Source organism: Ixodes scapularis, unplaced genomic scaffold (assembly GCF_016920785.2).
Source record: "Ixodes scapularis isolate PalLabHiFi unplaced genomic scaffold, ASM1692078v2 PGA_scaffold2__306_contigs__length_199485367, whole genome shotgun sequence".
Classification (NCBI taxonomy): domain Eukaryota; kingdom Metazoa; phylum Arthropoda; class Arachnida; order Ixodida; family Ixodidae; genus Ixodes; species Ixodes scapularis.
The window spans coordinates 184,000,071-184,288,428 of NW_024609857.1; the positions used below are offsets into that span (position 1 = coordinate 184,000,071).

The window sequence follows — 288,358 nt, forward strand, 5'->3', positions numbered from 1 at the left end:
ACTGTCGAGCTATAGCAGTTCGTGGGAGCTACGCGGTGTCGGTCCAACCTTTCTTTGCCGAGTGTCATGTCAGTATCGAGGTGCAATCGTAAAAGATCGGTCCAGAAGCGCTTACCGAAACGCGGTCTAACAGAGCGAATCCAGCACTTCGATCAAACGCGCGTGTCCGCTGCGAGTGTGAACAGGTATTTGCGTGGCTCTTGCTGACACACTCGTAGTTCAAACATATCCTTTTTAACGTCGGCTCGCAGCTGGCGACTCGCAGCAACTAATACCGGCCGTGCCAGAAGCATGCTCGGGTCGTGTCGTGCAAAGAGCCGCAACGAGAACGAGCTCACTGTGGCCAACTACGCTTTGGCTTTCTCCGCCAAGGCTTTGCAAACGCGTTCGGGCCTAGGCGAATTCTGCCGGCACGCCGTATTGCCGCAGAACGGCGCTGCTATTATGCCACAAGTGATGTCACGAGAACTTCCCCCCATCCACCAGATGAGAATTTGAAATCGTTTAATTATGTTTAAAATTAGTTCTCCTGTGTTTTACAGCGCAATTATTTATATTTCCGAGGTGGTGCCTGTCCCTAGCCCATATTTATGCAACAAGATCGGCGCTAAAATTTTGTTTCACTACCCCTTTAAGACGCTTGCGACTGCTCACAACTGGCCGCGCAGCAGTGATGACTGTCGTTTCCGGCTTAAACAAGTCGACGCTACGCGTTCGGAAGTGTGTGAACCATACTTAATGCTTGCCGTCAAATCTATCATCATCCGTAAAATTTCCTGCTCGGGTATTTCGCGACGATAACGCTAATACTGGGTTTCACCGTTTCACTGTAGAAGATTGAGTCGGAACGAGACAAATGAGGCTCATTTGTACTAATGAACTTCAAATAAAAGTAGTGTATTGACTTGGTAGTTTTTTTTTTTTTTTTTTTGTTAATTTAAACAGAGATCTTTCGTCAGAACCGACGAGTGACTGAAAAGAAGGTGCTCGTCAATGACGCCTTCAATATCATTTTTATATTCAGGGATCAACCGAGTAAATGTCGTGTTTTTTATGTCCGCATAAATAAATTACGCATTGCAGAAACCTAAAATTCTGAAAATATGAAAATCGCATGGGAATCTGAAGCGAACGTTTAAAAACACGACATTACTTGGATGAAAAGATAGAAAGGCAAGACAACCTTTCCTCATAAGCCGACGACCACCTAAACGTAATTTCGAAAAGAAAAAAAGTGTGGACGTCTGATTAATTTATTTCGCTAAAACTTCGGTAGTCCGCAAGAAAGATGTGTCACTTTGGCGGAAATACGTGTCACAGGCATCCCCAATAATTTTTGTATTGACAAACTTAGGCGGACATCGGCGCCTAAACAATTAATCAATATATCAGGCAGAAAAAGTCGGAAGAGCTAGTGCAAATAAAAAAAAACACTCAACCGCTTCTGATTAGGCCCTAGCACCTGGCTACAGAACTTAGCACAAAAAAAATGAAAGACGTTTACAACAGGCTGTAACGCCGAATTAGAGGGCATCTCTTGAGGAGGAGGAGGCAAGAGTACTGAGGGGAGGGTATACCCCCTTTCTCCTCCTCATCCTCGCTGCAACTCTGCCTCCCCTCCTCTTTCCCCTCCTCCTCCCTCATCCTACAAGCTCCTCCCCTCCTCTCGTCCACCTCCCACTCCCTCCCTCTTTAAACCTCCCCCCTCGTTTCTCCTCCTCTTCCCCCTGCGTCTCCCTCCTCCTCCTCCTCCACTCCCCCTCGCTCTCTTCCTCCTCGCGCGCTGCATAATGGGAAATGTCCCATAGTTCACCGCGCGGGACCCTCATGACGCCAAACGTGACGTCACGAGGATCCCGTGCGGTGCAATTTGAAGCATTTCCCATAATGCACCGCGTGGTTACGCCGACGGCAACTGCGACGGCGACGGTGACGCCGCTCAAGCCAGAAACTGGCGCCTAAGAGCTGCGCTCTAAAAAAATCTAAATGCAAAATTAACTCAGGAACATCAACTGCGCAACAGGCCCCTTGGAATTATGAACGTAGACCAACAAGTTTAGGTACGAAGTGCAGGTCATGAGACATAGAAATCTTTTTTCACCTTTGATCCAGGTAACCTAATGATTTAAGCCTTTCACATCCTTTACCTACCGTTAGCGTCATATTCTAACGGTGTTTCGGCATTCTGCAATGCGTTCTTTATTTATTCGGGCAGACGAGCCGGGTTTCATTTTCTCTATCAATCCTGGAGTTTGATTCGAATGAATGTATTCTACATCTGTCACTGAAATGGGTGGATAATTTGGACAACAATCAAAGTGTATGAGATCGCACAACTAAAGTCATTTTAAGGGGCACAGATTCATTAAGTTAAAATAACCTGTTTTGATTCTAATTCCGATCCCCTGATATAACATTCAGAGCTTGGAAGCACGGTAATTTATCACGTGGAACATAGGGCAGTCTTGAAAAATATATACTCACATGATGCTGTTAATTCTTCCCCATGAAATGACAAAACATATGTTCTTCACGGCGTCTTCTTTTTTGTCTTTTGCTATGTACTGCGTGCCCACGAATCCGGGGGAAGCCTTCAAAGTGACCGCATAAATAGAATACTTCAAAAAATCTCTGCATGCAACATTGCACGAGTTGTACTATGGTCACTGTGGTACCTCTTTGACAAATGCGAGGAGTGGCATGGTTTCGATGTCGATTACCTAGTTGACCAAGTTGTGCATCTCAGCAGTACATGAAAAAAAAAATAACTAGGTATATAACGGTCTGCAAAATGTGCAGCTGCTGAAAACTTTCAGCTTTTTCACTCTGGTGAAGAAGGAAGACCAGCGAAGCTGCACTATGCTGGGAATGAAGTAATGGCCGGCCGCAATTCGGCAAGCCAAAGTGGAAGGATGGAAAGGTGGCCTCCATCTATGAGCGACGGCGGAAATGCTCATAGATGGCGGTAGCTGTCCAGAGTCTTTTGTGGACATTTGTTTGCTGGCGGACACGAACCTGGGGAAACAAGCAAGGTGTATTCACACAAGGGACTTCGTCCGCAGATTAGTTACTACGAAACGCATGATGTCACCTCTTTTGGGGCATGAAATCGGCCATGTTTCTGGCGAAAACAGCAGGCAAAACGAAGGGACACGTCCACGGACCTGAAGAACATGGCCTCGGACCTGATGTATCGAGCGTATCACGTGGGCGAACGTCACAGATAATGTCCGCGGACCTGCCGGACCACGATTATAAGGGTTTTGAACGCGATCCAAATCTGTCTTTTTTCGAGTCCGCTGTGTTTCTCGGACAAGCCCGGGAACGGATTGCGTGGAAGTGCTCGTGGTACATTTAGTTGCACGAGCGGTTTTCTCGTTTTTATATGCCTCTCACGGTTCTCGTACACGGATGGGCCTTTGCTCATTTTTCAGTACGATTAGTACGCAGGAGCTACAGCTGTGGAGGATGCTCGAGGGTACCTGCGCATAGTGAAAAGAAGAGCCGAAAAGAAAAAGAAAGGAAACGACTGGAAATCGTTTTCGATTCCAACACGGAGGCCAACAGGACCGTACGAGTTGTTGTGGCTTGTGCCCTCATAATGGCAGATGAGGAAGTTGGGGAAGCACCTGACACCGACGCAGAAAGCCATGAATTAAAACATGGATGTCCAAGAAGAAACTTGGTATACAAAATCTACTCGATCAAGAACTTCTCGGCCGGTTTTCTCGAAGCGATGGTAAACCCATTTTGGTAAACCACGGTGCCTAGGAAGGAAAAGGTACCTAGGTACTGTAATAAACGGCTGGATATAGAACAACCATAATTATTTATGATTGGGCAGTAAGATGCGCCATCTATCGGTGAAAGAAGCCAGTCATTTTTTTTATCCTCTTTTTCCGCTGGTTGTTATCAATCTAGTGTGGAATTTTAAGTCAAAATATAGTCATGTTGTACTTGAAGACCACTTTATTTGCTTCAGATGGTACGAAGAAATTGTTGCTGCTATGCTAGAGTTTGTCGACGAATATTCGAAAATGTAAGAAACATTTCCTTCAATATGTTTCGCCATAAACAACGCATAACCATAGGGTAATTTAGTAAACGTAAAGAGAGGACACAGGAGCTGATTCGTGGCCCAGATAGTGCGTTTCATACCCTCCGCTACGTGGCGCTTTTCTACATTTTGGTTAAAATTAATTAAAACTCTTTCAGTGAAAAGTATTTATTTTTTTAAATGGCAATGCTTTAAGATTGTTTAAAGTACTTAAAACGACTAAATAGATTAAATCAAATACGTCACAAAAACCACGTGATGAATGGCGCCTGCCACGGCCTGCCTGCCTGCACGCCGTCGCCTCTGCATCATTCTGCATAGCCTCTGCTCGTCCCTGCGTCGTTCGTCTGTGCCGTGCGTGCCGTCCATCTGTGCTTTCTGCTGCATCATGTTCGGTCGACTTTGCATCAATCAAGGTGACGCATGACCGCCCGCGTGCTCGCATGCTCGGCGTGAATTCGTGGAGCCGATCGGTTCGAGCTTCTCGCGCTGTTGTTTCTGCCGGGCTGTCTGGCTGCACTTGAACGTGTGTGCATGTTGATTTTCGATGAGATCGTTTTAAAAAAAGAATTTAACTTTCGACCTTGCACACGACATTGTCCATGGGTTAACAGATGACGGTGTAGAACGAACCTCTAACATTGCAGATAGAGCCTTGGTTGTTATGCTGTCTGAAATTTCCAGGAGGTGTGTTTGCACACACTGTTGTGCACACTCCAACAACGTCTTCTGTTTAACGCAGTCTCCTCATTTCTCTCATTCGGGAGCTTAAAGGGGCGGTGCAATGATATTCAGTTGGAATGTTTCTCACTTTACACGAGCTTACTGGCACAAGTGGGACTCAAGGGTACTCGCACGTAACGCCACTGAACAAGAAACTCCTCTGTTTGCTGTAATTTCGTGGACAAAGCCCAGTGTTTTTATTCAATCTCTTATTCGAAAAACCTGATGACATAGCTGGACGGTAGCAGTACCGCCCAGTGACGATATTTGAATACGGCTCATAGATTGGACCCGAGCATGGCGTGGACACTCGATTTGGGCTCGTGATAATCGATAGCTCGAGAAACATTCGGGTAGTGTCCTGTGTCAAATCGCTGCAATGACGACAACAGCCGAACCATAACAATGTCTGGAACTCAGCGCGTGTCCTGTGCCTTGCCAACCCCAGCGCATGACTATGATCAATATTGGCGGCATATAATCGGCTCCAGATCACGGGGCCGCTTGTTCTGGCTGCGAGTTGAGGGGTTGAACTCTGCTCGTTTTTCTTTATTTTTTTCTGCGACTTCAATTGCGTGTGGTGAAAACGAACGGGTATATTTTACGGATCATTAACGTCAGGGATTCGCTCTAAGCGGTATTTGCGCAAAATACAAATATCAGTGCATCGCCCCTTTAAGACTGTTGGCTTCACAGTAAAGGCTGTGGTCTGTGGTTAGGGGGCTTCAAACGTAAGCTTGGTGTGTGGTGATAAGACATTTTTTGAAGTTGACAACGAACACGTTTACTTTGTCTTTGATGTTCCGCACCTTCCCAAAACAACCAAGAGCAATCTCCAAGCCCACAAACTTTGCATTGGAAATGAGGTCATTGAGCGGTCTTCTATTGTTGAACTTCATTGTTCTATCCATGAGATTAGCTTGCAATTGACTCCGAAACTTATTAAGAGACACATTTATTCAAAAACCTTTCTGTAACATGGAAGAAAATTGTGCCCCACAGATACTGAGTGCCTCAATCTTTCTTGTAATCATATCTCTTGTTTATGCAAAGGAACTTCTTGAGGCAACCATGGCTACAACCTATTTCTGTGATAGGACGTGCATACGTTTTGATTGTCTAAATAGCTAAAAAATTCAAGAAGACAGGGCAGAATTCGCGTCGTGCCATTCTGAAGGGAGAATCTCAAATACTTGATTTTCTCCACCAGTAACTCGGATGGATTTCAGCATGGCAGTTCCAAAGTGGGAGGCAGCCATAAGCCACCATTGGGTGGCAAGTTACTATAAAAAAAAGTGTCCTCATGCTCTGGGATGAGCTTTCAAGCAGCCATGACTTTAAGTTCTTACTTACACGACGCCTGCAGCAAGACACACTTGAGAACGTTTTTGGAGCTATATACGACAAATGCTGGGCTGCAACACAAACCCAAATGTGCATCAGTTCACCTCAGGACTAAAACACCTCTGGATAAAGAAACTGTTCAAACTGTCGGACAGTGAAAACGTAGAAGATGACAAGGCTGACCTTCTAAAAGAGTTGCAAATATCTTCGCACCATGAAAGTTTAATTTCAGACATTGTGGAATGTCTTCCAATTGATAACTTCCCGCCACTAGAGGATATTTCTGAGCTGGCATCAGACATCAGGTCTAACATAATTGATTACTCGTCCACGTTTTTATTACGTTTGGGGCTATTTGACCAAGCTTTTGCTTGAACAGACAACTTACAGCTGTGGCTGTTCTCAGCTGCTATCGGATGAGTCTAATAACTTGACCAGGCCTCACCAGTACTGTCTGGTTCCTAAAGCATACCACGTGCCTGGAAAATTCTTCGGGAACTTAGTAGTACCATCACAGGCTGCCTTTCATTTCATTCAGCGACTAGAAAATCACTTTCTTCCCATAATAGAGAGTGTGACACATGTTCGAGGAGTGTGTCCCGCCTTGTATAGCGCACTTTGAGGTCTGTGTGGTTTTCGCCTTTGCCCAGAGGAGTACCACAAAGGGTCTTTAAAATTGTTTTGCAGAATACGCTTGTGTTGACATCTTTGATTTCTTAACCGGAATTCGGACAAAGTTCGGTTGCACTCATCAGTGGCTAGTAAGAACGAGACAGGTTTAACTGTTAATAGCGTATTAACAGAGGCGGTTGCCAAACCAAAAACAAAAAGTGATTAAGTGGGCGGTGCAGCTTGCTCTCCAAATATTTGTTTCCCCTTTTTCCAGCGAATGTGTATCACGGCTCCCTAACAAAAATATTTGCCCACTTTCTAAAAAAATTCTATAGAAAATAGTGTATAGTGGCTAACAATATCTGAAAGAAAATGTGTCAACTTTTGTATCCACTGCCCAGGTAGCACGCCAGAGGAATGCCCAACTTGGGCAAAGGTCTGGCAAACATAAGGGCCCAACTTTGGCGCAGTTCGGTTTTTGCACCATGGCATTCATCAGTGCCAAAGTACGGTGCCTAACTATAGCCTAAGTTGGGCGATCCTACACTCTAAGAAAAAAGGGAGGAGGAAGGTAGCAAAAGCGACTGTTCCTCCTTGTTGCGGACAAGTTGCCCAGAGAAGGGAGGAACGGCAGTTCAGATGAAAGGAGGAGGGCGAGTTCCTCCTTGTTCAGTTGGCGCAGGGGTAGAACATCGCGCTACTGACCAAGTGGTCAACGGTTCGATCCCAAGAAAAGTAGTTTTTTTTTTTTGTTTTTTTTTTGTAAAGTTTTTTTTTTTTTTTTTTTTGTTTACCAAAACACACATAAACAAACCCAGACCGATGAAAGGAAAATTAAAGTCCTTATTATTCTCCGAGACGTTTTCCTCCTCCAGGCAGACCGAGAAAGCTTTCGCCGTCCCGACCCATCTTCTTTCGGTTTCGTTTTTCGAGCACATCGCGCACGTTGTTTAATAAATTAATGTTGAGTTGATTGAGCTTCAGCGGCAGCGAAGGCCGCCTGTAATCCTGTCTTCTAGTCCAAACGTGCAGAACATTTCGGTTGCATTGACGCTTTTACCACTAATTTTATCAAACGAGCTAACGAAGCCGCTAGAAACAGTGAAGTTCCGGAGCAGTGCCAGCAGCGCTACATACACTGGGTAAGACGGCCGTCTCCAATTTGCGGGACACACGCGGAACTACAGCAGCGAAACCACGAGGAACTGTGTCGACGTTTTCGACGTTATGGAAATCGCGAGAACTGCGTCCAAGGAAGGCAGGTTTTCCTGCCGGCTGCCTGGGTGCCTTCCGTGCTGAGTTCGGTTCCGTTGTCCCGTGCCGAATGCCAACCGGCGTTCAACGTGATTCTTCTGCGTGTCAGCAACATCGTCAACGTGGTTCTGTATTTCTTCGTGTCAGCGACATCGTGATGGCAGTGTTGTGGGTTGTGAACAGAAGACTGGAATTATCGCCGATGTGACCGTGTGTTCGCGTATCAGTGGTGTAACAACAAGATGAGATGACGTAAACTGTCGGGCATTGATGCCGCTGGTCGGGCCGTTATCGGAGGGGCCGGGGTGTCGCAGGATTACATTCCTCTTTACATTAAAGAGTTTAAAACCACTTGAGGGATTAGGTGTAGTCGATCGACGTGTGGATAGTCATGTTGGAACGCTGGTCTGAACGGTAAGCTCCTATCGTACAGTGGCGAATGTGACTGTCGGTCCCCGAGAGCGATTGCGCTCTGGGGAAAAGAGAACACTACGAAAGTATGACGGAAAGTACGTATATTTATAATGGAAGTTTAGCATAAAAAAAAAAGACAGGCAAAATCGAAAAAAAAACAAAAAAACGCTATCCTTTATTTTACTGTTTAAATATATTACGGTTCCTGTAGAAACTGCCCTCTAAGTGGCGCGCTGGGATGAGCGCTAGAAGTTTTCGAGCTCGCAACGGCGCAGCTCCGTACACTTAACAGTTGTCGCAAGTCGCGGCTTTGACTGCATTCAAGTTGATCGAAAAGCGATTTCTGTGCCCGTGAAGCATCACTTCTAGCTGAGTGGATATCCGCTCTACAGAGATTAATTCAAGACGGCAATTGCAGCTTTGCGCGAACAGCACAAATAGAAAAACGAACACTACAATATAAATACTGGCTACGAAGGGCCATGCGGGAAAACAAACTCATGGCTTGAAACCACATTGGAGCGGCTCGATTTATTGGCTTTCAAATAATTATGGCATGATCGAGTGTCTTCTTTTTAATAAGAGATTCATCCCCTGAGCCATTAAAAATAGCCTCAGATGTATGACATTGCTGGAAAAAAATGAACATGTTCGGAATATTTTTTTTTGCTTAGGGAGTCACCGAAAAATTCCTTACGTTCAAAACGACCACTATAAAAGACGGAAACGCAGGGTTCGGTAGTAGTGATCGGGGTAGTGTGCTGTTGTATTGGTGTTTGTATGTGCGATGCCTGTGTATGCGTTCAAAATATGTTGACCTGATGTTTGTAGTGTGCGCAACGTGTCTACATGTGTTAGAGATTCCGAAGAAAAGGAAACGCAATTGTGGCGTAAGAAAATAGAAATATTTTTTTGTAAAACATGAATTGGGCGGTACCTAGCGCCACCTAGCCTAGCTACGTGCGATTACTCTGCTTGACCCTGCCATCTGGTGACAAGCGATTTAACATCCTTTTACGCTACGCGGCTACGCCATAATTTCGTGTTACCGTGCTGAGATAAGCCAAGCGGTTGCTTCGGATTTGCTTTTTTTTGAGAGCGGCTTTTGGTTTTGCGGGCGAATGATTTTCACTCCTCCGTGATGTGCGGTTGACGGAACGGTTGACGAAGGAATTGTGGCTCGAGGAATAGCAAAGGTAGGACATAAAGTGCGCGAACTGAGTGCCGGTTGTCTCCGTTGAACATCGCAGTGCTGACGATGAGAAGACTGAGTGACTGCATGCTTTCGAAACGTAAGTTTCTTTACCTGCAGGGGTAAAGAAACTTCGGAAATGAATACAGTTCGCGGAAAGCTCGTGTTATGTTTTTATTTCCTGCTCCTCTCGCTTCGTGCAATAGACTTAGTGTTCTCGTTAAGCCTTACCGAGCTCGATTTGCTCGATTCGTGGCCGCCATAATGAGATGCAATCGACGGAGGAACTTTTCCTCCCCTGCTTAAGGGACGAAAGTTTCTCCCTTTCTGAAGGAACATATGTGTCAAGAGCGTTCCTCCCTTTAGGGAGGACTATACTGACCCTTTTTTCTAAGAGTGTATGGCATGCCAAAGTTTGGCTCTTCTCCGGTACGCCAGAGGAGTGCCAAAGTTGGTGCCATACTTGAGCCATAACTGCCATAGTAAATCCTAATCTGGGAATTCGGGGCATGCCAAGGTTTGGCATTTCTCTGGTCTGCCAGAGGAGCGCCAAAGTTGGTGCCTTACTTCAGCCAGAACTGCCAGAGCAACGCCTAATTTCGGTATTTGGGACGTGCCAAGGTTTGGCGTTTCTCTGGTCCGCCAGAGGAGCGCCAAAGTTGGTGCCATACTTCAGCCATAGCTGCCAGAGCAACGCCTAATTTCGGTATTTGGGACGTGCCAAAGTTTGGCTTTTCTCGGGTCCGCCACAGGATTGCCGAAGTAGTGCAATACTAGAGCTATAACTGCCACAGCAATGCCCAATTTGGGTATTTTGGACATGCCAAAGTTTGGCGTTGCTCTGGTCCGCCAGAGGAGCGCTAAAGTTGGTGCCAGATTTGAGCCATAACTGCCATAATAAAACCAAAATTGGGAATTCGGGGCATGCCAAGGTTTGGCGCTTCTCTGGTCCGCCAGAGGAGCGCCAAAGTTGGTGCCATACTTCAGCCATAACTGCCAGAGCAACGCCTAATTTCGGTATTTGGGACGTGCCAAGGTTTGGCGTTTCTCTGGTCCACCAGAGGAGCGCCAAAGTTGGTGCCATACTTCAGCCATAGCTGCCAGAGCAACGCCTCATTTCGGTATTTGGGACGTGCTAAGGTTTGGCGTTTCTCTGGTGCGCCAGAGGAGCGCCAAAGTTGATGCCATAATTCAGCCATAACTGCCAGAGCAACGCCTAATTTGGGTATTTTGGACACGCCAAAATTTGGCGTTTCTCTGATACGCCACAGGAGTGCCGAAGTGTGCCATACTTTAGCCATAACTACCAAAGCAACGCCTAATTTCGGTATTTCAGCCTTGCCGAGTTTGGCTTTTCTCTGGTCCGCCACAGTTGTGCCAAAGTCAGTGCCAGACTTGAGCCATAACTGCCGCAGTAAATGTTAATTTGTCGATTCGGGGCATGCCGAAGTTTGGCTCTTTTCTGGCTACCCACTGAAGTGCCAAATAAGTGCCAAAAGTGGCAAAGAAAGCCGAGAGGCCAGCCCAAGTTTCGAATATCTCTGGTGTGTCACAGAAGTGCTCTTTTACGCGTCCCAGGAGAGAAATAAAATAAATAAGCGTTGGAAGCACGATAGTAAGATGTCATCACCTCCGTTCCCAAGCAGCACGGCAATACTTTGCAGTATCGTGCCAGTGCCGGCCGAAAGTCGGTTACAATATCGCTCAACTGTCCAGTTTTGCACCACCGTTTGATACCCGGCAGGTATTGCCGTACAGCTGTTTCGCCCCGGCCTAGCGTTCGCGTAATATTGTGCGAAAACTCTACGATGCGTCTGCTTCGTATTGGCCGAACGTCGTGCAAGTATGTGTACGTTACTTGTCATTTGTTGCATATCCAATCACTTATACGGACAAACACATGTTTTCGATCGCTCCCAGAAGTTTATTAAACAACTATCATTACACACAGTGTATTCTCAACCTATTTACAAAGGTCACACTTCTCTGCAAAACGAAAAGCAAATTATAAAATACAACTAACACTGTCCTCATGCCAAGCAAAACTCATCACACGTAAAACCGCGGAGAATGAAAGGAAAGCAGGGCGACTATCAGAATCATGCTTGCAGCGCACTTACTAATAAAAGAGCGATATCATGTAATCCTTGATAGATGCATAATCCAACTCAGGCACCCCACAAACACATTCGAGGAAGAAGGTTGCGCACATTCAACTGACGTCTCGTCGTCGGCGAAGAGCAGTTTTTGTCGAAGCGTGTCCAACAAACACATCACAAGTATTCCACGAACTCCGGTGCAAAAAATGACTGTTACCGAAAAATTGGCATGGACGTATTCCGACCGTTTACGACGAAAAAACACGGCCACGTCTGCAACGCACGAAAGCAACAGAACACTGAAGAGCCCAGTTCGAAAACCGGACCTACGTGGCCTGCTTATTTCTATAACTAGGCAAACGGCGAAAACGACAGCCCCAGAGATCCCATCAGCGTGACAGAAAACGTCACGTGACAAATTTTCGTCCAAACTTTTTTGTCCTACGCGTCCTATGTAGAGAGGTCACGCTGAGTAACGCGTTTCGCTTCATCCTTTTGATTTGCTTAAAGCGGCTGTCGCGCTCGCTGACAGCCACACGAAGACGCAAAAGCAGGTGGGGAGGATTTGCAAAAGGCGAGGTCGAAGGGGCATCAACAACGCATAAAAGGAAAGGCCGCTTCTGCCGGTGACCTTGTCGCCTTGCCTAGTCTGTCAGCGTTCGGCTTCCATTAAAGGGGTCATGAAACGCTTTTCTAACTTTTTCCTGTTTCGCTTTCCTCCTGAACTCATAAATCGCGCATTGTGAGTATCGATCTCTTTCGTATAAAACATACAGAGCTTCTGAAGTAAATCACGTGTACATGAATGTGGTCCAATAAAATGTGTTCGAACCACTTACTGTTGTTTACCCCAAAATGCTCCACCAGCCAGGAGTCAATGCGGTGATTGTGTAAGTTGAATGCTTTACAATATAAAAAGAACAAGAAATATATATACTTCTGCTTTGTGAAGTAAGTTGAAATATTGTTTGACACATTTTGCACGGACTCTAGCGTAAAAAAATAAAGCAAAAATGTGTCAGTATTAAAAAAAAAAAAAAAAAAAAAAAAAAAAAAAAAAAAAAAAAAACAGCGGCTTCGGGAGTCAAGAAGCTCCCGAGAGATGAGCGAGGCGGGGAGGAAAGAGAGAGAGAAGGGTATTGGAGAACCGGAGCAAAAACGCCCAAACCGAAACCGAAACTAACTTGACCGGAAACGGAATCAGACTATACTTAATACCGCCCGCTAGGAGCGCTACCTGTCACTGGTCTATCTGGGCCGCTGGGGCCTATGGCAGTGTCCGCTCTTTACCTTGTGTATATTACTCTATGGCATAACTTTCCCGTGTGCCTTCCAGTCTGGCAACGCCGCTGCTGTAGTCTTGTTTTTGTTCCTTGCGAAGCACGTTTCTGCGATTCCTGCTGATCTCAACTGTTTGCCCCCTCTTCCGTTTGCCCAACCGATTCACCGGTGACGAGAAGCTAAGCTTCTCACCACCGTTGAATTGCTGGCCACCGGTGATATGTAGAAACCTCGATGCTGTGGGCATACTGTCGGCGCACTGCGAACAAAAAAGAAAAACAAAAAACAATGCAATGTCCCAGCTGTTCACCGGGAATGGGAACGAAGACTTTATCGAGGATAACCCCCTTTCTCTGCAAAGTAATCGCTAGTCACGAGTTAGCGTGCATAGTCTAACAAATTAAACGTGTTAGTATAAATATATACCAACACTCGTTCGCAAAACATTGTTTTACTCACCATAAAAACACTTGCAAGGCTTAAGCACCGTATATGTCTTAAATTCCGGACTGCTGAAGAGTGATGCGTTCGCGGAATGCTGCCGTCGGTAGTTTAGTAGTCCCTCTGAACTACCGCTTTGCTTGACGTGCTAATGAGCTGATGGTGCGTCATTAATATAACAGCCGGATCGAAATGAATGTTCAGCAGAACCAAGCAAAACTATTAACCCTCATTAAGCGACGTCGCGGCCATTTTGCTTGTAGGTACTGCTCCTCCCTCGGCGCCCCTGCTCTCCCAGTCACGTGACCTAAAATTCCCTCTTCTAGGGACAATAGTTAACTTTAAACCACGGTTCGCGTTCGAGAAAACTGGCCCTGGAGAGCGACCCCGTGGAGTACCGCCGCTTGCTGCGCGTTAACTCCGACCAGTTTGTTGACTGTCTCTGGTCAACTGCATCATGCATCTAAAACTCGACACTGAAATCCGTCTAGCCATCCCAGCCAAAGACAAACATCAACTGACGCTGCGGTTTCTTGCCTCAGGTGTGTGGTTATTCTTCTTACATTTGTCCTTGTTTCAGCATATTTGAGAACTACGCTTGACTTAGCCGTGTTTCTTGCTTTCTTGCGAATGTTCAAGGGAAAGTCAACATTTCTTAAGCAGGCAGTTCCGCATTAGCCACAGCTCCGTCAAGGGGTTCCTCGTTGAAACTTGCGACGCCATTTACAAGATGCTGAGACCAAAATATCTGGCGTCCCCGCGGACGAAAGACGAGTGGCTGGCAGTAATGAAGAGCTTTTATGAAAAATAACAATCTCCGCCATGTATTGAAGCGCTGCACGGAAAACATGTCACAATTATCAAACTTCCAAACTCTGGGTTTGTGTATGTTAATTACAAGAAGACCTTCAGTATCGTACTTTTTTGCCTTGTGGACGTCGACAGCAGATTTTTGTACTTCGATGTCGGCGCACCCGGGTCTGATGGAGATGGAGGCATTTGGAGGACGACACCACTGCGAAATGCCATCGAGAACGGAACAGCCGGACTGCCGATGTCTGGACCTGGACCGGTTGGCATCCCACCTGTCATCGTGGGAGACGACGCCTTCCCCTTGTCTATAAACTTAACGAAGCCGTACACTGGCACAAATTTGGATGAAGAAAAGCTTATATTTAACTACAGCTGTGTTTCCTACATTATGTCAGTTCTAAAGATCGCTTTCCTTATAGTTTTATTTTGTTCTTCATTTCAAATTAAGCCGAGCCAGACGGGTAGAAGAAAATGCGATTGGCATTCTGGCAAACAGGTTTAGGTTTTTGCTCACTACTATCAATGCCGAAGCAGGAAGGGTCACCTCATTTGTCAAGGCAGCGTGTGTGCTGCACAACTATTTGCGAGCTGCACCTGTGCTTTTAAAAAATCGAGGGAGGACCACCGGCAAAAAAGGACAATCTACTTCGGGCTACGAAGTTCCAAAGGGTTCTGCGGGGCAAGAGCTCTAGATGTGCGTGAGCGCCTACGGAGATGCTTTAATGACGAAGGCGCCGTCGCGAGGCAGAGGGAACAGGCGGGCCTTAATCTGCGGATAAATAACAAAATTTAACTTTATCTGCATGTGCAGACAAGTGCAGAAGTAAAGAACGGTGAATGTCTATATAGATAGCATTTCATGGTCTGTATATTGCTACTTCCTTTACTTAAAATCGCTCATGCATGTGTTGGCACTTTGACTACCAAAACGTTTTTTGTGTTATACTTTAATTCCTCCACTTTATGTAAATATACTTCAAAGAAACTTCAATGTTTCCTCATTTTTTTATTTCGTCATGCTATAATATTGGTCACAATTTAATACATTGGCCCACTCCAACAAAAACAGCCATCAGTTCCAAATGTAATAAGTACGAAAGGCAAAGGGTACAAACAAGTGTTTGTTTCCAAGTATCCCTTTCACTTACGAATGCGAAACGCTAATTTTGGTTTATCATTCTTTAGTTTGATTAGGGTTCGTTGAATTAAATTTATTATTACTGTCGGTCTAGGTAACGCTTGACTTGTTCCAATACCTCAATCTGACACCGAATAAAATTAGTTCCGTTCAGGTTTCTCATGTGGCCCGCCACTACTATTCTGAAATTGTCAGAGTAGTTGCCAATTTGTTTAGTTGCGAAACTTTCGTCGATTTTAGTGAAAGCAACCGTGCCCTCTTTCCACCCAGAGCTGGAGCAGTCATGTGCTCTCTTTTTTTCGTCATCGCAGTTTGGGCGCTTCACAGGAGTGTCAGACGCATCCACACTCGGACTCGTTGTTCCGCGCGGTGTGTGTGGGGAAGGTGTTCCAAGGACGGGTTCCCTCATCTCGATCATAACAGACGCCAATCCTGTCTCACTGTTCATCTGGAAGGGCAAAAGAAATACGAATGCGTTACGGTAGAGTAACTATATGTAAAGCACCACTTGCACGGCGGAATATCGCAAGTGTCGGCCATTTGCTGTTCAGAGTACTGAGGGAGAGATAAAAAGAGAGAGAGAGAGAGAGAGCTTTAGTAGCGAAGGGAGGAGGGCGATCGCTTGCGTGACCAAGAGTATAGATGTCACCACCGTAGTATTGCGGGAGAAGCGAGAGCTGTTTTTTAAAGAGACGTGGCAGGTCGGACCCATCGAAGGCTCACCGGCGTTCGCTGTTTGACTGTCAAAAATTAAAAAAAAAGGTTTACTCAATGAAGGACCCTGCACACTCCATTTGAGGTCAAAACTGTTGCATGGCCCTGAAACTTGTATGAAACTGCATTGCGACCAGGACATAACGCGCGGGCCGCCGGTAGTCAAACCCTATGATAGCGTCTTGCAGCTTCATCCAGCGACTACCAGCACTTCAAGAGACCTTCATTAACACGAGTGAACGAAAAAAAATGCTGAAACGTGTAGAGCAAAGTCAGAGCTTGGACGTCAGCCAGGCTAATTGGGTTCAGTGACCTTCATTAACGAACGCTCACCAATGTCTTATTCCTTAGGTCTCAAAAATCAAGTTGAACGAATCGGTGAACCCGCCAAACGCTACTCGCTCCATTGGGACCCTCATGTTGGTAAGACTCGTCGAACTCCCTTGCTCCGATCCAACAACAGGAGACTGCGGTAAAACCTGCATCTACCGTTTTACGTGTACTCCGCAGCTTGGCCGCTCTTCGTCTTCATGATATTTTCCTTCTCCCGTCTGAAGACCGCGTCGCTTATTTTGAAAAAAAGCCCCTCGCATTCTCTGAAATATCAGACAACAATAAGCGGTCAAATGCAACTGAGAGTCGATACTAATTAGTCCGCCTTTAATGAACTTACCTTCTGTGTAAAGTCCATACTAGGAGTAGCGCCGTTCCATATCATTGAAAATTAGTTTCCAGAGCTCTGGTTTTATGCCGTTGTTGCGGTACTGGTCGTCTTGAAGGCACCAAAGCTGTGGAAACTTTTCTTCGAGTGCAATTAAACAAAGCGTCACTTCATCGCTGAGGGCCTTCATCGTTGTCGTCTGCAATGCCAGGTTCATCAGACACTGGCGGGATCGGAATCGGCCGTCACGTGCGTTGCGTGGCCGTTCTCTTGTAGCCTGGAACGCAGCGAAGCACAACAAAGGCTCTTGGCGCGAGGTGACAGCGTTGCAAAATACCAGCAGCGGAGGCAGCGAGAAAGGTACGAGCTCGGACTCGCAGTTCTCACCTTGGTTTACGGCAACCATGGAGTATTAATTTGCATGTGCTCGGACATGCACAAGTCCGCGAACTTATCCGTAGTGACGTCGAAGCCACGTGATACTCATATTTCACAGGTCCGCGGACATTGCTCCCGAAATTTATCCGCCGTGTGAATACACTTTTCAGCTCCGCTGTAAAAAGTCCGAGATAACTTGTACTGTACTTATTCATCTTTGTGAAATGCCCCGTTGAAACATGGACCTGCAGCGCTCATAGGGACATATCCCTTACGAAAATGGCTTATCTAGTCGTAGCGCAAACCTATCGATAGTACTATCGGTAGTATCGATAGTCGCCAGGAATCTGACTATCGATAGTAAAAAAAACTATCGATAGTACTATCGATAGTCGACTATCGAAGAACTATCGATAGTACTATCGATAGTGGATTATCGAAAAAAGTGAAAGCCATTTACAACTCCCTGTAACACCAAACTAGAGCGCAGCTCTTGAGGAGGATGGAAGGGTACTGAGAAGGAAGGGGTCACGTGACCTCGGGGGGGATCAAGGGACCTCATGGGGGCCATCTAACCTAAGGGGGGTCACGTGACCTCAGGGGGGCCACGTTACCTCGGGAAGTCACGTGACTCCCCCTGGGTCAAATCCCTCGTGAGGGTAACTGGGTCGCATGCAACCCACCGACGCCACCGGGTTGCATACAATGCGGGTTTCATGCAACGTGGGGTTCATGCAACGTGCGGTTACGCCGATGGCGACGGCGACGGCGACGGCGACGCCGACGCCGCTCAAGCCGGAAACCCGCGCCTAAGAGCTGCGCTTTACAACTATCGATAGTCGACTATCGATAGTCGACTGTCGAAAAAGTATCGATAGTAATATCGATAGTCGACTGTCGAAAAAGTATCGATAGTACTATCGATAGTCGACTATCGAAAATCTATGGATAGTACTATCGGTAGTCGACAACCGGAAAATTATCGTTAATTGAGTATCGGAAAATTATCGACAGTCGACTGTCGTAAACCTATCGATAGTACTGTCGACAGTTTACTACCGACAGTTTTGCGACACTAGTAGTTCGCGTCGCTCCCTCTTCTCTTTTTCTCGCTTGATTTTATTCAAATTGGACACCAACTAGCCCAAGCACTTACCATCCTAACTTTGGTTCAGCTTTCAGTGATGACGAAGACGGGAGTTTGGGTGAAGAGAGGAGGAAGGGAGGTGAGCGGCGGTTCGGCAACTGTGTTCGCTCTAGTTATGCAATACTATCGATGCTACTATCGATAGTATCGATATTCACCAGAAATCTGACAATCGATCATAAAAAAAATTATCGCTGGTATTATCGATAGTGTCAACGATAGCCGACTTTCAAAAAACTATCGAGAGTATTATCGAAAAACTATCGATGGCGCTATCGACAGTACTATCGAAAGTCTACTATCGATAGCTCTGCGACACTATCGATAGTTATGGAAAAACTATCGATAGTATCGGTAGTCAATTTATCGATAGTTTTGCATGAATAATATCTAGACCTACATAAAAAAATATGGTTATATAAAAAATTGGGCATATCTGGCCAGATCAAGCACATAAGTTTATATAAGGCTTGTCGAGCCAGATCTGCCCAAGTTTTTATATATCCATATCTGGGTCTGCCAAATAGGGGTATATCTGCCTCCAACATCGGGCCAGATATGCCCCAATCAAATAAGGCAACCTTTATATACAGGGTGTTTTTTTTTATTCTTGCAGATTTGTTTTTAAAAAATTCATGAAAGCTACACTTATTCGGTTTGTGCGAGTGAGTTATACGCCCAGGGGGAAATTATGTGGGTGGCAAATCTTTGCGATAAGTCGGCTAATTATTTGAAATTCACTACTTAACTTTTTAATTAGTGAAAATAGGCATATGGTTCCAAATAGAAACTTACAGAGCGTCGTCCAAGACCCCTAAATCAGTAATTTTCATAAATGCTTTCAGCGCGTGAGAACCGAAGTTACCACTCGTGGAGCAGGTACAAGGCTAGCGGTTTCGGTAAGGCGCCCGCGCAATTTTTCCGTCTCTTATCTAGCCCCAGCCTTGTACCTGGTCCACGAGTGGTAAATTCAGCGCACTACTGCGCTTCGCACGCGCTCAAAGTCTTTTTAAAAATTACTAATTCAGGGGCTTTGAACGAAACTCAGCAAGTTTCTAATTAGAACGATATATATATTTTCACTGATTAAAAGTTAATTAGTGAAGTTTATTTATTCAGCCGACTTATCGCAAAAGATTAGCAAACCACATAATGTTCCCCTGGACGTATAACTCACACGCACAAACCGCATAAGTGTACCTTTCATGGCTTCTTTTAAAACAAATCTGCAAGAAGAAAAAAAAAACGAACACCCGGTATACTGGCGCCTTCTGTCTTCTACAAATAACTACCAAAAGTGACTTCTGATCTGTATAAAAAAATGCCAATTGGATATTGAGCATGTACCAACCTTTATTAATATTTACACGAGCTGCGCTTTACGCCACTTCTGATTTCGCTCAATTCCCAGGGAAAGCAGGATTATCGTCATTCGCTCAACGAATGTCGATGAGACGTTAATGTCGACGAAACGTGTGTCCATGAAACCTGTACCCACAAGAAGGTGGCCGTGGAACGTATTATCACGAAACGTGGGGAGAATAAAAAATCGGCATTCTACCCCCAGTTGTGACATGATTCTAGAATTTCGAAGAAAGTATTCTCCCGGCTGCCAAGAGATAGACACGGCCTAATTCTAGAGGTAACCTGGAAGAGTACTTTTAGGAAAACTATCAATTGTCGCGAAGTAGGTTGCAGCGCACTTACGTTGACGAGACGGGTCTTGAAAGGTGTAATCCGAGATATATGTCGACAAGGCCACGGCAGAACCACCACTCGAACACAAAAACGAGATTGAACGTGTCCGTCAAGATTCAACACGATGTAGCTCAAGCTGTCATTTGTAGAACCGAACACTAAACGCATCCCAAAAACTTCTTGGGCTTCTTTGAAGAAATCGCTTGCCAAAGCAGAAATTTGCAGCAGCCACGCAGGGCGCAACACACGCCAAACTAGATCCGGCAGAACGCATTCCGAGATTGCCAACGGCTAATGCGTCATCCATCAAACCACGTGAGCACTCACTTTCTAGCACGTTTTCCGCTTAGGGAGAGAGCGGGAAGGAGAGAAGGAAAGGTCAAAACGGGAGTGCATAAACACAAGGCTTATCTTATGGGGTATCAACAACCACAACAAGCGGATATGTTACTTGTACTCAAGGTTGATAGTGCAGTGAATGCTATGTGTGGGCCTCGTGCTCCACGCAGGTGCCGTGTTCTGCTTTATCACCACCTTCTCAACTGTAGTCACGTGACCCTTACTGGAGACACAATTGGCCTAAAACATGCATAGCGTCTACCCTTCTGTCAATACCGAGTGAACATACAGCTCTATGGAGTCCAGCTTCTGAACTTCCTTAGAAGGTGTCCAGTACGAAAGTGACGTAAAACGATGCCAGTTTGAAGGTACTGTGTTTTACGCTGTATAACCCACATTAAAATTTTAAATGAAACAAATAAGCGTGACTATTTTTTTTTGCGCACGATGTCTACCAATAAATATATAAATATATATATATATATTTTTATCAATATATTTATAATTATTTGTACACTGTTAGGTTCGCATTTTTAAACTTCGAATTTTTTTACGAAAGACTTCCACATAAAAGACATCACGGACAGCACATCGTCTGAATTTCAACACACGATGAATCGCCGACGCTCGCAGACAGAAGGTTGCGATGCTGCGCGAACGGTTTTTGAAAGATGCTGCGTAGGGTACTCCGGGCGCAACGGCTTCGCAGCCGTTCGAAGGAAAAAGGATTCGGGACGACGAAGTAGCGTCTTGCATCTTCAGTTAGCTAATGGTTCGTGTTTCCCCGCTTAATTTAGCGGGGAAACATGAACAAAAATAGTTTCACTGCTAGATTTAGCGGGAAAATTCACGTCACGTGACATACATACCATTATAATGTCTCGCTAAATTTAGCGGGGCGGTTACACCGATGGCGACGCTGGCACCGCTTAACTCGGAAACGGGTGCTTAAGAGCTCCGATCTAAAATCCATTAATTGTCAACTCGCTTTCCGATCTTAAGCATATTGTCATATTGTTACACGTCAAACATATAACCGAATTTCATTTGTCTTCTAATCTTCTAAATGCGCATTTGATTAATTGGTCCAAATACCTGAAATAACTGCGCTTTAAGAATGTTAACAATAGTTAACCAATTACCGTAGACTCATGCAATATAGATCAATCAACTAGTGTCTTCGCGAGTAAATATGAATTATTGCTTGCACGACCAAAACGGGCCCTTATATCATTATGAGGGGCTATATTTCCACGCGTATATGGCGATATCTGGCCGTATTTACGGACTTATATGGCCTCATCTGGCAGTATGTGCCCTCTTATATGGCTGAATATGGTCGTATTTGCTCCCATATATAGTGGAATATGGCCATATTTGGCATCTTATATTATCGTATATGGCCGTATATAAAATGTATCAGGGCCATATCTGACATTTTTGTACAGGATAGCCTTAGCGAGGAGTAGGCGTACGTCCGACCGCGTTTAATACCTGTCTGGCGGTCTGGATACTACTTCACAGTGCAACATGATATTCCCGTTTCAGTAATAGTTTAAGAAGCCAATTGAGCAGAAGATGGAAGCTAATGACCGATCCAGTGTACTCTTTCTTCCATGTGCCTTCGTAGTCTTGTTTACGTGTGCATAAACTCTGTCACTTTGGGAGCTCCCAAAACACGCGTCCCGGCATTTATCTGCATTGGTAGGCAACGCTTACAATATATAATTAATTTAAAGAAAATCGCATATTCGAAAATGCAAGCACTGTGTTTAGTCGTGACGGGATGTCGTGAAGTGAGGTTGTCCAATAGAAACTGAAACGATGCCCAAGGGGTTCCCAAACTGATTTGCGCGGTAATACGCCGCTATGACCGCTTCGATTTTGCTAGAGGTCTAGGGTGCCTTCATGTGCGCTTTGCTTAGGGTGGTGGCATCTCGCCTTTTTGTCGCACACGTTTATTTTTTTTCTATGAATCGCGTGTAAAAGCGCGTCTCTGCACGCGTTTCTGGCGCTGACTGTTATGGCGACATTTTGTTTTCGTCGATTTCTTTTTATTTTCATTGTGAGCGCGTGCTGTCGGCATCGCGTACTACGACAGGTGGCATCACCCTAAACAGAAGGACATTGCGGCACCCTATAGAAGTATATCGGCGGCGTGTGCGAGCTACAAGGGGCGCTTCTCTAGCTATCATCATCATCGTTCGTGACGTCACGGGTAGGACAGACTGGGACTAATGTATCTGGATCCTGGGAAAGTAGCACCACTGCCTTCCCTACCTGCTAGCCGGTCACCAACAGACACTAACATGCAGAGAGCCAAGACCTCGTTAGGAGATTAACTAATGTGTCTACGTTGCCATGGAAATCGCCACCCTGGCCCATTCAGAGCATCGAAGTTTTCAGAGGATCCTTCTAAACCAATCGCGCCAAGATCACCATGGAGCATCATCGTACTAGAAGCGTGCCTCGCCAATACAAGAGTATTTGGCACCGTTTATGCAATCAACTTATCAATCATGCCAATCTCCATGCATCTTTTACAATTATATTGTTCATCTTGAGTATTTCAAAACAGTAAAATTATTTTTAGTGCCTCCAAGCACCGACTCAGCATCTGGTGGGGTAGTACAAATATGCAAACTTATTTCGCCGGTGTGTGGTTTGCAAAATCTCGGTATACAAGATACGTCTCCATAAAGCTACCCGTCCACAGCAAATTTAGAGCGGCTCACCAAGAACGGTGGGGTCAAGGAGAACTTGCTCATTTCCTGGACCAAGATGGCGACCACACTGGGAGCTTGGCTCGACTGGGACAGACTGCTCAGATCTTGGAACCGTCGGCTCGCCAGCTCGCTTCATGCACTGTTTTGATAATGCAGGCAGAGCATTCCACACGTTCCGTTTATTTGCTAAGTTATATTTGTAGCAGAATATTTTACCAAAGTTTGAAACCGCACTTAGTCGTTCAAACAAACATTTGGCGCTGAGGTGTCGAAGCGCTCAGATTGTGGTGTGCTCTCTTGTACCCCCTAAAAAAACCGGGTGTTGAAAATATAATATCCAGCGCATAATCCCACTACAACATCTACCACGGTAAATAGGGTGTATGATTTATTTAGTATATTTCGGGAAAAATAAAACTAAGAAAGGGATGTCTGATCAAACTGAAAATAAAAAACCGAAATCCAAGAACCTCTCGCATGAGCAGTAAACACGTTAGTGAAAGCGACTTCGTGTATCCTCTTGTTCCCAATATGTTCTGTGAGTGCCGGTCACTTATTAGTTCCCTGTTGATTCCTTTTTGCTTTAATTTTGTAAACCAGTAAACGAACATCTCTTCAAAATCACTTTCAGGAAGAAGCGGTGCCTGGCTTACGGAGTAGTTTCACCTTAATCCCTGCTTATTCCCCATGTCGACGCCAAACGTGGAAGACCCCCTCGCGACCGAAGTGTTGAATCTAGTACATCAGTGACACATCAGCGTCCCCGAATATTAAGGTGCAACCTCACCGTGCATGACGTTTTGGTCCTTTTCCGTCGGCTTATAACTTTCTTTCTATATGTCGTACAATTATAAAGTTAGAGTCAAATTAAAAAGCAGGTTTTCAACAATGCTTTGTTATCTTGATATCATGATCATTTTTAGTTGTTAGTTAATTATTTGGCTTTTAATATACCACAGTCTCTACTATTGAAAAAACATTATTTCTCGAGGTAGAACGTCCCATCGTCCACGATATTTTACGTGAGCGTTCGGTTAGATGTAATAAAATAAAAAAAAAAAAAACTAAGCAACGAACTGTACAGATAATGTATATTTTAAGATAAAAAAATAAAGTTTGAAATTGTAATATTTTGTGGCGCTATAGAAACGGAATCACGTCAACTAATCAAAATAACGAGACATTAAATTATGAAGCATTCTTCGATATCACATTTTCCAGAACTTCCATATCGATATATTACACGTTAAGAATGTTATAAGACCTCAAACTTTTCCCATTCAGTTACGGCGAATCGTAGTTTCTTAATATAAAGTACAGATGGCGACACATGTTCAAGAACAGCTTGATGTGCACTAGGGTGCCTTCATGTGCACTTTGCTTAGGGTGGAGACATCTGGCCATTTTGTCTCACACTTTTATTTTTACTTTTTGTTCAGAAGCGCGTGAAAGAACGTGTCCCTGCACGCGCTCGTGGCGCTGACTGTGCTCCGGCGACATTTTGTTTTCGTCGATTTCTTTGTATTTTACCCGTGAGCGCGTGCTGTCGGCATCGGGTACTACAAAGGGTGGCATCACCCTAAACAGAAGGACATTGAGGCACACTCATGTGCACTTTCCGTCGCGTGCCGCTTGGAACGCCACGTGAAAGACAGAAAAAGCGCCAGATGTCAGGGTGTCAGATGCCTGGATGCCCGCAGTGAGCGAGCCAGAGATGCGAGAACAACAAGCGCGAGGCTGCGGGTGCACCACAGCTACATTTGCGCGCGTTCTACTGTGCGTCGGTAAACATGCCCACGTGATCCAAATGAAATGGGCGCCATGAAATGCATTCTGCCATTTCAGGTTCCGCCACGTATGCGAAAACATTTTAATGTTTTTATCACTTGCATAAATCATTTACGTTATCAAACTATGCTTGTCGGAATGGTTCGACTATATTTTGTTTCAAAAACCCGCTCCATGGCTCTTAAGTGGCAATGACATTAAAACGTCTCAGTTCCTCTCAGCCAACGCGCTGGTCCATGAATTTATATTTGTGGGGTTTAAATATCGGCCGAGGTGCCCGCAATCCGACGGAGGCCAATCTGAGATTTCGGTTGCACGTCAAAAGATCTACGGTTAGCCAATATAAACCCGCAATCATTTCTTTTTTTTAATTTGGGCGTGTTAAGTGCTTTTTGCTGGTTTGGCTTGAGAAACCCTAACATCTGAATATTTGTTTTTCTTTACCTTAGTTCGGAGCGCAACCAAAGCTAAGGGCTGATGAAGCCACTGAAGCAGCGCCAAGAGCGCGAAGTTAAGCTGTTTGTTCTCTTTCTGTGCCTATGCGGTCGGGCTAAACTAGACCCACTAAATAAGCTACACTTCATACAGATATGGATGCTTAGAATGATGGTTGTCAGTTATTTGAAGCTTTATTTGAAATCACAGGAAACGCTTTTCCGTCCTGCACAAGTATTTAAACAGTTGGCGACAAAGCAAAGCAATATTACATGAGCTTCCTGACACCGAAACTATTGCTGAGGAAGTCACACTTTTGAATTATGACGACCGGCAGTTGCATTTGATATGTTACTAACCACCAACATGGCGGCGCCCAATACAATATCGGGGGAAAAATTGCCAATACTCTAAGTGTAGCTCATTTGGTCTAGCTCACAGGATGAATCATGTGCGGTGGGGGAACGTTGGCCGAGTGTGTTGTGGCACCGCAGATCAGAGCACGTGGAGAAAGGCTCGAGTACGAGCTCCGTTCAGAGCACGGAGCTCCCGCTGCAGAGCATGTGGGGACTGACCGCCGAATTCAGAAACCTCATTCAAACTACACTCAAACAGAAGGGCCCCTCCACTTCCTCGAGGAAGGCGCAAGGGCCGGCGCTGTCCAATCGCGAGGACGGATCCGCCGTCGCGATTCGCCAGCGCCGGCTCTTGAGCCTTCCTCGAGGATGTGGAGGGGCCCTTCAGTTTGAGTGTAGATTGAGAGAGTTTTCTGAATTCGGCGGTAAATCCCCTCGATGTATTTGCGTTAATCTTTCAAATAACCTCAAAGGTGGCAGTGCACGAGGCCCGTGTCTCGAACGGCCCTTGGACAATCACTACCTGCAAAAGAAGGGAATCTGCATCGGTTCCTGCGTAGCTCCTGTGCTATGCGACATCTTCTTGTCTCAGTGCGATCGAGCCATCGCTCAGCAAATAACCAACGACCAGGTACCAAAAGTATACAGGTACGTTGACGACTATCTCGTTCTTCTAAGCAAAAAAAACAGGTGAAAAAGAGGAGACGCAAATCAACAACATCCGAGCAATCTTTACGCAAAATTCTCAAGGGCTAAAGTTTACCTACGAGCTACCTACAGACGTCTCCCTACAATTTCTCGATCTACAACTAAAATTCCAAGAATACCACTCGTGTTGGATGTATAAACCAAGGTCGAAGAAAAGATTACTTCAATATGAGTCTTCGCACTCAAAGCTCATAAAGACGGCAATCATCAACAACTGTCTCAATGCGGCCCTCAAGAAATCGTGCGAACACAAGGCGGGACAGAGCTGCACCTAACAAGCTCAAGAAGCTATGTCCAAAGATAAATAATCCGCAAGATCGAGAAGTACCGTGCACCGTCAAACACAAGCAATTATATGTGCCTTGCCAAAGCCAGGTAATTTATGAAATACCGTTCACTTGTGGCAAAATATACGTCGGGCAGACAGGCCGCTGCGTCAAAACCAGGTTGCGGGAACACGCCTCCTCACTCAATTCAACTCCAGCGGGACATCTCGCAGTACATGTTAGAGACTGTAAATGCCAACCGATCCTGACAAAAACGAAAATCCTACGACGGTTCCGCGATGAAACTTCACGAGAAATCTACGAGGCCTTAACCATCAAAGACAAGGAAGACACATGTGTGAGTGCACCTTCAGTGGCTTTAACTGAAAAAGAATTAACTTACCTTCGGTGGCCAACTTGAGGTTGATTCAGCGGGAACTTCTAGTCTTCTCAACTTCTTTTTTCTTTAAGCTACAGCCTCTTCTTAATTTCAATATATTCCCAGGAATTAATTTAGTTACGCAGCTCCCCTATCTCTCATTTTCTTCTCTTTTCTTTTATTCATTCTTCTATATACCTTTCACTTTTTCCTTTTATTCTAAATCTTCTTTCTTCCTTTTTCGGCCTATTTCTATGCTGCTTCCTTCTCTTCTTTTCTATTAAACCGCCAGTTGTGAGTTAGCGCTTGTCCTGTCTACATGTTCTGTCCTTTGTCCTTTGTCTAACCTTTGCGCTATTTAATTTTTACAACACTGTACCTCATTGCTGGAAATAAAGCTATAATTATATAACTAAAACAAAAATTAAAAAAAAAAAAAACTTTTTACATTTTTTGTGCGGAAACATTTTAACATAATCTTGAAACCGTGACGAAAATTAGCTTGAGTATTTTTTATGTAACGTGATGCGATTATATACATGATATTATCAGGTCTGTTCTGCAATGACAATCTGGATCGTTACTTCTTGTTTTGCATGGTTATTATTGTTTGCTGAGATTGACTTATGTATTTATTGACTGAAATATCACCAATTTTTAAGCAGAACTGACACAGTAAAGTTACGTTTAATACAATATACAAAATTTTATTGCAGCAATTACACTCTGAATTCTCGAAAACAACGTAAACCGCAATGTCTTAGGAAAATAAACTCTCTCTATACATATTTCTGAAACTTCACAGACCTGCACTCACAAATATATAGGTACAACATTTACAATGTTTCGTACAGACTGCTAATTTAACAAAGAAAAAATAGACTTGCCAAACCACTGACAGCTTGATCATGTCGATCTACAGAATGAGCAGTCTTAAAATTTCTCAAGATGTCGGCTTCTCCCAACGCACTAAGGCGAGAGAGAATCGACCAGTTCCTTTTTAATTCTAAACTTTCTTCCAAATAAAAACCTGCCCAGGTGAAATGGAACTATTGGCACTAACACGCAAAATATAAAACCCCAATAACAATTATTGGGAACACTCCGGTAACTTGGCTAACACTTCACTTCGACGGTTTTCTTTATTTCCAATCACAAAGTTGACAGACCCGTCTTCGTTCTCAACCTTGTCACACAGATGGAATGCCTGAATGCTTTTGGCGGACCTTACAGCGTCCCAGTCTTTTTTCTTTAAGATGCGGTAGTCTTTCAGGCAAGTTGCATCACGTTTTAGAAGTACGATTCCAGGACGTTTTGCGGCAACCAACTGGAGAAAAGCGCACGCTCATCCAATCGTTTCTAGTTCCGATGATCTGAGGTTGTGCAGATGTGCCTGATGTTCGAGCACTGCACCCACGCCATCACATGCACTTTTGCCGTGTCCTGTAGCAGAGAAAATCCACTGCGAAACTTCATTTATTTTCGCCATCTGGTGCTGCTGTAGTCTATTCTTGAAATGGCTTGCTGCCATTTCGGATACGTATATTAGTTCTAGAAACACGGAAATATTTCCTTCAAGCCACTCTTCAATTGCACTCGAGGCGAATAGTGTGTGTACTGTATCATGCACGATGTCGTCAGTGATGACGGCGAAGCTGTAGGTTTACTGCTGTGTTATAGCAATGCAGGTGAACATAAAAAGTATTTGATTTTTCCCATGAAAACCTTGTACGGCTCGCGGAAGAACAACACTCCAGTTTTCTGCAAAGTCAAAATGCAACACGGCAGTACACGGCTTAATGTGACGTGTTTTGAAGCGTATCGCAAGTCCCTAGGCTTGTCGGATGATCCAGTGGGTTATATACTTCGTTGACCGTTTCGTTATTTCATTAGGAAATGCATTACCTTTCAAATGTTTTTTTCTAATCAATTCACCGGATCCCATATTGTCAGCTCCACTTCGTCTTCTTCATTGATTGATATCGATTCTAGAGTCAAACACTCTTTTTTTCGGACACGATTTACAGTTTCGGAGAAGACATTTCCTCCGATGGCTTTTCTCGCAGGCCAAGTTTCCTGGCATCGTCTAGGCTCAAATCTCCTCCGCTTGCGTTTTACAACGTTGCCAGATAAATGCAGAAGTTCTCACAATAAATGCAAACGCATTCTTCGCGCGCGGGACGTTTCATGACCGATTTTGGCCGCAGGGCGTAGAACTTCGTCATCCCAAGCTCGAATCCCGGATAAGACGTCGTAATTGTTTTATACATATCACCAACATTGTTAAAAAAAAAAAACTTTTGCAACGAGTTTTTTTTTGTCCTTCTGAGTGCAGCGTCACATATTTTGTATTGCGACTTCCCTTGTGCAGTCAGTCATCGGGCGTTTAGTAGCTCAGTGCGAGACCCACATAATTTTTGATTAAAGGGACACTAACAATCTCCAAATCTTTTCTTTCTTTTTTTTTGCTACGCGATTTAGTATGGCGTTTGAAGACTACCCAATCAGCATTTTGCTATAGCGTCAAGTATATTTTAATGAAGTCTAAATACGCAACTGCTATAAACCGAAACCGAAACTGGCCAGGGGAGGAAGAATTTATATAGAAGAGGAGGCAGTCAACAAAAACCACGTGGCTGTAAAATTTTTCTTTTTTTACTCAACGCATTTGCAGTCTTTTAAAAGCCTAGAAAAATAGGTATTATATTTTTGTCTACTTGTAATACGGAGTTTCTGCCTTCGATGATACATGATTCCGCCTAAAACATAGAAAACGGCCCGTTACCACGGAGAAGAGAGTGAACGCGACTGAAACCGGCCAGTTCTCGATCGACGGTTTTCGGGTGGAAAGAAAGCCAATTTTGGGCCGCTAATCGCGCTCTGGGTAGTAGGGCTTTTATATGTCATGTACAAATAAAAACCTTGGCCAACATAAATGCCTGTCAGCTTACCATTAAGAAATGGCCTTGATAGATGTCGACGATCCTCCACACAACCTTTTCGGCTTACAGATTTCTTGATCCACCCAGAAGATATATTGTGACTTTGGGAATTAGAGATATAATCTTTTTTTTTCGTCAAGCTAGAGGATAACAAACTCAGAATTTGGCACTTTTCTTTTCAGGACAATCTATTCACGTTAACGCACAGCATGTTGAATGCCCTTTGCGAGCAGGACGAACATGAATTCTATACCGGGCTTTCTCTTGTGTGATAAACCTCACTAATGTCACATTCGTCTGGGGCGCGCGCAGCAATAAAATGCTGCCCACAAGGAACTTGTCACTGTGTAGGTGCACCACATAACGCACTACCAGGCGAACGTGAAGCATCCCGTCGTGAGGCGCGCTTGGTGCGTTCACTGCAAGAAAACATGAACGGATGAGCGGTTAAAACGAACCGCAACGAGTGGGGAGGCGGCTCGCGCCATCTAGCGAGGAATGAAAGTAACAAATTGTTTTCCAAGCGGATGGTTCAAGTATGTACTTGTTACTCTGAAAATTTGTCCTCCAACGTAAAACAAAGAAGCAAAAACACATGGAATATGAAACAAAGCGTTTATTTATACATATACTATTTTATTGTCAAGAGTTGTAGAGTGGATATCGATGGCATGAGCGATGGGAGCTTGTCACGGAGTAAGGGTCTAAATTAAGTAAACCCGATAAAAGGAACACACCGAGATTAAACGAGAAATTACTTAGAAAAAAATACAAATGTTAGGTTCCAACCAGTTATAAGCGATAGGTCCACGTCCGTTGTGAAAATCAACAGCGAGGCGACGGCACGCCAGGGTGAAAATAAAATCAAGACATTGATTTAGGCAATTAATAGCCGTGCACGGCGACAACACGACAAAACCATAATAAAGAAATATGGTACAAACAATCTCGAACCTTTGGGTACAGGGGCCACGAAGAAAACGAAACATCACTCAATTCCAGACACAACGCGAAACGACTCGCCGCTCGCCACACAAATTGCTGTTGAGAAACATGTTTGCCGGTGCAAAGAAGACGGTTCCGAGAAGGGAAAGTCTCCACTGCGAGTTTCACCGAGGTCTTGGGTCCGAAGGAAGACGAAGGCTTCACTTGCCCGGCGTGGTGGACTGGTTGCTCGGCGGCCGACGCAACGCAGCATTGCACACACACACACATACTTCATGAAAAGGGAAAAACAGACGCCCGTAGGCAAAACACGCAACTAAGGGCAAACGCCGAAATGGCAAAACTGGGGCACCCTGCTTAAAAGAATTCCCCAAAAAACCTTTGACTCATGTACTCGGAGGAACCACATCGAGCAGCGCCCCGGCCCGCTCCAGGGCTCGACCACCTCCAGGCTCCTTTGATTTCAAATCCCCTTATATTGGCCTCGAGATGGACCTAGAGGTGGCGCCACTGTCGCTTTATCATCATCATCAAAGCGGGGGTAGGAACATGGCCGTCCCAAAGGCTCTCCACATTCGCGCGCAGACGGTGTAATATCTTGTATTTATTTTTTCGCACAGTATCGGTAGGAAAGCGATTTTATCGGAAAATGGTGCGGTGCCGTTCCGTGCTTAAATAATCGCTCGTGTGGATGCGTCGTCTGCTCTAGGCAGACGGTGGGAAGCTTGGATCGCCAAGATGGAGGCCTCCTTCCGGGTGAACTGCACTATTTATTTGGTTGTCTAAAAGAGATATATCGGTTCACTAGCGTCGGAATTCAACAAACAATGTATTCCGACCCGGATAGCATAGTACGGGTGCTGTGGGCTGCGAAATGGCAGGTGATATGCATTTGTGTTTTGAAGCTTTTAGCTTTTGCAGTAATATAAATATTTAGCACGAAGAGAAGTTAGTCCTATATTGGAAATTGTCGTGCAATTGAGTTCCGGATCAACCAAAGTTTACTTTTACTTTGTCATGGTGTGGGTAAGTGTTTCGGGGTGTGATCAATTATAATACGTTGCGATGAGTAGACAGCGCCTCTTCTAGTTATGATCCGAAAACTCTTCGTTGGCAGGACAACTGAAACAAGTGCAACGAGCTATTCTAATGTACCTGCGGCGAGTGTAAAACACAGGTGTAACCGAGCAACGCAGTACTGTGCGTTTTAATAGGTGATTTACCCGGTATTGTGGGTTCACCCGCTTCACTTTTCTCGGTGAGGGCCGCGGATGTCAAACGGCTAATGTTATATATATCTGGCTGAATTATCTTCTATTAAAACGTAATAGACTCTGCAACTCCAAAAAACGGTCCGCACTACAACACAGATGGCATCGGCCGCAGCGACACTCTCTTATTGATGAGGGCTAGAGACTCTCAGGATACTTTCCGATCACCCTCCGCCCTCACCTACCGCATATCGGGACTGGGCAATTCATCGATTAACGTTCAGATTAGTCGAGTGATGCTTTAATTGCGATTTTTGTTTTCTACCGTTTGATCGGAATTTGGTTATGGAGAAAGCCAGAAAAAAGGAAAAAAGGCAGTTTTAATATTGCTGACGTCTTTATTTCTTTTAGGACACAGGTTTCCATGGTAACCCTTACAGAAATGTCATATATGGCCCAGATATGTTAAATATAGGGCCGTATATGGGCATATAAGTAGACATATACGGTCATATATTGCCATATAAGGGCTAAAATCAGGGCAGATATGGTAAGGCGACACCATATATGACGACATATAATGCCAGATAAAGTCATATATGGTACCAGTGGCTGCCATATATAACAGTATAAGATGCCTGATACTCCTGTATATGGCACTATATGGTGCCAGTCAACATGTAGATGCTGGTAGCACTCGCGTCGGCCGGTATCGGGACATCGGGACTACGCCGGCCCGCCCATGGTAACAGGATGGCAGCGCCTGGCCATGGGCACCCGGGAGCTACCGGCCCCGGCCGGCGTCGGGGTTTCGTCTTGCTCATTGGCCAGTCCAGCCGTAGAAGTTACAGTGACTGGCCGGCATCGGGTTTCTGCTGTCTTTGCTGGCTAGCCTTTCCATGGAGGTTCCAGTAACTGGCCGGCATCGGTATTTTGCTGTCTTTGATGGCCGGTATTTACGGAAGTTCAGTAACTGGCCGGCACCGGTATTTTGCTGTCTTTGATGGCCAGTATTTACATGGAAGTTCAGTAACTGGCCGGCATTGGTATTTTGCTGTCTTTGATGGGCAGTATTTATATGAAAGTTCAGTGACTGGCCGGCATCGGCGCTTTGCTGTTCGCAGGCTGACGGGCCCCGGGAACTTCCGTTTACTGACCGGCATCGTTCTGTTTTTTTTTTTTTTTGCCTTTTTCACTATGCAGTCACGTCATTTAGAATCCGACGAACTGCGGCGATTCATATGTAGCGAGTGGAAATGTTTGCATTGATCAATCCTTCGTAAATGACCGCCGACGCTGGCGTATTTGATCCCACCATGGCAAGGCTGACGTGTTTTATCGCGAAAATGCGAAAGAAAAAACAATGCCGTGAGGAAAATTTGCAGTCCAGGATTTGAGAATCTGACCCCCTACGCCACGAAAATTAAATTTTACAACGCCGAACGACACTTTTTTCAGGAAGTTGGTTTAATTTGATGTACTATACTTAAGGTCTGGCGTTATGCACACGTGTTTTGCTCTGATAAAAAATAAAAACGGTATAGCGGAGCCTCGAATGAAAAAAGAAACAAGACGTGGCATGATTGAGCACGCGCTTTGAGCTACAAAACAATAATAAACATTACTTTCCAGAAACTAGAAAAGTAAGAGATGTGTTTATTGCTTATGACACTACGAGAGGTACATAAATCTCTTGAGGGATCATTTTATTGGTGATTTTAATCTAGTGTTGAAATATGCTATTTAGGGCAGGAATCGACTGTTTTTGTGGTAGTTACGATCATCTAAGAGAAATATTTTAAATGTCACATAGCCAAACGATATCTGTCTCTTTAATAGCTTATGTTATACGACATACCGTACCAGAGGAACGCGAATATAAAAACTTTTTTTCGTTAGTAAAAAAAGCGAGAATGTGACCCCTTGACACTACGAAAAATAAATGTCACAATGCCGAACGATAGCATTTCTGAAAGCTAGTTTAATTATCCGCGCTGTACTTGAATCTCAGGAGTAAAAAAGTGTTTAGGCCTAACAATAAGTAAAACTGCGGAGCGCAACCTGTATAGCGCTGATCTACCAGAACAAAATTAAATACTACTTTCCGGGAGTCAGAAAATTCAGAGATGTGCTTATGAGCTACGAGCTCAACTAAATTACTGCCCTAAAACGGCGGTATTTTTGTTTCAATAGTGGGTGAAGATGGACCGCTTTCATGACAAACTTTGGCTTCATCACTGTGGCAGTTTTACCACTTGCATTTTCCCATTTTGCTCTAAATGTACCCATTATTATTAATTTTATTTCTTCGTTGAAAGGACTTGCGCTGTTTGCCTACTACACTGACACACCTATCAGCGCGGAGGGAGCGAATCATCCTGGCAAAACAAGAGGGCCAGGTTTTCTGAATTTCATCAATTCAAATGTGGGCTCGCACTTTTTATTTTCACCTTCTGCGTGATTGTTACCCTGAAGAAGTGTGCCAACGACAGCACAAACATAGAAAATATTTAAAATAATAAAAACTAATACACAAAGGCGAGAAAGTTTTAAAACAATAAAAATTAATTAAAAAAGCTGAGAGAAAAATATTTAAAATATTTAAAATAATAAAAAGTAATACAAAAGATGAGAAAAAATATTTAAAATGAAAACTGATACAAAGAGGTGAGAAAAATAATACAAAATAATACAAACAAAAATACAAAAATATTACAAAATAATACAAAAAGGTGAGAAAAAATATTAAAAATAAAAACGAATACAAACTGGTGAGAAAAAATACTACAAAATACTACAAAATACTACAAAATAATACAAAATAATACAAAAAGGTGAGAAAAGAAATTTAAAAATAAAAACGAATACAAAAAGGTGAGAAAAAACATTTAAAATGAAAAAAACGTGTAAGAAAACAAATAGCGCTTACCGCGATTCGAACCAACGACCACAAGCTCAGAAAACCAGAGCGTCAACCCGCTACGCTACCGCCGCCCGCATGACCTCTGTTTGCTTTCTAGAAGGTTGGATGTATCCTATATTTGTTTTTTACCATCGTAGGCTTAGTTTCGTATTTATTATTTTGCAACATGTTCAGGACTTCTTCATAATATTGTGGCGAAACTGACATTTGCAGTAATTTATTATTGCTGTTTTTTATAAGTTTTATAATGCGGTTTGCTGATCGTTTTATTTCAAACGTGTTGAAGATACGATTACAATCTCATCGAAGCAACGGCGTATGTTTCGCACGTTTCGCCGGCCGTGTGCGTTTGAATGCCTGTGTTCACGACCGGCTAACGGTCCAATTACCCGATTAGTGGTGATGCGTGGAGTTTGCCTTAGTTTCAATGTGTCCGACAAAGACGGAAGCGACTGTGGGACGTGGAACCACGTCAAATCTGCTCAACAGCCAAGATCATGGCACGGGATCGAAGTAAGTTCGTGTTTTGTTCGTTTGGGCTAGATTACTTCCTGCGTTCAGAAGGCTTGTTATTGTCTGTAGATCGCTTGCTTTTACCAGTATTACTAATTGTGCGCGAATGGTGTTATGCGAGGCTGTTTTTCTTTTTTCCCGGATGCAGAGGCTGTCTACTCGCTTAAGGTCGATCAGTTGCGGCGGAACTCTTTGGGAGACGGATTGGGGGTGGGGGGAAGGGCAAAGGCGGAAGAGGAGGGGGGGGGGGGTTGATTTCCTCCCTCCGCCGTATTGTTTACTGGTAAGCTAGAATGTCTGAAGACCGCGGTGCCCCTGCATTGCCGACGCCACTCTCCGTACTTGCGTGCTGAGAGCTGGACCCGACAAAAACAGCGATTGATCGATCGAGCAAGTCCGTAGCTTTCGCCGCCCCAGTCGTCTGCAGACGCCTTCATTTTCGCAGTTCGTACCCAGAAAAAAATTGCCAAAAATTGGTGCCGCGATGAATTCACCCCATGGTGATTAATGCATAGCATACCACTTCCGATCGCAAGAATTTGTGCCCGCGAAATAATTTTTGACGCTGGCATTTATTCCTCGCGAATTGTCGAGCTCTAAAGATCATTTGCTGTACACGTGTTTCGTATGATCCAACGCACGTGTAACGAATTTCACACCTCCAGATACACTCAGGCTGCTTTAAATGGTGAAGCATTTATTCTCTTCCTACTGGTGTTTTTTAGAGACTTTCAAGTATTAATTACAAGCTTCTAGGGAAATGTACATGCATGTCCTCAATTAAGGTAGTGTCTCGCCAGTTTTTAGTATCTATATTTTGTTCAGTGTAAGTATATAGTGTTAGGCATACCTCACCCCATCCCTGTTTTTCGTGTGGTACTTCTGCGTATCACGATTTGGAATGTCCACCTAGACGTTGAAGAGAAGAATGAAGTAGTCGAATACACAAGAGTTATACGTTCAGCGCGTGTGCTTGTCTTTCTGGGTATCTGGTGTGTGATTGTTTCCTTGCACTGTCACCGTAGAATATGCAAAAATGAATAATGACATTGGCACATTTGTCGTGCCAAAGCCTGTCACAATTTTTCCGAACTGATCTCCACGAGATCACAATACCATTGTTTCTGTTGTAGTGGCACGGCAGAGTCTATACTTGTTTTGCTCCAGTCTTTGTAAGGGGGACGCTGTAATCCGATTCTACTCAATTATGGTATACTAGATAGCACTATATTTGCAGAGATAGACTTCGGTTTTTGTAGTTCCATCGAAATATATTTCAGCTTTTAAGTTACTTGTTATTTAGCATGTAAATTTACAAGCTTATCTAGATTGAAGGCAGCAATTATCTTGCCAGCACTCATGCTACGTGTTTGAAGTATATTGCGTTAACATAATTGACCCAACCTTTGATTTTTATTTGTCATTGCCTCAAGGGAAGCAAGGAGAAGGAGTGGATCCCCGCCCCTGCCCGTTTCGATCTGGATGAGCATCATAGCGGCGTGCGGTTGTGTATCACTACTGCGTGGTGCGCGTTAAAGACCCCAGGCTAGCGGTTGTATACGCGCTGGCTAAATTACTCTACAGCTGAGACAGCAGACGCCCACTGAGGCAAGCTAACTTCTGACTGTATAAACATACACACAATGTTTTTTTTTTTTTGAGGAGTGGGATTATGTAGAGAAGCTAGTGGGTTTTTCTATGGGTACGAAGCTGTCCGAAAGAAGAAAGAAGAAGCACCACCAAGTTCCGCCTGGTCCCAAACAGCCAACAATAATGAACACGGAATTCAGAAGAATAGTAATACGAAGAACTTACGCAGGCAGCCACTCTTTGAGTTCGCAATGACATTTGATTATGATCACAAATATTCCTGCTTTGCTCAAGGTGGCCTAGTTTACACACCATATTGGTGATCTTTAGCGCAGCAGGAATATTTTTTTATCAGAATTAAACGTCATTGTTAACTGAACAAATGTGGCTCTCTGTGTAAGTCCTTCGTGTTTTTATTCTTTTTACTTCTGTGTTCATTATTTCATTTTTTTTTGTTTCTTATGTGTTCATTATTTTATTTTTTTATTTTTATGAGGTTTTAGTTAAAGATATGATGCCCTCGTCATTTCCTAGTCCGGGAAACAGTGGTGACCTCGTCGTGTTCAAGGAGCAGTAATGACCTTTTCATCATGTATTGCTTCCGCGGCGAACAACGGTGGCTGTGTGCATGTGTGACGTGTTAATCAGACGGGAAGATTTGGCGACCGAACGGAAAAACAAGGCCAGCGAGGAACGACTGGGGGCTTTGAACATCACACGGTGCAAGGAAGGACTTCAACGATGAGGCTAGCAAGCAAGCCCTTGTCAAAACTGCTGTGCTCGACTGGAGAGTTGAATCAGGACTGTGACTCTGTGAGTAGGAATCAACGACTTTGAAACTTTTGTATAGTTTACAGCTTAATTGTTGCTTTCCGTTTGTTTTATTTTAATAGGTGTCTTTGTGCTATTACATTGTGTGTCCATTTTAATGTTTGTCCGTGCTATATTACAGTTTTGTTTCTTATAATTTTTTCTTGAATGGGGGAAGTACTTGTTTAGAGTTTTGGCGCTTTTATAAATAAAACTTTTTTCGCAAACCACATTCTCGCTCTGCTCCCTCGACAACCAATCCCGCCAAAGGGCTGTTTACTTTCCGACGTCCAATGATATGTCACAATGTTTCCGACCTAGCGATCGCCTCCATTCTATATTTGTAGCATACATATTTGTCGGAATGACAGATTCCGAACCAGACAAATAAGGATTGGTCAGTGGCCTATTCTGTAGATATATCTACGTAAACACACATTTGGCAGTGTGGGATAGCAGTAAAATGTATATTATGTGATCCCATGTCTGGACCTGGAAAGTATGGTACCTGCCCCATGGCAATAATTTTCATGTGATGCTAGAAGGAGCATCGCATGAAAATTGCTTTATATGTGGTGGATACCCTATTTGCCAGGCCCAAACACGGGATCATATAAAGCAGCCCATATATTGCATATAAGGAATTGGGCAGATATGGGTATATAAGGAATTGGGCAGATATGGCTTTATCAGTCCAAATATGGCCTGAGTATGCATATCTGGCCATATGTGCCCAATTCCTTATATATCCATATCTGTATTTTTTAATATAAGTCCAGATATGACATTTCTGTAAGGGAAACAACTTCAGCATGCTTGTGATTGCCATCGAGGAAGATTACACTGTTCAAATATAAACTTAAATATTACTTCACATTAAAAAGCTTCACGTGTTCATGTTTCTGTAGGCGTCACAACGTGAAGTTTAAAATGGGAATGCAATATGCCATTTATGACATACTAAAAATAGTTAAATAATGAAAGGGTAGTTTAAACGTCTGTCATGCAATATGACCATAGAAAAATCAATTAACTGTTTTATCTATTGATTATAGTCTAATTAGTTGTAGTGGTCCGTTGGAATAATGTTTGAATAATACCACAGCTCCAATCAAAATTCAATGTTTAATGAAAGCTATGGCTTGTGCGAGATAACAAAACTATGTGGTACCAGCGGCTCTATAGGAACCACGACAATAAGATGATGGAAGCATCCGACTTAATAATTCTCGCTTTGCTGAATTTCCACACATGTGAAACGATACAGCACAGCCTTCAGTAGGAAGAAACAGCACCAAAAACAACAAGTGTTTAATGAGGAGGGCTGAGCTCAGCCAGAAACGGGCTTGCGTCGTCGAGATCTATGCATCTGAACGTGCGCCCGTAGCAGCTCCCTTACAGAAATGTCATATCTGGACTTATATAAAAAATCCAGATATGGATATATAAGGAATTGGGCAGATATGGCCAGATATGCACAATCAGGCCATATCTGGATGGATATAGCCATATCTGCCCAATTCCTTATATACCCATATCTGCCCAATTCCTTATATACCCATATCTGCCCAATTCCTTATATACCATATATAGACTGCTTTATATGATCCCGTGTTTGGGTCTGGTAGATAAGGTACCCACCCCATATAAAGCAATTTTCATGTGATGCTCCTTCTGGCATCATATGAAAATTATTGCCATGGGACAGTTGCCATACTTTCCAGGTCCAGACATGGGATCATATAACGCATTTCTATGAGTATCCACAAAATATACATCGTACTGCTATCCCACACTGCCCCAAACGCGTGTTCACGTAGATATATCTACAGAATAGTCCACTGACCAATCTTTATTGGCCTGGTTCGGAATTTGTCATTCAACAAATATGTATGCTACAAAGATAGAATGTAGGCGATCGCTAGTTAGAAAACATTGTAACATATCATTCGATATGTCGAAAGTCACAGCCCTGTGGCGGGATTGGTTGTCGAGAGAGCAGACCGAGAGTATGGTTTGCAAAAGACGTTTTATACAAGAAAGCGTGAAAACTCCAAACAAGCACTTCCCTGTTCAAGAAAAAAATTATAAGGAACAAAACTGCAATATGACACAGACAACCATTAAAATAAACTAAAAATGTATCAGCACACAGAGACCTATTAAAATAAAACAAACGGAAGGCAACAATTAAGCTGTAAACTACACGGAAGTTCCAAAGTCGTTGATTCTTACTCACAGAGTCACAGTCCTGATTCAACTCTCCGGTCGAGCACAGCAGTTTTGACAAGGGCTTGCTTGCTAGCCCCGTCGTTGAAGTCCTTCCTTGCACCGTGTGATGTTCAAAGCTCCCAGTCGCTCCTCGCTGGCCTTGTTTTTCCGTTCGGTCGTCGAATATTCCCGTATGATTAACACATCACACACGCACACAGACACCGTTGTTCGCCGCGGAAGCTATACAAGATGAAAAGGTCGTTACTGCTCCTTGAACACGACGAGGTCACCACTGTTTCCCGGACTAAGAAATGACGAGGGCATCATATTTTTAACTAAAATCTCATAAAAATAAAAAATAAAATAATGAACACATAAGAAACAGAAACAAAAGGACTAAATCATGAAAAAAAATGAAATAATGAACACAGAAGTAAAAAGAATAAAAACACGAAGGACTTACACAGACAGCTACATTTGTTCAGTTAACAACGACGTTTAATTCTGAGAAAAAATATTCTTGCTGCACTGAAGATCACCAATATGGTGTGTAAACTAAGCCACCTTGAGCAAAGCAGGAATATTTGTGATCATAATCAAATGTCATTGCGAACTCAAAAAGTGTGGCTGTCTGCGTAAGTCCTTCGTATTACTATTCTTCTGAATTCCGTGTTCATTATTGCGGCTGTTTGGGACCAGGCGGAACTTCGTGGTGCTTTTTCCATTCTGACCTTATTTCCGACATCTTCGTACCCATAGAAAAAAGTGAAAGCCGTTTACAAATCCCTGTAACGCCGAATCGGAGCGCAGCTCTTGAGGAGGAGGAGTGAAGGGTACTGAGGGGAGGGTAGACCCCTCCTCCTCCCCTCATTCTTTAATATGCTCCGGGGGGCGGTCACGTGACCTCGGGGGGGGGGGGGGTGTCACGTGACTTCGAGGAGGGGTCACGTGACCTCAGAGGGGTCACGTGACCTGGGGGTCACGTGGGGGTCACCTTGGGGTCACGTGACCTTGAGATGACCTTGGGAGGGGTCACGTGACCTTGGGGGTCACGTGACCTTGGGGAGGAGACCACGTGACCTCGGGGGTCACGTGACCTCAGAGGGGTCACGTGACTTGGGGGTCACGTGACCTTCAAAGGGTCACGTGGGGTCTTGGGGTCACGTGACCTTGAGATGACCTTGGGAGGGGTCACGTGACCTCGAGGGGTCACGTGACCTTGGGAGTCACGTGGGGTCACGTGACCTTGAGATGACCTTGGGAGGGGTCACGTGACCTTGGGGGTCACGTGACCTTGGGATGACCTTGGTTACGCCGACGGCGACGGCGACGGCGACGCCGCTCAAGCCGGGAACGGGCCCCTAAGAGCTGCGCTCTAAAACCCACTAGCTTCTCTACATAATCCCACTCCTTCTGAAAAAAAAAATTGTGTGTATGTTTATACAGTCGGAAGTTAGCTTGCCTCAGTGGGCGTCTGCTGTCTCAGCTGTGGAGTAATTTAGCCAGCACGGTACAACTGCTAGCCTGGGGTCTTTAACGCGCACCACGCAGTAGTGATACACAACCGCACGCCGGTACGATGTTCATCCAGATCGAAATGGGCAGGGGCGAGGATCCACTCCTTCTCCTTGCTTCCCTTGAGGCACTGACAAATAAAAATCAAAGGTTGGTCAATTATGTTAACGCAATATACTTCAAAGACGTAGCATGAGTGCTGGCAAGATATTTGCTGCCTTCACTGTAGATAAGCTTGTAAATTTACATGCTAAATAACAAGTAACTTAAAAGCTGAAATATATTTCGATGCAACTACAAAAAAAGAAGATAGCTCTGCAAATATAGCGCTATCTAGTACACCATAATTGAGTAGAATCGGATTACAGCGTCCCCCTTATAAAGACTCGAGCAAAACAAGTATAGACTCTGCCGTGCCACTACAACAGAAACATTGGTATTGTGATCTCGTGGAGATCAGAGTGCGGAAAAAAAGTGTTTCTGGCGGTGTGAAATTCGTTACACGTGCGCTGGATCATACGAAACACGTGTACAGCAAATGATCTTTAGAGCTCGACATTTCGCGAGGAATAAATGCCAGCGTCAAAAATTATTTCGCAGGCACAAATTTTTGCGATCGGAAGTGGTATGCTCTGCATTATTCACCATGGGGTAAATTCATCGCGGTACCAATTTTTGGCAATTTTTTTTCTGGGTACGAACTGCGAAAATGAAGGCGTGTGCAGACGACTGGGGCGGCGAACGCTACGAACTTGCTCGATCAATTAATCGCTGTTTTTGTCGGGTCCAGCTCTCAGCACGCAAGTACGGAGAGTGGCGTCGGCGATGGAGGGGCACCGCGCTCTTCCAAACATTGTAGCTTACCAGTAAACAATACGGCGGCGGGAGGAAATCAACCCCCACCCTCCTCTTCCGCCTTTGCCCCCCCCCCCCCCCCCCTTTCAATCCGTCTCCCAAAGAGTTCCGCCGCGACTGATCGACCTTAAGCGAGTAGACGGCCTCTGCATCGGGGAAAAAAGAAAAACAGCCTCGCATAACACCATTCGCGCACAATTGGTAATACTGGTAAAAGCAAGCCATCTGCAGACAATAACAAGCCTTTTGAACGCAGGAAATAATCTAGCCCCAAACGAACAAAACACGAACTTACTTCGATCCCGTTCCATGATCTTGGCTGTTGAGCAGATTTGACGTAGTTCCACGTCCCACAGTCGCTTCCGTCTTTGTCGGACACGTTTGAAACTAAGGCAAACTCCACGCATCACCACTAATCGGGTAATTGGACCGTTAGCCGGCCGTCAACACAGGCATTCAAACGCGCACGGCAGGCAAAACGTGCGAAACATAGGCCGTTGCTTCGATAAGATTGTATTCGTATCTTCAATACGTTTGAAATAAAACGATCAGCGAACCCCATTATAAAACTCATTAAATACACACCAATAATAAATTATTGCGCACATCAATTTCGCTACAATATTATGAATAAGTCCTGAACATGTTGCAAAATAATAAATACGAAACTAAGCCTGCAATGGTGAAACCGTGAACAACAATTTAGCCGATATTTAAGCTTCTAAAAAGAGAGCAACGGACATCCGGGCTGCGGTAGCGTAATGTGTTAACGCTCTGGTTTGTTGGGCTTGTGGTCGCTGGTTCGAATTGCGGTGAGCGGTATTTGTTTTCTTACACTTTTTTTTTATTTGGAATGTTTTTTTTCCACCTTTTTGTATTCGTTTTTATTCCTTTAAATATTTTTCTCACTTTTTTTGTATTCGTTTTTATTTCTTAATTTTTTTTTCACCTTTCTGTTTTATATTATTTTATTTTATTTTATTTTGTTTTGTTTTATTTTGTTTTATTTCGTTTTATTTCGTTTTATTTCGTTTTATTTTGTTTTATTTTGTTTTATTTTGTTTTAAATATTTTTTCTCACCTCTTTGTATTAGTTTTTATTTTAAATATTTTTCTCATCTTTTTGTATTACTTTTTATTATTTTAAATATTTTTCTCTCACCTTTTTGAATTCGTTTTTATTATTTTAAAAGTTTTCTCACTTCGTGTATTAGTTTTTATTATTTTAAATATTTTCTATGTTTATGCTGTCGTCGGCACCGTTCTTCAGGGTAACAATCACGCAGAAGGTGAAAATAAAAAGTGCGAGCCCACATTTGAATTGATGCAATTCAGAAAACCTGGCCCTCTTGTTTTGCCGGGATGATTCGCTCCCTCCGTGCTAATAGGTGGGTCAGTGTAGTAGGCAAACAGCGCAAGTCCTTTCAACGAAGAAATAAAATTAATAAGAATGGGTACATTTAGAGCAAAATGGGAAAATGTAAGTGGTAAAACTGCCGCAGTGATGAAGCCAAAATTTGTCATGGAAGCGGTCATCTTCACCCACTATTGAAACAAAAATACCGCCATTTTAAGGCAGTAATTTAGTTGAGCTCATAGCTCATAACCACATCTCTTAATTTTCTGACTTGCGGAAAGTAGTATTTAATTTTGTCCTGGTAGATCAGCGCTATCCCTCGCGTGCCACCAGGTCTTACTTATACAGGTTGCGCGCCGCAGTTTTACTTATTGTATAGGCCTAAACACTTTTTTATTCCTGAAATTCAAGTACAGCGCGGATAATTAAACTAGCTTTCAGAAATGCTATCGTTCGGCATTGTGACATTTATTTTTCGTAGTGTCATTCACAAACCCAGCAGTGTGTACATCCACAACGCATTGGTGTTTCTCGCTTTTTTGAGTAAAGAAAAGAAGTTTTTATATTCGCGTTCCTCTGGTACGGTACGTCGTATAACATAAGCTATTAAAGAGACAGATATCGTTTGGCTATGTGAACATTTAAAATATTTCTCTTAGATGATCGTAACTACCACAGAAAACAGTCGATTCCTGCCTGAAATAGCATATTTTCACACTAGATTAAAATCACCAATAAAATGATCTCTCAGGATAACAGGTTGAAGTTGAGCTAGTTGGTACATAATTTAGGTAAATGGTCAGCTAGAACGAGAGGGACAAACACAGACAGAGAGGAACAGAGACATACACACCGCTGACTATCAACTAAGACTTTATACTTCTTCTTCATCACTGTGACCCACAGATTCACACTTAAAGTAATGCCAATAAATGACCCTACATCTTTACAGCATACTACTAAATCAAAAGACTGAATAAATAAAATTAAATTAAAATTGAAACTAATTAATTACATTAAATTATTAATGTAATTAATTAGTTTCAATTTTAATTTAAATTTATGTGAAGTGATGAAGAAGAAATATAAAGTCTTAGTTGATAGTCAGCGGTGTGTATGTCTGTTTCTCTCTGTCTGTGTTTGTCCCTCTCGTTCTAGCTGACCATTTACCTAGATCTCTCAGGAGATTTATGTATCTCTCGTAGCGTCATAAGCAATAAACACATCTCTTACTTTTCTAGTTTCTGGAAAGTAATATTTATTATTGTTTCTGTAGCTCAAAGCGCGTGCTCAATCATGCCACGTCTTTTTTCTTTTTTCATTCGAGGCTCCGCTATACCGTTTTTATTTTTTTTATCAGAGCCAAACACGTGCGTATAACGCCAGACCTTAAGTATAGTACATCAAATTAAACTAACTTCCTGAAAAAAGTATCGTTCGGCGTTGTAAAATTTAATTTTCGTGGCGTAAGGGGTCAGATTCTCAAATCCTGAACTGGAAATATTCCTCACGGCATTGTTTTTTTGTTGTTTTTTTCGCGTTTTCGCGATAAAACACGTCAGCCTTTTCAAATACGCCAGCGTCTGCAGTCATTTACGAAAGATTGATCAACGCAAACATTTCCACTCGCTACATATGAATCGCCGCAGTTCGTCAGAATCTCAATGACGTGACTGCATAGTTTTCTAAAGAAGGCAAAAAAAAATAGAACGATGCCGGTTAGTAAACGGAAGTTCCCGCAGCTCGCCAGCCTGCGAACAGCAAAGCGCCGATGCCGGCCAGTCACTGAACTTCCATGTAAATACTGCCCATCAAAAACAGCAAAATACCGATGCCGGCCAGAGCCTCCATGGAAAGACTACTCAGCAAAGACAGCAAACACCCGATGCCGGCCAGTTCTACGGCTGGACTGGCCAGCGAGCAAGACGAAACCCCGACGCCGGCCGGGGCCGGTATACCTCCCCGGTGCCCATTGCCGGGTGCTGTCATCCTGTTACCATGGGCGGGCCGGCGTAGTCCCGATACCGGCTGACGCGGAGTGCTACCTGCATCTACATGTTGAATGGCACCATATAGTGCCATATACAGGAGTATCAGGCATCCTATACTGTTATATACGGCAGCCACTGGCACCATATATGGCTTTATCTGGCAATATATGTCGTCATATATGGTGTCACCTTACCATATCTGCCCTGATTTCAGCCCTTGTATGGCAATATATGACCGTATATGTCTACTTATATGCCCATATACGGCCCTATATCAAATATATCTGGGTCATATATGACATTTCTGTAAGGGAGACGACGCACGGTGGTATCCCCGCTTCCGCATGTTTCCAATTTCGGCCGCACGGTGGCGACGCGGTTCGATCTCGAGGCGAATAGCCTCTTCTATTGAAAACGTAGCCAGAGCAGATGGCTTGAGGAAAAGAAGTGGGCGGCGCCGACATCACATTCTCTCGGGCCGCCATGCTTGGCGAGACGAGGAAGGAAGACAGTTCAGTTCAGTTGAAAACACGTTTACTGATGAGGATACAAATGGCAATACACTCTACGCTAGGGCCAGAGGGAGGAACGAAGACCGACGACGACGGGAGAGAGAGAGGATGGGCCGAACGAAGCAGAGAGCGTTAACCCAAGGTCGCAGTGCGCGCACCTGCGTAGTCTCTCCCTCTCCGTTGGTGCAGCTGGCGCGGCAGCGCATCGGTGCCGTGCGCCGCAAGAAGTCCCTGGCAAACGTTGTGCAGCCGCACCGACACGACCGGGCAAACGTGACGCGTCCGTCGGCGCAGCGCAGCGCGGCGCGGTGCACCGACGTGGAACTCTAACGTGGTCTTTCGCGCGCTCCCCTCGGGGGCTTTGAGAGAGGAGGGTCACCGAGGCGTGCTCAAAGACGTCGAACTCGAAGCGTCGCCAGACTGAGGCGTTCTGAACCCCGCTAGGCGGTACGCTACGAATACGTGGGCTAGACGCACGTAAATCCGTTGATGATAGGGTGCATCTGGATAGGCTTTAAGTAGTTTCTCTTCCTGCTAATGCAGCCTCTTTTAGCGGCATGTAACGGAAAACAAAATCGTCACTTAAATTCTTCTAATCAACATAAAACCTCACTACCTAAAAACAATCTAAGTAGATTAATACTACTTAAACAGTAAGGCTTATAGCGAGGTGAAATATAAAAATGGCTTGAAGAAATTTTTTTTAGTTGTGTGGAGACATGTAGAGTAACGTTGCCCAAACCACGCAGGATGCGTATGTTGTGTTTAGTTATACCAAGTTATGCTCTGCATGAAACACATATAATCAAGAACACACTGCTCACGTGTCAGTTGTGCTCCAAATACATGCATACATTAGGTCAAAAGTCAACAAATAACATATAGCCGATCAAAAAAAGAACAAACAAAACAAACACAGTAACAATCCAGAGTATCATGCCTAGCAGACTGGAAAATGTCATGTTTTTAAACGCATGGCGGTACATAAAAAAACACGAAATACCCAATCTACTTTGATCAACGTTTCAAGATTATGTTAAAAGGTTTCCGTAAAAAAAGTGTTTTTGAGAAAATTGACTTTGAATATTGTACTTTGAGCGATTCCTCTTTTGTTCAGGGGTCAGTTTCACTGCATTACACCTAAGTGACAAGGCTGATTATATTTTTCCGAAATATCTAATGTTTGAAGCTTTCGTTTGATATGCTGTTCAAGTTAAAACGTTGAACGAAACGAAAATTAAAATCTCTCAAGTTTCGCAAATATTTGTCAAAAGGACTCGGGTTGACAATTTTTATTTTACGAAAAATTAAAAAAAAATATTTCTTAGTTCTTGGTAAGGAATTTTTACTGAAGTATAAATCAAATATCAAATGTTTTATTGCTGTGAAGCCAATACATAGGCCTAGCGGGACCCTCAAATGTTGCGTCCTGTGACAATCGCCAACATCCCAGAATCCGCTATCGGTCAATTGAAATGTAATAACTCGAGAATAGAACTTTTTCCTTCAAAACCGTTGTCGATTCCGTTCGAACAAATATATTTCCCAGAACATGTATCTTTTTTTTCCAGAATTGTTTGAACACCCAACATATTTTTCTTGCATGATTTGAGATGAAACCTCCGATAGAGCCTTTGCATGTTTCACGTGTTAGAGGCGTCTTGGAGGCCTCTTGGTGTCGGGTTGTTTTTATTTCTCGCTCTAATGAGACTCGTTCATAAGGGGCGAACTCTAACCCAAAACGTGTTTTGGATTTGGCGCATGCCTAGTGGTGAGCCTTGATGGGGCTCACCATTACGCACCTAACCTAACCTAACCAAACTTAACCTTATGTTAGGGACCCCATTCTAAATCTCACGATTTGGAACTGCGCGCGTGCCTTGAAGTTTGCGAACCCCAGCGAATCCCTGTGATAAACATTGGTGGCGTATACTCCACTCCAGATCACGCTGTTGCTTGTTTGTTGCTGGTTGAGGAGGTGAACGCTGCTCGCTTTACTCGAATGTTATCCACAACACTTTGTTTCTTTTTGACGGAAACAAACAGTTTGTTGCTGTAGATAAAACCAGAGCCCAGGAATTAAAAATCAAACATGTCGTACCACAAGGCTCTCTATTAGGCCCGCTAATCTTCTTCGTAAATATAAACGACATAACCGATATTCCCAATTTTCCTCATCTGGTAATGTATGCTGACGATACAAATGTCTTCTTCAGCAGCAACACAAAAGCATCCTCACAAGAACAGGCTAATGATTGCCTTGTGAAACTATCAAAACGGTTGGAAGAAAACGAACTCAAACTTAATGCAGAAAAAACAAAATATATATTGTTTAGACCCTTAAACAAACGTGACAATAACCAAATACATCTAGAATTCAATGGCCTCCCTATAGCTGAAGAAGAAGAATAAAAGATTCTTGGAGTCTGGTTCAATGAAGAACTGAAATGGTCAACTCACATTAATAAATTAAGGGGATAATTATCAGGAGTAGTATGATGCATGGTATAAAATAGCAAACTTAATACCCAATTGGCTTATCAAAAACTTATATTTCTCCCTGTTTTACTCGAGGCTCTGTTATGGAATTGTGGTATGGAAAACAACCCCGTCTACAAACTATGGTAAGCTAATCATACTTCAAAAAAAGGTTCTGCGAATTTTGAAAAGCTACCATGGCAATATTTGCGAATTTCATAGCAATCCTTATTTATTAAGCATAATATGCTCAAAGCAAATGAAATGTACTATTCCAAACTTATAGAGACAATAAAAAACAAAAAAAAAAAACATAAAAAACTCTACCAAGTGGATGACGACAATAATCCAAATTCAAGTGGATGAATTTGTTTCATAACTTTATCTATTGAGAAATAGTAAACGTAAAACTGCTAAGGTGCCTACAAACTATAGAAAACAGAAAATTGATCATCAGATTCCTGCATTACTAAACAACATGGAAGATTACACTGATTTTACACAGTCATTTCATAAATACAAGAAATAGATTAAACACATACTTATAGTCAAAGACATCTGCTACGCGTTGTAGAAACGTGTTGTTTTTGTTTGTTTTTTAATGGTTACCTGGGGTCCACCACTGGACATGTGAATACTAAAACTGCTGAGTATTTTCTTTATTGTGCAATGTGAAATAAAGTTTTTGCTTCATGTGTTGCATGAAATGTATTTTCCGTACACAGGCATGTGTATTTAAGCAGAAACAAATGCTAGAAAGCTGTAGACCGCGCCACCCTTCGCACTTCTGTAAACTGCGGGGGGGGGGGGGGGGAAGCCCAGTCAGGCAGAAATGCATTTTGCCACTACCTCCCTACCGGGCTTGGCCCCTGAAAATCCCAATAAACTTTTAAACTTTCAAACTTTTAAACTGCAATTGACCGATGCCACCAAGCATTGGGCGCATGCGTGAAGCCGCCGTAGCTTTAGTTCACAAGAGACAGGCGGCAGTGCTCGAGACACCTCGTGCCGTTTCGTGTTCGGCGCGCGTCGAGCTGCAGCGAGGTTTTGGACGCTTGCAGAAAACCAAAGTTTCCACAATGTATTGCGGCAGCGGTGGCATAGTCAAACTAGCTGGTAAAATCGGTCTATTGGATATAGGGAAAAACAAACACAAAAAACAACGAACGAGTGCTTTACAGCTTATGAATGTCAAGGACTCATATTACGCCATTATTAATGAAACTAGAAACATTGTTGCATGGTCAATTTAAGTGCAACTTAGATCGTAATGATTTCCAACCTTGGGCCAAATTAGGCTCTTATCTCACTTGCTACATTGGTATGCACTCTCAGTGTTCTTGCTGAGGTTAAAGGGGTCATGAAACGATTTTCCTACTTCTTCCTTCTTAGCTTTAATCCTCAACTCAAATGCGAATTGTGAAATCGCGTGGTCGTGACATTCCTTCGGCACCGGTGCAATGACTCCTAGATTCCACCGTGCTTTTTATGCACACCATAGAACTTGTCGTTCCCCAGTGACGAAAAGTTCCGTCACGAACGCGAATTCAAATATTCGTCGACGGATTGATTGTTGACGAGCGCATATGTCCGAGCGACGCAGTTCTCGTGTCCAATGCGTGAGCTGGGCTCGAACCCAGGGATCCTGGGTTCGAGCCCCACCCCTGCCCGTTTCGATCTGGATGAGCATCGCACCGGCGTGCGGTCGTGTATCACTACTGTGTGGTGCACGTTAAAGACCCCAGGCTAGCGGTTGTACTGCACTGGCTAAATTGCTCATCTACAGCGTGTGACTCGTCGCAACTTTAATGGCAGACCAACTACACGCTGTATAAATATCCCCACAACCCAATTATTATTATTTAGTGACGCGCTTTTGGAACCGCGGATGTATCATAGTGAAAAGGCGGAGAGCTTTCGAAGGCAAGAAGGTACAAAATAGTCCGCTATATGTTCAAATGTTCGTACCGAAAAGCTGACTTCTGACTTTCTAGCTTCTTTCTTTTCGCCAACTAAACGATACGCAATTAGTAAAGTCCCAATTTAAAATCATTCCTCCCAACCCAAAATTCGTTTCATGGGCCCTTTAAAGGAGCTGTGCGGCGATATTTAATTGGAATGTTTTTCACTTGACACGAGCTTACTGGTACACCTGGGACTCGAGGATACTCACAAGCAACGTTACTGGCCAAGAAACTCCTTTGTTGCGGTGTAATTTCAAGGACAAAAGCGATCATTTCCATTCAATCTCTCCTTTGCAAAATTTGATGACGTAACGTGGGGATCGCAGTACACCCAAGTGACGATATTTGAATGCGGTTCATAGATTGGACCCGAGCATTGCGTGGGCACTTGACTTGGGCTCGTGAAGCATTCGGGTAGTGACCCGTGTCCAATCGCTACAACGACGACAACAGCCGAGCCATAACAATGTCTGGAACTCAGCGCCTGTCCTGCGCTTTGCCAACCCCAGCGCGTGGCTATGATCAACACTGGTGGCATATAATCGGCTCCAGATCACGTGGCCGCTTGTTCTGGCTGCGAGTTGAGGGGGTGAACGCTGCTCGTTTTTCTTTAATTATTCTCTGGGACTTCAATTGCGTGGGGTGAAAAACGAACGCGTGTTTCATAGGTCATTAACGTTAGGAATCTGTTTTAAGCGGTATTTGCACGAAGTACAAAAATTGTTGCATCGCTCCTTTAAGGGTGTTTAACCGCTCGTCACTCAATGGGCAAATTTCGCTACACAAACCTGAGTTTCAGAAATGCACGAGAGTATTCATTCTTTTGGAGGTTACTTACGAAGACATAATGAAGGTTGTACGCCCCTTGGGTTTTTTCTTGAGAGCGTTGAAGATTTTTATTAAAATCCAAAGATATGACCGTTTCGACTGTTTTGAGCGCGTTTTGAGGCATTTTTGAAAATACAATTATTTAGAAGACAAACGGGACAAAACGTTTGGCCGTACGTACTAGGGGGGCTCTACTCTTAATTTGAAGACCACGACGAGAAAACAAAATAATGCTGTATTTCCCTATTTGTGTAAATAAAATGTCCGTGTTATTTTTATTTTTAACATGTTAAACGAGATGGCGACATAACTACTAAATGCATCAAACCGCAGATTGTACTATTGTTGCTGCCGTTTTTCTCTCGAGCTCGAATTCGACCGCAATGTCTGGTTTCTCGAGGATTGGTATCACGCGTAGAGAAAGCTCGCGCTGTACAGGCCACTGATTGTAGATTCAATCCCCCGCACCTGCCCGTTTCAGTCTGGATGGTCATCGCACCGGCGTGCTGTCATGTATCACTATTGCGTGATGCACGTTAAAGACGTCAAACAAGCAGCCGCATACTGCACTGGCTTTCAACTGTAACGAAGACACCAGACGCCCTCGGGGCTGACTAGCTTCCCGCTGTATAAACATACACGCAACAAAATTAAAATTGATGGTTTCGTCGGTTGGCACTTCTTGAACGTTGTGAAAAAGAATAAGTAACGTGCCAAATAGTGACCAAACCGACGTTCCGCAACTTTGTCGCGAAGCTGCCACACACCCGCGATCAACTTCGACCCCTACTTTGTGATGCCTCACAGTCCATTACCAGTGCCCCACATTATAGAGCACTGCATTATCATTATCACCCCCTATACGGACCTCTGCGGCATTGATTGTACTCGGTGCATGCCTCTCTGTGGCACCTGCTCTTACGAGCACAAATAAAAACATACCTGCCTACAAACGAATATTTTGATTTTATGCGTTACATCAGTGAGAGCGGTCGTGTTCCTTAATGAAACGGGGAAAATATTGATGCTTGCAAGTGCTGTCGAAACTAGATTCTGACGAACAGTAAGAATTAGTGCCATGCACAGTAGGGTGTTTAAATGCCCATACAGAGAGTTGCGTTTTAGTGCGCTTGACTGCGCTGCGCCAAGAAACGAAAGCGAGTTACCTGCACATCTATGCTTCGTATGAAGCGTGGAAAAGTATCTCGGCACGCGACATACGAAGCAGGGATGTCCTGGTTTTTCGCAGCTGCAACGCAGTCAAACACACACAAACACCCTAAAACGCAACTGTTTATGAGCCTTTAGAAGATCGTTATCGCTGCCTACCGCCAAAGCCCCTTCATGCTTCAAAAGTAGCGCAAGGATCGTCGATCCACGAGGCACGTGCCATGTGCAGCTCTTGGGGAGATCATGGCGACACAGCGCAGCACTGAGCTAGATTTCAGACGCCATGTTCTTCCAAGAAGTGGCGTGCGGCACGTGTCTCGAGCATTTCCACAACAATGAATGACTCCACTTTTTCCAGGACAGATGGGCTTTACTCCACACCTCCGGGGAGCGGGTTTACAAATCAGTATTCAGACAAAGAGCAGACCGATATAGGACATAGAAAGTGCAACCCTGACACTTTTTTTTTTTCTGGCTTGATATTAAACTCCAAAAATAGACTTGTTTCTTCTTTTTTTTTTTTTTTTTACAAAACAACGTTTGCGTGCTAAATGTGGTGGTCCAAACGGCCGCAACGCCGCACGCTGTGCTTTAGGTAATTTTGAACGGGGTTGGAACTTCAAATCCAATCGGAAATTAGAGCTTATTCTACGTTAAGTAAGCCACTCTAATCTACATCTGTACTGGTTCGTATCTCGCGCCGCCCGTTGGCCGCTTTCGGCAGTGGCGTACGCAGACGGAAAAAGATCTAGATCGAGATCGGCGCCGAACAACCCGAGGCCCGACCCCACCTCGAGGGCCCGACCTGCATGTGCTGCTGGGAGCAAGCAACTCGTGTGTTCCGGAAAGATTCCGCGCCATCTATGAGGAAAAGGGTACAAATAAATAGCGGTTGATTCCCTCTTAAACACACATATTTACATTTGTGCATGTTCCCGTGTGCAGGGTCGAATATTGGCTTCGAACACCGCCAGTCTTGCTTTCTTGTAAATTTTGTGAAATAAAACTGCTAAAAGAAAGATTGAACTTGTAGAAAAGACATTTATTCGATAATTCTCTGCATGTCGTGCATTGTATTAAATGTAGCATTTGAGCAGCAATCGTGTAAATTTAGCACCAATGTCTCGGTGCTAAATGTAAACTGTAGAAGGTGCGTTCCAAGCAGCAAGGCCACCATTAAGACGAGTGATGTGACGTCATTGCCAGTTATCCATAGTCGAAATAAACGGGGATATGTGCTCTCTTACCAACGAGAATAAATTAGCTCGGTTGCGAAACTGCCCATACACGCTGTCTGCACGAGCATCGCGGGAAGCTTGGGGCTACCTTCCCAGCGTCTAGTGACTGTAAAGGAACCATGCAACAATAATCGCTTATTATGTTTTTCACGACTGCAGGACTATTCGTCGAAAGACAATTCGTAGCAGGGCAACTCGTAGCAGGGCAATTCGTCGCATAGGGCATTTCGTCATAGGGCAATTCGTAATAAGGCAATTCGTCCAGATGACGATTTGTCACTCTATTGAAAGCTTCTTATGGGTTTAATTTCTACAGTTTATCAAGTATATTGCTTCAAATGTATTGATTACGAACGAAAGTTCTCCCTCATTGGTATTGTGATTTTCAACATAATGGTTAAACTTTGGCTCAAATGCTCTACTTTCGCAGTAGACGCAGTCTACTTCTGTGGGTATACGCCACAGCCGAGTTAAAATTATGTTTCAGTAATTTTGATAGGACAACCACACAGGCATCATCAGTTCACGAAAAGAGTTTTATTTGCATGAAGATCTGCGGTAGAAAAGAGGCCTGGCGCACCCGCAGCCTCCCATGCACTGTCAGCTTAAGGGTACAAAGGATCGTGAACTATTCCAACAGGATACACCACGGCATGCATGTTTAAACAAAAAGCATCCGAATTTTCCGAAACTCCAAAAGAAGGCGGACAACAAGGCGGTGTTCGAACTTTTCTTGGAAGGCTTCTGAACTTTATATTTTATACATACACGTTCCCCTCCCCCCCTCTTTTTTTTCCCGAATTCCTCTAAACTATTCTAAAGAAACATAAACTAGAAAGAGAAAACCCAGTTTTTGACTAGATGCCCTAGCGACGAAAAGCCCTATGACGAATTGCGCTACGTGACCATTTGCCCTGCTACGAATAGCCCTGTTACGAATTGTCTTTCGACGAACGGCCCGTAGCCCGTTTTTCACTTTACGCGAGTTTAGTGGCACTAGTGGGACCCAGATATACCCGCACTCAACGCTACTGACCAAGAAACTCCTTTGTTTTGGTGTGATTTTAAGGACAAAATTAACCGTTTTATTTCTATCTCTCCTTTGGGAAACTTGATGACGTAGAACAATGACGATGACAGCTGCATCGACAATTACTCACGTGGTCCATTAGAAGCGGTCTCAAAGCACTTGAGCGACAAATATCTGAGCAAAGAATGTGCAAGGTTTCCAATCAAAATTACAAAAAAAAAAAAGAGAGCAATGGGCACCTGGTCATGTGTCGAATGCACGAATGGGATACCAGCTGCAGTAGTAGGGGCACTATTGCAGCTCCCATTGCAGCTGGGAAATAAAACGTACGTATGCACAAATATTTTTGAAGTGCAGTCACACATAGGTGCAAACCGCATTCATTTGTTAACCATATATATGCATTTTTTTTTATCTTAGTGTAAACCACGACCTAAATTAAAAACCTTTATACCTTTTTACGTGTGTCATCATGTACAAAGCCAAACAGGCCATCCAACATATCTGCTCTGGCCCTAGCATTCAGGCCACGTTGTTCGAACTCAATAAATTCGCATGAACAGGTAGTTGTAGAGTCATCGACAATATATATATATGAAACACGGGAAAACAGCGTCACAGCACTGGTTTTCTTCCTATGTATTTCTGAACACGGGGCCATATAGTAGCAATTCTTCAATGCGTTTCCTTCTCGAATAAACCGCAGATGACGCTACAAGCCCCAAGCAAAGCAGGAGCTGAGATCGATCCAGGTAGAGTTCCGGTTGGGCACAGAGACTCCCAGTTAGTGAAGTAACGGGACTGCTCTCTCAGAGTTGGATTTCCCGCAGTTGCTTAAAGCGGGCGCTTCGGTCCGGTGCAATTTGACTCAAAGTACAGGGAGGTTCACTGATTCGGAATTTAAGCGCCTTAATGATTTATGATGAGTCTATTTAGTAATCCATCCTTCGCTTTAATGCGACGACTAATACAATTATGAGACAACTGTGATGTACTTAAAACAGTTCACGTTGTAAGAACGCAATAGACCATTTTCAAAAGTGTGCTCCATCTAGCAACCTGTGCGACAATGATCTTAGTCCACCATTGCTTTCACACATACCCCGGGCGTCAACGTTAGTCCGCCATTGCTTTCACACATACCCCGGGCGTCAACGCGCGGCGAGTAGTCGGGTCCACCGCACCGCTTCTTCAAGAGGTACGTCTCCTCACCTGTACAGTTTTCCTGTCCATGAGCCAACTCCCTTAGAATACATCTGACGGAGCTGTTAGTTCATTTCTGTCTTCTTACGCTTTTGCTGCAGCGTTTTCGCCCTGGTGTCCCAACACCAAAGAAATAATTAAATAAATCTTGAAGTTTTGATATGGCAATAAAATACCCTGCCATGAAACAAACTAAGTATATTATGTTGAAATAACAGCGCAAATACGACGAGGAAGGAGAGACAAAGGAGACAGGATAGAGGCTGAACTAACAACTGACGTTTAATGAAAAAGAGAAAGAGGAAAAGGCCCTAAATGCTAATAAAAATGCATAATGAAAACCCGGAAAAACATATGCTATAGCTTGAGTACTCCCATACAGTGCCTGAAAATGAAATGCTAAGGATATTAAGCTTTAAGCTGCTCGCTTAAAAGACTTAAAAGAAAGTCCTGTCTCCTTGTCTATCCTTCCTCGTCGTATTTGCGCTGTTAATTGAACATAATGATCAACCGACTAGCCCACCAGATGATCGTGAGACTAAGTATAGGCGCGAATTTCGAGCGTGTGCACTGTTCTCCTTGGCATATGTGTTTTGAGAGTGACGTGTAAACGTCATTTTTTTAATTCCGGCAATCCACACCGGATAATCGTTCACAGAGTTGACTTAACACCAGCTAGATACGAAGGCCGCAGCATTTTATTGTTTACGTCATTTGCAAGGACACGAGTATTGCGTCGCCGTTCGGCTGGGATTCGTGTTCTCGCTGACTGAAGGAGAGTCCCTGCCGAACGTTACATATAGCCCTCGATGTTCACTACCTCCACCATCCCTTGTAAGTGACGCAAAAAAAAGTTCAGCACTACAGCCCTAATACCTTGAAGGTGGTGGTTGAGCGCGATCGTATTATTTTAAAAAAATAGGGATTTGGTAATTCGTCACATTGTGCCTTCTCTTTGCGTGCTAATTGAAATTTCGATGACCACAAGAAGAATTATGTCCGCCTCAAAACAGGCCACAGCTTCGTTTCTTTTTTTTGCTTGCAACACAACTTTAGTCAGGTCTTCATTTTTTTTTCTTTACGTCACTTTGCCAATATGCCACGTTATCGCTCCAGAACTTGGCTACAAGGAAAGTTATAGATTTCATTTTCGTCTTGGTGTTTTAAAGCCGTACACGTCTCCAAACCACGGCCCGCGGCCCTGATCCGCCCAGCGGAACCCTTCACGCCGGCCCGTGGCTGGCCACGGTGCTACCAGCCACGCCCGGCCCGCGTCCCGCTTCCAGCAACCCTGCTGCTACCGGCGCAAAAATCAGCGCACGTAAAGAAGCGGCGTCGCGACGCGCACCCATAGAACATAGAACACAGAACATAGCTTTATTGATAGAAAAAATCAATTTTCAAAATACAATAGCGAGCCGGAATAAGCCTTAAGGGCTTGTGTACCTGGCTTGGCAGGTGACGAAATGATATAGATTAGATAAAGAAGAACACCAATTGAAAACAATTCACAATCTATAGCACACTCGTTCTCTGAAACCTCAGTGCGCCTTAACACAAACCAAAAAGATACGCACACCCAACGAACACCTTGGACACACTGCAACCGCAATGTTAAAAAAAATAAAAATAAAAAAGAACGGGGGAAAAAAACAAAAAAACATTGCACTTTAAAATTAGACTTTATTCCTCTAAGTTGCGTAATGCATTCCTAAGTTTTTTTCTCGACGTTATAAGGAGCATGGATTCTGGTAGGCGGTTAAATACATGCGGCACATAATACTCTCTCACACGCTCACCATAGCGAGTTCGAATACGCAGTACCTCAAAACGAAGAGATGGCCTCATTGGCCGCTGTTGAACATATGGGGCTTTGAAATTGGAGCTCCAGAAATGACGCAGCACGACGGTTTCCCTAAAAAAGCTCTTCAGAAGACGACATGTGAAGTTCCTGAAATATCTGTGCACTTGAAACGTCTGGCATGTCAAACGCGACACTTTTCAAAATACGTTTCAATAACAAATTAACACTTGCGCACCAGGGCCCGTTTGCTCGAAGCGCTAACCGCGGCTAAAGTTAGCCGCAGTACCTAGGAGAGGGATTTTTTTTTAATCACGTGACTGGCTCGGTAGGGATGCGGGGAAACATGGCGGTGCACCAGTGAGTGAGCGCCGCTCGCTTTGAAACTAATATGCCGTTGTAGCTGCAATATCGGGCGCGTTAGTCAGCAACGAATTGTGCAGGAGGCTTTCGCTTTGCTTTACCTCACTTAAACCACAAAGCATGGGCAATGACATCGCCGCATTTTTTAGATGGTATTTCGATTCTGGGCATTCCTAAGCCTAAATGAACGCGATAATTGTCGGCATGGCAACGTCTTTGGAAAGCAGATTGTTGATAGCACACAGAAGCAGACAGCGTCCCAACAGACCTTTTTTTTTAAATTATCTAAGCACCGAGGTGCATGCTACGACTGTAGTTGCACGCGTCGCACGTGCTGGCGTCTGCAGTAGTAACCGTTCTAAAGCAAAAAGTATAAAACAAAGTTTGCATTGCACGCGCGTTCGTTAAAGCTTTATTATGATTTTTTACTTCGAATCTTTTATAAGAGGAAGGCCAGCGCGAGTGGACTCTAAAATTACGCTTCCAGCGTTCTCCTCGCGATGCTTGGATAATTTAGAAGAAAGTCTGTTGGGACGCTGTCTGCTTTTGTGTGCTATCAGTACCCGGCCGATTGAGTCGAGGCAATCCGCTTTCCAAAGACGTTGCCATGCCGACAATTATCGCGTTCATTTAGGCTTAGGAATGCCCAGAATCGGAACACTATCTAAAAAATGCGCCGATGTCATTGCCCATGCTTTTCGGTTTAATTGAGGTAAGGCAAAGCGAAAGCCTCCTGCACCATTTGCTGCTGACTAACGCGCTCGATATTGCAGCTACAACGACATATTATTTCCAAAGCGAGCGGCGTTCACTCGCTGGGGCGCCGCCATGTTTCCCCGCATCCCTACCGAGCCAGTCACGTGATTTCAAAATCCCTCTCCTAGGTACTGCGGCTAACTTTAGCCGCGGTTAGTGCTTCGAGCAAACGGGCCCAGAACAACGAACATCCCCTAAAAAGTGTTATGCCGTACCGTAAATAACTGTATCCCAAAGCCTGTGCTACCTTTTTCCTAACAGGGAAAGGCAGAAACATTTTAATATTGCATAGTAAGCACGAAACACTTCTTAACGTTTTGCACAAATACGTGAGGTGTGTACACCAAGATAAATCACTATCGAAGTATATTCCGAGGTATTTTACAGATTTGACACATTCAATAATTTCGCAATCACAAGATCTGCAGCTGGAAGTATGTAGCGCTACAGGAAGTGGGAGTTACACCTGTTTAAGTGGATTTTTAAAACACACCAGTTTTGTCTTTGACGCATGCACCTTAATCAGGTTCGAAGTAAACCAATCCATTGTGCAAGTAATATCATTTTGAAGATGTTGATTGGCGATAAGGTAATCTGCAAGACATGACACTAACACCGTGTCGTCCGCGTACTGAAATACTTTCCTTTGTGAAACCAGCACTAGGGAGATCATTTATATATATATTAAAAAGTAAAGGAGACAACACTGAACCTTGCGGCACTCCAGCCGTTAAAAATGTTCTACTACTCTTTTGATTTTTAAACACCACAGCCTGGGAACGTCCTGAAATGTAATCTTCGAGGAGTGAAAAAAACGGACCTCGAAAACCCAGCTTGTATAGCTTGGAGCAAAGAATTTTGTGATTTATGCTGTCGAACGCTTCCGACACATCCAAGAACACAGCACAAGAAAACATATTATTATAAAACTTGTATGTAAGCAATCGCCAAAACTATCTAAAAGCGCTTGGGTTCCTCGTTCCGCAACAAACCCATACTGATGATCACATTCTATCCGTTCAGATCATAACCCACTGGCGGTTTAGTGTCCGATTTATTGCACATTTTTATCAGACATTTATTGCCCTATTTCATGTCTATCTATTTTAAAATTTCTTTGCGTTCTTATGTACAGACCAATGTCCGAAATCCTAGCTCCAATATAAACTAGGAAATATTAATCTCAAACGCAGCCTGCTGTGAAGAGAATGGCTGCCCACAAAACAAGATTTCTGCATTCTACAGCACTCTTGGAATCGGTGTTGTTGTTGCACCTTTCTTGACTATGCACTTCATCCGTGCTTTTAGTATGATATGTGCAAAACTTTCTAATGGCGAATTCCACTGGGCGTTTTGGAGCGCGCCGGGATCAGTTGACCAGATCCGGACTGGAGCACACGATCCGAACGGGGTCGCGCCGCCTACGGATCCCCGTGGAACATGACCACTACTCCGGGATCGGCGGATGCCTTCCCGTCATTCAACTGCCTGGGAATTCTCTTTCCGTGTCCACCGCGGTCGTTTCGAAGACGTTTTCGCAATCGCGGCGCTAACACGTTTTCGACGCACGAGCGGCAGGAATGGCTCAGGCGCTTCTAGCAAAGATTACCGGTATGCCCGTAGCGCGGCAAATACCTTCTCTTCTCCCTCCTGGAAAACGAACCGGCTGTCTTGCCAAGGGGTAAGCAAGCGGCCATTACGAATTCTTCTGATGTCGAGACAATCTAGGAGCCCAGTCCGCGACGTGCTTCTTCTTCTTCTGAGGCAAGATGGGCGAGATCAGGGGTGCTATGGTGCGCTTTTTGGACTCCCAGGAGACTAGGGAGAAGGAAGTGACGTCAACGACAAACGCAAATTGGGTGTTGATTTTGTTTTCTTCTGTCGACACCCAATTTGCGTTTGCTGTGTCGTTGACGTCACTTCCTTCTCCCTAGTCTCCTGGGAGTCGAAAAAGAGCAACATAGCACCCCAGGCGAGATGCCCCACGAGAAAGGAAGTCACGTGTGTGCTTCGAGGGCTGGCCCCGCTGGCTTCCGGTTAAATCTGCCGAAATTGTGGGAGCGACTTCTCTCAGATCCAGATGGAGATATGTAGCGGGAGCTAACCCAAAACGACCAGTGAAACACGTCAGTCTCGACCCCGTTCGCCCAGTAAAATAGGCTCGCTCCAGAAAAGTCGATCCCGGCGCGCTCCAACACGCCCCGTGGAATTCGCCACAAAAAAAGACGGAACTTTGCAAAAAGCGCAGCCGCCCTTACTGAGCCATGGCGTCAGCATAAACAACTGAGGCGGGGCAGGGCACGCGATAGGCTATATTGGCCTGAGTGCAGCAACAAATTCCTATCTAGAAAATATTCGTTACTTTTAATTTTAGGCTATTTAATGTCTTCGTCTTCCTCATCTTCCGACTTATAACGTCAGTTACGAGTAAGCACTTGTCCTGTGTAGTCTCGCTCTTGTCGTTGTCTTTCGCACTTTTTATTTTTGTGATTGGCCTGAGTGTCCTGTGTCATAACAGTGCAGATCGTCATCACCATTTCTACCATTCTCATTAGTCTTCTTCCCCATGTGAATATTCCAAAGTTCGTTTGGATTTTGCCTGGTGAGTTTCCTGGACAGTAACCATTGCATAATATTATAATTAGATCAATATGAATTAATATTATAAGGTATAGGTGTTAATTCACTTTAATTATTTTATTTACTTACTCTTACTTGAACTTCCGTATTTAAATGCTTACCTAGATTTATTTCTTTTATATTTTCAAAGCTTACATTTACTTATTCAATATTCCCTGTTGCACTCTAGACTGCGACGGTTCCAATGCGGCCCCTCAGCCAAGACGTTTGGAGACCCCTCACATAAATCAAAGCGAATAGGAACTTTGGCATGTTCACAGAAACAGAAGACAAATGAGAATGATAGAACTGGCACTGAAAGTGCGCAGTAGATAGTCACAAAATACATTAAGCTCAAAATACGTGGGAACGCTAAGCAATTTTTAACACACGTAATTACACAGATACGAAACTGGGGGATAAATATTGATGTTGGTTGATGAAAATATGAAATTAAGAACAACATGCCGAGAGGACAGGCTTCATCGTTAGCAAAGGTGGCAGTCATGAAATTGCTGTAATTGTATTACAAAAAACTAAATTAATTGAGAGTAATTTGTAATGTATCTCATTACTTTTGATGCAGGTAATTTAGTAATGCAATGAATTGTCCTTGTGGCGTAGGTTGTAATTAAACACGTAATAACGTTTTGGATATTTCAGGCATGTTATTTTTTTATTTTCCCGGAAATGAACAAAAAAAGAAAGCAGTCTTTCATTAGCAAAACAAAAATAGAGCTTCTTTTAAAAAATAAAAAAAAGCACAAATTCGGCCTTCGTTTGGGGCCGCTGCCTCGTGTGACGGTCGGGCTGGGTGCCTTTATGTGCGTGTTGCTTGAAGGCACTCCGGGTCAAACTACAGGGTCGTGCCACCTAAGTCCTGCTGGGCTTGTGTTGCTGTAACCGAGAATAGCCTTCCCCAAATATGGCTTTTGTCCCCATTGAAGATTATCTTGACCGGAAATTCACACACAAAGGACGCAGCCCACAGGAATAATCAATAGCAAGGCAATCTAAACCCAGACGCATCCGGGGATAGTCAGCGTGTGCGTAGGTATCTCGGAGAAACGTGAACCCACAACACAGGCAGAGCCAAGGTCGGTCAGTCTGGTTTGGGAGGGCGTGTTGGTTCGCCTTATCTGTCTTTTATTTTATTAATTTATTTATTGATTCATTTACCCTAAGGGCCCTATCGGGCATTACATAGGGGGGAATTCATACAAAAGGAACACGTTGACAGTAGTGATACACAGAAAACAGGAAAAAAAAAGAAAAGAGAGCCGCGGCATACAAAAAAGCAGTACATATAATCAGAAAGTTCAATTGCTGCACTTCAATGGTAACCTTATAGAAATACAAAAAGAAAACCAAGGGGACACACTGCAGAACTATGGCTTGTCTGTGACGAGGGGCAAACATGATTATGTTTTTTTGTGAAATGAAAGGAATCAGGAGATTTAAAAAAGCCTGATACTCCTGTGTCACTGCTATATCATACGGTAAGGCATTCCATTCAGAAAGGGCAAGCTTAAAAGGAGAGCATTTGTATAGGTTAATGCGTGCAAAAATTGGGGTTACATTGTTGGGGCGGTCTAGCCGTGGGAAGATACGGTTGGCTTGAACACTATGTGTTTGACAGAAAGGTGTAGAAGAGTGATACATTTTATAAAATAAAGAAAAACGGGCGATTCTCCTTCCGTTCTCGAGAGGTGCTAAATTCAAATTCCACACCACTGACTTGGTGTGGAGTTGACGGTTGTTACTTTGGCAGAGCAGAGTGCGTTGTTTCTTTTTGTTTAGCTCCTCCTATTACAGTATTTTGAAAAAAAAATTAATTATTTTTATGCGGTATTTTGTAATTGTAATTAAAAAAACTTTCAGCCTTTCGACTCTGGTGAAGAAGGAAGAGCAGCGGAGCTGTAGCTTCTGCTATCGGCGGTGGCTTTCTACGTGAGTGATCTGCTCTTCTTTCGCAAGGGAATCTGAAGCGCTCGAGGCAGTCGAACTTTAGGCGATAGCGGCCTTGCGAGGGTTGCAGAAACATTTGTGCTGCTGCGCACATAGCCACTCGTTCCGTTCCCGCTCTTCTTCCTGCGAAGAAATGTTGCCGCCATTTTTCATCGACGGTGGCAACCAGAGTGTTGTGTCGACCATGGGTGTCAACATTTGTTTGTTACCGGACACGATCCTGGGGAAACTAGCCCTTAACAGCTCCGCTGTAATACTTTCATGTAGTGGTAATTTTCAATGCAATTTATTACATTTCATTCGTTTTTAGAAAAGTAACTAGTTAGGCTATTTAAATATTATAAATTGGTAATTTGGCCGCCTCTGATCGTTAGGCAGATGGCAGATTTTTGTCGTTTCCTTATGGTATCCTCATTTACGAGGTTAGCGCGAGTTGCGATGCCGTTTCTTTAAGAGCGCTTATTTTTGTGCCGGTAGCAGCGGGCTTGCTGAAAGCGAGCCGCGTGCAAGGCTGCATTGGACGTATTGAGGCGAGACACAGGCCAGTCGAAAATCCTCCGCGAGCCGGATTCTTCCCGCGGGCCGTGATTTGGAGACCCCTAAATTTTATGCCATGTGAGTTTTCGAAATCCCATTTATTCTTTAATGTCATATGCGCTATTTTTTCCATCGTGTGTAATGTCATAATTAATAAAATTCTGAATTTCAATATAAAGTATATTATTTCATCCAACTTAGATTCGTTTTTTACAGCGGAGCTGTTCAGGGCTAGTCTCTGCAGTGTCGTGTCCATTGGAAAACAAATTACGACCCAAAACTCTAGAAAGCTACCGACATCTATTAGCGACGGTGGCAACCAGATAACCAGCTTGCCGGCTGTCTGGTTGCTGCCGTCGTTCATAGATGGCGGAAACCTTTCCAGCTTTTTCCGCCTGGCTTTCCGACTTTCGGCCAGCCATTGCTTCATCCCCATTATAGTACAGCTTCGCTGGCCTTCCTTCTTCACCAAGGGGGAAAGGTTGAAAGCTTTATTATTTCTACCTTTTAATTTTCTATTTAGATTATGATATAAAATTATCTATTAAGTGTATTTCTCATTTTTATTTACTTTTCCATTTCCCGGCCATCGAGACATTTGTTAAGCTCAGTGAATTAAAGTAGTGAAAAATATATTATCCTCAATCGGTACCGCTTGCGTCGGCACACCCGATTTAAAGCCAATTTGATTTAAATGAATTTTATCCTTGTTTCAAATGGAAATTTCAGCAAAAAAAAAACAATTGGGAACTGTACTTAGAAAAAACTGGGCCACACTAAGAAACAGCCCAGGAAAGACCGACAGGGAGAAAGACCCCCGCAAAGGCGCACGAAAGGGCGGCACCAGTAGGTCGACGATGGGCGAAGGGCAAAGAGTGCACCGAACTGCTATCGCCGTAGTAAGTTTTGTTTTCCCCCCTCCTCTCAAGGAGGTACCCCAATGAAGGGGTCCCTCCCTCAGGAGAGGCGGGGGGGCCTCGAGACTACACCAAACTTCCCGATGCGGCCACGGCCTTCGCCAGAAGGTCAGCAGACCATTGGTCTACACGATGTATAAGAATTTTAATATGCCGCGAATGTGCAGTGATTTGAAAGCGCGCACTGAGTAGTACATGCCCGACATGCACCTTAGTGGTACACTTTTCAAAGAGATACTTCTGTGTTCACCGGAGCACAACAGTTGTCTCCTGAAGTACCCTAAAGTGCGCTCTCCCATTTCTTGCTTTAAATTTTTTTTTATAATACAAGCTTTCAATTAGAATATTACTTTTGCGGGGATTAGGTTTTTACATTAGTGGTATTTTTGGCAGGTCTTCTGAATTGAGACCATCGAAACAAACATCCGATACCTCAACATGACTTGAATTATACATACGTGACTTCAGTATGACTTCCCTATGGCCATTATGTGAATATTAATTTTCTAAGAATATTAAAACAAGAAATGTATGGCTTCGTTCTAGCGAAACGGAGCTTTTCTATTTCTTTTTTCTTCAAGTGTGTATTTAAAATTTTTTTTTGTCTTTATCAATTCCCACGAATTATGAGCCCGACGTTTTTTGTTGTTGTTTTTTTTGTCGAAAAAAACATCAAGGGGAAACCGTACAAAAGATTCTCTGCGGCATTCATGTTTTTCCCGCTGATGTATTCTTTTTTACCTTCACTATGCTCGAATGAAATCATCCTAAGTTTGAAGGAATAATACACCCCCCTTTCCCCCACCCAACCCCGGTCCGAAATATTGTTTCGCAAGGGGCCTGTAACATCTGATGTCATGCAAGTCGTTATTCGTATTTTCGATGTGTGTATTTTCCATATTCTTGTATAATGAATATTCATGTTACGTAATCCCCCCCCCCCCCCAAAAAAAAAAAAAAAAAGTGCCGTATATTTGATGTAGACACCTGTATACATAACTATTTATGCTGCTGCTCTCTATGAAGCAATGGGCGCAAACGAGAGGCACGTGTTGTCGCGCTTTTTTCTTTTTAAAATTTCTTGATAGCTTCACGCTTGGCATGGCGCTTTGTAGCACATATCCTGTGTTCTAAGCAAGACGATGTAAAGACATCTTCGTCCTCTGGATGCATTTCGTAGCGAAGATTCATTAATCACCAACTCACCCAATCAGGATGGTAACGCAGAATAAAGTATTAACGTGCACACGTAACACGCGAGCTCATATCGCTGTAGAAAAAAAAATTAAGTACAAAGAGACAAATATTTTATTGATGCTTACATCAGCACAAATATTTATTGATGTCAACAATCACATATAGGTCGTGATTGCACCTAAATATTTTTGTTTGTTATGATAACAAATGCCGCATTTAAAATGTTTTGCTTATGTTTGCTTACACCAACGTACATTGGGTTTGAATTAAGAATGGCGATTTCGGTGTCCATGCTTATCTACATTGGGATCCTCCCGAAGCTACACCCGCCACCATGTGGACTGTACAAACAAACCAGCAAAAAATAAAATGCTATAAATTGTTCCAATGTACTGCTGGCTTGAACCTCCGCAGTATTGTAGCTCCAGCCGATTGAACATTCCGCTTCCCGTATTGAAACTACCCTGAGAGAGAGGCGAGCAGTCGTGCTTTTGAGCCGAAGTGTTCAGACAGTATTTATATTGTTTGTAGCTTCTGAAATAAAAGAAAAAAATACGTTAATAAAAGAAACTGCCTCCACAAAACTGATATTTAGCGACGCGTTAAGTATGAGTTCACTCAGATATACAATTTGTTTACCCTTTCTCTAATTAAATAACAAAAAAGTCAGTCACCGGCTTTTCAACGAATCAAGCTGGTGCCGTAATGAAGAGGATATTGCCGCGCGCCAAGTAGGCAGCGCGTCCGTAGCCTAACGGTTATCGCGCATGCCTCCCACGCGAAGGGGGAGGGTTCGATTCCTGGCCGCGACTATGCATTTTTGTTCACACTGTAATGTGATGCTCTGGCGAAATCGAGAACCGTCTAGCTGATTCAAGGTCAGAATGTTCTACGCGCTGAACCTTCAATGTCGAATGCTCCAGAAACCAACGTGTGTACAAAAGCGGCTCCGCGGGCAAGCCGGAGCCAGTCTCGCCCCAGCGTTCGACTCTGCTGCCACGCCGACTTCAACGCCCGCGACGCTCTATTATTATCTTTTGTACTCTTTTATTTTTGGCACAAGTTCGCCACATTAAACGTTTATTTCTTTCTGTTTATTTCCTGTTTTTGTTTGGTCACCACCCGTGACATTTGGTGGAGGTGCGGGGTACCGCATGCCCCTGCCGCGTACCCCTCCGAGGGCCCACACTGCAAGTCCGACGCCTAGCCCACGAAGAACCGACGAAAGCACTTCCGAGATCCGGTTCAGTCGTCGCACCCAAGGTCTACACCCGGAATTCGCACCTCTACCGCCCAAGACTAAGCAGTCAACAAGGCCAACGATGGACAGCCAGTCGTCCCAGAACCCGTCCACCGCCAGCGTCGTATACCTGCCCGTCGCACCCAAAACTCCGACGCCTTTCCACGGTGACACCCACGAGGACATCGAGGACTGGCTGCAACATTATGAATGTGTGGCCCGACATAACGGGTGGTCAGCTGAGCACTGCTTGCAGAACCTTTACTTCTCGCTGGAAGGTACTGCAAGGTACTGGCTGGAAAACCACGAGGCTTCTTTAACCTCGTGGGAGGTGTGCAAGCAAGAGCTAGTGAAGACGTTTACCAGCCAACACAGACGCGAGAGGGCCGAAGACATCCTTCGAACAAGGACCCAAGGTCTGAATGAAAGCATCACCAGCTTCGTTCAGGATGTTCTTCGCCTGAGCGCCCGCGCCGATCCTCAGGCTACAGAGGAGAAGAAGCTGCGACACCTGATGAGGGGTGTCAAAAGCGAGATATTCGGAGGTCTCATTCGCAATCCTCCGACAACTGTCGACGGGTTCGTCACGGAGGCGACGAATATGGAGCGTGCGCTACTAGCACGCGCCAGACACTACGAGCGGCACCCTGGCGTGACTACTCTGGCGACATCCGGATACGACCTTCGTACCGACCTCCCAGGCATCCGTGACATCATCCGTGAAGTCGTCCGGGAAGAAATCCACAAGATGCTCCCCGCTACGGATCGCTCGTCCTCCCTGTCGCTCGCCGAGGTCGTCCGAGAGGAAGTCCACCGAGCCTTCCAACCTGAGATTCCGATCAAAACGACGACGCCAGGGGAGCCTACTTTGAGCTACGCCGCCAAGGCCCGAAGATCGCCGCAAGCTAACCGCCAGACCACGGCGCCACCCCTACGAGACCCTCCGATGCCACAATATCCTGGACGCCAGGAAGGACAAGTCCACGACGTTCGCCCGGAGCAACCCTCGTCGAGGAAGACCGACGTGTGGCGAACGGCCGACCGACGCCCGCTCTGCTACCACTGCGGGGAAGCCGACCATGTGTACCGCCGATGCCCAAACCGACGACTCAGGCTGCGCGGATTCCACCCAAACGACCCGCGCCCCCGGTGTGGTGAACGCCCTCGGGAGATCGACGAGTACCTGCGAAGACCCCAGTCCCCCGAGCCTGCGTCCCGCCGAGAGTTCCGGTCGCCATCGCCACGACGTCCAGCTTCGCCGATGCACCGACCCCGACGTGAAAGCCTGTCGCCCCTTGCTCCTCGCCGGGGAAACTAGGCGCGGCAACCCCTGGAGGTGGAGTTGCCGAAGACGACCGACGTTAAGAGCCTCCAAGAACGCCGGAGCGCTCCCACTCTCCCGACGCCACGCATCGCTACGACGCCCCTGCAACGGTGTCCAACAACCTAAACGTCGTCATCGACGGTCACGACGCATCGGCACTCGTGGACACCGGAGCAGACTACTCAGTCTTGAGTGGGAGGCTCTCCCGCCGCCTTCGAAAAGTCATGACGCCGTGGGAAGGACCCCAAATACGAACCGCCGGAGGACATCTCATCACACCAGTCGGGAGATGCACTGCTCGCGTCGAGATCCACGGTGAAACGTGCCCTGTCAAGTTCGTCGTTCTGCAAGACTGTTCGAGGGACGTTATCCTCGGAATGGACTTTCTCTGCGAGTATGGCGCCGTCATCGACCTCGGAACAAACCGGCTGACGCTACGAAAACCTGCTCCACCAGCGGAGGAACCCGAAGCGACGTCACCCACGGTCCGAGTCCTCGCAAACCACGTAAACCTACCACCGCGGTCGAGTGCTTTCGTACTTGTCGGGATCGATGAAGCTTCCTGTGGCGAAGTTCTTCTCGAGGGAAGCCTCCAATAGCTCCTGGCAAGAGGCATAGGCGTCGCAAGGGGAGTAGCTGAACTTCAGGATGGGCGGACTGTGGCCCTCGTGACGAACTTCCGAAACGAAACGCAACACCTCACGAAAGGTGCAGCCGTGGGCCACGTCGAGAAGCTCCGAAACCCCGCCGAAATCACTGCGATCACTGACGAATCCTCGCCGCCCCTGCAAGACAGTACGTCGCCAGCGCAGCTCCACATTGACCCTAAGCTTCCGGACCCTAAACGGCGTCAGCTGGTTAACCTCCTCGCCGAATACCGCGACTGCTTTGCGACGTCGTCGAAGGTGCGCCAGACCGCGGTTGCCAAGCACCGCATCGTTACTGAGGACGACGCGCGCCCTGTGCATCGATCGCCGTACAGAGTCTCCGCTAAGGAAAGGGAGGTGATCCATCAGCAAGTTCAAGAGATGCTGAATGACGACATAATCCAACCTTCAAGCAGTCCATGGGCCTCTCCAGTCGTGCTGGTTAAGAAGAAGGACGGAACTCTTCGGTTCTACGTGGACTACCGGCAGCTCAACACGGTTACGAAGAAAGACGTCTACCCACTCCCCCGCATCGACGACACTCTAGACCGGCTGCGCCACTCTCGATACTTTTCATCAATGGACCTGAAGAGCGGCTACTGGCAAATCGAGGTCGACGAACGGGACCGAGAGAGAACAGCCTTCGTCACGCCGGATGGACTGTACGAGTTCAAGGTGATGCCCTTCGGACTATGCACGGCGCCAGCAACTTTCCAGCGTGTCATGGACACCGTACTGGCAGGGCTGAAGTGGCAGAGTTGTCTCGTCTACCTTGACGACGTCGTAGTATTTTCAGCTGACTTCGACGAGCACTTGAGACGACTCCGAGCTGTTCTTCAAGCCATTCAGACCGCCGGACTCACTTTCAAGCCGTCAAAGTGCCGGTTCGCCTATGACGAACTGAAGTTCCTTGGCCACGTGGTTAGTAACGAAGGCGTCCGCCCAGACCCCGAGAAGACTCGCGCCGTCGCGGCATTTCCAGCGCCGACAGATAAGAAGGCCGTGCGAAGATTCCTTGGACTGTGTGCCTATTATTGACGCTTCGTTCGGGATTTCGCAAGGATTTCCGCACCACTTACGAATCTCACGAAGGACGCCAAGAAGTTCGAATGGGCCGAGGAGCAACAGCAGGCATTCGACGAACTGAAACGACGACTCCAGACTCCTCCTGTGCTTGGACATTTCGACCAGGGTGCGGAAACAGAAATTCACACGGACGCAAGTAACGCGGGACTGGGCGCAGTACTAGTCCAAGTGCAAGAAGGCATCGAGCGAGTCATCGCCTACGCAAGTCGGACATTGTCCAAGGCGGAGAAAAATTACTCCGCAACTGAGAAAGAATGCCTTGCGGTCGTCTGGGCAATAACGAAGTTTCGTCCGTACTTGTACGGCAGCCCGTTCCGTGTAGTCACGGACCACCACTCGCTCTGCTGGCTTGCGAAGCTGAAGGACCCGTCAGGACGCCTCGCTCGATGGAGTTTTCGACTACAAGAGTTCAACATGACAGTGGTCTATAAGTCAGGCCGCAAGCACAGCGACGCCGACTGCCTGTCCAGAGCCCCCGTCGAAACCCCTTCCGACTGCAGCGACGACAATGACGACGAGTGCTTTCTAAGAGCAGTGAACACCGACGATATGGCACGACGTCAACGGGACGATCCTGAGCTGCGCGCATTAATCGAGCACCTGGAAGGGGGCAGGAGTACCGTGCCACGTGTCTTCTCACGAGTACTGCCGACCTTCGCCATCCGACAAGGTGTACTCTACAAAGAGAACTTCGGCAACAACAACACACCTTGGTTGCTGGTAATCCCGAGTGACCTTCGAGAGGAGATCTTCCAAGCCTGCCACGACGACCCGACATCCGGACACCTTGGTTACAGCCGGACACTGGCCCGTATTCGTGAAAAGTATTACTGGCCGAAGCTCCCCAAGACCGTCCACCTATACACACGATCATGCCACGAGTGCCAGCGACGCAAGAAACCGCCGACGAGGCCGGCCGGACTTCTGCAGCCCATTTCTCCTCCAACTACACCCTTCCAGCAGATCGGAATGGACCTACTTGGTCCTTTTCCGCCTTCGACGTCGGGAAACCGCTGGATCATCGTCGCCACAGATTATCTCACGCGGTACGCCGAAACGAAAGCTCTTCCTTCAGGGACTGCTGTGGAAGTCGCCAAGTTTTTCATCGATTCCATCGTCCTCCGGCACGGCGCTCCCGAAGTTCTGATTACAGATCGCGGATCTTCGTTCATGGCCCAGCTGACGCAAGAGATCCTTCGTCTCAGTGGCACCGCAGACCAACGGACTGACCGAGCGACTCAACAAGACAATCGCCGATATGATCTCTATGTACGTCGACGTAGAGCACAAGACGTGGGACGAGGTGTTGCCCTACGTCACGTTCGCCTACAATACGGCGGTTCAGGAGACCACTGGATTCACCCCTTTCCAGCTGGTACATGGTCGGAAGGTAACGACCATGCTGGACGCCATGCTGCCCCATGAGCAATCTGACAATGAGAGCGACGACGCCCAGGCGGTTGCTCAACGCGCCGAAGAAGTCCGCCAGCTCGCCCGACTCATGATTCAAGACCAGCAACGCGTCGACGCGGGCCGCTACAACCTTCGTCGCAGGGACGTTCATTTCCAGCCCGGAGACAGGGTGTGGGAGTGGACGCCCATCCGTCGCCGCGGCCTCAGTGAGAAACTGCTGAAACGGTACTTTGGACCATACAAGGTACTTCGTCGCCTCGGCGAGCTGAACTACGAGGTGATGCCCGACGGAACAAGAACATCATCACGCCGCCCACCACGACCTGAAGTCGTCCACGTCGTGCGCCTGAAGCCGTACTACGCTCGATAGGACTGTGGATCTTATGTGTTTCAAGTGACTCTTTAGCTCGCCGTTCTTTTTATGTGCTTTGTTTTGTTTTGGGATGCATCGGGGCGATGCACTTTTTAAGGGGTGGAGTTAAGCCGCGCGCTAAGTAGGCAGCGCGGCCGTAGCCTAACGGTTATCGCGCTTGCCTCCCACGCGAAGGGCCAGGGTTCGATTCCTGGCCGCGGCTATGCATTTTTGTTAACACTGTAATGTGATGTTCTGGTGAAATCGAGAACCGTCTAGCTGATTCAAGGTCAGAATGTTCTACGCGCCGAACCTTCTACGTCGAATGCTCCAGAAGCCAACGTGTGTACAAAAGCGGCTCCGCGGGCAAGCCGGAGCCAGTCTCGCCCCAGCGTTCGACTCTGCTGCCACGGCGACTTCGACGCCCGCGACGCTCTATTATTATATTTTGTACTCTTTTATTTTTGGCACAAGTTCGCCACATTAAACGTTTATTTCTTTCTGTTTATTTCCTGTTTTTGTTTGGTCACCACCCGTGACAATATTATACAGCATTCCAATTAAAATTATATACATAGCTAGGAATATACAAAATATCATACTTGGACAGTAGACCGTACGTTTTCTTATACATTTGGATTGTATTATAATTTGTAAAAGTTATTTTGGCTATTTGTAAGCAAACCAGGCTTTCACACGTTTATATATAAATTAAGTTCAAAGTGTTCTGGAATATACAAGTATCTTTTCATTTCTGCCTCACTTACAAAATATACTGTTTAACATCCAGAGCTGACTTATAAACAAAAATATGCATAGACATTTTTTATAACCTCTTGGCGATTTAATATTGAAGATATCTAAAATTTCGCATATCGGTCTGCGGCTATCTGAGCTTGTTTCCAACAATTTGTGTCAGCGTCTCTTTCCAGACACGCTGACACAGACGTGTATTCGAGACGAGATTAACGGGATCAAGATGAATTGAAAGAGGCGAAAGAAGTTGCAAGGCGTGTCTGGGGGAGGACTGCGCCTTTTAAGGGGCAGTAGAACGTATTGAACGCACATGATACTCAGTGACAGCAATCTTCGCGAAAGGGCGGATTGGGGGGGGGGGGGGAATAGGGAAATAGACAATGGTTCAAACGGTTTGTAGACTCGTGTTAGGAATAGTATAAGCTCAGCCAGTTTCAGCACCCGACAAGTTCCTCTATTCAGAGATTGCAAGTTATAACATCAGTGGTGGCGACTCTAACATTCGAAATGTAATAAATTAGTGTATGACAACAAATAAAACGATTTGCCGTAATTTTCAGGAAAGTTGAAACAAAAGTTACCTGACCATTTCCTTTACCGGGCTGGGATTTTTCTGCGATTCTTACGAACGAAAACATGCATGTAGTTTTATGTATTTGAATGCCCTTCTATCACAAAGCTCCATCATAAATTTACTTCGAACGTACCCTAACATTCTGAGCATTCCCAAAAATTCAACTTATCTTCAACAAAAGTCTGAAATCGTCTTAGCGCTCGTTTTAATACGTCGAGTATTCACTTGGGAAAGGTACCCCGTTTGGAGCAGCTGGAACCGAGAAAACGCCGACATGGTGTGGGCTGCTTGAAATGCGATTGATACACACAAATTACTATTGTTTAAAAAAGTAGGTACGATTGTATTATCAATATACTCCAAAAATTAAGCCCAGCATAAATTGAACTATTTAGAGCTCTAATGTTCTGACGTACATAAACGTTTATTCAAAACACTCACAAGCAACGTTGCTGGGAACGATGGCGCTGCACGCTTGACCTTTCCTTATTTGCTGCTCTTGTAGCTTCTCGACTGTCGACATCCTCGTTCATGTTAGCACCGCAGTAGTCCCAGTTGTTAGCAAAATCTTTTAATTTGCAGCCTGGATATTCGGTAACAAAAAACTCTTGCGTTAGGTCGAGATAATAGCTTCGAACGTGCCTCATTAGACTCGGCATGCCTGAGATGATGAATAACTTTCAAGATACTTTTATAACAAATATTCTGTTAGTCATTTTCTATGTTTATATTATGTGTTGTGTTGTTTTAGTTTTGAAGGCAATCAATATTAGAGAATATAACTATTGATTCGAAATCTCGAAACGCGCCTTTGTTTGAAAAACTATTTTACCATTGTTTTCGATTTTCGCGTTCTTGGCACCTCCTTTTGGAGCTGGATGCACAAGGAGAACCTTACGTCTTGTCGAAAGTGGTGCGTAGATAAGCAACGTAATCGCGATGGTCACTTAAACTGCACCTCAATCTTAAACTGGCGTAGAGCAAAACATATTTTCCTCCATGTGCAATTACGAGACAGTTAGAACACACGTGGTATATTGCTTCGAGGTGCATATCACTAGCAGGAATGTACTGCGTGGTTTCCAACTGGCATTACTGGAATTGGCGCCCCGTAGCCTTGGCCATAATGCACCATAGGCCGAGACGACGTATACTTTTAATTTTACCAGCGTATCCTTGGCGTTTTCTGATATAGCAAACCACCAAAATGATGAATTGGTTTCTCGCTGCTGGCGCTCGGAAGCCAGTTTTCGCTTGTTTGTGTTCTTAGTCATAGCACTGATCTAATCGCAAAAAAAAAAAAAAAAAAACTTTAACAGAAAAGATTTATCCTATTTGCTCCTGGCACGACTCGGGCGGTTCTCGAGGATGCTATTGATTAAACAACAAAATTGTTGTGAGGTCGGAAAAAAACATGTATGCAAGATATTTGGAATTGTCAATGAAATCTCCAAGGCAAAATGTATTTAGAGTGTTCAAATAGAATACCCACGTTAAAAGTATTTATGTAACAATACTCATTTACGGACGAAACATTAGTAGCGCACGCATTAAAATCAAAGTTCTTCCCGTCCCTACAACGAACACCTTGGGATATTAGATCTTACCTTGGTTGAATTGCTCAAGCGGCCTGCGTTCATCAGATTGATTGGCGTGGCATATATCATGAAATTCAAGAAGGACGTCTTTTAGGAGCCTCGCAATTTCGGTTTTGAACATCCCGGCACCAAGGCAACCGGAATCCTTCAAAGCCCAGTTGAAACAAAGACGAACCTCGTCCACCAGCCTGCAGTGTAGTAAATCTCAGGGTATTATTACCACTACACAAGGAAGATCAAATGTGTATAGTACACTCTGCTAAAAAGGTCACTTAAAACTAACATTTTTTTTTTCATATGTTGCACAAACAGATTATAGTGGCAAGCACTAGCTTTCAGCGCTTGAGTTAGAGTCCAGAATGATTGATTTCCGTCATGGTACTTCTTTATAAAAGCATCTTGATTTAAAACAGCAACACACGAAAATATAGATAGCGTGTCCGGGCTAAGTACATTAAGGTATTTACAACATGAAAAATAGAAAGTTTACAAAACCTCATTTAATACCCCTAAGCTTAAATGCCAATATATGCATCTTAGCTATTCAGAAGCTCTGACTCATGCCAGCATGCAGAAGATGCGTGTGCCTCAATATTATGCGCTCTAAAAGTAGATTTGTTCTTTTGTTTTTGTTGTAAATTTATCGTTCTGCTCAAGGTTGTGACTTAGTGGCTACAAAATCTCTCCAAGCAAGGTTAAACTCTGAAACTAAAAGCAGAGGGGTCAACACAACGAAAGTGCGTGTCTTGTGTGCACCATTCTCCATCATCTTCGCTGTGTTGATTTCACTCAGTGTGAACCAACTAGCCAGCATCGACATCCCAATTAAATTCTCCACGTGAGTAAGTGTCCACAATATTAGAACGACGTTTTCAAGTTGGACCTTTTTATAGCGACTTATACAGCGTAAGGTCGGTCTGCCGGTAGGGGCGACACTGGTTTACACTGTAGATGAGCAATTTCGCTAGTGCAGTACGACTGCCAACGAGGGGTCTTGAACGTGCACCACGCAGTAGTGATAAACGACCGCACGCCGGTACGATGCTCATCCAGATCGAAACGGGCAGGGGTCGGGCTCCAACCCAGGATCCCTGGATTCTGCAGCCCGAGCTTTCGCTCCACGCGCGTCGAGCTGGGTGAGCGCTCTAGCCCACTTGCACCCCCCCCTCCCCCCCCCCCCCCCAAAAAAAAAAAGAAGATATATACATATTATATGGGATATAATAGTAATAATGAAATAGATAGATTTAAATAAATAAATAAAAATAGATAAAAGTAAATAAATAAATAAAAATAGATGAAAGTAAATAAATAAAAAATAGATAAAAATAATAATAAAGTAATAATATATGAGAAGAAAATATGAGAAGTCAATATTAAGGATATACGGAGCATATCTAAACGCTTTTTTTTTTCTCTGGACAGCAAATATTGCGTTTGCACTGCGAAAAAACAACGAAAAACTGCCTACATATGGATATAAAGTAATATGATATATGATATTTATGCTTTTGGTATTCTTACTAAATCATGTTATAGTTTATTGAATACTAACAACAGAAATGTTCTTCCCTGACGCATATAGAAATATATTGTAGCGGATCGAAATCTAAACAGTAAATACATGTTAAGCTTTATTTCCCTTCTTATTATTTTCTGGATTTAGAGCATTGCGATAAATTAAAGGACAATTTAAGGCCCCATTTTTCTAGCATTCGATAAAAACGAAAGGTTTCATGAAGTGGTACAAAAAGCAAATACCTGAAAATCCTCATGTGGAAACTGATATATTTAGATGATTCCGCCAATTTAGAATTTAGATCATTTTCGGAAATCGAAAAAAAGGATGAAGAAGTATTATGCTGATGATAAGTTGATGCAGTAAATTCGGCATCAACGGTGGGGTTCCCGTTTTTGGAATTTTAATCAATGGAGGATCGGCGCTCGTGACAGCATTTTCTAGTTTCGGTCAGTTGTCTATTTTGTCTACTTCAGTTCTAAGTGTAGAGAATGAGTGGATTGTCACTTAGGATGAATAAGAAACTATTAGGATTTTTTTACAGTACAATATTAGGCTTTACAAAGTGACCCTGCCTTGACCCTTGCCTCAGTGACGCTTTCACAACTAGGAATGTAGTACCATAATGAAAAGTTGTTCTAGTTTGTAATAATCCATATTGAAAAACAGCGCGAAAAAACACACGGACAAACTCGTCTTGTGTGTTCTCTTCTCTTCGTCCGTGTGTATTTTCGCGCTGTTTTTTTCAATATTGGGTACTATGTTCAAATGTTCAATTTGTGTTGCTGAGACAAAAATCGTAACGGCAAAATTTTAACCCGGGAAGAAAATAACGGAAACACAACCATTTTGTTGGTGCTAATTGACCACATCCTACGAACGAAACGACCATTTAATCAATAATGGTGCTTTATCTAGGAACTCTTGACGACGACACTAGGACATATGAAAAATACCTTAAAGGCTGAAGTATTAACTCAACATTGTACAGTGCTCTGATTTGGCTTGAATTTCTGTCTCGTCCGAATTAGTCTTCGACTTCCACGACGGATATTTCCTTCAGGATACATGCGGCGGGGTAGCCGCTTCGACATTTTGCACCGCACTGCCGGAACGAGTGGACGCTCAGTGTCGGCGTCCCGTCCCATACCTGGGGTTCATTTTCTGCAGCAGCTCAGTGTGCGAATTAAGGAGGAACTCTCTCGGTCTTCTATTGCGCCTATTTGCTCGTCCGGATTAGAAGCTCATCCAGCGAGCAAAAAAGACGCCGGAGACGGCACCGCAACGGCAACAGACACGACACTGCGAACGTGCACAGGTTTTCTAAACTGCGGCGGACGTTGGTTTCGCGTTCATGGTTTTCGCTAAACGTGCTACTGGCAGTGTGTATTTCTGCATATGGTGCACCTCCTCTGTTTTACTAGTTAAATTACCGTACATATAAGAAATTTACCCAGGGGTGTTGTGAGTACCTCCAAAGCTACTTTTTTGACAGAGAGCTCGGTTTTTCTTATTGTGTTTTATCGCTTTTGTGTACAGCTGGCTGAACCCGGATTTGACTATACGTTGGTTCTTATCGTCATTTTGAGTTACAAGATGCCTGTAAAGCTCAATGTCGAAAATAAACTGGCAATAACATTTCGAACAGCGTTTTCGTTCTGTGATTCACACTCATTTGGGTGCCTACGAAGTTGAAGAGGTGAGGAGGCTTGAAAGGCTGAACGGTCGGAAGGGCTGAAGAGGTAAGGGGATTGAAGGGCTGAAAATTTGCAGGGCTGAGGGGTTTGATGGGATGGAGGGGATCGAAGAACTGAGTGGGTATCATAACACATCAAGGCGGAAGTGCTATTAGTAGTAGGGTTACATGGTTTTACAAATGCAACTGGTTTTACAAATACAACAAAGATAATGTCACAAATCGTGCCCCGATAATAATATACCTTTTTATAGTGCAGCATATGAATTGGCGGGGATTTATGGAAACACCTCTAAAATGACTGTGGCGTTATATAAAGTTTTAATAGAGCTACTCATCTGCATTAAGATTGAAACGTTGCTTACCGACATTGGCTGTCATTGTTTGCGTCCTTCACTATGATTTCATCAGTTGCAAGTATCATTCTGTGGAATCCAAGGCCACAAAAAACTATTCTTTTCGCCGTGGTGAACTTATCACATAAACTCTGCCTTAAGGTTCCATTCAAGATTCTTCTCGCAATTGCTGGTGTGTAAACAGGAAAATTGAGGCAAACATGTAGCAACAATATGTACTATTTAGACGAAATGCACATTTGTAGTGTCTATGGCAATCAAACCTTATTGTACAACTTAGTGATCGTACACCCCCGTGTTTCTGTTTGCTTTGAACTACCATTGAACACGGAAAGAAAAGTAAAGCTAGTAATAAAGAATTAAAGGCGTTTACAATTCTCCGTAATGTCGAATAAGAATGAAGCTCTAGAGTAGAAGGAGGGAAAATTACGGAGGGGCGGGTACGGCGGGGAGGTTATGCCCCTGCTTCTTCTCCATTTCCTCCCCTCCTCCTCTCCTGCTCCTCTCCCGTTTAGCGGGAAATATTTGCTAAATTTGCCGCTAAATATAGCAGAAATTCCGCGCTAAATTTCGCGGGGAAGTTTAGCTTTCTGCTACATTTAGTGGGGAATCTGAATTGGTGTTGATATCACGTGATGTCAATTTCCAGGCTAAATACAGCGGGAAGAATTTTCCCGCTAAATTTAACGGGTTAAGTTTCCCCATTATGCTTAACGGGGAAACTGAATCGGTGTTCAGGTCCCGCGACGTTGAATTCCCACCTAACTTTATCAGGAAAACTTATCCCGCTAAACGTAGCAGGCAATTTAGTGAAAATTTCCCCTAAATTTTACGGGAAATTCACGTCACATTACCTTAACACCAATTAGGTTTCCCCGCTAAACTTAGCGGGGAAACTGTGACTCCCCATAATGCAACGCTCGTGGTCACGTCGACGCAGTCACGGCTATACCTGGAAAAGGACGCCTAAGAGCTGCGCTCTAAAATGCTTTAATATTGTCAGCAATAAGATACTAGGCTCGTTCGATATACCTGCATTTTCTGCCCCGCTGCAGAGAAGTGTATTAGTAATACTATTATTAAGAGTTTATTCAAAGATCCACATCAAGGTACAAGAAAAAATAGCATCGCAAAAACACTTGCTTGTTTATGCGTGATAACGCGCAGTCCATTTAAACAGTAGCTTTAAGCGGGTTCTCCGGTTTTTAAAATTCATCAAACATTTTCTTCAAACATATAATCAGTGTTGATGCACAAAGATCACGAAACAAAGACAAAAAACATTCGTTACAACTTAGACATCACGTGTACAGTACAAAGGAAAGAGGAGTGTGACCAATGTGTTAAATAGAGGGTGTCACAAAAAAAATTACGCAGTTTTTTTATTGCAAAAATAAACTAGCTATCGCCGGACGCTCATTGTCCGCCCAAAAGTAGCGCTAGAAGTCACAACCAGATACCAAACTTTCAGGCAGATCCGATACCTTATTCAAAAGTTATAAGTGATTTTCTGAAAACTTCAAGGGGAAAATGGCAGCCGACGGAGTTTTCGAATACACGGTGCTCTATGGGCACCTGAAACCGAAAACGGGCAAACATGGGCTTCATTTTCCAATTGAAATTTTCAGAAAATCACTGATAACTTTTGAATAATGTATCGGATCGGGCTGAAACTTTGGCCTCTGGTTGGGACCTCTAGCGCTGCCCTTGGGTGGAGAATGAGCGTTCGGCGATGCCTAGTTTATTTTTGCGATAGAAAAACCCTGTAATATTTTTTTGACACCTTATACTTACAATTAACAAAAGGACAGTCGTGATTCCCACAAAAATATAAATGTGAGGATAAGGTATAGCAAGGGAAAATACACAATGGCAACCAATAGACGAACAAGTTTAGTTAAGGTATCTGAAGGAAATCTACAAGTAATTATAATATTGTACTCAGGGAATTCGACTACACATGAAGATGTAAGGCGGTGTAATTCATGTCGTACCACAGTGCACATGCCGGACGTAAACTGCCCGACACGTTTTCGCACCGGTTCAGGAGGTGCAGCTAAATAGAACAAGCCTAGCATTACTACGGCCACACACCATCGCGGATCATCTTTAGGCAAGTAAATACCTCCTCGAATTCCTGCATGCATTTTAGTGCCGATTTATCCATGAAGAGCAGTTGCCTATTTTCTATTTCACTGCCCCGTTGGTGAAGTAGTGCATCTCAGCACTGTATGACAATGACATCAGAGCTCGCCTGCACTGTATCCTGTGGCGGTCCATCGGCCTAACAGGCCGCTGATAAACGACGACGATGTTAGTCGTTGATACGAGCCCGGCGACACGAGACAATAAATAGAACGTTTTCACCTAAGCTCGGAGTCGGTCGCACTATCTCTTCCGTCCTCAACATTGAACGCGCTACAAAGTGGTGACTCGGATGTGACGATCAACTCCGAGAACCTGCCATCCAGGGGAACGTTTTCCGCGGCACGGGATACGGCAACGGCTTTAGATTTGGATGATTGTGCAAGAGAACATCTCCCTCGGCCCCCGCATCCGGAGCCTCCGACACTGCCTCCACCCCGTCGCGTCAGCCGCCGTCATCTCCCGGCAACGGGCTGCGATCACCTCGCTCACCCTGCCAGCTCGGCAAGTCAACGTTCTTTGGCTTTTTCCACCACTGCCACAGTCGCTGGTGTCGCCCCGACGATAGCGCCCATCTGTATGGTTTGGTACTGGCCTGGCACGGTCGCGTGCAGCCACAACATGTGGGGCGTGCCGTACCGCGCCACGCTGGGGCATGGAAAGACACGGCGGACCACACTGTTCTCGACAAGGCACTTCGCGAACCGACCAGGGCTTCCTTATCGCTGGTCAGGCATTGTTCTCAGCTCAGTGTGTCACCTCCTGGGATGACGCTGTATTGGTCCCGCAGCCGACCGCCATGTCCCCTGGAGCCCGAGCTGCAATCGAGCCTACTCCACATTGCATCCACAGCACGAACGAATCGTTGTGCCCTTTCTCTGCTGCATCATTTCTCGAATAAGCCTGACTTCGGTGTGAACTCCCTGCGTGGTTTGCGCAGGCTGTCTTCTGCACCGCCCTCTGCCACGTCGTTCGCCTCGTATCAAACGCCAACGGCAACAGCCCAACTCACTTGCTGCAGCCGCAACCACTCAATCGCTCCGTCCCCTACGGCTCTAGGGGGAGGGGGGAGCTCTGCGGCGGTACGTCGGCCTACTTGGCCGCTGATAAAAGACGTCGACGTTAGTCGTCAATACGAGCCGGCGGCACGAGACAATAAGCAGAACGTTTTCGCCTAAGCTCGGAGTCGGTGGCACCACCTCTTCCGTCCTCAACATAGAACGCGCTACACACCCATTCATCTTTGTGAGAGCCCCCCTTGAACCACGGACCAGCAGCAGCCGTAGAGGTAGGCCTATGCTTAGAGAGGAGTAAAAATACGGCCAGCCGCGTCCCATATCTTTCTGGCGATCTCGCTAACATCCGACTGCGGCATCACGCTCAAGGCACAGAAATAATATCAGAAGTCTAGGACATTGAGTAGACTATGGAACATGATGACCGGCCCAGTATAATTATTCTTCCATGTGAAATAGTATTTCTGGGTTTATTTCTGTGCACCAATATCAAAGTCTTCATGGTGTTTTGAGCACGCAATAAATACCAATACCAATAAGCCCGCAAACTCTGGCACGCAGGAGCACCTCAAAACTGCACCAGTATTCTATCCGAATAGGTAGGCAACACCTATATTATTATAAGTTCGAGGAAAACCACAAATTGAATAATGCAAGGACTCTGTTTGATCGTGACGAGATGTCGTGAAGTGAGGTCGAAAAACACCGACTCGGCAATTCAATGTCCAAAGTGTTAACAAGATGCTTCGCGCGGTACTACGCCGCATAGATCACTTCGATTTCGCAAGTTGTCTGTTATCATTACAGGGCACAACTTTTTAAATGACCTAGTCGAAGGAGGTTACCATATTGGCGCAGTGCCGTATCTAGGGGAAGACTTATGGGGCTTCAGCGCCCCCTATATCCCGAAATCCACACTACCTTATAATGTAACCTGCACTTCTTTGACCCCCTCTTCCCCCCTCTGCACCTCAAGTCATGAACATCCCACTTATCGCAGCCGCCCCCCCCCCCCCGAACAAACCTTGCTACAGATCTGCCTAGGTTCTGCCATATAATCCCGCGTCAACGAGGCCGTCAGTCATAACAGCCGTTTGTATCTGAGCCCCATATTTATGGATGTGTGTTTTTCCTTTCATAAACTTGATACAGTTTCCTTCGCACACATTGCACGTCTCTGGCAACTGATCTGTTAGCATTTGGTAATACGATTGAGAACTCTAACCCGAGAAAGACCTGCGCTGAAGTTTTCAACAAACTGTGACGCCCTCATTTCAGGTAGTACAGACACACCTGACTGGGCTTCGCACTACTTATAGCACCTTCACTGAAGTTTTATTTTTGGAGAAGCTATACCGCAAGAAAATCGAAAGTTATGGATTCATGACACCCCGTTAGGCTACACGATTCTTATCTCTGCGTTTTGACACCAAAATATGTAGCGCCGCGACGCTTTCTTTTTTCGGTTTTTCTTTAGAACGCCTGAAACCGCGCCTTTTGTTTCATGCTCTCAGCGTTTTAGCTATGACCTGTGCTTCGATGGCGTTCGAATTTGTTTTTGTATTTATTTTGTGATCTCGCGGTCCGCGCCAGAGCAGGTAGTTTGAGACGCTCAAGTTTGTTCTACGCAAAGCAAGACCTGACAAATCTCATCTCGGGACCTTCCCTGGGCACTGCAGGTGGTCATACAAAGCAGCAGAGGGAGATTAGCTGCTGTGTCCAACCCCCTTTGACCTCGTCTTCTGATAAGCCTCCACACCTTATTTTTTGTCTTCGTGTGGCTGTGAGTGAGTGCGAAGGCCGCTTCTAGCAAATCAAAGGGATGGAGCAAAACACGTGACCGCTCTTTGTAGGAAAAGAACGCTTGGACAAAAACTTGTCGCGCGACTCGCTCTGACGCGCTGATGGGCTCACTGGGGTCATAGCCTTCGCGGTTTGCCAAGTTGTGGTAAGTTGTAGGGACCTCGAAGGTCCTGTTTTTGAAAGCGCCCGCCGCCGTCAGTGTTCTGTTTTTCGTGCAAGCAGGTTCTGACGAGTCCCATTTCGCGACCGTGGTTTTTCGTGGCCGTGGTTTTTTCGCGCAGGCGCCGGAATACATCCATGCCAACTTTTTTATAATGGCCGTATATGTCGTCGGAGCCTATGGAATTATTGGGCTTTGATTGTATTACGCGTTTTGACAAAGAGCTGCTTATAAGCGGCCGCGCGACTTCCCTTGAAAATGATGGACCGCCTTCAACCTCGACATTGTGTTCGCTAAGTGTTCTGTGCTGCCCGAACCGGATTATGCATCTTTCACAGATTACATAAAATCGCTGTCTTATTTTGTAAGTACTCTGCAAGCATGCTTCTGATTGAAGTCCAGCTTTTTTCTCAATAGACCATTTTACTGTTTACAAACTTGAACTGCCCTTTGCGTCCCAAGCAACTCCCTGTCGTTCCGCTTTAGTAAGCCTGTGGACTTTGCTTACGTAACCAGTGGAAGAAAGCATAAATGCTGCACGAAAAGCAAAGTTGGAGATTTAACTAGGGCCTTTGATGTTGTACAATTTAAAGGAGTCGTGAAACAATATCAATTTGGGATGTTCATGACCTTACAGAGGTGTTCTGGTCCCAATCTTCCCAAGTATACTCGCACGAACCGCCACTGAGTCTGAAAGGTCTTGGTCGTAGTGATTTTGCGAGGATAAAAGGGTACTATTTCTTAGAGTCTTGCCTTTCCCAAGCTTGTTGATATGCGCGGGAATGTAGTTTTGCCGTTTGGTAAGCTTGTAATTGAACGCAATTGCACGCACATACAGAGACATGGCTGCAGCCAGATGACCTGCTTGCAATCGCCTATGGAGAATTGAGTAGAACCTGGTAGAACCTTGATTGAAAAATAAAGTGAACCAGGCACGTTTCGACTCATTTGCAGTCATTCCTTCGTGCAGTATTTTCGGTTTTTGGACCCTATCTTATGGATGTTGGTCATTGCGCCTTTTTACGTCATTTCTGGCTGTGGTACACGCAATTTAGAGGGCGTACTATGCAGTCATAACACCCTGACAAAAGGTGTACTGTGGAATCACGCCTTAATCTAAGGGTGTTCGAAATAACGCATTCCTTTAGGGGTGTTAGAAAGAACGCCCTTATATTAGGGCGATTTAGTACATCAAAGAGGGTGTTAGTTATAGGACAAGCCATTTACACCCTCAAAGGTGTAATTATGTTAAGTGTGCATGGTAAAGTGTAATGGGGGGGGGGGATTATCGACGTCCAAGTGGATTTTCCCACCGTCAAGCAAGACGATCGGAGCCTTCAAAACATCTTCGGTCACCTTAAAAAAACATGTCTATGTAACGTTGATTTATTTTTCTTTCGTGCTCGGCAACCCTAGGGAGTACTGCATTATGTTCCTAGATTAATGGTTTGTTATTTTACTTGTTTTAGCTTTTCAACCGCGTAAGTGACTTTTTAAAGTTTGCTCTTGCGGAATGGTGTTACCTTGGCTGTGCAGAATTTATTTTCACTTGTAAAGCAGCAGGTTCTTCTTGATAACGTCAGTTGTTACCGATTCACAAATTTCTTTACTACCAAATCTATTTAAGTATGGGGTATTCGAAGCCTGGAACCAAACGTCCGTGCACCGTAAAGGTTGCACCAAATGACGAGATTAACATTTTGTAAATGGAGCGATTTTACTTTTTATGATGGTTTCCAGGAAGTGTCTAATTAAAAACTTGCTGATCCCGAACGCTGTTTACCTTTCTGAATAGTTCATTTCGCAGCGAACGATGCATTACCATTTTGTTGTGTGTGCGGTGCGTTATTTTGGCAGGAGTTCAAGAATAAATAGCCTCTATAAGAAGAGCCGTCATCCTGTCGCATCATTTCTTACCGTTCTTTCAGAGAGCACATCATCACGAGCTCGAGGATAGATGGGATAGATAAAAAACTGATTTAACTAAATATGGTAATTATCATGATACAAATGTAACGTATAAGTAACGATACGCTAAATTTTTTAAACCGTAACGGGAGCGAGTTCCTTCCTCTCAGATGAGACTTGTAACGGCAACGCGTTCCAAAAATCAGAAAGAAGGAGGAACGAGCTTTCGTTCCTCGTTTTGAGGGACGGGTACAACACTGAGTCACGGCTATGCCCCTAAGGGAGCCTCGTAATTGGCAGCGTTTGAAGCTCACCTTGGAGGCTCAACTTTAAAATAATGTCGCACGTAAGCAAAAATTCTTCACCTGGTACCTTAAAAAATTGTTGTTTTGCGCGAATATTAACAGTAGATTGTGAATTTACAATTGGATATTGTAAAATTCGCAATAGACCGATCTTACCAGCCAGTTTGAATACGCCTCCGCTGCCGCAATGGATCGAGGGAAATTTAGTCATTTTGCACGTGCGAGAGTTTTGCACTCTCAGAAAAAAGGGTGTATTTTACACCCTTTGTCCCATATAATACATTCCGAAATTTCAATTCGACGTAGAGCGCCCCGTAGTTGAACAGACGGCCCCAAATTTTACGAGGGGCTTGATACCCGAGTGGTACAACCTATTAAAATAGCTAATGTACGTTTTACTGACTACACAAAAAATGGGGGTTTTCTTGGCCCCACAAAAAAAAGTCAGTGTTTTCTTTAGGTGGTGTTTGACACGTACTTCAGCTATTTAAAAAGTTATATCGCACCGTTATCTAGCCCCTCGTAAAATATGGGGCCGTGTGTTCGACTATAGGGCGCTGTACGTTTTTGAGAAGTTTTGGGGTGTATGATATGGGACAAAAAGGTGTAAGGTGTTACCCTTTTTTAGAGTGTGTTCGAGCTCTGCACGTGTCAAGCACGAGACAACACGAGCGCTCTCGTGCACTGCCGTTAGCCTCCTGTGAACTAATGTTATGGCGGGGTCACGCATGCGTCGAACGCTAGGTGAGTTTGGCCTATTGCATCACCTGTAATAGTAGTAATTATGAATTTAATTTGCAGATGTTAGATTTTCGCCAAACTGATTATGTTGCATATCCCACTACAGAATGTTCGTTTTACTCAGATGATTCGCAGAGAGCATAATACAGAGTGAGATAAATTATCATAAAGATTCAATCCCTTGAAGTTTTTAGTGCATTTACGGGTCGGTTTTTAGAGTACCGCCAGGAGGTGCACCGGGAACATTACACGGCATTGGAACAATTCAGTACTTCGTGTAACAATAGGGCACGTGGTCACGTGGTTGGTGCCACAATGGGCGACGTGATCATGTGGCAAGCAATCACAATTTCATATGGCCATGCAGCTTGATGTCACACAGTCGCTGACCATTGACGTCGGTGTGTTATGGAACCACGTAAGTTGACGTCACTGAGTCAGTGACACCATGAGGCCAAAGTATCACATGGCAGAACTTAATGTCACAATAAACAGTGACGTTTGGTGACGTCTAGTTGCATGACATTGTTATGAAAGACAAAAACGTGACGGACATCACGTGACGTGCTCCCGGGGTCTGTATCTCGTGAGCATCGCCCACCAAATTTAGCGAGAATATACCAAATACCGCGCAATGAACATCCTTTACGTCCGCATTCTGCCTACTTCTTACGTCATAAGTAAACTGAAATTTAATAATTAAAAAATATAAAGTTGAAGTTTGTAATTAAAAAAAAACAGTGTTGTACATATTGTACATCGAGGTCATTAACTTAAACGAAAAACGTTTGCGATATCGATGCACTTTTTTAATTAAAAAAGGTGGGTGTTTTTTTTTTGCACGCTTATTGTAAAAACTACATGTATATGTACTATGTACCGTAACATCGCGTCTCAAAACACCCATATTGATCAAGAAGAAGCGCCCGTTTTACGAGTGGTGCTGATATAATATAATATCAAAGAAAAGAAATACAGCATTCCTGAAATATCGATGGGTTCGTTAGATCGTGTGTTACCTGTTGGATTTTGGCAGCCGGACTTCGAGTTGAACAGTTCGCCAATATTTGAACGCATTGTTTTAATATGATCAAATAGGATTCCTAAATTCTTGCAGTCATTGGCAAAGACAAGTACTTCGGAGCAGTTTTTGAAATCTTCCAGCAGTCTGAAATTCCAAATTCCAGATTATGAATGGTATGCTGTGCGTTCATTGCAATGATACGATATGGATTATGCCTATGGAGCACATCATTTACGGCATATATTAGGAAACTCGTTTTTAACATATTAAAAAAAACACAAGACTTGCACGTGTAAAATAAGGATATTTAATTGCCGTGACAACAAAAATACATAATGTTTGAAGTTTCAATGTTTTATACTTGATAAAATTTCTAGATAAAGTGAGGCACAGGCAATTTTGAAAAAAGTGGCAGGTAAGCAGGATGCAACATTAAAATGGAAGTCGAGTGCTCATTTTCAGCGGCCAGGTTGCGGTTTTTTCTAGTGCGGGAAGCATATATCTTTCCGATAAGCGTACAAAACATAAGGCATTACAAAAAATAAAAGCAGCGTAACAAAAAAAAGAAGATACCACAGCCATTCATGCTTCAAACAAAAATGTTTAAATATTTTGATGCTTGCAATTTCAGTAAGACATTTTGATGTAATATTTAAAACCTGATGTATTGTAATAACCCTATTTCTAGCTGAAAAATATGGTCAAATATCAATAACGTTGTAATGATTCTAATGAATCATGAGAAACTTTCAAAATTTTGAAAATATGTGAGCTCTGTATAGTTCTAAAAGCCAATTGCTTAGAAATAAAATGTTATCTTCAAAAATATAAAGTTACTAGTGTATTTGCCCTTTTGTCGTTGCATTAAACATGGATTGGACTGATGACATGTTGCGTACTCTTGAGCACCGTGTAGGAGAAGGAGAGGTAAACTGCTTTTGTGAGAATTTTGAGTGACTGGTTAATCTTCTACAATCTGGGAAGAGAATAGTGACGCCTCAGTGGAGCTCCTTCTTGCCCTCTAATCTGGTGGTCATTGGAGCGCTCTTTGAATGACGTCACGTGCAACTCATGTATGCATGGTGTTTTATTCAAGCTGAGCATGTTTGCTTAAAAAACAGTCGTGAAAGCTAAACTTATGTGGTTTGTGCAGATGAGTTAAAGACCAGGGGTCGTAGCATAGGGGTTAATTGTAGCGATAAGTTAGCTAATTAAGTATATATTTTATTTAAATTTGTAGTTAGTTAAAATAGACGTATGGTTCCCATTAGAAACTTGCTGAGCGTCATCGAAAACCACTAAAGTGACTCTTTGTTGAAAGTTATGACAGGAGCAGCATTAACGGCGTTCCATAAAAACTCTATTTTTGGACGCGTTTCTAGGTTTCGGTGGCTTATCAGAGCGCATCTTTGCGCCCGCAGTCCTACTTCCTCGTGGCCGAGACGCGCAACACACATGCGACATACTTCCCTCCATCCTACGAAGGATGCGAGGTGGCTTCGCACCGCGACTACGGGGGTGTGTGGCCGCGAACGCAAAGATGCGCTCGGATAAGAAACCGAAACTCAGAAGCGCGTCCAAACTGTGCGTTTTTGTAGGAAGCCGTAAAATGCTGCCCTGATATATTTCTAAAATGAGTCGATTTAGTGGGTTTTGATGATGCTCAACAAGTTTCTAATTGGAAACATAGTCCTATTTTCATTAATTAAAACGTATAATTAACTAAATATAGCTAACGAGGGAACGGATTATTACAATTAGCCTTACATATTATGTCCACCTATTCGTAAAACGGACCTGTACAAACGCACAACTGCAGTTTTAACGTCGTCTTTTTAACAAATCTGTAAATATTAAAAGAGAACCTTGTATGTGGCGATTTACTTCCTTTAACTATTTTGCCTGTGGCGATCTTAAGTTGTGCTAAAAAGGACACGTTAACGCGTAGAGAAATTATATAGAACAAGGTGAGGTGATAGGTGACAAATGACGAGTCGAGTAGAAATTATTTTCCCCTTGTTCGGAACTTTATATTATATCAAGTCATTTTATGAGTGGGTTAAATGAGGAACCCACAAAATGAGCAAATGGAGAGTAACTGCCTTACAAAATCGAAAAAAAAACACGTAAAAATGTTATTACAATATAATGACTTTTTGTTACTCAGGTGAGCAATGACAGCCCAGTTGTCTCGTCATCTGGATAATTCCGGTCGTTTCAATAATGGTGGTAAAGCACGAATATACGACTTTAGGTCAGGGTTATCAAATCTTTAAAAAAAGTAAGGTTTCTTGTGGCCAAGAATTAAACTAGATAGTTGGAGTGAGGAATGGCGCTGAACTAAAGAGAGTACAAAATCCAGTATATATATATATATATGCTTTGTACAAGACAGCTAAGCCCCTGAGATCACCAGAGCTGGGAAAATGCCCGAATCACTACTTGCCACACAGACCACGTGGAACGCAAATTACAAAAATCTATGTAAACATTAATCTCCGTTGAAACGGTGTGCACTGTCATACATGCAATCTGCTCTCCTATCGAAAATTTATCTCGTGGTTTGAGAGGTTTTTTGCACTCGTCCTTCACCTTGCTGCCTCCATAGATTGCAGTGATCAGCTATCCGAGTGGAATGCCAGAGAGAGCACAAAGGGGTTTAATCTTAAAGTTTAGCTTCCTGAGTCAGTGCTGTATAAACCCTGGAACACAAAAGTTATTTCCAGCTGCAGAGGAGAGAAAGCAGCGGACAAGTCGTGATTGAGAGAACCGAAGAGCGCTCTCTTACCCTGATGTGCAGTGAAGATTAGCGCGGCCTGGCGGCCGGATAATGGAATGGATTAAAGATTAAATGTACACCGGCGGAGTAGCGAGTAGATGACGGCGTTACTGGATCGTCGTAGATAACATGGGATGTTTGCTTTCCAAAAGGCTATATGACCACAAATTAGCGGGCAGTGTGTAGGCGAGAAAAAAAAGGCAGTGAGTCGGATTTCAGTACGTGTTTTTTTCTTTAAACTAAACTGCTATCGCATATTTCATAAACGAAATTAAAATGCCAAACATCGCATATTTCTCGTTTTGGTGACATTTAAATATTATAATTAATCACATGTTCACTTATTAAATTATATATATATCCCTAGGCCTCCACATCTGATGTAAACTGGACCGCTTAAGTTTAATTTATTTTCACAATATATTCTACATCGAATTTTAAAGTTGGTCAGGAAATAAGTGTAGCCATTCTTTTAAATTGCTATATTAAAACATTTTTTGTTTATTTATTTTTTTGTTATTTTTTTTGGTGTTAATATTGTGAACTTTTAGATTGCATTCGTCAAATTTCCCCTTTATGGTATTTTCTGTAGAAGTGCTCAGACACAGATATATGCATCAGCATCGGCAGAAGTGTATTTTCAATAGTCGGCTTTACTGGAATTATTTTATAAATAAAATGCTAAATGCAGGGGATCCGAATTGTTCGGGACGGGAAGGAGCGACGAAACATTGCAATAGAGTGAACGGGTGGGGACAGAGACTTTCGGACGTGCCCCTATTAGGAAGTGATATCTGCATCTACACCTCAGCTGCTCCAACTCCACTGGCTACGTAAGTTTCTTACAAAACTTGGAAGTATAAAACTTGAAAGTAAAAAAGACGAGGACGGGAACAGGACATCTTTCAAAGATGTCCTGTTCCCGTCCACGTCCTTTATACTTTCAAGTTTTATACTTTCAAGGTTTGTATCTATTAACCAACAGGCTCGTTTTCAATTGTATATGTTTCACTTTTCTTATTTGGGGGGGGGGGGGGGATGGGGAGCTTTCAATTAGGATACTTCAGTCTGGCTGCATGTTTTTGTTTATCTCAGTGATTAAACCGACAATTTCGTTATCTGTGTCTTCATTTCTCTGCTTTAAAAAACACATAAGAGATCTGCAACCGGCAGTTTGAGTTACAGCTATCATTCGCGTCCTCTTCTTGAGCTTTTTACATTCAAAGTTGCTTGCGTCTAGCTCAATAAATGGCTGTTGATCATAGATTTCATCGATTTTCCTTACAAAATTCGATACAAAAAGAAGATACAGTGATGTTACGTTAATATGGATATCTCTATCACATCGAAAAATCGGTCATAATGCGGGTTGTCCATAATAAAGAGACAAAAGTGCAGGTATTATTCCAGTCCGTCCCCCGAAAATGCTGTTCATATAGCGGGGTATCCATATTAACGGGGTCAACATTAACGGGGTTCACATTAACGAGACATGACTATATACCGAAATTAACGTTTTCACTCTGCGAAAATGCGCCCTTGCAGCGCTGCTCCAATGAGGTATACTAACGAGCTTTGGCCAATATTATCCTGTCTGAAAACTCTTCGTGCGGTTCCAGTAAATGTAGCTCCAATTTGTGCCCAAGTATAATTTTCAAGCATGATATGGTCAGGGACAAGAAAGGAATTGGAAGCGGTGGACTATACACGACTTTACACAGATTCCTTTCGGCGTATAAATAAAACTTCCAGCAGTCAGAGTTAAAAAGAAGTTGTCGCGTCCAGTTTAATTTTATTAGGAAATTAGTTACTGCTTATTAGACACAACGGAACAACTGAGACTTCCCAGCTTATTGCTTCTACTTCGCTTGTTGTCAACTGGGACACAACGTGCGTCAAGATTTTGTGAAGTCATTGCTTAGTTGGGAAATACTTATATAAGATTCAGATTCTCACTTAAGTCTTGATCACGGCAATTCCCGCTTGATTTCCCAAGTATCACAATACTTGCTGTGTAAATGGAAACAACCGGGAAACCACTTTTTTGCGTGACATTGTGACATATTTACCGCACGGGGAAGGTTAGCGTCTAGCCATAGGAATTGCCCAGTGAGTAATTCACAAAGATCATATTTATTGTTTTAGTTAAAATCCAAAAATGAATTATGCTGTGAAGGTAGGCAAGTATTCTAAGGAGAAAGTTCGAATCAGAATATGCATGATAAGGTCCATTTGGGAGAACTACCTGATGTTTCTAAAAGCCAAAACGGTGACTACGAAATTTTGATGCCTCTGTCTGAGATGAATAAAGATAACCCAAAGCAAACAGTGTCTTCATACCAGTGCTGTACTCCTGGAACAAAGCTAACGGCGCAAAAGTTTCTAATCCGTCCTTTACGAGAATATGCGGAAAGTTTATGATACCTTCATCCATGCCCGTGTGTAGACCATTTGGAAAAGGTTAAAACGTGCATTTGGCTCATTTAAATAAAATGTGGCAAGAATAACATGTTTCACCGCTGTACGCTGCGACTGGACTACCTGTGTTGTCACGTGGAGTGAAAGTACAGAGGTTAAAAGTTGTACATAGCGTAATAGAGATCTTCAGGATAACGTGAGCCGTGACACATGACAAAAGGACGAGAAACTGATTCGTGAGTTCCGTTGGAGAAATATTATTTCAATATACTCTTTTTGTTTTCTCGCATACCGTTTGCGAGTGGAACGAGTTGCACAGCAGCGTGGCGGTAATTGTCTCTTTTGCTCTCTTCTTTTTTGTGCAATTGGCGAACTTAAATTAGAATAGACTCAAAGGACTAAACTGTTTACTGGTTTTACTTAATGTTTATGTGTATTTTTTGCTTCCCTCACTTTCTTCTGTTGCTCGTACACATTGTCCTTCTAAAGCGGGCGGGCAGTACCTTCAATATGAATAAATAAATAATTTATTTGTTTTTTACTCGCTCAAATACTAATTTTGAAAACAATGACTGTTTTGCATGTGTCTTTTACAAAGCTAACCTTAGCATATTCATGTTGAGGCGTTTCATAAGGGAAAATCGTTCATTCTGATAAACCGGGCGTTTCACCGAAGACTGTCGAACATTCCTAAAATTAGTGTAATTGAAGTAAAAACATCATATTCTCGAAACCGCATTGCTCGTGTTGGAGGACGACCGGAAATGAGCGATAATTACTAATTAGTTCCGTAATTATTAAAAAAATGACTAATTAGATTTTCAGTTAGCGAAAATAGACATATGGCTCTAATTGGAAATTTGCTGAGCGTTATCAAAAAACAAACTGAAAATCATTAATTTTCAGAAAGACTGAACGCGAGAGATGCGCAATAGTGCGCTAAAATTACCATTCGTAGAGCAGGTACAAGGCTAACGGTTTCGATAAGGCACCTGCCCGATTTTTTCGCCTCTTATCAGGGCCCCAGCGTTGTACCTGCTCCACGAGTAATAACTGTACCGCACTTCCTGCGTTTCTCATGCGCTCAAAGTATTTCCGAAAATTGCTGATTTAGTGAATTTCGGAGACGCTCAGCAATTTTGTAATTAGAACCATGCGCATTTTCAGTACATAAAAGGTTAATTATTCCTTTTTAATAATTAGCGTACAAATTAGCAAGTATCGCGGATATTCCGACGCCCGCTACCACGAGCAATAGGGCCCCTACCCGACTTGTCCTGGCGTTTTCGAGCTTGGCAAATCGTCTATTGTTCTCCTGACCTCTGGAATATTGATGGGCTTCGCGTGACTTTCCTGCTCGTCTGCTAGTCGCGGCAGGGGCTTCAGACAATTTCCACACATACCCCCGAATTCAGGAAGGTTCCTTTCCTTAGATCAGCGCCTTTCCTTTCGTAAGTGGCTACATTTGCGAATCATGAATAAACCTTACCTTAGATTGGCTCCTTTACTCAAAGGTTTCCTGAGACGTTTCCTTACCAACGAAGGAAGCAACGTAGCTACCTTCGATGCTTCCTTTCCTTTTCTACTTGCAACATGGCGACGTTTCGGGAGCTCGATGATTACGATGATTTCGAAAGTGTTGTTGACTATTGGTGTAGGGCAGCCGAATTATGCAACGGAGAAATCTACCCGGTCCCACCTATCGTGCGTCCTCCGCTCAGGGATCGGCGAAACCCTATGGAGGTTTACAGTGATCGGGAATTCTCGGCACGCTATCGCTTCTCCAAAACGACGGTGCGAGAACTGTTGTGCCTTTTGTGCATTCGTCCGAGCACCGACGATCGCGGGAAGCCTCTCTCGCCTATGCTCCAGCTGTTGGTGGCACTGCGTTTTTATGGGGCAGGTGCATTTCAGACGGTCATCGGCGATCTGATTAACGTCTCCCAGCCCACTGTGTGTCGCGTCGTCGGCAACATCACCGACCTGATCATACAGGAACTCTTCCCAAAAGTGGTACAGTTTCCCGATGCTACCGGGCGCCGCAGCGTAACGCACGCTTTTTACAAGATCGGAAAGTTTCCGGGAGTGAGCGGCTGTATTGACTGCACACACGTGAGGATAAAGAGCCCCGGCGGCGACGACGCTGAAGTATTCCGTAACCGGAAAGGGTACTTCTCTATCAACGTGCAGGTAAGAGCGACTCGAGAAGTTTTGCGATGTGCGCTAATTTCCCTTCATAGATCTCTATATATATATTTTTTTCTTTTTTTTTAATTTTTATGTGCTCGCAAGAAACGTATATATGTCCCGCGTCATTAATCATACTTTTCAAAGATGCTGCTATGAAAGGAGTGTTGACGCAGGGAAGCACTCACTTGATTTTTTTAGCGAACTAAACACACCCAGGCTTAACTGTTAACTAACTTCCACTGAGTAGTTTATTTTGCATATCCATATCGAAAGGGGAAATGTCTGCAAAGTGCTTAATATTTCTATTTAATGCATCAATATTTTAGATTTTTAGACAAGCCATAATTTAGGTAAGAAGAGAGTTCCAAACTTCGGTGTCAAGATGTGACTCATTTCAAGAAAAAACTGAACTCCACATTTATTCCCAATGTGTATATGCATCTACAGGCCATCACAGGACCCGAGCTCCAGTTCTTCGACGTCGTCGCAAGCTGGCCTGGCTCCGTCCATGACAGTAGGATTTTTGATAACTGTCGAGCCAAGGTCCTCTACGAGGAAGCAGTGATGACCGGGGTGCTCCTTGGGGACATGGGCTATGCCTGCACACCGTATTTGATGACCCCCTTTGCAGATCCAGGCAAGGCAGGCAGCCCTCATGACAGGTAAGCTGTTCGCACTATACCCCAGCAGAAAAATAGGTGTCAGGATTGCACAGCTTATTTATGCGTAAACAGTTTTAGTGCTTATAAGTTGGCATTGTCATACAAAGCTGATGACGGAGGTGACGATGCACTTGTGAGTATGCAGATCGGGAGTCCAATGTCGTGATTCCTACATGCTCTCATCAATCATGCATAAGCAGGCTATACTTTGCTTCATTCCACTCTCGACTCCAGCTAAAAGCTACTGCAAGCTTCTAAAAATAGAATGTGATGGGAATTAACCGCACAGGAAATGAAGACAACTGGAAGGAACACAAGAGTTGCCAGTACAGCACTTGTCCTGTTGTGTGTGTGTGTGTTCCTTCTGTTGTCTTCGTTTTTCAAGCTGTTAATTCCTATCGTGGTAAATTCTTACATGGTAAATTCTTATACACAATCTGAACTTTTATTTCGACGAGCTAACACAAGTGCTGAACCATAAGCAGCATTCCAGAAGTTAAAATCTGCGACTATGCACTGACAAGCAAGAGTAATAAGGCAAGGAAGGCATAACGGGACAAAAAAGGAACACATGCTACAGGAGTCACAAACATTGCATCTTTAAGCTCAATTTGGAATTTGCACTTTTATGTATGGCCAAGTTTCGTCTGTTTTATCACAACACAAAAGGAACCTGAGAATACAAGACTATTTTCACCAAGTTGGGGAACTTGCCTATACACAAAACGAAATTTTCTATGCAGGTACAACAAGGCCCATATCAAAACTCGAAACAGCATCGAGAGGGCATTCGGGGTTTGGAAGCGGCGCTTTCCATGCCTCGACATGAGGCTTCAGCACAAGCCCGCGCGATCTGCAGGCATCATCACGGCCTGCGCAGCTCTCCACAACCTGGGACGGCAACTGTTGGACCCTTGTCCGCCAGCCGTGCCCCTGCCCCCACTGCCAAAGCCCCGGCGCAGAAGGCCCTTGCCACCGTTGCCGCGGCTTCCAGCCGACACAGGAACGAACGTGAGAAACACAATTATTGCTAGGCACTTTACTTAAGTTCTTGCACCCTCTTTCGGTGTCCTCCAAGGATCAAACCTATGGCCACTTCTTTTTCTTGTATTTATCAATGATCGAAACTTGTGCGTAAACAATGTGGATGCTTTTATATGCGGATGACATCAAACTTTTTACGAAAATTCAATCACAAGATGACTGTGTTTTTTTACAGGATGAAATATTACGCATTTCTGAACGGTGTTCTGAAAATTTTTTACTTGCTAACCCAGTTAAAACCAATGTACTCACTGTGTGTAGAAAACGCAAATACATTTCTTACTCGTACATACTTGGCAATTGTACTATTCGATCGGTTGAACAAGTATGTGACCTCGGCGTTTATTTTCATAGCAATCTTTCCTTTTCAAGTCGTGTTAGTCAGAATGTTGCTTCAGCTTTTCGAGCGATGGGAATATCACGTGTGACGCGTAACTTTTCAAATTCTTTATGTGTCGTCCGCTTGTTTTGCTCCTTGTTGCTAGTTAGACCCGAGTTTTGTAGTGCTGTACGGAATTCGCTGACTGCAGTTGAAGCAGAGCGAATTGAAAGGGTTGAAAAACAATTTGTTCCAATTGTTGATAGGTATTTTGGAAGATGTTATTACGACTATGAGTACATTCTTAGAGAACTTTCTTTGCACAATTTATTAAAAAGACTGACTGCTTGTGATGTTTTATTTTTACATAAATTTGTTCACGGCCATATAGAGAGTGAATTGGTGATATTGCTGGTATATCATGTTCCAGCTCGTGCTATTAGAGGAATGAGTGTATTTTATCCCTCTGCGCAATTGCAATTGTCGCGATTGGTGCAGATGCAAATTTGTGGTAATGAATTGTCGCCTCATGTTGATGTTTTTTAAGATTTTTTAGTTTTTAAACGAGAGCTTGATTTATACCTTTTCGGCTATGGACCCACACCATATTTTGTAACAGTGGCAGACATCTTTATGGATTTTTCTTTTGTATTATATTTTATGTGCCACATTATAACCTATTGGTTCTTCTGGGGCACAAATCAAATAAAGCATTATTATTATTATTAACTTGGCCAGTGTGTTTGCAGTCATGTGCCTCAAAGCTGCCATCAGGCAACACAAGCAATCAGGGAAAGAAAGCACCTTCAAAACTTCTTATCTCATGACGAAGGCTTTCATCCTGGTTGAAGTAACTGGTAAACAGAGCATAGATAACACTCTTTTCCAATGACCCATGCCATGGCATAAATTGTTAATTATGTAACACTCGTAGATGCTCTTGTGGAATCTCATTTTTTGAAGAAATATGGAACGAATAAAAGATCTCAAAACAAAGGGCCTTTAACTGTTTATTTTTTTAGCCAGGCAATGTTGCACACAACGCTCCTATTTGTGGCCTCTATCTGTTTAATTTCTTTGCCTCAGCAATTCTGAGCAGGACGAGCCTATTTTCGTTTCTAATTTTCTTCATTTTAAGCTTATGCTCACTCCGCCTCATTTCGTGCTCGGCTTTTAGGATCGTAAGGCGGAGGTCGTGTTCTTCGTCCTTCCTTTCTTGGTCCCGCGTGAGATGACCAAGCCGAACATCTTGTTCAGCACCTAGCGTGCGCTCCAGCACTCCAAAGCGCCCTCCAACGCGAGTAGGCGCCTCCCGGTGGGGACTTCCCTGGCGATCACTTGCTGCTGCAGATGGTCCAGCTGCAGCTGTGAGCTGCACCGTAGCTGTGAGGGGCACTCGAGCCATGGGGGCTGCTCCACCACTAGGCACCACAGAAACTTGGCTCTCTGGCTCACCCATAGCAGAATCTGCACACAGTATGAGAAACAAAGAATACATTCACATCACATTATGATCTCTAATATGTGAAGTCTGCTGACAAAATAGGAACTATAGGAATTTAAAAAGTTGAAGGCTCTATTCCCTATAGGTATGCTGGACATCCTTTTTCAACACTAATTTGGCTTACAGGACTAATGGAGGTTACATACTGAAGTGCAAGATACCCTTTTTCCTGTGTTAACACGAAACCCACTACAGTCGAACCCCACTTCAACGAACGCCGCTTCAACGAAATTTCCGGTTCAACGAATATTTTTTGGTTCCCCGTCAACGGCCCATAGGAGTCAATGCATAAGAATTCTCACTACGGCGAACAAAATCTTGTGCTGTTCCGCTTGAACAAAATTTTACAGAGCAATTCGAAGTTTGAATGGTTAATTTTCCATACGAAAAACAAACTTTCGAGCACTGGTGCATTTTGGCACATAAAATATGTCTACTATAAAGTTTAAATCGCATGTTGAACCACCAGAAACTGCCACTATAACCGATACCCGAGCGCAACGTTGACCGGGCGTGCAGGCCGCCATTACTTCATAAAGACGGCGATGAGGCTGGCCTTCCTACACTGTTGCACCAATGTTTCTCTAGCTCTTGGCTTGATAACGCCCTGCTGCAGACTATTTAAAGCCAAAGCTCAGTCTTTTTTTTTTTCTTCTTCCTTTGTCGGTTGTCATTTTATCAGTACGGTACGACGACAACAACGGTACAGGGGCTTTTTGCGCATGGCATGATGGCACTGCCAAGCAAAACGCAAAAGTTTTTATCCTTACAAGATAAAGCTCGCATCCTGGCCGAAGTTGCAAGTGGACAGAAGAAAGCTGTCATCGCCGAAAAGTTCAGAATTTCTCAGAGTTCGTTGTCGACGATCCTAAAGTCGAAAGATGCAGTCAGTCAAAAAGGCTCTTGCATCGGGGACATCGGCCAAACGAACGAAATTGACACCGCCGGCGCACGAAGAGCTCGACAAGGCTGTGTACACATGGTTTGTGAAACCGAGGGCAAAGAAGATACCCATCAGCGGAAGCGTCGTGCAGCAGAAGGCCTTAAATTTCGCTTGCCTGGTGGGTATCGACAACTTCAAAGCTAGCACCAGCTGGCTCAACAGGTTCAAGGCCCGCCATGACATTGTCGGCAAGACGCTTAGTGGCGAGTCGGCATCGGCAGACACAGGCAATGCTTCTGCTTGGATGTCAACAAACGTTTCTGCCTTGTTGAATGACTGCGAGATGTCTGACATTTACAACGCCGACGAGACAGGACTTTTCTATGAGATGCTGCCGTCCAAGACTCTGGAAATTAAAGGTCAGCGCTGCCATGGTGGAAAACACAGTAAAAAGCGCGTGACCATACTGCTGTGCACCAACATGGACGGATCCGACAAGCGTCCACAGCTGGTTATTGGCAAGAGTGCAAGGACCCGTTGTTTGAAAGGGAACAGGAGTCTTCCCGTCAAGTATGTGGCCAACAGCCGGTCTTGGATGACGCGGGCAATTTTTTCGGAATGGGTCGAAAGGTTTGACTGCGACATGAGGAGGCAGGGCGGCGGGTTTGCTTGTTGCTGGACAATTGCTCCGCTCACTGAATTCCGGATGCTAAGCTCACAAATGTGAAGCTTAAGTACTTTCTAACTAACTGCACTTCAGTAATCCAGCCCCTTGACCAAGGTGTCATTAGAAGCCTCAGGTGTGCCTACCGCCAGCGAGTGATGCAGCGTCTCCTACTAAACGTGCACGCAGGTCGAGACACCAAGTTGGATCTCTACATCGCGCTGCAGATGATGGCTGCTGCATGGACTGCAACCAAACGTTCAGTCATCGCCAACTGTTTAACACATGCGGGCTTCAAGCTCGAATACCCAGACGCCGACTCTGCTGAGGATAAGGAAACAGTGCGTCCGCCGAGACAGGCAGTTACTTCTTGGGCTGCGCTTCAGAATGCCGGAACTGCGCCATCCGGTGTCGCGCTGGAAGATTTCATCAACGCTGACATGGATGTTATCGCTCATGAAGAAGTGAGTGACGAGGACATTATACAAAGTGTCCGCGGCGAGGCGCAGTCAGATGAAGACGACGTGCCGGACTTGCAGCCTCCGCCATCCATGGCACGTGTACTGGATGTGTTCGACGTTCTCGGAAGCTACGTGGCTGCGCATGATGGCAACTTTGCCATGAACCTACTCGCCGAATGCGAAAACCGCGTCACGGAGCTCCCAACAAGGAAAAGGAAGCAGGCATCATCATGGTCGGATTGTTGACATTTCATCCAAGGTACCTGCTCATCAAGCACATCGTTAGCCCTACAATGCGACAGTGTGGGCCTTGATATTCACATTTTTACCCCATTACGGCGTGTTCAGTTGCGAGCTGTCAGAAAACTACTTTTGTAGGATTATTCATATTTACTCAATGGACTTTCCATGCATTCTTCCATTTCACACAGGTGAAAGGTCGGCTTTCTGCAGCTTGTATGCCGATATGTAAACATTTCGCACAGTAGTCACCAGAAGATTCTGTACCAGCAAAACTGGTAGACAGTAGGGGAAAGCTTGGCAGATGTCGATCAGTGGACAAAGTGCTTTTTCACAGCACTTGCGATTGAAAATTCCCTTTGGTGTGACAGGTCACGCGAGCTATTTCGTTCGGAAAACAACCTCAGAAGTTGCACTAACATTTATACAAATATGGCTGGCAGTAATATTGGCAGAGAAACATGCAACGGTGTTGTAAGGGATGAATATCTGGTACCAGTTGTGCTGATTTTGTTTTAAGTAAGACGACTTTTTAGGAATAGAAACATTTCACTACTTGTTATTCTACTTTACATTCCTTCCATATTCCAAAAGCCAAAATTGCAAGTTATCTTGGTCATAAATGCATAAGTTGGTACAATATCACTTGCAAAGTAGTTATCGAGCCTCAGTCAGCTTTACTTTTGCGCAAACCACCGGCGAAAGCATTGTATCGAAAACAGTGGAATAAATGCGGAGCAATGCGACTAAGTAAATAGGCCTTACTTTGCGTCTGATTTGTTTCTTCCCTCTTTTGCTCAATCTCTTTCGCGTTATGCTTCTCCGAAGTATCTACTGGACTGAGGGACGTGTGCCTCTCAGTCCAGTAAAATCAATTACAAACACCTTGTAGAACATAGCAGCTGAGGGTTACCGTCCTTCAGGAGGCCGACCCCCAGAGAACTCTGGAAGGTTTCCTTCCCTTACCTGAGAAGCCTTCCAAGGAGAGCTCCTCATCAGCCCGTTGCACTACCATCGGCTCCAGGATGTCGGCCACGCTAAAGAGTGCTTGGCCGGCATGCCTGCCGTCGCTGTCGCCGCCGTTGACCAGCCGCCTGGCCATGTGTGGGGCTGCAGCCCCCACAAGTACGGAAAGCTGGCTCAAGCCAGCTCCTGGTGGTCCTCCTCCTAAAGAGATGTAATACCATACACGCCACTTTGTAGGCAGGTTCCACAGACTTCGGGAAAACGGCAAATATTACAGTGAAGAGTAAAAGCGCAACGTACAGTCACACAAATTTAACTTGGGAAAGGGATGCCCACCACAGACAACGCCTGGCCCTAGTTTTGTGTGCTGCACAATACAACGTTATCATAACAATAGGTCTGTTCGATTCGCCTGAACTGGCTGAAGTAGTTCGCGCAGTGCAGGAACTGGCGCATTCGATTTAACCGGAGGTTGCACGGCCCCTGCATGGCCGCGTTTGATTCATCTCAGTGCGGCACGAGTTATCCTCGGCATGCCTTGCTGCATACCCGACCCGGAGGAATAACACGGAGCCAACGATTCGAACATCAAGAAACTACATTCAATTGGACATGGACGAGACAATGAAAAATACTACCAGAAAACCAACAAGCACTGGCAGCGCTTGAGTTTCGCCAGCGACTGTCTGCGCGCCGCCTCTGATCCGCCTTATCTAGGCGGCGCGTGCAATGCGTGCGTGGCCGGCTTGACTCCGCCACCACGAGGGAAAGTTCACCACCTGTGCCCTGTAGTCGGGCAACTGGCTGGGGAGCTGCCGCTCCCCCCTCTCAAACTTCACTGGCATGTCGATGACAGTGTCGTCGTTGTGGGCGTCGGGGTGGATGGCGCTGCTGGGCAGACTGGCGTAGAAGGTCCAGTCGGCGCCGCTAGACGAGCGAGATGGCGCGTTCGAGGTCACGCTCGCCTAATTTGTTCAACGTTTCCCTGACAGACGGGCAATCCTCAAGCAAGGTCCAGGTACAGGAGTCCATTGTGCTGCATTGCTGTTAGGGTCCGCGGGGCCGTCCTGTAGAGGTTACCACGAGTTCTGGCAGATAAAGAAATCACTGATGCCACTTCTTGCCATTACACAGAGTCTGCAGCGTCACGGCTCCTCCAGCTGTCATCGCTGTACCAGAAGCTACCTGCAAATGGGTTTCGTATTCCCGGAGGCTTATCTTGTTTGCTTCGAAGATTTAAAAAACGAAATCCCCTATAAACGAGGTAGCGGCCCCCAAATCCAGAAGTGCGACAACGGGAACATCAAGCAGCGAAATCGTCATGCGCAGTTCAATGATGTTAGGCTCGGGCTGGATTCAACATACTGATGGAATCTGTGCTGCGGCCTCGCTGCCCCCAGGGACTGTAACGGCAGTCGGCGAGTGGCTGTCTGGTTTCAGCGTCGCTGGCCGTAGTAGTTTCCCTGGTTGTTCTGGTTCCGGGTCTTTGCTGCCGTCTCGTGCCACCTCTTGTTTGTAGTGTCCAGAAGTCTTGGACAATGGTTTTGGTGATGTCCGGGCTGCTTGCACTCATAGCAGCAGTCCGACGACGACAGTTGCCTGCTTAGGCCACTCGCACTGAGGTGCCCGTCCGACCGCCTTCAGTGATCGAGTAAAGGACCACAATGGGAGGGCCTCCACTAGGCTTGCGAACGGCTGTCAAGGGGAGGGTTTGTTCTGTTGTGGCTGGGGTCAATGCTGCATGGCTGCGGGATTTCGACCGCAGCGTGCCAGTTTTTCCCAGCACTTGCAGGAGCAGACTGATGGAGATGGTTCGCTTGGGTGGTAATCTCCGTTGGGCCCCAGCTTCGATAGGGCGCGGCCAACGACATCCCACCTGTCGTGGCGAACCCCGCTCGGGACTTTCATGGGCCCCGCAGTGACCTCAGGGGACCCCTCGATGAAGACAAACATCCGCTTACCCCGCACGGTAGAACGCCATGCATGCCACACCAACCCTCCTGGTTGACGTGGTGGGGAAGGGAGGTCTCGTTCGGACAGTCCACTTGCGTAGATGCCTCGGGGCCCCGCCATGTCGGTTCGAGCGCGTGCATCGCTGGTGGCGGCGGCACAGTTCCGCTCGGCATGAATAGCTTCCTCGATGAGGCAAGCAACCCAGGCTAGCTTTTCAAAAGTCTTAAAGGTGCGGCTGATGAGGTAGACGTGGTATCTTGGGTGGTACTGTTTTCTGACCTGAGCTACTCTGTCCGACTCTGGTGAATTCAGGTCTGCCCTTTTGAAGAGGGTGCTACGTCCTTGCCTTCAGCTCTCGGAAAATCTGCGTTTCGTAGCCTGCACGCATGGAACTCTTCTTAAAACCTTGTCTGGAAGTCCGCCAGGCTGGCTTTGCATCGCCGCTTCACGACTCCTTCACTGCTACTACACTTTTCTGAACTCGCACTGAACTAGTTCGGAACTTTCTGGTGGAATCAAACAGACCTAATGTTAACTTTATACTGTTATTCCTCATATACTCCCAACTGAAAAATCCTATTGGTACCGGCTGGGTCTGTGGAGAAAATAATCGGGAACCAATTGGAACCAGTAACAATCAGAACTCATGTTAATGCTTAGTTTTTGTTAAAGTTGATTTTTTTTTTTCATTAGAAGAATGTTGCCAGCTGGAACCAACTAAACCACATTGGTTCCAGTTAATACCGTTTGGAATTCCAAGTGGGTTTAAAGGGAAGTTTTTACTGAGTACACACTTTTTACACACGCACAGACGACGGCGCCACTGCAATGCGGGATCGACGCCTCTCCGATTTCACTAGTACAACCTATGGTTCTCGATAGCAAAGGTTTTCGCGTAACACTAGATACCTGAATCGGACACTACCGATATGCAGCTGCCAGCACGTTAAATAAACCCTGAAACGAATAGAACACGAGGCGAAGTTAAAACAGAAAGCTCTAAACACAATTTCCTCTCGATACAGGGTTTATGACGTCAAGCTTACACCGGCTCACACGGACTCCTCATTCAACGTAGTTATGAAAAGCAAACTCACCTGTTGCAATGCGGTCTCTGTTGTCGGACGATACTTCCTTTTTCCATTTTGTTTTTAAATTGTCCCAGCACTTCTTGAGCTGTTTTGAATCGCGTGCTCGGACCCCGTGGTTGCTATTATATTCGATCGTGAGGAGCTCCCACGCCTTCGCCCTTGCCTCTGTCGATGACTTGTTTGTACATCGGTTCTCGATGACTGGGTATTTCGGCACCAGCTCCGCGAGAAGAAACTTCTCATTTTCAGAAAAAAAAAACTTTCTTCGGCTCCGCCATGGCGCTCAACGTAAATTAAAAAATCAGAGCACAAACGTGACTGGAAAAAGGGAAAGCAAAACAGCAGGAAAAGCAACGATAAAAAGAGAACGACGAGCAAGAATACAGAACGCGACGCCGAGCTGCGCTGTGCGTTGCCAGACGAGACTACGATATTGTCAAAATCCGCTAAACATTCAAGTCTTTAAATTATTAGAATCGTATTTTAACGTATATCGAACCCCAGAACACATTACACTACAAATTATTTGATATTGTAGTTTTTCTCAGCACGAATTTTAGAGTACTAACAATAAAATGTACTGCAGTCTCGACCCCAGACGTGCTCATAGTATCCTTGGACGACGAAGGAGCCTTTGGTCTGCTCCTTACGTAAGGAAAGGGCGAGACGCGTTTCTGACACGAAACGGCCCCTTTCCTTTCCTTTTCCCATTTCCTTTCCTTACGTAAGGTAAGGAAAGGCGGAAAGTGAAGTGGCGTTCTTGAATTCGGGCGATAGTGTTCTTCCTTCCTTCAACTTGGCTTTCAATAAGTTGCCTATTGTGTGCGACGAAAGCCTGCCATAAACTACTTAGGCTCGTGTTAATCACTGTTGTATACGATCTTTCCAATTTTGTTGCGAAGTGCGAAACTTTTCTCATCCGCCAAAGATCGTTTAGTCTGCTGCTCTTCCATCAGGTACTTCTGTGGTCAAGCCCAAACAATGGATACGCGGTAACGCTTTCAACGAAAATGCGCCAGGTGTCCCTTAACGGCAGACTTGTACCGTAAGCATTACAAGTGATCAAAGTACTTGTAATCGATTAATTTTTAGAGTAATTCTGTAATCAGTTGGTTACTTTTATTAAGCAGTAATCACAGTCGTAATCTGATTACTTTTTGAAGTAACAAAATTACTTGTAACCGTTACAATTTGTCCACGGGACCCCCCCCCCCCCCCCCAGTAAACGCCTTTTTTTTATGCAATACAAAAGTAAAGTTTTTTTTTCGCACGGAAAAAAAGAAAGATTTTTGCGGAGCTGTAGGAAACGAGGTCAATCTCTTTCTATGTACAGTTTCTGTGAAATATCCGTTTTTTTTTGTTTTTTTTTTTTTTTTTCGAGCTGGGATTGGGGAGTGGGAAGCCCTAGGGAAGCCACAGTGCGTGACAAAGGCCATTCAGGGCGATGTTTGAGGAAGCAGAATGTAGGTTTGTGAATCCTTCGTTCAAACTAGCCCCCTCACGCACACACACACAGAAATAAAAAAAATAAAAAATCCTGCTTAGGGTACCTACTCGGAGCCCGTATTAGAACCAGAACCGAATAATACCTAAAACGGATGCAAAATATAAAAAAGGCAGTAGAAAAATTTCCCATTTCCCCTACGTGGTGTGTGACAAAGAATGTTTCGAGTTGAGAAGTGGTTGGGGCGATCTCTTCCGCTAATAGATACTACACATGATCCGTTTCAAATCCTGGAGCTGCTGCTGTTTTGGATAATATGCGAGCTCATCCACATGTGAATAATAAAATGAGCGACGCAAACTTTGAGCGACAACCCTTGCTCAAGCTTAAAGGGCAACTCCACTCAAAAAGTCGACCCTACCGAAATGACTGATATCGCTTTAGGGGGGCAAAATACGGCCATACCCAAAATATCACGTCAGTTCGACACCGCATTACCGATTAAAACCAATATTAGAAGTGTTCTCCCGGCCCGGTTAGCGGCTCGAAAGCGGGTGAGCAACGCTGGCACCGGTGAGCTAGTGAAGCAACACTGGGCAATGACGTAGGTCTAGTCCTACGCTCTCGGGCGGACGCCGCGGACGCTTCTTTTCCCGTGGCATTCTGCGATTCTGCTGACAAAAAGAGGTGTCTACCACATTATCCTGTGTTCTCCTATTTTTATTAGCATCCAGGCAGTTCATTTAACTCCAGCATTGCTTCTGCGACAGCGCGGAAGAGAGCGAAGTGGTGCTACTCGCTCACGCGCGTGTCGTGGAGCCGGAGAGACTCGCCGGACTCGCGTTGGACAATGTCGAGCACGACTTGTAGTGCTGTTCATTGCACCAACAACCCGGTGCGCAACCCGGAGTTGCGGTTCCACAAGTTCCCAAGAGACCGGAAGAGGCACAAGGTGTGGGTCGGTGCCGTTCGCCGGATAGACTTCGGAAGACCGCCGACTCCGAGCTCCAACGCGAAGCTCTGCTCCCAGCACTTTACGTCAGACACTTACTCACGGTATCTGTGGCTGCTGACTGTTGCGTGTTTCTCCACGAAATACGCGTCTTTGAAGAACGATACGGTCCCGTCGCTATTCGCGTACCGTCCGCCGGTGCTCCAGCACGATCGGGCGGACGCAGCACGTCGCGGCTGATCTAACTAGCGTGCACATAAAGCACCTTAGCTTAGCAACTTAGACCGCTTATGGATACATATCTCCCTATATCCCCCATCATTCCTTTTTCTCTCGCTCCGCGAGCAAGAAACAAATACAGTCACGCTGCGCCGGCACTGACCGCGTCATATTTATAGCAGTCGGATTCGCTTTTTGGCTGGCAAATTTATAAATGTAAACTAAAACTTACTACATTTGGTGCATATTAACAAAGTGAAGCGGCAAAAAAAAAAATTGTGCAGCTTACCTTCTGTTCTGAAACCCCACGTGCGGCTGAGCCGACATTGTCGGTGCGTCGGCTCGGGAGCGCGGGACCAAAACTAGGTCATGCCGACGACGCGCCACTAGTATCAATGTTGCCTGGCTGCTTCAGCCGGTAGTTTCGGTTTCGCCGTGCCGCCGTAACGATACTTGGATTGGAGATATGTACAAAACTATAGACACTACCGAAAAACAAATTATATCCTGTGATTCAGGGTCGCCGACTTTGATTAAATAGATCATAACCCAAAAATTGTAAAAATGCAATGGAGTTGCCCTTTAACAAGATCTAGAACCCCCCCCCCCCCCCCCCCCCGCTCAACCCCCCTCCCCCCCCCCCACACGCACACACTGGCGAACGTCCAAATCCTTAAACGTCTTCAAACGAATTCTATGCTTGTATCCGTATTGTAAAGGTGCAACGACGACGAAGAGGGAGCCAGTCTTTCTTCTTCAATACTTGTGCAAATGTGAAATATAGGTCGGAAGTAGTTCATTGTTATGAGCGCTAAAGATGTGTCTTCACACAATAAAGTAATCGGAAAAGTAACGATTACTTCTTTAAGTGATGTCCAATTACTTTTGCCGTCGAGTAATCAGGTAATCTAATCGATTACTTTTTAGCCAAGAGTAATAGTAATTGTAATCGATTACTCTTTTTTGGTAACGTGTACAAGACTGCTTAACGGTTTCCAAATGTTTAAGAGCTGTGCCGGGCCGCTCACACACAGCTACTAAAGGAGTTTTCAAATCTTCGTTTAAGCCACGTTCGTCGCACCTTGCCTCATACGTTAAAATCGACGACGTTTCAATGGCAAGCATCTTAACGAAAACGCGCCAAGTGTCCCTTAACGGTTTCCAAATGTTTAAGAGCTCTGCCGGGCCGCTCACACTCAGCTCCTAACAGCGCTTGTACATCTTCGTTTAAGCCACGTTCGTCGCACCTTGCCTCGTACGCTAAAATCGACGAAGTTTCAGTGGCAAGCATCTTAACTTCCTGCTCGATGAGTTCACGTCTCAAATATATCGCCCGCTGCTCTTATAAAAAACATTTTGAAATTGTTATCTACCGCTCCAAGGTTTTTGTTAAAGGGGCACTCAAGTGCTTTTTGGAGAAGTTTGTTTTTGAAAGCATATTGTTCTATACGGCAAGACGCCGAAATAAACTCGCAGCAAAAGAAATACGCAGGCACTATTTCCTCTTGGGGAGTCCATCGTGTGTCCCCACCACCGCCTTCAAATTCAACCAATAAGAATTGTGAATTTCGTGGAGATTCCGAAAGTTGCTAATATTGCTCTTTTTAGACACATGCATATTATATTTTGACAACCACGTCAAATCTTAGGATGTAGGTGACGTAATACAGCTAAAATTGATTGAAAACGAGCGAACTATGTTTTCTCCTTGCCTTGTTACGCGGGAGTGATGTGCCCGCGCGGCGACGCTACTGCGTCACTCCGTCGTCTACCGGTTTTCTTCCCGAGGCTCCCACTTCATCCCGTTCTCGAAGCGAGGTTCGCGAAGACGCGAATGGTTCCGTTGCACCAGGCAAGAAAACGACCTCCGAGGACCTCCTCCACATTCCTCGTTTCTATGCGGACAACTTCGAGGCATTCGCCAGCGGTGACCGTAGTTGTGGATGCCATCAGTCTGCTGTACCGACCGTACCGACGCTTCTGCTTCCCGTCGCCGACGGGACCGAGCGAGGAACCCGCGAAAAAGTCCTGGTAAGTGTTTTGGTGATTTTTGTGAGTTTCATAAGCGTCGCATTGTGCAGCAGTCTGCGTGACATACGTGTTCGAAGCTGAGGATGTTTTGTAGAAGAGAGAACCGTGTTTTTCGATCCGCGTAAATAAACTACGAATCGTAGAAAGCTGAATCTCGCCGAGACGCTAGTGATGGCGACAGAATGCGAAAGTTTGCGAGCATGACGTTACCTGAATCAAAAGGGTACTAATGCTTTATTTGTACTCAGTGGGGGAGGATTACCCACGCGTGCAGGGTCACAAAAGGCAATGCTGCCATGTCCACCTAAGCCTAATAACGTCACGATCTTTTTTTTTTTTTTTTCCTCTAGGACCTAGGTTTTGTCTTTTACCACAGACTCACTTCGGGTAATTTTGAACGTGATCAGCATTTACCAGCTCGCCTGCACACTCATTGTCCTCGTGTTCTCCGGTGCAATTTATTTACTTGGACGAGAATGCACGGCTGTTTTCTCAAACAGCTGCCACATCTCGCAAGCCACCGGCAGGAATTCTTTTTCTCGCGGCTTGCCGGGTCGAGCTTCATAACTGAGAACACGCTTCGTTCGCGAGTTGAGCGTGTATGCGCAGCCAAAGCACGGCGAAACGAGCGAATGTGGAAACCGGTCATCCAAATGAGACGCCCTGTGATGTGCCTGTGCTTGTCGTACCGGTTCCCACGAGTGGCTCGCGCACTGGACGGCTAGTGCGCGAGCCACACGGAACGAGCGCAGCGCACGTCCCGCGTGATTTTTCTATGTCCTTGCCCGTTTTTGCTGTTTCCTACGATGAATTCCCACCAACTTGCCCAACTCTCCATTCTTCAAAGTGTTGGAAACTATCGATCGCCCAAATTGCATCATTCAGGCATTGTGAAAAACATTGTAGTATAAAAGTGCTATTTGCCGGTCCTAGTCTCAGCAGCTGGACTGCAGCATCCTGCAAGGCAGAAAGGATCCAGAGGGACTGCACTGTCGAGATGAATCTCCCTGGTCGTGAAGGAGACAGTACCGTTGGATACTTTCGACACTGCCGTCCCCTACTGCAGCAGCGAGGTGCCATACAACTGCATATTTCCTGCTCCCAGCAGCATGCCAGAGTCTGATGCGATATACTCTCCATCCCACTCTGCCAAAGGTTTCGAGAGGTAAGCTATGCATATGTGTACCTAGAACTTGCAGGTTTGTCTGATCTTCGCACGCCTTGTGCATTTATTTACCCTCCCTCCGCATGCGTCCACATGCTTGTGCCCCCTTTAATTTTGCCCAGGGACAGTGCTTGCTTGCTCCGTCATCGTGCATTCCTCATGCTTTTTATACTATCCATTGCTTGTGTTCTTGTGTTCCGATGCGCCACAGACGAGTATTGAAATACATGCTCTCTGCATATTTTCTTATGTCCCTCGCACATAATACTGCATTGACTTTTCTTTTCATGTGCTGCCGCAGACATCCTGAAGAGGCTACACCTTGGCAAAGCAGCTCTCCTGTTGGTCTTTAATAAATGGGGCTTTCATTAAGGAGGTAGACTGGAACTGTATAAACCAAACCTGGGCAACTGTGCATGACAGCACACACATTTAACACAATTTCAATACCATTCAGACTTACAAAGCTAAACATATTTTCCAGTCTACACTATGGTTTCCTCTCCCATCTGCAGCATTGTCTCTTCTCGATTATTTACTGGTTTACAAAAATACAACCTATTATGCCTTGCTAACCTTCGAGGAAACAAATTAAAATAGTTTTAGCCAAAGCCGAATGATTATGCACAGGTTTGTTCGGACAGTAGAACTTTTGCCAAGCACCAAGGAGCAAGCTGGAAGTGCATTTACACACGGCATCTGCAAGAGTAACTGTTGCAGATGCCAAGACAGGCACACTCAGCATTTGCCTATGTCCCCACCATTCTCCTTTGTGCATTGGCAAAAAGGTTTGATTTTAACCACTGAAAGGAATGTCAGTTATTCATTTACTGGGTAACTCGTATGTGCATTGAAGGGGCAAGAGCAAGCCTTGTTCCTGAACAGCGTAGTGTACGAGCCTTCCCAGCCAATGTGGCTCTGCGAACAAAGCCCTTGACTAGGATTTACATGCAACATAATCTGGGTCGGCACTTGCGTTTTGGCCAGTCCTTCTCTGTCTGTATCTAGTAGTGATGGACAGAGTCTGCCGAACTTCAGATTCAGATATGCCAAACTGTTAAAAAGGTTTGGCGAAAATTCGTTAAAAATTTGGCAAATGTCTGCACACACGCGAGATGCGATGGACTCATGGATTGCAAATGGATGCCGTGCGGTTACCATCGGGCAGTGTAGTATTACCAGCGGTTACAGCAACGTGTCGAGTATACGACATGGTAACTATGTGTGTGTCAGCCCTTGTGAGTGTGGTTCTCTTCAATATTTTTTTGCCTCATGAATAACAATAATAAGTTGTGGTAAGCTGCAAGCCACATAAGAACGTAATAAAAAAAATCGCCAGAGCAGCATTATGCAGCAGACAACGTGGCGCAATGGAGGACGATCGTTCAGAAGCAGTTACGTGCATTGACAGTCTCTCACGCTGTTGAGAAAATGCGCACAAAAATTGTTGCACCGTTTACGTGACCCCCTCCGGCCAACCCAAAAAGTATCTCCGCTGCATAAAAAAATTGTCTGGCTCAGAAGCCATTGCCTTGGAAATTGGCTTCTCAAAATGTTTACACGCATTCATAATTATGAAAACTTTCATAAAGTGTTTAGTGCTTTGCCAACCTCACGACAGACTAGTTTCGAAATGTGTGAACTCGATGTTTGCTGCGTCAATCTCCATGTGTTCTCCCATAAATCGGGCGCCTCCTGGAACCACGAGACTCGCGCCGAGCTGCTCTGTCGGCCATTTTGTCGGTAAAACACGCGGATTCAAAGGATTGCGTTGTTCTGCTCTTAGGAGCTATATAGTGCTGTGATCGCTACTACCCAACCTCGGTGTCACACCACTTCAGCAAAAAGTCACTGTAAAATTGCCAGTGAACTTGAAAAAATGACACTTATGCAATTATCTCGCAGAATATTACCTTATTTAGTAATAACTGTGTCAATATGCATGTAAAAAAAAAGAAACCTAAACCTTTTTTGCCTGTAATACAAAATATCAACTTTTAGGTTCTTTATTCTTTATTCAATGATTACCCCCGCAGTGCCCGAGGGCAACAAAATATTGTTACCGAATGTTTAAAAAAGATCAGCGAAAATTCGGCTTTGTTCGGCCTAAGATTCAGCAAAAAGTTTGGCTCCTCACTAGTATCTAGTCTCGCTGTTTCATGATAATCTGCAATTCACAAAATTCTTCGAGTCACCCAAAACAAACCATCTTAAAAAAATGTGCTTCCTCTTGGAGGTCATGGGAAACTCGAACAGCTATGAGTGGCCAATATGCAAAATAGCAGTGTCCCTAATGGTTCAGGTGCACTCTGGGAGCAGGAGACTGACAGCGGGTAGTTTCGGTTTCACTGGGTTATGCATCTGTTGTGCTATTGTCTCCGCACCACCATTGCTCATGTTGTGGATGCTCCACACTTGCGCACAATGCAGTAAGTACCCTTTTCTTCTCGTTGCTACATATCGGTTGCAGCGAATAACGAACCAATTAGGATTTTTTCTGACACAGGGGACGAGCAAAAACGCCACAACGGTGAAGTCAAGTGAATGCAGATCGACGAATGCCATGCCAGTTCACCGCGTGCATGTTTGCAACCTTGAGAACAGCCACCGAGACTAGTACTCTGTTCCTCCAACACCCTTATTTCCGCGGCCAATTTTCACACAGCAACGTGGCAAAGGGCGCAAGTTTGCGCTTGAACGTTCCCGTGCAGCGAGCTTCGTCATGTATTGTGTTAAACCAATTGCAAATAGCGATTGGCGAAGCAAGGGTGTTATAAAGTGAGTGCTAGTCTCAGTGGATGTTTTCGAGGTGGCAAACAAATGCACGCAGCGAGCGGGCACGGCATTTGGCGTACGTGTCTCAACGTTCACTTCAGTTCGCTGTTGGAACGTTCTCGCTCAAAACCTTTGCGAGCAAAATTAATTGTTTCATTATTCGTTGTGTCAGATTTGTAGCGACGAGAAAAGGGCACCTAGTGCATCGTTCACAAGTGTGGAGCAATCCACGACGACGTGACCAATGGCAATGTGGAGACGATAGCAGACGACAGATTCATAACCCGGCGAAACCGAAACTACTTATTGACAGTATCCTGCTCCCAGACTGCACCTGAAATGCTAGGGGCACTGCTATTTAACTCATTGCCCATTGGCTCCAATAGCTCGCAGCGTCCGCTGCAGTCAGTTGTAAGGTGAAACGAAGTATAGAAATATTTGCACAGAAGCGCCGCGAAGTGGCAGCCAACCAAATCCCCGAGTGTTCTTGGTGAGAAGTTATGCAAATCGAATACATCTTTGAAGTGGGCAATAGTAGGTTGTCACTTTGCTCTAACGGCTAACAATACATTTGTGTGAAGACCGACCAGTGGACGATGCAGTGTTTACTTTTGTGGTGAGAAAAACATGGTTCTATACCCAGTATAACATTGATTGATTGATTGAACATGTTTTATTAATAAAAAAGTACAGTGCGTACGACTCTCTCTCGCAGCAGCGATCAGGGCACCGGAACCCGGAAAATGTGTCGCTGGCGATCGGTCCCTAATTGTTTTCACCATGCAGGAGGGCAGAGGTCGCCTGTTGCTTTGCCCCAGTCGCAGTCGCAACCATAGCATCCACTGCTTATATGCAGCGTACCATAAGCACCTGAAACAATATCCATTGATTGAATGTAAGAAAAAACACCCCTCTAATTAACCACAGTAACTGAAGCAGTGACCACACTGATCAGATGTAAGAAGCAATACTCTATACACTAAGTGTACACGTCTTGTGTTCGGTTCCCTGGGAAACCAATAATATATTATGCTGCGTTTATGTTCCCTTTCGCTATGCATCTGATGCATCTGCCAACGAACAACCAGGCGGCACAACAGACTATAAACACTGTGGAGAAGTGAGCAAGTGTACTGTATGCTAAGCAAAGCACAGGTGTCGAGACAACCTTGCTCGGAAAGTATGATCGACCATGAGCCCTGAAAGAAAGCCGAATCTGGTAAGGACGGCAAGAAGGCAATCCCAGATTTTTTGCGAAAGAAGCTACTGTAAAGGAAACAATTCAACCAATTTAGTGAAGTGATCAAGCACGACAGGAAGATGCCGATTACTGTACGGATTATGAGGAAACAATCTTATTACGGGTCGCAGCCAACAATCTGCCAAGGAGAGTGGCTTACGAGTGGTTGCATAAATCCCGACAGGTGACCTTCGCGTGGCTTTGACTTCTGACATCCTGGACAAGTGTGGGCATGCTTCAGTATACCCTGCCTGATTCCTGATCAAGTCTCGACGTGGCGTAACTTATTACAAGTCATACCGCTGCTGCTGTGAGCCGATGAGCTGAATCATGGAGGTGACTGATGAACGGCGTTCTAAGTTTCACAATCCTGAAAGACGAGCCATGGGTGGCATCGTCTGCTTGCAAAAAGTACTTGAGAAGAAGTTCATTCTTTCTCAGCAAGTATGAGTCATACCTACCGTTGCTCTCGATGCGGCCTACCCTTTGTTCTGCAAGCTTCTCGCACATTCGTAGACGGAGTTTTCCCTCCCACTGTGACTTGCGATGTTCTCTGATCACCAACGTCCCCCATTCTGGCTGATAGGTCGGCCACAATGCCAGTTATTCCCACCAATGCATGTTCGTCCCGAGCGGGAAAGACCTGCAAAGGAGCACACGAGAGCACATCTGCCGCAACAAAACTCACTTCTTGTATGTAGTGGCGTAGTGGTAGGCCTGTAATGTCGGAGCTCATTGTGCGAGACGTCCGACTGGATTCCGCAAATTATTCGGCCAGGAAAACACTTGATTGGTCTGGATCTGAAAGTATGTGCCATTGAAATACATGTTAAATTTTTTAGGGCACAAATAATGGCGAGACACTCCTTTTCCATTGCGTAATAGTAGTGTTTGGCTGCTATCGGCATGCGGCTGGTGAAGGCAACTGGCCGAAAAACACCGTTGTGTTCCTAAAGTAGGACTGGACCAAGGCCAGAGTCGCTGGCATCAGTCTGAACAACAAAATGGTTAAAGAGACCCGGAAACTAAAGAAGCGAAGTTGGTGATTGCCTTTGAGAGCCGAGGAAAAGTGTCTTGTTGCTTTCGTCTCCAATGCCAATTTTCTCCTTTGCACAAAAGCAAATGCCAAGGGTTAGCTATCTTGGCACAGTGTGGGACGAGTTGGCAATAACATCCAATCAATTCTAGAAAGCATTGCAAGCTCTTGACGTCTTGCGGCTGTGGGCAATCGGTTGTCGCGCACATCTTGTCCCGATGGGGGTGAAAAACTCGGGTTAACAACAGCAAAGCCAAGAAGGTTCATTTTCTTTTCAGGGTGAACTATCAAGTTGGCAGATTGCATTTGCTCGAGGACAATCCTAAGATGTTCGAGGTATTTCTTGAAAGATTGGGGAAAATGACATCATTGTACGCCATCACAAACTTGCTCTTTGTATCATCGACACCAATGTCCATTCAATGTTGAAAGGTATTGGGCAAATTTGAAAGGCTCGAACACTCCCTTGTGATAGGTAAAAGCGGTTGTTGAAACCTCTTCTGGGTCTATCTCGGTTATCCTAGACTGCAGTCAAGCGTTGTGAACACTTTCCTGTTGTCGATCGCGTACGTGATTGAGTCGATCAAGGGAAACTGGTATGAATCTCTCACCGTTGCAGCGTTGAGGCTGCGACGGGAGAAGCTCAACCACTCTGGGAGTTGCAAACAGCTCCGGTGTCGATCCACTCCTGTAGTGCTGCATTCAAAAAGCTCTTACATAGACGATGAGGGGCTTCGGGTTGCACCACAGTTGGTCGAGCGTCGCCAGTCTCGATTCGATGCAGCAGCACATCAGTATTTCCCAGAACTTCCGTGTAGTACATTTGTGGAAATTGCTGCAAGATGCTCTCTAGCTGTTGCTTTTGTTTCCTCGACGCTGGACGCACCTGCAGGGCGTCTCAGACACCGGCAGGAAAGGCTGCAGCAAGCCTTGCTGTACAGAGAGCCGGGAGAGTTGCGCCGGTAATGCAATCCTCTCGCCTGGTAAAGGGGGTCACATCCAGCTGAATGTCCATCCAGCCAATAGCCGCCAACATCAAAGTCAAGCAAAGGTTTTTCACCTGCAATAAAATCTCCACCAAATGGTAATTGGCACGTTCAATCCTGGCAGATAAGGAAAATGCTAGCGTGCCTCTTCGTCGAATAGAATGCCGAGCCTTGCAGGGCACTGCAGAAGTGTATTTTAGGAACAAAGCGGTTCTTTTTTTGTTTTGCACAGCTCAAACAAGTCTCCAATAAGCAAACTTTCTGCTCCGTTATCAAGGAGAGCGGCAAAGGGAACAGCAAGTAGACAAAGTGTCATGTGAGGCTCGATGCATTGATTTGTAGATCGTAAGCGTCACAGACGAGAGAAGTGCTGGCGACTCGCTTATCCCGAAGCTGGAACTCGCTGCCGCCGGCAGCGAGATCTTGAAGTTCAGAGTCGCGGACCCTGTTGGTTGTTGCAGGAACTGGGCTGCCAACGGTCTTCTGCTGCTCTATCTCCCGTGTTACCCCACTCTCTCTAACACTGGCCGCTGCCTCTCAACTCCACTGGTTCATATCCTCATTGCCAGCCACCTCTCGGCCCAAGCTGGGGCATTTGTTGGCCATTCAATGATTTTGAAGACGGTTAGGCAGCCGGCCTTCGCCGTGGGGGGACTGCTGCCGGCCACTTGAGAAGGTCTGTAGCACCTGCGGCAAAATTTCGCTCTGGTGCGGGCCCTCGGGGGGAGGGAGGGCAATCCCAGCTGCCTGGGGCTTCCCTGGATTAAGAATTTAGACTCTTGACGACCTAGCTTGTCGTAAAACCATTGGACCTCCCGACGACAGTCAAGGGGGTTCAGGGCGACGGGCAAGTAGGCGAGGTTGGCCCAGACCCTTTCAGGAAGGTGTCGAGTCGGAGTTGCTCGTTCTTGGTCGACGCATGTGCGACGCACGGTCGCGCACCCACGCGCAGGACGGCTCGGAGGCTTGTGCAGCTGGGGGCGGGAGGCCAGTAGTCCACGCAAGCCGCGATGGTTTCCTACACGAGGTCTTCAATGGTGTCGTAGTTGGACCCATGAAGACACATGTAACAGGGGTGACTGACGAATAATGCGAGTAACCGTCTGCGACTCGAGAGCAGCTTGCACGTCTCGATTGAGTAGTTCCTGCATGACTCGAATATACTTCACAAGGCCTTCTTCTGGGTCCTGTGTGCTACACTCGATTTCCCGCTGGACTCGGGACTTGTACCCCGGTGCCAGGAACTCCTCTCAGAAGCTGCGGCGGAACGCCTCAAGAGATGGAAATAGAATGACCAATACCCGTGCCACACGGGCAACTCAAATGCCATTTACAACGAATGACATTCGTGTGATTTACGAATCGGCTCGCGATCTGTCGCGCGTGGAACGCCCCACACTCGGAGTGTCGCGCGCTGATTGGCTGATCGTTCAAATGGCATTCGTTGTAAATGGCATTCGATTTGCCCGTGTGCCACGGTTATAAGGCTATACGCACGACATTGTGCACCTTGACCGGAAGTGGCTATACGAACGACGCGGAGAGCTCACGCTGGAGAGAGCGTGTATCTCTAGGAGCTTGGTAACCCCCCCCCCCCCCCCCCCCCCCGCCATGTTCACGTCGCTTCGCTGCGACAGTATGCGGCTTCTGATTACAAAACTACCGTATTTATCCGAGTAATGGCCGCACTGTTTATGAAGAAAACCTGAGGGTTCGCATTTTCCACGGAGCACGCAGATTGCCAATCACCGCAATCGACAGCATGATTCCAGCTGTTTACAAGACAGAGAATGTTTTCGTGCGAAGATACCATCTGTGAAGATTGCACTTGTATGGAGAATCGTCTACTCGATCTGGTTATTCGCTATGTTATTTCTGTGCAACGAAATGATTGGCTGTATATGTGTTCTGTGAGAAAGTAGACGGGAGGGCGTTGTTCATAAATAGTGCGGCTAATACTCGAGTAAATGCAGTATTAGCCGTTTGGTCTAACCCCCCCCCTCCCCTTGCGGCGTCCAGCCGGCACCCAAAGCTCCGCTGTTCCCCCATGCACCTCCGGGAAGAGAGGACCATACCATTTAGTTGAGCGAAGTTTCGTCGAAAACATTCATTCCTTTCATTGCTAATCATAGAAAACAAACGTAAATATTGCCAATTGCCTCAACAAAACAATGTTTGACAACCAAAAAAAAAAGAAAAATAAAAGGTGAACCCACAGGGGGGTCGAGCCCTGGTCTGCTGCGTACGAAGCAGACGCGTTACCACTATGCTACTTCACAGCTTCGGAAATCTCGTTCTCACAGTTAGTTTTATACGAGAACCAAAACGTCTCGCGTCGTTCGTATAGCCCTTTCCGGTCGAGGTGCTGTCAATTAGAATCTGCAACACCCACCATCGTCTCGCACTTGCCGGCAAGGCAAGATCCGCTTCAGCACGTAGGCAACCGAGGCACTACGCGTCCGAGGCGCTGGACGCTCTTGCGTAGACGCCCAGCACCGCCACGAAGTCGGCGACGGACTTGCGGTCGTCGAGCCCCTCGGGCTCGCGCTGCCGCTGGACGCCGGTCCCGCCCGTGACGGCTGCTAAATTCTCGTCACCAACTCGAGGGCGGTGCACATACGGTACTTGAGGGCCAGGATCTCAACCGATGACGGTCTGGAGCCCGACTCCGACTCTGTGTCGCTGGAGGAGTCCTCATCCTAACTCGGCTCGCAGCTTGGGAGGCATGGGCAAGAAAACGAAAACGTATGGCAAACAAAACAAAAAACAGAAACGTGAAGCGAACATTAAAAAAAGCAATCGATCGCTAAGTGTTCCCTATTGAAAGGTATCCCGTGCGGGCGTGCGGCAGGAAAAACGGTGTCGCGCTGATCGCAAGTTTCACGATCGGTGAGTCGTACTCACTTGTTCCTCGTCCCCCCGCATTTTCTTCTGCCCATAGTGGCGTCTATTGTGTAAAGCGAGTCATAGCACACCCGGGCTGAGGCACAGCGAGTCGAAATCCAAGTGGCTCGTCACGCAGCGCGCCGGCCCTGCTGCTTGCGTACGGCGGCAGGATACACCCGGCGGCAGACAACCTGACGACGATCTCCGTCGGCATGCACCAACCGCATTGGCACCTTAAAACAGAAAACTGGCATCAACTATACATGTTAGTTTTACAATAAAGAGCTTATCACCTATCAGTCTGTGTTGGGAGTCGCTGGGTTCCGGCGCCGAGTGCGTTCTTCTCTTTTGTATCTGGAGTCCGGTGTCGATGTCGAAGACGCTTCGCTGGCTTCGCAGCGCCGTGAAATGCCGTCGTCTACGTTCGCGGCGCGTTCGAGGCGTCGGCGTCGCGCGTAGAAGCGGCGTCGTACGGAATGAACCTGATATCTGCCGTCCGCCGAAGAATTTCCATACGACGACACCACATTCAACGAAGGTTTTAAAATGAGTCCGTATTGGTCCAATACGCGCACATTCGAAAAAATCATTCCGCCGAATACGCACACATTTCAAAATCAGTCTCCCGAATACGCGCGCATTTCAAAATCAGTCCACCGGGACTCGTGATTGGCTGGCGCACGCCCTTCCCTGCTGCCTTTCCGTCCGACAGCGCCCCTGACGGCGTGCGCCTAGGCGCACAACACCGATCTTTGATTGGATTTTTAATAGGGAAATCGGCCGCCCTTGAATGTAATTTTAGGATTTTTAGGATGCTTAGAGCCCGTGGATTGCGTTATGACAATAAATAGACGATCTCAGAATCCACTTGAGTGCCCCTTTAAGCTTCCACAGCTTCCAGGTTAACTTGACCTTCGTTGGCGCTTTTTCGCAGTTCGTTGTCGAAATCAGTAATGATCCGAAAAGAAAACTGGCGTGACGCGATACTTCCTAACATTGGTGCTGCTGAGGCCGACACACACACTCTATCTAGGCGCGCATGAGGCGACGCTCGGAAATGGGTGAAACGAATCTTGCTCGTTTCATTCTTCATCGTTCCAGCGACAACGAAGTCAAAGTTTCGACCAGTTCGCTTAAAACTTGCACAATCGTGTCGCGGTTCTGCTTCAAGGGCGTTCAGTCTGCTGCATTTACAACGCAGTTAAAATCGTCAAACTACAGATCACTTTATCGCATTCTAGTAAACGGTGTAATCCACTAAAAAAGAAGCACAGTCTTTAACCGTGCTAGGCGCATACAGAAAGCCCAATCGCCCCTCAAAAGACGCAACAAACATCGCACATGATGAACCGCCATCGGCGTCAGTAGTTACAGCAAAAGGCCGTTCACACAGTTCCGACATCTTGGAACCTGGTGCCTTGGAACCTCTTAATATCTCTTACAACAAGAGTCGAGTTCCTGTATAGGCTGCGCGTCTGTTTTCCACGTGAAGCCGCGCCGCTATTCGCCGAGATCCGATCACGTGGGGAGCCGGATCAAGTGTCGTGCAGGAAAGAAGACGTCGCGCGCGCCCCGGCGTACGTTCCCCTGGTTTTGAGCCAACGAGGTAGAGGGGCTTAGAGTGCTAAACCGGAAGTTCGGAAGTGGCACCCCCCCTCCCCCCGGTTGCCGCCATGTTTTACGCAAATGTGACCACTCGTCACGTGACCTCCCAAGAGCCGTGACGTCACAGGTAAGATGGCAGCGCCCAGAGCTGGCGGATGCGAGTTTGTTCGATGCGCGGTAGCCGTGATGTGCAGCCGCTTTCCGATGACTCCGGGCTCTTTCGTGTTCGCTGACGCAGGTATATGTGAAAATATGAAGGAATGAGACTTTATACCCTTTTTGCGCAAGATCGCACTGGATCATCTGGATATTAACACCGGTGAGACAGCATCACCGTATCGCCGTACCGGTGCTCGGATTCGGGATCTGTTCGAGGATCGATAGAACTTTGAGTGCTTTTAGCATAAAATTTTCGCATTCTCTTACCTTTGTTTGAACGTTGGAATGTCTGAGAATCGACACGAAATGTATGCGTCGGATGTAGGGCCTAGGGGAATTCGTTTCAGTCCTAGGTAACTGCATAATCACAGCAACTTTTAGCGAGGAAGCTGCTGCGACATTTGCGTTTGGCACTTATCAACAATTTGACGATATAACTCGCCGAGACGAACGACAACCAACAAAGCATCCGACAAGCTCAGGCCCAGCTGGGGCCAGCCGCTGCATGGCGCTGCCATCTTTCCTGTGACGCCACGTATTTGATTTGGTCATGTGACGAGTGGTCAAATTTGCGTACAATGGCAGCCGCCTTATGGGGGTCACTTTCGAGTGCAGACCGGAACCCCGGTTTATCGCTCTAAGCCCCTCTAGCTTGTTGTTTTGAGCGCGCCGCGAGCCTCGAACGCGCGGCGCCGCTATTCGCAGAATTCAGTCACGTGAGGAGCAGACTCAGCATGCCGTGCAGAAAAGCCGGCGCTTCGGGGGTGAACGCGCAACTCTGACTCCCGTAGGGAGCCTATACAGGAATTCTAAACAAGAGGACACACTGGCGTCATCTATTGGGTAGCAGTGTAAACTTGGTGGTCCGGCATAATTTCTATTTTTCTCGCGCATTATCCTTTCTATTTTGGTTCGAAAAACTTTTGTCAATGTTAGAAACGAGCCTTTTTTCTAGGTATTATGCGCATTTGACCTCGGAAATTCCCCCAAGAAACCTCGCTTTTGTGAAATGCAGTTTCAGGGTAACCGCATAGATGGCGCCAGAGTGCCAGTGTGTTCTCTCGTCCCAAGAAATTTTAAGAGGTTCCAACCGCTCCCGTCTAACTCGGTCGTACTCGGTTGCACGAGTGTGAACGGGTCTTAACGCCGACAAGGGCAGCGACGTCCCTGTCGTTGTCGGAATTTTCTTTTTCTTAGAAGGTACCTTCTAAGAAAGAGAAAACATCCGGCATAAAAACCAACTTCGTGGGTAACACAAGCTTCGTACGACTGCAGAAGAGGTCCAAGCGCACTATCAGCCTGTTCCTCCTCAGCCATTTTTGTCTCTTGCACCGCTAAGAATTCGGGTTTCTCTTTGAGCATCAAGCGCTGCAATTGGTATTGTTTGTTTTTTTTCCTGGCGCTTAAACCTCGAACATTTAGCGATGCGACCATTATTGCTGGTTGGAACTTACAAGTCATCTGTCTCGCTGCAGCGCTTGCCACGGCGTTCGGACGTCAGTTTTTGTAAGAAGGCGTCAGCCGCCATACTTGCGGTTGAGTCACCTCCGGTCATTTTGGGTGAAGGTAAGCGTGGGCTGGAAACGTCCCTTCTTCGTCCTCTCCATCCCCGGGTTGGGCCTGGGTGTCATGCCCGGCGTCGATGAAGGGTTCTCGGCAAGGCCACGCTTGATGGACTCGGCGACCTCGTTGATGATGTGACGTTCGGAGGGCGCCTTCTCGGATGCCGGGGAAGAGGCCTCACGCGGCGCGACTTTTGTCTCGACTGGCGTGCCGCGCTGCCTAGTTTAGGGATGCCACCAGCCACCTATTCCTTGCCGTCTCCGGCTGAGACTTCAATTGAGCCGTACGCTCCAACATGATGACAGGGCTCACCGGTCGGTGGAGATTCGTCTTGCTGTCCCTGAGCGGATCGCCCAGCCTCGTTGACAGCGTGGTTTGGGGCGAAAGGTCTTCCGCCGCCGCTCCGCCCGTTTCTCGGACGTAGGTCTTCGCTCACCCCTCCTTCTCGTGGCCGTAGCGGGAGCACACCGAGCACTTTGGTACGCGGCAGACGCGGCTGATGTGCCCGGCTCCCTTAGAGCGCAGGCAGACCGGCAACTGGCGCAGTCGCTCGATGACGCGCGTGCCAATATACTGGCCGATTACATAGACTCTGGTACCTATCACCTCAGTTATTCAGGATAACTTAACAGAGGCAGGCAATTCTTTGATGAAAATAAGCACATGTTTTACCTCACTCACTACGTCCCCCCTTAACCTCCCGAAAACGTCCGACCCCCAACCATTAGATTATTAAAGGGACATTGACACCGCCCCAAAACGTTTTTTTTTTTGTTTTTTTTCATTTTTTACTTGGCGATACATCATACAGTCCGAAGACTAACCAATCAATATTTTCCTACGGCGTCACAGGTAGTTTTATTAAATAAGATACGAAACTGCTCGAACTTGAAACCAAAACTGGACTGGGGAGGAAGAAGAATTATGGAGGAGGTGAAAGTTTCTGGAAGTCACGTGGCTGCGCAACTTTTTTTTTTTCGATCGATGTATAGCAGCTTTTTAAAAGCCACAGAATTGGGCATCGTATTTTTTGTCTATTTTTAGTATTGATTGGTGTGCCTTCGATGACCCATAGCTGTGATTATTTTGGTGGTTGTGTTTAAATGATAGGAAACGGAACGTGACCACGGAGGAGAGAGTGAGCGCGATTCAAACCGGTCAGTTCTCGATTGGCGCTTTTCGGGCGGAAAGAAAACAAATTTTGAGCCGCAAATTGTGTTCTCGCTGGCCGGGTTCTTATGTATCATGTAGAAATAAAAACCTTGGCCACCATAAATACTCTCTGAAATGTCCCTTTAAGCCTAAAAAAACTTGCAATAAGGCTAACTTCCGAAACTATCCTTTTGCCGATTAGGATACACTAAGTATGTTTAACCATTGCTGCAAAATTTCAACAGAAAAGTAATTGAGAGAAAAGTACACAATAAGGAAGAAATTAAAATTTCATCTGAAATGATTCGGGATAAAATTGCGACTAAACTTAAGTTTTGAAGCAATTAATATATATATATATATACCCTGACGAAGCCGAGTCTCTCGTTGAAACTGTCGTAATACATATTATAAACTCGTAGCATAACAGCTCCGCAAGTACGGGCCTCTAACTATATTTATATATATATATATCTATCTCTCTCTTTCTCTCTCTCTCTCTCTCTATATATATATATATATATATATTATCGTCAAGACAAAGGTAAACTAAAATTATACCATTTAATAGCAAATGTATAGGCCTAGAGACATATATTCTTTAGTAAGCAAAATGCTTAATGCATTTTAAGATACGAGGCTCCGAATTTATAACCAAAACGTCAGAAATGCGATGTTTGACATTTTTTTATATCTGACATAAAATATCCCAGAACATTTTAGTATAAAGGTAAGAAAATAAGTGGGTCATACATTTCCAACAATTAGACTGAATGCTTGCGTCTTTACCTATTTATAACAAGCGACATAGCATGGCAAAGAAATGATGCGGTGCAAGGACTAGGCTGTAGTGCAGGACGTGCCTTTCCTTGAGCATAACGTGTGTACTTGAAATATACAGGGCGTTATCTTTTAAGATTAACATATTTGTTTTAGCGAAGCCATGAAAGCTACACTTATGTGGTTTGTGCAGGAGAGTTATAAGGCCAAGGGGACATAGGTTAGGTGGGTAATCTTAACGATCAGTTGGATAATTAATTAAAATTTGTTAACTACTTAATTAGAAAAAATAGACAAATATTTGTAAATAGATACTTGCTGATCGTGATAAAAAAAACCACGAATTGAAGTATTTTTAGCACGATATAACACAAAGGCAGCATTTTACGGCCTTCCGAAAAAACGCTCCATTTGAACGCGTTTCTAGGTTTCGTTTTTTTTTTATCTGAGTGCATCTCTACGCCCGCGCTCCTGGTCCCCGGTGGCTGAGACGCGTAACACACGTGTGCCCCACTTCCCTTAACCGTAGCAGGTAGGCGAGGGGGTGGCTTCGCGCCGCGATCACCGGGGAGCAGGACCACGGACGCAAAGATGGGCTCTCATACAAAACCGAAACCTAGGAAAGCGTCCAAAGTGAGCATTTTTTTTTAACGCCGCAACATGCTGTTCTTTTTTTCTATCGTCCTAAAAATAGTTGATTTAGCGGTTTTTGGTAATGCTTCCTGCGTTTCTAATTGAAACCATATGTGAATTTTCGTAAATTGAAAAGTTATTCAACAAATTATACTGCTCTAGCCGACAGATCGTATACGGTTAACCCCTATACTATGTCCCCCTGGCCGTATAACTCACCTGCACAAACCGCATAAGTACAGCTTCCGCGGCTTCTAAACAAATCTATAAGACTTTAAAAAAACACTCAGCATTCTAAATGTATTTAATACACGCATTTATTTCATATTAATCACATATTCCTTTTAGCATATTGCTTTTAGCAATTATTTTAGTCAAGTAGTGGGATGCCACGTGCGTGTGTCCAAATGTCGTGATTGTTTTCTATACCTGGTATTTGTACATGAAACAGCTGTCAGAAATATTGATAATATATGAAATGTGGAAGGCATATCTGATTATGCAATAGTTGTCTTGGTATTATCTTTCCGCCGAATTACGAGCGATAGTAATGAATTGAACCGTTTCCGCGATACGTTGGATATATGTTGCAACATGTTGGAAGGAGCATTTTACGAGTTTTCTGGAAAAAGCAATCATAATGGAGTACGTGTCGATGAGTTATTTTTCTTTTTCGAGCATGTTGTGTTATCGTGCTTCAAAATATTTCTTTCGGAACATTGAGGAAAAGCTCAAGAATCAAAGTCTCTGGATTGCACAATACATTTTATATCTAAAACGTAAAACATTATTTAAAACATATTGAAAGTTTTAAAACAGGTTTGAAAATTACGCCTCCTTTCTTTCGCCAACGACTACCTGATCTCGCGGGTATATCCAGGTATCATTTTTAGAATGCTAAAATTATAAACGTTGTAAAGGAAAACACCAGAACATATGTTATGCGCATCTGTACAAAACAAATTTACCAATCAAGGATTTGGCTGAAACGGACATTCACTAAACGATCCGATCGAGTATCGCAAGTGAGATTAGCCGACTTTTTTTCTATTGCAGTTTATGCCGTGGATAACTTTATAATTCCGCCTTTTGCCCATAATTATCATGAAATGATTGACTTAGTAGTGACAGTATGCTCTATGTTTGATAGCCATCTCCAAATGGACGTTAAAAGGTCAAGCAGCCCAGACGGGATTAAATTCCTTGATAGGAATGCTGAATGGGGTCCGAAGTTTATTTATGAAATATGCTCTTGCACTGGAGAAGTGCCGCAAAATTGGAAAGTAGATAAAGGGGTGCCGATTTAAAAAAAAAGTATAGAATATAAAGTGTGTTTCTAATTACAGACCTGTCTCGCGGCTGAGGTCATGCAGCAAGGTTCTCGAACATTTTCTTTTTAAGCACGTTGTTACTTTCTTGGAATCGGTAGAATTTTTGATAAAAGATAAACATGGGTTTCCAACGTGGTTACTCATTGGTGACTCCCCTTGTTCTTACGTTAGATGAATTTGCTAATATAGTAAATAACAATGTCCAAGCGGACGGTATCTTTTTGGATTTTACGAAAGCCTTCGATGGTGTATCGCCATAAGAAGGTACTGTATAAACTTAAGCAGATACTTGATGACGATTGCATTAACCAGAAAAACTCATCAAAGACAACAAAATAAAATCACTGAGGTTTTGCAGTAAAACAAAAAAAAACAAACACCACCGATTACTTTTTTCCTTGCAGTCAGTCATATGTACATTAGCTATTTTAATTAGTTGTACATCTCGGCTATCAAGCCGCTTGTGAAAGTTGGTACCTTCGGTTCAACATCAGTGCGCTGTACGTCGAAGTGAAGTTTTGGGGTGTCTTATATGTGACAAGGGGTGTAAAAGCTACACCTTTTTTTAGAGTGTGGGTTAATTCATATCTAAGGAACCGTGAACAGTGTACGATTCTTCGTAAAGCGCAGTCTATCGAATAGCCAGTTCTGTCAGGTGCACCCCAGTGTTCCGTACTCGGTTCTTTGTTTTTTTTGTTTTTTATCAGCGATGTACGGTAGATAATCAAGGAATTCAGTACCGTTTTTGTTTTTGACGATGACTGTGTTTTGTTTCCTGAAACGTCATGCATTTCGGATCAGAAATGTTTGGATGGTAGACTACAAACTGTGTTGTCCTGGTGTCAAGAGTGGCAGATGAATTTGAACGTAAAAAATTGCGTGCAAACGACTGTAACCCTAAAAAAGTCTCCACTTTTGTTTTGCTATTCCATGAACTCAGTACCATTACAATGTACTAGACCTTCCAAGTATTCGGGTATTACCATCTCATATAATTAAATTTGGTCCGTTCATTTCGAGAATGTTATAGCAAACCCGTCGCGAAAAGTGTGGAGCTTACGAAGGACTATGCAACATTGCACTCCTGAAACCAAGCTGTTGGCGTAGACTTCCTTAATTTGCCCGTTATTTCAGTAGGCGGACATTCTATGAACCCGTTTTCCCATTCATTGATTTACCAATTTTAAGGAATACAAAACACTTCAATTTATTTATAGCTAATACGGCATGCATACGTCTGTGTAAACCCTTTATGCGTTACCCGAACTAACACAGTTATCGACTGCAGAAAAAATGAAGTGTTCGAAATTTTTGCACAAGTTAATACATTATAGTGATAAGATCGGACTGAAGTTCGAAGATTATCTGACGTACATTCTCAGTCAGGAAACACGGCAGGAGCAAAGCACCCTTGTTCCTGAGTTTCAATGCATAAAATACATTTCGAATACTCTGCTTTTTCCTAGATCTGTCTGATAGCATTACAGTGAGCGCCACCTTCGATTCGTTCGTCAGCCCATTGGATGCATTTTTGATTCGAATTGTTTAATCACTGCCAAGTTTATTTCTCATTTACTGGTAAATTATGTATTTTGAATTTAGGCACCAATCCTGCGCTCATGTTGCATACATGTACGTACATGCCATGGCCCACAAAAGTAGCCCAGAACAACATTATCAACAAATTGCAGAACGATAGAAGGCACGCGGAGAATTTTACAGCTTTCTGAAAAACCGCACAAATTCGATGGTTTTTTAAGTTTCGGTTTGCTATAGGAGCGCATCTCGGCCCCGACGACGCCCCGCCCCGTGCAGAAATGGTGCAACCAACTTCTGCTGCGTTGTCATCGCGCTACACAGCAGAGGCAGGTCGCACTATTTTTCCACGGGTTGTGGTACCGTCGGGGTCGATGCGCTCCGATAGCAAACCGAAACTTAAAAACCCGTCGAATTTGTGCTGTTTTTCAGAAAGCCGTAAAATGCTGCGCGTAATTTCTATCGTCCTACAAATTTTTGATTTAGTGTTTTTTTTTTTTTCATGATGCTGAGAATTTTTCTAATAGAAACAATGCCCTTAAACACAATATTAAAAAAAGTGAATTACGGAAAATAATTAACAACTTAATTATCCCGGATTTTAATAATTTTCCTAAATAGGCCCCTAGCCCAGGACCAAAACGACACAATCCTTTTTTTTTTTTGTTGCGACGCGTAGTTTTCGCAATATCGAATTTGTCCACCTTTCGTGAAACACCCTGTATATGAAGTGCATTCAAACTGTATAACAAATGTATTGGAAATAATATTTTTTTTTAAGTTTTCTATATGATACACGATAGAGTGATGCGTATAGCATCACTCTAACATTTTTGTAAGGAGCTGTCGCAGATTCACTGCGAAACGGCGTAAACGGGTAGGCCAGATCGTATCGATGACATATTAGTGTCGACGAAACGTGTCTATGAAACGCGTATCCATGAATAGTTGTTAATGAAACGTGTTTCTACGAAATGCCACGAAAATAAGAAAGTCAGTATTCTACCGGCCGTTGTCAGTTGACTTCAGACAGCTAATAAGAGGCGACTGCCTTTGGAATCTCGGGGAAACTTTTTCTCCCTGCTGCCGGGCCTAATTCAAGAGGCAATACAGAAGAGTACCCGTAGAAGAAAGGTCAATCGTTACCAAGGAGGTTGCTGTGCACTTACAATAAAAATAGCGGACTTGAAAGATGTAATCCGAAATATTTTTCGACGCGGGCACTCCAGAACAACCACACAAAAATGAGAAGGGAAGGTTTCGTGAATATTCAACACTGCGTCGCACAAGCTGTCATTTCACGAACAGAACACTGAAGAAATCACAAGCATTTGTTTGGCTTCATGGGAGAAATCTCGCTTGTTGCCGAAATACTCGTACGACTTACCGAAAACGCATAGCTTTGGCAGACTCTGAAAACATTTTACGGCCGCAGCACGCACAAAACTAGGTCAGCAAGCTGACATTACGGAATTGAGAATCGGTACTGAGTCATTCGTCAATGTTTTACCAACTGACCACGCTCTTGTCGTTTCCCGCACGACAAAAAAGTGGAGAGTAGTGATAAAATGTAGACCGTTGATTGGTCCTGCGGGAGCGCGCCTTCTACCAAGATTTCAGCTTAGGAAAAGAGAGAGAAAGAAGGAGTAGGAATGCATAGTAGGAATGCAGAGCTGCTCCAAGGACCGAACTTGGGTGCGCTGACAACGTGGGCATTCATGGCATCCCAACAATGAACACCATAGAGAGGATTAGTCAATTGTATCATCTTTTATGTTCGTCCTAAAGTTGGATGTGCACCTGATTCTATCTGCGTGGCCTTAACCTTCAGAAAAATGCCGTGCTCTGCTTATCGTTAGCTTGAGACTGTATTCAGGTTACCCTAACCGGAGACGCGATAGGCTTTAAACACGCATAGCGTGCACTGTGCTGTCAACACCGTGTGAACAGGACCACTGCTAAAACGCTAGTTTTTGGAGTTCCAAAGAAACTGCCCATCCCAACTGTAAACCAAAATCGGTATGCTTGAGAATCCTACTAGATGGCCCTTAGAACAAAAAAAAATAGTATTTTCTTTTAGCAGCGTTCCGAGGAATTTACGGTGCAACTTATTTCCGGGCAATACATTTTTTTTAACTAGTAAGTTCAGTTTCTATTGCGGTCATCCATTAACATCCGGCGCACCACGTTGGCAACACATCTAGGGGTTGTGTACATGGAAAAGCTCAAACAACCTTGATATCTCACAATGAAAAAAAAAATGAAAGCTCGGCAACAGCGCTTGCTAATTTGGGGAATTCGCACAATAGTTAGGTAAGGGAACGTTCATAAATTGGCGTGCACTTCAGAATAATTTAATGATATATTTGTTTCCGTGTTGAAATGTGTTTCTAATGTCTATTTCCTCGTTCTCGACGCGGACGTCAACGGACATTACGCCGCTGCTTACGCCCATGTCGAAGTGAACTCTACTGGTGTCACGTTATCACGACACTGTACCTCGCTATTGGTGACTTGCGCGTTTGAAAGCGTCGCTGTGGACGGCCTTCCTTCATTGGACGAATGTTGATTAGGACGTCAACAAAAATTTCTTATACACTTAAATGAGAGGAATGTAAGAACTTTAAGTTTTACGGTGGTTTGCAGTGTTGCTTTGAGAGCGTAATGATTTGAAGCTTGTGCCATGCTAGTTACAAACACCATCGAAATGGTCGTTCGCAAGGTGATGACGTCACTGGAGGGAACCATATGAGGGCGCCACCAAAACATCTCGCCGCTAATAGACTCGTCTATTTAACCCGCGTGCACTCTCTCTCGCGAGAGAGAGCTGCTTCAAATGTCAGTGCTAATGTCATCAGCGTAGGGAGAGCAACAACGTGGTTATCGCTCTGAGGGCCGACTGCTTGGGTTTCAAAACTATTTTGCGTGCTTTTAGTTCGTATTTACCGAACCGTATTTTGAAGTATATTAAATATATTGAGGTGCTATTTAGGCTGTGTCACGTATTTCACGCGTATTTGAAATGTGTTCTTGAGACACGTCTTTTTATCAAAATAGCAGAATATGTAGTATTTTAAATAAAAAGATTAAAATGCACTCATAAATTCACTTGAAGTGCATTTTTTGGTGTAAACAAATTAATGGACTTTAGCACATTTGAAGTGTGCGTGGAGTATACTCATAACTGTCATATTTTCAGTGCATTTTAAAAATGTATTTTTATAACAGAGCTAAGTTATTTATTTATTATACTTCTGGAACACATTTAATAGGACTTTGAACACAAAGTAAACTTAATGTACATTCCAACTACATTGGGACATATTTGTCACGTATTAGTTTTAGCACAGGGTTATCTACGTGTCCTTTTCTGATTTGCGATATTTAATTTGTAATTTTATTTTAATATATTTGGACTCAGTTGCTATGAGGGTACTGCTCATTCAAAGAGTACAACAAACGCGTTGTCCGCTTTATCTGCGTAACCCACATTTTTTTGTTTTGCTTTCGAAAAAAAAAAACCACTGATTAGAACTTCTAGATCATGTCCGAGCAGAACTTGAACTGTGCGTTCGGGAAGGGAACCAAACAGGTATATAACGTGGGAAGATGTGGTTGGTATCCGTCAGCGTCCGGTGTAAGTAACTGCGTTTTTACAGAATAAAAAAGTTTGCCTTCACGACGTATACAATCTCGGGAAGGCTTGCAGTAATTTATGAGAAAATAAGGAATATAGCGAACTACTAGTTCTAAGACAACCCTGACAGACCTTCATTATAGCTTCTTTTACACTTCACAAAGATAGTACGAGCTCTAAACTCGATAGCGTCGGTCGATAAATTTCTTAGCAACATATCTGACATGTGAATGTTGACTAGTAAAAGCATTCGACTCTTTATAGGATAAATTACTCTTCGAACATGTTGTAACACACTTCATTCAAATTCTACAAGAATAATTGTCGTGTGTTTATGATACAAAAAAAACGCCGCTAGTCGTTGCGAAAGATATTCTTCAAACTAGAATTCTGGCACATTTTCGATACTATTGTAATCCTGAAATTTTAACAGTTGTGTTTGGTAACAAAATTCATCCAGCTAATACCTTTCTATGACAAAAATACCTGCGAATATTTCCGTTCCATGCGTTTTTACAACACTGTGCATTGAAAATGTGACGCCGAACTTTTATGCCTTCAGTGAGAACCCCTCGCGAAAACGCCATCTACGTCCATCCAAGCTATAAATCATTTTATCAGCCTCAATAAGTTTATATTCTTATACTAGCGAGCACACCAAACACCTGTTTTTCTTTTTTGTTTTGTTTTAAATACTAAGTGACCGTAAAGACGGCTCATGTTTTCCAAGACGGTAGATATTTCCTACCTTGATAAGCCCTTCTACCCGGTAAATCATTGGTAACCAGATATTACTTCATCATCCCCGATCGCAACTTTTCTTTTTAATTTCCAGCTCCATCATTGATGGTCGGTGAAAGGAAAAATCCCTCTTTTTCCTAGTTGTTGCGGCTGCTCAACAACATGACACGCGGGTATTTATTTGACATACTTGCAGAGATTCGGACTTTGTATTTGGGAAGACCCTTGGGCGTTGTTACCAAACTCCTCGAACAAGTAGAAGAAAGTTGTTCCACAAGAGAAAAACTCAGATAGAAGTTTTAGAGGGTCGCATGTAGCTAGAATAAGAAACAACACATACATTAGCTAATGGTTAAACAAGATCGTCCGTCAGAAACTGTGAGCTGGTAGGCACTTTGAGCTAGTTCAACAGGACATCAGACGCCAAGATATTATATATAAATCCATTTCATTTTCACAACTTATTCTGGCAATGCTAGTGGCCCAAACTTTCTTCTCTGAAAGAGTAATTTTAACATATGAAGGAACAGAGGTAAAAAAAAAAGTTAGTCATAAATAATAGGTCTCAAGTGTTTGAATGTTCAAAAATTCAATACTGGCTACTAAATTGTGATCCTCTACATATGGTAAACCTCTGTAAACATTTTCTTTTTAGGAATTTGGTGTCTTAAGAGCCTAAAGATGCAAGGCGGATCCAAAGTTCATCTTGTTTAGCCCAAGGCTGGGTATCTTGGCCCTTAATCGTCAACAAGTGCTATGGTTAAGCCTCACTGCCGGTACTTCGGTTTTCATCCGGAATATCTGGGCTTACATTGTCAAAAAATGCTAGAGTTCGGCTTCACCTCTGGTGTTCAGTTTTTTATGTGGCCACTTCGGGCCTAAGTCGCCAAACTAGTGCAAGATTTAGAATTCACTGCTTGTACTTCGTTTAAAACGAGGCATATTTGCCTTAAGTTTGGCACTGCCGCGATTATCTGAGGAGCAAGAGGTAAACCGTAGGAACGCAAAAAAACGTAAAAAAGTATCCTTGCAAGAATTAAAGCCTGGAAGCGAAGTCGTATTAGGCCCCAGTTAGACCGCAGTGGTTGCCATAGTTGTGTCAGGTTAGGCGTTTTTTTTGTGACGAGTTACTCAGGGAAGCTACCAGTAGACAATTTCGGACCCCTGAGAGAAAAGACAGTTAAGCGCGTGCTGGAACACAAAATAATTTTTGTCCCGACTTGGGCTGCAATATTTATACAAAAAATAGCAGAATAAAGGCTTACAAAATACCATAAATATCTTAATATTTTGCTGATAGATGGCAATAAAAATTTTCGAAAAATTGCCATTAAAGGTGTGCACTTCAAAGCTTCTAACAAACGACTCTATGATCAGAGGTCAGAGTTCGCGGTGAATTCTTTAAGAAACCCTCGACGGAAAAGACCGACAGAGATTGGCGGAAAGCTGAAAATAAAATCTTAAATTGAGACTGCGGTGGCGCAAAAATCAATAGTTACTTGGAGTTGTCCCGAACAACAAAACATTCGGCCTTAAAAGGTGGAAACAAATTTTGCTATTATTAATCTTCAAGGGACTGGTTTTCTAACATCTATAAGGAAGGGAAAGGGTTCTAATTCATTTTAAGAGCAATAAGTGTGGCTCTTTCTTGAGTGCCGAAATGATTAAATGTAGCGAATTTAAAAACTAACGTCACCTTGAATGATATACTATGATTTCCTAGTATAGAACTTCAAATGTTTTATATATAATAGTACTAGATTGTTCATGATGGTAGAAAGCCTTAATTAGCGAAATATGCCGGAATATCAAATTACAAGTACTTACTCACTTTCAGCGTGCCTTAAAATTATTCGAAATTGTTATTTCTACTATGTCAAAAATTTAAAATAAAGAATATATGTAGTGTAAATACTAATTTCAACTAAAGAAACATTAAGAACACTCTTTTAATTTTGAATTTCTTTTGAAGCATAAAATGGTTTGTCAGTTCGTCCGTCCGTCTCTGCATTTTCCGCTACAATTAGCGGGGAAAGCGGCGTCATGTCTTTTCACCTTGGGGAAACTGACGGCACGTGACCGATATGTCAAATCAAATTTCCCGCTAAATTTAGCGGGAAAATTTACGTGTTGTGGCCAAAACATCAAGTCAGCTTCCCCGCTTATTTTAGCGTGAACTTGACGTCGCGTTAACTATGCACCAATTTAGTTACTCCCCAAATTTAGCGGGAAAATTCGCGTCTTCTGGCTAAAACACCAACACAGTTTCAACGCTAAATATAGCGGGGAAAATCGACGTCACGTGACCAATACGACCATTAAGTTTCCCCGCCAAATTTTTCGAGAAAATGAAGTCACGTGACGAACCAACTTTCTCACAAATTAACTATAATGATTTTCGGTCATTATCGAGCAGAGAAGGTATAGGTTGCAACCAATTTTTTACGTCAGTTGGTAATGTCCTCAATATCCTTCGAGACTTTACCAGCTTAACCAGAAACATGAAACATATCATGGCAAATGTCGCCATGTCTGTTTTAATTCGGTGCAAAAGGCGTAGATTTTTCTTCATTGAAGAGAGCCTCTATGTGAGCAGCATAATCTAAGGACGCGAAAATAATTGCTCCAAGAATATGGTTTAATTGTTCTTGCGTGACACACGTATTTTTCATATTCCACACGTGACACGAAGGCTTAGTGTGATTAGGGTACATAAAAATTAAAAAAGGTACCTATCTGGGAAAACAGGAGGTGTTTCATTTTTTACGACTAAATAGACGTAAAAATGCTAGTGTAAAAAGCAAAGTAAATATTATTATAATTTTTTATTTTTTTTTAGTTTCAGCTTACCGCTGGGCACATAACCTGTACAAAGGCTTTCAAAACCTTCGGTCATCTCCGTAGAGAATTTCTTCAGTCGAACTATCAAATCATAATTGCTCCCCTGCTCAAAAACGAGTTTCTCGCACTGCAGAAAATCATTGTAATGCCTGAAAAACAAATAAAGGTTAGGGGTAAAAGTTCTAAGCAACGCTCTTTCTGACCCTTTTTGCCGCGGGACTGGAAGTTTAGAAAAGAAATGCAATGTCGGTATTTTTCTAAACGAAAATGTGTTTAATATGACAGTTGTTTTGTTATGAAGGATATTAATAAGCTTTTAGAATGTTTAACGAAGGTTTAAACAATTAATTAGCGGCTGAGTCTATAAACAATTTGGTTGGAAACAAGGTAATAATTTAAATTGAATTCAAACAATCATGTTAGGGTAAATATTTTTATTTGACGATCATTAAACATTTACAGTCCACTGCAATCCAACGCATAAATTGACCATTTCAATGTTATTTAAAGACGTGTATACCTCAAAACATATCAGATTGATTGCTATAGATTTGACACTTTGATGTATTTTGGTTCAAATGTGAAAACAAATATACATTTTTTTATCTACAAAAAACTTCCGCAATACTTGGTTTTTAAAAAAAGCTGACATTTATTGCATGATATTCGAAGTCACACCAGCGGCGTACTTGTTTGTTTACATCTTTGTGCAGACGATGCTGTTACTTCATCTAGACACCAAGGATAAAAGATACGGGGCTGCGTTTCTGCAGTTCTCTGCTCCAGACTACTCTTAAAATGAGGTAGAAATTTTGCGTTCCTTTTATGAATGTATCTATTGGGGTCCAATGAGAAGACGACCGGAGTACTTTGAGGAAGGTATGCCTTCTATCATTGACCCCTTTAGAAACTGTCTCTTCTGTTGCATGTTGGTTGACACACGCCCGAGCTCCTTGCGGTAGATACTTCTCTTTCGCAAAGTCATGTGCTATTCGTAGACTATTTGACCAACTGCACAATCGCGACAGTTCGCGACGTGCAAATAGAGTCATCGGGTATTTTCGACTTGTGCTCCCAGAGCACGAGGGCTCGTGTATCCGAGGTGCAGTCGAATCCAGGAAGCGAGCTCGCGCATCTGTCCGCCTTTGTGCAGGGGTTCTGCGGCTTCCAACCGAGGGAAGAGTTTAGAACTGGGTCTATTGAGCCTCAGCGTCTCAAGCCCTCGTGGAACGGGACCAGGAGCGGTAGCCAAAGTCGAAGCAACCCGCCCGCGCGACTTTCACGTTCCTCGACGGTTGTTCCCGACAGATGTAGACAGAGTGTGTGTATTATGAAAGGAACCGGAAACTATCAAATATATTCAAGCATTTTAATGGGACGCGGTTTTTTTTTTTTGTTTTTGGTAAGGACGGTGGAGGAGGGGGGGGGGGGGACGGTCGTATTTCAGAGCACGTATTGAGAAAGAGTTCAGAATTTGTCCTACCGACATTCGTTTGGTGAACGTGAAGAACGATGACTGTGTCCCATATAACTTTTTTATTTGTTTATTTTTTGGGGAAGGAGAGGGGGACCTTTCAGGATATGACAATCCCGCGTGGCAGCCAGGCTTACGAACGGCAGTACAAAATTCATTAATTTTGACTTTTTTTTCTGTCAAATTAGGCGAATGGAAAGTATTTTTCCTACCCGAGAGTCGAACCACCCAATTGTCAAACCTCGCTCCAATTGAGGCGCCCCTCCACTTCATCAATGAAGGCGTGAGGGCCGGGGCTGACCAATCTAGGTAGCCTGGGCTGTTTATCTGTTCTAGCGCTGGGCTAGCGCCTGCACTCGCGCCTTCCTTGGGGAAGGGGAGGGGCGCCTCAATTGGAGTGAGGTTTGCGAATTCGGAGGTAAGCCCGAGAGTCTCGGTATGTGTAATGTGCTTCTTGAAATTCTCAGGATTTAATGCGCCCTGCCTAGTTCACGCGATGTATTTTAAGCTAAAATGACGTGCGCTATTTGTCCCTTGCAAAAAGAAAAAAAAACAAAAAAACCTTGGCGTTGTTGTTTTGCGTTTGACTCAATCTTGGCATTCTGAGTTTCATACCTCGTGGGGGACGTTTTTTTTTCTCAATTTATGCAATCGCCACTGACCCGTGCATGAGCATTCGTTTTGTCTTAGATTGCGAAATTTCACCGGGATGGCTGGGGAAAGGAAAGTTTCCGTGTTTTCTATAGTGAATGTTTCGTTCCGCTGCCCATTTAGTTTACTTGGGCCACGGAAGTAATTAAAGAGAATGCCTCGACCGCTTAAAACATACATTTCTGTTACTTTATATATACTGCATTATCGTTCTTTACTAACTAAGGGTTATACAAAGATGTTAAAAATTAGAAGTGTGACATGGCTAAAAAAATACTTGCGCCTGCACACGCAGTTTTATATAAACCGTATATTTTAATAGGCGGTTGTACAGTTAACACATAAATGGTTGCTCCTAATTCCTTCTGAAAAAAGTAAGGACAGAGTTCCACGAATATTGACACAAGGACGAAGCCTACGTTGCATGCACCTATCTTCATCATCACCGCAAAATTGCCTTGATTGTCATGCACAGAGAATGATTCACACATTCTGAGACGTTTATTCCCGCACAATCATGTCGTTATGCGGAATTCTATATAGCATATATAGCTTATGTGATGCTAGTTGGTGGCGAATATGTGTATACTTAAAAGAATTGGCAAAGGCCGTGAAGTAAACTGAAGAAAAAGTACTTAAAATCTTGCTTATATCTACACATTAGCGTAGGCCGTGAGCTTATGGGGAGAAGCAAAAAACATATATACAACCTTCATCATAGCGACAAAGACTTGCAGCACATAATGTTTGGAAAGCCTTACAGGGGAGAAGAGAAGGGCGCCTGGCCGTCACCGCCCACTGAAGATTCGCTCTAATTTCTGGCAAACGCCACGGAGGTCTCATCATCACATGAACTTATGCGCGCCACGCAAATTAACTCGGTTAGACGTGCTCTGTTCACCAACTCTGGTTAGTTCACTCGGCTAGCACTTGGGTCACAATCTCGAAGTGGTTAGTTCAAATCCTGCTGGGGGACTGAAGTCTTTTTATATCGCTTCCTATGGACATAACAATTTTCGGTGTCGGTTTCGTGTTATCGCTCTCTATTAGAGCCGATTGGTACAGCCGGCCGTTACAGCCGGCAGTTACAGCCCAGCTGTTACAACCATACCTCACAAAACTCTGTAAAGATCTGCTGGTGAAACAATATCTTTGTTTATTGACGCAACAGCGTTGGGTAAATTTCATCGACAACATATATCGGTATTGATGAACAAAGAGCGTGTTAATGTGGGTCAAGACAGAAGAAAGAATAGACCTGCAGGACTGAGACAACACAACCACAACCAAGATCTTGTTCTGTTGTCTTTGTCCTACATATTTACTATTTCTTCAATTCTAACATATATCGGTTACCTCTAAATTCAAGCAGTTGGATTTCAGTACCCTTTGGAGTTTCCTGTTATTAGGAGCGAAGACAAAAGTTTTGTTCCTCTTCTTTTCTTATTGTTTCACATTTGTTTATATCATTTTTATTGTTTGCCGAAATAGACCTAGGTAGCACAGAGTTTTATCCTGAAATTTGGCTTAAGACGCCCGAACAAACCGAAGTAGAGTCAAATCTGATCCTCATTTTGCCCAAGAGTGGATATATATTTCCCCGATTCGCCAAACAAGTGATAGAGTCAGGCTTCATTGTTTTTTTAGTTTAGCCGTCACCTGTCATCTCTGGGCTCTAATCGCCAAACAACTGCCTAAGTTTGGCTTTAATTCTTGATATTTAGAATGTCACCTGGAATCTTGGTGCCTTAATGGCCACATCAGTGCCAAAGCTACGCCTGCTGCCTGGTAGTTCGACTCTTATACAAAATCCTTGAGACCAAATACCCAAACAAGTGCCAAAGATAGGCTTCACATCCTAATAGTTCCGCTGTTATCAGGCATATTTTGGTCCAAAATCGCCACCAAGTGCCAGGGTTAGACTCAGAGCCTCGAACTTCAACTGTGATCTATGTTATTTCTGTTCAAATCGTCAAACAAGTGGCGAAGGTAGCCTTCAATACCTTATACTTCGGTTGTCATTGAGCATCTCTTGGCATGAATCTCCATACAAGTGACAGAGTTAGACTTCACTGACTGGTAGTCCGTTTAGCATATGGCATATTCGGGCCTCATTCGCTCAACAAGTATCAAGGTTAGGCAATCAGGGCGGTTCCCTTTGGCGCTCGTTTATATATGTTTGGGGATAAAAGACCGGTTAGGTATTGGTATAGCGTAAGCGGTTTGCGATCAGCTAAATACAAATGGAGGTTAATTTCGGTCACGAATTTTCGTGTGCGTGTCTGGTGATCTCACTCTTCCCTCTTTCCACCTCCCCCCTCCAGAAAAAAAAGAGAAAAAGTTGGGCAGAATATTTTGTTGCGGCTGGACCAGGCAGCGGTGATTTTGCAAACGCAGAATGCGCAAGACTATTATGCTCTTGCGTAGCTACAAGCTACACAGGGGAATCTCAGATGAGAAAGTCAAACATCCTCTAACGAACGTGCGGTGACACTGGTTCGACGTTAATGTAATTGCTGTAATAGAGCTAGCCCTGCGGGTGACTGATGGGAGCAGGTTTCCCCAACACATACCGTTATTAAGCTACGTGTTGAAGGAGCGAGTGTAGCTCTGTGCGTGTCTTGTAATGATTGAGTACTGTCAAAGCTTAGTGATCAACAATAGCGGCTGCGGCTGAGTTCGCTTCTGGCTTCGGATGAGAGCCGAGAGCCGAGGAAGCATCAATGCCGCGGCCAACAGCGGCCAGGAGTATCGTATTTTGCTGCACCATTTTCCGGATGAAAAGATGTGTAAAGATGTTTTCTCGCATGCTGATTTAATGGGCCGGCTGTACCGAGCTATTTACTTGATAGACGAACTCGAGGACATCGTGGACATTGACAAAGTAATCTCTAGCGGCCAAATTTCATATGAGCCGCATCTGGATGGCCACTTTCACGAGATGGACGCCACGGAGAAAGCGAAACAAGCGGGACAGCTCAAGGTCAAAGGAGAGAAGTGCCTGGTGCTGGACTCCAACTCCAAGGACATCAAGGTAAAGCTCTTTTGGCTTCCAAACTACTTAGAAGACGGACGTATCGCTGAGGCCCTTGAGCCGTTTGGAAAAGTCAAAAGCATCGTAAGGAAGAAGTTGCAAGACCCTGTGTGGAAAACATAAAAAAATCATGAACCTAGAATTCAGTCTGACGCTATGTGACTTCACAAATTTGACCTTCCAGACATAATCAAGAGCAAGGGTGTGCAATTCCTTGGAATTTTGCTTGGACCACGACCACTGTACCTACGGTGTAAAAATATGGGCCATATTCGAAGACATTGAGGAGCACCAAAATCTCAGACTGTCAAGTATTTCGGGCATGATAGTAGCGAGTGCTACTCTATATATGCGACCGCAGTGAGGTGAACTGCAGAGGAAACAAAGTCGAACCTAGAGTATTTCATGGGCGTAACCGATCTAGTGGAGCCCGATCGTGAAGTGGGAATAACGGAAGGTGCTCCTTCTGGTCAACTTCCCTTTACTACCAGGCCGGTCTGGAACACAAAGCGACAAGCAGCTGCAAATCCAGAAGGACACTCCTGTGGCGAAGAACAATAAGGACAACCCAACTGTGAACGACAGAACGGGCTGCGGCAACGAACACAAAGAGGAACTGACTTCAGAAGCGGGTAAACAAGGGCCAACGGAACCACGTCAAGAGAGCAACTCTATGAAGGACAATGAAGACAACGAGGACATATGCAGTGACATCGGGGAAACGGGCGGCATCGAGGGAAAGCGAAAACAGCTGGACCCTGCAAGCACGATCACGTGTAAGCGCTTAAACTCGTTACAAAAGCTGCTGACACGTTGAAATTGGGTTAAACCGCCTCTTAATAAAAAAAAAAAAAAAACAGCCACCGTGGCTTTTTGGCACCACGCCCGTTTTACGATCAGCAGACCTGCATTAGACCCTCGGTAGGTGGGCGTGTTTTTTTAGTACGTTCTCTTTTAAACTTTTAGCGATATCAATAACAGTCATGACATCTGTCCATCGCGTTTTTTTGTTTTGTTCTGGAGCTCGTAAGAGATTACTCTTGTGGCGAACCAGACAAAAGTAAGTTTGTCGTGCCTTCGGGCTTTCTACATTTTTGCACTTATTTCACACACCAGAGGCTGAACCTTGAAGAACCAAACTTTGACATGCCTCATAATTCCCTTAATAACATTTACTTTCGAAGCTATGGCCCAAATATTGCGCTTACTTTGGCACTTTCGTAACGGACCATGCAGAGAAAAACCAAACATTGGCATGCCCCTGGATAGCCAAACAAGTGCTAGTTAGTAAAAGGTATTTGGCTCTAACAAGAGTGAAACTTAATTAGGCCAAGCTAGGCCATTAGGTTTGACACACTTTTGGCAAGTTGTGCCTTTCTCTGGAGCGATCTCTGGGCGGCCGCCACCTATAATGTCCCATAATAAAATAGATCGCTAGCAATCACCTGCGACAAGAACATTTAACTCGCTGCTATCACGCGGGGAATTTTGGCCTTATTGGTGCAGCCTTGTACCAAGACCACACCAGTTACTTCGCCTTATCTAATTTTTTTTCGAATTCTCTGGAGTAACAATAGAGGCTTCACATTTTCTCGCATGAGTTGGAAGAATGTAAGTTTATTCTAATCAGAAGAACATTTCCGAAACCCTCTGGGGTGGATGTTTTTATGAATGCTTCTCCCGAATTTTACATAAAATATGTTTTTTTTTTTAAATAAAAATAGGCAGCAACGTATTCCCATAAGAATACAATTGGTGACGTGTTGCTTACAAAAATGATGTCCTCTTTTAAAAGAAACTCACTTATACGCACCTGCATTTTTCGTCCTGCAAAGGTTGCGTTAGATACGTATTCAGCAAAAATTCGGCACCACAGGCGAAGTATGTTCCAGCAGTGTGAAGGACAGGTTTGAAAGCAGCTTGTGCAGGGAGGCCGCCACTTCGACCCTTCTTGTTCACCAATTTTTTCCGGGCGACAAGTAATCCCTCAGGAGACGGGGTTACTGCCGTACCAAAATAAAATAATAGAAACAATTATAACATAGCTGGCGGGGAGAAAATAACTTTATGCACTCCATAAAGTGGCGAATAATTTATTTCTATGTTATGTTATGCCTTAGGGCTGCAATTTTATAGTAAAACAAAAATCAAACACATAACACTCAATATGGCTAAGCCAGTGCCACCATTATGTGTCAGTAAGTAAATCTATGTCTCAAAATTGGCCAAAGCAACAAAGATATAAAAAAAATTCTTGCATACCTGCTTGTCGTCAAACAATAAAATCATGTCTCAAATAAAAAAGACCTCGAAGAGCGATTCATTCATGGCATACATTAAAGTTTGTTTTGTTCTATTGTAGATATTAGTGCATTCAATAATCCACAGCCGCGTGAAATGCCTTTTCAAATATATGTGAGATGGGGTGTGCAATCATCGAAAGTAGAGTTGGACAATGATTCAAATTTGAAACACGATTATACGGAACCCTTTAATCGATTAGTTTATCGATTAATTGGTGGCGTTAATGCCGAGCAAAACAGCGTGAAAAGGGCAAAAACACATGTCTCACTGTATGTTTTTTTTTTTTTTTTCCTGTTCGTGAAAGGCGTTTTTGATGTGTCTTTTCAGCTCGGGAAAACCATGTTCAGTTGTGTACTGTCAGAAGATAATCACGGAAGATTTTTCTCCAGGCGAAAACATAGCAGAAGAAATTACCTGGTATCCCTCGACATGATTATGAACGATCGAGTCTCTTGCTTCTTCGAAATCCCTCTTGCTGCTGTTGAAGTACTATAATTTTTCTAACGACCGACACTACTTCAGAAAGAGGATATGTGCAATGCCCACTGCAGTTTGCCGTTTCTCACGTCGGTTGTGGAACGGCAAAGAGACACATCGAAGTTTTCTTCTTTTTTTTTTCGTTAGCCAGCATACACCGTGGCTTGTCGCCGTTGAGCGGCATGGCGTGGGACTGGCACATTGGGAATGTAGGCCCCTTTGAGAGGATTGACAACGTCGTCATACCGATTTCAACGACGAATTATAAAAATTGTGTTTCCAATCGTCGGCTTTAGTGTTACCGAGCCGCCGCCGTCAAGGCCCGACAAGTGAGGGAAAAAATCTCTGAAGCACCGACACTTATGCCACTGAGTGTGTGCGCAGGTAGATAATTGAGATCGAAGCTGCGATGCCTTGTTCCTCTTGGGGAATTTCCGCCTGCCAGCAACCTGCTGTCCTTGTGGAGCACCATGTATCTCTGCGCTGGGGTATACTCTGTTCACCCTTAAAGGCGGACCAGCAGAAATACTCTTCCGCCTGGCGGAAATTCCTCCTCGCCCTCTTTCTTTCTTGTATTGTAGCACGGCGAGGCGAGGGGAAAGGTCCCCTTTTGCGCCGGCTTCTTCTGAGAGGATAAGCCGAGAAAATCCCCATTCTGAGCGACGGGCGATGGGTGCGGCAGCAGCGACCTCGTGACTTAGAGGTAGCTTCAGATCCTATCGCGTAATCTGCCCCATTTTTTGGCGCTCACCAAGCCTAGCTTCTCGGGTGTAGGTTTTACGGAGCTGCAATCACCGAATTTCAGCTGTCGAAGGTCTTTGGTTTAGCCTGCGGCAAAATAAACACATACTTGAGAGCTGCGATGCATCCCCGCACCCGTTGAAGGAACGTGTCATGGATATTTTTGGTTCATCAAGGAGCTCAAAAGACATGCGCGAGAAGTGGTGACTTGAATATGTAAGGATGACTTACATCTTCACAAAACATTCCATCTTTAAAAAAACGGCTTATCACGCTCAAACCTGCCTCAAATTGGGATCGATGGAAAAGAAAACGATGCACCAGGCGCGGGAATCTTCTAGAAGTTCTCTGTTTTCTAGCAGCGAGCACAAATTATTGGAGAACTTTAGCAGACTATGTTTTCAGGCCACATATATTTAGCGGAAGCTCGCGCTGCCACTTCGATGCATTCTCTGAAGCACGCGCCTGAAGTGGCAGCGGGCCTTTGAAAACGATTTACTAGAATGCCCTGTTGTGTGCCTAACTCGCGGAACATGATGGCCAGCAAAATGTATGAAATTCATATTTACACATTCCCAACAACCACCTGAGGTGAGAGGGCATCAAGGGTGGATGTCAATTTTAGAAAGTTTTAGTGGGTCACTTTTAGCCACTTAGATAACCGTACGGTCCGTACCCCAGAACGAAATGTAAGCTAGATTCGCCCTTTACATTCTTTATCGAGTGCGGCTATGGAGCGGAAAAGACAATATTAAAACCCTTTTTGGCGAGTCCAACGTGTCGTGTTATGGTTCAACGTTGCTTGTATCGGTTCCATAGCACGGGCCGCCACTTCGAAGTATTTGTGTGTCTCAAAGAAACTAAAGCAAAAGCAGACAATTTTTTTTAACGTGACACAGAATTGTATTTAGCATTGTAAAAAACTTTTAGGTACCCTACGCCACGCAGTTAGCACAAACAAACAGTCGCCGGTGTTTCCCACTTTTTTTTTTCTTGTTAGAACTGAATGATGTTTAGGAAACTGTTAATGCGAGTATCCAACCTAAGCAGTAGATTTTAGTGCGAGTCGATACATTGCTGAAGAAAATAGCAAAAAGCGCCGATGTCGTGTTTCCGCTAACAGTGTCGCGTAATGTACGCACACCGCTGCACGATCAACGCTAACAGAGTGAATCAGTAAATTCAGTGGCCCCCCAAAAAGTGGTGTTAATTTGTTTTATTTTTATGTTTGAGAAGTTGTTATTTTTAATCAAGCAATTCGGTAAGAGTTCTTCCGTTTGGCACCAACTTACGAGGCATGAATTTGTTCTTATACACTAAATTCTGCATGGCCCTTGCGTAAAAATGTCAATATTGTGTTCGTGCTAGCTGTGTCACGCACAGTAAGAAGACCAGTTCATTGCTCGAACATTTAAACAAGGCCTTTCTTACGTTTTCTTACGCCAAATAGACGTTTTGCGAGTACGCTCCATTACTGGTGGTTCATAAAATAATCTACGTTGTTTATTTAGAGGAAGGAAGTGGTGGTGAGGGGGGGGGGGGGGCGGATTGAATACAAAAGACTACTCAGGGGAACCTCGAACTTTGTAAATATTTCGCTCAACCTATAATCCTCAGCTAATTAAATCACTTTTGCTTTGACTGTTTTAGAACTTGTTAACAGTCGCGCTAAAGGCCAAGATGAGCGAAAAGTCAGATGCCAAAGTTTATTTGAGCAAGAAGCTTATATATGCGAGATAGAACTGAAAAAGCGTACGAGTGTAACCGTAGCTATCTTCGACCAAGCCTGAACCTCTCTTTTTCGCCATTTTATAGAAAGTCGTTTTATCGAATGAACGGACATTTCGTCGAACGCCGTTTCATCGAATCACTAAGGGCCGTTTCATCGAATTTCTCTGTTATGGCTCTGTACCGAGTTTTGGGGCATAACAGTGCTTCATAGATGTTTCACCTTGCATTTGTTAAGACGAAGGTGGTCACTTGTGAGATTGTTTTGAAGGTGGTGTCAAATTACTAAAGATAAAAGCAATCGGCATAAAAAGAAATAAAAACAATTGTGTTTGCGACTTACTGAAAATCTTTACTCATATACATATATGACTGAAACCACGACGCTGCAAATAAAGGACAGACACTTAAAACACGTTTAAGTGTCCGTGCTTTCTGTTTTTGCCTCATTTTTAATTGTTTTATGTGACTTGGAGAGGGGTCATTGTTTCATGGAGGCTTCTTCTCGAAGCAGGAAATGTTCACGATGGAACTTATCTCGTCACTGCACCCAGTGATATAAAAACAGAAACAAAAGAGAGAAAAAAAGGAGAGAATTAAATGAAGTCCTGTATAAAAATTAAAGTAAATTCCTAAATATTACACACTGTAACGTTGTTCGATGAAGAGGCGTTCGAGGAAACGGCTTCTTTGAAACGGCGTTCGATGAAACGGTGTTCGACGAAACGGCTTCGATGAAACGGCTTTGATGAAACGGCGTTCGATGAAATGGCGTTCGATGAAATGTACGGACGCACTTATAGTGGTACGCGTGCATTACGTGGCACTTTTAGCCCGAACGCGACATCGGCGCTATTTACTATTTCTGCCCAGCAACATGTATTGTCTAGCACTGAGCTCTGCCACTTAGGTTGGATAGTTGCATTGACAGTTTTCTAAACATAATTTATTTCTAGAAAACAAAATTAGAAAGACCGGCAATAGTTTGTCCGTGCTGTGTGGCAGTATACCTAAAATGTTTTTGCAAAGACAAATTACAAACGCGTATCATGTTAAAAAAAATCGGCTACATTTGATTTATTTATTTTTTATTTTTAATGCCTCAATAATACTTTAAAGTGGCAGCACGGGCTATAGCACCGATTTAAGCAACGTTGAACTATAACACCAGACGCTTCGATAGCTGCACTCGATCAAGAATGCTCACAGAAAGGTTATAGCTTATATATTGTCGTAGGGTGCGGTTATCCAAGAGCTAAAGACGATCCACTAAAACTTTTTAGTATCGACACACACCATTGCAGTCTTCTCACCTCATGTGGTTGCTGGGAGGCGTAAATATAAATGTCACGTACATTCGTTGGCCATCATATTGTGTAAGTTATGCACATAATATTTGTGCTCGTTGCTAGAAAACAAAGACCTTCTAAAAGATGCCCGCGCCTGGTACATCGCTTTCTTTTCCATCAATCTTAATTTGAGGCAGTTTTGAGCGCGATAAGCCGTTTTTTTTTAAGATGGAATGTTTTGTAAAGATGTAAGTCATCCTTACATATTCAAGTCACCACTTCTCGCGCATGTTTTTTGAGCTCCTTGATCAACCGAGAATATCTATGAAACGTTCCTTCAATGGGTGCGGGGATGCATCGCAGCTCTCAAGTATGTGTTTATTTTGCCACGGGCAAAACCAAAGACCGTCGACAGCTGAAATTCGGTGAGTGCGCGGGCGCAGCCTTGCAGCTCCGCAAAAACCTACACCCGAGGGGCTAGGCTTGGTGAGCGGCGAAAAATGGGGCAGATTACGCGATAGGAGCTGAAGCTACCTGTAAGTCACGAGGTCGCTGCTGCCGCACCCATCGCCCGTCACTCGCATGGAGATTTTCTCGGCTTATCCTCTCAGAAGAAGCCGGCGCAAAAGGGGACCTTTCCCCTCGCCTCGCCGTGCTACAATACACGAAAGAAAGAGGGCGAGGAGGAATTTCCGCCAGGCGGAAGAATATTTCTGCTGGTCCGCCTTTAAGCTGAGTCTGAAGTCAAAGCTACGAGCGCCAGCTCGCCTGAGCTTCTGGCTTTGAGACGTGCATTTCTCGCGCGAGTGCTCCTTCTCCAAAATAATGGTTCAAAGCAAGGACCTCGAACTTTCGTGCTTCGTGCTCCAGTCTCAGCGTAACGGTGAACGGAGTATATGATCCGTTCACTCTTAACTGCAGCCAATGCTACAAGTGTGAGAGCACATAGACAAGGCTTTGGAACGTTCCTTTCGCACAAAGAGCGTACGCGATAAAGGCACGTCTCCAAGCCAGAATCGCGGGCCAGATCGCGCTTGTAGCCTTGACTAGACTCAGTTTAAGAATGAATGGAGTATAGCTGGACGCCGCGCTCTTTTCTGTGTCACTGACGCCAAGAAAGCATGATGGGCTTTCGTAACTTGGACAAGGTATTCTTGCTGGAACCAGTACGGCCTTAACTATGACTAGTGTTGTTCCTATTTGTGAGTTTTCTGTTGACGAACAGGATAGCGTTCGAGATCTAAAAATAAAAAATCTGCGTGGCAAAAAAAAAAAGAACGTAAAATGAAACTATTTTCTTGTGTGTTTTTTATGGTTTCATCGCTTTCAAATTTAACCAATTAACCATTTAAAAAATGTGTCGCGATTGAAGCATTACTGAATAAATTACAAAATAAATCGATTAATCGCCCTTCCGTAACATAAAGACATCCCTTGATAAAATAAAATTGTATAGATATCAAAGGCTTTGATCTCACATGGGTTCATTTTTCTGGGGTGTCCACTTCCCCCTCCCCCTCATACAACATTTTTTCATAAGCGCCCCGCCCCCCCCCCCCCCCCCCCCCCAATCAAAATCCTAACTACGCGCCGTTTGTTTTTCACTATAAGGAAATGACAACTATGCTGGGCAGAACGAAATCAGCACCAATATTATTTTTTTTGTTGGGTTATTTAAAGCTAATATCTGAAATAGGATTCAACAACTCATTTGCAGTGTGCCAGAACAAGCGCAAAGGCGCCACTAATCCCACTGCATGCAGTTCCTGGCATGTAAGTGGATCACACATTTGATTTAGTTGTGACTTTTAAAGGTTCCAGCTGCAAATCAGAATGAATATATTTATATCTCTATGTAGGCCGACTGTACTTTATGTTACTTGCAGCCTGATACAGCCTACCAGCTATAGGCAAGCTTTCTTTTCCCGAAAAAATGAAAAGCATTGGTTGAACGATTTATGATTCAGCCATCAGTTAAATAATGCACCACTGTTTAGGGGTGTGCGAATATTGAAAATTCAAATTAGAATGAAACAATAACAGTAAAATTAATTTAATTAAACTTTTAATTTTCTACTATTCGAGTGCTTTAATATTTCGATGTATAAAAAAAAACATTACTCTTGGAAAAATTTGGGTTTATTGAGGAACTCTGTTCATATCCTGAAACAATTCTCACAGGCCCGTGCTGGTTTTATTAAAGCATGCATTCGGGTGCTTAAACTAACAAACCAGCTGGAAAACAAGTAGTTTTTCTCTTGTGTTCCTCGTATTGGGCAGGAGAGCGAAATAGGGGGCGCTCTATTGAACTTGCTGTCCGCACAGACAGGTGTTTTGGAACACATCATAACAAAGAAATTGAAAATCGCCATGCAAGGTCTGGGCAGAAGCGCTTCGCTCTTACCAGCGCTTTGGCCGCACGAGGAGCGGCCTTCGAATCGTCACTTTTGATATCTGTGATCAAAAACAAAACAAACAAGACAATTCGGTTTGTTGTCTCGACAGCTTAGGCGTACCAGTAGTGGCGCGGCTGTTCGACCTCGTCTCCAATATATAAGACATGTCCAGCTTCTCGCATGCGCACGATAAAACCCTCAACCACAAAGTTGAATATTTTAATTCAACAATATTTCGTCACCTTCACCCAAGTCCGCGCGCGTTCCTATTATGAGAAATTATTATCAAAATTTAAACAGCAGAGAATATTGAACGTAGAGCTCCGCTCACTCGCCGCTTCCCGCAGCGTCGAGCAAGGTGTCAGGGATATGTGGCGCGAGACCTCACCGTATTCAGACGGATTATAGTTATCTTGGTTCAATCACCAACCCCGCTGCGTATACACACATCGATGGGTGGACAGCAATGTTGCGGAATGGGCCACCCCCATTCCTATCCAATTCCATTCCGGGGAATTAAGGGTTTCTGCAATTCAATTCCTTTCAACTCCTAGGAATGAGGACACTGGGCCCATTCCCACTCCTGGAATGGCTGAGTCGTTCCATTTCATTCCTCTAATTCCTGAACGTAAAAGTTGGCACTTGACAGCTACATTGTGTTGCCGGCATAAGCAACATTAAGCTGACGTTAACAAACGCATAGATAATTGCAAAAACAAAACGCTAAATGCTTCATAAAAGCACTGACTTTTCTAAGCGGAGCGCTGGTGGCACTAAGTGTTTGTTTACATTGTTCTGTAAAAATCGAGAAAGCCCCTTGATATGTTGTTGCCTTTTTAAGACATTGGTCTCGCGACAAGGTGGCTCAGAACAAACAGCAAGACTTAAATCCACACATTCTCATCTTTTCGAAACTTTTTTGCATTTGAATTTTAGGACATACGTGACCAGCGTGTTTGTTTGATACCTGCAGAGCAATACGGCTAGTACGCTGCTGGAAGCAACTCAATGCACAGAGGCAAGAACACATCCTCTGACAAAGTATAACCTCTATGGCGCAGCACGAGGGACCGTACAGACAATGTCACGAAAGCTGTTTTAAAACCCATAAGTTCACGCATGCTTTACGAGTCTCGATATTTCTTATAATATTCAATTCAATTCTCTGTGTTTTGCAGCTGGGTTCAAATATAGATTTGTTCATATTGATTCGTTCATTATACGGACGTTAACGGTTTATTACTTCTCATTGGTTGATCGTCTTGCTCATTATTCGAGCATGAGCCAATACAGAGCAATTACTCTCATGCAAAGTTACAAAGAACTATTGGTAAAACTCACCGATACAAATTACTTGAATACTTCTCGTTCGACAACACGAAGCTGCTCTATATCAGCGCGTATCATTTTGAATACAGCTTCATCAAGCGCAGCTTTTCGATGTGCAGGTAAAGAGCTGTACCCAGCGATGAAGGAGGAAGTTATACGCCGACTGCACCGTGTATAGTTTCGTTGCACAGCCCAGCGTGGAGTTCGTTTATTTTCTTCGCGACTAATGTCGAAAAATGTCTTCGACGATGCCATGACTCGAGCTGTACTTTTCTTGTCTTGTCGTCCGAATCGTGATGCCTAAACCCGCTGATCGAGCGGCGGGTTCAGGCAGCCAGACGGTACCAACCAATTTATTCTTTGGCCTCGGTGTCTGGTTCGCGTTTTGGCGACGGGTCGCACAGTGGGCGTCGACAAAGCTAGCACCACACCAAGATAATATTAACAGGGTAATACCTCGCACCGTTCGAATTGACACCCCCCGTGTTTCCTCAACAACACCGTCCAACTGACTTCCCACCGTCCCAAACAGGGTCTAGGACAAGGCGCACGAATGCAGACCGGACAGCCGAGACGCTCGGAAGCCAGAGCCTTAGTAGCAGCTAACACCCAGCTGTCCTTCTCAGTGGCTCTCACAGCAACGGTCGCGCCTCGTCGGACGCATGGCTGTCTTTCTGCAGGTCTAGTCATTTCAGTCACGCGACTAGAGTGGTGACGATAGTCTACTTCACCTTAGGATCTACCGCAACAGACATCACGAGAGCTATCGAAACCAATCCAGCGCCTTCTGAGTGTCGCGTGACCCTGGGGTGCAGCAACGCGCCGTGCGTGGAGCCCGCTCATGGTGCTGGATTGCCTGGGGTGACTCGTAGCGTCCGCATCGGTCCTTCACAAGGTGAAACGTAGTGTGCTGAGACTAAAGTCAAAGAAAATGAGTGGGAATCCGCTAGCTTGCTTCTAACCCTAACCCACTTGAATGTAAAACATAAAAAACAAAAGGCAAGCATCGGAACAGAGACCAAGTAAAAGGCGTAGTTAAACTTTAAAATGCAAAAAAACAAGCGTCGGAGCAAAGCGCTAAAGAAGACAGAACTGAATCTAGCTTTTTTAAATGCCGAAGCAACCCACGTTTTGCACTTCAAAGGAGTGCGCACGAATGAACGTGGAAGGCAGCAGTGTTGGCCACCTGCTAAACAACGCTCCTCGAACTATAAGAAAACAATAACTGATCATCTTTCGGCGGCGCGCGAGTCAAAGAGTTATCAGAGCTCTGCGAGTTATGAGTCGCCGCCGCTCCCAGCTCTCAGTCTGTGCGTGTGCAATCTCCGAGCTTGGTGCTTGGTTTATTGTTTCGCTCTCGTGTAACGCCAATAAAGCCTGTCGCCTGCACGTTCGTCAAAGGCACCACCGCCACTCCCCCCCCCCCCCCCCCCCCCCCACACACACACACACCCTCTTTTCCGCCTCCGTCCTTTGCTTTGACGCTTGTTTTTTTGTATTGCATTTTTTGCTTATAAGTGTCTTAGGGCTCTGCGCGGGCTAGCAGTTTCCCGCTCATTTTATTTCTGAGCAACTGACTCGCTGACTGGCTCGGTTTATCTGACCGTAAACTAAAAAAAAATTAATAACCTGGCCCATTCCATTCCCATTCCATTCCCATTCCATTCCGGGCCGAAGTCATCAGATTCTATTCCCGTGCCATTGCCCTCGACGTTGCCACCATTCCATTCCCATTCCATTACGGGGTCCCGAAAATGCGGAATGATTCCGGAATCATTCCTACTCCGGAGTTGCAACTCCGCAGCACTGCAACGCACGCACTCAGTTGAAGCAAAATCCGAGTACTTTCCCACGAGAATTGCTATTTTTTGCATATAATTCTGTTAAGGCTTCACGCGGGCTAGCAGCTTCCCACTCATTTTATTTCTGAGCAACTGACTCGCTGACTGGCTCCGTTCAGCTAACCGTAATCCCCCCCCCCCCCTCTCCCCCCCCCCCCCCAAAAAAAAAAAAAGAAAAAAAAAGAATTTTGCTCATACTATTCCCATTCCATTCCAGGCAAAAGGCATCTAATTCCATTCCTCTAAACGTTGCCGCCGTTCCATTCGCATTCCATTCTGGGGTCGCGAAAAAGCGGAATGATTCCGGAATCATTCCAACTCCGGAGCGGCAACTCCGCAACACTGGTGGACACATCCGTCTGTTCTGCCTTAAACGTGCTTTTAAGTGAGCGCAATAATTCCGTTTCCATTTCTGCTAGAATATTATGGTTTCGCGCGCTGTCCAGAATATGAAATGTTTTATTTTATATATATATATATATATATATATATATATATATATATATATATATAAAATAAAACATTTCATTCGCGGGCGTACGCATCTTTGACTTATTAAGTTTTCCCGGTCCATTGTTTTTATATTTACCTTACTTTACCTATATATATATTTATATATATATATATATGAGGTTTTTCATGTTAGGAACATTTTGAAAAGCATCTTTAATAATCCTGTTCAATTAAACATAAGATATGATGATCACTATATGACACAACTTCATTCGGATTCGATTCCAGTTAAAATGCTGGCATTCCACACCTCTATTTTCCATTATTTTGGCCCGTACCAGTTTGTTGAAGTAGAGAACGACTCTCACAAATATCATGCATGAGAAAGAAATCTGACATCGATCCGTTCATATTAGGTTCTAATATATTTTTTTACTGATATCTTCCCACCACCTCCACACTTAAAGTGCTAAACAACCGACGACCTCCTCGTCTGGATTAAGGAATTATACAGGTGGATTTTTTGGACGCCTATCATTCCGAAAATACTTTCCTTGCTTACTAAAATAAACAATAAATATTGTCCGTGCTTCTGTCGCTCCGAGTGAGGTCCTCTTTCGTCTCATAAATTCATCTCATAACATATCAAACTTATCATTACAACCAGGAATATTTCGGTTTATTTGGAAACGCTCGCTGGTTGTATAAATTCACAAGTTGGGTGATCCTAAATATGCAAACCAATGAAGTAATAATGCACAGGCGCTTTCCAGTTTATTTAATAGAAAGGTGTGCCCCGAGCAGCGCGAATTTTCAACCTGAATGTGGGAGAAATCGAATACGTGTTAATTTCTACTTTTGAGTGCGGTGTTTGTATGTCACCCTCAGCAGTAACTTACTTCAATATGCCTAAGCTAATTCACAAGGATGTTAATAACATCCTTCTGTCTTAACTCGAGATATATAGTTTGTGTTGTCTCTACTGTGATTGGCTAAAACGTCATATTTTATGCCACATAAATACGGCTCGTGTATTAAGAGCTTTGCCCGGAACTTATTCCTCAACTTCTCGAGTGCCATACATAAGAAAGATTGATGCGCTTTCTAGCAGACAAGGGAGAGGGGGAAGACGAGGACAGAGAAAAAGGGCGCAAACGAAAGCGGGAGAGCCGAGGAACGGCAGTCAGAGATCGAGTGGCATTCGATCTAGACCGCGGAGGCGGAGTCGTGTGGCAACTAGGCCGCACACGGTCCACCAGGCTGACAGAACCGGGCTAAGAAACCGAGGGACCACAGGCAACCGCGGCCCACAAGCCTGGCCTCAAGCGGCCAAGCACTGAGTGCCATTAAGTGTCCCATGATGGTATAGTTTGTCCCGTATGGTCTCTTCGAGGGTGAGCGGTATTCGGCCTGATTGAGCGATATTGACCAGTGACCCACATTAACGTCCTCTTTCAATGTAGTGTCCGATCACTGTGCCATTGTTTCTATTCGCTCGTGGGGAATTTCACGAATTGCGATTTCTAGCATTAAATTTTTTTTTATTTTTTTGTTTTTGTTTTGTTTACTTTGCTGCACACCAATGTCTTTAACGTTCTGCCGCCATGTCCCTGTTTAGGAATGCAGCCCCCCACCCGAGACCAAAACCCAGTCAATGCTAAACGTAGGCTTGGACGGGGGATTCAATCACGAGCGGGTAAGCGAATATTGCAGAAGCGCTGGAGCCGCCCACTCCAGCGCTGGGGGCGGGAGACCTCAGAGAAATAATTCACTTCATGACGGCGATGTTTTCCACGTTTTCTGAACTGAACGCATTGGCGTGAGGGGTGGTGAATTCTGCGCGTACGCCTGTGCCCCTTCCTCGGTTGAGCGTGCCGACGCCGAACCATTCGGGATGATCCGACGGAACAACGGTAAAAAAAAACTTCCTGAAGGATTTAGACGCGTATATGGTCACGCTAGGCGCGTCGAATGAAACGACCCTGATAAAAATCGTCCCGATCCCGTTTACGAGCGACGCCGCGTGATGAATACTGATACAAAGGCCGTTCCAGTAGATGGCGGATTTGCGGACACGACTATGATATGCGGATTAAAAACGAGCTGGCCAACCGTACTCAACATCTAGAAGAGAGCATTGTAGAATATATCCGCGCTCTACAAGAGCTCTACGCGATGTCTTAGCATACAGCGTCGGGCACGGAGAGAGTTGCCAAGGCGGTCCTACAGTGTCACCCAAAATTTAAAGCTTGCCTGCGCGGACGTGCCTGCGCTGATCTGGAAGCACTTAACAGACAAGCGCGCACAGTTCAGGAAGGCTAGCACGCTGAGTTGCAATAATGTCACAAAAACAAACAGAAACTTGATTAATAACAATCGAAATGTACGTTTAATTGGGCGAACTTGTTCCAGGGCACACAAAGTATCATATTTTGAGGGCGACGAATGGACCACTCAGTGAAGCAGCCATGCGAAAGACATTTTGCGAGCACGTGCGTATCTATCGAAGTTCCCGATCTCAAACAAACAACAAGATTCTCGAGTCATCATTCAAGCCATGCAAACAAAACAAAAAGATAAAAAGAACAAGCGCTGTTGGAATCAAACTCCAGCCAGATGAACACGCTCCTGACTCAGCTATTCGCATGCGGCAATATCGCCTACCTCCGCGCGGAGATGAATCTCTCGAGCCGTGTTGCTCCTGGACTGGACGGGGGCGGCTGCTTGCGACTCATGTTCACCGTACGTGTCCATTGCAAAGCATAAGAGTGATTCAACTGCCATGCCCCGTGCCTTAGACCACTTCGCTCTTCAATAAATAGGCAGGGCAGCCAACCCGGGATCGTCCTGGGCGCATCCCCGTAGGGGAGGCAGCACAGCCAACCACCGCGGAGTCACGAGCCATTACGAGGGTCGCGGGAACCCCCCTGACGCTCAGCCGGGCGATGCATCATTTAGTCGTAACAGTGGGAGCTTAGCACACAACGGTCTGGGGAGAGGTCAGGAGCTACAGATGTACCCAGCTTGGACGTATCAGGCGACAATGCACATACACAGTAGCTACCTTTTCTCCCTTTCGCCAATGGGTCTCAGGGAAACGAAGAAGGCCGGCGCCATTCATTGGGCTTATAGAGTCATGGTTGCCGGCCGCTGCCGAGACCTCTCATCAGGCCGCCTACTGGGCTAGGACTGCGCCCAGCGACGGGTTGGTGTTTGTTCCGTAGGCATGTCGGAGTCAGTGTTCGACATCTGAGAAGGTGCCGTACGTGCGCGTCGAAATCATGGTAACATTTATTGCGCACTAATTGGCACAGGCACGACGGGTTCCCTATTCGGCGACAGAGTCTACGAAGACTGGCACCGAAAAGCACTTCCCACGTGCGGGAAGAAACAACCGCGCTGCGTTTATGGCAAAGGCGCAAGGTGCCTTCATCTTGGCCTCGACGGCAGCCAAAGGAAGCGGACTTTTGTCTATCTGCCAGACATGCAAATTTCTGTGTTCTTGGGACAGGATTTTATCTGCCCCGAAAGAATTATCTTAGATTAAAAACAAAAAAAAACAACAAACAGAGGGTATTACTAAAATACGTTGACTCCTCTTATCGCCTTTGCCGTCCAACAAGTTTCGGGTTGGCTAAGGAACCCTCACGATCACGATCACGAGAGGAGCATGAGTGGGCTGCGCGCGTCGGATCGAGAAGCGTTGAATCGATTGTACGTTCCTGCAAAGTGCCAATAGAGTACCGGCGGAGACCAGCACACGCCTCGTACCGACACGCACTTGTGTTTACAGAAAGGCCGGGACTTACAAACATTTTACAACATAGAAAGGACACATAAATTGCTACGTCAGGGTGTTGTAATCCCTGACCGCGGGCTTTCACAGTTCTTTTGCAAAGTGCATTTCGCACCATCGAGAGTGGTGCGAAATGCACTTTGCACTATTAATGTGACCTCGTTCTGAGCATGAGCTCTAAACATCGACCTCAAGTATAGCGTCCAGTGAATACCCTCTATAGCATTCCACGACTTTGTGCATAAGTGCATTTGGACTGTGCCTAATTCATATTTACCACAATGTATTTTTGTAAATATATTTACAATATATTTTCAAAAATATATTTACAATATATTTTTGAAAATATCATATTTAATACAAAGCAAAGAACATTTTTATTGACCAAAAATATGTGAAATGCATTTTAAATGTACTAACATCGCATCAATGCCTTTTAAGTGTATTTGAGGTGTTCTGAAAGTACATTTTAGAAAACACTTATTTTTGCGTATTTGGAGAAATACATTTTAATAATATACGAAGGACAAAAAAAAATGCATTTTAGTGTACATTTTAATGCATTTAAAGACAGAAAATACGTTTAAATGCATTTAAAGTACATTTTGATATATTTTGAACGTATTAGTTTTCACTAAGGGAATGCGCGCAAGCGGGCTCTACTAGATAAGGCTCTCCATGAGATGATAGACAAATACGAAGCGCAGCCCTCCTAAAGCTCCTGGGCTTTCCCAGTAGTATTAGCGCCAAAAAAAAAAAAAAGAGTTATGGCTGTAGCCCAGGCTGTGAAGGTGGTTGAAGAGCGAAGCTGTGTTAACACCTGCAACGGTTGCCCACTGCACTATAGACCCTTTTTTATGGGAAATGCCACCACGTGGGGCTCCAGTTTTTGACGTCCCAAAGAACTTCCGGTTTATACAAAAGTAATTAACGAAGGCCATCTTAGCGCCACCACTTGAAATATAGATGAAACGTTTAACCGCCAATTTTCCAGGTGAAGGCCAAAAATAACGAAGGAGTGCGAGATCTATTAAAATGTTTAGAGTATTCCTGTAAGCCAACGTGCCTCCTCCAAGATTTAATATTGTACAGAGGAACGCCCTCGTTACATAGCAAGCTTTGTTGTCCGTGCAGCATGTATGCTTTCTAGCACTAATGACATAACCAAGATCAAGAAGTTTGGAAAGACGGTGAGACCGGAAGTCGCTTGGAACGCAAGCGGCAGTTCATGTTTGTAAAAGCAAAAGAGTCTATACCAAATGATTGACGAAAGAAAATTAAATGCACTGTGCCAAAACATTTTTATATCTAGAAGGCTTCGCGCGCTGCCGTTTCCGCGGCAGCTTATGCAACCGCAATCTTTACCGAAAGACTCCTGAGGGAGCGCTACGTGCTTCGCATAGTTCGCGCCCGCCTTATCATCTATCATGTGGTAGTGACACTTGCTTTTTTTTTTTTATTAAAACAAGTGTCAAAACTACATTATAGATGATAAAGCGCGCGCAATGGTTTTCTGTCGACGGACACGAAAACACCCGACAAACGAGTCATATACGACTTCGCTGTAAAACGACGCCACAGCTCGCCTCTGCTTTGACTACTGCCGAGTTATTGAGATAACACGAGGGGATTTGTATCCCCTTCTATCATTTCTGTCCATCATGTAGTCGCTTTGTAGGGTAAGGGTTTTAGGTGCCTTTAATTGTAGCAGAGGTTTTTGTGCAAATCCAGGTAGCACCAGACGATGTCGAGTAGACGGCATTCACCTGTCACAGGGGTCTGTTTGTGTTTACACGCCTTCCGTTCGTATTGTCCGACTCGCCATCGAGTTTACAACGCTTGATGGACATTGTACTTGGTGGTGCGAAGATCAACTTTCCCATGGCGTACATAGAGGACGTCGGAATATTTTCCAAGTTGTTGGAGGAACACCTTACGCAGCTTGCGATCGTCTTAAGTAAGATGAGTAAGAATAGGCCAACGATTAACCAAAAGAAGGTGCAGCCCGAAGCCTCAAGGGTCATTCATTTAGGCTTTAGTGTAAATGAGGGTTCCTTGAGGCCGAATGAGAATAATTCGAGGACCATCCTTGATTTTCAACCGTCGCACGACTTGAACAACCTTGAAAGGTTCTTCGGGATGGTCGGTTAATATGCGCAGGATCCGCTGAACTAGCGCGGCTATTGAACCTACTGCTCCACAAAGGCTCGAGATGGGCCGTGGGGCTAGGAAAAGAAGTAGCTCTCTCTTCGCTCAAGAAGGCGATAGCAGCCACAGCTAACCTCTGCCAGCCAGAGCTTAACCGTCTTTCCGTCGTTCAGACAGACGCGAGCGAATACGGTGTCGGCGCTGTGTTTTGGCCAGGACATGACGGACTGCTACGCCCGGTGGCATTCGCGATTACCATTACACCATTACAGCGCCTGAGCGCAACTACAGCATGACGAAACAAAATTGCACCATCTTCTCGAGGGGAACCATGGGGTGATGCGGAGCATCGTTCCATCACACTTCATCGGAAGAACGAAGTGAAGTGGAGTCAACAGCGGTGAACTGAACGCGCGCAGAACTTGGTTTGCTCTTTATGCTTATACAGCCTTGATGGAGATGCGCCTCAACGGGTAATCGGTCTCTTAGCTGTAGATGAGAAATTTAGCCAGTGCAGTACAACCGCTAACCTGGAATTCTTAACGTGCTCACGCAGTAGTCATCACACGAACACGTGCCGGTACGAAACTCATCCAGATCGAAACGGGCGGGGGTGGCAGGAACTCGAACCCAGGAGGTTCCCAGCGCAAGATTTCGCTCCACGCTCCGAGCTGAGACGCGTTAGCCCACTCGGCCACTTCCTCCCCTTGAACGCGCGCAGCGCGCTACCGCTGCTTATATTCAAACTTGAAGGAGAAGAAACTAGAGGAGGAGAGTTGCGCCTGCACGCGCGGTGTGAGAAGAAGCGAACGCACGCGAAGTGCACGCAGCTGGTAGCTGCGTGCTCTTCGCGCAGCTGTTGAAGAGAGAGAGAACGCACGCGCACCTGTTCGAGAGAGGGACACAGCTGGTAGCTGCGTGCACTTCGCGCAGCTGTTGGAGAGAAAGAGAACGCACGCGCAGCGAGGAGAGTTGCATATGCGTAGTGTGAGTGCGGAATACGACGCCGCGGGACATAGCCCGAGCAAGAGATGCTCCGCATCTAAAAGAGGGGATAGGCGTCATGTTCGCTCTGAAGAAGTTCGACCTGTTTTCAAACGGGATACCATTTCTCATTCAGACAGACCACGTCGCTCTAACCTAGACTCAGAAGTTAAAAGAGTTGTCGGGGAGATTGGTTCGGTGAGAGCCCATTGTGCAGTGAGACTCCTACGCAGTTGAATACCGAAAGCGCTTGACTAACAAGGTTGCACACGCGCAGTAGGCCTGTAGCTCTCAAGTTTTAGCAGCGCCCCTGGCGATCAAAATCGAATTTTTCGGAGTCGCGTTTCTGTTGTATGTCGTTACGCTTTCTCACATTGATCGCAGGCACCGAGCCTTTGGTCAAGCTGCCAGGATTTTAAGGGTAGATATACAATTTCAAAGAAAATAAAGAGAAAATAACTTTTATCGTTTTACTTAAACACTGATGCGCGAGCTACATTTTGTCTTTTGCTTCTTAAAACTTTTTTTAGTCCTTCACGTACCCTGTCAGCGCGCGCGTATACGAATGCTGACACACGCTCGTAAATATCACCATGTAGAGTGCATGATCAAAAACTGCCGATCCGCTTTATACTTGATGCAAGCATTACATGGTCGTGTCTTACAACGCGCCATCGTCCCCTGATCGAGAGCAACAGGCCTATCTCAGGCGCCTCATGATAGTGGTTGGGAAAATGAGATGCAACCACGGAATTGCGAAACGAGTTTGCCGTACAGCTGCTCAGAAGCGAGACAGCTGGGAGGAAATAAAGCAACCGGGGCTCCTGGCACTGATAGGACGCTGCACCAAGGAGCAGCGGATAGTAGCTTGGGGTGTAGTGAAAAGAAAAGATGAACTCGTCGAGGCCCAGAAAGCAGGTGAGGTTTGTCAGCGGGTGTTGGGGAAAATTGCGAACATTGCGATTCACACCGGGAACGCTGACCGTCGAGTTAGCAAACATACCAATTCAGATCTGCTGGGCCAATCTGGTTTATTCCTCCACTACATCCCAAAGATCGATCAGGAGGAGAAGAGCGGCTCTCAGTTCAGTGTTGTGATTCCTAGGAGGCTGCGGAGGCGGCTTATCAGATACTTACAAATTCGGCTTCGGGTGGTAATGGCAGCGGCAGCAAGATTTCAAATTTTATGTCGTATCGCGATATGCCCGGGGATGAGGCAGGGCAGACGTCGATACTCCCGTAGTTGTTCATAGTGCCCGAAAGCGAAGTCAAATAGGGGAAAAGCCCCAGGGGGCTGATGCAGGTGGTGGGGAGTCACTACCCCTGGGAGATGGTCGCTTGCGACATCATCGGCCCACTACCAAGGAGTCGCCACGGGAACTAGTATCTCTTAGTGAGGACCGATCATTTATCAAAATGGGTGGAGTTATACCCGCCGAGGAAGCTGGTCTCGGGGCGAAAGTGTGAGAAGCCAGAAGCCTTCATGAGATTCGGCACACCCACATGCATCATTAGCGATAATGCTAGTTATTTTACTAGAAGAGTGTTCTTGACTCCTGCCTGGCGGAGAGCATAAAACAGAAGGGGACGAAACTACACTATCCTTAGGTTAGTATCACTGAGAACTTGAAATGTAACTTGAAGTGCATGCTGACTGCACTAACATAAAGGCACAGTTACTGCGACGTACACTTTGCCGATATGGGTTTTGCAATCCGGACAACGGTGCACAGATTGACTGTGTGGACACCGGCGCTTCTGAACTTGAGTAAGGAGCTACCGCGTCCGCTGGAGAACAGGTTACGAAATAATCAAGGCCCAATAGAGCACCCACTCCCTAAGTACGCGACGGAGGTCTAAGTTTGCCTGTTGAATACGTTGCACGATGCTGGAGAGAATCTCGATGCCGCAGGAATCGAACGAGTGCCCCAGAACGATAAGAGTCATCCTTACCTGGGATACAAGGTAGCGGACCTGGTTTTGAGAACTTATCTACTGAGCAGTGCAGCGGGAGGTTTCCCAGTATCACTGGCTCCGAAGAGGTTTCCCAGTATCACTGGCACGTCACACTCTAGTGACATTTCCTCTATACTTCACGCATCTCTGCGGGTCAGGGCCACGCGACCGACCCAATTTTTACATGTTTTATTGGTTGGCGTTATTTGGGTTCGTCGATCGTCAAGCTGATCTCTCCGCGAGCGGGAAGGCTCGGCCGCTGCGAAGGGTCGTTTGCGGATGTATTACGTGGCTTAGTAATTTTGTAATGATCCGCCGCAGACTGACGTCGCGAAGAGGCATGAACGCAGCGGTGGGGAGTGGGTTAACACCACAAAATACTCGATAAAATATTAAGTTAAGTTACTAAATACCTGCGTCATAAAATATTTAAAATACTATTCAAGTTACTTTCACTGTAAAGTATCTTGAGTAGAGTACAAATACTTAGAGACGTATTTCAGTTACTTTTGAGCATTCTTCCGCATCGCTTAATTTGTATCGACGTCATTGACAACAACAATTATGCAGCTACGCAAATCTGGGTTACCAGAATGGTTTATTAACACGCAACAACACAAAACGGAAAAAAAAAGGTATCGTAGGGCTATTTTAGGCAGTTTGGCTATAAAGAGCGAAATATTGTTACGAATGATAAATGATGAGGCGCGAATAACTGAAGAAACTAAACGTTTAATGGGGCAAACTTGTTTCCAAGACAAAAGAGAGAAAGGCTAGCGTCGCAGGTGTCGATGTCGGCGAAACAGCCGGATCGACCACTGGGGCGAAACTGGCTCCGGACCGCCACTTGGAGCACTTTTTGTACCCGTGTGTGTTTCTGGAACATTCGGCGTAGAAAGGTCGGCGCGTAGAACATTCGTAACTCGATCAGACGACAAAACTCGAACTTATTAGAATCTCAAGTTGAAGAAATAAATAAAAGAGAAGTCCGCTTTCTGGTACCGAACCCGGAGACTCCGCGCGAGAGCTTCCGCGCGAGAGCCAAGCGCGGTAACCATTCGGCCACGCGCTCGCTGGGCAACGCACGTGGCAATATCCCTGATATATGTTACAAAACATTTCTCGGACAACAAGAAAGAGGTCGCTTTAGCTATTAGGGAGGAGATTAGACCGTGGCGCCCCAAGCGGTTAAATTTAGAACTAGATGGATGGGGACAACAAATACAATGGCTCAGCGCTCCGCTGACTTAACCGAACGCGGCGTGAGCGTTCGGCTGGAGTTCGTGTTTTCCGGTGAGGAGGAGGAGGGGCTACTTTGTTACTACTCCGGCCTGCGTGAACAATGCTGTATGCACCCTGCCCAGCTCAGCACAAAAGTCCAAGTGGCTCAAGTTCGTGTCCTCTGACGACTGCTTTCGGGGGAGACCCGGCACTTAACATCACTTTACTAATTGTTGGTATTATTTTCATTGCACTATGCCCCGCGTTCTATTAAAAAAGATGACACGAACATGCCCACAAGGCCTGTGGGCATGTGGCCTTGTGTTGGGTAAACACCAAGGTGTGGGGGCGACAAACGGGTCAGAGCGCTTCGTCAATAGTGACATCGCTGAATATCACATCCTGCGGCGCACCTTAAACGCATCGTTGAACTACAATCCATATTCCCTATACAGGAAGTTTACTATAAACGAACCTGGGACACAGATATGAGTGAATGGATAACAAAGAGAACCCACATAATAACCACGGCAATCGTCGCACCTTCTTCAAGTAGGTTGCGTTCAGGAAAGCACTCAACATGGGGGGACACTTTGTTGGCATTTTAACAGGTCACCCAGCCACTAGTTCGTTTCCTGTACTGTTCTCTGCTTATCAATGTTCGCTTACAGACAGTCTTCGCGGGAGCAATAAGTGCCAAACTGACCACACAAAAAAAAGAAGAAAAAAAAAGAAAAACTTTGACGTGTTGCTTTAGAGGGGTCAAATATACACAAACCAAAACAAAAATGTCTACTTTTTGTGCATTTCCAATCCTCATTTTCCTCTATTTGTTATTTCTTGACACATAAGTCTGCATTGTTCTCGTAGGTCGGTTCTCGGTCTGCTTACGCCTCCGGGTGGAATCTTTACTTTCGAAAAACCACACCTTTGGTTTGAGAATTTTTGGGGGGGAAACTTTATAGAAACAAAAGGCGCCTCTGGGAAGGCGAGGGGAGAACCTTCATTGTAAGAACTTAGGGCTGAGATATGAGTCACAGTCGGCAAAAAAGCGAAATTTTCACGTCCTCAGTTAAAGTCACCGTAGCTAATCGGAGCTAGCAACAGGATTCGGTTGCTGGAAAGAATGTTCACGTTTGCCCGTGCCCAGGCCCACCCCACTTCATACCGAAAAACTCGGAAAATGGCGGAATGTCAAAAATGTATTTAAGATTATGAGTACAAGATACACGGAATTGTGATTAAAATTGAGTATTAAATACTCTCTATCAAAGGTATTTGCAAGATACCAAGATACTCCAAAAAGTATTTAAGATACAGTATCTTGAGTATAGTGTTTGAGATAGTCACAAGTCTGGTTAACACGCGCCCAGTAATAGCCGACGAAGCGGGAATAAAAGAAACATTCACACGGCCCCACCGACAAAAATGTGTGACGCAGAGGAACGACGTCGCTGGAGAATCACGTGACCTCGCGGTTGATTTTGTGCAGAGAGCACCTACCCCTCGGACACCGGCGGTTCCAGCCGGACCAACACACAAAGTGGCCGATTCCTCCGACAGGAGACCAGCCAAAAGAGCCGTCAGGATGGTGAACCCGATTGGCAAGCGACTAACCAACAGGGTGGCCAACACGGTTGGCTGGGGCGGGGTATACAATCCTGCCTCAATCGCGTTGATGGAGGCAAGATGGCGGAGACGCAGAGTACCGGGAAGGCTTGGCGAACCAGGCGGACTCACGGAATTCTACACCCGTGTCCGCCTCCGCACGAGACGGAGTACGCCTGTCTACGCCCGAGAAACCAGCCCGGCGCAAGCCTCATTGCTACACTGTTACTCTTCGGACAACCCAGGAGGTCCAGGGAGCCCTCCATTTTGTTTGAGGGGTGCGCTAAAGAAACCAACTCCGAACGACCCCGGCACAATCCAGCACCCAGTTCCCACAGCCCTTACAGACGCATGCACTGCCTCTAGAAGGTTTTATTCTACTTGGTATCTAGTTCCGTATTACAATGGATTGAAGTGATTTGTCAAATTTTCCCGGGTTCCGTCCGGTAAACATTACGGCATCTTTCTTGTATAGGGCTAGCTTTGTTGTCAAAGAGGGATCCGTCTTGGCCCCATCTTTACGGCTTTCGTAAACAGCTCGCGTGTTATTTTAATTGTTTTTGGGTGATTTCAGATAAGATCGACCAAAGGATGGCTAGTCGACATTTTCAAATCAACTGATGTTTTTATATGTTATTGTCTAGTGTCTGGTATGAACGAATCCAAACTTAGTTTTGACTAGAAAAAATACTTGGGGACAGGAAAAATCGTAAATCGTGGTGGACAGTTGCATTAACGCGCACTGATGGAGGGGGCCCGTTTGAGAGTGAATAACTAAAGCGATAACATTAGGAGAACTCTAATACGTTTTAGGCGCAAACTATGGGTACAGCTTGCTTGTAATATAAAGTAATCATATTTATTTAAAATTTATTTATTTTTCTAAAAATTGACAAACATGCCTGCTCGAACGACAAATGGCAAATTTTGGAGGTCTGTATCTCATGAAATAATTTAATCATTATAATATAATTTGCAGATATTATTCTACTAATATATAGCTAATATTTAAAAAATAACTAAGGTATCTGTGTGATACAATAGTTAGGATATATTTAGTCAAACATGGAAAAAAAATCAAACAAAGAAAAATTCCGATGCGAATAAAAAAAAACACCACCCTCGATTTTTTTTAAAGTTAGGTAACCTGTTATACTCTATATCGGCATTCATTTCCATTAAAAACATGTTGCATCATTTTATTGAGAAAGAAGATACAACTCCCCAAAGTAGGGTCCTTTTTCAAAGCCTACACTTAGCAGTGTTTTATACAAGAACTGACTCTGAGTTCCAGTTTCATGAAACCAACACACATCTTTTATATATTTTTATTCAGATGAGGCCAATGATAACTAAAGAAATCGTTCACACACTTAAATTAAGGAGAAACTACTGTGTACAAAGAGGTATCATATTACGGACTAGTGATCCGAGAAAAGATCATGCAGCCATCGGCCACTAGGAACTTTGTTTACTTTATTCTCCTGCGACACTATATGCTATTCCCTCTTCCGCTCTACCTTCATCTCTCTCTCTCTCTCTCTCTCATATATATCCCTGATATATATCCAGAACAAAAACATGTTCAAGCATTCCCTTTCTGCGTGGTAGTGTTCTGTGGCTAGCAAAAATCATTTCCTCGCTAAGCTCACGATTATGGCAAAATAGTTGCCGGAAACCGCAGACGACACTCGCCGCTAGTTCTGGCAAAACGGCCGATACAATCTTTTTTCGCATTTCCCCGCTCGCTGTCAAGGAAAAGGGGGTTCGCTTCAACCAGCAAAACATGGCCGCCGACGCCTGTTTACAGAGCAGTCATGCCTGTCGCCATCTCACTCGCTGGCGCCACGGGCGATAATATCAGGCACAAAGGGGCACACCAACCGGCAGCATTATCCCTAAATACTCGAGCCTCGCGTAAATACATAGAGTGTAAACGCTGTCGCCATGTTATTGTAGTAAGACCGCCCCCCCCCTCCCCCAACGGGGGACTGCAGTACGCGACGGCGTACTAACACAACGGCGACGATATCGACGTCGCGGGCTCCGAATTTTCCCATAGTTCTACTCCACGGGCATTTCTCGAAACGCTTGATATTGTGTACGCCCGCCTGGAAGGATTTCAGGCGCGTAGTTAAGATAAGGCGGTTCTCCGCGGCAAAAGAAAGCAATTTCACAAAAGCTTAAAAGCGGTGGCGACGCGTGTGCGGTGAACGCTTGTAGTTTTGGTGTAGACAGGGTGTGTGTGTTCTCGTTGTTGACACCAGCCGGCGATAAGGCACTGCAGGCGGTAGCTCAGTACAGCAAGGGCTAATCCGAGTGACCATCAACGTAACCCCACCGCCAACCCCTCGCGAACCGGTCGCCGACATGGCTCAGGCTGTGTCATGAACCACGTGGTAGAAGCTCGGGTGCTTTCATATCAGCGCGTGGAGGGACGACAGTGCGATTCCGGAAAGTCTTTTTCGAAGGCCGCTGACCACAATTTTTTGTCTGGAGACTTTCCCTCTTTCTTCCTTTGACGTGGATCAAGCTTTACCGACAGCCTCAGTTGTGACCTCTCTTTTCAAATGTACGTTTGCAGTGAGTGAGCTCCTCAGCCTCGGACTTGTCACTTGTGCACCCAGTAGTTCTTTCACTTGGCAATTATATGCCATCAGTTGGGGTTTAATTTCTATTATTTATGTATACGTTATGAAGACGTTGTGGAGCTCCGAACGAGTGTTTTGTGCAGATTTTTTTTGCAAACACAAAAAGACTATACCAAAGCAGCGGAATTTTCGAAGTGTTGGCGAGTTGGACCTAAACTCGTTGAAGCAAATTCTTCCGCCTGACTGTTCCACCAAAGTGAGTGCGACGGACTACCTGTGCTACCATTGCTTCATGCACATCACTAAGGAGATCTCGATGCGAAGCTCAGAGCAGTGACCTGACATATTTGTGCCAGCTGAAGAAGCAATTGAAGATCTAAATCGCAGCATACTACCTACAGATGTGTCGCCGCTGAGACAACCAAGCGTCGTAAGAAGTCGGGACAGGCCTGCCTATGTCAAGAGAAAGCAGACAGAACTGGAGCAGGTTGCTGTCAAGAATATACGCTCAAGGCTACGTATTGCGTACGACAGGGACGCACCATCGGGGTCGTCCGAACCAACATGCTCCACATGCACTGAGTGGGTGGACAACTTTCGGCAGGCCTTTGAAACCGCCACCTCTCTCCGAGAACGTTGTCAACTGCTTACACTCCTGCCGTCAACACTGACGAAGAATGAGGTTCAAAAGATGATTCCACAGGCCTCAATGTACCCCATCAGTAAATCCCGAAAACTCAAGGAAAAGCATGGCGTGTGTTATGAGCCGGATCCTTACACGAGGTGCAAGGTGAGCCCTGAGAACCTGTCTGCTGCCCTAGAGTACTTCACGAAAGACGAGCTACAATGTTCGCGCCAAAGTCCCAACCAGAAGGACGTCATCTCTGTCATGCTCAACGGAGAGTAAACGTTTGTGCCAAAGCGCTTCATGACACGCTCAATACGAGAGGCCTTCCGTATATACAAAGACAAGCATCCCGATTCCGGCGTTGGGCTAACGAAATTTTATTCGTTGCGCCCTAGATGGGTCCAATGTATTCCACACCAGGAAGTGTGCGTTTGTGTGCGCTGCGCCAATTATTATCTTTGTATTGCCGCTCTAGAGAACGTTACAGGCTCAACATTCATCACTGGTGAAATGAACTCGGCATTTCTGTGCGACCCAGCAACAGAACTGTGCCTTCAAGGAGACTGTGATCACTGCCCAAAAGGCGAGTTTCTTACACTCCAGGAACTTGATATCCCGGAGGATGAAGAGATTGTGCTTGCAACATGGGAGTCCGGCGACCTTGTGAAAAATACTTAGGAACCTGAGACTTTCCTAAAAGTCATCCAAGTGACGGATGGAAGTTGGGTACTTCACAACCATATCCGGCAAACGCAAGGTAAAGCGATCTACGATGAAAAACAGTGCATGCAACGCGGGAGCATTGTCTTTCATTTTGACTTTGCTGAAAACTGGACCATCGTGCTTCCTGACGAAGTGCAAGCATATCACTGAAAAAAAAAACAAGTTTCGATATTTACATGTGTAGTGACGACAAGAAAATCTACAAACAGATTTGCCATCATCAGTGAGGACCTGTGTCACGACGCCGCTCACGCTTGCTTGGCTCTAGAAAAAGTGAAGGAGTGGGTTGAAGACAACGTTGCGGTATACTCCTACGTGACGTACGTAAGTGACGGCGCCGCCAGTCATTTCAAGAATCGCTACCAGCTTCACCAATTTGCAAAGGACGATTGCCCACAAGCCCAGTGGTTATTTTTTGCATCTGGACATGGGAAAAATGCATGTGACGGAGTTGGCGGACTCGTGAAGCACCAGGCCACGCTGAACAACCTGAGAGAACGTTCAGTTAGCGCAATTCAGACGGCCAGGACAATGGTGAGCGTTCTATCAAAGAAACTGAAAGGCGTGCATCTTGTATATCTGGACGAAAATGAGGTTGTTCGGTATCGTGAACAAAAAAAAAGAAGAGTGGCTGACGGTGCGCGCCTTCCCTGGCATTCAGTCTTGGCACGCGTGGCGGCTCAGCAAGTCATCAACAGAATGGACCTGTGACGTATATGTAGCACGGACAGTCGGATCTGCTTGGAAGCAACTTTATTAAATGGGTACAGCGAGGAAAACCTTAGCGTAAAGTGCCGAATTTGATTTCCCAAGGACTGCTCATTTTGAATGCAGGGACATCTTATTTATCGCATTTTCCTTCACGGGGTATTTAACCTACTGTTTTTGTTGGTGGTTACTAATAATTTTTATCTGATCACTATAAAAAAAATCCCAAATTGTTATCCTCGAGCAGGATAAAATATATCGGCTTGCCACGATTCATTCATACACCGAGAGCATCGAAGCTGCTCCAGTTAGGCACTATGGCATCCGTCACCTGAAATTGTTTGTAATCGTAAATACACAGCCAACCGAAATATCTTACTATTATATCTTTGTTTTTGTGTGTGGAAGTAAAGTTATTTATTTTACTCTAGATGTAAAATATACCGGAAGGAACAACTTCACACTGCATCATCTTTTCTCAAATCATTAGTCTCTAATATGATACCACTTTGTACGCTTATGTAAAATGCTGTATATAGTTTCTCCTCCCTTTTACTGTGTGACCGATCGCTCTTTTTATCAATGACCTCATCTGAATAAATGTATATAAAAGATTTGTGCAAGTTTCATGAAACTGGAACTCAGAGTCACTTCTTGTATAGGACACTGCTAAGTGTAGGCTTTGAAAAAGGACCCTACTTTGGGGAGTTGTTTCTTCTTTCACAGTGCAATGATGCAACATATTTAGAAATGAATGCCAAAATAGAGTATAACAGGGTACCCAAATTGTAAAAAAATCGAAGGTGTTTTTTATTTATTCGCATTGGAATTTTTCTTTGTTTGATTTTTTCCCATGTTTGCCTAAATATATTGTAACTATTGTGTCACTCAGATACCTTATTTATTTTTTTCAATAATAGCCATATATTAGTAAAATAATGTCTGCAAGTTATGTAATAATGATTAAATTATTTCATGAGATACAGATTTCCAAAGTTTGCCATTTGTCGTTCGAGCAGGCATGTTTGGCAATTTTTAGAAAACTAAATACATTTTTAATAAATATTATTACTTTATATTACAAGCAAGTTGTACCCATAGTTTGTTTGTAAAAAAGTTTTAAAATTCTCCTAATTTTATTGTTTTAATTATTCACTTTCAAACTTGCCCCCTCCATCAGTGCGCGTTATTGCAACTGTCCACCTCTCCCTGCCTTACGATTTTTCTTGTCTCCAAATTTTTTTTCTGGTCAAAACTAAGTGTGGATTCGTTTATACCAGACACTAGACAATGTCATATAAAAACATCAGTTGATTTAAAAATGTCGACCAGCCACCCTTTGGTCGATCTTATCTGAAATCACCCTTTTATTTCTGCAAACGCCAACGACATAACAATTTGCAAAGGAGTAAGGACACTCGAAGTTTCCACAATGCTCCGGGGAGACTCATGTTTTTTTTTTACAAATGATGCTCTGACAAATAATTACCTCCGCTTAATCCCTTCGAGAAACGCATTATTAAAATATTTTTTTCCAGGCTAAAGACATGCTTTTAAGGCGTCATCATCATCATCGTCACCTTTTATTTATGTGCCCGCAAACAACAATCACAACATTAAAGCAGTCACTGCTGCATCTTCAACAGTAACTGTACTGAAGCAAAAAAAAAACACAACTAAATCAATTGGCGGTTTGCACGTGTGTTCCTCAAATCCTTATTTTTAAGGCTAGCCCCCGCAGCGCGTTTACCTACGTTCCCAGCAGTCTCCTTGATGCTTAAGTAGTTGGGAAAAATGTGTACTGGTAATGCCAGAATTGTAAACAAATTGTATGTAATGGCGGTCATTTTGAACATGTATAAAATACGCGACGATTAGTTCTTTTTTTTTTCGCTAATTTAAGTGAATAAACTCACGAAGATAGATATACTAAAACCCAAGTGTTGGGAGAAGAAAAGGGACACACACACGACACGTCCCAAAACAGAGCAACTAAATTTTATTTTTACCATTCGTTTCAAATTTTTCGGGTTACGTTGTGTTTGCACAACCCGAGTGAAAAAGCGGACGGCGAAGGCCGTCCGCTTTTTCTCTCGGGTTGCTCTTCAAAAGACGACATGTAAAGTTCCTGAATTATCTGTGCACTTGAAACGTCTGGCATGTAAAACGCGACACTTTTCAAAATACTTTTCAATAACGAATTAACTCTTGCGCACCAGAACAACGAACATCCCATAAAAAGTGTTATGCCGTACCGTAAATAACTGTATCCCAAAGCCTGTGCTACCTTTTTCCTAACAGAGAAAGGCAGAAACATTTTAATATTGTATAGTAAGCACGAAACACTTCTTAACGTTTTGCACAAATACGTGAGGTGTGTACACCAAAATAAATCACTATCGAAGTATATTCTGAGGTATTTTACAGATTTGACACATTCAATAATTTCGCAATCACAAGATCTGCAGCTGTGAGTATGTAGCGCTAAAGGAAGTGGGAGTTACACCTGTTTAAGTGGATTTTTAAAACACACCAGTTTTGTCTTTGACGCATGCACTTTAATCAGGTTCGAAGTAAACCAATCCATTGTGCAAGTAATATCATTTTGAAGATGTTGATTGGCGATAAGGTAATCTGCATGACATGACACAAACACAGTGTCGTCCGCGTACTGAAATACTTTCCTTTGTGAAACCAGCACTAGGGAGATCATTTATATATATATTAAAAAGTAAAGGAGACAACACTGAACCTTGCGGCACTCCAGCCGTTAAAAATGTTCTACTACTCTTTTGATTTTTAAACACCACAGCCTGGGGACGTCCTGAAATGTAATCTTCGAGGAGTGAAAAAAACGAACCTCGAAAACCCAGCTTGTATAGCTTGGAGCAAAGAATTTTGTGATTTATGCTGTCGAACGCTTTCGACACATCCAAGAACACAGCAAAAGAAAACATATTATTATCAAAACTTCTATGTAAGCAATCGCCAAAACTATCTAAAAGCGCTTGGGTTCCTCGTTCCGCAACAAACCCATAGTGATGATCACATTCTATCCGTTCAGATCGTAACCCACTGGCGGTTTAGTGTCTGATTTATTGCGCATTTTTATCAGACATTTATTGCGCTATTTCATGTCTATCTATTTTAAAATTTCTTTCCGTTCTTATGTACAGACCAATGTCCGAAATCCTAGCTCCAATATAAACTAGGAAATATTAATCTCAAACGCAGCCTGCTGTGAAGAGAATGGCTGCCCACAAAACAAGATTTCTGCATTCTACAGCACTCTTGGAATCGGTGTTGTTCTTGCACCTTTGTTGACTATGCACTTCATCCGTGCTTTTAGTATGATATGTGCAAAACTTTCTAATGGCGAATTACACTGGGCGTTTTGGAGCGCGCCGGGATCAGTTGACCAGATCCGGACTGGAGCACGCGATCCGAACGGGGTCGCGCCGCCTACGGATCCCCGTGGAACATCACCACTACTCTGGGATCGGCGGATGCCTTCCCGTCATTCAACTGCCTGGGAATCCCCTTTCCGTGGCCGCCGCGGTCGTTTGGAAGACGTTTTCGCAGTCGCGGCGCTAACACGTTTTCGACGCACGAGCGGCAGGAATGGCTCAGGCGCTTCAAGCAAAGATTACCGGTGTGCCCGTAGCGCGGCAAACACCTTCTCCTGTCCCTCCTGGAAAACGAATCGGCTGTCTTGTCAAGGGGTAAGCACGCGGCCATTACGAATTCTTCTGATGCCGAGAGAATCTAGGAGCCCAGCCCGCGACGTGCTTCTTCTTCTTCTGAGGCAAGATGGGCGAGATCAGGGGTGCTATGTTGCGCTTTTTGGACTCCCAGGATACTAGGGAGAAGGAAGTGACGTCAACGACAAACGCAGATTGGGTGTTGATTTGGTTTTCTTCTGTCAACATCCAATCTGCGTTTGCTGTGTCGTTGACGTCACTTCCTTCTCCCTAGTCTCCTGGGAGTCCAAAAAGAGCAACATAGCACCCCAGGCGAGATGCCCCACGAGAAAGGAAGTCACGTGTGTGCTCCGAGGGCGGGCCCGGCTGGCTTCCAGTTAAATCTGCCGAAATTGTGGGAGCGACTTCTCTCAGATCCAGATCGAGATATGGAGCGGGAGCTAACCCAAAACGACCAGTGAAACATGTCAGTCTCGACCCCGTTCGCCCAGTAAAATAGGCTCGCTCCAGAAAAGTCGATCCCGGCGCGCTCCAACACGCCCAGTGGAATTCGCCACAAAAAAAAGACGGAACCTTGCAAAAAGCGCAGCTGCCCTTACTGAGCCATGGCGTCAGCATAAGCAACTGAGGCGGGGACGAGCACGCGATAGTCTACACACTAAACATTATAACACCCATAATCGTGTAAAAAGGGTGTAAGTTAGGAAAAACACCCTTCTTACACTTCATTTACACGATATTTGAATATCGGTGGGTGTAAAAAGGGTGTGCTGATGTTTTTCATCCCTTCCACACCCTTTTTACGACCTCGCTTATTGCGATGGCGTCTGAAATCGTGTAAAAAGGGTGTATGGGCGAATTATACGCCCTGTATTAACACGGTGTGAAAGGGGCGTTATGGCGATGCCAGTCTAATACACCCATGATTTCATATCCGTTAATGCTCATTGCTTTGCTGAAACTGTTGCTGATGTACGGCGGTATAAACATCCAGTATAATTAATCGCTACACGAAGTCGCGTATGGTTAGGAAATGATGGAGTATAGTTTTTGCAACTCCGATCGAACTCACCGTCCCACACGAGCCGAAAATTACGTGTCGCGTGTGCGTCAGTTTCATCAGTTCAACTTCGATTTAAAAACGAAACATCTCCACTCGCAAAAGATGAACGAAGACGTGTCAATATACAACCCAAACAGCACACAGCATTGCGCCGATATAGGATCAAATATGAAAAATTGCGCCGTTACCATTTTGGTCCAGCCAATATCTGTGAAAAAAAAGGATGGGTCGCGGCGACGCCTTCCTGACATACCGTAGGCGATGCCGTTTTTGGTTGAGCGTCAAGATTCCCGCATGAATGGCCTATGCCGGCGAGGTATGTCTATTTCTTAACCGCCTAAAATCCGACGTTAAAAAAGAAAAGAAAAACAAGATGAAGCAAAACGGAATCTGCTTACTTTTAACCAGAGAAAGACCTCCTGCGCTGAACCACTGAACAAACTATGGGCCGTGGCGCCCTCATTTCGTGTATTACAAACTCACCTGACTGGCCCTCGCACTACTTATAGCACCTTCACTAAGATTTTATTTTTGTGTGTAGTTCTAACGAAACAATTCCGCAAGACAATCGAAAGTGCCGAATTTATGACACCCCGGCTATAGCACGCGATCCTTAGTTGACACCAAAATATCTAGCCTCTCGACGCTTTTTTTTCCTTTTTTTTTTCTTTTTTCGTACCGGTGAAATTGCATCTCTTGTTTCATGCGTTCGAATTTGTTTTGTGTTATTTATTTCGTGATTTCGCGGTCGGCATCAGAGCACGCACGCCACTGCGTGAAGCAAGTCCTGACGTGTCCCATTTTGCGACCCTCCTTGGGCAGCCCAGGTGGCTTATACAAAGCCGCAGAGGGAGATTAGCTGCTTTGTCCACCCCTCTTTGACCTCGCCTTCTGATAAGCCTCCACACCTTCTTTTGTGTCTTCGTGTGGCTGTGAGCGAGTGCGAAGGCCGCTTCTAGCAAATCAGAGGGGTGGTGTGTAACACGTGACCGTTCTCCGTGGGACAGGGACGCTTGGACTATAATATGTCACGTGACTCGCTCCGACGCGCTGATGGGCTCACTGGGGCCGAAGTCTTTGCCGTATTCCAAATTACGGTGAGTGTAGGGGCCACGTAGGTCCGGTTTCTAAAAAGCTTCCGTCAGGCGTCAGTGTTCTTCTGTTTTTCGTGCGTTGCAGTCGCAGCCGTGGTTTTTCGTCTTGAACGGCCGGAATACGTTCATACTAGTTTTTCGGTAATATTTGTGAATTTCGTCGGAGTCCATAGAATTATTGTGCTGTGTTTGTTGGACGCGTTTCGACAAAGAACTAACTGCTCGTCGGCGCTCGTGAGACTTCCGCTGATTGTGATCGACCGCCTTCATCCTCGACATTGTGTTTGCGTGGTTTTGTGCTGCCTTAGTCGGATTGTGCATCTATCACGACAGAGAGCTGCTCATCGGCGACGGCGAGAGTTCCGTTGAATGTGAGCAACCGCCTTCATCTTCGACATTGTGTTTGCGTAGTTTTGTGCTGCCCTAGTCGGATTGTGCATCTATCACGACAGAGAGCTGCTCATCGGCGACGGCGAGAGTTCCGTTGAATGGGAGCAACCGCTTTCATCCTGGACGTTGTGTTTGCGAATTTTTCTGTGGTGCCCGAACCGGATTATGCAACTATCACGGATTACATGAGATCGGTGTTTTATTTGTAAGTACTCTGCAAGCATGCTTCTGGTAGTAGTCCTGCTTCCGTCTCAATAGACCATCTTACTGTTTACAAGCATGAACTGCTGCTTACGCCTCAATCAACTCCCGGTCGTTCCGTCTCTGCCAGCCTGTCGAGTTTTGCCTACGTCAGCAGAGCTAGAAAGCTTTAAAGTAGGTTTAGGCGAAGGAAAGCCTTATTTAAATTTTGAGTGCATTTATTTTAAGCCTCTAAGAATTTTGTAGCTTTGTCACAAAAACTTAACACTAGGTCACAAATGCCAGCATTTGAGGTTTGACATGGGTTTCTCGCGAATTCGCGAAAGAAGAAGATGAGGTCCATGCACGTTTTTTCTGGGTTCAAAAAATAAAGTGTTCCACATGTTTCAATTTGTTAGCAATCATTTCTCCGTAAATACTTTTTGATGAAGTGCTCTGTTACACATTTAGTATAACTTCTTGTAGCTGAATGAAGTGAGAGTTACTGCGCAGGCGAGCTGGTGAAGGATCATGGTGAAAAAAAACCAAGACTAGGACAAAAAATCGGGACAACACAACACGTCTCAAGACATTTTGAGACAGTATTGTGTTTTCCCAATTTTTTTTGTCACTAGTCTCGGGGTTTACCCACCATGCTGTTCTAGCTGCAGTACACTTTTTTGGTAGGGTGTACTGCTGCCATCACACCCTAATAAATAGGTGTAGAGCAGAATCACTCCTTTCTGTGTAGGGTGTAAGGGATTACACCGGTTTTTGAGGGTGTGAGAAATAACACCATTTTTCTAGGGCGTTTTTGTACACCAATAAGGGGGTGAGTTGTGACCCATGCCATTTACACCAATAAGGGCGTGAAAATGTTTAGTGTGTATATTGGCCTGAGTGCAGCAACAAATTCCTATCTAGAAAATATTGGTTACTTTTAGTGTTAGGGTCTTTAATGTCTTCGTCTTCCTCATCTTCGGAATTATAACGTCAGTTACGAGTAAGCACTGGTCCTGTGTAGTCTCGCTCTTGTCGTTGTCTTTCGCACTTTTTATTTTTGTGATTGGCCCGAGTGTCCTGTGTCATAATAGTGCAGATCGTCATCACCACTTCTACCATTCTCATTAGTCTTCTTCCCCGTGTGAATATTCCAAAGTTCGTTTGGATTTTGCCCGGTGAGTTTCCTGGGTAGTAACCATTACATAATATTATAATTAGATCAATATGAATTAATATTATAAGGTATAGGTGTTAATTCACTTTAATTATTTTATTTACTTACTCTTACTTGAAGTTCTGTATTTAAATGCTTACCTAGATTTATTTCTTTTGTATTTTCAAAGCTTACATTTACTTATTCAACATTCTCTGCGGCACTCTAGACTGCGACGGTTCCAATCCGGCCCCTCAGCCAAGACGTTTGGAGACCCCTCTCATAAATCAAAGCGAATAGGAACTTTGGCATGTTCACAGAAAAATAAGACAAATGGGAATGATAGAACTGGCACTGAAAGTACGCAGTAGATAGTCACAAAATACATTAAGCTCAAAATACGTGGGAACGCTAAGCAATTTTTAACACACGTAATTACACATATACGAAACTGGGGGATAAATATTGATGTTGGTGATGAAAATATGAAATTAAGAACAACATGCCGAGAGGACAGGCTTCATCGTTAGCAAAGGTGGCAGTCATGAAATTGCTGTAATTGTATTACAGTAACTAAATTACTTGAGAGTAATTTGTAATGTATCTCATTACTTTTTCATGCAGGTAATTTAGTAATGCAATCAATTATCGTTGTGGCGTAGGTTGTAATTAAAGTCGTAATAACGTTTTGGATATTTCAGGCATGTTATTTTTTTGTTTGCCCGGAATTAACAAAAAAAGAAAGCAGTCCTTGATTAGTAAAACAAAAATAGAGCTTTTTAAAAAAAAAAAAAAAAAAAGTACAAATGCGGCTTTCGTTTGGGGCCGCTGCCTCGTGTGACGGTCGGGCTGGGTGCCTTTATGTGCGCGTTGCTTCAAGGTACTCCGGGTCAAACTAGAGGGTCGTGCCACCTAAGTCCTGCTGGGCTTGTGTTGCTGTAACCCAAAATAGCCTTCCCCAAATATGGCTTTTGTCCCCATTGAAGATTTTCTTGACCGGAAATTCACACACAAAAGACGCAGCCCACAGGAATAATCAATAGCAAGGCAATCTAAACCCAGACGCATCCGGGGATAGTCAGCGTGTGCGTAGGTATCTCGGAGAAACGTGAACCCACAACACAGGCAGAGCCAAGGTCGGTCAGTCTGGTTTGGGAGGGCGTGTTGGTTCGCCTTATCTGTCTTTTATTTTATTAATTTATTTATTTATTCATTTACCCTAAGGGCCCTATCGGGCATTACATAGGGGGGAATTCATACAAAAGGAACACGTTGACAGTAGTGATACACAGAAAACAGGAAAAAAAAAAAAGAAAAGAGAGCCGCGGCATACAAAAAAGCAGTACATATAATCAGAAAGTTCAATTGCTGCACATCAATGGTAACATTATAGAAATACAAAAAGAAAATTAAGGACACACTGCAGAACTATGGCTTATCTGCGACGAGGGGCAAACATGATTATGTTTTTTTTTTGTGAAATGAAAGGAATCAGGAGATTTAAAAAAACCTTTTAATCCTGTGTCACTGCGATATCATACGGTAAGGCATTCCATTCAGAAATGGCAAGGTTAAAAGGAGAGCATTTGTATCGGTTAATGCGTGCAAAAATTGGGGTTACCTTGTTGGGCTGGTCTAGCCGTGGGAAGATACGGTTGGCTCGAACAATATGTGTTTGACAGAAAGGTGTAGAAGAGTGATATATTTTATGAAATAAAGAAAAACGGGCGATTCTCCTTCTGTTCTCGAGAGATGCTAAATTTAAATTCCACACCACTGACTTAATGTGGAGTTGACGGTTGTTACCTGGGCAGAGCAGAGCGCGTTGTTTCTTTTTGTTTAGCTCCTCTAAAATATATAAAAAAGTATTTTGAACGAAATTTCATTATTTTAATTTGGTAATTTGTAATTGTAATTAAAATGCCTTCAGCCTTTCCACTCTGGTGAAGAAGGAAGAGCAGCGGAGCTGTAGCTTCTGCTATCGGCGGTGGCTTTCAAGGCGAGTGATCTGCTCTTTCGCAAGGTAATCTGGAGCGCTCAAGGCAGTGGAACTTTAGGCAATAGCGGCCTCGCGGCGGTTGCGGAAACATTCGTGCTGCTGCGCACATAGCCACTTGTTCCGTTCCCGCTCTTCTTCCTGCGAAGAAATGTTGCCGCCATTTTTCATCGACGGTGGCAACCAGAGTGTTGTGTCGACCATGGGTGTCAACATTTGTTTGTTACCGGACACGATCCTGGGGAAACTAGCGCTTAACAGCTCCGCTGTTATACTTTCATGTAGGGGTAATTTGCAATGCAATTTATTACATTTCATTCGTTTTTAGAAAAGTAATTAGTAATGCACTTTAATTATTATAAATCGGTAATTTGGCTGCCTCTGATCGTTAGGCAGATGGCAGATTTCTGTCGTTTCCTTATGGTATCCTCATTTACGCGGTTGGTGCGAGTTGCGATGTCGTTTCCTTAAAGGGCCTCTGACACGCCAAAAAAAATATTTTTTTTTTCATGCTAGGCTTTGAAATCGCATGTCAGCAAATTACAAACAAATTGCTTCACTATAGAGGAGGGTAGTTTTTTTATAAAAATAGAAATACGAGGCCCAATTCAAAGTTCCCGCCAGTGCACTGTGACGTAACAGTGTACCGCAAGGTGTCGGGGCGGTCAGAAGGGAGGCATCGGCGGAAGTCACGTGAGTTGTATCCCTCCTCGTACCTACCGCGAGCGTGCGTGATATTGTTTTAAATATTTAAATATCGCTCGTGGAGGTTTTCTTTATCTGCTTTTCATCGCTTAATGTTGCTGTAAAGGTAGAAGAAGAGGAGTGAGTGAATTGACGTGATCAACTACAATGCCTAGAAGGTGCTGTGTGAGGGACTGTCCCGGTATTTCAGCAACTGAAGAAGAGATCACACTGCATGCATTTCCGAGAGACGGCAGGCATCTTCAGCCTGGAGAGTATACGATGATTCGACGACCTCGGTGTCCGAACCTTCAGCAATGCAATTGGGCGTGTCGTACGCAAGCAGTCCTAATTTCTGCGAGCGTTCTAAACTTTTTTTTCAAGACTTGATAGCTTCTTTTGCGCCCAGTATAGCTCTGTACCATCGGGCTAACCGCATGCACTCGTACACTGGCTTGTACTCGCAACGCTTTACTCGTTGACCTTACTGACCCTTCGTCCTCAACTTTTACAGCACGGAAACTAATCAACGGTGCAGCGATAAAGAGCTATACTTCGTTTCACCTGATGTGCGAGCGAAGGCAAAGCTGGAAGGGCGAGCGCGAAAGTTCTGTGCGCTCAGGCTTTGCTTGAGCGCGCGAGCTAGGGAGAAACGCAAAAAGCGCTGGTCTCGCGCTTCTACATTTGGTTTCGCTCGGAGGTAATGTGAAACGAAGTATAGTGGAACTTAGGGTGCCTTCATGTGCGCTTTGCTTAGGGTGGAGATTACTGATCTCTATTGTAGTAGGCTGGATCGCGGACCGCGGCCTCGGCAGCTGGTGCCGAGTGTCGCCACCGGCAGCCATTGATTGACACCAGCCAATGCATGGGACTCTATGGGAAGTACGAGAAAAAGTGACGTTTTCCCCTGTTTCTAAGCTGTTGTCGGCACTGAAACTTTTCGCATGCTTTTCGATAAGCCCGTCAAATAGCTTGCGTGCAAACATTACAACTGACAGCCCTCGCAGTTCTTATAAATAAATATTTTGTGGTCGAGAGTGACTCCACTGTAGTGCAGCTCAATGAGGCGAGAGTTACCTAGAGTTAGCGCGGAGTCGGTGGCGGTTTGTTGAGTTCGGTTTAGCAGACGATAAGCTTAAAGGCTTTGCTACGCGGAATTCGCTCACTCCTGGAAAGCCGCTGTCGAGGTGGAACTTCTTTGTGATTCATCAACTTCTGGGCTTCCCCGAGGACGGTCTCATTGACCGGCAAGTTCCTTCGTTTACTCCAGTACGAGAACAAGCTTGCCAGCTCAGCCGTATTTGCTCCGGTATGTTTGATTTTTTTTATTCGGCGACCGGACCTTTGACAAATACCGATTCGATCTCCAAACACCCGACATAAGGATCGCAGCGCATCATCAAATACTCGCCTCCGAGCACAGCGTACATGCTTCAATATTCTTACTTTTGTGCGTTTCTCCCATAGACTTGCGTGTATTGCCTGGTGTCAAGCAATGGCCGCCGGTGGCGACACCGACGGGCTCCCGATCCGCGATCCAGCCAAATAAAATAGAGATCAGTGGTGGATACATCTCGCCATTTTGTTCCCACTTTTACATTTATTTTTGGTTCAGAAGCGCGTGAAAGAGCGTGTCCCTGCACGCGTCTCTGGCGCTCACTGTGCTATGGCGAAATTTTGTTTTCGTCGATTTCTTTGTATTTTCCCCGTAAGCGTGTGCTGTCGGCATCGGCTACTACAAAGGGTGGCATCACTCTAAACAGAAGGTCACTGAGGCACCCTAGGGGAACTGAAACTTCGTTTTCTACAATTGCTCTTACAAAGAGCAGAAAAAAAAGTCTTAGGCACGGTCCCGGAGAGCACGAGGAGTGAAACTCACGTGACTTCCTGCGAACCCACTTTTAGTGACGTAGGTCGATGCCTCCCTTCTGACCACCCCGACAACCTTGCGGTACACTGTTACGCCACAGTGCACTGGAGGAAACTTTGAATTCGGCCTCCTATTTCTATTTTTATAGAAAAGACCACGCAACTCTTTAGTGAAACAATTTTTTTTGTAATGTCCTGACATGCCATTTCAACGCCCAGCATAAAAAATAATATTTTTTTTTTGCGTGTCAGAGGCTTTTTAAGAGGGCTTATTTTTGTGCCGGTAGCAGCGGGCTTGCTGAAAGCGAGCCGCGTGCAAGGCTGCATTGGACGTATTGAGGCCAGACACAGGCCGGTCGAAAATCCTCCGCGAGCCGGATTCTTCCCGCGGGCCGTCATTTGGAGACCCCTAAATTATATGCCATGTGACTTTTCGGAATCCCATTTATTGTTTAATGTCATATGCGCTATTTTTTTCATCGTGTGTAATGTGATAATTCGTGAAATTTTGAATTTCAAAATAAAGTATATTATTTCATCCAACTTAGATTCCTTTTTTTACAGCGGAGCTGTTCAGGGCTAGTCTCTGCAGCATCGTGTCCATTGGAAAACAGATTACGACACAAAACTCTAGAAAGCTACCGACATCTATTAGCAACGGCGGCAACCAGATAACCAGCTTGCCGGCTGTCTGGTTGCTGCCGTCGTTCATAGATGACGGAAACCTTTCCAGCCTTTCCCGCCTGGCTTTCCGACTTTAGGCCAGCCATTACTTCATCCCCATTATAGTACAGCTTCGCTGGCCTTCTTTCTTCACCAAGGTGGAAAGGTTGAAAGCTTTATTTTTTACTATTTTTTAATTTTCTATTTAGATTACGATATCGAATTATCTATTAAGTGTATTTCTCATTTTTATTTACTTTTCCATTTTCCGGCCCTCGAGACATTTGTTAAGCTAAGTAAATTAAAGTAGTGAAAAATATATTATCCTCAATCGGTACCGCTTGCGTCGGCACACCCAATTTAAAGCCAATTTGAAGTAAATTATTTCGATCCTTGTATCAAGTGGAAATTTCAGCGAAAAACCAATTGGGAACTGTACTTAGAAAAAACTGGGCCACACCAAGAAACAGCCCAGGAAAGACCGACAGAGAGAAAAGACCCCGCAGAGCCCGACATTAGCCCCACCCCACAAAGGCGCACGAAAGGGCGGCACCAGTAGGTCGACGATGGGCGAAGGGCAAAGAGTGCACCCAACTACCATCGCCGTAGTGATTTTCGCTTTCCCCCTCCTCCCAAGAAGGTACCCCAATGAAGGGGTCCCTCCCTCAGGAGAGGCGGGGGGGCCTCGAGACTACACCAAACTTCCCGATGCGGCCACGGCCTTCACCAGAAGGTCAGCAGACCATTGGTCTATACCATGTATAAGTATTCTAATATGCCGCGGGTGTGCAGTGATATGAAAGCGCGCACTGAGTAGTACATGCCCGACATGCACCTGAGTTGGATACTTTTCAAAGAGATAGTTGCTAGGAGATGATATGCTTCGTGCGCGGGGTTCACTGGAGCACAACATTTGTTTCCTGAAGTATCCTAAAGTGAGCTCTCCAATTTCTTGCTTTAGATTTTTTTTTATATAATACAAGCTTTCATTAAAATATTACTTTTGCGAGGATTAAGTTTTTATATGAGTGGTATTTTTGGCAAATCTTCTGAATTGACAGACCATCGAACCGAAAATCCGGTACTTCAACATGACTTTAATTAGACATACGTGACTTCAGTATGACTTCCCTATGGCCATTATGTGAATATTAATTTTCTAAGAATATTAAAACAAGAAATGTATGGCTTCGTTCTAGCGAAACGGAACTTTTCTATTTCTTTTTTTTTTCAAGTGTGTATTTAATATTTTTTTTGTCTTTATCAATTCCCACGAATTGATAAAGACATGTTTTTCCCCGCTAATGTATTTTTTTACCTTCACTATGCTCGAATGAAATCATCCTAAGTTTGAAGGAATAATACACCCGCTTCCCCCACCCAACCCCGGTCCGAAATACTGTTTTGCAAGGGGCCTGTAACATCTGATATCATGCAAGCCGTTATTCGTATTTTCGATGTGTGTATTTTCCATATTCTTGTATAATGAATCTTCATGTCACGTAAACCCCCCCCCCCCCCCCCCCCGAAAAGTGCCGTATATTTGATGTAGGCATCTGTATACATAACTATTTATGCAGCTGCTTTCTATGAAGTAATGGTCGCAAACAAGAGGCACGTGTTGTCGCGCTTTTTTCTTTTTAAATGTTCTTGATAGCTTCACGCTTGGCATGGCGCTTTGTAGCACATATCCTGTGTTCTAAGCAAGACGATGTAGACATCTTCATCCTCTGGATGCATTTCGTAGCGACGATTCATTAATCACCAACGCACCCAATCAGAATGGTAACGCAGAATAAAGTATTAACGTGAACACGTGGCACGCGTGCTCATATCGCTGTAGAAAAAAAAATAAGTACAAAGAGACAAATATTTTATTGATGCTTTAATCAGCACAAATATTTATTGATTTCAACAATCATATATAGGTCGTGATTGCACCTAAATATTTTTTGTTCGTTATGATAACAAATGCAGCATTTAAAATGTTTTGCTTATATTTGCTTACATGAACGTACATTGGATTTGAATTAAGAATGGCGATTTCGAAGGCCCATGCTTATCTACACTGGGATCCTCCTGAACCTACTTCCGCCACCACGTGGACTGTACAAACAAACTAGCAAAAAATAAAATGCTATAAATTGTTCCAATGTACTGCTGGCTTGAACCTCCGCAGAATTGTAGCTCCAGCCGATTGAACAATCCGCTTCCCGTATTGAAAATACCCGAGAGAGAGGCGAGCAGTCGTGCTTTTGAGCCGAAGTGTTCAGACAGTATTTATATTGTTTGTAGCTTCTGAAATGAAAGAAAAAAATAGGTTAATAAAAGAAACTGCCTCCACAAAACTGATATTTAGCGACGCGTTAAGTATGAGTCCACTCAAATATACAATTTGTTTACCCTTTCTCTAATTAAATAACAAAAAAGTCAGTCACCTGCTTTTCAACGAGTCAAGCTGGTGCCGTAATGAAGAGGATATTATACAGCATTTGAATTAAAATTATATACATAGCTAGGAATATACAAAATATCATACTTGGATAGTCGATCCTACGTTCTGTTATATATTTGGATTGTAATATAATTTGTAAAACTTATTTTGGCTATTTCGTAAGCAAATTAGTATTTCACACGTTTATATATCAATTAAGTTCAAAATGTTCTGCAATATGTTTTCCCCATCATGCATAAGTAACTTTTCATTTCTGCCTTACTTACAAAATATACTGTTTAACATCCAGAGTTGACTTATAAACAAAAATATGCATAGACATTTTTATAACCTCTTGGCAATTCTTGGCGATTTAATATTGAAGATATCTAAAATTTCGTATATCAATCTGTGGCTATCTCGGCTTGTTTCCAACAATTTGTGTCAGCGTTTCTTTCCAAACATGTTGACACAGACGTGTGTTCGAGACGAGATTTACGGGATCATGATGAATTGAAAGAGGCGAAAGAAGTTGCAAGGCGTGTCTGGGGGAGGACTGCGCCTTTTAAGGGGCAGTAGAACGTATTGACCGCACATGATACTCAGTGACAGCAATCTCCGCGAAAGGGCGGATTGGGGGGGGGGGGGGGGGGGGGGAATAGGAAAATAGACAATGGTTCAAACGGTTTGTAGACTCGTGTTAGGAATAGTAGAAGCTCAGCCAATTTCAGCACCCGACAAGTTCCTTTATTCAGTGATTGCAAGTTATAACATCAGTGGTGGCGACTCTAACATTTGAAATGTAATAAATTCGTGTATGACAACAAATAAAATGATTTGCCGTAATTTTCAGGAAAGTTGAAACAAAAGTTACCTGACCATTTCCTTTACCTGGCTGGTATTTTTCTGCGATTCTTACGAACGAAAATATGCATGTAGTTTTGTGTTCGAATGCCCTTCTATCCCAAAGCTCTATCATAAATTTACTTCGAAAACACCCTAACATTCTGAGCATTCCCAAACATTCAACTTATTTTCAAGAAAAGTCTGAAATCGTCTTAGCGCTCGTTTTAGTACGTCGAGTATTTACTTGGGAAAGGTACCCCGTTTGGAGCAGCTGGAACCCAGAAAAGGCCTACATGGTGTGGGCTGCTTGAAATGCGAGTGATACACAGAAATTACTATTGTTTAAAAAAAGTAGGTACGATTGAAGTATCAATGTACTACAAAAATTAAGCCCAGCATAAATTAAACTAATTAGAACTCTGATGTTTTGACGTACATAAAACGTTTATTCAAAACACTCACAAGCAACGTTGCTGGGAACGATGGCGCTGCACGCTTGACCTTTCCTTATTTGCTGCTCTTGTAGCTTCTCGACTGTCGACATCCTCGTTCATGTTAGCACCGCAGTAGTCCCAGTTCTTAGTAAAATCTTTCAATTTGCAGCCTGGATATTCGGTAACAAAAAACTCTCGAGTTAGGTCGAGATAATAGCTTCGAACCTGCCTCATTAGATTCGGCATTCCTGAGATGATGAATAACTTTCAAGATATTTTTTAAAACAAATATTCTGTTAATCATTTTTTATGTTTATTTTATGTGTTGTGTTATTTTAGTTGTGAACGCAATCAATGCTAGAGAATATAACTAATGATTCGAAATCGCGAAAGGCGCCTGTGTTTGAAAAACTATTTTACCATTGTTTTCGATTTTCGCGTTCTTGGCACCTCTTTTTGGAGCTGGATGCACAAGGAGAACCTTACGTCCTGTCGAAAGTGGTGCGTAGATAAGCAACGTAATCGCAATGGTCACTTAAACTGCACCTCAATCTTAAACTGGCGTAGAGCAAAACATATTTTCCTCCATGTGCAATTACGAGACCGTTAGAACACACGTGGTATATTGCTTCGAGGTGCATATCACTAGCAGAAATGTACTGCGTGGTTTCCAACTGGCATGACTGGAATTGGCGCCCCGTAGGCTTGGCCATAGTGCACCATAGGCCGAGACGACGTATACTTTTAATTGCAGCTGGGAAATAAAACGTACGTATGCACAACTATTTTTGAAGTGCAGTCACACATAGGTGCAAGCTGCATTTATTTGTTAACCATATATATGTATTTTTTATCTTAGTGTAAACCACGACCTAAATTAAAAACCTTTATACCTTATTACGAGTGTCATCATGTACAAAGCCAAACAGGCCATCCAACATATCTGCTCGGGCCCTTGCATTCAGGCGACGTTGTTCGAACTCAATAAATTCGCATGAACAGGTAGTTGTAGAGTCATCGACAATATATATATATATATATATATATATATATACAACACGGGCACTTCACGTCATCGTACGTGGTCTCCGAGGAGGATATGAACAAATATGTGCAGATGAATGAACCGTACTTAATCCAATGAATCAAAGAATCAAAGTTTCCAGGAACCCGCCGAAAGCCAAAAATTGGCGGAGCCAGGATTTGAACTCTGGGCCTCCCAATGTCCGGTCGGGTGTGCTAACCACTACACCACTCCACCTTGGCTTTCTGGCGTTTCCTACCTGTCTTATTAATGCACAAGAAACGAAATGTATCCAATCGGAGGTGTTCTGGAAACACACGCCGCCGCGTGGAACGCGGTGCGACGCTTAGTGTCACGTGGTACGTGCTCGTTTGTGCTCCAGAAATCCTCCCACTGTTTGTCTCGCCCCGTGTACATGTAGTATTCTTTGTTCATGAGCTTTTAGAGACACGGTATCATCATCATCTGCGAGAATCAAGAGCCACGTTATTGAGTATACAACACGGGCACTTCACGTCATCGTACGTGGTCTCCGAGGAGGATATGAACAAATATGTGCAGATGAATGAACCGTACTTAATCCAATGAATCAAAGAATCAAAGTTTCCAGGAACCCGCCGAAAGCCAAAAATTGGCGGAGCCAGGATTTGAACTCTGGGCCTCCCAATGTCCGGTCGGGTGTGCTAACCACTACACCACTCTACCTTGGCTTTCTGGCGTTTCCTACCTGTCTTATTAATGCACAAGAAACGAAATGTATCCAATCGGAGGTGTTCTGGAAACACACGCCGCCGCGTGGAACGCGGTGCGACGCGGATTTCTGGAGCACAAACGAGCACGTACCACGTGACACTAAGCGTCGCACCGCGTTCCACGCGGCGGCGTGTGTTTCCAGAACACCTCCGATTGGATACATTTCGTTTCTTGTGCATTAATAAGACAGGTAGGAAACGCCAGAAAGCCAAGGTGGAGTGGTGTAGTGGTTAGCACACCCGACCGGACATTGGGAGGCCCAGAGTTCAAATCCTGGCTCCGCCAATTTTTGGCTTTCGGCGGGTTCCTGGAAACTTTGATTCTTTGATTCATTGGATTAAGTACGGTTCATTCATCTGCACATATTTGTTCATATCCTCCTCGGAGACCACGTACGATGACGTGAAGTGCCCGTGTTGTATACTCAATAACGTGGCTCTTGATTCTCGCAGATGATGATGATACCGTGTCTCTAAAAGCTCATGAACAAAGAATACTACATGTACACGGGGCGAGACAAACAGTGGGAGGATTTCTGGAGCACAAACGAGCACGTACCACGTGACACTAAGCGTCGCACCGCGTTCCACGCGGCGGCGTGTGTTTCCAGAACACCTCCGATTGGATACATTTCGTTTCTTGTGCATTAATAAGACAGGTAGGAAACGCCAGAAAGCCAAGGTGGAGTGGTGTAGTGGTTAGCACACCCGACCGGACATTGGGAGGCCCAGAGTTCAAATCCTGGCTCCGCCAATTTTTGGCTTTCGGCGGGTTCCTGGAAACTTTGATTCTTTGATTCATTGGATTAAGTACGGTTCATTCATCTGCACATATTTGTTCATATATATATATATATATATATCAATATATAGATATGAAACACGGGAGAACAGCGTCACAGCGCTGCTTTTCTTCCTATGTATTTCTGAAGACGGGGTCATATAGTAGCAATTCTTCAATGCGTTTCCTTCTCGAATAAACCGCAGATGACGCTACAAGCCCCAAGCAAAGCAGGAGCTGAGATCGATCCAGGTAGAGTTCCGGTTGGGCACAGAGACTTCCAGTTAGTGAAGTCACGGGACTGCTCTCTCAAAGTTGGATTTCCCGCAGTTGCTTAAAGCGCGCGCTTCGGTCCGGTGCAATCTGACTCAAAGTACAGGGAGGTTCACTGATTCGGAATTTAAGCGCCTTAATGATTTATGATGAGTCTATTTATTAATCCATCAATCGCTTCAATGCGAGGACTGATACAATTATGAGACAACTGTGAGGTACTTAAAACACTTCACGTTGTAAGAACGCAATACACCCTTTTCAAAAGTGTGCTCCATCTAGCAACCTCTGCGACAATGATTTTAGTCCGCCATTGCTTTCACACATACCCCGGGCGTCAACGTTAGTCCGCCATTGCTTTCACACATACCCCGGGCGTCAACGTTAGTCCGCCATTGCTTTCACACATACCCCGGGTGTCAACGTTAGTTCGCCATTGCTTTCACACATACCCCGGGCGTCAACCTTAGTCCGCCGTTGCTTTCACACATACCCGGGGCATCAACGTTAGTCCGCCATTGCTTTCACACATACCCCGGGCGTCAACGTTAGTCCGCCATTGCTTTCACACATACCCCGGGCGTCAACGTTAGTCCGCCATTGCTTTCACACATACCCCGGGCGTCAACGTTGGTCCGCCATTGCTTTCACACATACCCCGGGCATCAACGTTAGTCCGCCATTGCTTTCACACATACCCCGGGCGTCAACGTTAGTCCGCCATTGCTTTCACACATACCCCGGGCGTCAACGTTAGTTCGCCATTGCTTTCACACATACCCCGGGCGTCAACGTTAGTCCGCCATTGCTTTCACACATACCCCGGGCGTCAACGTTAGTCCGCCATTGCTTTCACACATACACCGGGCGTCAACGTTAGTCCGCCATTGCTTTCACACATACCCCGGGCGTCAACGTTAGTCCGCCATTGCTTTCACACATACCCCGGGCGTCAACGTTAGTCCGCCATTGCTTTCACACATACCCCGGGCGTCAACGTTAGTCCGCCATTACTTTCACACATACCCCGGGCGTCAACGTTAGTCCGCCATTGCTTTCACACATACCCCGGGCGTCAACGTTAGTCCGCCATTGCTTTCACACATACCCCGGGCGTCAACGTTAGTCCGCCATTGCTTTCACACATACCCCGGGCGTCAACGTTAGTCCGCCATTACTTTCACACATACCCCGGGCGTCAACGTTAGTCCGCCATTGCTTTCACACATACCCCGGGCGTCAACGTTAGTCCGCCATTGCTTTCACACATACCCGGGGCGTCAACGTTAGTCCGCCATTGCTTTCACACATACCCCGGGCGTCAACGTTAGTCCGCCATTGCTTTCACACATACCCCGGGCGTCAACGTTAGTCCGCCATTGCTTTCACACATACCCCGGGCGTCAACGTTAGTCCGCCATTGCTTTCACACATACCCCGGGCGTCAACGTTAGTCCGCCATTGCTTTCACACATACCCCGGGCGTCAAAAGTTAGTCCGCCATTGCTTTCACACATACCCCGGGCGTCAACGTTAGTCCGCCATTGCTTTCACATATACCCCGGGCGTCAACGTTAGTCCGCCATTGCTTTCACACATACCCCGGGCGTCAACGTTAGTCCGCCATTGCTTTCACACATACCCCGGGCGTCAACGTTAGTCCGCCATTGCTTTCACATATACCCCGGGCGTCAACGTTAGTCCGCCATTGCTTTCACACATACCCCGGGCGTCAACGTTAGTCCGCCATTACTTTCACACATACCCCGGGCGTCAAAAGTTAGTCCGCCATTGCTTTCACACATACCCCGGGCGTCAACGTTAGTCCGCCATTGCTTTCACACATACCCCGGGCGTCAACGTTAGTCCGCCATTGCTTTCACATATACCCCGGGCGTCAACGTTAGTCCGCCATTGCTTTCACATATACCCCGGGCGTCAACGTTAGTCCGCCATTGCTTTCACACATACCCCGGGCGTCAACGTTAGTCCGCCATTGCTTTCACACATACCCCGGGCGTCAACGTTAGTCCGCCATTGCTTTCACACATACCCCGGGCGTCAACGTTAGTCCGCCATTGCTTTCACACATACCCCGGGCGTCGACGCGCGGCGAGTAGTCGGGTCCACCGCATCGCTTCTTCAAGAGGTACGTCGCCTCACCTGTACAGTTTTCCTGTCCATGAGCCAACTCCCCTAGAATACATCTGACGGAGCTGTTAGTTCATCTCTGTCTTCTTACGCTTTTGCTGCAGCGTTTTCGCCCCTGGTGTCCCAACACCAAAGAAATAATTAAATAAATCTTGAAGTTTTAAAATGGCAATAAAATACCCTGCCACGAAACAAACTAAGTATATTATGTTGAATTAACAGCGCAAATACGACGAGGAAGGATGTACAAAGGAGACAGGATAGAGCGCTGAACTAACAACTGACAATTAGTGAAAAAGAGAAAGAGGAAAAGGCCCTAAGAATGCTTTTAAAAATGCATAATGAAAACCCGCAAAAATATATGCTATAGCTTGAGTACTCCCATACATTGCCTGAAAATGAATTGCTAAGGATATTAAGCTTTAAGCTGCTCGCTTAAAAGACTTTAAAAAAATCCTGTCTCCTTTGCCTATCTTTCCTCGTCGTATTTGCGCTATTAATTGAACATAATGATCAACAGACTAGGCCACCAGATGATCGTGAAACTAAGTATAGGCGCGAATTTAAAGCGTGTGCACTGTTCTCCTCGGCATATCTGTTTTGAAAGTGACGCGTAAACGTCATCCTTTAATTCCGGCAATCTACACCGGATAATCGTCACAGAGTTGACTTAACACCAGATATATACGAAGGCCGCAGCATTTTATTCTTTACGTCATTTCAAGGACACGAGTATTGCGTCGCCGTTCGGCTGGGATTCGTGTTCTCGCTGATTGAAGGAGAGTCCCTGCCGAACGTTACATATAGCCCTCGATGTTCACTACCTGCGCCACCCTTGTAAGTGGCGAAAAAAAAAAGTTCAGCCCTACAGCCCTAATATCTTGGAGGTGGTGGCTGAGCGCAACCGTATTATTTAAAAAAAGATAGGGATTTGGTGATTCGTCACATTGTGCCTTGTCTTTGCGTGCTAATTGAAATTTCGATGACCACAAAAACAATTATGTCCGCCCCAAAACATGCCACAGCTTCGTTTCTTTTTTTTTTTTTTTTTTGCTTGCGACACAATTTTAGTTAGCCGCTGTCGAGGTGGAACTTCTTTGTGATTCATCTACTTCTGGGCTTCCCCGAGGACGGTCTCATTGACCGGCAAGTTCCTTCGTTTACTCCAGTACGAGAACAAGCTTGCCAGCTCAGCCGTATTTGCTCCGGTATGTTTGATTTTTTTTATTCGGCGACCGGACCTTTGACAAATACCGATTCGATTTCCAAACACCCGACATAAGGATCGCAGCGCATCATCAGATACTCGCCTCCGAGCACAGCGTACATGCTTAAATATTCTTACTTTTGTGCGTTTCTCCCATAGACTTGCGTGTATTGCCTGGTGTCAAGCAATGGCCGCCGGTGGCGACACCGACGGGCTCGTCCCGTCGGTGTCGCCACCTAGCGCGATCCAGCCTACTAAAATAGAGATCAGTGGTGGAGACATCTCGCCATTTTGTTCCCACTTTTACATTTATTTTTTGTTCAGAAGCGCGTGAAAGAGCGTGTCCCTGTACCCGTCTGTGGCGCAGACTGTGCTATGGCGACATTTTGTTTTCGCAAACGCAGAAACAATCAAAAAAGATTGTTTCTGCGTTTGGCCGCTCGCTCTTTTGTGGCGCTAGCGGGCAAGGTTCTCTCCGCGCCCTTTTCTCCGCCCCTCCTTTCCCATTTACGGCGGCCGTCTTTTTACGCGACGCGCCAGGGTTTCTCCGTATAGACCATTCCATTTAGCGCTCTCTGGGCGGCACCATGTTGTGCGACCGCAGCGCCCTCTCCACACATCCGGGAAGTTCAGCGGGTTCGGCGGGGTAAAACGAGAGAGAGGGAGGGTGGTTGTTTGGGCGAGTTGGTTTGACATCTTATACAATCGTATGCGCAACAAAGACGAGGACAAAAGCAGAGAAGAGGACACAACAAGGCGCAACTTTCAACTGAATTTTATTGAAAACGTGTTCCGGTATATATATAGTCTCAACCATCGTTACAATGACAACAAAAAAAAGACAAAAGTATAGGAAGAAAAACACCATGACAGAGCATAACTGGGAAACAACACTATCTCGTTCTCAGGAAAAACAATTCCTTCTCCGATAATGCGATCGACGGCATAGCAACACACATGTCTCCTAAATAATCAATGTGCTCGGCTTCTATAATTTCGCGTGTTACCGCTGACTTGCATTTCCCAATTTTTACACATTCATCCAACAGTGGGGTACAACCGCATGTCCTGCAATGCAAGTCAAGAAAGCCACCGTTCTTTTTTTGCACGTTGTTATTGTGCTCGCGAAGCCGATCATTTAGGCAGCGCCCCGTCTGCCCGACGTAGTGGCTGCCACAGGACAACGGAATGCGGTAAACCACGCCATCTGTACAGTCGACAAATTTCGTTCTGTGCTTCTTTTCACAACCGTGTTTGGCACGCACGCCAGGCTTTGATAGTTTGCACAGTTCCATGAGCTTATTGGGCGCAGAAAACACTACCTTTACATTGGATCGCATTGCTATTTTCTTTAGATTGTGCGACACTCGGTGTACATACGGAATCACAACAACTTTTCCTTTTTGTCTTGCCGGCTGGCTCTCATTGTTTTCTACGAGACAGCGCTTTCTTAGAAGGCCTTCTGCGACCGCAACAAGAAGGTGTTTTGGATACCCAGCTGCGAGCAAGCGCAAAACTTGCTGATTAAAACCCTGGGGGATCAAATGCTCACAGGACTTTTTTAGTACATTGGTGAAACACAGGTTAACAATACTCCTTTTGACTAGTTTTCATCGCATCTGACACAAACGCTTTTGAAGCAGAGGCTGTCAAAACCCTGACCACTTTTAAGGAATGTTTTGGCCCACTCGAGGTCACGCATGAGATACCTGTGGACAACACTATTCGCTTCCTTGACATCAGATTTTTATTTCTCAACGACCACATCTGTTGGTGCTATGAGCCACGTGCGAATAAGCCGTTACTTCCCTTTCATTCAGCCCACTCGAAGCTAGTCAAAAGGAGTATTGTTAACCTGTGTTTCACCAATGTACTAAAAAAGTCCTGTGAGCATTTGATCCCCCAGGGTTTTAATCAGCAAGTTTTGCGCTTGCTCGCAGCTGGGTATCCAAAACACCTTCTTGTTGCGGTCGCAGAAGGCCTTCTAAGAAAGCGCTGTCTCGTAGAAAACAATGAGAGCCAGCCGGCAAGACAAAAAGGAAAAGTTGTTGTGATTCCGTATGTACACCGAGTGTCGCACAATCTAAAGAAAATAGCAATGCGATCCAATGTAAAGGTAGTGTTTTCTGCGCCCAATAAGCTCATGGAACTGTGCAAACTATCAAAGCCTGGCGTGCGTGCCAAACACGGTTGTGAAAAGAAGCACAGAACGAAATTTGTCGACTGTACAGATGGCGTGGTTTACCGCATTCCGTTGTCCTGTGGCAGCCACTACGTCGGGCAGACGGGGCGCTGCCTAAATGATCGGCTTCGCGAGCACAATAACAACGTGCAAAAAAAGAACGGTGGCTTTCTTGACTTGCATTGCAGGACATGCGGTTGTACCCCACTGTTGGATGAATGTGTAAAAATTGGGAAATGCAAGTCAGCGGTAACACGCGAAATTATAGAAGCCGAGCACATTGATTATTTAGGAGACATGTGTGTTGCTATGCCGTCGATCGCATTATCGGAGAAGGAATTGTTTTTCCTGAGAACGAGATAGTGTTGTTTCCCAGTTATGCTCTGTCATGGTGTTTTTCTTCCTATACTTTTGTCTTTTTTTGTTGTCATTGTAACGATGGTTGAGACTATATATATACCGGAACACGTTTTCAATAAAATTCAGTTGAAAGTTGCGCCTTGTTGTGTCCTCTTCTCTGCTTTTGTCCTCGTCTTTGTTGCGCATACGATTGTATAAGAGAGAGAGGGCACGCGCGCGACTCCGCTAGCAGACGACAAACCGGGAGGTTGCCGTTCTCCATCTTTGGGCTGTATCGGCGGGCTCTAACGAACATCGAGCTCTCGCTCGTGGCTGCCGTTGTGAAGTGGTTCGCGTTCTTAGAAGGGTTGTGGCTACTCCAAAATCAGCCTATAGCTCTCTGTTGTTCTGTTTTGCTAAATGATCAACTAGCATATCTTTTTTCCGTTACTTAAATAACAGTTGAGTCAGCCGGCAGTACTACCCTCAACTACTGCTTGTATTGTGGCAGGAGAGCACGTTTTATTTATTATTTCAGACTTCCACTCACGGTCGCTAAAGGCCTACACCAGTACGAACTTGTGTATAGTAAAAAAGGTACAGCCACCGGATTTACTTTTCGCCAAAAAGACCGGCCAATCAGACACAGTTTTCCCAATATTTTTTTTTTATTTGCACGCAGGTAACAGCGCAATTGGAACCCGTGAGTCTTTTTATCTAGCATAATATTACACGACAAGTGGCATACCAAAATCTGCGCATCTGCGCTTGAAAGTTCCAAAATGACGCGATTTTAAACAGAGCTTGCACGCCAGCCGGACGCTACCTACAGCCCACTCGGCGGGGCGGACGTCATGCGGGGTGATAGGGGGAGTGCATTTTTTTCTCTTTTACCCTCTCTGCTATGACCCTAATGGAACAGTCTATAGAGGAGGCTATGTTCCTACGCGAGCTGGATTCTTCCCGCGGGCCGTGATTTGGAGACCCCTAAATTATATGCCATGTGACTTTGCGGAATCCCATTTATTGTTTAATGTCATATGCGCTATTTTTTTCATCGTGTGTAATGTGATAATTCGTGAAATTTTGAATTTCAAAATAAAGTATATTATTTCATCCAACTTAGATTCGTTTTTTTACAGCGGAGCTGTTCAGGGCTAGTCTCTGCAGTATCGTGTCCATTGGAAAACAGATTACGACACAAAACTCTAGAAAGCTACCGACATCTATTAGCAACGGCGGCAACCAGATAACCAGCTTGCCGGCTGTCTGGTTGCTGCCGTCGTTCATAGATGACGGAAACCTTTCCAGCCTTTCCCGCCTGGCTTTCCGACTTTCGGCCAGCCATTACTTCATCCCCATTATAGTACAGCTTCGCTGGCCTTCTTTCTTCAACAAGGTGGAAAGGTTGAAAGCTTTATTTTTTACTACTTTTTAATTTTCTATTTAGATTACGATATAAAATTATCTATTAAGTGTATTTCTCATTTTTATTTACTTTTCCATTTTCCGGCCCTCGAGACATTTGTTAAGCTGAGTAAATTAAAGTAGTGAAAAATATATTATCCTCAATTGGTACCGCTTGCGTCGGCACACCCGATTTAAAGCCAATTTGAAATAAATTATTTCGATCCATGTATCAAATGGAAATTTCAGCGAAAAACCAATTGGGAACTGTACTTAGAAAAAACTGGGCCACACCAAGAAACAGCCCAGGAAAGACCGACAGAGAGAAAGGACCCCGCAGAGCCCGACATTAGCCCCACCCCACAAAGGCGCACGAAAGGGCGGCACCAGTAGGTCGACGATGGGCGAAGGGCAAAGAGTGCACCCAACTACCATCGCCGTAGTGATTTTTGCTTTCCCCCTCCTCCCAAGAAGGTACCCCAATGAAGGGGTCCCTCCCTCAGGAGAGGCGGGGGGGCCTCGAGACTACAGCAAACTTCCCGATGCGGTCACGGCCTTCGCCAGAAGGTCAGCAGACCATTGGTCTATACGATGTATAAGTATTCTAATATGCCGCGGGTGTGCAGTGATTTGAAAGCGCGCACTGAGTAGTACATGCCCGACATGCACCTGAGTTGGATACTTTTCAAAGAGATACTTGCTAGGAGATGATATGCTTCGTGCGCGGGGTTCACTGGAGCACAACATTTGTTTCCTGAAGTATCCTAAAGTGAGCTCTCCCATTTCTTGCTTTTGATTTTTTTTATATTATACAAGCTTTCAATTAGAATATCACTTTTGCGAGGAATAAGTTTTCATATGAGTGGTATTTTTGGCACATCTTCTGAATTGACAGACCATCGAACCGAAAATCCGGCACTTCAACATGACTTTAATTAGACTTACGTGACTTCAGTGTGACTTCCCTATGGCCATTATGTGAATATTAATCTTCTAAGAATATTAAAACAAGAAATGTATGGCTTCGTTCTAGCGAAACGGAACTTTTCTATTTCTTTTTTTTTTTTTCAAGTGTGTATTTTATATTTTTTGTCTTTATCAATTCCCACGAATTGATAAAGACATGTTTTTTCCCCGCTAATGTATTTTTTTACCTTCACTATGCTCGAATGAAATCATCCTAAGTTTGAATGAATAATACACCCCCCCTTTCCCCCACCCAATCCCGGTCTGAAATACTGTTTTGCAAGGCGCCAGTAACATCTGATGTCAGGCAAGTCGTTATTCGTATTTTCGATGTGTGTATTTTCCATATTCTTGTATAATGAATCTTCATGTCACGTAAACCCCCCCCCCCCCCCCCCCCCCCCGAAAAGTGCCGTATATTTGATGTAGGCATCTGTATACATAACTATTTATGCAGCTGCTTTCTATAAAGCAATGGTCGCAAACAAACGAGAGGCACGTGTCGTCGCGCTTTTTTCTTTATAAATGTTCTTTTTATTTATTTATTTATTTATAAATACCCTCAAGGCATGAAGCATTATACAGGGGAGTGGTACAGCAAATACAATAAGTAAAATGGAATAATAATTGGGAAAGCATACACGAAAGAAAAAAAAAAAACAATGGTTACAAATGATTAATACACTTTGATACTATATAGTCCACTAGCCTGAAACCGGCAAACACGTCTTCTACTAATACAGTTAAATAATCAATCAGATATATTTTTAAGGCAGATTGAAACAAATCATAATTAGTAATAGTGGCTATCAGAGAGGGAAGGTGGTTCCAGTCACTAGACGTACGTGGGATGAAGGAATAAAAAAAGGAATTAGTGTTGCATGAAATGACTCCTACTTTATGTGGCTGATCCATCCGTGACGACATGTATGAACGTGATGTTAACAGTTCACCGCGTAAAGTGGTGTGGTGGAAAATTTTATGGAACAAACAAAGTCGTGCGTTTTTGCGTCGTGACGCTAGGGAAGAAAGACCTAGGTTAGATTTCATGGAGGATACGCTAGCAGCTCGTTGGTAGTTAGAATATATAAATCGAACCAAGTTATTTTGAATCATTTCCAACTGATTAACGAGAGTTCCGATGCCAGGATCCCATATCGCTGAAGCATATTCTAGTTGTGAGCGCACAATTGTTTTGTAGAACAGTAATTTAATAGAAGTAGGGGCCGAGTAAAAGTTGCGTTTTAGGTACCCAAGCATACGGTTAGCCTTGTTAGTAATGGAGTCGATGTGAATTTGCCAGCTAAGATTAGAAGTAATATGGACGCCTAAATACTTGTATGATTCGACAGTTTCGAGTAGACTACTATCAAGGTGATATGAAGGTAAGTTAGCGGAACAACGAGAGATTCGCTTGAATTTGCACTTGTTAACATTTAGTGTCATATGCCACGTTTTGCACCAAGAAGTGATAGCGTCAATATCAGATTGAAGTGCATGCACGTCATTGATAGAGGTCATTTCCCGGTAAAGAACACAATCATCTGCGAATAGATGAATCGAAGATGATACACAGTTTGGTAGATCGTTAATATAGACAAGGAAAGGTAATGGCCCAAGTACAGTACCTTGGGGTACGTCAGATATTACAGGGTGAAGGAGAGAGCTGACTTCATTCGCGGTTACAAATTGCTGACGATGTGTGAGAAAGCATTCAAGCCATTTTAGTATGTTAATATCAATACCTATTTTTTTTTGTTTTAGTAGCAGGAGCTGGTGAGATACCTTATCAAATGCTTTCGCGAAATCCAGATATATACAGTCGGCGGATGATCGGTTATCGAGTATAGATTGCAACTTATGGGTGAATAAAGCCAGTTGTGTCTCGCACGAAAAAGATTTGCGAAAGCCGTGCTGTGCGCGGTGAAAAAAAGAATTTGATTCCAGATAGTTCGCGATATGGGAGAAAAGTATGTGTTCTAGAATTTTGCAAGGAACGCTAGTGATTGATATGGGTCTGTAGTTGTAGGGTGAGTGCTTGTCGCCAGATTTGTGCACGGGAACCACCCTCCCTATTTTCCAGTCCTGCGGGAGCTCACCAGAATTGAGGGATTGCTGAAAAATTTTAGCGAGGGCGACAGAGGTATAGGCTTTCGTGTTTTTTAGGAACATGGGAGTAATACAGTCAACACCAGAGGAGGAGAAAGGTTTGAGAGAGTCAATAATTTTGGCAACACCATCAGTCTCAATCTGCACAGGATACATGGGAAAATACTCAGGGTTACTAAATGAAGGCAAAACGTCAGAAAGAACACACGAAAAAGCGCTGGAAAACACGTTGTTAAGCGTATCTGAACACTGTTTGTCATCAATTGGTTCACCGTCCAAATTCGTTAGTACAATTTGCGAACTATCAGCCGGGTTCACTACATTCCAAAATTTTCTTGGATTGTTCAGCAACATATTTGGTAATGTGTTGGTTAGAAAATTTTCCTTCGCCGATTTGACTGCAGAATTACATTCATCAGCCGAGGTACGATATAGAGACCATCGATGTTGGTCACTAGACGTTTTTGCACTTCTATACATGCGTTTTTTTCGATTGGAAAGGCGCCTGATAAATGAATTATACCATGGTGCTTGCGGATTATAACAGATTACACGAACTGGAATAAAACGGTTAGCAAGCTCTGTCATCTTCGTTTTTAGAAGCTTCCAATTATATTCAACTGAGCGTGCTTCGAACCCGTTTAGAAACGCTTGTAGAAATAAAAACAGTTAATCATTGATTTGGTTAAAGTCAGCATTAGGATAATTACGTATCACTTGAGTCCTATTAGAAAACTTTTTTACAGGAATAGTCACAGAAAAATTTAGTAGAGAGTGATCACTTATTTTCGGCATGTATGTCACTTCTGAGCATAACTCGGGACAAGTAGTTAATACCAAATCTAACAGGTTCGCACTTGTCGGTGTAACTCTGGTTGGTTCGGAAATAATCTGTGTAAAGTGAAAGTATGAACATAACTCAATAAATTCCTGGCAAACAGACGAGGACGAATTTAGTGAAGGGGGGGACGTTGACCATTTGATTCCTGGATAATTAAAATCACCCAGCAAGAATACAGGGGATGTTGGGTACCGTGTGATAACGATGTTTATGGCATCATAGAGCTCAGTAACAAAGGTAGAGGAATCATTCGGGGGGCGATAGCAAACCCCGACAACCATTCTACAATGAGCTAGTTTTACAGACACCCATATAATCTCTAAGCATGACGCAATATGAAGTGCGAATGACTCAAATTCCTTTTTAATCGCTATTAGTACACCACCACCTTGCCTCGTTTCCCTATCTCGTCTGTAGAAATGAAATTGATTGGACAAATCGAATATTTCATTTTCACGAATGTTACTGTTAAGCCATGTCTCTGTTAACACGACAATATCGGCAGAGCAAGAATCAATAGCAGAAGAAATTTCGGTGCGGTTTCTGACAACGCTTCTGATATTAGTAAATAAAATAGAGACTTGTGATAAGGATGCACGATAACCACAGCCCCTCGGTAACTCCTACGTGTCTGACGTATCACGTTGCCTGGATGACGCAGCGTGTTGTCCCGAGGGCACAGTTGTTGGTGTATCGGTAGTAGCTGATTGTGATATCGGAAGTCGTGACTCACAAATTTTATCGGAGACAGGGTCGTACGTGTATAATTTTCCATTAACGGACAGTTTGTTGTATTTCAGCTGGAAGGAGGGACTGTTAGGCATCGTTTTGGCAAATTCGGTCAGCTTCCTCCGTACTTCGCGCGTCGCGGGTGAAAAATCCTCAGTTACACTCACGTCGTGTTCTTTCAGTTTAGCTTTGGCCTGAAGTACCTTTTCTTTAGTTTTAAAACTAGAAAATTTTATTATTACGGGGCGGCACCTTGAGCCGGAAAATTTTCCTAAACGGTGAGCGCGTTCGATATCAACCGAGGCTAGCTGAATACCAAGCCAGTTGGACAACAAGTTTGATACCTTTTCTTCTGTTTGTGGCCACGTTTCCTGAATATCAGGAATTCCGTGGAAAATCAAATTGTCACGCCGTGACCTGTCCTCTAGTTCGTTAATACGAGTCTGCAATAATTGGTTTTGTCTTTGAAGACCTTCTACCGTGTTGGAAGTATTCCGCAAATCAACTTCAACACTATCTAGCACCTCTAGCTTCTCTTCGACAGCTGTTAATCTACCGCCTATATTTGTAAGCGTAGATTCAATGTTTTGTTGACCGTTTCTAATTTCAGTGATGCTTTGTTTTAATTCCTGATTACCTGTTGCTATTTCAGCTGATTGCTTTTGAAGATCGCGCAACATGCGCAAAATTTCTATGTTTTGCTCTGCCTGGGTCAGTGCAACCGCTCCCTTAGTATTATCTTCTGTCATACTAACCATGGGCTGGCTAGTTTTTCCTTTGGTGGACTGTGACGACGTGGTTCGTGTGAAAGGGCCGGGATTGGACTCTACGTCACCCGACATCAATAAAAGAAGACAATTTTTCAAGTACTCCAATATCACACTAAGAAACACCCGTGGGCTCGGGAGCAGCAATAGCAAACGTTTGTTTTTGTTTTTTAGGTTCAAAGGAATGTGGATACCCACCTGAGGTACGAAGAAACAAGTTTTGTAAGCCACTGCGGCCGTCGCGCTGCTCCCGTGCCCACTGGAGAATTCACTGAACTGCCAGCCTTTTACATCTGGCGCTGCGGGCGTCGTCGATGTCGATGGGTTTTCTTTGATGAAGCGAGGCGAATCGTAGATCCAGGTGGCCTGCTTTACGTCATCATGTCGGCGGAAATCGCCGACTGGAACTTGCGGCAGCGAATCCATGGTGATGAAGTCGAAGGCGAAACCATTATACCGGGACGCGCAGTAAGCCAGGAGTGGTAGTAGGACCTGAGGTACGAAGAAACAAGTTTTGTAAGCCATTGCGGCCGTCGCGCTGCTCCCGTGCCCACTCATTTGACACTTGATAGCTTCACGCTTGGCATGGCGCTTTGTAGGACATATCCTGTGTTCTAAGCAAGACGATGTAGACATCTTCATCCTCTGGATGCATTTCGTAGCGACGATTCATTAATCACCAACGCACCCAATCAGAATGGTAACGCAGATTAAAGTATTAACGTGCACACGTGGCACGCGTGCTCATATCGCTGTAGAAAAAAAAGTAAGTACAAAGGGACAAATATTTTATTGATGCTTACATCAGCACAAATATTTATTGATTTCAACAATCATGTATAGGTCGTGATTGCACCTAAATATTTTTTGTTAGTTATGATAACATATGCAGCATTTAAAATGTTTTGCTTATATTTGCTTACATGAACGTACATTGGGTTTGAATTAAGAATGGCGATTTCGAAGGCCCATGCTTATCTACACTGGGATCCTCCAGAGCCTACATCCGCCACCACGTGGACTGTACAAACAAACTAGCAAAAAATAAAATGCTATAAATTGTTCCAATGTACTGCTGGCTTGAACCTCCGCAGAATTGTAGCTCCAGCCGATTGAACAATCCGCTTCCCGTATTGAAAATACCCGGAGAGAGAGGCGAGCAGTCGTGCTTTTGAGCCGAAGTGTTCAGACAGTATTTATATTGTTTGTAGCTTCTGAAATGAAAGAAAAAAATAGGTTAATAAAAGAAACTGCCTCCACAAAACTGATATTTAGCGACGCGTTAAGTATGAGTTCACTCAAATATACAATTTGCTTACCCTTTCTCTAATTAAATAACAAAAAAGTCAGTCACCTGCTTTTCAACGAGTCAAGCTCGCGCCGTAATGAGGAGGATATTATACAGCATTTGAATTAAAATTATATACATAGCTAGGAATATACAAAATATCATACTTGGATAGTAGACCGTACGTTTTCTTATATATTTGGATTGTATTATAATTTGTAAAACTTATTTTGGCTATTTTGTAAGCAAATTAGTGTTTCACACGTTTATATATCAATTAAGTTCAAAATGTTCTGCAATATGTTTTCCCCATCATGCATAAGTAACTTTTCATTTCTGCCTTACTTACAAAATATACTGTTTAACATCCAGAGTTGACTTATAAACAAAAATATGCATAGACATTTTTTGTAACCTCTTGGCAATTTAATATTGAAGATATCTAAAATTTCGCATATCGGTCTGTGGCTATCTGAGCTTGTTTCCAACAATTTGTGTCAGCGTCTCTTTCCAGACACGCTGACACAGACGTGTATTCGAGACGGGATTCACGGGATCAAGATGAATTGAAAGAGGCGAAAGAAGTTGCAAGTCGTGTCTGGGGGAGGACTGCGCCTTTTAAGGGGCAGCAGAACGTATTGAACGCACATGATACTCAGTGACAGCAATCTTCGCGAAAGGGCGGATGGGGGGGGGGGGGGGAGGGGGGGGGGGGAAATAGGAAAATAGACAATGGTTCAGACGGTTTGCAGACTCGTGTTAGGAATAGTAGAAGCTCAGCCAATTTCAGCACCCGACAAGTTCCTCTATTCAGTGATTGCAAGTTATAACATCAGTGGTGGCGACTGTAACTTTTGAAATGTAATAAATTCGTGTATGTCAGCAAATAAAATGAGTTGCCGTAATATTCAGGACAGTTGAAACAAAAGTTACCTGACCATTTCCTTTACCGGGCTGGTATTTTTCTGCGATTCTTACGAACGAAAATATGCATGTAGTTTTATGTATTTGAATCCCTTCTATCACAAAGCTCTATCATAAATTTACTTCGAACGTACCCTAACATTCTGAGCATTCCCAAAAATTCAACTTATCTTCAACAAAAGTCTGAAATCGTCTTAGCGCTCGTTTTAATACGTCGAGTATCCACTTTGGAGCAGCTGGAACCGAGAAAAGGCCTACATGGTGTAGGCTGCTTGAAATGCGATTGATACACACAAATTACTACTGTTTAAAAAAGTAGGTACGATTGTAATATCGATATACTACAAAAATTAAGCCCAGCATAAATTGAACTATTTAGAGCTCTAATGTTCTGACGTACATAAAACGTTTCTTCAAAACACTCACAAGCAACGTTGCTGGGAACGATGGCGCTGCACGCTTGACCTTTCCTTATTTGCTGCTCTTGTAGCTTCTCGACTGTCGACATCCTCGTTCATGTTAGCACCGCAGTAGTCCCAGTTCTTAGTAAAATCTTTTAATTTGCAGCCTGGATATTCGGTAACAAAAAACTCTTGCGTTAGGTCGAGATAATAGCTTCGAACCTGCCTCATTAGACTCGGCATGCCTGAGATGATGAATAACTTTCATGATATTTTTATAACAAATATTCTGTTAAACATTTTCTATGTTTATATTATGTGTTGTTTTGTTTTAGTTTTGAAGGCAATCAATATTAGAGAATATAACTATTGATTCGAAATCTCGAAATGCACCTTTGTTTGAAAAACGATTTTACCATTGTTTTCGATTTTCGCGTTCTTGGCACCTCTTTTTGGAGCTGGAAGCACAAGGAGAACCTTACGTCCTGTCGAAAGTGGCGCGTAGATAAGCAACGTAATCGCGATGGTCACTTAAACTGCACCTCAATCTTAAACTGGCGTAGAGCAAAACATATTTTTCTCCATGTGCAATTACGAGACAGAACACACGTGGTATATTGCTTCGAGGTGCATATCACTAGCAGAAATGTACTGCGTGGTTTCCAACTGGCATGACTGGAATTGGCGCCCCGTAGCCTTGGCCATAATGCACCATAGGCCGAGACGACGTATACTTTTAATTTTACCAGCGTATCCTTGGCGTTTTCTGAAATAGCAAACCACCAAAATGATGAATTGGTTTCTCGCTGCTGGCGCTCGGAAGCCATTTTTCGCTTGTTTGTGTTCTTAGTCATAGCACTAATCTAATCGCAAAAAAAAAAAAAAAAAACGTTAGCAGAAAAGATTTATCCTATTTGCTCCTGCCACGACTCGGGCGGTTCTCGAGGATGCTATTGATTAAACAATAAAATTGTTGTGAGGTCGGAAAAAAAAATATGTATGCAAGATATTTGGAATTGTCAATGAAATATCCAAGGCAAAATGTATTTAGAGTCTTCAAATAGAATACCCACGTTGAAAGTATTTATGTAACAATACTCATTTACGGACGAAACATTAGTAGCGCACGCATTAAAATCAAAGTTCTTTCCGTCCCTGCAACGAACACCTTGGGATATTAGATCTTACCTTGGTTGAATTGCTCAAGCGGCCTGCGTTCACCAGATTGATTGGCGTGGCATATATCATGAAATTCAAGCAGGACGTCTTTTAGGAGCCTCGCAATTTCGGTTTTGAACATCCCGGCACCAAGGCAACCGGAATCCTTCAAAGCCCAGTTGAAACAAAGACGAACCTCGTCCACCAGCCTGCAGTGTAGTAAATCTCAGAGTATTATTACCACTACACAAGGAAGATCAAATGTGTATAGTACACTCTGCTAAAAAGGTCACTTAAAACCAGTCTTGTAGACGTTACTAAAAAAAAGTAATCGATTACAATTACTATTACTCTTGGCTAAAAGTATTCGATTAGATTACTTGATTACTCGACGGCAAAACTAATCGGACATTACTTAAAGAAGTAATCGTTACTTTTCCAATTACTTTATTGTGTGACGACTTACATATTTAGCGCTCATAACAATGACCTACTTCCAACCTATATTTCACATTTGCACAAGTATTGAAAAAGAAAAACTGGCTCCCTCTTCGTGGTCGGTGCACCTTCACAATGCGGACACAAGCATAGAATTCGTTTGAAGGCTTTTAATGATTTGGGCGTTCGCCAGTGTGTGTGTGTGTGTGGGTGGGGGGGGGGGGGGGGGGGCGGAGGGGGTTCTAGTTTGTCGCTCAAAGTTTGCGTCGCTCATTTTATTATTCACATGTGGATGAGCTCGCATGTTATACAAAAGAGCAGCAGCTCCAGGATTTGAAACGGATCATGTGCAGAATCCATTAGCGGAAGAGATCGCCCCGACCACTTCTCAACTCGAAACATTGCTTGTCACAAAGACCACGTAGGGGAAATGGGGCAATGTTTCAATTGCCTTTGTCATATTTTGCATCCGCTTTAGGCATTCTTCGGTTCTGGTATCCTACGGGCTGCGAGTACGTACCCTAAGCAGGATCTTTTTATTTTTTTATTTCTGTGTGTGTGTGCGTGACGGGGCTAGTTTGAACGAAGGACTCACAAAGCTACATTCTGCTTCCTGTAACTTCGCCCTCAATGGCCTTTGTCACGCACTGCGGCTTTCCTGGGGCTTCCCACTCCCAGTCCCAGCTCGAGAAAAAAACTGACATTTTACAGAAACTGTACATAGAAAGAGATTGACCTCGTTTCCTACAGCTCCGCGAAAATCTTTCTTTTTTCCGTTCGAAAAAAAAAAGCAAATTTTATTTTTGTAATTTCATAAAAAAAAGGCGTGTGCCAGTTTTTTACAAATTGTAACGGTTACAAGTAATTTTATTACTTCAAAAAGTAATCAGATTACTCTTGTGATTACTGCCTAATAAAAGTAATCAACTGATTACAAAATTACTCCAAAAATAATCGATTACAAGTAATTTGATTACTTGTAATGCGTACGGTACAAGTCTGCTGAAAACTAACATTTTTTTTTCACATGTTGCACAAACAGATTATAGTGGCAAGCACTAGTTTTCAGCGCTTGAGTTAGAGTCCAGAATGATTGATTTCCGTCATGGTACTTTTTTATAAAAGCATTTTGATTTAAAACAACAACACACGAAAATATAGATAGCGTGTCCGGGCTAAGTACATTAAGGTATTTACAACATGTAAAATAAAAAGTTTACAAAACCTCATTTAATACCCCTGAGCTTAAATGCCAATATATGCATCTTAGCTATTCAGAAGCTCTGACTCATGCCAGCATGCAGAAGATGCGTGTGCCTCAATAATATGCGCTCTAAAAGTAGATTTGTTCTTTTGTTTTTGTTGTAAATTTGTCGTCCTGCTCAAGGTTGTGACTTAGTGGCTACAAAATCTCTCCAAGCAAGGTTAAACTCTGAAATTAAAAGCAGAGGGGTGAACACAACGAAAGTGCGTCTCTTGTGTGCAACATTCTCCATCATCTTCGCTGTGTTGATTTCACTCAGTGTGAACCAACTAGCCGGCATCCACATCCCAATTAAATTCTCCACGTGAGTAAGCGTCCACAATATTAGAACGACGTTTTCAAGTTAGACCTTTTTACAGCGACTTATACAGCGTAAGGTCGGTCTCCCAGTAGGGGCGACACTGGTTTACACTGTAGATGAGCAATTTCGCTAGTGCAGTACGACTGCTAACGTGGGTTCTTTCACGTGCACCACGCAGTAGTGATACACGACCGCACGCCGGTACGATGCTCATCCAGATCGAAACGGGCAGGGGTGGGGCTCGAACCCAGGATCCCTGGGTTCTGCAGCGCAAGCTTTCGCTCCACGCGCGTCGAGCTGGGTGTGCGCTCTAGCCCACTTGCCCCCCCCCCCCCCCCCCCACCTCCCCCCCCCCCCAAAAAAAAAAAAAGATATATACATGTTATATGGGACAAAATAATAATAATGAAATAGATAAATTTGAATAAATAAATAAAAATAGATAAAAGTAAATAAATAAAAAATAGATAAAAATAATAATAAAATAATAATATATGAGAATAAAATATGAGAAGTCAATATTAAGGATATACGGAGCATATCTAAACGCTCTTTTTTTTCTGGACAGCAAATATTGCGTTTGCACTGCAAAAAAACAACAAAAAACTGCCTACATTTGGATATAAAGTAATATGATGTATGATATTTATGCTTTTGGTATTCTTACTAAATCATGTTATAGTTTATTGAATACTAACAACAGAAATGTTCTTCCCTGACGCATATAGAAATATATTGTAGCGGATCGAAATCTAAACAGTGAATACATGTTAAGCTTTATTTCCCTTCTTATTAATTTTCTGGATTTAGAGCATTGCAATAAATTAAAAGACAATTCAAGGCACCATTTTTCTAGCATTCGATAAAAACGAAAGGTTTCATGAAGTGGTACAAAAAGCAAATACCTGAAAATCCTCATGTGGAAACTGATACATTTAGATGATTCCGCCAATTTAGAATTTAGATCATTTTCGGAAATCGAAAAAAAGGATGAAGAAGTATTATGCTGATGATAAGTTGATGCAGTAAATTCGGCATCAACGGTGGGGTTCTCTTTTTTGGAATTTCAATCAATGGAGGATCGGCGCTCGTGACAGCATTTTCTAGTTTCGGTCAGTTGTCTAATTTGTCTACTTCAGTTCTAAGTGTAAAGAATGAGTAGAGTGTCACTTAGGATGAATAAGAAACTATTAGGATTATTTTTTTACAGTACAATATTAGGCTTTACAAAGTGACCCTGCTTTGACCCTTGCCTCAGTGACGCTTTCACAACTAGGAATGGGGTACCGTAAGGAAAAGTTGTTCTAGTTGGTAATAATCCATATTGAAAAAACACGCGAAAAAACACACGGACAGACTCGTCTTGTGTGTTCTCTTCTTTGTCCGTGTGTATTTTCGCGCTGTTTTTTTCAATATGGGGTACTATGTTCAAATGTTCAATTTGTGTTGCTGAGACAAAAATCGTAAGGGCAAAATTTTAACCCGGGAAAAAAATAACGGAAACACAACCATTTTGTTGGTGCTAATTGACCACATCCTACGAACGAAACCACCCTTTAATCAATAATGGTGCATTATCTAGGAACTCTTGACGACTTCACTAGGACAAATGAAAAATACTTTAAAGGCTGAAGTATTAACTCAACATTGTACAGTGCTCTAATTTGGCTTGAATTTCTGTCTCGTCCGAATTAGTCTTCGACTTCCACGACGGATATTTCCTTCAGGATACATGCGGCGGTGTAGCCGCTTCGACATTTTGCACCGCACTGCCGGAACGAGTGGACGCTCAGTGTCGGCGTCCCGTCCCATACCTGGGGTTCATTTTCTGCAGCAGCTCAGTGTGCGAATTAAGGAGGAACTCTCTCGGTCTTCTATTGCGCCTATTTGCTCGTCCGGATTAGAAGCTCATCCAGCGAGCAAAAAAGACGCCGGAGACGGCACCGCAACGGCAACAGACACGACACTGCGAACGTGCACAGGTTTTCTAAACTGCGGCGGACGTTGGTTTCGCATTCATGGTTTTCGCTAAACGTGCTACTGGCAGTGTGTATTTCTGCATATGGTGCACCTCCTCTGTTTTACTAGTTAAATTACCGTACATATAAGAAATTTACCCAGGGGTGTTGTGAGTACCTCCAAAGCTACTTTTTTGACAGAGAACTCGGTTTTTCTTATTGTGTTTTATCGCTTTTGTGTACAGCTGGCTGAGCCCGGATTTGAGTATACGTTGGTTCTTATCGTCATTTTGAGTTACAAGATGCATGTAAAGCTCAATGTCGAAAATAAACTGGCAATAACATTTCAAACAGCGTTTTCGTTCTGTGATTCACACTCATTTGGGTGCCTACGAAGTTGAAGAGGTGAGGAGGCTTGAAAGGCTGAACGGTCGGAAGGGCTGAAGAGGTGAGGGGATTGAAGGGCTGAAAATGTGCAGGGCTGAGGGGTTTGATGGGATGGAGGGGATCGAAGAACTGAGTGGGTATCATAACACATCAAGGCGGAAGTGCTATTAGTAGTAGGGTTACATGGTTTTACAAATGCAACTGGTTTTGCAAATACAACAAAGATACTGTCACAAATCGTGCCCCGATAATAATATACTTTTTTATAGTGCAGCATATGAATTGGCGGGGATTTATGAAAACACCTCTAAAAGGACTGTGGCGTTATATAAAGTTTAAATAGAGCTACTCATATGCATTAAGATTGAAACGTTGCTTACCGACATTGGCTGTCATTGTTTGGGTCCTTCACTATGATTTCATCAGTTGCAAGTATCATTCTGTGGAATCCAAGGCCACAAAAAACTATTCTTTTCGCCGTGGTGAACTTATCACATAAACTCTGCCTTAAGGTTCCATTCAAGATTCTTCTCGCAATTGCTGGTGTGTAAACAGGAAAATTGAGGCAAACATGTAGCATCAATATGTACTATTTAAACGAAATGCACATTTGTAGTGTCTATGGCAATCAAACCTTATTGTACAACTTAGTGATCGTACACCTCGGTGTTTCTGTTTGCTTTGAACTACCATTGAACACGGAAAGAAAAGTAAAACTAGTAATAAAGAATTAAAGGCGTTTACAATTCTCCGTAATGTCGAATAAGAATGAAGCTCTAGAGTAGAAGGAGGGAAAATTACGGAGGGGCGGGTACGGCGGGGAGGTTATGCCCCTGCTTCTTCTCCATTTCCTCCCCTCCTCCTCTCCTGCTCCTCTCCCGTTTAGCGGGAAATATTTGCTAAATTTGCCGCTAAATATAGCAGAAATTCCGTGCTAAATTTCGCGGGGAAGTTTAGCTTTCTGCTACATTTAGTGGGGAATCTGAATTGGTGTTGATATCACGTGATGTCAATTTCCAGGCTAAATACAGCGGGAAGAATTTTCCCGCTAAATTTAACGGGTTAAGTTTCCCCATTATACTTAACGGGGAAACTGAATCGGTGTTTAGGTCCCGCGACGTTGAATTCCCACCTAACTTTATCAGGAAAACTTATCCCGCTAAACGTAGCAGGCAATTTAGTGAAAATTCCCCCTACATTTTACGGGAAATTCACGTCACATTACCTTAACACCAATTAAGTTTCCCCGCTAAACTTAGCGGGGAAACTGTGACTCCCCATAATGCAACGCTCGTGGTCACGTCGACGCAGTCGCGGCTATACCTGGAAAAGGACGCCTAAGAGCTGCGCTCTAAAATGCTTTAATATTGTCAGCAATAAGATACTAGGCTCGTTCGATATACCTGCATTTTCTGCCCCGCTGCAGAAAAGTGTATTAGTAATATTATTATTAAGAGTTTATTCAAAGATCCACATCAAGGTACAAGAAAAAATAGCATCACAAAAACACTTGCTTGTTTATGCGTGATAACACGCAGTCCATTTATACAGTAGCTTTAAGCGGGTACTCCGGTTTTTACAATTCATCAAACATTTTCTTCAAACATATAATCAGTGTTGATGCACAAAGAACACAAAACAAAGACAAAAAACATTCGTTACAACTTAGACATCACGTGTACAGTACAAAGGAAAGAGGAGTGTGACCAATGTGCAAATAGAGGGTATCACAAAAAAAAAATTACGCAGTTTTTTTATCTCAAAAATAAACTAGCTATCGCCGGACGCTCATTCTCCGCCCAAAAGTAGCGCTAGAAGTCACAACCAGATACCAAACTTTCAGGCAGATCCGATACCTTATTCAAAAGTTATGAGTGATTTTCTGAAAACTTCAAGGGGAAAATGGCGGCCGACGGAGTTTTCGAATACACGGTGCTCTATGGGCACCTGAAACCGAAAACGGGCAAAAATGGGCTTCATTTTCCAATCGAAATTTTCAGAAAATCACTGATAACTTTTGAATAATGTATCGGATCGGGCTGAAACTTTGGCCTCTGGTTGGGACCTCTAGCGCTACCCTTGGGTGGAGAATGAGCGTTCGGCGATGCCTAGTTTATTTTTGCGATAGAAAAACCCTGTAAATTTTTTTTTACACCTTATACTTACAATTAACAAAAGGACAGTCATGATTCCCAGAAAAATACAAATGCGAGGATAAGGTATAGCAAGGGAAAATACACAATGGCAACCAATAGACGAACAAGTTTGGTTAAGGTATCTGAGGGAAATCTACAAGTAATTATAATATTGTACTCAGGGAATTCGACTACACATGAAGAGGTAAGGCGGTGTAATTCATGTCGCACCACAGTGCACATGCCGGACGTAAACTGCCCGACACGTTTTCGCACCGGTTCAGGAGGTGCAGCTAAATAGAACAAGCCTAGCATTACTACGGCCACACACCATCGCGGATCAGCTTTAGGCAAGTAAATACCTCCTCGAATTCCTGCATGCATTTGAGTGCCGATTTATCCATGAAGAGCAGTTGCCTATTTTCTATTTCACTGCCCCGTTGGTGAAGTAGTGCATCTCAGCACTGTATGACAATGACATCAGAGCTCGCCTGCACTGTATCCTGTGGCGGTCCATCGGCCTAACAGGCCGCTGATAAACGACGACGATGTTAGTCGTTGATACGAGCCCGGCGACACGAGACAATAAATAGAACGTTTTCACCTAAGCTCGGAGTCGGTCGCACTATCTCTTCCGTCCTCAACATTGAACGCGCTACAAAGTGGTGACTCGGATGTGATGATCAACTCCGAGCACCTAACATCCAGGGGAACGTTTTCCGCGGCACGGGATACGGCAACGGCTCTGGATTTGGATGATTGTGCAAGAGAACATCTCCCTCGGCCCCCGCATCCGGAGCCTCCGACACTGCCTCCGCCCCGTCGCGTCAGCCGCCGTCATCTCCCGGCAACGGGCTGCGATCACCTCGCTCACCCTGCCAGCTCGGCAAGTCAACGTTCTTTGGCTTTTTCCACCACTGCCACAGTCGCTGGTGTCGCCCCGACGATAGCGCCCATCTGTATGGTTTGGTACTGGCCTGGCACAGTCGCGTGCAGCCACAACATGTGGGGTGTGCCGCACCGCGCCACGCTGGGGCATGGAAAGACACGGCGAACCACACTGTTCTCGACAAAGCACTTCGCGAACCAACCAGGGCTTCCTTATCGCTGGTCAGGCATTGTTCTCAGCTCAGTGTGTCACCTCCAGGGATGACGCTGTATTGGTCCCGCAGCCGACCGCCATGTCCCCTGGAGCCCGAGCTGCAATCGAGCCTACTCCACATTGCATCCACAGCACGAACGAATCGTTGTGCCCTTTCTCTGCTGCATCATTTCTCGAATAAGCCCGACTTCGGTGTGAACTCCCTGCGTGGTTTGCGCAGGCTGTCTTCTGCACCGCCCTCTGCCACGTCGTTCGGCTCGTATCAAACGCCAACGGCAACAGCCCAACTCACTTGCTGCAGCCGCAACCACTCAATCGCTCCGTCCCCTACAGGCTGCATACCTGCAGGCGACGGCTCTAGGGGGAGGGGGGAGCTCTGTGGCGGTAGGTCGGCCTACTTGGCCGCTGATAAAAGACGTCGACGTTAGTCGTCGATACGAGCCGGCGGCACGAGGTAATAAGCAGAACGTTTTCGCCTAAGCTCGGAGTCGGTGACACCACCTCTTCCGTCCTCAACATAGAACGCGCTTTACACCCATTCATCTTCGTGAGAGCCCCCCTTGAACCACGGACCAGCAGCAGCCGTACAGGTAGGCCTATGCTTAGAAAGGAGTAGAAATACGGCCAGCCGCGTCCCATATCTTTCTGGCGATCTCGCTAACATCCGACTGCGGCATCACGCTCAAGGCACAGAAATATTATCAGAAGTCTAGGACATTGAGTAAACTATGGAACATGATGAGCGGCCCAGTATAATTATTCTTCCATGTGGAATAGTATTTCTGGGTTTATTTCTGTGCACCAATATCAGTCTTCATGGTGTTTTGAGCACGCAATAAATACCAATACCAATAAGCCCGCAAACTTTGGCACGCAGGAGCACCTCAAAACTGCCCCAGTATTCTATCCGAATAAGTAGGCAACACCTATATTATGATAAGTTCGAGGAAAACCACAAATTGAATAATGCAAGGACTCTGTTTGATCGTGACGAGATGTCGTGAAGTGAGGTCGAAGAAAACCGACTCAGCAATTCAATGTCCAAAGTGTTAACAAGATGCTTCGCGCGGTACTACGCCGCATAGATCACTTCGATTTCGCAAGTTGTCTGTTATCATTACAGGGCACAACTTTTTAAATGACCTAGTCGAAGGAGGTTACCATATTGACGCAGTGCCGTATCTAGGGGAAGACTTATGGGGCTTCAGCGCCCCCTACATCCCAAAATCCACACTACCTTATAATGTAACCTGCACTTCTTTGACCCCGTGTTCCCCCCTCTGCACCTCAAGTCATGAACATCCCACCTATCGCAGCCGCCCCCCCCCCCCCCCCCCCCCCGAACAAACCTGGCTACAGATCTGCCTAAGTTCTGCCATCTAATCCCGCGTCAACGAGGCCGTCAGTCATAACAGCCGTTTGTATCTGAGCCCCATATTTATGGATGTGTGTTTTTCCTTTCATAAACTTGATACAGTTTCCTTCGCACACATTGCACGTCTCTGGCAACTGTGCGCTGAAGTTTTCAACAAACTGTGACGCCCTCATTTCAGGTAGTACAGACACACCTGACTGGGCTTCGCACTACTTATAGCACCTTCACTGAAGTTTTATTTTTGGAGAAGCTGTACCGCAAGAAAATCGAAAGTTATGGATTCATGACACCCCGTTAGGCTACACGATTCTTATCTCTGCGTTTTGACACCAAAATATGTAGCGCCGCGACGCTTTCTTTTTTCGGTTTTTCTTTAGAACGCCTGAAACCGCGCCTTTTGTTTCATGCTCTCAGCGTCTTAGCTATGACCTGTGCTTCGATGGCGTTCGAATTTGTTTTTGTATTTATTTTGTGATCTCGCGGTCCGCGCCAGAGCAGGTAGTTTGAGACGCTCAAGTTTGTTCTACGCAAAGCAAGACCTGACAAATCTCATCTCGGGACCTTCCCTGGGCACTGCAGGTGGTCATACAAAGCAGCAGAGGGAGATTAGCTGCTGTGTCCAACCCCCTTTGACCTCGTCTTCTGATAAGCCTCCACACCTTATTTTTTGTCTTCGTGTGGCTGTGAGTGAGTGCGAAGGCCGCTTCTAGCAAATCAAAGGGATGGAGCAAAACACGTGACCGCTCTTTGTAGGAAAAAAACGCTTGGACAAAAACTTGTCGCGCGACTCGCTCTGACGCGCTGATGGGCTCACTGGGGTCATAGCCTTCGCGGTTTGCCAAGTTGTGGTAAGTTGTGGGGACCTCGAAGGTCCTGTTTTTGAAAGCGCCCGCCGCCGTCAGTGTTTTGTTTTTCGTGCAAGCAGGTCCTGACGAGTCCCATTTCGCGACCGTGGTTTTTCGTGGCCGTGGTTTTTTCGCGCAGGCGCCGGAATACATCCATGCCAACTTTTTTTTAATGGCCGTATATGTCGTCGGAGCCTATGGAATTATTGGGCTGTGATTGTATTACGCGTTTTGACAAAGAGCTGCTTATAAGCGGCCGCGAGACTTCCCTTGAAAATGATGGACCGCCTTCAACCTCGACATTGTGCTCGCTAAGTGTTCTGTGCTGCCCGAACCGGATTATGCATCTTTCACAGATTACATAAAATCGCTGTCTTATTTTGTAAGTACTCTGCAAGCATGCTTCTGATTGAAGTCCTGCTTTTTTCTCAATAGACCATCTTACTGTTTACAAACTTTAACTGCCCTTTGCGTCCCAAGAAACTCCCTGTCGTTCCGTTTTTGTAAGCCTGTGGACTTTGCTTACGTAACCAGTGGAAGAAAGCATAAATGCTGCACGAAAAGCAAAGTTGGAGATTTAACTAGGGCCTTTGATGTTGTACAATTTAAAGGAGTCGCGAAACAATATCAATTTGGGATGTTCATGACCTTACAGAGGTGTTCTGGTCCCAATCTGGCCCAAGTATACCCGCACGGACCGCCACTGAGTCTGAAAGGTCTTGGTCGTAGTGATTTTGCGAGGATAAAAGGGTACTATTTCTTTAGTCTTGCCTTTCCCAAGCTTGTTGATATGCGCGGGAATGTAGTTTTGCCGTTTGGCAAGCTTGTAATTGAACGTAATTGCACGCACATACAGAGACATGGCTGCAGCCAGATGACCTGCTTGCAATCGCCTATGGAGAATTGAGTAGAACCTGGTAGAACCTTGATTGAAAAATAAAAAGTGAACCAGGCACGTTTCGACTCATTTGCAGTCATTCCTTCGTGCAGTATTTTCGGTTTTTGGACCCTATCCTATGGATGTTGGTCATTGTGCCTTTTTACGTCGTTTCTGGCTGTGGGACACGCAATTTAGAGGGCGTACTATGCAGTCATAACACCCTGACAAAAGGTGTACTGTGGAATCACGCCTTAATCTAAGGGTGTTCGAAATAACGCATTCCTTTAGGGGTGTTAGGAAGAACGCCCTTATCATAGGGCGTTTTAGTACACCAAAGAGGGTGTTAGTTATAGGACAAGCCATTTACACCCTCAAAGGTGTAATTATGTTAAGTGTGCATGGTAAAGTGTAATGGGGGGGGGGGGGATTATCGACGTCCAAGTGGATTTCCCCCACCGTCAAGCAAGACGATCGGAGCCTTCAAAACATCTTCGGTCAACTTAAAAAAACATGTCTATGTAACGTTGATTTATTTTTCTTTCGTGCTCGGCAACCCTAGGGAGTACTGCATTCTGTTCCTAGATTAATGGTTTGTTATTTTATTTGTTTTAGCTTCTCAACCGCGTAAGTGACTTTTTAAAGTTGCTCTTGCGGAATGGTGTTACCTTGGCTGTGCAGAATTTATTTTCACTTGTAAAGCAGCAGGTTCTTCTCGATAACGTCAGTTGTTACCGATTCACAAATTTCTTTACTACCAAATCTATTCAAGTATGGGGTATTCGAAGCCTGGAACCAAACGTCCGTGCACCGTAAAGGTTGCACCAAATGACGAGATTAACATTTTGTAAATGGAGCGATTTTACTTTTTATGATGGTTTCCAGGAAGTGTCTAATTAAAAACTTGCTGATCCCGAACGCTGTTTACCTTTCTGAATAGTTCATTTCGCAGCGAACGATGCATTACCATTTTGTTGTGTGTGCGGTGCGTTATTTTGGCAGGAGTTCAAGAATAAATAGCCTCTATAAGAAGAGCCGTCATCCTGTCGCATCATTTCTTACCGTTCTTTCAGAGAGCACATCATCACGAGCTCGAGGATAGATGGGATAGATAAAAAACTGATTTAACTAAATATGGTAATTATCATGATACAAAAGTAACGTATAAGTAACGATACGCTAAATTTTTGAAACCGTAACGGGAGCGAGTTCCTTCCTCTCAGATGAGGCTTGTAACGGCAACGCGTTCCAAAAATCAGAAAGAAGGAGGAACGAGCTTTCGTTCCTCGTTTTGAGGGGCGGGTACAACACTGAGTCACGGCTATGCCCCTAAGGGAGCCTCGTAATTGGCAGCGTTTGAAGCTCACCTTGGAGGCTCAACTTTAAAATAATGTCGCACGTAAGCAAAAATTGTTCACCTGGTACCTTAAAAAATTGTTGTTTTGCGCGAATATTAACAGTAGATTGAGAATTTACAATTGGATATTGTAAAATTCGCAATAGACCGATCTTACCAGCCAGTTTGAATACGCCTCCGCTGCCGCAATGGATCGAGGGAAATTTAGTCATTTTGCACGTGCGAGAATTTTGCACTCTCAGAAAAAAGGGTGAATTTTACACCCTTTGTCCCATATAATACACCCCAAAATTTCAATTCGACGTAGAGCGCCCCGTAGTTGAACAGACGGCCCCAAATTTCACGAGGGGCTTGATACCCGAGTGGTACAACCTATTAAAATAGCTAACGTACGTGTTACTGACTACACAAAAAAGGGGGGTTTTCTTGGCCGCACAACAAAAAGTCAGTGTTTTCTTTAAGTGGTGTTTGACACGTACTTCAGCTATTTAAAAAGTTATACCGCACCGTTATCTAGCCCCTCGTAAAATATGGGGCCGTGTGTTCGACTATAGGGCGCTGTACGTTTTTGAGAAGTTTTGGGGTGTATGACATGGGACAAAAAGGTGTAAGGTGTGTGGCGTTCGCCTTCCGCCGTCCGCCGCAGGAGATCAACCAGACGACTCGTTCCTCGGGGTCAAACAGGGTTTATTACCATGACTCTGGTCCTGACGCGGGGCAACAACTGCCCTCGGCCACACGGGCCATCCCTTTTCTACCCTGTCGCCGCCGGGTGCCGCCCCCCCGCTAGTCGCCGGTTTGGCCGCCGTGTGGCGGGCCGAGCGCCCCACACCTCCCCCCCCTTTTAGAGGTCGAGGTCTAAGATGGCCTCCTCGTGGGCCGGGTCGCGGAGCAGATCCGGGCGGATTTGGCGGAGGATCCGGATGGCTTCCGCGACTTCCAACGGGAGGGGGGCTGCCGGAGGTGCAGCAGGAGGTGGCGCGGCTCGGCGAGCCCAGTCCGCCGCGACGCGGGCCTGGTGCAAGGCGCCCGCCAGGTGGGTGGGGCGGTGGAGCTCCGGCACTCCGCAGACGGGGCACAGCAGGCGGCGCTCCGCCTCGTTGTATACGGCCGCGGGCTCGTGCGGGTGCCGGTCCTCCAACGTGTTGCCCCGGAAAGGCTCGGGGACGGACTCCGGGGGCGCGCCACGCTCGGGCCGGGGCTGCTCCCTCCAGCGTAGCGCTGAGGCCCAGCCCACCGGGCGGTCCTCTACCAGCACGGTCCAAGTCGCGACGGAGGCACGCTCACGGCGCGGCGGGAAGCGTGCCGCCAACCGCCTGAAATGAAAGGCGTGGCGGGAACGCTCTTGGTGGCAGTGATGATCCTGCGGAGGAAATAGAGAACGGGCACACGAAGAAAAAGGACGAATTAACGGGTCTGGTTGTGATACGTCAAACATGCTCGGAGACACTCGCGAACAGAACAATCCCTTTGTGAAAACAAAGGGCAGACCCGCGGGAAGGAGATGGATCCTCTCCCCCCCTCTCCGCGAAGAGACGCAGCCAGCCAAAAAAAAGGATATGAATAGAACAGGTGATGAGTCACCGAGGGCGTAGGTTGTACCGCCTGGGCGTAGTTCCGTGGTCCAAGGGCTGGCTGGGAGCTGGGATGTCCGGGACCTGCGGAAAAACTGCTGGCTCGCAGTAACGCTTGAGCTCAGACACGTGAATTGGGCCGTACTGCTGTGTACCGATGCAGTCGTGCTAGGCGGTAGCTCAGCGGGGAAATTGTTTCCGTTATGCGAAAGGGTCCATCCCAACGGTTGGCGAGGGATGCTGCGAAGCCTTTCGACGCATCGCTGAGGGGATGTGTCCGACGAAGTACCAGGTCTCCAACCTGAAAGTGGACACTGCGGCGGCCCTTGTCGTACTGGGCGGCCCGTTGAAGACGAGCGACGTCGAGGTTCTCTCGTGCTTCACGAACGGCCGACGAGAGTCGGTGATGGACGTCCTGGGCGAACTGCGCGTATGGGCGTCCATTCTGCGCAACATCTGTGTATAGAAATGAATTTTCCATTGGGAAGGTTAGCTCCTTACCAAAGTTGAGACGGGCAGGCGTGAAACCAGTGGATCGGTTGACCGTGGTGCGCGTTGCAAATGCCATCTCGTCGAGTTTGGCATCCCAGTCTTTGTGACGGGCTGTGTGGGAAATCAACATCATTTTGAGGTTGCGGTTGATCCTCTCCGTGATGTTGGCTTGCGGATGATACGGCGAAGTCAGCTTGTGCCGTATTCCAAGCGCAGCGCAGGTGTCGACGAAAATCTTGCTTCGAAAATACGAAGCACCGTCCATGATGAGCTCTGCAGGAAAGCCGAATCTCGTGAAAACGGACAGAAGGCAGTCCCAGATCCGCTGCGAAAGAAGCTTCTGTAAGGGGAACAGTTCGACCCACTTGGTGAAGTGGTCAGTCACAACAAGTAGGTACTGATTTCCGCGAGGACTACGTGGAAACGGTCCCATGACATCACATGCGACAATCTGCCAAGGCGACTGGCTAACGACTGGCTGCATTAATCCTGGTGGTTGGCCTCCGCGAGGTTTCGCCTTCTGACACACTGGACAACTGCGAGCATACTTCAGTACATCCTGCCTGATTCCTGGCCAAGTCGCAACACGACATAACTTAGCGCAAGTCTTACTGCCGCTGCTGTGACCCGCTAATGCTGAATCATGGAAGTACCTGATGAATGATTTGCGCAGCTTCAGAGGTATCACAATCCGGAAAGGCGATCCATCGCTGTCGTCGTCTGCCTGGTGGATGTAGCGGAGAAGAAGTCCGTCCTCGCTCAGCAGGTACGAGTCGAACTCGTCGTCGCTTCCGGTGCCGCTTGCTCTTCGTGCCGCAAGCCTCTCGCCCACGCGTCGACAAAGTCCATCTTCCTGCTGGGCCTTGCGGAGGTCTGCTCTGCTCACCAACGTCCCCCACCGTGACTCCGAAGTGCGGGCCACGATGTCGGTTAATCCCACCAACTTCGGTTCCGTCTCAGTGGGAGGGACCTGCAAAGGAGCCCGTGACAGTGCATCTGCCACAATATTAGTTGCTCCTTTCCTGTAGGCGATAGTGTAGTCGTACGCTTGCAGTGTCAGAGCCCATCGTGCAAGACGTCCGGCTGGATTCTGCAAATTCTTCAGCCAGGAGAGCGCTTGGTGATCAGTCTGTATCTGAAAGGAAGCGCCATCGAGATACACGTTAAACTTCTTGAGGGCGAAGATGATGGCGAGACACTCCTTTTCCGTCACGGAGTAGTTTCGCTCGGCCGCTGTCAGCGTGCGGTTAGCGAAGGCGACTGGGCAAAGAACGTTGTCGTGTTCCTGAAGGAGGACTGCGCCCAGGCCGAAGTTGCTGGCATCTGTTTGGACGACAAATTGTCGGTTGAGATCCGGCAACTTCAAAGAGACGACGTCGGTGATTGCTTTCGAGAGCTGAAGGAAAGCGACGCGCTGATCCTCCCCCCACCGCCATTTCTCGCCTTTGCGCAAGAGCAAGGTCAGGGGGTTAGCGATCTCGGCGCAGCGAGGGATGAACTGGCGATAAAACCCAATCAATCCAAGAAACCGCTGCAAACTCTTGACGTCGTGTGGCTGCGGATACTCTGCTATTGCACGCAGCTTGTCCTCGTTGGGGCGAAGAACTCCATTGTCCACTACAAAGCCAAGGAGGTTAATTTGTGGTGAAGCGAGCTGCACCTTGTCAGGGTGAATCGTCAGGCCGGCGTTGCGTAGGCGCTCGAGGACGATCCCAAGATGCTTCAGGTGTTCCTCGAAAGTCTGGGAAAAAATAACGATGTCATCCATGTATGCCATGGCGAATTTATATTTTGTGTCGCCGAGAACGATATCCATTAAGCGCTGGAAGCTAGCGGGTGAATTGGAAAGGCCAAAGGGGAGGCGGGTAAATTCAAACAATCCTCTGTGGCAAGTGAACGCAGTCTTTGGCACGTCCTCTGGATCAATCTCAATTTGCAAAAAACCTCGACTGCAGTCCAAAGTGGTGAACACTTTCGCGTTGCCAATCGCGTACATAACCGAGTCAATGGAAGGAAAGGGGTACGAATCTCTCACCGTCACTGCGTTGAGGCGGCGATAATCCACGCAAAGTCGTACCGAGCCGTCCTTCTTCGGAGCCAAGACGACGGGGGAGGCCCACGGACTCTGGGACTCTTGCACTGCTCCGGTATCCAGCATCTCCTGTAGTGCTGCGTCTAGTAGGGCTCGCTTGTGGACGCTGAGGGGCCTAGGGTTGCACCGCAGTGGTCGGGCGTCACCAGTCTCGATGCGGTGTAGCAACACGTCGGTCTTTCCCGGGGTTTCCGTGAACATCGTTGCGAACGGGTGCAGGATGCTCTCGAGCTGCTGCTTTTGCGAGCTGGTTGCTGGGCACGCGTTGAGGGCGTCTCGGATGCCATCAGGAAGAACTGCAGCTGGCCGCGCTGTGTAGTGGGTCGGAAGGGTTGCGCCGGTGACGCAGTCTTCACGTCTGGTGAAGGGGGTCACGTGTGGCTGGTAGTCCAGCCGATACCCGCCGGTAGCAAAGTCGAGCGAAATTTTTTCGTCTGCAATGAAATCTCGGCCCAAGATAACAGGTACGGCCAATCCTGGCAGATAAAGGAAACGCTGACGCCGCGTTTTTCCGTCGAAAGAAATCCTCAGCCTTACTGCGCCTGCTGCTTTTGTTTGCGCGCCTGATGCTAACTGCAAAAGCGTGCTCGAACAACGGAGCTTAACATTTTTTGATTTGCAGAGTTCAAAAACGACGTCGCCGATAAGCGAAACTCCCGCGCCGGTATCGAACAGGGCGGCGAAAAGAACTCCGAGCAGAGAAATCGTTATCCTAGGCTCGATGCTGTGGTTCGTAGGTCGTACTCGACATACAGAAGGAAGTATTGCCGGCGACTTACATTTCCCGGGGCTGGTTGCGGCCTTGGGCGGCGAGGTCTCCGGGTTCAGCGCCGCGGGCCGCCTCGGTTTCCCTGGTCAGGCAGTTCTCGCTGCTCACGGGGCCGCCGTTGTGGGCACTGGCTGCGGAAGTGGCCTCGCTGTCCGCAGTTGTAGCAGGAGTCATTCTGCCGCTGGGTTCCCACGTTGCCCCGTTCACTCCCACGTCGCCGGCTGCCTCTCGGCTCCGCCGGGTCATTCCCACGTTGCCAGCCGCCTCTCGGCTGGCGCTGGGGCCTTTCGGCCATCTGAAGATCTCGCCGAGGGTCATGCAGCCAGCTTTCGCTGTCCGGGAACTGCAGCCGGCCCCTCTCGGGGTTTCGCGGCACCCGCGGCGGGCTTCCACCCAAGTGCGGGCCCTGGGGGGACCAATCCCAGGCGCCTGGGGCTTCCCTCGGTCGGGAATTTAAGCTCACGCTGACCCCAGCCGGTGATGCAGCACCGAGCCTCCCGTCGCCATCCCGAGTGCACTCAAGGGTGTCCAGGGCGCGGGGCAAGTAGGCGTAGGCGCCGACCCTTTCGGGTGGGCGGTGAGTCGGAGGGGTGCGTTCCAGGGCGGTGCGTGGAGGTGGCGACCACGCGCACGATGGTTCGAGGGCTTCTGTGGCGGGGGGCGGCGGCCGGTAGTCCACGCTGGCCAGGATCATGTCTTGCACGCCGCGCGCCGCACGAACGAGGTCTTCCACGCTCTCGAACCGCCGCCCCTGAAGATAGACGTGGTAACGGGGGTGGCTCTGTCGGATGATGCGTGCAACCCTCTCCGACTCGGGAGCAGCTTTCGCCGCTCGGTTGAACAGCTCCTGCATGGCCCGGATGTATTCGACGAGGCCTTCCTCTGGATGCTGGGTACGTCGTTCGAGCTCCCGCTGGACTCGGGAGTCGTACCCCGGTGGCAGGAACTCTTCTCGGAAGCTACGGCGGAACGCCTCTAGGGACGGAAAGGGAGTTTGCAACACCCACCATCGTCTCGCGCTCGCTTGTAAGGCGAGGGGCAGGATGCGCTCGAGCACGTAGCTCTCCGAGGCGCCGGACGCTCGGGCGTAGACGTCCAGCTCTTCCAGGAAGTCGGCGACGGACTTCCTGTCGTCGAACCCCGTGTACACGGGGACCGTGAGCCGAGGGTGAAGCTCGGGCCCACGCTGCTGCACATGGCCGCCGGCTCCTTCCGTGCCGGTTGCGAGGCGCTCCGTCACCAACTGGAGGGTGGCGGACATTCGGGACATGAGCGCCAGGACCTCAGCCGACGACGGACCGGGCTCCGCGTCTTCTTCGCTGGAGTCGCCGTGGTCGGACGGGGGCTGGGACTGTTTCTTGGGAGGCATGGAAAAAAAAAAACGCGCGACAAGGGAAAAAACAGCACACGCGAACACGAGGGAAGAAAAAAAAAACGCGCCAACAAACTACGCCAAGAAAACCGCACCGTCAGCGACGTGCAGACCGCGGTGATAGGCGAGCGCGCAAAAAGTCGCAATGAATAAGAAAAACACGACGCGATATAGAAAAAATGAAAAACGCGAACCGCGACGAATCAACGACCGAAAAGAAATTAAGAAATGCAAAGTTGAAGTAAAAGAGGACGAACCGTCTGGTCGATATCACCGACGACGGACGACAGAATCCCCGTTGGGCGCCAGATGTGGCGTTCGCCTTCCGCCGTCCGCCGCAGGAGATCAACCAGACGACTCGTTCCTCGGGGTCAAACAGGGTTTATTACCATGACTCTGGTCCTGACTCGGGGCAACAACTGCCCTCGGCCACACGGGCCATCCCTTTTCTACCCTGTCACCGCCGGGTGCCGGCCCCCGCTAGTCGCCGGTTTGGCCGCCGTGTGGCGGGCCGAGCGCCCCACAGTTGTTACCCTTTTTTAGAGTGTGTTGGAGCTCTGCACGTGTGAAGCGCGAGACAACACGAGCGCTCTCGTGCACTGCCGTTAGCCTCCTGTGAACTAATGTTATGGCGGGGTCACGCATGCGTCGAACGCTTGGTGAGTTTGGCCTATTGCATCACCTGTAATAGTAGTAATTATGAATTTAATTTGCAGATGTTAGTTTTTCGCCAAACTGATTATGTTGCATATCCCACTACAGAATGTTCGTTTTACTCAGATGATTCGCGGAGAGCATAATACAGAGTGATATAAATTATCATAAAGATTCAATCCCTTGAAGTTTTTAGTGCATTTACGGGTCGGTTTTTAGAGTACCGCCAGGAGGTGCACCGGGAACATTACACGGCATTGGAACAATTCAGCGCTTCGTGTAACAATAGGGCAAGTGGTCACGTGGTTGGTGCCACAATGGGCGACGTGATCATGTGGCATGCAATCACAATTTCACATGGCCATGCAGCTTGATGTCACACAGTCGCTGACCATTGACGTCGGTATGTTATGGAGCCACGTAAGTTGACGTCACTGAGTCAGTGACACCATAAGGCCAAAGTATCACATAGCAGAACTTAATGTCACAATAAACAGTGACGTCTGGTGACGTCACATTGTTATGAACATAACATTGTTATGAAAGACCAAAACGTGACGGACATCACGTGACGTGCTCCCGGGGTCGGTATCTCGTGAGCATCGTCCACCAAATTTAGCGAGAATATACCATATACCGCGCAATGAACATCCCTTATGTCCGCTTTCTGCCTACTTCTTACATCATAAGTAAACTGAAATTTAATAATTAAAAAATATAAAGTTGAAGTTTGTTATAAAAAAAAAACAGTGTGGTACGTATTGTACATCGAGGTCATTAACTTAAACAAAAAACGTTTGCGACATCGATGCACTTTTTTAATTAAAAAAGGCGGGTGTTTTTTTTTTTTGCACGCTTATTGTAAAAACTACACGTATCCGCACTATGTACCGTAACATCCCGCCTCAAAACACCCATATTGATCAAGAAGAAGCGCCCGTTTTACGAGTGGTGCTGATATAATATAATATCATAGAAAAGAAATACAGCATTCCTGAAATATCGATGGGTTCGTTAGATCGTGTGTTACCTGTTGGATTTTGGCAGCCGGACTTCGAGTTGAACAGTTCGCCAATATTTGAACGCATTGTTTTAATATGACGAAATAGGTCTCCTAAATTCTTGCAGTCATTGGCAAAGACAAGTACTTCGGAGCAGTTTTTGAAATCTTCCAGCAGTCTGAAATTCCAAAATTCCAGATTATGAATGGTATGCTGCGCGTTCATTGCAATGATACGATATGGATTATGCTTATGGAGCACATCATTTACGGCATATATTAGGAAACTCGTTTTTAACATATTAAAAAAAACCACAAGACATGCACGTGTAAATTAAGGATATTTAATTGCCGTGACAACAAAAATATATAATGTTTGAAGTTGCAATGTTTTATACTTGATAAAATTTCTAGATAAAGTGAGGCACAGGCAATTTTGAAAAAACTTGCAGGTAAGCAGGATGCAACATTAAAATGGAAGTCGAGTGCTCATTTTCAGCGGCCAGGTTGCGCTTTTTTCTAGTGCGGGAAGCATATATCTTTCCGATAAGCGTACAAAACATAAGGCATTACAAAAAATAAAAAGAGCGTAACAAAAAAAAAGATACCACAGCCATTCATGCTTCAAACAAAAATGTTTAAATATTTTGATGCTTGCAATTTCAGTAAGACATTTTGATGTAATATTTAAAACCTGATGTATTGTAATAACCCTATTTCTAGCTGAAAAATATGGTCAAATATCAATAACGTTGTAATGATTCTAATGAATCATGAGAAAATTTCAAAATTTTGAAAATATGTGAGCTCTGTATAGTTCCAAAAGCCAATTGCTTAGAAATAAAATGTTATCTTCAAAAATATAAAGTTACTAGTGTATTTGCCCTTTTGTCGTTGCATTAAACATGGGTTGGACTGATGACATGTTGCGTACTCTTGAGCACCGTGTAGGAGAAGGAGAGGTAAACTGCTTTTGTGAGAATTTTGAGTGACTGGTTAATCTTCTACAATCTGGGAAGAGAATAGTGACGCCTCAGTGGAGCTCCTTCTTGCCCTCTAATCTGCTGGTCATTGGAGCGCTCTTTGAATGACGTCACGTGCAACCCATGTATGCATGGTGTTTTATTCAAGCTGAGCATGTTTGCTTAAAAAAACAGTCGTGAAAGCTAAACTTATGTGGTTTGTGCAGATGAGTTAAAGACCAGGGGTCGTAGCATAGGGGTTAATTGTAGCGATAAGTTGGCTAATTAAGTATATATTTTATTTAAATTTGTAGTTAGTTAAAATAGACGTATTGTTCCCATTAGAAACTTGCTGAGCGTCATCGAAAACCACTAAGGTGACTCTTTGTAGAAAGTTATGACAGGAGCAGCATTAACGGCGTTCCATAAAAACTTTATTTTTGGACGCGTTTCTAGGTTTCAGTGGCTTATCAGAGCGCATCTTTGCGCCCGCAGTGTTACTTCCTCGTGGCCGAGACGCGCAACACACATGCGACATACTTCCCTCCATCCTACGAAGGATGCGAGGTGGCTTCGCACCGCGACTACGGGGGTGTGTGGCCGCGAGCGCAAAGATGCGCTCGGATAAGAAACCGAAACTCAGAAGCGCGTCCAAACTGTGCGTTTTTGTAGGAAGCCGTAAAATGCTGCCCTGATATATTTCTAAAATGAGTCGATTTAGTGGGTTTTGATGATGCTCAACAAGTTTCTAATCGGAAACATAGTCCTATTTTCATTAATTAAAACGTATAATTAACTAAATATACCTAACGAGGGAACGGATTATTACAATTAGCCTTACATATTATGTCCACCTATTCGTAAAACGGACCTGTACAAACGCACAACTGTAGTTTTAACGTCGTCTTTTTAACAAATCTGTAAATATTACAAGAAAACCTTGTAGGTGGCAATTTATTTCCTTTAACTATTTTGCCTGCGGCGATCTTAAGTTGTGCTAAAACGGACACGTTAACGCGTAAAGAAATTATATAGAACAATGTGAGGTGATAGGCGACAAATGACGAGTCGAGTAGAAATTATTTTTCCCGCGTTCGGAACTTTATATTATATCAAGTCATTTTATGAGTGGGTTAAAAGAGGAACCCACGAAATGAGCAAATGGAGAAGAACTGCCTTACAAAATCGAAAAAAAAACACGTAAAAATGTTATTACAATATAATGACTTTTTGTTACTCAGGTGAGCAATGACAGTCTAGTTGTCTCGTCATCTGGATACTTTCGGTCGTTTCAATAATGGTGGTAAAGCACGAATAATACGACTTCAGGTCAGGGTTATCAAATCTTTAAAAAAAGTAAGGTTTCTTGTGGCCAAGAATTAAACTAGATAGTTGGAGTGAGGAATGGCGCTGAACTAAAGAGAGTACAAAATCCAATATATATATATATATATATATATATATATATATATATTTATATATATATATCTATATATATATATGCTTTGTACAAGACAGCTAACCCCCTGAGATCACCAGAGCTGGGAAAATGCCCGAAGTACTACTTGCCGCACAGACCACGTGAAACGCAAATTACAAAAATCTATGTAAACATTAATCTTAGTTGAAACGGTGTGCACTGTCATACATGCAATCTGCTCTCCAATCGAAAATGTATCTCGTGGTTTGAGAGGTTTTTTGCACTCGTCCTTCACCTTGCTGCCTCCATAGATTGCAGTGATCAGCTCTCCGAGTGCAATGCCAGAGAGAGCACAAAGGGGTTTAATCTTAAAGTTTAGCTTCCTGAGTCAGTGCTGTATGAACCCTGGCACACAAAAGTTATTTCCAGCTGCAGAGGAGAGAAAGCAGCGGACAAGTCGTGATTGAGAGAACCGAAGAGCGCTCTCTTACCCTGATGTGCAGTGAAGATTAGCGCGGCCTGGCGGCCGAATAATGGAATGGATTAAAGATTAAATGTACACCGGCGGAGTAGCGAGTAGATGACGGCGTTAGTGGATCGTCGTAGATAACATGGGATGTTTGCTTCCCAAAAAGCTATATGGCTACAAGTTAGCGGACAGTGTGTAGCCGAGAAAAGAATAGCAGTGAGTCAGATTTCAGTACGTGTTTTTTTTTTATTTTTCACTTTAAACTAAACTGCTATCGCATATTTCATAAAAAAAATTAAAAATGCTAAACATCGCATATTTGCCGTTTTGGTGACATTTAAATATTATAATTATTCACATGTTCACTTATTAAATAATATATATATCCCTAGGCCTCCACATGTGATATAAACTGGACCGCTTAAGTTTAATTTATTTTCACAATATATTCTATATCGGATTTTAAAGTTGGTCAGGAAATAATTGTAGCCATAATTTCAAATTGCTATATTAAAACATTTTTTCTTATCTATTTATTTTTTTTTTTTGCTTTGTTTTGGTGTTAATATTGTGAACATTTAGTTTCCATTCGTCAAAGTTCCCCTTTATGGTATTTTCTGTAGAAGTGCTCAGACACACATATATGCACCAGCATCGGCAGAAGTGTATTTTCAATAGTCGGCTTTACTGGAATCATTTTATAAATAAAATGCTAAATGCAGGGGATCCGAAGTGTTTGGGACGCGAAGGAGCGACGAAACATTGCAATAGAGTGAACGGGTGGGGACAGAGACTTTCGGACGTGCCCTATTGGGAAGTGATATCTGCATCTACACCTCAGCTGCTCCAACTCTACTGGCTACATATGGTGCTCACAAAACTTGAAAGTATGACACTTGGAAGTATAATGGACAAGGACGGAAACAGGACATCTTTGAAGGATGTCCTGTTCCCGTCCTCGTCCTTTATACTTTCAAGTTTTGTATCTATTAACCAACAGGTTCGTTTTCAATTGTATATGTTTCACTTTTCTTATTTGGGGGGGGGGGGGGCATGGGGAGCTTTCGATTAGAATACTTCAGTCGGGCTGCATGTTTTTGTTTATCTCAGTTATTAAAGCGACAATTTCGTTATCTGTGTCTTCATTTCTCTGCTTTAAAAAAAAATAAGAAGGGATCTGCAACCGGCAGTTTGAGTTACAGCTATCATTCGCGTCCTCTTCTCGAGCTTTTTACATTCAAAGTTGCTTGCGTCTAGCTAAATAAATGGCTGTTGGTCATAGATTTCATCGAGTTTCCTTACAAAATTCAATATAAAAGGAAGATACAGTGATGTTACGTTAATATGGATATCTCTATCATATTGCGGGTTGTCCATAGTAACGAGAAAAAAGTGCAGGTATTATTCCAGTCCGTCCCCCGAAAATGCTCTTCATACAGTGGGGTATCCATATTAACGGGGTTCACATTAAAGAGACATGACTGTATACCGAAATTAACTTATCCGCTCTGTGAAAAGCGCCCTTGCAGCGCTGCTCCAATGAGGTATACTAACGAGCTTTGGCCAATATTATCCTGTCTGAAAACTCTTTGTGCTGTTCCAGTAAATGTAGCTCAAATTTGTGCCCAAGTATAATTTTCAAGCATGATATGGTCAGGGTCAAGGAAGGAATTGGAAGCGGTGGACTATACACGACTTTGCAGAGATTCCTTTAGGCGTATAACTAAAACTTCCAGCAGTCAGAGTTGAAAAGAATATTAAAAGAGCCTAGTAGTCGCGTCCAGTTAAATTTTTTTTTAGGAAATTAGTTACTGCTTATTAGACACAACGGAACAGCTGAAACTTCCCAGCTTATTGCTTCTACTTCGCGTGTTGTCAGCTGGGACACAATGTGCGTCAAGATTTTGTGAAGTCATTGCTTAGTTGGGAAATACTTAGATCAGATTCAGATTCTCACTTAAGTCTCTATTACGGCAATTCCCGCTTGATCTCCCAAGTATCACAATGCTTGCTGTATAAATGGAAACTATTAGGAAACCACTTTCTTGCGTGACATTGTGACGTATTTACCGCACGAATCCCCCAGTGAGTAATTCACAAAGATGATATTTATTGTTTTAGTTAAAATCCAAAAATGAATTATGCTGTGAAGGTAGGCAGGTATTTTAAGGAGAATGTTCGAATCAGAATATACATGATAAGGTCCATTTGGGAGAACTACCTGGTGTTTCTAAAAGCCAAAACGGTGACTACAAAATTTTAATGTCTCTGTCTGAGATGAATAAAGATAACCCAAAGCAAACAGTGTCTTCATACCAGTGCTGTACTCCTGGAACAAAGCTAACGGCGCAAAAGTTTCTAATCCGTCCTTTACGAGAATATGCGGAAAGTTTATGAGACCTTCATTCATGCCCGTATGTAGAACATTTGGAAAAGGTTAAAACGTGCATTTGGCTCATTTAAATAAAATGTGGCAAAAATAAGATGTTTCACCGTTGTACGCTGCGACTGGACTACCTGTGTTGTCATGTGGAGTGAAAGTACAGAGGTTAAAAGTTGTACATAGCATAATAAAGATCTTCAGGATAACGTGAGCCGTGACACATGGCAGAAGGACGAGAAACTGATTCGTGAGTTCCGTTGGAGAAATATTATTTCAATATACTCCTTTTATTTTTTCGCATACCGTGTGCGAGTGGAACGAGTCGCACAGCAGCGTGACGATAATTGTCTTTTTTGCTCTTTTCTTTTTTGTGCAATTGACGAACTTGAATTAGAATAGACTCAAAGGACTAAACTGTTTACTGGTTTTACTTAATGTTTATGTGAATTTTTTGCTTCTCTCACTTTTTTCTGTTGTTCCTACACATTGTCCTCTAAAGCGGGCGGGCAGCACCTTCAATATGAATAAATAAATAATTTCTTTGTTTTGTACTCGCTCAAATACTAATCTTGAAAACAATAACTGCTTTGCATGAGCCCTTTACAAAGCTAACCTTAGCATTTTCATGTTGAGGCGTTTCATAAGGGAAAATCGTTCATTCTGATAAACCGGACGTTTCACCGAAGACTGTCGAACATTCCTAAAGTTAGTGTAATTGAGGTAAAAACATCATTTTCTCGAAACCGCATTGCTCGTGGTGGAGGACGACAGGAAATGAGCGATAATTACTAATTAGATTGGTAATTATTTAAAAAAATGACTAATTAGATTTTCAGTTAGTGAAAATAGACATATGGCTCCAATTGGAAATTTTCTGAGCGTTATCAAAAAACAAACTGAAAATCATTAATTTTCAGAAAGACTGAGCGCGGGAGATGCGCAATAGTGCGCTAAAATTACGATTCGTGGAGCAGGTACAAGGCTAACGGTTTCGATAAGGCACCTGCCCGATTTTTTCGTCTCTTATCAGGGCCCCAGCGTTGTACCTGCTCCACGAGTAATAACTGTACCGCACTTCCTGCGTTTCTCACGTGCTCAATGTATTTCCGCAAATTACTGATTTGGTGGTTTTCGGAGGCGCTCAGAAATATTGTATTGAGAACCATGCTCATTTTCAGTACATACAAAGTCAATTATTCATTTTTAATAATTAGCGTACAAATTAGCAAGTATCGCGCATATTCCGACGCCCGCTACCACGCGTAATAGGGCCCCTAGCCGACAAGTCCTGGTGTTTTCGAGCTTGGCAAATCGTCTATTGTTCTCCGGACCTCTTGAATATTGATGGGCTGCGCGTGACTTTCCTGCTCGTCTTCTGCTGATCGCGGCAGGGGCTTCAGACGATTTCCACACATAGTGTTCTTCCTTCCTTCAACTTGGCTTTCAATATGTTGCCTATTGTGTGCGACGAAAGCCTGCTATATACTAATTAGGCTCGTGTTAATTACTCTGTTGTATACGATCTTGCCAATTTCGCTGCGAAGTGCGAATCTTTTTTCATCCGACAAAGATCGTTTAGTCTGCTGCTCTTCCACCAGGTACTTTTGTGGTCAAGCCCGAACAATGGATACGCGGTAACGCTTTCAACGAAAATGCGCCGGGTGGTCCCTTAACGGTTTCCAAATTTTTAAGAGTTGTGCCGGGCCGCTCACACTCAGCTACTAACAGAGCTTGGAAATCTTCGTTTAAGCCACGTTTGTCGCACCTTGCCTCGTACGCTAAAATAGACGACGTTTAAATGGCAAGCATCTTAATGAAAATGCGCCAGGTGGTCCCTTAACGGTTTCCGAATGTTTAAGAGCTGTGCCGGGCCGCTCACACTATGCTCCTAACAGCGCTTGCAAATCTTCGTTTAAGCCACGTTCGTCGCACCTTGCCTCGTACGCTAAAATCGACGACGTTTCAGTGGCAAGCATCTTAACTTCCTGCTCGATGAATTCACATGTCTCAAATATATCGCCCGCTGCTCTTATAACAAACATTTTGAAATTGTTACCTACCGCTCCGAGAAAAGCTTCATAATCAAGCAGGTTTTTGTTGAGCTTCCACAGCTTCCAGGTTAACTTGACCTTCGTCGGCGCTTTTTCGCAGTTTGTTGTCGAAATCAGTAATGATCCGAAAAGAAAACTGGCGTGACGCGATACTTCCTAACATTGGTGCTGCTGAGGCCGACACATACACTCTATCTAGGCGCGCATGAGGCGACGCTCGGAAATGGTTGAAATGGATCTTGCTCGTTTCATTCTTCATCGTTCCAGCGCCAACGAAGTCAAAGTTTCGACCAGTTCGCTTAAAACTTGCACAATCGTGTCGCGGTTCTGATTCAAGGGCGTTCAGTCTGCTGCCTTTACAACGCAGTTAAAATCGTCAAACAACAGATCACCTTATCGCATTCTAGTAAACGGCGTAATCCACTAAAAAAAAAACAGTCTTTAACCGTGCTAGGCGCATACAGAAAACCCAATTGCCCCTGAAAAGACAGAACAAAAATCGCACATGATGAACCGCCATCGGTGTCAGCAGTTACAGCAAAAGGCCGTTCACACAGTTCCGACCTCTTAGAACCTGGTGCCTTGGAACCTCTCAATATCTCTAACAACAAGAGTCGAGTTCCTGTACACTCTAAGCCCGGTCCCACTTAGTAAGAGGGACATTTCTTCGATTTTTTCCCACTTAACTTTAAGGGGGGCGACAGACCTCTTAATATTACATGGAGATGCTCCCTCTTACTTAAGTGAGACACCACCCCTCTTAAGTAAGCGAGGCGGCGTCTCCCTTAAATTTGAGGTCAGAGTCCCTTAATTAAGAGGGACAGTTTTTAGATATTTTCTTTCTTAAATTCGGAGGGACGGTGGCCCGCTTAAAATGCAGGGGCATAGTCCCCCTTAAGTCGGGCTCACGCTGCTTATACTTCATACAAAATACATTCTGCAGACATGTTCCGAAACGAGTCGCCTCGACATCCGCGCTTCGTACGCCACGAGGTAACCAATCAAGAGGTTACTTTGTCACGTGGCATACAAAGCACGGATGTCGCGGTGACTCGCATTGGAACATGTCTGCAGAATGTATTTTGTATAATGTATAAGCAGCGTGACCCCGGCTTTAAGTTACCTCTGTTATTGTATCGTACAATTTCTGCTCCTTCGTGTTTTGAGTGTCAGGTGACATGCTGCACTGCACTTCTCGCACTTTTGCTGATATGGTTTAACCAAAGTTATTTTGTGCTGCGTAGCAGAATTGAAATTTGATCTGTATATCTTGTTTGATAAACGGAATCAATGTATTAAAGGAAACAGTAACAATCTTTAAGAGTAAACACTGTTTTATTTGCCATGACACAAGAAAATATTTTGATATGTCTTCATCAAAATAATAATTCTATAACGATGTTCTGGTAGCTTTTACGAATAAAAAAAGACTTAGAACAACGCCAGAAATCGGCGTTTCTTGGAAGCTGTCACACGAAAAATTTCGTGCTGCAGAGTGACTCATTTTGCCTATCATAAACAACAACAATACAATCGTGCTGGAAAAAAAACAAAAAAAAAAACCTTTTTTTAGCAGATAACACAAAAAGAAAAGTACATTCTAAAAAAAAGCCCGTGCGTCTACTTTCGCGCACAACACTTGGAAAGACAATCACCATAACTCTCGGAGGCAGCTCAGCGAATGTAGATGCCGAAACATATGATTATACCAAAAAAATGAGTTGCGACATTAAGCACAACAAGCGTGATGTTTTGCATTGGTTAATGTCACAACTCGGACTGGCTTTTTTGGTCTAATCTTATGTTTCGGCATCGTGATTCGCTGAGCTGCTTCCGTGAGTTACGGTGATTGACTTTCCAAGTGCTGGCTCGGGAAAGTAGTTTCCTGTGCTTTTTTTTAGAGCGTAGTTACCTACTTCATAGCATTAAAAACTAATTATTCGGCGTCTCTTGCCATCAGCAGAACCTCAGAATTTCTGTTGTTTTTGAACGGCCATAAGCGATTTTATGAGCTTCTCCGACATAAACTAAATCGAAACACTTTATTTTCAACGAGCAGACCCTAGAGGAGTCCAAGGGTTTGTCCACATGCCACGGGGTAGGAGAGTCCCGTTATGTAATACACCCATAAGCACATGACTAGTGCCCCCTCCATAGTCGTGCTAGCGGTGAGTTTCACTGACCAGTTCCAAGAAACGATCCCTTTCTCCGAACCGAAGAAAGTCTTGGGTCTTGGAACTTTTTCGTCAGGGGTAAAATCGTCCTGCAAGCAGCAATTCTTAAAAAAAAAAAAAAAAAAAAAAAAAACTTGCGTCAGCGTCAAATTTAGATTTCTATTTTTGCATTCGCTTTTTCACATACCATAGGTGATGAAAGAACTGGCCAATCGAGACCGGAGGATGGTCTTAATGTTCAAGGATGTTGTTGGGTTGTCTCCGCAGAAGGCCCCTTTTACCTCCTCCAGGTTTCCCAGCATGGTGACAATCGTGTTATGGAACCGAAGTTGTGCATCCACCTTTAGCTGAATGAAAGACCATATTGTTTTCCTTTAGATACAGAGGGTGGGAATTAGAATAAAGGTAATCACGCGCTTTCACCTGTTATCAAGCAGGCGATAGGAAACAAATGCGAAAATAAAGTGCAAACAGTTCAAAGATTCGGAACCCAATCTGTATGCGATGAAATAGCGAGTGACATTAGCTTATGACGCAACTTATGCTACTATTAATTTTTGGTACGAGAATAGACTGCAGTTTTAATTAATTTACGAGAATCAATTGTTTCTGTATTACCAAGACAAAACGAAAACGCATTTAGTAGTAGATGAACTTTAGAAGCCCCATGTGCTTTGGAAAGCATGGATTGCATTTGCGGCTCGAAGCTGCAGAAGTGATCTAGCGCATGTTTTAGAAAGCAACATACCGTATTTACTCGCGTATAGGTCGACCTGTTTTTCAAAAATCGCCTCATCAAAACTGGGGGGTCGACCAATACGCGAATCCCGGTATTATATTTTTCAACTTTTTTTTTTTTTCGGGGGTCCCGAAGTTAGGGGGTCGACCTATACGACGTATCGACCAATATGCGAGTAAATACGGTAATCAAATAAAAAATTACATTTCTGTAAATATTTCGCCGCAAGCCATTCATTTTTTATTTTTTTATTTTTTTCAGTAGCAGTGCATTTGCCAACAGAACGTAAATAGAGCCTACCTACATACCGGAATACAAAAAGTTAATAATTACCGAGTTCGTTGTGAACCGTGTGCGGGTGGCCGCAGTAGGCTCACCACTCAGGGTGGTGCGTTCCACCGTGCAGAGGGTCCCGGTAGAGCTCTTTACACGAGCAATCCGAGCGGAACCCCCGCCTGATTCCCTTCATGTCAACGTTCGTTGCCATTGCCTCACTCTGAAAACAAGATTGTTAATAACGGTCAGTCATTTAACGCCCACAGTCAACGCACTAGCCCTAAAGCGCATAAGAAAGAAAAGAAGAAAAAAAAAGCAAACTTCTGTTTACATATTTTTCGCGGATGCACGACACAGAAAAAAAAAAATATTCAGCCAGCTACAGAAAACAAAGAGCATAATAAACATCATAAATAAAATCTCCAAAAACAAAAACATAGTCGGCGCCAAAAAAAAAAAAAAAAAAAAGCCGGTAGCTGTGCCTGCACGACCGTCAAAATATAACGAACAAAACAGTACGCCAAAGAAATACAAAAGAAAAAAAAATGTACTCCCTGGCCGCCGCTACACCCTTCCCGCAGACGCCGACGCAACGCGAACACGCGAAGAAAAAAAAAAACCTTTATTTCTTCTTTTTGTTTCTGCTCGTCCAATCCCCCTGCCCTTTTCACAAACATACACACACATTATGGGTTTTTACTCGTCGCCCACTTGAGAAAAAAATGTTCATAATCACTGCAACGCTAACGATGTCTACAACATAACGTTGCAGTGTAAATTGCTGTAATGAATTGTGAAGGCAAACAAACGCAAAATCGCCAACATTGTTTCTGTCAATCAACGCTCTCGGGCGGTCAACCTCAAGCATCTAGAGTGCACACCGAGAAACAAATCGGCGAGCCAAGCTCACAAACACTGACAGCCCCAGCTAGGGTGCCTTTATGTTGGCTTTGCCTTAGGGAGGGTGATGCCATCCTTTGTAGTACTCGATGCCTACAGTGTACGCTCACGGATAAAATACCAGGAAATTGCCGGCAATAAAATGCCGGCGTAGCACTGCCAAAGTTAGCAGCTCGAGCTGGGAGAAGAACGATCGCGCGTTCGAAATTGAAAAGTAGACAAAAGCGTCGGACAGAAAATGGTCTGATATCACCAGCTTAAGACAGACGCGTACACATTGGGACACCCTAACCCGCTAAAAGTGTTTTGTGCGAAAGACAGCCCTGCGGCTCACGGCAGGGCAAACGATTAGCGACGCTTTGTCCTAACTGAACGAGCAGATCCAGGAAGCGACCGCGTCCGCGGACTACAGCTGAACACCCTCACTCTACATGCAAAGCTCGTGCATCTCACAGCCAGCGTGAAAATATTGATGGCTCGTTATTCCCACCCGCAATGCACCCAAAACAAAAGCGTCAATATGGCAGGATTACTCACCCGAAGGAAATCAAACGAGCAGCATGACGCTTGCGACTCTCCGGCAACGACCGTTTCCAGCTCTCCGTGAATTGGCGCGAAGCCTTAGCACCGTGGATTAGTGCGCCTGCCCCCCTCCTCCTGACCGAACTACATTGGTCCAGTTAAGAGGGACCGGTCCCCTCTTAATATGAAGGGACACGCGTGAATCTTTTTGTCTGTCTTTCCTGTTCAGAGGGACTAACGAAACGGTTTCCTTGGTCTCTCTTAATATGTTGGTGTCCCTCTAGATGTTGCTATTTTATTTTTCAATATCCCTCTTAAAAAGGGCTGTCCCCCTGAAAGCATTGTTGTCCCCTCTAAAATCAGAGGGACAGCGTTTTTTATGAGGGACCGGTTTTAGAGTGTATAGGCTGCGCGTCTGTTTTCCACGTACCGCCGCGCCGCTATTCGCCGAGATCCGATCACGTGAGGAGCCGGATCAAGTGTGGTGCAGGAAAGAAGATGTCGCGCGCGCCCCGGCGTACGTTCCCCTGGTTTTGAGCGAACCAGGTAGACCGTAGAGGGGCTTAGAGCGATAAACCGGAAGTTCGGAAGTGGCACCCCCCCCCGTTGCCGCCATGTTTTACGCAAATGTGAACACTCGTCACGTGAACTCCCAAGAGCCGTGACGTCACAGGTAAGATGGCAGCGCCCGGAGCTGGCGGATGCGAGTTTGTTCGGTGCGCGGTAGCCATGATGTGCAGCTGCTTTCCGACGACTTCGGGCTTTTTCGTGTTCGCTGACGCAGGTATATGTGAAAATATGAAGGAATGAGACTTTATACCCTTTTTGCGCAATATCGCAGTGGATCATCTGGATATTAACACCGGTGAGGCAGCATCACCGTATCGCCGTACCGGTGCTCGGATTCGGGATCTGTTCGAGGATCGATAAAACTTTGAGTGCTTTTAACATAAAACTTTCGCATTCTCTTAGCTTTGTTTGAACGTTGGAATGTCTGAGAATCGACACGAAATGTATGCGTCGGATGTAGGGCCTAGGGGAATTCGTTTCAGCCCTAGGTAACTGCATAATCACAGCAACTTTTAGCGAGAAAGCTGCTGCGACCTTTGCGTTTGGCACTTATTAACAATTTTACGATATAACTCGCCGAGACGAACGACAACCAACAAAGCATCCGACAAGCTCAGGCCCAGCTGAGGCCAGCCGCTGCATGGCGCTGCCATCTTTCCTGTGACGTCACGTATTCGTTTTGATCATGTGACGAGTGGTCAAATTGGCGTACAATGGCAGCCGCCTTATGGGGGTCACTTCCGAGTGCAGACCGGAACCCCGGTTTATCGCTCTAAGCCCCTCTACCTCGTCGTTTTGAGCGCGCCGCGCGCCTCGAACGCGCGGCGCCGCTATTCGCAGAATTCAGTCACGTGAGGAGCTGACTCAGCATGCCATGCAGAAAAGCCGGCGCTTCAGGGGTGAACGCGCAACTCTGGCTCCCGTAGGGAGCCTGTACAGGAATTCTAAACAAGAGGACCCACTGGCGTCATCTATTGGGTAGCAGTGTAAACTTGGTGGTCCGGCATAATTTCTATTTTTCTCGCGCATTATCCTTTCTACTTTAGCTTGAAAAACTTTTGTCAATGTTATAAACGAGCCTTTTTTCTAGGTATTATGCGTATTTGACCTCGGAAATCCCCCAAAGAAACCTTCGCTTTTGTGGAATTCAGTTTCAGGGTAACCGCATAGATGGCGCCAGAGCACCAGTGTGTTCTCTCGTCCTAAGAAATTTTAAGAGGTTCCAACCGCTGCCGTCTATCTCGGTCGTACTCGGGTGCAAGAGTGTGAACGGGCCTTAACTGCGACGAGGGCGGCGACGTCCCTGCCGTTGTCGGAGTTTTCTTTTTCTTAGAAGGTACCTTCTAAGAAAAAGAAAAGATCCGGCATAAAGACCAACTTCGTGGGTAACACAAGCTTCCTACGACTGCAGAAGAGGTCCAAGCGCACTATCAGCCTGTTCCTCCTCAGCCATTTTTGTCTCTTGCACCGCTAAGATTTCGGGTTTCTCTTTGAGCATCAAGCGCTGCAATTGGTATTGTTTTTGTTTTTTTCCTGGCGCTTAAACCTCGAACATTTAGCGATGCGACCATTATTGCTGGTTGGAACTTACAAGTCATCTGTCTCACTGCAGCGCTTGCCACGGCGTTCGGACGTCAGTTTTTGTAAGAAGGTGTCAGCCGCCTTACTTGCGGTTGAGTCACCTCCGGTCATTTTGGGTGAAGGTAAGCGTGGGCTGGAAACGTCCCTTCTTCGTCCTCTCCATCCCCGGGTTGGGCCTGGGTGTCATGCCCGGCGTCGATGGAGGGTTCTCGTCAAGGCCACGCTTGATGGACTCGGCGACCGCGTTGATGATGTGACGTTCGGAGGGCGCCTTCTCGGATGCCGGGGAAGAGGCCTCACGAGGCGCGACTTTTGTCTCGACTGGCGTGCCGCGCTGCCTAGTTTAGGGATACCACCAGCCACCTATTCCTTGCCGTCTCCGGCTGAGACTTCAATTGAGCCGTACGCTCCAACATGATGACAGGGCTCACCCGTCGGTGGAGATTCGTCTTGCTGTCCCTGAGCGGATCGCCCAGCCTCGTTGACAGCCGTGGTTTGGGGCGAAAGGTCTTCCGCCGCCGCTCCGCCGGTTTCTCGGGCGTAGGTCTTCGCTCACCCCTCCTTCTCGTGGCCGAAGCAGGAGCACATCGAGCACTTTGGTACGCGGCAGACGCGGCTGATGTGCCCGGCTCGCTTACAGCGCAGGCAGACCGGCGACTGGCGCAGTCGCTCGATGACGCGCGTGGCAATATACTGGTCGATTACATAAGGTCTGGTACCTATCACCTCAGTTATTCAGAATAACTTAACAGAGGCAGGCAATTCTTTGATGAAAATAAGCACATGTTTTACCTCACTCACTCCGTCATCCCTTAACCTCCCGAAAACGTCCGACTTCCAAACATTAGATTATTGAAGGGACACCGACACCGCCCAAAACTTTTTTTTTTTCATTTTTTATTTGGCGATACATTATAAAGTCCGAAGACTACCCAATCAGTGTTTTCCTGCGGCGTCACATGTATTTTTATTAAATAAAATACGAAACAGCTCGAACGTGGAACCAAAACTGGACTGGGGAGGAAGAAGAAATATGGAGGAGGTGAAAGTTTCTGTAAGTCACGTGGCTGCGCAACCTTTTTTTTTTTTTAGAACAATGTACAGCAGCTTTTTAAAAGCCAGAGAATCGGGCATCGTAGTTTTTGTCTGTTTTTAGTATTGATTGGTTTGCCTTCGATGACCCATAGCTGTGATTATTTTTGGTGGTTGTGTTTAAATCATAGGAAACGGCACGTGACCACGGAGAAGAGAGTGAGCGCGATTCAAACCGGTCAGTTCTCGATTGGCAGTTTTCGGGCGGAAAGAAAACGAATTTGAGCCGCAAATTGTGTTCTCGGTGGCCGGTTTCTTATGTATCATGTAGAAATAAAAACCTTGGACACCATAAATACTCTCTGAAATGTCCCTTTCAGCCTAAAAAAAAACTTGCAGCAAGGCCAACTTTCGAAACTATCCTTTTGCCGATTAGCATGCACTAAGTATGTTTAATCACTGCTGCAAAATTTCAACAAAAAAGTAATTGAGAGCAAAAGTACACAATAAGGAAGAAATGAATATTTCATCTTAAATGATTCGAGATAAAATTGTGACTAAATTTACGTTTTGAAGCAATTAATATATATATATATATCCTGACGAAGCCGAGTCTCTCGTTGAAACTGTCGTAATACATATTATAAACTCCTAGCATAACAACTGCGCAAGTACGGATCTCTAACTTTATTTTATTTATATATATTGTAGCGGAAATGCTGAGTGCCGGGTGAACAAAAAACATAAAAGAGAAGCAACCGGCACGCGACGAAGGGAACGCTCGTCGTGCTCGTGCGTGTGCGCGAGGCAGTTGGAAGACAGCCATCGAAGATGTCGGACCTCTCTGTGCGGTGATTAAACCAGTTAAAAAGGAAAGCAGAAATTGTAACACTGGTGTCAGAAGTGGGATCCGTTCGGGCCGACGCCTTCCCCGTTTTCCTTTTTAACTGGTTTAATCACCGCACAGAGAGGTCCGACATCTTCGATGGCTCTCTTCCAACTGCCTCGCGCACACGCACGAGCACGACGAGCGTTCCCTTCGTCGCGTGCCGGTTGCTTCTCTTTTATGTTTTTTGTTCACCCGGCACTCAGCGTTTCCGCTACACTATCCCCCTCCCGACCTTTGAAGACCGAGCAAGTCCTACAGAAGTCCCTGATACAAACACAGCCGGTCGCGGTGGACCACGAGGGCCCGTGATCTATCCTTGCGACGTATGCGATAGACCACATCACTGAGACGTTTGATGACGATGAAAGGTCCTTGCCAGTTACGCTGCAATTTCGGAGACAGTCCTTTTTTGCGAATCGGGTTGTAAAGCCATACTCTTTCCCCTGGAGAGAACGGGCGCGTTGTGACATGCGCGTCGTACCGGGCTTTCATGCGATCCAAGCCGCTCGCCAAACGCTGTCGAGCAAATGCGTGCACCCGCTCGAGGTTTGTTCTCAGTTCACCTACGTAGGACGCAGGGTTGGTGGTCGGCTCTGATGCTCGTGGAAGGGCTAAATCACACGGCATGAGAAGGTCATGACCGAAGAGCATTGTGGCAGGCGTATAGCCAGTGACCTCATGAGCAGACGTGCGATATGCATACAAAAACAAAGGCACGATGCTATCCCAGTCATCTTGCTGATCACTGACGAACATGGACAGATGTTGTAGGATCGTTCGATTCATCCTCTCGACTAAACCGTTTGACTGCGGGTGGAGAGGCGTCGTTCTTGTCTTTTTGATGTTGAACAATTCGCAGACTTCTTGGGACACTCGCGATTCCTACGAAGCCTTGGTCGCGGCACTGAACGAGCGCTACGGGGAAGGACCCCTCCGCTTTCTTCATCACGCCCAACTTCGCAACCGTCGTCAGTCTGCAACCGAGACAGTTTCTCAAGTCGCCGACGACATCGAGCGCCTCGCCCATCTTGCATTTCCTGGTTGCCCACAAGACACAATTGACGCTGTGGCAACCATGGCGTTCATTGACGCCATCTCCTCCGTTGAGGTGCAGGATGCGGTTCGCCTAGCACGCCCCAAGACCCTCCGAGCAGCACACACAGGCGCGCTGGAGATAGAAGCTGCTCGACAAGCATCACGATCTACGGTTCTGAGGCCTCCTACGCAGCCGCAAGCCCCGAAAACAGCAACACATGCGCCTCCAGCCCCAGTTTGCTGGAACTGCCATCAGCAGGGCCACACGCGGGCACAATGTCCCACGTATCACCCCAGCAGCCGGAACCCAACAGCAACATCGCCGCGGATAATCACATCAACACGTGTCCTGACAGCACCACTTACATCTATCTACCTTCAGGGCGTCGTCGACGGAGTTTCGGTACGCGCACTTGTTGATACCGGAGCTACAACCTCGGTAATTAGACCGGAAGTTTTGATGAAAGCGAATCGTGCTGTTCCACAAAGCTCTGACAGCTATGCTCTGCAAACCGCAACGGGAGACATGGTAGCCGTACTAGGCTCCACAACTGCACCCTTCACCGTGGGTAGCTTTCACGCTTCGCTGCCTGTTGTCGTTGCCGCTATCGAGGAGCAGTGCATCCTGGGCGTCGATTTCCTCAAAGCACACAAGTGCGTGCTCGATTTCAACGCTGGATTGCTGCATCTCGGAACTGACTCGTTTCCCCTAGGCGCCGCCAAAGTGACGGTCCTCTACGACACTGGGTTGCCAATAAACGACACCCTCCCGTATATCTGTCCTCGCACATCCTCTATCAAGCTAGCTGCGCACGTATTACCATTATACGAAGGCGCGTCTGCTTGTCTCGATGAACTCGATGCTGAGAGGTTTTGCCAGCTGCTTGAAAAATTCACAAGCCTTTTCAGCACGGAAGACGCAGATATAGGGCTGACATCGGTGGCGACACACCGGATTGTGACAGGACAGGCTTCTCCCGTTCGACAACCCCCTCGGTGCATTCCTCTCACACAGAGGTCTCACGTCGACGACTTGGTGAAGACAATGCTTCAACAGGCGTGATTGAACCAGCATGTTCCCCCTGGTCATCACCAGTTACGCTAGTGACAAAGAAGGACGGTACAACTCGATTTTGCATAGACTATCGAAAACTCAACGACGTCACTAAGAAAGACTCTTTTCCACTTCCTCGGACTAATGACATCTTGGATGCCCTCGCTGGGTGCACATGGTTTTCGACACTCGACCTCAAAAGCGGATATTGGCAGGTCCCGGTGCAACCAGAAGACCGCGAGAAGACCGCCTTCACCACAGGTATCGGCTCGTATCAGTTCAGAGTAATGCCATTTGGACTATGCAATGCTCCAGCTACATTTCAGAGGCTAATGGAATCGGTCTTGAACGAGCTCATAGGCACTATTTGCCTTGTATACCTTGACGACATCATCGTCTTCGGCAAGACAGTCACAGACCATCTGGCGAATCTAAACTTGGTTTTTTCACGCCTGCAAAATGCGAACCTGAAGCTCACACCGAAGAAATGTTCGCTGTTTACAAGGCAAGTGGAATACCTCGGCCACATAATTTCGGTGGATGGCGTTTCCACAGACCCTCGGAAACTCTCTGCTCTCGTTGATTGGCCAACCCCGAGATCCACCACGGACGTGCAGAGCTTCATTGGACTGGCATCGTACTATCGAAGATTCGTCTCCGATTTCGCGCACATCGCCAAGCCTTTGTATGCTCTGACTGAGAAAAAAGCGAAGTTCGTCTGGTCCTCGGAATGCCAGCGCGCGTTTGAGACGCTCAAAACAGCCCTCACGTCTCCGCCAACACTTGCGTATCCGAAGGAGACTGGACGCTTCATTCTTGACACCGACGCCAGCGCCTCGGCAATTGGCGCAGTTTTATCACAAGAGCAGGACGGACAAGAACGCGTCATTGCTTACTATAGCAAGGTCTTCACGAAGCCCGAACGCAATTATTGCACCACTCGACGGGAGTTGCTGGCCATCATCAAAGCCATCACCCATTTTCACCACTATCTACTGGGCCGGAAGTTTGTTATTCGAACCGACCAAGCATCGCTGACATGGATGCTGAGCTTCAAGACACCTGATGGTCAGGTCGCCCGCTGGCTGGAACGCCTGCATGAATACGACTTCGACATACAACATCGTTCCGGCTCAAAGCACACCAATGCCGATGGTCTCTCTCGTAGGCCATGTAGTGAAAAGTGCAAGCAGTGCTTGAGCATTGAAAAGCGCAGCTTCGACACGCTTAACGCACTAACCAACCTACCCTGCGACTACGAAGCGTGGACGCCAGAAGAGCTCCGAAACGCTCAACTTGACGACCCGGACATCGGCCCATTGGTAAGATGGAAGAGACAGAATAACAGGCCCCCTCCTAAGGAAGTATCTCGGCTGTCTCCGGCCCTCAAGAGTTACTTGGCGCAATGGGACTCTTTGCTGCTGCGCGACGGTGTTCTTTACCGACGCTGGGAGTCCGCTGCGCGCAACTCTGTTGTATGGCAACTGGTGCTGCCACGAAGACTCTGCTCTCAAGCGTTTCATCAGCTGCACACAAGCCCTGAAGGAGGACATTTCGGCGTGAACCGCACCCTGAAAAAGATTCGGCAGCGCTTCTACTGGCTGCAGTGCCATAATGACGTAAAGCAATGGTGCCGTCTATGTGACATGTGCGTCTCACGGAAAGGTCCTCACGTAAAACAGCGAGCACCGCTTCAAGAACATGTCACGGGAGCACCTTTTGAACACGTCGGCATTGATGTGCTTGGACCGTTTCCTCGATCTAAGCTTGGCAACAGGTTCCTGCTGGTCATTGTTGACTATTTCACGAAGTGGCCGGAAGTCATTCCTATACCGAGCCAGACCGCCTCCGAGATCGCCGACGCTCTGGTGAGGAACTGGATTACACGGTATGGAGTTCCCCTGAGCATCCACTCGGACCAAGGCAGGAGCTTCGAATCTCGGGTGTTCCAAGAAGTCTGCGAATTGTTGAACATCAAAAAGACAAGAACGACGCCTCTCCACCCGCAGTCAAACGGTTTAGTCGAGAGGATGAATCGAACGATCCTACAACATCTGTCCATGTTCGTCAGTGATCAGCAAGATGACTGGGATAGCATCGTGCCTTTGTTTTTGTATGCATATCGCACGTCTGCTCATGAGGTCACTGGCTATACGCCTGCCACAATGCTCTTCGGTCATGACCTTCGCATGCCGTGTGATTTAGCCCTTCCACGAGCATCAGAGCCGACCACAAACCCTGCGTCCTACGTAGGTGAACTGAGAACAAACCTCGAGCGGGTGCACGCATTTGCTCGACAGCGTTTGGCGAGCGGCTTGGATCGCATGAAAGCCCGGTACGACGCGCATGTCACAACGCGCCCGTTCTCTCCAGGGGAAAGAGTATGGCTTTACAACCCGATTCGCAAAAAAGGACTGTCTCCGAAATTGCAGCGTAACTGGCAAGGACCTTTCATCGTCATCAAACGTCTCAGTGATGTGGTCTATCGCATACGTCGCAAGGATAGATCACGGGCCCTCGTGGTCCACCGCGACCGGCTGTGTTTGTATCAGGGACTTCTGTAGGACTTGCTCGGTCTTCAAAGGTCGGGAGGGGGATAGTGTAGCGGAAACGCTGAGTGCCGGGTGAACAAAAAACATAAAAGAGAAGCAACCGGCACGCGACGAAGGGAACGCTCGTCCTGCTCGTGCGTGTGCGCGAGGCAGTTGGAAGACAGCCATCGAAGATGTCGGACCTCTCTGTGCGGTGATTAAACCAGTTAAAAAGGAAAGCAGAAATTGTAACAATATATATATATATATATATATATATATATATATATATATATATATATATATATATATATATATATATATATATATATATATATATATATATATTATCGTCAAGAAAAAGTTAAACTAAAATTATACCAATTAATAGCAAATGTATAGACCTAGAGACATATATTCTTTAATAAGCAAAATGCTTAATGCATCTCAAGATATGAGGCTCCGAATTTAGAACCGAAACGTCAGAAATGCGAAGTTTGACATTTTTTTTTTATCTGACATAGAATATGCCAGAACATTTTTAGTATAAAGGTAAGTGGGTCATACATTTACAAGAATTAGACTGAATGTTTGCGTCTTTACCTATATATAACAAGCGACATAGCATGGCAAAGAAATGATGCGGTGCAAGGACTAGGCTGTAGTGCAGGACGTGCCTTTCCTTGAGCAAAACGTGTGTAGTTAAAATATACAGGGCGTTATGTTTTAAGATTAGCATATTTGTTTTAGCGAAGCCATGAAAGCTACACTTATGTGGTTGGTGCAGGAGAGTTATAAGGTCAAGGGGACATAAGTTAGGTGGGTAATCTTAACGATCAGTTGGCTAATTAATTAAAATTTGTTAACTACTTAACTAGTAAAAATAGACAAATAATTGTCAATAGATACTTGCTGATCGTGATAAAAAACCGAGAATTCAAGTATTTTTAGAAAGATATAACACAAAGGCAGCTTTTTACGGCCTTCCGAAAAAACGCTCTTAGGTTTCGTTTTTTTTTATCTGAGTGCATCTCTATGCCCGCGCTCCTGTTCCCCGGTGGCTGAGACGCGTAACACACGTGTGCCCCACTTCCCTTAACCGTAGCAGGTAGGCGAGGGGGTGGCTTCGCGCCGCGATCACCGGGGAGCAGGACCGCGGACGCAAAGATGCGCTCTCATACATAACCGAAACCTAGGAAAGCGTCCAAAGTGAGCGTTTTTTTTAACGCCGCAACATGCTGTTCTTTTTTTCTATCGTCCTAAAAATAGTTGATTTAGCGGTTTTTGGTAATGCTTCCTGCGTATCTAATTGAAACCATATGTGAATTTTCGTAAATTGAAAAGTTATTCAACAAATTATACTGCTCTAGCCGACAGATCGTATACGGTTAACCCCTATACTATGTCCCCCTGGCCGTATAACTCACCTGCACAAACCGCATAAGTACAGCTTCCGCGGCTTCTAAACAAATCTATAAGACTTTAAAAAAACCCTCTGCATTCTAACTGTATTTAATACACGGATTTATTTCATATTAATCACATATTCCTTTTAGCATATTGCTTTTAGCAATTATTTTAGTCAAGTAGTGGGATGCCACGTGCGTGTGTCCAAATGTCGTGATTGTTTGCTACATCTGGTGTTTGTACATGAAACAGCTGTCAGAAATTTTGACAATATATGAAATGTGGAAGGCATATCTGATTATGCAATAGTTGTCTTGGTTTTATCCTTCCGCCGAAATACGAGCGATAGTAATGAATTGAACCATTTCCGCGATGTCACTTGGGCGTATGATGTCGGCATCCTCAATATGTTGGACGGAGCATTTTACGAGTTTTCAGGGAAAAGCAATCATAATGGAGTACGTGTCGATGAGTTGTTTTTCTTTTTTAAGCATGTTGTATTATCGTGCTTCAAAATATTTCTTCCGGAACGTTCAGGAAAAAATCAAGAATCAAAGTCTATGGATTGCACAATACATTTTATATCTAAATCGTAAAACGTTATTTAAAACGTATTGAAAGTTTTAAAACAGGTTTAAAAATTACGTTTGCTTTCTTTCGCCAACGACTACCTGATCTCGCGGGTATCCAGGTATCATTTTTACAATGCTAAAATTATAAACGCTCTAAAGGAAAACACCAGAAAATGTTATGCGCATTTGTACAAAACAAATTTACCTATCAAGGATTTGGCTGCAACGGGCATTCACTCACCGATCCGATCGAGTATCGCAAGTGAGATTAACCGACTTTTTTTTTCTACTGCTGTTTATGCCGTGGATAACTTAATAATTCCGCCTTTTACCCATAATTATCATGAAATGATTGACTTAGTAGTGACAGTATGTGGTATGTTTATAGCCATCTCCAAATGGACGTTAAAAGGTCATGCAGCCCAGACGGGATTACATTCCTTCATAGGAATGCTGAATGGAGTCCGAAGTTTATTTATGAAATATGCATTTGCAGTGGAGAAGCGACGCAAAATTGGAAAGTAGTAAAGGGGTGCCGATTTTAAATAAAAGTGTAGAATAAAAAGTGTGTTTCTAATTACACACCTGTCTCGCGGCTGAGGTCATGCAGCAAGGTTCTCGAACATTTTCTTTTTAAGCACATTGTTACTTTCTTCGAATCGGTAGAATTTTTGATAAAAGATAATCATGGGTTCCGACGTGGTTACTCATTGGTGACTCCCCTTCTTCATACGTTAAATGAATTTGCTAATATAGTAAATAACAATGTCAAAGCGGACGCTATCTTTTTGGATTTTTGGATTTTTTGGATTACGAAAGCCTTCGATAGTGTATCGCATAGGAAGGTACTGTATCAATTTAAACAGATACTTGATTACAACTGCATTAACCAGAAAAACTCAACAAAGACAACAAAATAAAATCACTGAGGTTTTGCAGTAAAACAAAAAAAACGCCGATTACTTTTTCCTTTGTAGTGAGTCATACGTAAATTAGCTATTTTAATTAGTCGTAGATCTCGGCTATCAAGCCGCTTGTGAAAGTTGGCACCTTCGGTTCAATGTCAGTGCGCTGTACGTCGAAGTGAAGTTTTGGGGTGTCGTATATGTGACAAGGGGTGTAAAAGCTACACCTTTTTTTTTAGAGTGTGGGTTAATTCATATCTTAGGAACCGTGAACAGGGTGTGATTCTTCGCAAAGCGCAGTCTATCGAATAGCCAGTTCTGTCAGGTGCACCCCAGTGTTCCGTACTCGGTTCTTTGTTCTTTTTGTTTTTTATCAGCGATGTACGGGTAGATAAGCAAGGAATTCAGTACCGTTTTTGTTTTTGACGATGACTGTGTTTTGTTTCCTGAAACGTCATGCATTTCGGATCAGAAATGTTTGGATGGTAGACTACAAACTGTGTTGTCCTGGTGTCAAGCGTGGCAGATGAATTTGAACGTAAACAATTGCGTGCAAATGACTGTAACCCTAAAAAAGTATCCACTTTTGTTTTGCTATTCCATCAACTCAGTACCATTACAATGTGCTAGACCTTCCAAGTCTTCGGGTGTTACCATCTCATATAATTAAAGTTGGTCCGTTCATTTCGAGAATATTATAGAAAACCCGTCGCGAAAAAGTGTGGAGCTTACGAAAGACTATGCAACATTGCACTCCTGAAACCAAGCTGGTGGCGTAGACTTCCTTAATTTGCCTGTTATTCGAATACGCGGACATTCTATGAACGTGTACTCCCAGTCATTGATTTACCAATTGGAAGGAATACAAAATACTTCGATTTATTTATAGCTATTACAGCATGCATACGTCTGTGTAATCCCTTTATGCGTTATCCAAACTAACCCAGTTATCGACCGCAGAAAAAATGAAGTGTTCGAAATGTTTGTAGAAGTTAATACATTATAGTGATAAGATCGGACTGAAGTTCGAAGATTATCTGACGTACATTCTGTCGGGAAACACGTCAGAAGCGAAGCACCCTGGTTCCTGAGCTTCAATGCATAAAATATATTTGAAATATTCTGTTTTTTTCTAGATCTGTCTCATAGCATTACAGTGAGCGCCACCTTCGATTCGTTCGTCAGCCCATTGGATAAATTTTTGATTCGAATTGTTTAATCACTGCCAAGTTTATTTCTCATTTACTGGAAAATTATGTATTTTCAAGTTAGGCACTAATCCTGCGCTTATGTTGCATAGGTGTACGTACATGCCATTGCCCACAAAAGTAGCCCAGAATTATTCTTCAAATTAAAAAAAATATATATATTTTGGCCTCATTCAGCATGCATTCGGAATACATTCTAAGTACTTCTGTAGTACAGAATTATATATATAGCGAATACATTACAAGTGACTTATAAATATAAAGGGTGTTTCACGAAAGGTGCACCAATTTGATATTGCGAGAACTACGCGTCGCAACAAGCAAATACTTGTGTCAGTTTTGTCCTGGGCCCGGGGCTTATTTAGGAAAATTACTTAGTCCCGGGTTAATTACATTATTAATTATTTTTGCGAAATTAACTTTTTTAATATTGTGTTTAGGGGATAGTTTCAATTAGAGATTTCCTCAGCAGCATCAAAAGCTCTAAATCAATAAATTGCAGAACGATAGAAGGCACGTGCAGCATTTTACAGCTTTCTGAAAAACCGCACAAATTCGATGGGTTTTTAAGTTTCGGTTTGCTATAGGAGCACATCTCGGCCCCGACGACACCGTGCCCCGTGCAGAAATAGTGCAACCAACCTCTGCTGCGATGTCATCGCGCTACACAGCAGAGGCTGGTCGCACTATTTCTCCACGGGGTGTTGTGCCGTCGGGGTCGAGATGCGCTCCGATAGCAAACCGAAACATAAAAACCGTCGAATTTGAGCGGTTTTTCAGAAAACCGTAAAATGCTGCGCGTAATTTCTATCATTCTGCGATTTTTTGATTTACTGTTTTTTTTTTATGATGCTGAGCATTATTCTAATAGAAACCATGTCTTTAAACACAATATTAAAAAAAGTGAATTACGGAAAATAATTAACAACTTAATTATCCCGGACTTTAATAATTTGCTTAAATAGGCCCCTAGCCCAGGACAAAACGACACAATCCTTTTTTTTTTGCGACGCGTAGTTTTTGCAATATCGAATTCGTCCACCTCTAGTGAAACACCCTGCATATGAAGTGCATTCAAACTGTATAACAAATGTATTGGAAATAATATATTTTTTTTAAGTTTTCTATATGATACACGATAGAGTGATGCGTATAGCATCACTGTAACATATTTGTAAGGAGCTGTAGCAGATTCACTGCGAAACGGCGTAAACGGGTTGGCCAGATCGTATCGATGACATATTAGTGTCGACGAAACGTGTCTATAAAAGGCGTATCCATGAACAGTTGTTAATGAAACGTGTTTCTACGAAATGCCACGAAAATAAGAAAGTCAGTATTCTCACGGCCGTTGTCAGTTGATTTCAGACAGCTAATGAGAGGCGACTCCCCTTGGAATCTCGGGGAAACGTTTTCTCCCTGCTGCTGGGCCTAATTCAAGAGGCAATACAGAAGAGTACCCGTAGAAGAACGGTCAATCGTTACCAAGGAGGTTGCAGCGCACTTACAATAAAAATAGCGGACTTGAAAGATGTAATCCGAAATATTTGTCGACGCAGGCACTCCAGAATAACCACACAAAAATGAGAAGGGAGAGTTTCGTGAATATTCAACACTGCGTCGCGCAAGCTGTCATTTGACGAACAGAAAACTGAACAAATGACACGCATTTCTTTGACTTCTTTGAAGAAATCTCGCTTGTTGCCGAAATACTCGTACGACTTTCCGAAAACGCATACCTTTGGCAGACTCTGAAAACATTTTACGGCCGCGGCACGCACAAAACTAGGTCAGCAAGCTAATATTACGGAATTGGGAATCGCTACTGAGTCATCCGTCAACGTTTTACCAACTGACCACGGTCATGTCGTTACCCGGGCGCAAAAAGTTTAGAGTAGTGATAAAATGTAGACCGTTGATTGGTCCGGCGGGAGCGCGCCTTCTACCAAGATTTCAGCTTACGAAAAGAGAGAGAAAGAAGGAGTAGGAATGCAGAGTAGGAATGCAGAGTAGGAATGCAGAGCTGCTCCAAGGACCGAACTTGGGTGCGCTGACAACGTGGGCATTCATGTCATTACATCAATGAACACCATGGAGAGGATTAGTCATTTGTATGATCTTTTATGTTCGTCCTAAAGTTGGATGTGCACCTGATTCTATCTGCGTGGCCTTAGCCTTCAGAAAAATGCCGTGCTCTGCTTATCGTTAGCTTAAGACTGTGTTCAGGTTACCCTAACCGGAGACGCGATAGGCTTTAAACACGCATAGCGTCTACTCTGCTGTCAACACCGTGCGCACAGGACCTCTGCTAGTACGCAAGTTTTTGGGGTTCCAAAGAAACTGCCTATCCCAACTATAAACCAAAAACGGTACGTTTGAGAACCCTACTAGACGGCCCTTAGAACAAAAAAATAGTATTTTCTTATATCAGCGCCCCGAGGAATTTACGGTGCAACTTATTTCCTGGGCAATACCTTTTTTTTTTTAACTCGTAAGTTCAGTTTCTATTGCGATCATCCATAAACAACCGGCGCAACACGTTGACAACACATGTAGGGGTTGTGGAAATGGAAAAGCTAAAAAAACTTTGATATATCAGAATGAAAAAAAAAAATGAAAGCTCGGCAACAGCGCTTGCTAATTTGTGGAATTCGCACAATAGTTAGGTAAGAGAACGTTCATAAGTTGGCGTGCACTTCAGAATAATTTAATCATATATTTGTTTGCATGTTGAAATGCGTTTCTAATGTCTATTTCCTCGTTCTCGACGCGGACGTCAACGGACATTACGCCGCTGCTTACGCCCATGTCGATGTGAACACTACTGGTGTCACGTTATCACGACACTGTATCTCGCTATTGGTGACGTGCGCGTTTGAAAGCGTCGCTGTGGACGGCCTTCCTTCATTGGCCGAATGTTGACTATGACGTCAACAAAAATTTTCTCATAGACTTAAATGAGAGGAATGTAAGAACTTTAAGTTTTACGGTGTTTGCAGTGTTGCTTTGAGAGCGTAATGATTTGAAGCTTGTGCCATGCTAGTTACAAACACCATCGAAATGGTCGTTCGCAAGGTGATGACGTCACGGGAGGGAACCATATGAGGGCGCCACCAAAACATCTCGCCGCTAATAGACTCGTCTATTTAACCCGCGTGCACTCTCTCTCGCGAGAGAAAGCTGTTTCAAATGTCAGTACTAATGTCATCAGCGTAGGGAGAGCAACAACGTGGTTATCGCTCCAAGAGCAAACTGCTTGGGTTTCAAAACTATTTTTGCGTGCTTTTAGTTTGTATTTGCCGAATCGTATTTTGAAATATATTAAATATATTCAAGTGCTATTTAGGCTGTGTTACGTATTTCACGCCTATTTGAAATGTGTTTTTGAGACACGTGTTTTTATCACAATAGCAGAATATGTTGTATTTTAAATAAATGTTTCAAATACACTCATAAATTCACTTGAAGTGCATTTTTAGTATAAAAAAAATTAAAGGACTTTACCACAATAGAAGTGTGCTTGGAGTATACTCATAACTGTCATATTTTCAGTCCATTTTAAAAATGTATTTTTATAACAGAGCTAAGTTATTTATTTATTATACTTCTGGAACACATTTAATGGGACTTTAAACACAAAGTAAACTTAATGTACATTCCAACTAAATTGGGACATATTTGTAACGTATTAGTTTTTGCACAGGGTTATCTACGTGTCCTTTTCTGATTGGCGATATTTAATTTGTATTTTTAATTTAATATATTTGGACTCAGTTGCTATGAGGGTACTGCCCATTCAAAGAATGCAACAAACGCGTTGTCCGCTTTATCTGCGTAACCCACATTTTTTGTTTTGTTTTCGAAAAAAAAAACACTGATTAGAACTTCTAGATCAAGTCCGAGCAGAACTTGAACTGTGCGTTCGGCAAGGGAACCAAACAGGTATATAACGTGGGAAGATGTGGTTGGTATCCGTCAGCGTCCGGTGTGAGTAACTGCGTTTTTACAGAATAAAAAAGTTTGCCTTCACGACGTATACAATCTCGGGAAGGCTTGCAGTAATTTTTGAGCAAATAAGGAATATAGCAATCTACTAGTTTTAAGACAACCCTGACAAACCTTCATTATAGCTTATTTTACACTTCTCAAAGAGAGTACGAGCTCTAAACTCCATAGCGTCTGTCGATAAATTTCTTAGTAACATATCTGACGTGTGAATGTTGACTAGGAGTAGCATTCGAGTCCTCATAGGATAAATTACTCTTCGAACATGTTGTAACACACTTAATTCAAATTCTAGCAGAATAATTGTCGTGTGTTTATGATATAAGAAAAACGCCGCTACTCGTTGCGAAAAATATTCTTCAAACTAGAATTCTGGCACATTTTCGATACCATTGTAATCATGAAATTTTAACAGTTGTGTTTGGTAACAAAATTCATCCAGCTAATACCTTTCTATGACAAAAATACCTGCGAATATTTCCGTTGCATACGTTTTTACAACACTGTGCATTGAGAATGTGACGCCGAACTTTTATGCCTTCAGTGAGAACCCCCTCGCGAAAACGCCATCTATGTTCATCCAAGCTATAAATCATATTATCAGCCTCAATAAGTTTATATTCTTATACTAGCGAGCACACCAAACACCTGTTTTTCTTGTTTTTTCTTTGTTTTAAATACTAAGTGACCGTAAAGACGGCTCATGTTGTCCAAGACGGTAGATATTTCCTACCGTGATAAGCCCTTCTACCCAGTAAGTCATTGGTAACCATATATTACTTCATCATCCCCGATCGCATCTTTTCTTTTTAATTTTCGGCTCCATCATGGATGGTCGGTGGAAGGAAAAATCCCCCTTTTTCATAGTTGTTGCAGCTGCTCAACAACATGACACGCGGGTATTTATTTGACATACTTGCAGAGATTCGGACTTTGTATTTGGGAAGACCCTTGGGCGTTGCTGCCAAACTCCTCGAACAAGTAGAAGAAAGTTGTTCCACAAGAGAAAAACTCAGATAGAAGTTTTAGAGGGTCGCATGTAGCTAGAATAAAAAACAACACATATATTAGCTAATGATTAAACAACATCGTCTGTCAGAAACTGTGAACTGGTAGGCACTATGAGCTAGTTCAACAGGACATCAGGCGAAGGGGTAAACACCACGAGGCGAGTGTTTAAGACGCCAAGATATTATATATATATCCATTTCTTTTCACAACTTATTCTGGCAATGCTAGTGGCCCAAACGTTTTCTCTGAAAAAGTAATTTTATCATATGAAGGAACACAGGTAAAAAAAAGTTAGTCATAAATAATAGGTCTCAAGTGTTTGAATGTTCAAAAATTCAATACTGGCTACTGAATTGTGATCCTCTACATATGGTAAGCCTCTGTCTCAATTTCCCCTGAATCTGTTATGCAACTGGCTCCCGACTAGCACCGTTCGCTTAATAAAAAAAAAAAAATTTCTTTTTAGGAATTTGGTGTCTTAAGAGCCTAAAGATGCAAGGCGGATCCAAAGTTCATATTGTTTAGCCCAAGGCTGGGTATCTTGGCCCTTAATCACCAAACAAGTGCTATGGTTAAGCCTCACTGCTGGTAGTTCGGTTTTCATCTGGAATATCTGGGCTTACATTGTCAAAAAATGCTAGAGTTAGGCTTCACCTCTGGTGTTCGGTTTTTTATGTGGCCACTTCGGGCCTAAGTTGCCAAACTAGTGCAAGATTTAGAATTCACTGCTTGTACTTCGTTTAAAACGAGGCATATTTGCCTTAAGCTTGGCACTGCGGCGATTATGTGAGGAGCAAGAGGTAAACCGTAGGAACGCAAAAAAACGTAAAAAAGTATCCTTGCAAGAATTAAAGCCTGGAAGCGAAGTCGTATTAGGCCCCAGTTAGACCGCAGTGGTTGCCATAGTTGTGTCAGGTTAGGCGTTTTTTTTTTGTGACGAGTTACTCAGGGAAGCTACCAGTAGACAATTTCGGACCCCTGAGAGAAAAGACAGTTAAGCGCGTGCTGGAACACAAAATAATTTTTGTTCCGACTTGGGCTGCAATATTTATACAAAAAAATAGCAGAATAAAGGCTTACATAATACCATAAATATCTTAATATTTTGCTGATAGATGGCAATAAAAATTTTCGAAAAATTGCCATTAAAGGCGTGCACTTCAAAGCTTCTAACAAACGACGCTATGATCAGAGGTCAGAGTTCGCGGTGAATTCTTTAAGAAACCCTCGACGGAAAAGAACGACAGAGATTGGCGGAAAGCTGAAAATAAAATCTTAGATTGAGACTGCGGTGGCGCAAAATTCAATAGTTACTTGGAGTTGTCCCGAACAACAAAACATTCGGCCTCAAAAGGTGGAAACAAATTTTTCTATTATTAATCTTCAAGGGACTGGTTTTCTAACAACTATAAGGAAGGGAAAGGGTTCTAATTCATTTTAAGAGCAATAAGTGTGGCTCTTTCTTGAGTGCCGAAATGAATAAATGTAGCGAATTTAAAAACTAACGTCACCTTGAATGATATACTATGATTTCCTAGTATAGAACTTCAAATGTTTTATATATAATAGTACTAGATTGTTCATGATGGTAGAAAGCCTTAATTAGCGAAATATGCCGGAATATCAAATTACAAGTACTTACTCACTTTCAGCGTGTCTAAAAATTATTCGAAATTGTTATTTCTACTATGTCAAAAATTTAAAATAAAGAATATATGTAGTGTAAATACTAATTTCAACTAAAGAAACATTAAGAACACTCTTTTAATTTTGAATTTCTTTTGAAGCATAAAATGGTTTGTCAGTTCGTCCGTCCGTCTCTGCATTTTCCGCTACAATTAGCGGGGAAAGCGGCGTCATGTCTTTTCACCTTGGGGAAACTGACGGCACGTGACCGATATGTCAAATCAAATTTCCCGCTAAATTTAGCGGGAAAATTTACGTGTTGTGGCCAAAACATCAAGTCAGCTTCCCCGCTTATTTTAGCGTGAACTTGACGTCGCGTTAACTATGCACCAATTTAGTTACTCCCCAAATTTAGCGGGAAAATTCGCGTCTTCTGGCTAAAACACCAACACAGTTTCAACGCTAAATATAGCGGGGAAAATCGACGTCACGTGACCAATACGACCATTAAGTTTCCCCGCCAAATTTTTCGAGAAAATGAAGTCACGTGACGAACCAACTTTCTCACAAATTAACTATAATGATTTTCGGTCATTATCGAGCAGAGAAGGTATAGGTTGCAACCAATTTTTTACGTCAGTTGGTAATGTCCTCAATATCCTTCGAGACTTTACCAGCTTAACCAGAAACATGAAACATATCATGGCAAATGTCGCCATGTCTGTTTTAATTCGGTGCAAAAGGCGTAGATTTTTCTTCATTGAAGAGAGCCTCTATGTGAGCAGCATAATCCAAGGACACGAAAATAATTGCCCCAAGAATATGGTTTAATTGTTCCTGCGTGACACACGTATTTTTCATATTCCACACGTGACACGAAGGCTTAGTGTGATTAGGGTACATAAAAATTAAAAAAAGGTACCTATCTGGGAAAACAGGAGGTGTTTCATTTTTTACGACTAAATAAACATAAAAATGTTAGTGTAAAAAGCAAAGTAAATATTATTATAATTTTTTATTTTTTTTAGTTTCGGCTTACCGCTGGGCACATAACCTGCACAAAGGCTTTCAAAGCCTTCGGTCATCTCCGTAGAAAATTTCTTCAGTCGATCTATCAAATCATAATTGCTCCCCTGCTCAAAAACGAGTTTCTCGCACTGCAGAAAATCATTGTAATGCCTGAAAAACAAATAAAGGTTAGGGGTAAAAGTTCTAAGCAATGCTCTTTCTGACCCTTTTTGCCGCGGGACTGGAAGTTTAGAAAAGAAATGCAATGTCGGTATTTTTCTAAACGAAAATGTGTTTAATATGACAGTTGTTTTGTTATGAAGGATATTAATAAGCTTTTAGAATGTTAAACGAAGGTTTAAACAATTAATTAGCAGCTGAGTCTATAAACAATTTGGTTGGAAACAAGATAATAATTTAAATTGAATTCAAACAATCATGTTAGGGTAAATATTTTTATTTGACGGCCATTAAACATTTACAGTCCACTGCAATCCGACGCATAAATTGACCATTTCAATGTTATTTAAAGACGTGTATACCTCAAAACATATCAGATTGATTGCTATAGATTTGACACTTTGATGTATTTTGGTTCAAATGTGAAAACAAATATACATTTTTTTATCTACAAAAAACTTCCGCAATAGTTGGTTTTTAAAAAAAGCTGACATTTATTGCATGATATTCGAAGTCACACCAGCGGCGTACTTGTTTGTTTACATCTTTGTGCAGACGATGCTGTTACTTCATCTAGACACCAAGGATAAAAAAATACGGGGCTGCGTTTCTGCAGTTCTCTGCTCCAGACTACTCTTAAAATGAGGTAGAATTTTTGCGTTCCTTTTATGAATGTATCTATTGGGGTCCAATGAGAAGACGACCGGAGTACTTTGAGGAAGGTATGCCTTCTATCATTGACCCCTTTAGAAACTGTCTCTTCTGTTGCATGTTGGTTGACACACGCCCGAGCTCCTTGCGGTAGATACTTCTCTTTCGCAAAGTCATGTGCTATTCGTAGACTATTTGACCAACTGCACAATCGCGACAGTTCGCGACGTGCAAATAGAGTCATCGGGTATTTTCGACTTGTGCTCCCAGAGCACGAGTGCTCGTGTATCCGAGGTGCAGTCGAACCCAGGAAGCGAACTCGCGCATCTGTCCGCCTTTGTGCAGGGATTCTGCGGCTTCCAACCGAGGGAAGAGTTTAGAACTGGGTCTATTGAGCCTCAGCGTCTCAAGCCCTCGTGGAACGGGACCAGGAGCGGTAGCCAAAGTCGAAGCAACCCGCCCGCGCGACTTTCACGTTCCTCGACGGTTGTTCCCGACAGATGTAGACAGAGTGTGTGTATTATGAAAGGAACCGGAAACTATCAAATATATTCAAGCATTTTAAAGGGACGCGGTTGTTTTTTTTTGTTTTTGGTAAGGACGGTGGAGGAGGGGGGGGGGGGGGACGGCCATATTTCAGAGCACGTATTGAGAAAGAGTTCAGAATTTGTCCTACCGACATTCGTTTGGTGAACGTGAAGAACGATGACTGTGTCCCATATAACTTCTTTATTTGTTTATTTTTTGGGGAAGGAGAGGGGACCTTTCAGGATATGACAATCCCGCGTGGCAGCCAGGCATACGAACGGCAGTACAAAATACATTATTTTGACTTTTTTTTCTGTCAAATTAGGCGAATGGAAAGTATTTTTCCTACCCGAGAGTCGAACCACCCAATTGTCAAACCTCGCTCCAATTGAGGCGCCCCTCCACTTTATCAATGAAGGCGTGAGGGCCGGGGCTGACCAATCTAGGTAGCCTGGGCTAATTATCTGTTCTAGCGCTGGGCCAGCGCCTGCACTCGTGCCTTCCTTGGGGAAGGGGAGGGGCGCCTCAATTGGAGTGAGGTTTGCGAATTCTGAGGTAAGCCCGAGAGTCTCGGTATGTGTAATGTGCTTCTTGAAATTCTCAGGATTTAATGCGCCCTGCCTAGTTCACGCGATGTATTTTAAGCTAAAATGACGTGCGCTATTTGTCCCTTGCAAAAAGAAAAAAAAAACAAAAAAAAAACCTTGGCGTTGTTGTTTTGCGTTTGACTCAATCTTGACATTCGGAGTTTCATACCTCGTGGGGGACGTTTTTTTTCTCAATTTATGCAATCATCACTGACCCGTGCATGAGCATTCGTTTTGTCTTAGATTGCGAAATTTCACCGGGATGGCAGGGAAAGGAAAGTTTCCGTGTTTTCTATAGTGAATGTTTCGTTCCGCTGCCCATTTAGTTTACTTGAGCCACGGAAGTAATTAAAGAGAATGCCTCGACCGCTTAAAACATACATTTCTGTTACTTTATATATACTGCATTATCGTTCTTTACTAACTAAGGGTTATACAAAGATGTTAAAAAATAGAAGTGTGACATGGCTAAAAAAATACTTGCGCCTGCACACGCAGTTTTATATAAACCGTATATTTTAATAGGCGGTTGTACAGTTACCACATAAATGGTTGCTCCTAATTCCTTCTGAAAAAAGTAAGGACAGAGTTCCACGAATATTGACACAAGGACGAAGCCTACGTTGCATGCACATATCTTCATCATCACCGCAAAATTGCCTTGATTGTCATGCACAGAGAATGATTCACACATTCTGAGACGTTTATTCCCGCTCAATCATGTCGTTATGCGGAATTCTATATAGCATATATAGGTTATGTGATGCTAGTTGGTGGCGAATATGTGTATACTTAAAAGAATTGGCAAAGGCCGTGAAGTAAACTGAAGAAAAAGTTCTTAAAATCTTGCTTATATCTACACATTAGCGTAGGCCGTGAGCTTATGGGGAGAAGCAAAAAACATATATACAACCTTCATCATAGCGACAAAGACTTGCAGCACATAATGTTTGAAAAGCCTTACAGGGGAGAAGAGAAGGGCGCCTGGCCGTCACCGCCCACTGAAGATTCGCTCTCATTTCTTGCAAACGCCACGGAGGTCTCATCATCACATGAGCTTATGCGCGCCACGCAAATTAACTCGGTTAGACGTGCTCTGTTCACCAACTCTGGGTAGTTCACTCGGCTAGCACTTGGGTCACAATCTCGAAGTGGTTAGTTCAAATCCTGCTGGGGGACTGAAGTCTTTTTATATCGCTTCCTATGGACATAACAATTTCCGGTGTCGGTTTCGTGTTATCGCTCTCCATTAGAGCCGATTGGTACAGCCGGCCGTTACAGCCGGCAGTTACAGCCCAGCTGTTACAACCATACCTCACAAAACTCTGTAAAGATCTGCTGGTGAAACAATATCTGTGTTTATTGACGCAACAGCGTTGGATAACTTTCATCGACAACATATATCGGTATTGATGAACAAAGAGCGTGTTAGTGTGGGTCAAGACAGAAGAAAGAATAGACCTGCAGGACTGAGACAACACAACCACAACCAAGACCTGGTTCTGTTGTCTTTGTCCTACATATGTACGATTTTTTTCAATTCTAACATATATCGGTTACCTCTAAATTCAAGCAGTTGGATTTCAGTACCCTTTGGAGTTTCCTGTTTTTAGGAGCGAAGACAAAAGTTTTGTTCCTCTTCTTTTCTTATTGTTTCACATTTGTTTATATCATTTTTATTGTTTGCCGAAATAGACCTAGGTGGCACAGAGTTTTATCCTGAAATTTGGCTTAAGACGCCCGAACAAACCGAAGTAGAGTCAAATCTGACCCTCTTTTTGCCCAAGAGTGGATATATATTTCCCCAATTCGCCAAACAAGTGATAGAGTCAGGCTTCATTGTTTTTTTAGTTTAGCCGTCACCTGTCATCTCTGGGCTCTAATCGCCAAACAACTGCCTAAGTTTGGCTTTAATTCTTGATATTTAGGATGTCACCTGGAATCTTGGTGCCCTAATGGCCACATCAGTGCCAAAGCTACGCCTGCTGCCTGGTAGTTCGACTCTTATACAAAATCCTTGAGACCAAATACCCAAACAAGTGCCAAAGATAGGCTTCACATCCTAATAGTTCCGCTGTTATCAGGCATATTTTGGTCCAAAATCGCCTCCAAGTGCCAGGGTTAGACTCAGAGCCTCGAAGTTCAACTGTGATCTATGTTATTTCTGTTCAAATCGTCAAACAAGCGGCGAAGTTAGCCTTCAATACCTTATACTTCGGTTGTCATTGAGCATCTCTTGGCATGAATCTCCATACAAGTGCCAGAGTTAGACTTCACTGACTGGTAGTCCGTTTAGCATATGGCATATTCGGGCCTCATTCGCTCAACAAGTATCAAGGTTAGGCAATCAGGGCGGTTCCCTTTGGCGCTCGTTTATATATGTTTGGGGATAAAAGACCGGTTAGGTATTGGTATAGCGTAAGCGGTTTGCGATCAGCTAAATACAAATGGAGGTTAATTTCGGTCACGAATTTTCGTGTGCGTGTCTGGTGATCTCACTCTTCCCTCTTTCCACCTCCCCCCTCCAGAAAAAAAAGAGAAAAAGTTGGGCAGAATATTTTGTTGCGGCTGGACCAGGCAGCGGTGATTTTGCATACGCAGAATGCGCAAGACTAGTATGCTCTTGCGTAGCTACAAGCGACACAGGGGAATCTCAGATGAGAAAGTCAAACATCCTCTAACGAACGTGCGGTGACACTGGTTCGACGTTAATGTAATTGCTGTAATAGAGCTAGCCCTGCGGGTGACTGATGGGAGCAGTTTTCCCCAACACATACCGTTATTAAGCTACGTGTTGAAGAAGCGAGCGTAGCTCTGTGCGTGTCTTGTAATGATTGAGTACTGTCAAAGCTTAGTGATCAACAATAGCGGCTGCGGCTGAGTTCGCTTCTGGCTTCGGATGAGAGCCGAGAGCCGAGGAAGCATCAATGCCGCGGCCAACAGCGGCGATGATATCATATTTTGCTGCACCATTTTCCGGATGAAAAGATGTGTAAAGATGCTTTCTCGCACGCTGATTTAATGGGCCGGCTGTACCGAGCTATTTACTTGATAGACGAACTCGAGGACATCGTGGACATTGACAAAGTAATCTCTAGCGGCCAAATTTCATATGAGCCGCATCTGGATGGCCACTTTCACGAGATGGACGCCACGGAGAAAGCGAAACAAGCGGGACAGCTCAAGGTCAAAGGAGAGAAGTGCCTGGTGCTGGACTCCAACTCCAAGGACATCAAGGTAAAGCTCTTTTGGCTTCCAAACTACTTAGAAGACGGACGTATCGCTGAGGCCCTTGAGCCATTCGGAAAAGTCAAAAGCATCGTAAGGGAGAAGTTGCAAGACTCTGCGTGTAAAACATAAAAAAATCATAAACCTAGAATTATGTCTGACGCTATATGACTCCACAAATTTGACCTTCCAGACATAATCAAGATCAAGGGTGTGCAATTCCTTGGAATTTTGCTTGGAACACGACCACTGTACCTACGGTGTAAAAATATGGGCCATATTCGAAGACAGTGAGGAGCACCAAAGTCTCAGACTGTCAAGTATTTCGGGCATGATAGTAGCGAGTGCTACTCTATATATGCGACCGCGGTGAGGTGAACTGCAGAGGAAACAAAGTCGGACCTAGAGTACTTCATGGGCGTAACCGATCTAGTGGAGCCCGATCGTGAAGTGGGAATAACGGAAGGTGCTCCTTCTGGTCAACTTGCCTTTACTACCAGGCCGGTCTGGAACACAAAGCGACAAGCAGCCGCAAATCCAGAAGGACACTCCTGTGGCGAACAACAATAAGGACAACCCAACTGTGAACGACAGAACGGGCTGCGGCAACGAACACAAAAAGGAACTACCTTCAGAAGCGGGTAAACAAGGGCCAACGGAACCACGTCAAGAGAGCAACCCTATGAAGGACAATGAAGACAACGAGGACATATGCAGTGACATCGGGGAAACGGGCGGCATCGAGGGAAAGCGAAAACAGCTGGACCCTGCAAGCACGATCACGTGTAAGCGCTTAAACTCGTTACAAAAGCTGCTGACACGTCGAAATTGGGTTAAACCGCCTCTTAATAAAATAAAAAAAAAAATAAAAAAACAGCCACCGTGGCTTTCTGGTACCACGCCCGTTTTACGATCAGCAGACCTGCATTAGACCCTCTGTAGGTGGGCGTGTTTTTTTAGTGCGTTCTCTTTTAAACTTTTAGCGATATCAATACCAGTCATGACATCTGTCCATCGCGTTTTTTTTTGTTTTGTTCTGAAGCTCGTAAGAGATTACTCTTGTGGCGAACCAGACAAAAGTAAGTTTGTCGTGCATTCGGGCTTTCTACATTTTTGCACTTATATCACACACCAGAGGCTGAACCTTGAAGAACCAAACTTTGACATGCCTCATAATTCCCTTAATAACATTTACTTTCGAAGCTATGGCCCAAATATTGCGCTTACTTTGTCACTTTCGTAACGGACCATGCAGAGAAAAACCAAACTTTGGCATGCCCCTGGATAGCCAAACAAGTGCTAGTTAGTAAAAGTTATTTGGCTCTAACAAGGGTGAAACTTAATTAGGCCAAGCTAGGCCATTAGGTTTGACACACTTTTGGCAAGTTGTGCCTTTCTCTGGAGCGATCTCTGGGCAGCCGCCACCTATAATGTCCCATAATAAAATAGATCGCTAGCATACACCTGCGACAAGAACATTTAACTCGCTGCTATCACGCGGGGAATTTTGGCCTTATTGGTACAGCCTTGTACCAAGACCACACCAGTTACTTCGCCTTATCTAATTTTTGTTCGAATTCTCTGGAGTAACAATAGAGACTTCACATTTTCTCGCATGAGTTGGAAGAATGTAAGTTTATTCTAATCAGAAGAACATTTCCGAAACCCTCTGGGGTGGATGTTTTTATGAATGCTTCTCCCGAATTTTACATAAAATATGTTTTTTTTTAATAAAAATATGCAGCAGCGTATTCCCATAAGAATACGATTGGGGACGTGTTGCATACAAAAATGATGTCCTCTTTTAAAAAAAAACTCACTTATACGCACCTGCATTTTTCGTCCTGCAAAGGTTGCGTTAGATACGTATTCAGCAAAAATTCGGCACCACAGGCGAAGTATGTTCCAGCAGTGTGAAGGACAGGTTTGAAAGCAGCTTGGGCAGGGACGCCGCCACTTCGACCCTTCGTGTTCACCAATTTTTTCCAGGCGACAAGTAATCCCTCAGGAGACGGGGTTACTGCCGTACCAAAATAAAATAATAGAAACAATTATAACATAGCTGGCGGGGAGAAAATAACTTTATGCACTCGATAAAGTGGCGAATAATTTATTTCTATGTTATGTTATGCCTTAGGGCTGCAATTTTATAGTAAAACAAAAATCAAACATATAACACTCAATATGGCTAAGCCAGTACAACCATTATGTGTCAGTAAGTAAATCTATGTCTCAAAATTGGCCAAAGCAACAAAGATATAAAAAAAATTCTTGCATACCTACTTGTCGTCAAACAATAAAATCATGTCTCAAATAAAAAAAACCTCGAAGAGCGATTCATTCATGCCATACATTAAAGTTTGTTTTGTTCTATTGTAGATATTAGTGCATTCAATAATCCACAGCCGCGTGAAATGCCTTTTCAAATATATGTGAGATGGGGTGTGCAATCATCGAAAGTAGAGTTGGACAATGATTCAAATTTGAAACACGATTATACGGAACCCTTTAATCGATTAGTTTATCGATTAATTGGTGGCGTTAATGCCGAGCAAAACAGCGTGAAAAGGGCAAAAACACATGTCTCACTGTATGTTTTTTTTTTTTTTTTCCTGTTCGTGAAAGGCGTTTTTGATGTGTCTTTTCAGCTCGGGAAAACCATGTTCAGTTGTGTACTGTCAGAAGATAATCACGGAAGATTTTTCTCCCGGCGAAAACATAGCAGAAGATATTACCTGGTATCCCTCGACATGATTATGAACGATCGAGTCTCTTGCTTCTTCGAAATCCCTCTTGCTGCTGGTGAAGTACTATAATTTTTCTAACGACCGACACTACTTCAGAAAGAGGATATGTGCAATGCCCACTGCAGTTTGCCGTTTCTCACGTCGGTTGTGGAACGGTAAAGAGACACATCGAAGTTTTCTTCTTTTTTTTTTTTCGTTAGCCAGCATACACCGTGGCTGGTCGCCGTTGAGCGGCATGGCGTGGGACTGGCACATTGTGAATGTAGGCCCCTTTGAGAGGATTGACAACGTCGTCATACCGATTTCAACGACGAATTATAAAAATCGTGTTTCCAATCGTCGGCTTTAGCGTTACCGAGCCGCCGCCGTCAAGGCCCGACAAGTGAGGGAAAAAATCTCTGAAGCACCGTCACTTATGCCACTGAGTGTGTGCGCAGGTAGATAATTGAGATTGAAGCTGCGATGCCTTGTTCCTCTTGGGGAATTTCCGCCTGCCAGCAACCTGCTGTCCTTGTGGAGCACCATGCATCTCTGCGCTGGGGTATACTCTGTTCACCCTTGAGCTGAGTCTGAAGTCAAAGCTACGAGCGCCAGCTCGCCTGAGCTTCTGGCTTTGAGACGTGCATTTCTCGCGCGAGTGCTCCTTCTCCAAAATAATGGTTCAAAGCAAGGACCTCGAACTTTCGTGCTTCGTGCTCCAGTCTCAGCGTAACGGTGAACGAAGTATATGATCCGTTCACTCTTAACTGCAGCCAATGCTACAAGTGTGAGAGCAGATAGACAAGGCTTTAGAACGTTCCTTTCGCACAAAGAGCGTACGCGATAAAGGCACGTCGCCAAGCCAGAATCGCGGGCCAGATCGCGCTTGTAGCCTTGACTAGACTCAGTTTAAGAATGAATGGAGTATAGCTGGACGCCGCGCTCTTTTCTGTGTCACTGACGCCAAGAAAGCATGATGGGCTTTCGTAACTTGGACAAGGTATTCTTGCTGGAACCAGTACGGCCTTAACTATGACTAGTGTTGTTCCTATTTGTGAGTTTTCTGTTGACGAACAGGATAGCGTTCGAGATCTAAAAATAAAAAAATCTGCGTGGCAAAAAAAAAAGAACGTAAAATGAAACTATTTTCTTTTGTGTTTTTTATGGTTTCATCGGTTTCAAATTTAACCAATTAACCATTTAAAAAATGTGTCGCGATTGAAGCATTACTGAATAAATTACAAAATAAATCGATTAATCGCCCTTCCGTAACATAAAGACATCCCTTGATAAAATAAAATTGTATAGATATCAAAGGCTTTGATCTCACATGGGTTCATTTTTCTGGGGTGTCCACTTCCCCCTCCCCCTCATACAACATTTTTTCATAAGCGCCCCGCCCCCCCCCCCCCCCCCCCCATCAAAATCCTAACTACGCGCCGTTTGTTTTTCACTATAAGGAAATGACAACTATGCTGGACAGAACGAAATCAGCACCAATATTATTTTTTTGTTGGGTTATTTAAAGCTAATATCTGAACAACTCATTTGCAGTGTGCCAGAACAAGCGCAAAGGCGCCACTAATCCCACTGCATGCAGTTCCTGGCATGTAAGTGGATCGCACATTTGATTTAGTTGTGACTTTTAAAGGTTCCAGCTGCAAATCAGAATGAATATATTCATATCTCTATGTAGGCCGACTGTACTTTATGTTACTTGCAGCCTGAAGCAGCCTACCAGCTATAGGCAAGCTTTCTTTTCCCGAAAAAATGAAAAGCATTGGTTGAACGATTTATGATTCAGCCATCAGTTAAATAATGCACCACTGTTTAGGGGTGTGCGAATATTGAAAATTCGAATTAGAATGAAACAATAACAGTAAAATTAATTTAAATAAACTTTTAATTTTCTACTATTCGAGTGTTTTAATATTTCGATGTATAAAAAAACAAAAAAAAAACATTACTCTTGGAAAAATTTGGGTTTATTGAGGAACTCTGTTCATATCCTGAAACAATTCTCACAGGCCGGTGTTGGTTTTATTAAAGCATGCATTCGGGTGCTTAAACTAACAAACCAGCTGGAAAACAAGTAGTTTGTCTCTTGTGTTCCTCGTATTGGGCAGGAGAGCGAAATAGGGGGCGCTCTATTGAACTTGCTGTCCGCACAGACAGGTGTTTTGGAACACATCATAACAAAGAAATTGAAAATCGCCATGCAAGGTCTGGGGAGAAGCGCTTCGCTCTTACCAGCGCTTTGACCGCACGCGGAGCGGCCTTCGAATTGTCACTTTTGATATCTGTGATCAAAAACAAAACAAACAAGACAATTCGGTTTGTTGTCTCGACAGCTTAGGCGTACCAGTAGTGGCGCGGCTGTTCGACCTCGTCTCCAATATATAAGACATGTCCAGCTTCTCGCATGCGCACGATAAAACCCTCAACCACAAAGTTGAATATTTTAATTCAACAGTATTTCGTCACCTTCACCCAAGTCCGCGCACGTTCCTATTATGAGAAATTATTATCAAAATTTAAACAGCAGAGAATATTGAACGTAGAGCTCCGCTCACTCGCCGCTTCCCGCAGCGTCGAGCAAGGTGTCAGGGATATGTGGCGCGAGACCTCACCGTATTCAGACGGATTATAGTTATCTTAGTTCAATCACCAACCCCGCTGCGTATACACACATCGATGGGTGGACGGCAATGTTGCGGAATGGGCCACCCCCATTCCATTCCAATTCCATTCCGGGGAATTAAGGGTTTCTGCAATTCAATTCCTTTCAACTCCTAGGAATGAGGACACTGGGCCCATTCCCACTCCTGGAATGGCTGAGTCGTTCCATTTCATTCCTCTAATTCCTGAACGTAAAAGTTGGCACTTGACAGCTACATTGTGCTGCCGGCATAAGCAACATAAAGCTGACGTTAACAAACCCATAGATAATTGCAAAAACAAAACGCTAAATGCTTCATAAAAGCACTGACTTTTCTAAGCGGAGCGCTGGTGGCACTAAGTGTTTGTTTACATTGTTCTGTAAAAATTGAGAAAGCCCCTTGATATGTCGTTGCCTTTTTAAGACATTGATCTCGCGACAAGGTGGCTCAGAACAAACAGCAAGACTTAAATCCACACATTCTCATCTTTTCGAAACTTTTTTGCATTTGACTTTTAGAACATACGTGACCAGCGTGTTTGTTTGATACCTGCAGAGCAATACGGCTAGTACGCTGCTGGAAGCAACTCAATGCACAGCGGCAAGAACACATCCTCTGACAAAGTATAACCTCTATGGCGCAGCACGAGGGACCGTACAGACAATGTCACGAAAGCTGTTTTAAAACCCATAAGTTCACGCATGCTTTACGAATCTCGATATTTCTTATGATATTCAATTCAATTCTTTGTGTGTTTTGCAGCTGGGTTCAAATATAGATTTGTTCATATTGATTCGTTCATTATACGGACGTTAACGGTTTATTACTTCTCATTGGTTGATCGTCTTGCTCATTATTCGAGCATGAGCCAATACAGAGCAATTACTCTCATGCAAAGTTACAAAGAACTATTGGTAAAACTCACCGATACAAATTACTTGAATACTTCTCGTTCGACAACACGAAGCTGCTCTATATCAGCGCGTATCATTTTGAATACAGCTTCATCAAGCGCAGCTTTTCGATGTGCAGGCAAAGAGCTGTACCCAGCGATGAAGGAGGAAGTTATACGCCGACTGCACCGTGTATAGTTTCGTTGTACAGCCCAGCGTGCAGTTTGTTTATTTTCTTCGCGACTAATGTCGAAAAATGTCTTCGACGATGCCATGACTCGAGCTGTATTTTTCTTGTCTTGTCGTCCGAATCGTGATGCCTAAACCCGCTGATCGAGCGGCGGGTTCAGGCAGCCAGACGGTACCAACCAATTTATTCTTTGGCCTCGGTGTCTGGTTCGCGTTTTGGCGACGGGTCGCACAGTGGGCGTCGACAAAGCTAGCACCACACCAAGATAATATTAACAGGGTAATACCTCGCACCGTTCGAATTGACACCCCCCGTGTTTCCTCAACAACACCGTCCAACTGACTTCCCACCGTCCCAAACAGGGTCTAGGACAAGGCGCACGAATGCAGACCGGACAGCCGAGACGCTCGGAAGCCAGAGCCTTAGTAGCAGCTAACACCCAGCTGTCCTTCTCAGTGGCTCTGAGAAGGACAGCTGGGTGTTCTAGACCTTTCTGCAGGTCTAGTCATTTCGGTCACGCGACTAGAGTGGTGACGATAGTCTACTTCACCTTAGGATCTACCGCGACAGACATCACGAGAGCCATCGAAACCAATCCAGTGCCTTCTGAGTGTCGCGTGACCCTGGGGTGCAGCAACGCGCCGTGCGTGGAGCCCGCTCATGGTGCTGGATTGCCTGGGGTGACTCGTAGCGTCCGCAGCGGTCCTCCACAAGGTGAAACGTAGTGTGCTGAGACTAAAGTCAAAGAAAATGAGTGGGAATCCGCTAGCTTGCTTCTAACCCTAACCCACTTGAATGTAAAACATAAAAAACAAAAGGCAAGCATCGGAACAGAGACCAAGTAAAAGGCGTAGTTAAACTTTAAAATGCAAAAAAACAAGCGTCGGAGCAAAGCGCTAAAGAAGACAGAACTGAATCTAGCTTTTTTAAATGCCAAAGCAACCCACGTTTTGCACTTCAAAGGAGTGCGCACGAATGAACGCGGAAGGCAGCAGTGTTGGCCACCTGCTAAACAACGCTCCTCGAACTATAAGAAAACAATAACTGATCATCTTTCGGCGGCGCGCGAGTCAAAGAGTTATCAGAGCTCTGCGAGTTATGAGTCGCCGCCGCTCCCAGCTCTCAGTCTGTGCGTGTGCAATCTCCGAGCTTGGTGCTTGGTTTATTGTTTCGCTCTCGTGTAACGCCAATAAAGCCTGTCGCCTGCACGTCCGTCAAAGGCACCACCGCCACTCCCCCCCCCCCCCCCCCACCACACACACACACACACCCTCTTTTCCGCCTCCGTCCTTTGCTTTGACGCTTGTTTTTTTGTATTGCATTTTTTGCTTATAAGTGTCTTAGGGCTCTGCGCGGGCTAGCAGTTTCCCGCTCATTTTATTTCTGAGCAACTGACTCGCTGACTGGCTCGGTTTAGCTGACCGTAAACCCTAAAAAAAATAATAACCTGGCCCATTCCATTCCCATTCCATTCCGGGCCGAAGTCATCAGATTCTATTCCCGTGCCATTGCCCTCGACGTTGCCACCATTCCATTCCCATTCCATTACGGGGTCCCGAAAATGCGGAATGATTCCGGAATCATTCCTACTCCGGAGTTGCAACTCCGCAACACTGCAACGCACGCACTCAGTTGAAGCAAAACCCGAGTACTTTCCCACGAGAATTGCTATTTTTTGCATATAATTCTGTTAAGGCTTCACGCGGGCTAGCAGCTTCCCACTCATTTTATTTCTGAGCAACTGACTCGCTGACTGGCTCCGTTCAGCTAACCGTAATCCCCCCCCCCTCTCCCCCCCCCCCCCCCAAAAAAAAAAAAAAGAATTTCGCCCATACTATTTCCATTCCATTCCGGGCAAAAGGCATCTAATTCCATTCCTCTAAACGTTGCTGCCGTTCCATTCCCATTCCATTCTGGGGTCGCGAAAGAGCGGAATGATTCCGGAATCATTCCAACTCCGGAGCGGCAACTCCGCAACACTGGTGGACACATCCGTCTGTTCTGCCTTAAACGTGCTTTGAAGTGAGCGCAATAATTCCGTTTCCATTTCTGCTAGAATATTATGGTTTCGCGCGCTGTCCAGAATATGAAATGTTTTATTTTATATATATATATATATATATATATATATATATATATATATATATATATATACATATATATATATATATATATGTATATATATAAAATAAAACATTTCATTCGCGGGCTATACACTCGCTACCTGATGAAGAGCGGTCCCCGCTCGAAACGTCGTAATAAACTTCGAATTAGTAACTCCGACAGTACGCATCTTTGACTTATTAAGTTTTCCCGGTCCATTGTTTTTATATTTACCTTACTTTACCTATATATATATTTATATATATATATATATATGAGGTTTTTCATGTTAGGAACATTTTAAAAAGCATCTTTAATAATCCTGTTCAATTAAACATAAGATATGATGATCACTATATGACACAACTTCATTCGGATTCGATTCCAGTTAAAATGCTGGCATTCCACACCTCTATTTTCCATTATTTTGGCCCGTACCAGTTTGTTGAAGTAGAGAACGACTCTCACAAATATCATGCATGAGGAAGAAATCTGACATCGATCCGTTCATATTAGGTTCTAATATATTTTTTACTGATATCTTCCCACCACCTCCACACTTAAAGTGCTAAACAACCGACGACCTCCTCGTCTGGATTAAGGAATTATACAGGTGGATTTTTTGGACGCCTATCATTCCGAAAATACTTTCCTTGTTTACTAAAATAAACAATAAATATTGTCCGTGCTTCTGTCGCTCCGAGTGAGGTCCTCTTTCGTCTCATAAATTCATCTCATAACATATCAAACTTATCATTACAACCAGGAATATTTCGGTTTATTTGGAAACGCTTGCTGGTTGTTTAAATTCACAAGTTGGGTGATCCTAAATATGCAAACCAATGAAGTAATAATGCACAGGCGCTTTCCAGTTTATTTAATAGAAAGGTGTGCCCCGAGCAGCGCGAATTTTCAACCTGAATGTGGGAGAAATCGAATACGTGTTAATTTCTAATTTTCAGTGCGGTGTTTGTATGTCACCCTCAGCAGTAACTTACTTCAATATGCCTAAGCTAATTCACAAGGATGTTAATAACATCCTTCTGTCTTAACTCGAGATATATAGTTTGTGTTGTCTCTACTGTGATTGGCTAAAACGTCATATTTTATGCCACATAAATACGGCTCGTGTATTAAGAGCTTTGCCCGGAACTTATTCCTCAACTTCTCGAGTGCCATACATAAGAAAGATTGATGCGCTTTCTAGCAGACAAGGGAGAGGGGGAAGACGAGGACAGAGAAAAAGGGCGCAAACGAAAGCGGGAGAGCCGAGGAACGGCAGTCAGAGATCGAGTGGCATTCGATCTAGACCGCGGAGGCGGAGTCGTGTGGCAACTAGGCCGCACACGGTCCACCAGGCTGACAGAACCGGGCTAAGAAACCGAGGGACCACAGGCAACCGCGGCCCACAAGCCTGGCCTCAAGCGGCCAAGCACTGAGTGCCATTAAGTGTCCCATGATGGTATAGTTTGTCCCGTATGGTCTCTTCGAGGGTGAGCGGTATTCGGCCTGATTGAGCGATATTGACCAGTAACCCACATTAACGTCCTCTTTCAACGTAGTGTCCGATCACTGTGCCATTGTTTCTATTCGCTCGTGGGGAATTTCACGAACAACATACGCCGCAGAGAAGCATGGGTCCTCCCTTGTTCCCGCACAAACTACAACTTTCAAACTTTACATTACAACCTACCACTTGTTTTAAACAAATGCCTCACAAACAACATAAACATATACACGATTAGCAAACGAGACTTGCGCTCTTATATCTTCGTTGTTCCCTAATTTAGTGTTATAATGTTTACAAAGTTCCTTTTTTTTATTTTGTTTTTTCAAATGTTACGCTAGGAGAGTGTTGCGCACTACCAAGCTGCTGCCATGTAATAAGGGTCCCAGACCCAGTCAAGCTGTCTCAACAGCTTTTTGTCTGGGACTCCTTCCGGTGTTTCTGGAAAATAAAGCTTTGATTTGATTTGATTTGAACTGCGATTTCTAGCATTACATTTTTTAGTATTTTTTTTTTTTTGTTCACTTTGCTGCACACCAATGTCTTTAACGTTCCGCCGCCATGTCCCTGTTTAGGAATGCAGCCCCCCACCCGAGACCAAAACCCAGTCAATGCTAAACGTAGGCTTGGACGGGGGATTCAATCACGAGCGGGTAAGCGATTATTGCAGAAGCGCTGGAGCCGCCCACTCCAGCGCTGGGGGCGGGAGACCTCAGAGAAATAATTCACTTCATGACGGCGATGTTTTCCACGTTTTCTGAACTGAACGCATTGGCGTGAGGGGTGGTGAATTCTGCGCGTACGCCTGTGCCCCTACCTCGGTTGAGCGTGCCGACGCCGAACCATTCGGGATGATCCGACGGAACAACGGTAAAAAAAAACTTCCTGAAGGATTTAGACGCGTATATGGTCGCGCTAGGCGCGTCGAATGAAACGACCCTGATAAATATTGTCCCGATACCGTTTACGAGCGACGCCGCGTGATGAATACTGATACAAAGGCCGTTCCAGTAGATGGCGGATTTGCGGACACGACTATGATATGCGGATTAAAAACGAGCTGGCCAACCGTACTCAACATCTAGAAGAGAGCCTTGTAGACTATATCCGCGCTCTACAAGAGCTCTACGCGATGGCTTAGCATACAGCGTCGGGCACGGAGAGAGTTGCCAAGGCGGTCCTACAGTGTCACCCAAAATTTAAAGCTTGCCTGCGCGGAAGTGCCTGCGCTGATCTGGAAGCACTTAACAGACAAGCGCGCACAGTTCAGGAAGGCTAGCACGCCGAGTTGCAATAATGTCACGAAAACAAACAGAAACTTGATTAGTAACAATCAAAATGTACGTTTAATTGGGCGAACTTGTTCCAGGGCACACAAAGTATCATATTTTGAGGGCGACGAATGGACCACTCAGTGAAGCAGCCATGCGAAAGTCATTTTGCGAGCACGTGCGTATCTATAGAAGTTCCCGATCTCAAACAAACAACAAGATTCTCGAGTCATCATTCAAGCCATGCAAACAAAACAAAAAGATAAAAAGAACAAGCGCTGTTGGAATCAAACTCCAGCCAGATGAACACGCTCCTGACTCAGCTATTCGCATGCGGCAATATCGCCTACCTCCGCGCGGAGATGAATCTCTCGAGCCGTGTTGCTCCTGGACTGGACGGGGGCGGCTGCTTGCGACTCATGTTCACCGTACGTGTCCATTGCAAAGCATAAGAGTGATTGAACTGCCATGCCCCGTGCCTTAGACCACTTCGCTCTTCAATAAATAGGCAGGGCAGCCAACCCGGGATCGTCCTGGGCGCATCCCCGTAGGGGAGGCAGCACAGCCAACCACCGCGGAGTCACGAGCCATTACGAGGGTCGCGGGAACCCCCCTGACGCTCAGCCGGGCGATGCATCATTTAGTCGTAACAGTGGAAGCTTAGCACAGAACGGTCTGGGGAGAGGTCAGGAGCTACAGATGTACCCAGCTTGGACGTATCAGGCGACAATGCACATACACAGTAGCTACCTTTTCTCCCTTTCGCCAATGGGTCTCAGGGAAACGAAGAAGGCCGGCGCCATTAATTGGGCTTATAGAGTCATGGTTGCCGGCCGCTGCCGAGACCTCTCATCAGGCCGCCTACTGGGCTAGGACTGCGCCCAGCGACGGGTTGGTGTTTGTTCCGTAGGCATGTCGGAGTCAGTGTTCGACATCTGAGAAGGTGCCGCACGTGCGCGTCGAAATCATGGTAACATTTATTGCGCACTAATTGGCACAGGCACGACGGGTTCCCTATTCGGCGACAGAGTCTACGAAGACTGGCACCGAAAAGCACTTCCCACGTGCGGGAAGAAACAACCGCGCTGCGTTTATGGCAAAGGCGCAAGGTGCCTTCATCTTGGCCTCGACGGCAGCCAAAGGAAGCGGACTTTTGTCTATCTGCCAGACATGCAAATTTCTGTGTTCTTGGGACAGGATTTTATCTGCCCTGAAAGAATTATCTTAGATTAAAAAACAAAAAAACAAACAAACAGAGGGTATTACTAAAATACGTTGACTCCTCTTATCGCCTTTGCCGTCCACCAAGTTTCGGGTTGGCTAAGGAACCCTCACTGCCCAGATCACGAGACGAGCATGAGTGGGCTGCGCGCGTCGGATCGAGAAGCGTTGAATCGATTGTTCGTTCCTGCAAAGTGCCAATAGAGTACCGGCGGAGACCAGCACACGCCTCGTACCGACACGCACTTGTGTTTACAGAAAGGCCGGGACTTACAAACGTTTTACAACATAGAAAGACACACAAATTGCTACGTCACGGTGTTGTAATCCCTGACAACGGGCTTTCACAGTTCTTTTGCAAAGTGCATTTCGCACCATCAAGAGTGGTGCGAAATGCACTTTGCACTATTAATGTGACCTCGTTCTGAGCATGAGCTCTAAACATCGACCTCAAGTATATCGTCCAGTGAATACCCTCTATAGCATTCCACGACTTTATGTATAAGTGCATTTGGACTGTGCCTAATTCATATTTACCACAATGTATTTTTGTAAATATATTTACAATATATTTTCAAAAATATATTTACAATATATTTTCAAAAATATATTTACAATATATTTTCAAAAATATATTTACAATATATTTTTGAAAATATCATATTTAATACAAAGCAAAGAACATTTTTATTGATCAAAAATATGTGAAATGCATTTTAAATGTACTAACATCGCATCAATGCCTTTTAAGTGTATTTGAGGTGTTCTGAAAGTACATTTTAGAAAACACTTTTTTTTGCGTATTTGGAGAAATACATTTTAATAATATACAAAGGACAAAAAAATGCATTTTAGTGTACATTTTAATGCATTTAAAGACAGAAAATACGTTTAAATGCATTTGAAGTACATTTTGATATATTTTGAACGTATTAGTTTTCACTAAGGGAATGCGCGCAAGCGGGCTCTACTAGATAAGGCTCTCCATGAGATGATAGACAAATAGGAAGCGCAGCCCTCCTAGAGCTCCTGGGCTTTCCCAGAAGTATTAGCGCCAAAAAAAAAAAAGAGTTATGACTGTAGCCCAGGCTGTGAAGGTGGTTGAAGAGCGAAGCTGTGTTAACACCTGCAACGGTTGCCCACTGCACTATAGACCCTTTTTTATGGGAAATGCCACCACGTGGGGCTCCAGTTTTTGACGTCCCAAAGAACTTCCGGTTTATACAAAACTAATTAACGAAGGCCATCTTAGCACCACCACTTGAAATATAGATGAAACGTTTAACCGCCAATTTTCCAGGTGAAGGCCAAAAATAACGAAGGAGTGCGAGATCTATTAAAATGTTTAGAGTATTCCTGTAAGCCAACGCGCCTCCTCCAAGATTTAATATTGTACAGAGGAACGCCCTCGTTACATAGCAAGCTTTGTTGTCCGTGCAGCATGTATGCTTTCTAGCACTAATGACATAACCAAGATCAAGAAGTTTGGAAAGACGGTGAGACCGGAAGTCGCTTGGAACGCAAGCGGCAGTTCATGTTTGTAAAAGCAAAAGAGTCTATACCAAATGATTGACGAAAGAAAATTAAATGCACTGTGCCAAAACATTTTTATATCTAGAAGACTTCGCGCGCTGCCGTTTCCGCGGCAGCTTATGCAACCGCAATCTTTACCGAAAGACTCCTGAGGGAGCGCTACGTGCTTCGCATAGTTCGCGCCCGCCTTATCATCTATCATGTGGTAGTGACACTTGCTTTTTTTTTTTTTTATTAAAACAAGTGTCAAAACTACATTATAGATGATAAAGCGCGCGCAATGGTTTTCTGTCGACGGACACGAAAACACCCGACAAACGAGTCATATACGACTTCGCTGTAAAACGACGCCACAGCTCGCCTCTGCTTTGACTACTGCCGAGTTATTGAGATAACACGAGGGGATTTGTATCCCCTTCTATCATTTCTGTCCATCATGTAGTCGCTTTGTAGGGTAAGGGTTTTAGGTGCCTTAAATTGTAGCAGAGGTTTTTGTGCAAATCCAGGTAGCTCCAGACGATGTCGAGCAGACGGCATTCACCTGTCACAGGGGTCTGTTTGTGTTCACACGCCTTCCGTTCGTATTGTCCGACTCACCATCAAGTTTACAACGCTTGATGGACATTGTACTTGGTGGCGCGAAGATCAACTTTCCCATGGCGTGCATAGAGGACGTCGGAATATTTTCCAAGTTGTTGGAGGAACACCTTACGCAGCTTGCGATCGTCTTAAGTAAGATGAGCAAGAATAGGCCAACGATTAACCAAAAGAAGGTGCAGCCCGAAGCCTCAAGGGTCATTCATTTAGGCTTTAGTGTAAATGAGGGTTCCTTGAGGCCGAATGAGAACAATTCGAGGACCATCCTTGATTTTCTACCGTCGCACGACTTGAACAACCTTTAAAGGTTCTTTGGGATGGTCTGTTAATATGCGCAGGATCCCCTGAACTAGCGCGGCTATTGAACCTACTGCTCCACAAAGGCTCGAGATGGGCCGTGGGGCTAGGAAAAGAAGTAGCTCTCTCTTCGCTCAAGAAGGCGATAGCAGCCACAGCTAACCTCTGCCAGCCAGAGCTTAACCGTCTTTCCGTCGTTCAGACAGACGCGAGCGAATACGGTGTCGGCGCTGTGTTTTGGCCAGGACATGACGGACTGCTACGCCCGGTGGCATTCGCGATTACCATTACACCATTACAGCGCCTGAGCGCAACTACAGCATGACGAAAAAAAATTGCACCATCTTCCCGAGGGCAACCATGGGGTGATGCGGCGCATCGTTCCATCACACTTCATCGGAAGAACGAAGTGAAGTGGAGTCAACAGCGGTGAACTGAACGCGCGCAGAACTTGGTTTGCTCTTTATGCTTATACAGCCTTGATGGAGATGCGCCTCAACGGGTAATCGGTATCTTAGCTGTAGATGAGAAATTTAGCCGGTGCAGTACAACCGCTAACCTGGAATTCTTAACGTGCTCACGCAGTAGTCATCACACGAACACGTGCCGGTACGAAACTCATCCAGATCGAAACGGGCGGGGGTGGCGGGGACTCGAACCCAGGAGGTTCCCAGCGCAAGATTTCGCTCCACGCTCCGAGCTGAGACGCGTTAGCCCATTCGGCCACTTCCTCCCCTTGAACGCGCGCAGCGCGCTACCGCTGCTTATATTCAAACTTGAAGGAGAAGAAACTAGAGGAGGAGAGTTGCGCCTGCACGCGCGGTGTGAGAAGAAGCGAACGCACGCGAAGTGCACGCAGCTGGTAGCTGCGTGCACTTCGCGCAGCTGTTGAAGAGAGAGAGAACGCACGCGCACCTGTTCGAGAGAGGGACACAGCTGGTAGCTGCGTGCACTTCGCGCAGCTGTTGGAGAGAAAGAGAACGCACGCGCAGCGAGGAGAGTTGCATATGCGTAGTGTGAGTGCGGAATACGACGCCGCGGGACATAGCCCGAGCAAGAGATGCTCCGCATCTAAAAGAGGGGATAGGCGTCATGTTCGCTCTGAAGAAGTTCGACCTGTTTTCAAACGGGATACCATTTCTCATTCAGACAGACCACGTCGCTCTAACCTAGACTCAGAAGTTAAAAGAGTTGTCGGGGAGATTGGTTCGGTGAGAGCCCATTGTGCAGTGAGACTCCTACGCAGTTGAATACCGAAAGCGCTTGACTAACAAGGTTGCGCACGCGCAGTAGGCCTGTAGCTCTCAAGTTTTAGCAGCGCCCCTGGCGATCAAAATCGAATTTTTCGGAGTCGCGTTTCTGTTGTATGTCGTTACGCTTTCTCACATTGATCGCAGGCACCGAGCCTTTGGTCAAGCTGCCAGGATTTTAAGGGTAGATATACAATTTCAAAGAAAATAAAGAGAAAATGACTTTTATCGTTTTACTTAAACACTGATGCGCGAGCTACATTTTGTGTTTTGCTTCTTAAAACTTTTTTTAGTCCTTCACGTACCCTGTCAGCGCGCGCGTATACGAATGCTGACACACGCTCGTAAATATCACCATGTAGAGTGCATGATCAAAAACTGCCGATCCGCTTTATACTTGATGCAAGCATTACATGGTCGTGTCTTACAACGCGCCATCGTCCCCTGATCGAGAGCAACAGGCCTATCTCAGGCGCCTCATGATAGTGGTTGGGAAAATGAGATGCAACCACGGAATTGCGAAACGAGTTTGCCGTACAGCTGCTCAGAAGCGAGACAGCTGGGAGGAAATAAAGCAACCGGGGCTCCTGGCACTGATAGGACGCTGCACCAAGGAGCAGCGGATAGTAGCTTGGGGTGTAGTGAAAAGAAAAGATGAACTCGTCGAGGCCCAGAAAGCAGGTGAGGTTTGTCAGCGGGTGTTGGGGAAAATTGCGAACATTGCGATTCACACCGGGAACGCTGACCGTCGAGTTAGCAAACATACCAATTCAGATCTGCTGGGCCAATCTGGTTTATTCCTCCACTACATCCCAAAGATCGATCAGGAGGAGAAGAGCGGCTCTCAGTTCAGTGTTGTGATTCCTAGGAGGCTGCGGAGGCGGCTTATCAGATACTTACAAATTCGGCTTCGGGTGGTAATGGCAGCGGCAGCAAGATTTCAAATTTTATGTCGTATCGCGATATGCCCGGGGATGAGGCAGGGCAGACGTCGATACTCCCGTAGTTGTTCATAGTGCCCGAAAGCGAAGTCAAATAGGGGAAAAGCCCCAGGGGGCTGATGCAGGTGGTGGGGAGTCACTACCCCTGGGAGATGGTCGCTTGCGACATCATCGGCCCACTACCAAGGAGTCGCCACGGGAACTAGTATCTCTTAGTGAGGACCGATCATTTATCAAAATGGGTGGAGTTATACCCGCCGAGGAAGCTGGTCTCGGGGCGAAAGTGTGAGAAGCCAGAAGCCTTCATGAGATTCGGCACACCCACATGCATCATTAGCGATAATGCTAGTTATTTTACTAGAAGAGTGTTCTTGACTCCTGCCTGGCGGAGAGCATAAAACAGAAGGGGACGAAACTACACTATCCTTAGGTTAGTATCACTGAGAACTTGAAATGTAACTTGAAGTGCATGCTGACTGCACTAACATAAAGGCACAGTTACTGCGACGTACACTTTGCCGATATGGGTTTTGCAATCCGGACAACGGTGCACAGATTGACTGTGTGGACACCGGCGCTTCTGAACTTGAGTAAGGAGCTACCGCGTCCGCTGGAGAACAGGTTACGAAATAATCAAGGCCCAATAGAGCACCCACTCCCTAAGTACGCGACGGAGGTCTAAGTTTGCCTGTTGAATACGTTGCACGATGCTGGAGAGAATCTCGATGCCGCAGGAATCGAACGAGTGCCCCAGAACGATAAGAGTCATCCTTACCTGGGATACAAGGTAGCGGACCTGGTTTTGAGAACTTATCTACTGAGCAGTGCAGCGGGAGGTTTCCCAGTATCACTGGCTCCGAAGAGGTTTCCCAGTATCACTGGCACGTCACACTCTAGTGACATTTCCTCTATACTTCACGCATCTCTGCGGGTCAGGGCCACGCGACCGACCCAATTTTTACATGTTTTATTGGTTGGCGTTATTTGGGTTCGTCGATCGTCAAGCTGATCTCTCCGCGAGCGGGAAGGCTCGGCCGCTGCGAAGGGTCGTTTGCGGATGTATTACGTGGCTTAGTAATTTTGTAATGATCCGCCGCAGACTGACGTCGCGAAGAGGCATGAACGCAGCGGTGGGGAGTGGGTTAACACCACAAAATACTCGACAAAATATTAAGTTAAGTTACTAAATACCTGCGTCATAAAATATTTAAAATACTATTCAAGTTACTTTCACTGTAAAGTATCTTGAGTAGAGTACAAATACTTAGAGACGTATTTCAGTTACTTTTGAACATACTTCCGCATCGCTTAATTTGTATCGACGTCATTGACAACAATAATTATGCAGCTACGCAAATCTGGGTTACCAGAATGGTTTATTAACACGCAACAACACAGAACGGAAAAAAAAGGTATCGTAGGGCTATTTTAGGCAGTTTGGCTATAAAGAGCGAAATATTGTCACGAATGATAAATGATGAGGCGCGAATAACTGAAGAAACTAAACGTTTAATGGGGCAAACTTGTTTCCAAGACAAAAGAGAGAAAGGCTAGCGTCGCAGGTGTCGATGTCGGCGAAACAGCCGGATCGACCACTGGGGCGAAACTGGCTCCGGACCGCCACTTGGAGCACTTTTTGTACCCGTGTGTGTTTCTGGAACATTCGGCGTAGAAAGGTCGGCGCGTAGAATATTCGTAACTCGATCAGACGACAAAACTCGAACTTATTAGAATCTCAAGTTGAAGAAATAAATAAAAGAGAAGTCCGCTTTCTGGTACCGAACCCGGGGACTCCGCGCGAGAGCTTCCGCGCGAGAGCCAAGCGCGGTAACCATTCGGCCACGCGCTCGCTGGGCAACGCACGTGGCAATATCCCTGATATATGTTACAAAACATTTCTCGGACAACAAGAAAGAGGTCGCTTTAGCTATTAGGGAGGAGATTAGACCGTGGCGCCCCAAGCGGTTAAATTTAGAACTAGATGGATGGGGACAACAAATACAATGGCTCAGCGCTCCGCTGACTTAACCGAACGCGGCGTCAGCGTTCGGCTGGAGTTCGTGTTTTCCGGTGAGGAGGAGGAGGGGCTACTTTGTTACTACTCCGGCCTGCGTGAACAATGCAGTATGCACCCTGCCCAGCTCAGCACAAAAGTCCAAGTGGGTCAAGTTCGTGTCCTCTGACGACTGCTTTCGGGGGAGACCCGGCACTTAACATCACTTTACTAATTGTTGGTATTATTTTCATTGCACTATGCCTCGCGTTCTATTAAAAAAGATGACACGAACATGCCCACAAGGCCTGTGGGCATGTGGCCTTGTGTTGGGTAAACACCAAGGTGTGGGGGCGACAAACGGGTCAGAGCGCTTCGTCAATAGTGACATCGCTGAATATCACATCCTGCGGCGCACCTTAAACGCATCGTTGAACTACAATCCATATTCCCTATACAGGAAGTTTACTATAAACGAACCTGGGACACAGATATGAGTGAATGGATAACAAAGAGAACCCACATAATAACCACGGCAATGGTCGCACCTTCTTCAAGTAGGTTGCGTTCAGGAAAGCACTCAACATGCGGGGACACTTTGTTGGCATTTTAACAGGTCACCCAGCTCCTAGTTCGTTTCCTGTACTGTTCTCTGCTTATCAATGTTCGCTTACAGACAGTCTTCGCGGGAGCAATAAGTGCCAAACTGACCACACAAAAAAAAGAAGAAAAAAAAAGAAAAACTTTGACGTGTTGCTTTAGAGGGGTCAAATATACACAAACCAAAACAAAAATGTCTACTTTTTGTGCATTTCCAATCCTCATTTTCCTCTATTTGTTATTTCTTGACACATAAGTCTGCATTGTTCTCGTAGGTCGGTTATCGGTCTGCTTACGCCTCCGGGTGGAATCTTTACTTTCGAAAAACCACACCTTTGGTTTGAGAATTTTTGGGGGGGAAACTTTATAGAAACAAAAGGCGCCTCTGGGAAGGCGAGGGGAGAACCTTCATTGTACGAACTTAGGGCTGAGATATGAGTCACAGTCGGCAAAAAAGCGAAATTTTCACGTCCTCAGTTAAAGTCACCGTAGCTAATCGGAGCTAGCAACAGGATTCGGTTGCTGGAAAGAATGTTCACGTTTGCCCGTGCCCAGGCCCACCCCACTTCATACCGAAAAACTCGGAAAATGGCGGAATGTCAAAAATGTATTTAAGATTATGAGTACAAGATACTCGGAATTGTGATTAAAATTGAGTATTAAATACTCTCTATCAAAGGTATTTGCAAGATACCAAGATACTCCAAAAAGTATTTAAGATACAGTATCTTGAGTATAGTATTTGAGAAAGTCACAAGTCTGGTTAACACGCGCCCAGTAATAGCCGACGAAGCGGGAATAAAAGAAACATTCACACGGCCCCACCGACAAAAATGTGTGACGCAGAGGAACGACGTCGCTGGAGAATCACGTGACCTCGCGGTTGATTTTGTGCAGAGAGCACCTACCCCTCGGACACCAGCGGTTCCAGCCGGACCAACACACAAAGTGGCCGATTCCTCCGACAGGAGACCAGCCAAAAGAGCCGTCAGGATGGTGAACCCGATTGGCAAGCGACTAACCAACAGGGTGGCCAACACGGTTGGCTGGGGCGGGGTATACAATCCTGCCTCAATCGCGTTGATGGAGGCAAGATGGCGGAGACGCAGAGTACCGGGAAGGCTTGGCGAACCAGGCGGACACACGGAATTCTACACCCGTGTCCGCCTCCGCACGAGACGGAGTACGCCTGTCTACGCCCGAGAAACCAGCCCGGCGCAAGCCTCATTGCTACACTGTTACTCTTCGGACAACCCAGGAGGTCCAGGGAGCCCTCCAACTCCGAACGACCCCAGCACAATCCAGCACCCAGTTCCCACAGCCCTTACAGACGCATGCACTGCCTCTAGAAGGTTTTATTCTACTTGGTATCTAGTTCCGTATTACAATGGATTGAAGTGATTTGTCAAATTTTCCCGGGTTCCGTCCGGTAAACATTACGGCATCTTTCTTGTATAGGGCTAGCTTTGTTGTCAAAGAGGGATCCGTCTTGGCCCCATCTTTACGGCTTTCGTAAACAGCTCGCGTGTTATTTTAATTGTTTTTGGGTGATTTCAGATAAGATCGACCAAAGGATGGCTAGTCGACATTTTCAAATCAACTGATGTTTTTATATGTTATTGTCTAGTGTCTGGTATGAACGAATCCAAACTTAGTTTTGACTAGAAAAAATACTTGGGGACAGGAAAAATCGTAAATCGTGGTGGACAGTTGCATTAACGCGCACTGATGGAGGGGGCCCGTTTGAGAGTGAATAACTAAAGCGATAACGTTAGGAGAACTCTAATAAGTTTTAGGCACAAACTATGGGTACAGCTTGCTTGTAATATAAAGTAATCATATTTATTTAAAATTTATTTATTTTTCTAAAAATTGACAAACATGCCTGCTCGAACGACAAATGGCAAATTTTGGAGGTCTGTATCTCATGAAATAATTTAATCATTATAATATAATTTGCAGATATTATTCTACTAATATATAGCTAATATTTAAAAAACTAACTAAGGTATCTGTGTGATACAATAGTTAGGATATATTTAGTCAAACATGGAAAAAAAATCAAACAAAGAAAAATTCCGATGCGAATAAAAAAAAACACCACCCTCGATTTTTTTTAAAGTTAGGTAACCTGTTATACTTTATATCGGCATTCATTTCCATTAAAAACATGTTGCATCATTTTATTGAGAAAGAAGATACAACTCCCCAAAGTAGGGTCCTTTTTCAAAGCCTACACTTAGCAGTGTTTTATACAAGAACTGACTCTGAGTTCCAGTTTCATGAAACCAACACACATCTTTTATATATTTTTATTCAGATGAGGCCAATGATAACTAAAGAAATCGTTCACACACTTAAATTAAGGAGAAACTACTGTGTACAAAGAGGTATCATATTACGGACTAGTGATCCGAGAAAAGATCATGCAGCCATCGGCCACTAGGAACTTTGTTTACTTTATTCTCCTGCGACACTATATGCTATTCCCTCTTCCGCTCTACCTTCATCTCTCTCTCTCTCTCTCTCTCTCATATATATCCCTGATATATATCCAGAACGAAAACATGTTCAAGCATTCCCTTTCTGCGTGGTAGTGTTCTGTGGCTAGCAAAAATCATTTCCTCGCTAAGCTCACGATTATGGCAAAATAGTTGCCGGAAACCGCAGACGAAACTCGTCGCTAGTTCTGGCAAAACGGCCGATACAATCTTTTTTTCGCATTTCCCCGCTCGCTGTCAAGGAAAAAGGGGTTCGCTGCAACCAGCAAAACATGGCCGCCGACGCCTGTTTACAGAGCAGTCATGCCTGTCGCCATCTCACTCGCTGGCGTCACGGGCGATAATATCAGGCACAAAGGGGCATACGAACCGGCAGCATTATCCCTAAATACTCGAGCCTCGCGTAAATACATAGAGTGTAAACGCTGTCGCCATGTTATCGTAGTAAGACCGCCCCCCCCCCCCTCCCCCAACGGGGGACTGCAGTACGCGACGGCGTACTAACACAACGGCGACGATATCGACATCGCGGGCTCCGAATTTTCCCATAGTTCTACTCCACGGGCATTTCTCGAAACGCTTGATATTGTGTACGCCCGCCTGGAAGGATTTCAGGCGCGTAGTTAAGATAAGGCGGTTCTCCGCGGCAAAAGAAAGCAATTTCACAAAAGCTTAAAAGCGGTGGCGACGCGTGTGCGGTGAACGCTTGTAGTTTTGGTGTAGACAGGGTGTGTGTGTTCTCGTTGTTGACACCAGCCGGCGATAAGGCACTGCAGGCGGTAGCTCAGTACAGCAAGGGCTAATCCGAGTGACCATCAACGTAACCCCACCGCCAACCCCTCGCGAACCGGTCGCCGACATGGCTCAGGCTGTGTCATGAACCACGTGGTAGAAGCTCGGGTGCTTTCATATCAGCGCGTGGAGGGACGACAGTGCGATTCCGGAAAGTCTTTTTCGAAGGCCGCTGACCACAATTTTTTGTCTGGAGACTTTCCCTCTTTCTTCCTTTGACGTGGATCAAGCTTTACCGACAGCCTCAGTTGTGACCTCTCTTTTCAAATGTACGTTTGCAGTGAGTGAGCTCCTCAGCCTCGGACTTGTCACTTGTGCACCCAGTAGTTCTTTCACTTGGCAATCATATGCCATCAGTTGGGGTTTAATTTCTATTATTTATGTATACGTTATGAAGACGTTGTGGAGCTCCGAACGTGTGTTTTGTGCAGATTTTTTTTGCAAACACAAAAAGACTATACCAAAGCAGCGGAATTTTCGAAGTGTTGGCGAGTTGGACCTAAACTCGTTGAAGCAAATTCTTCCGCCTGATTGTTCCACCAAAGTGAGTGCGACGGACTACCTGTGCTACCATTGCTTCATGCACATCACTAAGGAGATCTCGATGCGAAGCTCAGAGCAGTGACCTGACATATTTGTGCCAGCTGAAGAAGCAATTGAAGATCTAAATCGCAGCATACTACCTACAGATGTGTCGCCGCTGAGACAACCAAGCGTCGTAAGAAGTCGGGACAGGCCTGCCTATGTCAAGAGAAAGCAGACAGAACTGGAGCAGGTTGCTGTCAAGAATATACGCTCAAGGCTACGTATTGCGTACGACAGGGACGCACCATCGGGGTCGTCCGAACCAACATGCTCCACATGCACTGAGTGGGTGGACAACTTTCGGCAGGCCTTTGAAACCGCCACCTCTCTCCGGGAACGTTGTCAACTGCTTACACTCCTGCCGTCAACACTGACGAAGAATGAGGTTCAAAAGATGATTCCACAGGCCTCAATGTACCCCATCAGTAAATCCCGAAAACTCAAGGAAAAGCATGGCGTGTGGTATGAGCCGGATCCTTACACGAGGTGCAAGGTGAGCCCTGAGAACCTGTCTGCTGCCCTAGAGTACTTCACGAAAGACGAGCTACAATGTTCGCGCCAAAGTCCCAACCAGAAGGACGTCATCTTTGTCATGCTCAACGGAGAGTAAACGTTCGTGCCAAAGCGCTTCATGACACGCTCAATACGAGAGGCCTTCCGTATATACAAAGACAAGCATCCCGATTCCGGCGTTGGGCTAACGAAATTTTATTCGTTGCGCCCTAGATGGGTCCAATGTATTCCACACCAGGAAGTGTGCGTTTGTGTGCGCTGCGCCAATTATTATCTTTGTATTGCCGCTCTAGAGAACGTTACAGGCTCAACATTCATCACTGGTGAAATGAACTCGGCATTTCTGTGCGACCCAGCAACAGAACTGTGCCTTTAAGGAGACTGTGATCACTGCCCAAAAGGCGAGTTTCTTACACTCCAGGAACTTGATATCCCGGAGGATGAAGAGATTGTGCTTGCAACATGGGAGTCCGGCGACCTTGTGAAAAATACTTAGGAACCTGAGACTTTCCTAAAAGTCATCCAAGTGACGGTTGGAAGTTGGGTACTTCACAACCATATCCGGCAAACGCAAGGTAAAGCGATCTACGATGAAAAACAGTGCATGCAACGCGGGAGCATTGTCTTTCATTTTGACTTTGCTGAAAACTGGACCATCGTGCTTCCTGACGAAGTGCAAGCATATCACTGGAAAAAAAAAAAACAAGTTTCGATATTTACATGTGTAGTGACGACAAGAAAATCTACAAACAGATTTGCCATCATCAGTGAGGACCTGTGTCACGACGCCGCTCACGCTTGCTTGGCTCTAGAAAAAGTGAAGGAGTGGGTTGAAGACAAC

General features: G+C 44.7%; 2 protein-coding genes and 1 pseudogene across 2 annotated transcripts; 2 read left to right on the forward strand and 1 right to left on the reverse strand.

The window, feature by feature from the left end:
* The first annotated feature begins 95,844 nt into the window (after positions 1–95,844).
* LOC121836418 (putative nuclease HARBI1) lies at positions 95,845–97,386 on the forward strand. The gene is made up of 2 exons (XM_042291308.1): positions 95,845–96,122; positions 96,866–97,386. Exons 1-2 carry the CDS (start codon positions 95,896–95,898, stop codon positions 97,167–97,169), a joined length of 531 nt encoding a protein of 176 aa, XP_042147242.1. The 5' UTR covers positions 95,845–95,895; the 3' UTR covers positions 97,170–97,386.
* A 1,096-nt stretch (positions 97,387–98,482) lies between these two features.
* LOC121836677 lies at positions 98,483–239,998 on the reverse strand. The gene is made up of 4 exons (XM_042291639.1): positions 239,898–239,998; positions 105,254–105,516; positions 102,204–102,404; positions 98,483–98,952 (listed from the first exon to the last, which is right to left on the reverse strand). The coding sequence occupies exons 1-4, from the start codon at positions 239,996–239,998 to the stop codon at positions 98,546–98,548; spliced, it is 972 nt and encodes a 323-aa protein (XP_042147573.1). The 3' UTR covers positions 98,483–98,545.
* A 34,343-nt stretch (positions 239,999–274,341) lies between these two features.
* Positions 274,342–275,178, forward strand: LOC121836678 (annotated as a pseudogene).
* Positions 275,179–288,358: the final 13,180 nt, after the last annotated feature.

Excerpts from the sequence above, each read along its gene's own strand:
- LOC121836418 (XM_042291308.1), top strand. The coding sequence starts at position 95,896 with ATGCATCTACAGGCCATCACAGGACCCGAGCTCCAGTTCTTCGACGTC. Across the intron at positions 96,123-96,865 it reads GCAGGCAGCCCTCATGACAG|GTACAACAAGGCCCATATCA; the intron begins GTAAGCTGTTCG and ends TTTTCTATGCAG.
- LOC121836677 (XM_042291639.1), bottom strand. The coding sequence starts at position 239,998 with ATGACCGGAGGTGACTCAACCGCAAGTAAGGCGGCTGACACCTTCTTA. Across the intron at positions 105,517-239,897 it reads TGCAGTGAGACAGATGACTT|CCGAAGAAAGTTTTTTTTTT; the intron begins GTAAGTTCCAAC and ends GCCATGGCGGAG. Across the intron at positions 102,405-105,253 it reads CAGAGACCGCATTGCAACAG|GAGGAGGACCACCAGGAGCT; the intron begins GTGAGTTTGCTT and ends ACATCTCTTTAG.